Below are 274,685 nucleotides of genomic sequence, written 5' to 3'. Positions count from 1 at the left end.
TCTGAACCCTAAACCTAGGCCTAGGCGGAGGCTTAGGCGCAGGCGTAACCCTAACCCTAACCCTAACCCTAGCTTGAGCCAGAAATCCGGAAGTGGGCTGTGGTGAGTTCCAAGCAGAAAGAAGAAGAGGGGGCAAGGTTTTGGCTGTGCCCTGCTCAACTTGGCATGCCTTTCGCATGGCCAGTGTCCGTGGAGCTCCTGCCTTTGTGGTTTTCTGAACCCTAAACCTAGGCCTAGGCATAGGCTTAGGTGCAGGCGTAACCCTAACCCTAACACTAGCTTGAGCCAGAAATCCGGCGGTGGGCTGTGGTGAGTTCCGAGCAGGAAGAAGAAGAGGGAGCCAAGTTTTGGCTGCGCACTGCTCAACTTTGCATGCATCTCACATGTCCAGTGTCCCTGGAGCTGCTGGCTCTGTGGTTTTCTCAACCCTAATCCTAGGCATAACCCTAACCCTAGCTTGAGCCAGAAACCAGGCATTGGGCTGTGGTGAGTTCCAAGCAGGAAAAAGAAGAGGGAGCAAGGTTTTGGCTTTTCCGTGCTCAACTTTGTATGACTTTCGCATGGCCAGTGTCCCTGGAGCTCCTGCCTTTGTGGTTTTCTGAACCCTAAACCTAGGCTTAGGCATAGGCGTAACCCTAACCCTAACCCTAACCCTAGCTTGAGCCAGAAATCGGGTTGTGAGCCGTGGCGAGTTCCAAGCAGAAAGAAGAAGAGGGGGCAAGGTTTTGGCTGTGCCCTGCTCAACTTGGCATGCCTTTCGCATGGCCAGTGTCCGTGGAGTTCCTGGCTTTGTGGTTTTCTGAACCCTAAACCTAGGCCTAGGCATAGGCTTAGGCGTAGGCGTAACCCTAACCCTAACCCTAACCCTAGCTTGAGCCAGAAATCCGGAAGTGGGCTGTGGTGAGTTCCGAGCAGGAAGAAGAAGAGGGAGCCAAGTTTTGGCTGCGCACTGCTCAACTTTGCATGCATCTCACATGTCCAGTGTCCCTGGAGCTGCTGGCTCTGTGGTTTTCTCAACCCTAATCCTAGGCATAACCCTAACCCTAGCTTGAGCCAGAAACCAGGCATTGGGCTGTGGTGAGTTCCAAGCAGGAAAAAGAAGAGGCGGCAAGCTTTTGACATTTCCGTGCTCAACTTTGTATGCCTTTCGCATGGCCAGTGTCTCTGGAGCTCCTGGCTTTGTGGTTTTCTGAACACTAAACCTAGGCTTAGGCATAGGCGTAACCATGACCCTAACCCTAACCCTAGCTTGAGCCAGAAATCCAGCAGTGGGCTGTGGTGAGTTCTGAGCAGGAAGAAGAAGAGGGGGCAAGGTTTTGGCTGTGCCCTGCTCAACTTTGCATGCCTTTCACATGTCCAGTGTCCCTGGAGCTCCTGCCTTTGTGGATTTCGCAGCCCTAATCCTTGGCATAATCCTAGTGCTAACCCTAACCCTAACCCTAGCTTGAGCCAGAAATCTGGCATTGGGCTGTGGTGAGTTCCGAGCAGGAAGAAGAAGAGGGGGCAAGGTTTTGGCTGTGCCCTGCTCAACTTGGCATGCCTTTCGCATGGCCAGTGTCCCTGGAGCTCCTGGCTTTGTGGTTTTCTGAACCCTAAACCTAGGCCTAGGCGGAGGCATAGGCGCAGGCGTAACCCTAACCCTAACCCTAACCCTAGCTTGAGCCAGAAATCCGGCGGTGGGCTGTGGTGAGTTCCAAGCAGAAAGAAGAAGAGGGAGCAAGGTTTTGGCTTTTCCGTGCTCAACTTGGCATGCCTTTCGCATGGTCAGTGTCCGTGGAGCTCCTGGCTTTGTGGTTTTCTGAACACTAAACCTAGGTCTTGGCGTAGGCGTAACCCTAACCCTAGCTTGAGCCAGAAATCGAGCATTGGGCTGTGGTGAGTTCCAAGCAGGAAGAAGAAGAGGGAGCAAGGTTTTGGGCTGTGCTGCGCTCACCTTGGCATGCCTTTTGCATAGTGAGTATCCCTGGAGCTCTGGGCTCGGTGGTTCTCTGTACCCTAACCCTAGGCGTTACCCTAACCCTGACCCTGACCCTAACCCTAACCCTAACCCTAGCTTGAGCCAGAAATCCAGCAGTGGGCTGTGGTGAGTTCTGAGCAGGAAGAAGAAGAGGGGGCAAGGTTTTGGCTGTGCCCTGCTCAACTTTGCATGCCTTTCACATGTCCAGTGTCCCTGGAGCTCCTGCCTTTGTGGATTTCGCAGCCCTAATCCTTGGCATAATCCTAGTGCTAACCCTAACCCTAACCCTAGCTTGAGCCAGAAATTGGGTTGTGGGCCTTGGCGAGTCCCAAGCAGAAAGAAGAAGAGGGAGCAAGGTTTTGGCTTTTCCGTGCTCAACTTGGCATGCCTTTCGCATGGTCAGTGTCCGTGGGCTTCTGGCTTTGTGGTTTTCTGAACCCTAAACCTAGGCCTAGGCATAGGCTTAGGCGTAGGCGTAACCCTAACCCTAACCCTAACCCTAGCTTGAGCCAGAAATCGGGTTGTGAGCCGTGGCGAGTTCCAAGCAGAAAGAAGAAGAGGGGGCAAGGTTTTGGCTGTGCCCTGCTCAACTTGGCATGCCTTTCGCATGGCCAGTGTCCCTGGAGCTCCTGGCTTTGTGGTTTTCTGAACCCTAAACCTAGGCCTAGGCGGAGGTATAGGCGCAGGCGTAACCCTAACCCTAACCCTAACCCTAGCTTGAGCCAGAAATCCAGCAGTGGGCTGTGGTGAGTTCTGAGCAGGAAGAAGAAGAGGGGGCAAGGTTTTGGCTGTGCCCTGCTCAACTTTGCATGCCTTTCACATGTCCAGTGTCCCTGGAGCTCCTGCCTTTGTGGATTTCGCAGCCCTAATCCTTGGCATAATCCTAGTGCTAACCCTAACCCTAACCCTAGCTTGAGCCAGAAATTGGGTTGTGGGCCTTGGCGAGTCCCAAGCAGAAAGAAGAAGAGGGAGCAAGGTTTTGGCTTTTCCGTGCTCAACTTGGCATGCCTTTCGCATGGTCAGTGTCCGTGGGCTTCTGGCTTTGTGGTTTTCTGAACCCTAAACCTAGGCCTAGGCATAGGCTTAGGCGTAGGCGTAACCCTAACCCTAACCCTAACCCTAGCTTGAGCCAGAAATCGGGTTGTGAGCCGTGGCGAGTTCCAAGCAGAAAGAAGAAGAGGGGGCAAGGTTTTGGCTGTGCCCTGCTCAACTTGGCATGCCTTTCGCATGGCCAGTGTCCCTGGAGCTCCTGGCTTTGTGGTTTTCTGAACCCTAAACCTAGGCCTAGGCGGAGGCTTAGGCGCAGGCGTAACCCTAACCCTAACCCTAACCCTAGCTTGAGCCAGAAATCCGGAAGTGGGCTGTGGTGAGTTCCAAGCAGAAAGAAGAAGAGGGAGCAAAGTTTTGGCTTTTCCGTGCTCAACTTGGCATGCCTTTCGCATGGTCAGTGTCCGTGGGCTTCTGGCTTTGTGGTTTTCTGAACCCTAAACCTAGGTCTTGGCGTAGGCGTAACCCTAACCCTAGCTTGAGCCAGAAATCGAGCATTGGGCTGTGGTGAGTTCCAAGCAGGAAGAAGGAAGAGGGCGCAAGGTTTTGGGCTGTGCTGCGCTCACCTTGGCATGCCTTTTGCATAGTGAGTATCCCTGGAGCTCTGGGCTCGGTGGTTCTCTGTACCCTAACCCTAGGCGTTACCCTAACCCTGACCCTGACCCTAACCCTAACCCTAGCTTGAGCCAGAAATCCAGCAGTGGGCTGTGGTGAGTTCCGAGCAGGAAGAAGAAGAGGGGGCAAGGTTTTGGCTGTGCCCTGCTCAACTTTGCATGCCTTTCACATGTCCAGTGTCCCTGGAGCTCCTGCCTTTGTGGATTTCGCAGCCCTAATCCTTGGCATAATCCTAGTGCTAACCCTAACCCTAACCCTAGCTTGAGCCAGAAATCCAGCAGTGGGCTGTGGTGAGTTCCGAGCAGGAAGAAGAAGAGGGAGCAAGGTTTTGGCTGTGCCCTGCTCAACTTGGCATGCCTTTCGCATGGCCAGTGTCCCTGGAGCTCCTGGCTTTGTGGTTTTCTGAACCCTAAACCTAGGCCTAGGCGGAGGCTTAGGCGCAGGCGTAACCCTAACCCTAACCCTAACCCTAGCTTGAGCCAGAAATCCGGAAGTGGGCTGTGGTGAGTTCCAAGCAGAAAGAAGAAGAGGGAGCAAGGTTTTGGCTGCGCACTGCTCAACTTGGCATGCCTTTCGCATGGTCAGTGTCCGTGGAGTTCCTGGCTTTGTGGTTTTCTGAACCCTAAACCTAGGCCTAGGCATAGTCTTAGGCGTAGGCGTAACCCTAACCCTAACCCTAACCCTAGCTTGAGCCAGAAATCCGGAAGTGGGCTGTGGTGAGTTCCGAGCAGGAAGAAGAAGAGGGAGCCAAGTTTTGGCTGCGCACTGCTCAACTTTGCATGCATCTCACATGTCCAGTGTCCCTGGAGCTGCTGGCTCTGTGGTTTTCTCAACCCTAATCCTAGGCATAACCCTAACCCTAGCTTGAGCCAGAAACCAGGCATTGGGCTGTGGTGAGTTCCGAGCAGGAAGAAGAAGAGGGGGCAAGCTTTTGACATTTCCGTGCTCAACTTTGTATGCCTTTTGCATGGCCAGTGTCCCTGGAGCTCCTGGCTTTGTGGTTTTCTGAACACTAAACCTAGGCTTAGGCATAGGCGTAACCCTGACCCTAACCCTAACCCTAGCTTGAGCCAGAAATCTGGCATTGGGCTGTGGTGAGTTCCGAGCAGGAAGAAGAAGAGGGGGCAAGGTTTTGGCTGTGCCCTGCTCAACTTTGCATGCCTTTCACATGTCCAGTGTCCCTGGAGCTCCTGCCTTTGTGGGTTTCGCAGCCCTAATCCTTGGCATAATCCTAGTGCTAACCCTAACCCTAACCCTAGCTTGAGCCAGAAATCTGGCATTGGGCTGTGGTGAGTTCCGAGCAGGAAGAAGAAGAGGGGGCAAGGTTTTGGCTGTGCCCTGCTCAACTTGGCATGCCTTTCGCATGGCCAGTGTCCCTGGAGCTCCTGGCTTTGTGGTTTTCTGAACCCTAAACCTAGGCCTAGGCGGAGGCTTAGGCGCAGGCGTAACCCTAACCCTAACCCTAACCCTAGCTTGAGCCAGAAATCCGGCGGTGGGCTGTGGTGAGTTCCAAGCAGAAAGAAGAAGAGGGAGCAAGCTTTTGGCTTTTCCGTGCTCAACTTGGCATGCCTTTCGCATGGTCAGTGTCCCTGGAGCTCCTGGCTTTGTGGTTTTCTGAACACTAAACCTAGGTCTTGGCGTAGGCGTAACCCTAACCCTAGCTTGAGCCAGAAATCGAGCATTGGGCTGTGGTGAGTTCCAAGCAGGAAGAAGAAGAGGGAGCAAGGTTTTGGGCTGTGCTGCGCTCACCTTGGCATGCCTTTTGCATAGTGAGTATCCCTGGAGCTCTGGGCTCGGTGGTTCTCTGTACCCTAACCCTAGGCGTTACCCTAACCCTGACCCTGACCCTAACCCTAACCCTAACCCTAGCTTGAGCCAGAAATCCAGCAGTGGGCTGTGGTGAGTTCTGAGCAGGAAGAAGAAGAGGGGGCAAGGTTTTGGCTGTGCCCTGCTCAACTTTGCATGCCTTTCACATGTCCAGTGTCCCTGGAGCTCCTGCCTTTGTGGATTTCGCAGCCCTAATCCTTGGCATAATCCTAGTGCTAACCCTAACCCTAACCCTAGCTTGAGCCAGAAATTGGGTTGTGGGCCTTGGCGAGTCCCAAGCAGAAAGAAGAAGAGGGAGCAAGGTTTTGGCTTTTCCGTGCTCAACTTGGCATGCCTTTCGCATGGTCAGTGTCCGTGGGCTTCTGGCTTTGTGGTTTTCTGAACCCTAAACCTAGGCCTAGGCATAGGCTTAGGCGTAGGCGTAACCCTAACCCTAACCCTAACCCTAGCTTGAGCCAGAAATCGGGTTGTGAGCCGTGGCGAGTTCCAAGCAGAAAGAAGAAGAGGGGGCAAGGTTTTGGCTGTGCCCTGCTCAACTTGGCATGCCTTTCGCATGGTCAGTGTCCCTGGAGCTCCTGGCTTTGTGGTTTTCTGAACCCTAAACCTAGGCCTAGGCGGAGGCTTAGGCGCAGGCGTAACCCTAACCCTAACCCTAACCCTAGCTTGAGCCAGAAATCCGGAAGTGGGCTGTGGTGAGTTCCAAGCAGAAAGAAGAAGAGGGGGCAAGGTTTTGGCTGCGCCCTGCTCAACTTGGCATGCCTTTCGCATGGCCAGTGTCCCTGTGAGCTCCTGCCTTTGTGGTTTTCTGAACCCTAAACCTAGGCCTAGGCATAGGCTTAGGTGCAGGCGTAACCCTAACCCTAACACTAGCTTGAGCCAGAAATCCGGCGGTGGGCTGTGGTGAGTTCCGAGCAGGAAGAAGAAGAGGGAGCCAAGTTTTGGCTGCGCACTGCTCAACTTTGCATGCATCTCACATGTCCAGTGTCCCTGGAGCTGCTGGCTCTGTGGTTTTCTCAACCCTAATCCTAGGCATAACCCTAACCCTAGCTTGAGCCAGAAACCAGGCATTGGGCTGTGGTGAGTTCCAAGCAGGAAAAAGAAGAGGGAGCAAGGTTTTGGCTTTTCCGTGCTCAACTTTGTATGACTTTCGCATGGCCAGTGTCCCTGGAGCTCCTGCCTTTGTGGTTTTCTGAACCCTAAACCTAGGCTTAGGCATAGGCGTAACCCTAACCCTAACCCTAACCCTAGCTTGAGCCAGAAATCGGGTTGTGAGCCGTGGCGAGTTCCAAGCAGAAAGAAGAAGAGGGGGCAAGGTTTTGGCTGTGCCCTGCTCAACTTGGCATGCCTTTCGCATGGCCAGTGTCCGTGGAGTTCCTGGCTTTGTGGTTTTCTGAACCCTAAACCTAGGCCTAGGCATAGGCTTAGGCGTAGGCGTAACCCTAACCCTAACCCTAACCCTAGCTTGAGCCAGAAATCCGGAAGTGGGCTGTGGTGAGTTCCGAGCAGGAAGAAGAAGAGGGAGCCAAGTTTTGGCTGCGCACTGCTCAACTTTGCATGCATCTCACATGTCCAGTGTCCCTGGAGCTGCTGGCTCTGTGGTTTTCTCAACCCTAATCCTAGGCATAACCCTAACCCTAGCTTGAGCCAGAAACCAGGCATTGGGCTGTGGTGAGTTCCAAGCAGGAAAAAGAAGAGGCGGCAAGCTTTTGACATTTCCGTGCTCAACTTTGTATGCCTTTCGCATGGCCAGTGTCTCTGGAGCTCCTGGCTTTGTGGTTTTCTGAACACTAAACCTAGGCTTAGGCATAGGCGTAACCCTGACCCTAACCCTAACCCTAGCTTGAGCCAGAAATCCAGCAGTGGGCTGTGGTGAGTTCTGAGCAGGAAGAAGAAGAGGGGGCAAGGTTTTGGCTGTGCCCTGCTCAACTTTGCATGCCTTTCACATGTCCAGTGTCCCTGGAGCTCCTGCCTTTGTGGATTTCGCAGCCCTAATCCTTGGCATAATCCTAGTGCTAACCCTAACCCTAACCCTAGCTTGAGCCAGAAATTGGGTTGTGGGCCTTGGCGAGTCCCAAGCAGAAAGAAGAAGAGGGAGCAAGGTTTTGGCTTTTCCGTGCTCAACTTGGCATGCCTTTCGCATGGTCAGTGTCCGTGGGCTTCTGGCTTTGTGGTTTTCTGAACCCTAAACCTAGGCCTAGGCATAGGCTTAGGCGTAGGCGTAACCCTAACCCTAACCCTAACCCTAGCTTGAGCCAGAAATCGGGTTGTGAGCCGTGGCGAGTTCCAAGCAGAAAGAAGAAGAGGGGGCAAGGTTTTGGCTGTGCCCTGCTCAACTTGGCATGCCTTTCGCATGGTCAGTGTCCCTGGAGCTCCTGGCTTTGTGGTTTTCTGAACCCTAAACCTAGGCCTAGGCGGAGGCTTAGGCGCAGGCGTAACCCTAACCCTAACCCTAACCCTAGCTTGAGCCAGAAATCCGGAAGTGGGCTGTGGTGAGTTCCAAGCAGAAAGAAGAAGAGGGGGCAAGGTTTTGGCTGTGCCCTGCTCAACTTGGCATGCCTTTCGCATGGCCAGTGTCCCTGTGAGCTCCTGCCTTTGTGGTTTTCTGAACCCTAAACCTAGGCCTAGGCATAGGCTTAGGTGCAGGCGTAACCCTAACCCTAACACTAGCTTGAGCCAGAAATCCGGCGGTGGGCTGTGGTGAGTTCCGAGCAGGAAGAAGAAGAGGGAGCCAAGTTTTGGCTGCGCACTGCTCAACTTTGCATGCATCTCACATGTCCAGTGTCCCTGGAGCTGCTGGCTCTGTGGTTTTCTCAACCCTAATCCTAGGCATAACCCTAACCCTAGCTTGAGCCAGAAACCAGGCATTGGGCTGTGGTGAGTTCCAAGCAGGAAAAAGAAGAGGGAGCAAGGTTTTGGCTTTTCCGTGCTCAACTTTGTATGACTTTCGCATGGCCAGTGTCCCTGGAGCTCCTGCCTTTGTGGTTTTCTGAACCCTAAACCTAGGCTTAGGCATAGGCGTAACCCTAACCCTAACCCTAACCCTAGCTTGAGCCAGAAATCGGGTTGTGAGCCGTGGCGAGTTCCAAGCAGAAAGAAGAAGAGGGGGCAAGGTTTTGGCTGTGCCCTGCTCAACTTGGCATGCCTTTCGCATGGCCAGTGTCCGTGGAGTTCCTGGCTTTGTGGTTTTCTGAACCCTAAACCTAGGCCTAGGCATAGGCTTAGGCGTAGGCGTAACCCTAACCCTAACCCTAACCCTAGCTTGAGCCAGAAATCCGGAAGTGGGCTGTGGTGAGTTCCGAGCAGGAAGAAGAAGAGGGAGCCAAGTTTTGGCTGCGCACTGCTCAACTTTGCATGCATCTCACATGTCCAGTGTCCCTGGAGCTGCTGGCTCTGTGGTTTTCTCAACCCTAATCCTAGGCATAACCCTAACCCTAGCTTGAGCCAGAAACCAGGCATTGGGCTGTGGTGAGTTCCAAGCAGGAAAAAGAAGAGGCGGCAAGCTTTTGACATTTCCGTGCTCAACTTTGTATGCCTTTCGCATGGCCAGTGTCTCTGGAGCTCCTGGCTTTGTGGTTTTCTGAACACTAAACCTAGGCTTAGGCATAGGCGTAACCATGACCCTAACCCTAACCCTAGCTTGAGCCAGAAATCCAGCAGTGGGCTGTGGTGAGTTCTGAGCAGGAAGAAGAAGAGGGGGCAAGGTTTTGGCTGTGCCCTGCTCAACTTTGCATGCCTTTCACATGTCCAGTGTCCCTGGAGCTCCTGCCTTTGTGGATTTCGCAGCCCTAATCCTTGGCATAATCCTAGTGCTAACCCTAACCCTAACCCTAGCTTGAGCCAGAAATCTGGCATTGGGCTGTGGTGAGTTCCGAGCAGGAAGAAGAAGAGGGGGCAAGGTTTTGGCTGTGCCCTGCTCAACTTGGCATGCCTTTCGCATGGCCAGTGTCCCTGGAGCTCCTGGCTTTGTGGTTTTCTGAACCCTAAACCTAGGCCTAGGCGGAGGCATAGGCGCAGGCGTAACCCTAACCCTAACCCTAACCCTAGCTTGAGCCAGAAATCCGGCGGTGGGCTGTGGTGAGTTCCAAGCAGAAAGAAGAAGAGGGAGCAAGGTTTTGGCTTTTCCGTGCTCAACTTGGCATGCCTTTCGCATGGTCAGTGTCCGTGGAGCTCCTGGCTTTGTGGTTTTCTGAACACTAAACCTAGGTCTTGGCGTAGGCGTAACCCTAACCCTAGCTTGAGCCAGAAATCGAGCATTGGGCTGTGGTGAGTTCCAAGCAGGAAGAAGAAGAGGGAGCAAGGTTTTGGGCTGTGCTGCGCTCACCTTGGCATGCCTTTTGCATAGTGAGTATCCCTGGAGCTCTGGGCTCGGTGGTTCTCTGTACCCTAACCCTAGGCGTTACCCTAACCCTGACCCTGACCCTAACCCTAACCCTAACCCTAGCTTGAGCCAGAAATCCAGCAGTGGGCTGTGGTGAGTTCTGAGCAGGAAGAAGAAGAGGGGGCAAGGTTTTGGCTGTGCCCTGCTCAACTTTGCATGCCTTTCACATGTCCAGTGTCCCTGGAGCTCCTGCCTTTGTGGATTTCGCAGCCCTAATCCTTGGCATAATCCTAGTGCTAACCCTAACCCTAACCCTAGCTTGAGCCAGAAATTGGGTTGTGGGCCTTGGCGAGTCCCAAGCAGAAAGAAGAAGAGGGAGCAAGGTTTTGGCTTTTCCGTGCTCAACTTGGCATGCCTTTCGCATGGTCAGTGTCCGTGGGCTTCTGGCTTTGTGGTTTTCTGAACCCTAAACCTAGGCCTAGGCATAGGCTTAGGCGTAGGCGTAACCCTAACCCTAACCCTAACCCTAGCTTGAGCCAGAAATCGGGTTGTGAGCCGTGGCGAGTTCCAAGCAGAAAGAAGAAGAGGGGGCAAGGTTTTGGCTGTGCCCTGCTCAACTTGGCATGCCTTTCGCATGGCCAGTGTCCCTGGAGCTCCTGGCTTTGTGGTTTTCTGAACCCTAAACCTAGGCCTAGGCGGAGGTATAGGCGCAGGCGTAACCCTAACCCTAACCCTAACCCTAGCTTGAGCCAGAAATCCAGCAGTGGGCTGTGGTGAGTTCTGAGCAGGAAGAAGAAGAGGGGGCAAGGTTTTGGCTGTGCCCTGCTCAACTTTGCATGCCTTTCACATGTCCAGTGTCCCTGGAGCTCCTGCCTTTGTGGATTTCGCAGCCCTAATCCTTGGCATAATCCTAGTGCTAACCCTAACCCTAACCCTAGCTTGAGCCAGAAATTGGGTTGTGGGCCTTGGCGAGTCCCAAGCAGAAAGAAGAAGAGGGAGCAAGGTTTTGGCTTTTCCGTGCTCAACTTGGCATGCCTTTCGCATGGTCAGTGTCCGTGGGCTTCTGGCTTTGTGGTTTTCTGAACCCTAAACCTAGGCCTAGGCATAGGCTTAGGCGTAGGCGTAACCCTAACCCTAACCCTAACCCTAGCTTGAGCCAGAAATCGGGTTGTGAGCCGTGGCGAGTTCCAAGCAGAAAGAAGAAGAGGGGGCAAGGTTTTGGCTGTGCCCTGCTCAACTTGGCATGCCTTTCGCATGGCCAGTGTCCCTGGAGCTCCTGGCTTTGTGGTTTTCTGAACCCTAAACCTAGGCCTAGGCGGAGGCTTAGGCGCAGGCGTAACCCTAACCCTAACCCTAACCCTAGCTTGAGCCAGAAATCCGGAAGTGGGCTGTGGTGAGTTCCAAGCAGAAAGAAGAAGAGGGAGCAAAGTTTTGGCTTTTCCGTGCTCAACTTGGCATGCCTTTCGCATGGTCAGTGTCCGTGGGCTTCTGGCTTTGTGGTTTTCTGAACCCTAAACCTAGGTCTTGGCGTAGGCGTAACCCTAACCCTAGCTTGAGCCAGAAATCGAGCATTGGGCTGTGGTGAGTTCCAAGCAGGAAGAAGGAAGAGGGCGCAAGGTTTTGGGCTGTGCTGCGCTCACCTTGGCATGCCTTTTGCATAGTGAGTATCCCTGGAGCTCTGGGCTCGGTGGTTCTCTGTACCCTAACCCTAGGCGTTACCCTAACCCTGACCCTGACCCTAACCCTAACCCTAGCTTGAGCCAGAAATCCAGCAGTGGGCTGTGGTGAGTTCCGAGCAGGAAGAAGAAGAGGGGGCAAGGTTTTGGCTGTGCCCTGCTCAACTTTGCATGCCTTTCACATGTCCAGTGTCCCTGGAGCTCCTGCCTTTGTGGATTTCGCAGCCCTAATCCTTGGCATAATCCTAGTGCTAACCCTAACCCTAACCCTAGCTTGAGCCAGAAATCCAGCAGTGGGCTGTGGTGAGTTCCGAGCAGGAAGAAGAAGAGGGGGCAAGGTTTTGGCTGTGCCCTGCTCAACTTGGCATGCCTTTTGCATGGCCAGTGTCCCTGGAGCTCCTGGCTTTGTGGTTTTCTGAACCCTAAACCTAGGCCTAGGCGGAGGCTTAGGCGCAGGCGTAACCCTAACCCTAACCCTAACCCTAGCTTGAGCCAGAAATCCGGAAGTGGGCTGTGGTGAGTTCCAAGCAGAAAGAAGAAGAGGGAGCAAGCTTTTGGCTGCGCACTGCTCAACTTGGCATGCCTTTCGCATGGTCAGTGTCCGTGGAGTTCCTGGCTTTGTGGTTTTCTGAACCCTAAACCTAGGCCTAGGCATAGTCTTAGGCGTAGGCGTAACCCTAACCCTAACACTAGCTTGAGCCAGAAATCCGGAAGTGGGCTGTGGTGAGTTCCGAGCAGGAAGAAGAAGAGGGAGCCAAGTTTTGGCTGCGCACTGCTCAACTTTGCATGCATCTCACATGTCCAGTGTCCCTGGAGCTGCTGGCTCTGTGGTTTTCTCAACCCTAATCCTAGGCATAACCCTAACCCTAGCTTGAGCCAGAAACCAGGCATTGGGCTGTGGTGAGTTCCAAGCAGGAAAAAGAAGAGGCGGCAAGCTTTTGACATTTCCGTGCTCAACTTTGTATGCCTTTCGCATGGCCAGTGTCTCTGGAGCTCCTGGCTTTGTGGTTTTCTGAACACTAAACCTAGGCTTAGGCATAGGCGTAACCCTGACCCTAACCCTAACCCTAGCTTGAGCCAGAAATCCAGCAGTGGGCTGTGGTGAGTTCTGAGCAGGAAGAAGAAGAGGGGGCAAGGTTTTGGCTGTGCCCTGCTCAACTTTGCATGCCTTTCACATGTCCAGTGTCCCTGGAGCTCCTGCCTTTGTGGATTTCGCAGCCCTAATCCTTGGCATAATCCTAGTGCTAACCCTAACCCTAACCCTAGCTGGAGCCAGAAATCTGGCATTGGGCTGTGGTGAGTTCCGAGCAGGAAGAAGAAGAGGGGGCAAGGTTTTGGCTGTGCCCTGCTCAACTTGGCATGCCTTTCGCATGGCCAGTGTCCGTGGAGTTCCTGGCTTTGTGGTTTTCTGAACCCTAAACCTAGGCCTAGGCGGAGGCTTAGGCGCAGGCGTAACCCTAACCCTAACCCTAACCCTAGCTTGAGCCAGAAATCCGGCGGTGGGCTGTGGTGAGTTCCAAGCAGAAAGAAGAAGAGGGAGCAAGGTTTTGGCTTTTCCGTGCTCAACTTGGCATGCCTTTCGCATGGTCAGTGTCCGTGGAGCTCCTGGCTTTGTGGTTTTCTGAACACTAAACCTAGGTCTTGGCGTAGGCGTAACCCTAACCCTAGCTTGAGCCAGAAATCGAGCATTGGGCTGTGGTGAGTTCCAAGCAGGAAGAAGAAGAGGGAGCAAGGTTTTGGGCTGTGCTGCGCTCACCTTGGCATGCCTTTTGCATAGTGAGTATCCCTGGAGCTCTGGGCTCGGTGGTTCTCTGTACCCTAACCCTAGGCGTTACCCTAACCCTGACCCTGACCCTAACCCTAACCCTAACCCTAGCTTGAGCCAGAAATCCAGCAGTGGGCTGTGGTGAGTTCTGAGCAGGAAGAAGAAGAGGGGGCAAGGTTTTGGCTGTGCCCTGCTCAACTTTGCATGCCTTTCACATGTCCAGTGTCCCTGGAGCTCCTGCCTTTGTGGATTTCGCAGCCCTAATCCTTGGCATAATCCTAGTGCTAACCCTAACCCTAACCCTAGCTTGAGCCAGAAATTGGGTTGTGGGCCTTGGCGAGTCCCAAGCAGAAAGAAGAAGAGGGAGCAAGGTTTTGGCTTTTCCGTGCTCAACTTGGCATGCCTTTCGCATGGTCAGTGTCCGTGGGCTTCTGGCTTTGTGGTTTTCTGAACCCTAAACCTAGGCCTAGGCATAGGCTTAGGCGTAGGCGTAACCCTAACCCTAACCCTAACCCTAGCTTGAGCCAGAAATCGGGTTGTGAGCCGTGGCGAGTTCCAAGCAGAAAGAAGAAGAGGGGGCAAGGTTTTGGCTGTGCCCTGCTCAACTTGGCATGCCTTTCGCATGGCCAGTGTCCCTGGAGCTCCTGGCTTTGTGGTTTTCTGAACCCTAAACCTAGGCCTAGGCGGAGGTATAGGCACAGGCGTAACCCTAACCCTAACCCTAACCCTAGCTTGAGCCAGAAATCCGGCGGTGGGCTGTGGTGAGTTCCAAGCAGAAAGAAGAAGAGGGAGCAAAGTTTTAGCTTTTCCGTGCTCAACTTGGCATGCCTTTCGCATGGTCAGTGTCCGTGGGCTTCTGGCTTTGTGGTTTTCTGAACCCTAAACCTAGGTCTTGGCGTAGGCGTAACCCTAACCCTAGCTTGAGCCAGAAATCGAGCATTGGGCTGTGGTGAGTTCCAAGCAGGAAGAAGGAAGAGGGCGCAAGGTTTTGGGCTGTGCTGCGCTCACCTTGGCATGCCTTTTGCATAGTGAGTATCCCTGGAGCTCTGGGCTCGGTGGTTCTCTGTACCCTAACCCTAGGCGTTACCCTAACCCTGACCCTGACCCTAACCCTAACCCTAGCTTGAGCCAGAAATCCAGCAGTGGGCTGTGGTGAGTTCCGAGCAGGAAGAAGAAGAGGGGGCAAGGTTTTGGCTGTGCCCTGCTCAACTTTGCATGCCTTTCACATGTCCAGTGTCCCTGGAGCTCCTGCCTTTGTGGATTTCGCAGCCCTAATCCTTGGCATAATCCTAGTGCTAACCCTAACCCTAACCCTAGCTTGAGCCAGAAATCCAGCAGTGGGCTGTGGTGAGTTCCGAGCAGGAAGAAGAAGAGGGGGCAAGGTTTTGGCTGTGCCCTGCTCAACTTGGCATGCCTTTCGCATGGCCAGTGTCCCTGGAGCTCCTGGCTTTGTGGTTTTCTGAACCCTAAACCTAGGCCTAGGCGGAGGCTTAGGCGCAGGCGTAACCCTAACCCTAACCCTAACCCTAGCTTGAGCCAGAAATCCGGAAGTGGGCTGTGGTGAGTTCCAAGCAGAAAGAAGAAGAGGGAGCAAAGTTTTGGCTGCGCACTGCTCAACTTGGCATGCCTTTCGCATGGTCAGTGTCCGTGGAGTTCCTGGCTTTGTGGTTTTCTGAACCCTAAACCTAGGCCTAGGCATAGTCTTAGGCGTAGGCGTAACCCTAACCCTAACCCTAACCCTAGCTTGAGCCAGAAATCCGGAAGTGGGCTGTGGTGAGTTCCGAGCAGGAAGAAGAAGAGGGAGCCAAGTTTTGGCTGCGCACTGCTCAACTTTGCATGCATCTCACATGTCCAGTGTCCCTGGAGCTGCTGGCTCTGTGGTTTTCTCAACCCTAATCCTAGGCATAACCCTAACCCTAGCTTGAGCCAGAAACCAGGCATTGGGCTGTGGTGAGTTCCAAGCAGGAAAAAGAAGAGGCGGCAAGCTTTTGACATTTCCGTGCTCAACTTTGTATGCCTTTTGCATGGCCAGTGTCCCTGGAGCTCCTGGCTTTGTGGTTTTCTGAACACTAAACCTAGGCTTAGGCATAGGCGTAACCCTGACCCTAACCCTAACCCTAGCTTGAGCCAGAAATCTGGCATTGGGCTGTGGTGAGTTCCGAGCAGGAAGAAGAAGAGGGGGCAAGGTTTTGGCTGTGCCCTGCTCAACTTTGCATGCCTTTCACATGTCCAGTGTCCCTGGAGCTCCTGCCTTTGTGGGTTTCGCAGCCCTAATCCTTGGCATAATCCTAGTGCTAACCCTAACCCTAACCCTAGCTTGAGCCAGAAATCTGGCATTGGGCTGTGGTGAGTTCCGAGCAGGAAGAAGAAGAGGGGGCAAGGTTTTGGCTGTGCCCTGCTCAACTTGGCATGCCTTTCGCATGGCCAGTGTCCCTGGAGCTCCTGGCTTTGTGGTTTTCTGAACCCTAAACCTAGGCCTAGGCATAGGCTTAGGCGCAGGCGTAACCCTAACCCTAACCCTAACCCTAGCTTGAGCCAGAAATCCGGCGGTGGGCTGTGGTGAGTTCCAAGCAGAAAGAAGAAGAGGGAGCAAGCTTTTGGCTTTTCCGTGCTCAACTTGGCATGCCTTTCGCATGGTCAGTGTCCGTGGAGCTCCTGGCTTTGTGGTTTTCTGAACACTAAACCTAGGTCTTGGCGTAGGCGTAACCCTAACCCTAGCTTGAGCCAGAAATCGAGCATTGGGCTGTGGTGAGTTCCAAGCAGGAAGAAGAAGAGGGAGCAAGGTTTTGGGCTGTGCTGCGCTCACCTTGGCATGCCTTTTGCATAGTGAGTATCCCTGGAGCTCTGGGCTCGGTGGTTCTCTGTACCCTAACCCTAGGCGTTACCCTAACCCTGACCCTGACCCTAACCCTAACCCTAACCCTAGCTTGAGCCAGAAATCCAGCAGTGGGCTGTGGTGAGTTCTGAGCAGGAAGAAGAAGAGGGGGCAAGGTTTTGGCTGTGCCCTGCTCAACTTTGCATGCCTTTCACATGTCCAGTGTCCCTGGAGCTCCTGCCTTTGTGGATTTCGCAGCCCTAATCCTTGGCATAATCCTAGTGCTAACCCTAACCCTAACCCTAGCTTGAGCCAGAAATTGGGTTGTGGGCCTTGGCGAGTCCCAAGCAGAAAGAAGAAGAGGGAGCAAGGTTTTGGCTTTTCCGTGCTCAACTTGGCATGCCTTTCGCATGGTCAGTGTCCGTGGGCTTCTGGCTTTGTGGTTTTCTGAACCCTAAACCTAGGCCTAGGCATAGGCTTAGGCGTAGGCGTAACCCTAACCCTAACCCTAACCCTAGCTTGAGCCAGAAATCGGGTTGTGAGCCGTGGCGAGTTCCAAGCAGAAAGAAGAAGAGGGGGCAAGGTTTTGGCTGTGCCCTGCTCAACTTGGCATGCCTTTCGCATGGTCAGTGTCCCTGGAGCTCCTGGCTTTGTGGTTTTCTGAACCCTAAACCTAGGCCTAGGCGGAGGCTTAGGCGCAGGCGTAACCCTAACCCTAACCCTAACCCTAGCTTGAGCCAGAAATCCGGAAGTGGGCTGTGGTGAGTTCCAAGCAGAAAGAAGAAGAGGGGGCAAGGTTTTGGCTGCGCCCTGCTCAACTTGGCATGCCTTTCGCATGGCCAGTGTCCCTGTGAGCTCCTGCCTTTGTGGTTTTCTGAACCCTAAACCTAGGCCTAGGCATAGGCTTAGGTGCAGGCGTAACCCTAACCCTAACACTAGCTTGAGCCAGAAATCCGGCGGTGGGCTGTGGTGAGTTCCGAGCAGGAAGAAGAAGAGGGAGCCAAGTTTTGGCTGCGCACTGCTCAACTTTGCATGCATCTCACATGTCCAGTGTCCCTGGAGCTGCTGGCTCTGTGGTTTTCTCAACCCTAATCCTAGGCATAACCCTAACCCTAGCTTGAGCCAGAAACCAGGCATTGGGCTGTGGTGAGTTCCAAGCAGGAAAAAGAAGAGGGAGCAAGGTTTTGGCTTTTCCGTGCTCAACTTTGTATGACTTTCGCATGGCCAGTGTCCCTGGAGCTCCTGCCTTTGTGGTTTTCTGAACCCTAAACCTAGGCTTAGGCATAGGCGTAACCCTAACCCTAACCCTAACCCTAGCTTGAGCCAGAAATCGGGTTGTGAGCCGTGGCGAGTTCCAAGCAGAAAGAAGAAGAGGGGGCAAGGTTTTGGCTGTGCCCTGCTCAACTTGGCATGCCTTTCGCATGGCCAGTGTCCGTGGAGTTCCTGGCTTTGTGGTTTTCTGAACCCTAAACCTAGGCCTAGGCATAGGCTTAGGCGTAGGCGTAACCCTAACCCTAACCCTAACCCTAGCTTGAGCCAGAAATCCGGAAGTGGGCTGTGGTGAGTTCCGAGCAGGAAGAAGAAGAGGGAGCCAAGTTTTGGCTGCGCACTGCTCAACTTTGCATGCATCTCACATGTCCAGTGTCCCTGGAGCTGCTGGCTCTGTGGTTTTCTCAACCCTAATCCTAGGCATAACCCTAACCCTAGCTTGAGCCAGAAACCAGGCATTGGGCTGTGGTGAGTTCCAAGCAGGAAAAAGAAGAGGCGGCAAGCTTTTGACATTTCCGTGCTCAACTTTGTATGCCTTTCGCATGGCCAGTGTCTCTGGAGCTCCTGGCTTTGTGGTTTTCTGAACACTAAACCTAGGCTTAGGCATAGGCGTAACCCTGACCCTAACCCTAACCCTAGCTTGAGCCAGAAATCCAGCAGTGGGCTGTGGTGAGTTCTGAGCAGGAAGAAGAAGAGGGGGCAAGGTTTTGGCTGTGCCCTGCTCAACTTTGCATGCCTTTCACATGTCCAGTGTCCCTGGAGCTCCTGCCTTTGTGGATTTCGCAGCCCTAATCCTTGGCATAATCCTAGTGCTAACCCTAACCCTAACCCTAGCTGGAGCCAGAAATCTGGCATTGGGCTGTGGTGAGTTCCGAGCAGGAAGAAGAAGAGGGGGCAAGGTTTTGGCTGTGCCCTGCTCAACTTGGCATGCCTTTCGCATGGCCAGTGTCCGTGGAGTTCCTGGCTTTGTGGTTTTCTGAACCCTAAACCTAGGCCTAGGCGGAGGCTTAGGCGCAGGCGTAACCCTAACCCTAACCCTAACCCTAGCTTGAGCCAGAAATCCGGCGGTGGGCTGTGGTGAGTTCCAAGCAGAAAGAAGAAGAGGGAGCAAGGTTTTGGCTTTTCCGTGCTCAACTTGGCATGCCTTTCGCATGGTCAGTGTCCGTGGGCTTCTGGCTTTGTGGTTTTCTGAACCCTAAACCTAGGCCTAGGCATAGGCTTAGGCGTAGGCGTAACCCTAACCCTAACCCTAACCCTAGCTTGAGCCAGAAATCGGGTTGTGAGCCGTGGCGAGTTCCAAGCAGAAAGAAGAAGAGGGGGCAAGGTTTTGGCTGTGCCCTGCTCAACTTGGCATGCCTTTCGCATGGCCAGTGTCCCTGGAGCTCCTGCCTTTGTGGTTTTCTGAACCCTAAACCTAGGCCTAGGCGGAGGCTTAGGCGCAGGCGTAACCCTAACCCTAACCCTAACCCTAGCTTGAGCCAGAAATCCGGCGGTGGGCTGTGGTGAGTTCCAAGCAGAAAGAAGAAGAGGGAGCAAAGTTTTAGCTTTTCCGTGCTCAACTTGGCATGCCTTTCGCATGGTCAGTGTCCGTGGGCTTCTGGCTTTGTGGTTTTCTGAACCCTAAACCTAGGTCTTGGCGTAGGCGTAACCCTAACCCTAGCTTGAGCCAGAAATCGAGCATTGGGCTGTGGTGAGTTCCAAGCAGGAAGAAGGAAGAGGGCGCAAGGTTTTGGGCTGTGCTGCGCTCACCTTGGCATGCCTTTTGCATAGTGAGTATCCCTGGAGCTCTGGGCTCGGTGGTTCTCTGTACCCTAACCCTAGGCGTTACCCTAACCCTGACCCTGACCCTAACCCTAACCCTAGCTTGAGCCAGAAATCCAGCAGTGGGCTGTGGTGAGTTCCGAGCAGGAAGAAGAAGAGGGGGCAAGGTTTTGGCTGTGCCCTGCTCAACTTTGCATGCCTTTCACATGTCCAGTGTCCCTGGAGCTCCTGCCTTTGTGGATTTCGCAGCCCTAATCCTTGGCATAATCCTAGTGCTAACCCTAACCCTAACCCTAGCTTGAGCCAGAAATCCAGCAGTGGGCTGTGGTGAGTTCCGAGCAGGAAGAAGAAGAGGGGGCAAGGTTTTGGCTGTGCCCTGCTCAACTTGGCATGCCTTTCGCATGGCCAGTGTCCCTGGAGCTCCTGGCTTTGTGGTTTTCTGAACCCTAAACCTAGGCCTAGGCGGAGGCTTAGGCGCAGGCGTAACCCTAACCCTAACCCTAACCCTAGCTTGAGCCAGAAATCCGGAAGTGGGCTGTGGTGAGTTCCAAGCAGAAAGAAGAAGAGGGAGCAAAGTTTTGGCTGCGCACTGCTCAACTTGGCATGCCTTTCGCATGGTCAGTGTCCGTGGAGTTCCTGGCTTTGTGGTTTTCTGAACCCTAAACCTAGGCCTAGGCATAGTCTTAGGCGTAGGCGTAACCCTAACCCTAACCCTAACCCTAGCTTGAGCCAGAAATCCGGAAGTGGGCTGTGGTGAGTTCCGAGCAGGAAGAAGAAGAGGGAGCCAAGTTTTGGCTGCGCACTGCTCAACTTTGCATGCATCTCACATGTCCAGTGTCCCTGGAGCTGCTGGCTCTGTGGTTTTCTCAACCCTAATCCTAGGCATAACCCTAACCCTAGCTTGAGCCAGAAACCAGGCATTGGGCTGTGGTGAGTTCCAAGCAGGAAAAAGAAGAGGCGGCAAGCTTTTGACATTTCCGTGCTCAACTTTGTATGCCTTTTGCATGGCCAGTGTCCCTGGAGCTCCTGGCTTTGTGGTTTTCTGAACACTAAACCTAGGCTTAGGCATAGGCGTAACCCTGACCCTAACCCTAACCCTAGCTTGAGCCAGAAATCTGGCATTGGGCTGTGGTGAGTTCCGAGCAGGAAGAAGAAGAGGGGGCAAGGTTTTGGCTGTGCCCTGCTCAACTTTGCATGCCTTTCACATGTCCAGTGTCCCTGGAGCTCCTGCCTTTGTGGGTTTCGCAGCCCTAATCCTTGGCATAATCCTAGTGCTAACCCTAACCCTAACCCTAGCTTGAGCCAGAAATCTGGCATTGGGCTGTGGTGAGTTCCGAGCAGGAAGAAGAAGAGGGGGCAAGGTTTTGGCTGTGCCCTGCTCAACTTGGCATGCCTTTCGCATGGCCAGTGTCCCTGGAGCTCCTGGCTTTGTGGTTTTCTGAACCCTAAACCTAGGCCTAGGCATAGGCTTAGGCGCAGGCGTAACCCTAACCCTAACCCTAACCCTAGCTTGAGCCAGAAATCCGGCGGTGGGCTGTGGTGAGTTCCAAGCAGAAAGAAGAAGAGGGAGCAAGCTTTTGGCTTTTCCGTGCTCAACTTGGCATGCCTTTCGCATGGTCAGTGTCCGTGGAGCTCCTGGCTTTGTGGTTTTCTGAACACTAAACCTAGGTCTTGGCGTAGGCGTAACCCTAACCCTAGCTTGAGCCAGAAATCGAGCATTGGGCTGTGGTGAGTTCCAAGCAGGAAGAAGAAGAGGGAGCAAGGTTTTGGGCTGTGCTGCGCTCACCTTGGCATGCCTTTTGCATAGTGAGTATCCCTGGAGCTCTGGGCTCGGTGGTTCTCTGTACCCTAACCCTAGGCGTTACCCTAACCCTGACCCTGACCCTAACCCTAACCCTAACCCTAGCTTGAGCCAGAAATCCAGCAGTGGGCTGTGGTGAGTTCTGAGCAGGAAGAAGAAGAGGGGGCAAGGTTTTGGCTGTGCCCTGCTCAACTTTGCATGCCTTTCACATGTCCAGTGTCCCTGGAGCTCCTGCCTTTGTGGATTTCGCAGCCCTAATCCTTGGCATAATCCTAGTGCTAACCCTAACCCTAACCCTAGCTTGAGCCAGAAATTGGGTTGTGGGCCTTGGCGAGTCCCAAGCAGAAAGAAGAAGAGGGAGCAAGGTTTTGGCTTTTCCGTGCTCAACTTGGCATGCCTTTCGCATGGTCAGTGTCCGTGGGCTTCTGGCTTTGTGGTTTTCTGAACCCTAAACCTAGGCCTAGGCATAGGCTTAGGCGTAGGCGTAACCCTAACCCTAACCCTAACCCTAGCTTGAGCCAGAAATCGGGTTGTGAGCCGTGGCGAGTTCCAAGCAGAAAGAAGAAGAGGGGGCAAGGTTTTGGCTGTGCCCTGCTCAACTTGGCATGCCTTTCGCATGGCCAGTGTCCCTGGAGTTCCTGGCTTTGTGGTTTTCTGAACCCTAAACCTAGGCCTAGGCGGAGGCTTAGGCGCAGGCGTAACCCTAACCCTAACCCTAACCCTAGCTTGAGCCAGAAATCCGGCGGTGGGCTGTGGTGAGTTCCAAGCAGAAAGAAGAAGAGGGGGCAAGGTTTTGGCTGTGCCCTGCTCAACTTGGCATGCCTTTCGCATGGCCAGTGTCCCTGTGAGCTCCTGCCTTTGTGGTTTTCTGAACCCTAAACCTAGGCCTAGGCATAGGCTTAGGTGCAGGCGTAACCCTAACCCTAACCCTAGCTTGAGCCAGAAATCCGGCGGTGGGCTGTGGTGAGTTCCGAGCAGGAAGAAGAAGAGGGAGCCAAGTTTTGGCTGCGCACTGCTCAACTTTGCATGCATCTCACATGTCCAGTGTCCCTGGAGCTGCTGGCTCTGTGGTTTTCTCAACCCTAATCCTAGGCATAACCCTAACCCTAGCTTGAGCCAGAAACCAGGCATTGGGCTGTGGTGAGTTCCAAGCAGGAAAAAGAAGAGGGAGCAAGGTTTTGGCTTTTCCGTGCTCAACTTTGTATGCCTTTCGCATGGCCAGTGTCCCTGGAGCTCCTGCCTTTGTGGTTTTCTGAACCCTAAACCTAGGCTTAGGCATAGGCGTAACCCTAACCCTAACCCTAACCCTAGCTTGAGCCAGAAATCGGGTTGTGAGCCGTGGCGAGTTCCAAGCAGAAAGAAGAAGAGGGGGCAAGGTTTTGGCTGTGCCCTGCTCAACTTGGCATGCCTTTCGCATGGCCAGTGTCCGTGGAGTTCCTGGCTTTGTGGTTTTCTGAACCCTAAACCTAGGCCTAGGCATAGGCTTAGGCGTAGGCGTAACCCTAACCCTAACCCTAACCCTAGCTTGAGCCAGAAATCCGGAAGTGGGCTGTGGTGAGTTCCGAGCAGGAAGAAGAAGAGGGAGCCAAGTTTTGGCTGCGCACTGCTCAACTTTGCATGCATCTCACATGTCCAGTGTCCCTGGAGCTGCTGGCTCTGTGGTTTTCTCAACCCTAATCCTAGGCATAACCCTAACCCTAGCTTGAGCCAGAAACCAGGCATTGGGCTGTGGTGAGTTCCAAGCAGGAAAAAGAAGAGGCGGCAAGCTTTTGACATTTCCGTGCTCAACTTTGTATGCCTTTCGCATGGCCAGTGTCTCTGGAGCTCCTGGCTTTGTGGTTTTCTGAACACTAAACCTAGGCTTAGGCATAGGCGTAACCCTGACCCTAACCCTAACCCTAGCTTGAGCCAGAAATCCAGCAGTGGGCTGTGGTGAGTTCTGAGCAGGAAGAAGAAGAGGGGGCAAGGTTTTGGCTGTGCCCTGCTCAACTTTGCATGCCTTTCACATGTCCAGTGTCCCTGGAGCTCCTGCCTTTGTGGATTTCGCAGCCCTAATCCTTGGCATAATCCTAGTGCTAACCCTAACCCTAACCCTAGCTTGAGCCAGAAATCTGGCATTGGGCTGTGGTGAGTTCCGAGCAGGAAGAAGAAGAGGGGGCAAGGTTTTGGCTGTGCCCTGCTCAACTTGGCATGCCTTTCGCATGGCCAGTGTCCCTGGAGCTCCTGGCTTTGTGGTTTTCTGAACCCTAAACCTAGGCCTAGGCGGAGGCTTAGGCGCAGGCGTAACCCTAACCCTAACCCTAACCCTAGCTTGAGCCAGAAATCCGGCGGTGGGCTGTGGTGAGTTCCAAGCAGAAAGAAGAAGAGGGAGCAAGGTTTTGGCTTTTCCGTGCTCAACTTGGCATGCCTTTCGCATGGTCAGTGTCCGTGGAGCTCCTGGCTTTGTGGTTTTCTGAACACTAAACCTAGGTCTTGGCGTAGGCGTAACCCTAACCCTAGCTTGAGCCAGAAATCGAGCATTGGGCTGTGGTGAGTTCCAAGCAGGAAGAAGAAGAGGGAGCAAGGTTTTGGGCTGTGCTGCGCTCACCTTGGCATGCCTTTTGCATAGTGAGTATCCCTGGAGCTCTGGGCTCGGTGGTTCTCTGTACCCTAACCCTAGGCGTTACCCTAACCCTGACCCTGACCCTAACCCTAACCCTAACCCTAGCTTGAGCCAGAAATCCAGCAGTGGGCTGTGGTGAGTTCTGAGCAGGAAGAAGAAGAGGGGGCAAGGTTTTGGCTGTGCCCTGCTCAACTTTGCATGCCTTTCACATGTCCAGTGTCCCTGGAGCTCCTGCCTTTGTGGATTTCGCAGCCCTAATCCTTGGCATAATCCTAGTGCTAACCCTAACCCTAACCCTAGCTTGAGCCAGAAATTGGGTTGTGGGCCTTGGCGAGTCCCAAGCAGAAAGAAGAAGAGGGAGCAAGGTTTTGGCTTTTCCGTGCTCAACTTGGCATGCCTTTCGCATGGTCAGTGTCCGTGGGCTTCTGGCTTTGTGGTTTTCTGAACCCTAAACCTAGGCCTAGGCATAGGCTTAGGCGTAGGCGTAACCCTAACCCTAACCCTAACCCTAGCTTGAGCCAGAAATCGGGTTGTGAGCCGTGGCGAGTTCCAAGCAGAAAGAAGAAGAGGGGGCAAGGTTTTGGCTGTGCCCTGCTCAACTTGGCATGCCTTTCGCATGGCCAGTGTCCCTGGAGCTCCTGGCTTTGTGGTTTTCTGAACCCTAAACCTAGGCCTAGGCGGAGGTATAGGCGCAGGCGTAACCCTAACCCTAACCCTAACCCTAGCTTGAGCCAGAAATCCAGCAGTGGGCTGTGGTGAGTTCTGAGCAGGAAGAAGAAGAGGGGGCAAGGTTTTGGCTGTGCCCTGCTCAACTTTGCATGCCTTTCACATGTCCAGTGTCCCTGGAGCTCCTGCCTTTGTGGATTTCGCAGCCCTAATCCTTGGCATAATCCTAGTGCTAACCCTAACCCTAACCCTAGCTTGAGCCAGAAATTGGGTTGTGGGCCTTGGCGAGTCCCAAGCAGAAAGAAGAAGAGGGAGCAAGGTTTTGGCTTTTCCGTGCTCAACTTGGCATGCCTTTCGCATGGTCAGTGTCCGTGGGCTTCTGGCTTTGTGGTTTTCTGAACCCTAAACCTAGGCCTAGGCATAGGCTTAGGCGTAGGCGTAACCCTAACCCTAACCCTAACCCTAGCTTGAGCCAGAAATCGGGTTGTGAGCCGTGGCGAGTTCCAAGCAGAAAGAAGAAGAGGGGGCAAGGTTTTGGCTGTGCCCTGCTCAACTTGGCATGCCTTTCGCATGGCCAGTGTCCCTGTGAGCTCCTGCCTTTGTGGTTTTCTGAACCCTAAACCTAGGCCTAGGCATAGGCTTAGGTGCAGGCGTAACCCTAACCCTAACCCTAGCTTGAGCCAGAAATCCGGCGGTGGGCTGTGGTGAGTTCCGAGCAGGAAGAAGAAGAGGGAGCCAAGTTTTGGCTGCGCACTGCTCAACTTTGCATGCATCTCACATGTCCAGTGTCCCTGGAGCTGCTGGCTCTGTGGTTTTCTCAACCCTAATCCTAGGCATAACCCTAACCCTAGCTTGAGCCAGAAACCAGGCATTGGGCTGTGGTGAGTTCCAAGCAGGAAAAAGAAGAGGGAGCAAGGTTTTGGCTTTTCCGTGCTCAACTTTGTATGCCTTTCGCATGGCCAGTGTCCCTGGAGCTCCTGCCTTTGTGGTTTTCTGAACCCTAAACCTAGGCTTAGGCATAGGCGTAACCCTAACCCTAACCCTAACCCTAGCTTGAGCCAGAAATCGGGTTGTGAGCCGTGGCGAGTTCCAAGCAGAAAGAAGAAGAGGGGGCAAGGTTTTGGCTGTGCCCTGCTCAACTTGGCATGCCTTTCGCATGGCCAGTGTCCGTGGAGTTCCTGGCTTTGTGGTTTTCTGAACCCTAAACCTAGGCCTAGGCATAGGCTTAGGCGTAGGCGTAACCCTAACCCTAACCCTAACCCTAGCTTGAGCCAGAAATCCGGAAGTGGGCTGTGGTGAGTTCCGAGCAGGAAGAAGAAGAGGGAGCCAAGTTTTGGCTGCGCACTGCTCAACTTTGCATGCATCTCACATGTCCAGTGTCCCTGGAGCTGCTGGCTCTGTGGTTTTCTCAACCCTAATCCTAGGCATAACCCTAACCCTAGCTTGAGCCAGAAACCAGGCATTGGGCTGTGGTGAGTTCCAAGCAGGAAAAAGAAGAGGCGGCAAGCTTTTGACATTTCCGTGCTCAACTTTGTATGCCTTTCGCATGGCCAGTGTCTCTGGAGCTCCTGGCTTTGTGGTTTTCTGAACACTAAACCTAGGCTTAGGCATAGGCGTAACCCTGACCCTAACCCTAACCCTAGCTTGAGCCAGAAATCCAGCAGTGGGCTGTGGTGAGTTCTGAGCAGGAAGAAGAAGAGGGGGCAAGGTTTTGGCTGTGCCCTGCTCAACTTTGCATGCCTTTCACATGTCCAGTGTCCCTGGAGCTCCTGCCTTTGTGGATTTCGCAGCCCTAATCCTTGGCATAATCCTAGTGCTAACCCTAACCCTAACCCTAGCTTGAGCCAGAAATCTGGCATTGGGCTGTGGTGAGTTCCGAGCAGGAAGAAGAAGAGGGGGCAAGGTTTTGGCTGTGCCCTGCTCAACTTGGCATGCCTTTCGCATGGCCAGTGTCCCTGGAGCTCCTGGCTTTGTGGTTTTCTGAACCCTAAACCTAGGCCTAGGCGGAGGCTTAGGCGCAGGCGTAACCCTAACCCTAACCCTAACCCTAGCTTGAGCCAGAAATCCGGCGGTGGGCTGTGGTGAGTTCCAAGCAGAAAGAAGAAGAGGGAGCAAGGTTTTGGCTTTTCCGTGCTCAACTTGGCATGCCTTTCGCATGGTCAGTGTCCGTGGAGCTCCTGGCTTTGTGGTTTTCTGAACACTAAACCTAGGTCTTGGCGTAGGCGTAACCCTAACCCTAGCTTGAGCCAGAAATCGAGCATTGGGCTGTGGTGAGTTCCAAGCAGGAAGAAGAAGAGGGAGCAAGGTTTTGGGCTGTGCTGCGCTCACCTTGGCATGCCTTTTGCATAGTGAGTATCCCTGGAGCTCTGGGCTCGGTGGTTCTCTGTACCCTAACCCTAGGCGTTACCCTAACCCTGACCCTGACCCTAACCCTAACCCTAACCCTAGCTTGAGCCAGAAATCCAGCAGTGGGCTGTGGTGAGTTCTGAGCAGGAAGAAGAAGAGGGGGCAAGGTTTTGGCTGTGCCCTGCTCAACTTTGCATGCCTTTCACATGTCCAGTGTCCCTGGAGCTCCTGCCTTTGTGGATTTCGCAGCCCTAATCCTTGGCATAATCCTAGTGCTAACCCTAACCCTAACCCTAGCTTGAGCCAGAAATTGGGTTGTGGGCCTTGGCGAGTCCCAAGCAGAAAGAAGAAGAGGGAGCAAGGTTTTGGCTTTTCCGTGCTCAACTTGGCATGCCTTTCGCATGGTCAGTGTCCGTGGGCTTCTGGCTTTGTGGTTTTCTGAACCCTAAACCTAGGCCTAGGCATAGGCTTAGGCGTAGGCGTAACCCTAACCCTAACCCTAACCCTAGCTTGAGCCAGAAATCGGGTTGTGAGCCGTGGCGAGTTCCAAGCAGAAAGAAGAAGAGGGGGCAAGGTTTTGGCTGTGCCCTGCTCAACTTGGCATGCCTTTCGCATGGCCAGTGTCCCTGTGAGCTCCTGCCTTTGTGGTTTTCTGAACCCTAAACCTAGGCCTAGGCATAGGCTTAGGTGCAGGCGTAACCCTAACCCTAACCCTAGCTTGAGCCAGAAATCCGGCGGTGGGCTGTGGTGAGTTCCGAGCAGGAAGAAGAAGAGGGAGCCAAGTTTTGGCTGCGCACTGCTCAACTTTGCATGCATCTCACATGTCCAGTGTCCCTGGAGCTGCTGGCTCTGTGGTTTTCTCAACCCTAATCCTAGGCATAACCCTAACCCTAGCTTGAGCCAGAAACCAGGCATTGGGCTGTGGTGAGTTCCAAGCAGGAAAAAGAAGAGGGAGCAAGGTTTTGGCTTTTCCGTGCTCAACTTTGTATGCCTTTCGCATGGCCAGTGTCCCTGGAGCTCCTGCCTTTGTGGTTTTCTGAACCCTAAACCTAGGCTTAGGCATAGGCGTAACCCTAACCCTAACCCTAACCCTAGCTTGAGCCAGAAATCGGGTTGTGAGCCGTGGCGAGTTCCAAGCAGAAAGAAGAAGAGGGGGCAAGGTTTTGGCTGTGCCCTGCTCAACTTGGCATGCCTTTCGCATGGCCAGTGTCCGTGGAGTTCCTGGCTTTGTGGTTTTCTGAACCCTAAACCTAGGCCTAGGCATAGGCTTAGGCGTAGGCGTAACCCTAACCCTAACCCTAACCCTAGCTTGAGCCAGAAATCCGGAAGTGGGCTGTGGTGAGTTCCGAGCAGGAAGAAGAAGAGGGAGCCAAGTTTTGGCTGCGCACTGCTCAACTTTGCATGCATCTCACATGTCCAGTGTCCCTGGAGCTGCTGGCTCTGTGGTTTTCTCAACCCTAATCCTAGGCATAACCCTAACCCTAGCTTGAGCCAGAAACCAGGCATTGGGCTGTGGTGAGTTCCAAGCAGGAAAAAGAAGAGGCGGCAAGCTTTTGACATTTCCGTGCTCAACTTTGTATGCCTTTCGCATGGCCAGTGTCTCTGGAGCTCCTGGCTTTGTGGTTTTCTGAACACTAAACCTAGGCTTAGGCATAGGCGTAACCCTGACCCTAACCCTAACCCTAGCTTGAGCCAGAAATCCAGCAGTGGGCTGTGGTGAGTTCTGAGCAGGAAGAAGAAGAGGGGGCAAGGTTTTGGCTGTGCCCTGCTCAACTTTGCATGCCTTTCACATGTCCAGTGTCCCTGGAGCTCCTGCCTTTGTGGATTTCGCAGCCCTAATCCTTGGCATAATCCTAGTGCTAACCCTAACCCTAACCCTAGCTTGAGCCAGAAATCTGGCATTGGGCTGTGGTGAGTTCCGAGCAGGAAGAAGAAGAGGGGGCAAGGTTTTGGCTGTGCCCTGCTCAACTTGGCATGCCTTTCGCATGGCCAGTGTCCCTGGAGCTCCTGGCTTTGTGGTTTTCTGAACCCTAAACCTAGGCCTAGGCGGAGGCTTAGGCGCAGGCGTAACCCTAACCCTAACCCTAACCCTAGCTTGAGCCAGAAATCCGGCGGTGGGCTGTGGTGAGTTCCAAGCAGAAAGAAGAAGAGGGAGCAAGGTTTTGGCTTTTCCGTGCTCAACTTGGCATGCCTTTCGCATGGTCAGTGTCCGTGGAGCTCCTGGCTTTGTGGTTTTCTGAACACTAAACCTAGGTCTTGGCGTAGGCGTAACCCTAACCCTAGCTTGAGCCAGAAATCGAGCATTGGGCTGTGGTGAGTTCCAAGCAGGAAGAAGAAGAGGGAGCAAGGTTTTGGGCTGTGCTGCGCTCACCTTGGCATGCCTTTTGCATAGTGAGTATCCCTGGAGCTCTGGGCTCGGTGGTTCTCTGTACCCTAACCCTAGGCGTTACCCTAACCCTGACCCTGACCCTAACCCTAACCCTAACCCTAGCTTGAGCCAGAAATCCAGCAGTGGGCTGTGGTGAGTTCTGAGCAGGAAGAAGAAGAGGGGGCAAGGTTTTGGCTGTGCCCTGCTCAACTTTGCATGCCTTTCACATGTCCAGTGTCCCTGGAGCTCCTGCCTTTGTGGATTTCGCAGCCCTAATCCTTGGCATAATCCTAGTGCTAACCCTAACCCTAACCCTAGCTTGAGCCAGAAATTGGGTTGTGGGCCTTGGCGAGTCCCAAGCAGAAAGAAGAAGAGGGAGCAAGGTTTTGGCTTTTCCGTGCTCAACTTGGCATGCCTTTCGCATGGTCAGTGTCCGTGGGCTTCTGGCTTTGTGGTTTTCTGAACCCTAAACCTAGGCCTAGGCATAGGCTTAGGCGTAGGCGTAACCCTAACCCTAACCCTAACCCTAGCTTGAGCCAGAAATCGGGTTGTGAGCCGTGGCGAGTTCCAAGCAGAAAGAAGAAGAGGGGGCAAGGTTTTGGCTGTGCCCTGCTCAACTTGGCATGCCTTTCGCATGGCCAGTGTCCCTGGAGCTCCTGGCTTTGTGGTTTTCTGAACCCTAAACCTAGGCCTAGGCGGAGGTATAGGCGCAGGCGTAACCCTAACCCTAACCCTAACCCTAGCTTGAGCCAGAAATCCAGCAGTGGGCTGTGGTGAGTTCTGAGCAGGAAGAAGAAGAGGGGGCAAGGTTTTGGCTGTGCCCTGCTCAACTTTGCATGCCTTTCACATGTCCAGTGTCCCTGGAGCTCCTGCCTTTGTGGATTTCGCAGCCCTAATCCTTGGCATAATCCTAGTGCTAACCCTAACCCTAACCCTAGCTTGAGCCAGAAATTGGGTTGTGGGCCTTGGCGAGTCCCAAGCAGAAAGAAGAAGAGGGAGCAAGGTTTTGGCTTTTCCGTGCTCAACTTGGCATGCCTTTCGCATGGTCAGTGTCCGTGGGCTTCTGGCTTTGTGGTTTTCTGAACCCTAAACCTAGGCCTAGGCATAGGCTTAGGCGTAGGCGTAACCCTAACCCTAACCCTAACCCTAGCTTGAGCCAGAAATCGGGTTGTGAGCCGTGGCGAGTTCCAAGCAGAAAGAAGAAGAGGGGGCAAGGTTTTGGCTGTGCCCTGCTCAACTTGGCATGCCTTTCGCATGGCCAGTGTCCCTGGAGCTCCTGGCTTTGTGGTTTTCTGAACCCTAAACCTAGGCCTAGGCGGAGGCTTAGGCGCAGGCGTAACCCTAACCCTAACCCTAACCCTAGCTTGAGCCAGAAATCCGGAAGTGGGCTGTGGTGAGTTCCAAGCAGAAAGAAGAAGAGGGAGCAAAGTTTTGGCTTTTCCGTGCTCAACTTGGCATGCCTTTCGCATGGTCAGTGTCCGTGGGCTTCTGGCTTTGTGGTTTTCTGAACCCTAAACCTAGGTCTTGGCGTAGGCGTAACCCTAACCCTAGCTTGAGCCAGAAATCGAGCATTGGGCTGTGGTGAGTTCCAAGCAGGAAGAAGGAAGAGGGCGCAAGGTTTTGGGCTGTGCTGCGCTCACCTTGGCATGCCTTTTGCATAGTGAGTATCCCTGGAGCTCTGGGCTCGGTGGTTCTCTGTACCCTAACCCTAGGCGTTACCCTAACCCTGACCCTGACCCTAACCCTAACCCTAGCTTGAGCCAGAAATCCAGCAGTGGGCTGTGGTGAGTTCCGAGCAGGAAGAAGAAGAGGGGGCAAGGTTTTGGCTGTGCCCTGCTCAACTTTGCATGCCTTTCACATGTCCAGTGTCCCTGGAGCTCCTGCCTTTGCGGATTTCGCAGCCCTAATCCTTGGCATAATCCTAGTGCTAACCCTAACCCTAACCCTAGCTTGAGCCAGAAATCCAGCAGTGGGCTGTGGTGAGTTCCGAGCAGGAAGAAGAAGAGGGGGCAAGGTTTTGGCTGTGCCCTGCTCAACTTGGCATGCCTTTCGCATGGCCAGTGTCCCTGGAGCTCCTGGCTTTGTGGTTTTCTGAACCCTAAACCTAGGCCTAGGCGGAGGCTTAGGCGCAGGCGTAACCCTAACCCTAACCCTAACCCTAGCTTGAGCCAGAAATCCGGAAGTGGGCTGTGGTGAGTTCCAAGCAGAAAGAAGAAGAGGGAGCAAAGTTTTGGCTGCGCACTGCTCAACTTGGCATGCCTTTCGCATGGTCAGTGTCCGTGGAGTTCCTGGCTTTGTGGTTTTCTGAACCCTAAACCTAGGCCTAGGCATAGTCTTAGGCGTAGGCGTAACCCTAACCCTAACCCTAACCCTAGCTTGAGCCAGAAATCCGGAAGTGGGCTGTGGTGAGTTCCGAGCAGGAAGAAGAAGAGGGAGCCAAGTTTTGGCTGCGCACTGCTCAACTTTGCATGCATCTCACATGTCCAGTGTCCCTGGAGCTGCTGGCTCTGTGGTTTTCTCAACCCTAATCCTAGGCATAACCCTAACCCTAGCTTGAGCCAGAAACCAGGCATTGGGCTGTGGTGAGTTCCAAGCAGGAAAAAGAAGAGGCGGCAAGCTTTTGACATTTCCGTGCTCAACTTTGTATGCCTTTTGCATGGCCAGTGTCCCTGGAGCTCCTGGCTTTGTGGTTTTCTGAACACTAAACCTAGGCTTAGGCATAGGCGTAACCCTGACCCTAACCCTAACCCTAGCTTGAGCCAGAAATCTGGCATTGGGCTGTGGTGAGTTCCGAGCAGGAAGAAGAAGAGGGGGCAAGGTTTTGGCTGTGCCCTGCTCAACTTTGCATGCCTTTCACATGTCCAGTGTCCCTGGAGCTCCTGCCTTTGTGGGTTTCGCAGCCCTAATCCTTGGCATAATCCTAGTGCTAACCCTAACCCTAACCCTAGCTTGAGCCAGAAATCTGGCATTGGGCTGTGGTGAGTTCCGAGCAGGAAGAAGAAGAGGGGGCAAGGTTTTGGCTGTGCCCTGCTCAACTTGGCATGCCTTTCGCATGGCCAGTGTCCCTGGAGCTCCTGGCTTTGTGGTTTTCTGAACCCTAAACCTAGGCCTAGGCGGAGGCTTAGGCGCAGGCGTAACCCTAACCCTAACCCTAACCCTAGCTTGAGCCAGAAATCCGGCGGTGGGCTGTGGTGAGTTCCAAGCAGAAAGAAGAAGAGGGAGCAAGCTTTTGGCTTTTCCGTGCTCAACTTGGCATGCCTTTCGCATGGTCAGTGTCCGTGGAGCTCCTGGCTTTGTGGTTTTCTGAACACTAAACCTAGGTCTTGGCGTAGGCGTAACCCTAACCCTAGCTTGAGCCAGAAATCGAGCATTGGGCTGTGGTGAGTTCCAAGCAGGAAGAAGAAGAGGGAGCAAGGTTTTGGGCTGTGCTGCGCTCACCTTGGCATGCCTTTTGCATAGTGAGTATCCCTGGAGCTCTGGGCTCGGTGGTTCTCTGTACCCTAACCCTAGGCGTTACCCTAACCCTGACCCTGACCCTAACCCTAACCCTAACCCTAGCTTGAGCCAGAAATCCAGCAGTGGGCTGTGGTGAGTTCTGAGCAGGAAGAAGAAGAGGGGGCAAGGTTTTGGCTGTGCCCTGCTCAACTTTGCATGCCTTTCACATGTCCAGTGTCCCTGGAGCTCCTGCCTTTGTGGATTTCGCAGCCCTAATCCTTGGCATAATCCTAGTGCTAACCCTAACCCTAACCCTAGCTTGAGCCAGAAATTGGGTTGTGGGCCTTGGCGAGTCCCAAGCAGAAAGAAGAAGAGGGAGCAAGGTTTTGGCTTTTCCGTGCTCAACTTGGCATGCCTTTCGCATGGTCAGTGTCCGTGGGCTTCTGGCTTTGTGGTTTTCTGAACCCTAAACCTAGGCCTAGGCATAGGCTTAGGCGTAGGCGTAACCCTAACCCTAACCCTAACCCTAGCTTGAGCCAGAAATCGGGTTGTGAGCCGTGGCGAGTTCCAAGCAGAAAGAAGAAGAGGGGGCAAGGTTTTGGCTGTGCCCTGCTCAACTTGGCATGCCTTTCGCATGGCCAGTGTCCCTGGAGTTCCTGGCTTTGTGGTTTTCTGAACCCTAAACCTAGGCCTAGGCGGAGGCTTAGGCGCAGGCGTAACCCTAACCCTAACCCTAACCCTAGCTTGAGCCAGAAATCCGGCGGTGGGCTGTGGTGAGTTCCAAGCAGAAAGAAGAAGAGGGGGCAAGGTTTTGGCTGTGCCCTGCTCAACTTGGCATGCCTTTCGCATGGCCAGTGTCCCTGTGAGCTCCTGCCTTTGTGGTTTTCTGAACCCTAAACCTAGGCCTAGGCATAGGCTTAGGTGCAGGCGTAACCCTAACCCTAACCCTAGCTTGAGCCAGAAATCCGGCGGTGGGCTGTGGTGAGTTCCGAGCAGGAAGAAGAAGAGGGAGCCAAGTTTTGGCTGCGCACTGCTCAACTTTGCATGCATCTCACATGTCCAGTGTCCCTGGAGCTGCTGGCTCTGTGGTTTTCTCAACCCTAATCCTAGGCATAACCCTAACCCTAGCTTGAGCCAGAAACCAGGCATTGGGCTGTGGTGAGTTCCAAGCAGGAAAAAGAAGAGGGAGCAAGGTTTTGGCTTTTCCGTGCTCAACTTTGTATGCCTTTCGCATGGCCAGTGTCCCTGGAGCTCCTGCCTTTGTGGTTTTCTGAACCCTAAACCTAGGCTTAGGCATAGGCGTAACCCTAACCCTAACCCTAACCCTAGCTTGAGCCAGAAATCGGGTTGTGAGCCGTGGCGAGTTCCAAGCAGAAAGAAGAAGAGGGGGCAAGGTTTTGGCTGTGCCCTGCTCAACTTGGCATGCCTTTCGCATGGCCAGTGTCCCTGGAGTTCCTGGCTTTGTGGTTTTCTGAACCCTAAACCTAGGCCTAGGCATAGGCTTAGGCGTAGGCGTAACCCTAACCCTAACCCTAACCCTAGCTTGAGCCAGAAATCCGGAAGTGGGCTGTGGTGAGTTCCGAGCAGGAAGAAGAAGAGGGAGCCAAGTTTTGGCTGCGCACTGCTCAACTTTGCATGCATCTCACATGTCCAGTGTCCCTGGAGCTGCTGGCTCTGTGGTTTTCTCAACCCTAATCCTAGGCATAACCCTAACCCTAGCTTGAGCCAGAAACCAGGCATTGGGCTGTGGTGAGTTCCAAGCAGGAAAAAGAAGAGGCGGCAAGCTTTTGACATTTCCGTGCTCAACTTTGTATGCCTTTCGCATGGCCAGTGTCTCTGGAGCTCCTGGCTTTGTGGTTTTCTGAACACTAAACCTAGGCTTAGGCATAGGCGTAACCCTGACCCTAACCCTAACCCTAGCTTGAGCCAGAAATCCAGCAGTGGGCTGTGGTGAGTTCTGAGCAGGAAGAAGAAGAGGGGGCAAGGTTTTGGCTGTGCCCTGCTCAACTTTGCATGCCTTTCACATGTCCAGTGTCCCTGGAGCTCCTGCCTTTGTGGATTTCGCAGCCCTAATCCTTGGCATAATCCTAGTGCTAACCCTAACCCTAACCCTAGCTTGAGCCAGAAATCTGGCATTGGGCTGTGGTGAGTTCCGAGCAGGAAGAAGAAGAGGGGGCAAGGTTTTGGCTGTGCCCTGCTCAACTTGGCATGCCTTTCGCATGGCCAGTGTCCCTGGAGCTCCTGGCTTTGTGGTTTTCTGAACCCTAAACCTAGGCCTAGGCGGAGGCTTAGGCGCAGGCGTAACCCTAACCCTAACCCTAACCCTAGCTTGAGCCAGAAATCCGGCGGTGGGCTGTGGTGAGTTCCAAGCAGAAAGAAGAAGAGGGAGCAAGGTTTTGGCTTTTCCGTGCTCAACTTGGCATGCCTTTCGCATGGTCAGTGTCCGTGGAGCTCCTGGCTTTGTGGTTTTCTGAACACTAAACCTAGGTCTTGGCGTAGGCGTAACCCTAACCCTAGCTTGAGCCAGAAATCGAGCATTGGGCTGTGGTGAGTTCCAAGCAGGAAGAAGAAGAGGGAGCAAGGTTTTGGGCTGTGCTGCGCTCACCTTGGCATGCCTTTTGCATAGTGAGTATCCCTGGAGCTCTGGGCTCGGTGGTTCTCTGTACCCTAACCCTAGGCGTTACCCTAACCCTGACCCTGACCCTAACCCTAACCCTAACCCTAGCTTGAGCCAGAAATCCAGCAGTGGGCTGTGGTGAGTTCTGAGCAGGAAGAAGAAGAGGGGGCAAGGTTTTGGCTGTGCCCTGCTCAACTTTGCATGCCTTTCACATGTCCAGTGTCCCTGGAGCTCCTGCCTTTGTGGATTTCGCAGCCCTAATCCTTGGCATAATCCTAGTGCTAACCCTAACCCTAACCCTAGCTTGAGCCAGAAATTGGGTTGTGGGCCTTGGCGAGTCCCAAGCAGAAAGAAGAAGAGGGAGCAAGGTTTTGGCTTTTCCGTGCTCAACTTGGCATGCCTTTCGCATGGTCAGTGTCCGTGGGCTTCTGGCTTTGTGGTTTTCTGAACCCTAAACCTAGGCCTAGGCATAGGCTTAGGCGTAGGCGTAACCCTAACCCTAACCCTAACCCTAGCTTGAGCCAGAAATCGGGTTGTGAGCCGTGGCGAGTTCCAAGCAGAAAGAAGAAGAGGGGGCAAGGTTTTGGCTGTGCCCTGCTCAACTTGGCATGCCTTTCGCATGGCCAGTGTCCCTGGAGCTCCTGGCTTTGTGGTTTTCTGAACCCTAAACCTAGGCCTAGGCGGAGGTATAGGCGCAGGCGTAACCCTAACCCTAACCCTAACCCTAGCTTGAGCCAGAAATCCAGCAGTGGGCTGTGGTGAGTTCTGAGCAGGAAGAAGAAGAGGGGGCAAGGTTTTGGCTGTGCCCTGCTCAACTTTGCATGCCTTTCACATGTCCAGTGTCCCTGGAGCTCCTGCCTTTGTGGATTTCGCAGCCCTAATCCTTGGCATAATCCTAGTGCTAACCCTAACCCTAACCCTAGCTTGAGCCAGAAATTGGGTTGTGGGCCTTGGCGAGTCCCAAGCAGAAAGAAGAAGAGGGAGCAAGGTTTTGGCTTTTCCGTGCTCAACTTGGCATGCCTTTCGCATGGTCAGTGTCCGTGGGCTTCTGGCTTTGTGGTTTTCTGAACCCTAAACCTAGGCCTAGGCATAGGCTTAGGCGTAGGCGTAACCCTAACCCTAACCCTAACCCTAGCTTGAGCCAGAAATCGGGTTGTGAGCCGTGGCGAGTTCCAAGCAGAAAGAAGAAGAGGGGGCAAGGTTTTGGCTGTGCCCTGCTCAACTTGGCATGCCTTTCGCATGGCCAGTGTCCCTGGAGCTCCTGGCTTTGTGGTTTTCTGAACCCTAAACCTAGGCCTAGGCGGAGGCTTAGGCGCAGGCGTAACCCTAACCCTAACCCTAACCCTAGCTTGAGCCAGAAATCCGGAAGTGGGCTGTGGTGAGTTCCAAGCAGAAAGAAGAAGAGGGAGCAAAGTTTTGGCTTTTCCGTGCTCAACTTGGCATGCCTTTCGCATGGTCAGTGTCCGTGGGCTTCTGGCTTTGTGGTTTTCTGAACCCTAAACCTAGGTCTTGGCGTAGGCGTAACCCTAACCCTAGCTTGAGCCAGAAATCGAGCATTGGGCTGTGGTGAGTTCCAAGCAGGAAGAAGGAAGAGGGCGCAAGGTTTTGGGCTGTGCTGCGCTCACCTTGGCATGCCTTTTGCATAGTGAGTATCCCTGGAGCTCTGGGCTCGGTGGTTCTCTGTACCCTAACCCTAGGCGTTACCCTAACCCTGACCCTGACCCTAACCCTAACCCTAGCTTGAGCCAGAAATCCAGCAGTGGGCTGTGGTGAGTTCCGAGCAGGAAGAAGAAGAGGGGGCAAGGTTTTGGCTGTGCCCTGCTCAACTTTGCATGCCTTTCACATGTCCAGTGTCCCTGGAGCTCCTGCCTTTGTGGATTTCGCAGCCCTAATCCTTGGCATAATCCTAGTGCTAACCCTAACCCTAACCCTAGCTTGAGCCAGAAATCCAGCAGTGGGCTGTGGTGAGTTCCGAGCAGGAAGAAGAAGAGGGGGCAAGGTTTTGGCTGTGCCCTGCTCAACTTGGCATGCCTTTCGCATGGCCAGTGTCCCTGGAGCTCCTGGCTTTGTGGTTTTCTGAACCCTAAACCTAGGCCTAGGCGGAGGCTTAGGCGCAGGCGTAACCCTAACCCTAACCCTAACCCTAGCTTGAGCCAGAAATCCGGAAGTGGGCTGTGGTGAGTTCCAAGCAGAAAGAAGAAGAGGGAGCAAAGTTTTGGCTGCGCACTGCTCAACTTGGCATGCCTTTCGCATGGTCAGTGTCCGTGGAGTTCCTGGCTTTGTGGTTTTCTGAACCCTAAACCTAGGCCTAGGCATAGTCTTAGGCGTAGGCGTAACCCTAACCCTAACCCTAACCCTAGCTTGAGCCAGAAATCCGGAAGTGGGCTGTGGTGAGTTCCGAGCAGGAAGAAGAAGAGGGAGCCAAGTTTTGGCTGCGCACTGCTCAACTTTGCATGCATCTCACATGTCCAGTGTCCCTGGAGCTGCTGGCTCTGTGGTTTTCTCAACCCTAATCCTAGGCATAACCCTAACCCTAGCTTGAGCCAGAAACCAGGCATTGGGCTGTGGTGAGTTCCAAGCAGGAAAAAGAAGAGGCGGCAAGCTTTTGACATTTCCGTGCTCAACTTTGTATGCCTTTTGCATGGCCAGTGTCCCTGGAGCTCCTGGCTTTGTGGTTTTCTGAACACTAAACCTAGGCTTAGGCATAGGCGTAACCCTGACCCTAACCCTAACCCTAGCTTGAGCCAGAAATCTGGCATTGGGCTGTGGTGAGTTCCGAGCAGGAAGAAGAAGAGGGGGCAAGGTTTTGGCTGTGCCCTGCTCAACTTTGCATGCCTTTCACATGTCCAGTGTCCCTGGAGCTCCTGCCTTTGTGGGTTTCGCAGCCCTAATCCTTGGCATAATCCTAGTGCTAACCCTAACCCTAACCCTAGCTTGAGCCAGAAATCTGGCATTGGGCTGTGGTGAGTTCCGAGCAGGAAGAAGAAGAGGGGGCAAGGTTTTGGCTGTGCCCTGCTCAACTTGGCATGCCTTTCGCATGGCCAGTGTCCCTGGAGCTCCTGGCTTTGTGGTTTTCTGAACCCTAAACCTAGGCCTAGGCGGAGGCTTAGGCGCAGGCGTAACCCTAACCCTAACCCTAACCCTAGCTTGAGCCAGAAATCCGGCGGTGGGCTGTGGTGAGTTCCAAGCAGAAAGAAGAAGAGGGAGCAAGGTTTTGGCTTTTCCGTGCTCAACTTGGCATGCCTTTCGCATGGTCAGTGTCCGTGGAGCTCCTGGCTTTGTGGTTTTCTGAACACTAAACCTAGGTCTTGGCGTAGGCGTAACCCTAACCCTAGCTTGAGCCAGAAATCGAGCATTGGGCTGTGGTGAGTTCCAAGCAGGAAGAAGAAGAGGGAGCAAGGTTTTGGGCTGTGCTGCGCTCACCTTGGCATGCCTTTTGCATAGTGAGTATCCCTGGAGCTCTGGGCTCGGTGGTTCTCTGTACCCTAACCCTAGGCGTTACCCTAACCCTGACCCTGACCCTAACCCTAACCCTAACCCTAGCTTGAGCCAGAAATCCAGCAGTGGGCTGTGGTGAGTTCTGAGCAGGAAGAAGAAGAGGGGGCAAGGTTTTGGCTGTGCCCTGCTCAACTTTGCATGCCTTTCACATGTCCAGTGTCCCTGGAGCTCCTGCCTTTGTGGATTTCGCAGCCCTAATCCTTGGCATAATCCTAGTGCTAACCCTAACCCTAACCCTAGCTTGAGCCAGAAATTGGGTTGTGGGCCTTGGCGAGTCCCAAGCAGAAAGAAGAAGAGGGAGCAAGGTTTTGGCTTTTCCGTGCTCAACTTGGCATGCCTTTCGCATGGTCAGTGTCCGTGGGCTTCTGGCTTTGTGGTTTTCTGAACCCTAAACCTAGGCCTAGGCATAGGCTTAGGCGTAGGCGTAACCCTAACCCTAACCCTAACCCTAGCTTGAGCCAGAAATCGGGTTGTGAGCCGTGGCGAGTTCCAAGCAGAAAGAAGAAGAGGGGGCAAGGTTTTGGCTGTGCCCTGCTCAACTTGGCATGCCTTTCGCATGGTCAGTGTCCCTGGAGCTCCTGGCTTTGTGGTTTTCTGAACCCTAAACCTAGGCCTAGGCGGAGGCTTAGGCGCAGGCGTAACCCTAACCCTAACCCTAACCCTAGCTTGAGCCAGAAATCCGGAAGTGGGCTGCGGTGAGTTCCAAGCAGAAAGAAGAAGAGGGGGCAAGGTTTTGGCTGTGCCCTGCTCAACTTGGCATGCCTTTCGCATGGCCAGTGTCCCTGTGAGCTCCTGCCTTTGTGGTTTTCTGAACCCTAAACCTAGGCCTAGGCATAGGCTTAGGTGCAGGCGTAACCCTAACCCTAACACTAGCTTGAGCCAGAAATCCGGCGGTGGGCTGTGGTGAGTTCCGAGCAGGAAGAAGAAGAGGGAGCCAAGTTTTGGCTGCGCACTGCTCAACTTTGCATGCATCTCACATGTCCAGTGTCCCTGGAGCTGCTGGCTCTGTGGTTTTCTCAACCCTAATCCTAGGCATAACCCTAACCCTAGCTTGAGCCAGAAACCAGGCATTGGGCTGTGGTGAGTTCCAAGCAGGAAAAAGAAGAGGGAGCAAGGTTTTGGCTTTTCCGTGCTCAACTTTGTATGACTTTCGCATGGCCAGTGTCCCTGGAGCTCCTGGCTTTGTGGTTTTCTGAACCCTAAACCTAGGCTTAGGCATAGGCGTAACCCTAACCCTAACCCTAACCCTAGCTTGAGCCAGAAATCGGGTTGTGAGCCGTGGCGAGTTCCAAGCAGAAAGAAGAAGAGGGAGCAAGGTTTTGGCTGTGCCCTGCTCAACTTGGCATGCCTTTCGCATGGCCAGTGTCCGTGGAGTTCCTGGCTTTGTGGTTTTCTGAACCCTAAACCTAGGCCTAGGCATAGGCTTAGGCGTAGGCGTAACCCTAACCCTAACCCTAACCCTAGCTTGAGCCAGAAATCCGGAAGTGGGCTGTGGTGAGTTCCGAGCAGGAAGAAGAAGAGGGAGCCAAGTTTTGGCTGCGCACTGCTCAACTTTGCATGCATCTCACATGTCCAGTGTCCCTGGAGCTGCTGGCTCTGTGGTTTTCTCAACCCTAATCCTAGGCATAACCCTAACCCTAGCTTGAGCCAGAAACCAGGCATTGGGCTGTGGTGAGTTCCAAGCAGGAAAAAGAAGAGGCGGCAAGCTTTTGACATTTCCGTGCTCAACTTTGTATGCCTTTCGCATGGCCAGTGTCTCTGGAGCTCCTGGCTTTGTGGTTTTCTGAACACTAAACCTAGGCTTAGGCATAGGCGTAACCCTGACCCTAACCCTAACCCTAGCTTGAGCCAGAAATCCAGCAGTGGGCTGTGGTGAGTTCTGAGCAGGAAGAAGAAGAGGGGGCAAGGTTTTGGCTGTGCCCTGCTCAACTTTGCATGCCTTTCACATGTCCAGTGTCCCTGGAGCTCCTGCCTTTGTGGATTTCGCAGCCCTAATCCTTGGCATAATCCTAGTGCTAACCCTAACCCTAACCCTAGCTTGAGCCAGAAATCTGGCATTGGGCTGTGGTGAGTTCCGAGCAGGAAGAAGAAGAGGGGGCAAGGTTTTGGCTGTGCCCTGCTCAACTTGGCATGCCTTTCGCATGGCCAGTGTCCCTGGAGCTCCTGGCTTTGTGGTTTTCTGAACCCTAAACCTAGGCCTAGGCGGAGGCTTAGGCGCAGGCGTAACCCTAACCCTAACCCTAACCCTAGCTTGAGCCAGAAATCCGGCGGTGGGCTGTGGTGAGTTCCAAGCAGAAAGAAGAAGAGGGAGCAAGGTTTTGGCTTTTCCGTGCTCAACTTGGCATGCCTTTCGCATGGTCAGTGTCCGTGGAGCTCCTGGCTTTGTGGTTTTCTGAACACTAAACCTAGGTCTTGGCGTAGGCGTAACCCTAACCCTAGCTTGAGCCAGAAATCGAGCATTGGGCTGTGGTGAGTTCCAAGCAGGAAGAAGAAGAGGGAGCAAGGTTTTGGGCTGTGCTGCGCTCACCTTGGCATGCCTTTTGCATAGTGAGTATCCCTGGAGCTCTGGGCTCTGTGGTTCTCTGTACCCTAACCCTAGGCGTTACCCTAACCCTGACCCTGACCCTAACCCTAACCCTAACCCTAGCTTGAGCCAGAAATCCAGCAGTGGGCTGTGGTGAGTTCTGAGCAGGAAGAAGAAGAGGGGGCAAGGTTTTGGCTGTGCCCTGCTCAACTTTGCATGCCTTTCACATGTCCAGTGTCCCTGGAGCTCCTGCCTTTGTGGATTTCGCAGCCCTAATCCTTGGCATAATCCTAGTGCTAACCCTAACCCTAACCCTAGCTTGAGCCAGAAATCTGGCATTGGGCTGTGGTGAGTTCCGAGCAGGAAGAAGAAGAGGGGGCAAGGTTTTGGCTGTGCCCTGCTCAACTTGGCATGCCTTTCGCATGGCCAGTGTCCCTGGAGCTCCTGGCTTTGTGGTTTTCTGAACCCTAAACCTAGGCCTAGGCGGAGGCTTAGGCGCAGGCGTAACCCTAACCCTAACCCTAACCCTAGCTTGAGCCAGAAATCCGGCGGTGGGCTGTGGTGAGTTCCAAGCAGAAAGAAGAAGAGGGAGCAAGGTTTTGGCTTTTCCGTGCTCAACTTGGCATGCCTTTCGCATGGTCAGTGTCCGTGGAGCTCCTGGCTTTGTGGTTTTCTGAACACTAAACCTAGGTCTTGGCGTAGGCGTAACCCTAACCCTAGCTTGAGCCAGAAATCGAGCATTGGGCTGTGGTGAGTTCCAAGCAGGAAGAAGAAGAGGGAGCAAGGTTTTGGGCTGTGCTGCGCTCACCTTGGCATGCCTTTTGCATAGTGAGTATCCCTGGAGCTCTGGGCTCTGTGGTTCTCTGTACCCTAACCCTAGGCGTTACCCTAACCCTGACCCTGACCCTAACCCTAACCCTAACCCTAGCTTGAGCCAGAAATCCAGCAGTGGGCTGTGGTGAGTTCTGAGCAGGAAGAAGAAGAGGGGGCAAGGTTTTGGCTGTGCCCTGCTCAACTTTGCATGCCTTTCACATGTCCAGTGTCCCTGGAGCTCCTGCCTTTGTGGATTTCGCAGCCCTAATCCTTGGCATAATCCTAGTGCTAACCCTAACCCTAACCCTAGCTTGAGCCAGAAATTGGGTTGTGGGCCTTGGCGAGTCCCAAGCAGAAAGAAGAAGAGGGAGCAAGGTTTTGGCTTTTCCGTGCTCAACTTGGCATGCCTTTCGCATGGTCAGTGTCCGTGGGCTTCTGGCTTTGTGGTTTTCTGAACCCTAAACCTAGGCCTAGGCATAGGCTTAGGCGTAGGCGTAACCCTAACCCTAACCCTAACCCTAGCTTGAGCCAGAAATCGGGTTGTGAGCCGTGGCGAGTTCCAAGCAGAAAGAAGAAGAGGGGGCAAGGTTTTGGCTGTGCCCTGCTCAACTTGGCATGCCTTTCGCATGGCCAGTGTCCCTGGAGCTCCTGGCTTTGTGGTTTTCTGAACCCTAAACCTAGGCCTAGGCGGAGGTATAGGCGCAGGCGTAACCCTAACCCTAACCCTAACCCTAGCTTGAGCCAGAAATCCGGCGGTGGGCTGTGGTGAGTTCCGAGCAGGAAGAAGAAGAGGGAGCCAAGTTTTGGCTGCGCACTGCTCAACTTTGCATGCATCTCACATGTCCAGTGTCCCTGGAGCTGCTGGCTCTGTGGTTTTCTCAACCCTAATCCTAGGCATAACCCTAACCCTAGCTTGAGCCAGAAACCAGGCATTGGGCTGTGGTGAGTTCCAAGCAGGAAAAAGAAGAGGGAGTAAGGTTTTGGCTTTTCCGTGCTCAACTTTGTATGCCTTTCGCATGGCCAGTGTCCCTGGAGCGCCTGCCTTTGTGGTTTTCTGAACCCTAAACCTAGGCTTAGGCATAGGCGTAACCCTAACCCTAACCCTAACCCTAGCTTGAGCCAGAAATCGGGTTGTGAGCCGTGGCGAGTTCCAAGCAGAAAGAAGAAGAGGGGGCAAGGTTTTGGCTGTGCCCTGCTCAACTTGGCATGCCTTTCGCATGGCCAGTGTCCGTGGAGTTCCTGGCTTTGTGGTTTTCTGAACCCTAAACCTAGGCCTAGGCATAGGCTTAGGCGTAGGCGTAACCCTAACCCTAACCCTAACCCTAGCTTGAGCCAGAAATCCGGAAGTGGGCTGTGGTGAGTTCCGAGCAGGAAGAAGAAGAGGGAGCCAAGTTTTGGCTGCGCACTGCTCAACTTTGCATGCATCTCACATGTCCAGTGTCCCTGGAGCTGCTGGCTCTGTGGTTTTCTCAACCCTAATCCTAGGCATAACCCTAACCCTAGCTTGAGCCAGAAACCAGGCATTGGGCTGTGGTGAGTTCCAAGCAGGAAAAAGAAGAGGCGGCAAGCTTTTGACATTTCCGTGCTCAACTTTGTATGCCTTTCGCATGGCCAGTGTCTCTGGAGCTCCTGGCTTTGTGGTTTTCTGAACACTAAACCTAGGCTTAGGCATAGGCGTAACCCTGACCCTAACCCTAACCCTAGCTTGAGCCAGAAATCCAGCAGTGGGCTGTGGTGAGTTCTGAGCAGGAAGAAGAAGAGGGGGCAAGGTTTTGGCTGTGCCCTGCTCAACTTTGCATGCCTTTCACATGTCCAGTGTCCCTGGAGCTCCTGCCTTTGTGGATTTCGCAGCCCTAATCCTTGGCATAATCCTAGTGCTAACCCTAACCCTAACCCTAGCTTGAGCCAGAAATCTGGCATTGGGCTGTGGTGAGTTCCGAGCAGGAAGAAGAAGAGGGGGCAAGGTTTTGGCTGTGCCCTGCTCAACTTGGCATGCCTTTCGCATGGCCAGTGTCCCTGGAGCTCCTGGCTTTGTGGTTTTCTGAACCCTAAACCTAGGCCTAGGCGGAGGCTTAGGCGCAGGCGTAACCCTAACCCTAACCCTAACCCTAGCTTGAGCCAGAAATCCGGCGGTGGGCTGTGGTGAGTTCCAAGCAGAAAGAAGAAGAGGGAGCAAGCTTTTGGCTTTTCCGTGCTCAACTTGGCATGCCTTTCGCATGGTCAGTGTCCGTGGAGCTCCTGGCTTTGTGGTTTTCTGAACACTAAACCTAGGTCTTGGCGTAGGCGTAACCCTAACCCTAGCTTGAGCCAGAAATCGAGCATTGGGCTGTGGTGAGTTCCAAGCAGGAAGAAGAAGAGGGAGCAAGGTTTTGGGCTGTGCTGCGCTCACCTTGGCATGCCTTTTGCATAGTGAGTATCCCTGGAGCTCTGGGCTCGGTGGTTCTCTGTACCCTAACCCTAGGCGTTACCCTAACCCTGACCCTGACCCTAACCCTAACCCTAACCCTAGCTTGAGCCAGAAATCCAGCAGTGGGCTGTGGTGAGTTCTGAGCAGGAAGAAGAAGAGGGGGCAAGGTTTTGGCTGTGCCCTGCTCAACTTTGCATGCCTTTCACATGTCCAGTGTCCCTGGAGCTCCTGCCTTTGTGGATTTCGCAGCCCTAATCCTTGGCATAATCCTAGTGCTAACCCTAACCCTAACCCTAGCTTGAGCCAGAAATTGGGTTGTGGGCCTTGGCGAGTCCCAAGCAGAAAGAAGAAGAGGGAGCAAGGTTTTGGCTTTTCCGTGCTCAACTTGGCATGCCTTTCGCATGGTCAGTGTCCGTGGGCTTCTGGCTTTGTGGTTTTCTGAACCCTAAACCTAGGCCTAGGCATAGGCTTAGGCGTAGGCGTAACCCTAACCCTAACCCTAACCCTAGCTTGAGCCAGAAATCGGGTTGTGAGCCGTGGCGAGTTCCAAGCAGAAAGAAGAAGAGGGGGCAAGGTTTTGGCTGTGCCCTGCTCAACTTGGCATGCCTTTCGCATGGCCAGTGTCCCTGGAGCTCCTGGCTTTGTGGTTTTCTGAACCCTAAACCTAGGCCTAGGCGGAGGTATAGGCGCAGGCGTAACCCTAACCCTAACCCTAACCCTAGCTTGAGCCAGAAATCCAGCAGTGGGCTGTGGTGAGTTCTGAGCAGGAAGAAGAAGAGGGGGCAAGGTTTTGGCTGTGCCCTGCTCAACTTTGCATGCCTTTCACATGTCCAGTGTCCCTGGAGCTCCTGCCTTTGTGGATTTCGCAGCCCTAATCCTTGGCATAATCCTAGTGCTAACCCTAACCCTAACCCTAGCTTGAGCCAGAAATTGGGTTGTGGGCCTTGGCGAGTCCCAAGCAGAAAGAAGAAGAGGGAGCAAGGTTTTGGCTTTTCCGTGCTCAACTTGGCATGCCTTTCGCATGGTCAGTGTCCGTGGGCTTCTGGCTTTGTGGTTTTCTGAACCCTAAACCTAGGCCTAGGCATAGGCTTAGGCGTAGGCGTAACCCTAACCCTAACCCTAACCCTAGCTTGAGCCAGAAATCGGGTTGTGAGCCGTGGCGAGTTCCAAGCAGAAAGAAGAAGAGGGGGCAAGGTTTTGGCTGTGCCCTGCTCAACTTGGCATGCCTTTCGCATGGCCAGTGTCCCTGGAGCTCCTGGCTTTGTGGTTTTCTGAACCCTAAACCTAGGCCTAGGCGGAGGCTTAGGCGCAGGCGTAACCCTAACCCTAACCCTAACCCTAGCTTGAGCCAGAAATCCGGAAGTGGGCTGTGGTGAGTTCCAAGCAGAAAGAAGAAGAGGGAGCAAAGTTTTGGCTTTTCCGTGCTCAACTTGGCATGCCTTTCGCATGGTCAGTGTCCGTGGGCTTCTGGCTTTGTGGTTTTCTGAACCCTAAACCTAGGTCTTGGCGTAGGCGTAACCCTAACCCTAGCTTGAGCCAGAAATCGAGCATTGGGCTGTGGTGAGTTCCAAGCAGGAAGAAGGAAGAGGGCGCAAGGTTTTGGGCTGTGCTGCGCTCACCTTGGCATGCCTTTTGCATAGTGAGTATCCCTGGAGCTCTGGGCTCGGTGGTTCTCTGTACCCTAACCCTAGGCGTTACCCTAACCCTGACCCTGACCCTAACCCTAACCCTAGCTTGAGCCAGAAATCCAGCAGTGGGCTGTGGTGAGTTCCGAGCAGGAAGAAGAAGAGGGGGCAAGGTTTTGGCTGTGCCCTGCTCAACTTTGCATGCCTTTCACATGTCCAGTGTCCCTGGAGCTCCTGCCTTTGTGGATTTCGCAGCCCTAATCCTTGGCATAATCCTAGTGCTAACCCTAACCCTAACCCTAGCTTGAGCCAGAAATCCAGCAGTGGGCTGTGGTGAGTTCCGAGCAGGAAGAAGAAGAGGGGGCAAGGTTTTGGCTGTGCCCTGCTCAACTTGGCATGCCTTTCGCATGGCCAGTGTCCCTGGAGCTCCTGGCTTTGTGGTTTTCTGAACCCTAAACCTAGGCCTAGGCGGAGGCTTAGGCGCAGGCGTAACCCTAACCCTAACCCTAACCCTAGCTTGAGCCAGAAATCCGGAAGTGGGCTGTGGTGAGTTCCAAGCAGAAAGAAGAAGAGGGAGCAAAGTTTTGGCTGCGCACTGCTCAACTTGGCATGCCTTTCGCATGGTCAGTGTCCGTGGAGTTCCTGGCTTTGTGGTTTTCTGAACCCTAAACCTAGGCCTAGGCATAGTCTTAGGCGTAGGCGTAACCCTAACCCTAACCCTAACCCTAGCTTGAGCCAGAAATCCGGAAGTGGGCTGTGGTGAGTTCCGAGCAGGAAGAAGAAGAGGGAGCCAAGTTTTGGCTGCGCACTGCTCAACTTTGCATGCATCTCACATGTCCAGTGTCCCTGGAGCTGCTGGCTCTGTGGTTTTCTCAACCCTAATCCTAGGCATAACCCTAACCCTAGCTTGAGCCAGAAACCAGGCATTGGGCTGTGGTGAGTTCCAAGCAGGAAAAAGAAGAGGCGGCAAGCTTTTGACATTTCCGTGCTCAACTTTGTATGCCTTTTGCATGGCCAGTGTCCCTGGAGCTCCTGGCTTTGTGGTTTTCTGAACACTAAACCTAGGCTTAGGCATAGGCGTAACCCTGACCCTAACCCTAACCCTAGCTTGAGCCAGAAATCTGGCATTGGGCTGTGGTGAGTTCCGAGCAGGAAGAAGAAGAGGGGGCAAGGTTTTGGCTGTGCCCTGCTCAACTTTGCATGCCTTTCACATGTCCAGTGTCCCTGGAGCTCCTGCCTTTGTGGGTTTCGCAGCCCTAATCCTTGGCATAATCCTAGTGCTAACCCTAACCCTAACCCTAGCTTGAGCCAGAAATCTGGCATTGGGCTGTGGTGAGTTCCGAGCAGGAAGAAGAAGAGGGGGCAAGGTTTTGGCTGTGCCCTGCTCAACTTGGCATGCCTTTCGCATGGCCAGTGTCCCTGGAGCTCCTGGCTTTGTGGTTTTCTGAACCCTAAACCTAGGCCTAGGCGGAGGCTTAGGCGCAGGCGTAACCCTAACCCTAACCCTAACCCTAGCTTGAGCCAGAAATCCGGCGGTGGGCTGTGGTGAGTTCCAAGCAGAAAGAAGAAGAGGGAGCAAGGTTTTGGCTTTTCCGTGCTCAACTTGGCATGCCTTTCGCATGGTCAGTGTCCGTGGAGCTCCTGGCTTTGTGGTTTTCTGAACACTAAACCTAGGTCTTGGCGTAGGCGTAACCCTAACCCTAGCTTGAGCCAGAAATCGAGCATTGGGCTGTGGTGAGTTCCAAGCAGGAAGAAGAAGAGGGAGCAAGGTTTTGGGCTGTGCTGCGCTCACCTTGGCATGCCTTTTGCATAGTGAGTATCCCTGGAGCTCTGGGCTCGGTGGTTCTCTGTACCCTAACCCTAGGCGTTACCCTAACCCTGACCCTGACCCTAACCCTAACCCTAACCCTAGCTTGAGCCAGAAATCCAGCAGTGGGCTGTGGTGAGTTCTGAGCAGGAAGAAGAAGAGGGGGCAAGGTTTTGGCTGTGCCCTGCTCAACTTTGCATGCCTTTCACATGTCCAGTGTCCCTGGAGCTCCTGCCTTTGTGGATTTCGCAGCCCTAATCCTTGGCATAATCCTAGTGCTAACCCTAACCCTAACCCTAGCTTGAGCCAGAAATCTGGCATTGGGCTGTGGTGAGTTCCGAGCAGGAAGAAGAAGAGGGGGCAAGGTTTTGGCTGTGCCCTGCTCAACTTGGCATGCCTTTCGCATGGCCAGTGTCCCTGGAGCTCCTGGCTTTGTGGTTTTCTGAACCCTAAACCTAGGCCTAGGCGGAGGCTTAGGCGCAGGCGTAACCCTAACCCTAACCCTAACCCTAGCTTGAGCCAGAAATCCGGCGGTGGGCTGTGGTGAGTTCCAAGCAGAAAGAAGAAGAGGGAGCAAGGTTTTGGCTTTTCCGTGCTCAACTTGGCATGCCTTTCGCATGGTCAGTGTCCGTGGAGCTCCTGGCTTTGTGGTTTTCTGAACACTAAACCTAGGTCTTGGCGTAGGCGTAACCCTAACCCTAGCTTGAGCCAGAAATCGAGCATTGGGCTGTGGTGAGTTCCAAGCAGGAAGAAGAAGAGGGAGCAAGGTTTTGGGCTGTGCTGCGCTCACCTTGGCATGCCTTTTGCATAGTGAGTATCCCTGGAGCTCTGGGCTCGGTGGTTCTCTGTACCCTAACCCTAGGCGTTACCCTAACCCTGACCCTGACCCTAACCCTAACCCTAACCCTAGCTTGAGCCAGAAATCCAGCAGTGGGCTGTGGTGAGTTCTGAGCAGGAAGAAGAAGAGGGGGCAAGGTTTTGGCTGTGCCCTGCTCAACTTAGCATGCCTTTCACATGTCCAGTGTCCCTGGAGCTCCTGCCTTTGTGGATTTCGCAGCCCTAATCCTTGGCATAATCCTAGTGCTAACCCTAACCCTAACCCTAGCTTGAGCCAGAAATTGGGTTGTGGGCCTTGGCGAGTCCCAAGCAGAAAGAAGAAGAGGGAGCAAGGTTTTGGCTTTTCCGTGCTCAACTTGGCATGCCTTTCGCATGGTCAGTGTCCGTGGGCTTCTGGCTTTGTGGTTTTCTGAACCCTAAACCTAGGCCTAGGCATAGGCTTAGGCGTAGGCGTAACCCTAACCCTAACCCTAACCCTAGCTTGAGCCAGAAATCGGGTTGTGAGCCGTGGCGAGTTCCAAGCAGAAAGAAGAAGAGGGGGCAAGGTTTTGGCTGTGCCCTGCTCAACTTGGCATGCCTTTCGCATGGCCAGTGTCCCTGGAGCTCCTGGCTTTGTGGTTTTCTGAACCCTAAACCTAGGCCTAGGCGGAGGTATAGGCGCAGGCGTAACCCTAACCCTAACCCTAACCCTAGCTTGAGCCAGAAATCCAGCAGTGGGCTGTGGTGAGTTCTGAGCAGGAAGAAGAAGAGGGGGCAAGGTTTTGGCTGTGCCCTGCTCAACTTTGCATGCCTTTCACATGTCCAGTGTCCCTGGAGCTCCTGCCTTTGTGGATTTCGCAGCCCTAATCCTTGGCATAATCCTAGTGCTAACCCTAACCCTAACCCTAGCTTGAGCCAGAAATTGGGTTGTGGGCCTTGGCGAGTCCCAAGCAGAAAGAAGAAGAGGGAGCAAGGTTTTGGCTTTTCCGTGCTCAACTTGGCATGCCTTTCGCATGGTCAGTGTCCGTGGGCTTCTGGCTTTGTGGTTTTCTGAACCCTAAACCTAGGCCTAGGCATAGGCTTAGGCGTAGGCGTAACCCTAACCCTAACCCTAACCCTAGCTTGAGCCAGAAATCGGGTTGTGAGCCGTGGCGAGTTCCAAGCAGAAAGAAGAAGAGGGGGCAAGGTTTTGGCTGTGCCCTGCTCAACTTGGCATGCCTTTCGCATGGCCAGTGTCCCTGGAGCTCCTGGCTTTGTGGTTTTCTGAACCCTAAACCTAGGCCTAGGCGGAGGCTTAGGCGCAGGCGTAACCCTAACCCTAACCCTAACCCTAGCTTGAGCCAGAAATCCGGAAGTGGGCTGTGGTGAGTTCCAAGCAGAAAGAAGAAGAGGGAGCAAAGTTTTGGCTTTTCCGTGCTCAACTTGGCATGCCTTTCGCATGGTCAGTGTCCGTGGGCTTCTGGCTTTGTGGTTTTCTGAACCCTAAACCTAGGTCTTGGCGTAGGCGTAACCCTAACCCTAGCTTGAGCCAGAAATCGAGCATTGGGCTGTGGTGAGTTCCAAGCAGGAAGAAGGAAGAGGGCGCAAGGTTTTGGGCTGTGCTGCGCTCACCTTGGCATGCCTTTTGCATAGTGAGTATCCCTGGAGCTCTGGGCTCGGTGGTTCTCTGTACCCTAACCCTAGGCGTTACCCTAACCCTGACCCTGACCCTAACCCTAACCCTAGCTTGAGCCAGAAATCCAGCAGTGGGCTGTGGTGAGTTCCGAGCAGGAAGAAGAAGAGGGGGCAAGGTTTTGGCTGTGCCCTGCTCAACTTTGCATGCCTTTCACATGTCCAGTGTCCCTGGAGCTCCTGCCTTTGTGGATTTCGCAGCCCTAATCCTTGGCATAATCCTAGTGCTAACCCTAACCCTAACCCTAGCTTGAGCCAGAAATCCAGCAGTGGGCTGTGGTGAGTTCCGAGCAGGAAGAAGAAGAGGGGGCAAGGTTTTGGCTGTGCCCTGCTCAACTTGGCATGCCTTTCGCATGGCCAGTGTCCCTGGAGCTCCTGGCTTTGTGGTTTTCTGAACCCTAAACCTAGGCCTAGGCGGAGGCTTAGGCGCAGGCGTAACCCTAACCCTAACCCTAACCCTAGCTTGAGCCAGAAATCCGGAAGTGGGCTGTGGTGAGTTCCAAGCAGAAAGAAGAAGAGGGAGCAAAGTTTTGGCTGCGCACTGCTCAACTTGGCATGCCTTTCGCATGGTCAGTGTCCGTGGAGTTCCTGGCTTTGTGGTTTTCTGAACCCTAAACCTAGGCCTAGGCATAGTCTTAGGCGTAGGCGTAACCCTAACCCTAACCCTAACCCTAGCTTGAGCCAGAAATCCGGAAGTGGGCTGTGGTGAGTTCCGAGCAGGAAGAAGAAGAGGGAGCCAAGTTTTGGCTGCGCACTGCTCAACTTTGCATGCATCTCACATGTCCAGTGTCCCTGGAGCTGCTGGCTCTGTGGTTTTCTCAACCCTAATCCTAGGCATAACCCTAACCCTAGCTTGAGCCAGAAACCAGGCATTGGGCTGTGGTGAGTTCCACGCAGGAAAAAGAAGAGGCGGCAAGCTTTTGACATTTCCGTGCTCAACTTTGTATGCCTTTTGCATGGCCAGTGTCCCTGGAGCTCCTGGCTTTGTGGTTTTCTGAACACTAAACCTAGGCTTAGGCATAGGCGTAACCCTGACCCTAACCCTAACCCTAGCTTGAGCCAGAAATCTGGCATTGGGCTGTGGTGAGTTCCGAGCAGGAAGAAGAAGAGGGGGCAAGGTTTTGGCTGTGCCCTGCTCAACTTTGCATGCCTTTCACATGTCCAGTGTCCCTGGAGCTCCTGCCTTTGTGGGTTTCGCAGCCCTAATCCTTGGCATAATCCTAGTGCTAACCCTAACCCTAACCCTAGCTTGAGCCAGAAATCTGGCATTGGGCTGTGGTGAGTTCCGAGCAGGAAGAAGAAGAGGGGGCAAGGTTTTGGCTGTGCCCTGCTCAACTTGGCATGCCTTTCGCATGGCCAGTGTCCCTGGAGCTCCTGGCTTTGTGGTTTTCTGAACCCTAAACCTAGGCCTAGGCGGAGGCTTAGGCGCAGGCGTAACCCTAACCCTAACCCTAACCCTAGCTTGAGCCAGAAATCCGGCGGTGGGCTGTGGTGAGTTCCAAGCAGAAAGAAGAAGAGGGAGCAAGCTTTTGGCTTTTCCGTGCTCAACTTGGCATGCCTTTCGCATGGTCAGTGTCCGTGGAGCTCCTGGCTTTGTGGTTTTCTGAACACTAAACCTAGGTCTTGGCGTAGGCGTAACCCTAACCCTAGCTTGAGCCAGAAATCGAGCATTGGGCTGTGGTGAGTTCCAAGCAGGAAGAAGAAGAGGGAGCAAGGTTTTGGGCTGTGCTGCGCTCACCTTGGCATGCCTTTTGCATAGTGAGTATCCCTGGAGCTCTGGGCTCGGTGGTTCTCTGTACCCTAACCCTAGGCGTTACCCTAACCCTGACCCTGACCCTAACCCTAACCCTAACCCTAGCTTGAGCCAGAAATCCAGCAGTGGGCTGTGGTGAGTTCTGAGCAGGAAGAAGAAGAGGGGGCAAGGTTTTGGCTGTGCCCTGCTCAACTTTGCATGCCTTTCACATGTCCAGTGTCCCTGGAGCTCCTGCCTTTGTGGATTTCGCAGCCCTAATCCTTGGCATAATCCTAGTGCTAACCCTAACCCTAACCCTAGCTTGAGCCAGAAATCTGGCATTGGGCTGTGGTGAGTTCCGAGCAGGAAGAAGAAGAGGGGGCAAGGTTTTGGCTGTGCCCTGCTCAACTTGGCATGCCTTTCGCATGGCCAGTGTCCCTGGAGCTCCTGGCTTTGTGGTTTTCTGAACCCTAAACCTAGGCCTAGGCGGAGGCTTAGGCGCAGGCGTAACCCTAACCCTAACCCTAACCCTAGCTTGAGCCAGAAATCCGGCGGTGGGCTGTGGTGAGTTCCAAGCAGAAAGAAGAAGAGGGAGCAAGGTTTTGGCTTTTCCGTGCTCAACTTGGCATGCCTTTCGCATGGTCAGTGTCCGTGGAGCTCCTGGCTTTGTGGTTTTCTGAACACTAAACCTAGGTCTTGGCGTAGGCGTAACCCTAACCCTAGCTTGAGCCAGAAATCGAGCATTGGGCTGTGGTGAGTTCCAAGCAGGAAGAAGAAGAGGGAGCAAGGTTTTGGGCTGTGCTGCGCTCACCTTGGCATGCCTTTTGCATAGTGAGTATCCCTGGAGCTCTGGGCTCGGTGGTTCTCTGTACCCTAACCCTAGGCGTTACCCTAACCCTGACCCTGACCCTAACCCTAACCCTAACCCTAGCTTGAGCCAGAAATCCAGCAGTGGGCTGTGGTGAGTTCTGAGCAGGAAGAAGAAGAGGGGGCAAGGTTTTGGCTGTGCCCTGCTCAACTTTGCATGCCTTTCACATGTCCAGTGTCCCTGGAGCTCCTGCCTTTGTGGATTTCGCAGCCCTAATCCTTGGCATAATCCTAGTGCTAACCCTAACCCTAACCCTAGCTTGAGCCAGAAATTGGGTTGTGGGCCTTGGCGAGTCCCAAGCAGAAAGAAGAAGAGGGAGCAAGGTTTTGGCTTTTCCGTGCTCAACTTGGCATGCCTTTCGCATGGTCAGTGTCCGTGGGCTTCTGGCTTTGTGGTTTTCTGAACCCTAAACCTAGGCCTAGGCATAGGCTTAGGCGTAGGCGTAACCCTAACCCTAACCCTAACCCTAGCTTGAGCCAGAAATCGGGTTGTGAGCCGTGGCGAGTTCCAAGCAGAAAGAAGAAGAGGGGGCAAGGTTTTGGCTGTGCCCTGCTCAACTTGGCATGCCTTTCGCATGGCCAGTGTCCCTGGAGCTCCTGGCTTTGTGGTTTTCTGAACCCTAAACCTAGGCCTAGGCGGAGGTATAGGCGCAGGCGTAACCCTAACCCTAACCCTAACCCTAGCTTGAGCCAGAAATCCAGCAGTGGGCTGTGGTGAGTTCTGAGCAGGAAGAAGAAGAGGGGGCAAGGTTTTGGCTGTGCCCTGCTCAACTTTGCATGCCTTTCACATGTCCAGTGTCCCTGGAGCTCCTGCCTTTGTGGATTTCGCAGCCCTAATCCTTGGCATAATCCTAGTGCTAACCCTAACCCTAACCCTAGCTTGAGCCAGAAATTGGGTTGTGGGCCTTGGCGAGTCCCAAGCAGAAAGAAGAAGAGGGAGCAAGGTTTTGGCTTTTCCGTGCTCAACTTGGCATGCCTTTCGCATGGTCAGTGTCCGTGGGCTTCTGGCTTTGTGGTTTTCTGAACCCTAAACCTAGGCCTAGGCATAGGCTTAGGCGTAGGCGTAACCCTAACCCTAACCCTAACCCTAGCTTGAGCCAGAAATCGGGTTGTGAGCCGTGGCGAGTTCCAAGCAGAAAGAAGAAGAGGGGGCAAGGTTTTGGCTGTGCCCTGCTCAACTTGGCATGCCTTTCGCATGGCCAGTGTCCCTGGAGCTCCTGGCTTTGTGGTTTTCTGAACCCTAAACCTAGGCCTAGGCGGAGGCTTAGGCGCAGGCGTAACCCTAACCCTAACCCTAACCCTAGCTTGAGCCAGAAATCCGGAAGTGGGCTGTGGTGAGTTCCAAGCAGAAAGAAGAAGAGGGAGCAAAGTTTTGGCTTTTCCGTGCTCAACTTGGCATGCCTTTCGCATGGTCAGTGTCCGTGGGCTTCTGGCTTTGTGGTTTTCTGAACCCTAAACCTAGGTCTTGGCGTAGGCGTAACCCTAACCCTAGCTTGAGCCAGAAATCGAGCATTGGGCTGTGGTGAGTTCCAAGCAGGAAGAAGGAAGAGGGCGCAAGGTTTTGGGCTGTGCTGCGCTCACCTTGGCATGCCTTTTGCATAGTGAGTATCCCTGGAGCTCTGGGCTCGGTGGTTCTCTGTACCCTAACCCTAGGCGTTACCCTAACCCTGACCCTGACCCTAACCCTAACCCTAGCTTGAGCCAGAAATCCAGCAGTGGGCTGTGGTGAGTTCCGAGCAGGAAGAAGAAGAGGGGGCAAGGTTTTGGCTGTGCCCTGCTCAACTTTGCATGCCTTTCACATGTCCAGTGTCCCTGGAGCTCCTGCCTTTGTGGATTTCGCAGCCCTAATCCTTGGCATAATCCTAGTGCTAACCCTAACCCTAACCCTAGCTTGAGCCAGAAATCCAGCAGTGGGCTGTGGTGAGTTCCGAGCAGGAAGAAGAAGAGGGGGCAAGGTTTTGGCTGTGCCCTGCTCAACTTGGCATGCCTTTCGCATGGCCAGTGTCCCTGGAGCTCCTGGCTTTGTGGTTTTCTGAACCCTAAACCTAGGCCTAGGCGGAGGCTTAGGCGCAGGCGTAACCCTAACCCTAACCCTAACCCTAGCTTGAGCCAGAAATCCGGAAGTGGGCTGTGGTGAGTTCCAAGCAGAAAGAAGAAGAGGGAGCAAAGTTTTGGCTGTGCCCTGCTCAACTTGGCATGCCTTTCGCATGGTCAGTGTCCGTGGAGTTCCTGGCTTTGTGGTTTTCTGAACCCTAAACCTAGGCCTAGGCATAGGCTTAGGCGTAGGCGTAACCCTAACCCTAACCCTAACCCTAGCTTGAGCCAGAAATCCGGAAGTGGGCTGTGGTGAGTTCCGAGCAGGAAGAAGAAGAGGGAGCCAAGTTTTGGCTGCGCACTGCTCAACTTTGCATGCATCTCACATGTCCAGTGTCCCTGGAGCTGCTGGCTCTGTGGTTTTCTCAACCCTAATCCTAGGCATAACCCTAACCCTAGCTTGAGCCAGAAACCAGGCATTGGGCTGTGGTGAGTTCCAAGCAGGAAAAAGAAGAGGCGGCAAGCTTTTGACATTTCCGTGCTCAACTTTGTATGCCTTTTGCATGGCCAGTGTCCCTGGAGCTCCTGGCTTTGTGGTTTTCTGAACACTAAACCTAGGCTTAGGCATAGGCGTAACCCTGACCCTAACCCTAACCCTAGCTTGAGCCAGAAATCTGGCATTGGGCTGTGGTGAGTTCCGAGCAGGAAGAAGAAGAGGGGGCAAGGTTTTGGCTGTGCCCTGCTCAACTTTGCATGCCTTTCACATGTCCAGTGTCCCTGGAGCTCCTGCCTTTGTGGGTTTCGCAGCCCTAATCCTTGGCATAATCCTAGTGCTAACCCTAACCCTAACCCTAGCTTGAGCCAGAAATCTGGCATTGGGCTGTGGTGAGTTCCGAGCAGGAAGAAGAAGAGGGGGCAAGGTTTTGGCTGTGCCCTGCTCAACTTGGCATGCCTTTCGCATGGCCAGTGTCCCTGGAGCTCCTGGCTTTGTGGTTTTCTGAACCCTAAACCTAGGCCTAGGCGGAGGCTTAGGCGCAGGCGTAACCCTAACCCTAACCCTAACCCTAGCTTGAGCCAGAAATCCGGCGGTGGGCTGTGGTGAGTTCCAAGCAGAAAGAAGAAGAGGGAGCAAGCTTTTGGCTTTTCCGTGCTCAACTTGGCATGCCTTTCGCATGGTCAGTGTCCGTGGAGCTCCTGGCTTTGTGGTTTTCTGAACACTAAACCTAGGTCTTGGCGTAGGCGTAACCCTAACCCTAGCTTGAGCCAGAAATCGAGCATTGGGCTGTGGTGAGTTCCAAGCAGGAAGAAGAAGAGGGAGCAAGGTTTTGGGCTGTGCTGCGCTCACCTTGGCATGCCTTTTGCATAGTGAGTATCCCTGGAGCTCTGGGCTCGGTGGTTCTCTGTACCCTAACCCTAGGCGTTACCCTAACCCTGACCCTGACCCTAACCCTAACCCTAACCCTAGCTTGAGCCAGAAATCCAGCAGTGGGCTGTGGTGAGTTCTGAGCAGGAAGAAGAAGAGGGGGCAAGGTTTTGGCTGTGCCCTGCTCAACTTTGCATGCCTTTCACATGTCCAGTGTCCCTGGAGCTCCTGCCTTTGTGGATTTCGCAGCCCTAATCCTTGGCATAATCCTAGTGCTAACCCTAACCCTAACCCTAGCTTGAGCCAGAAATTGGGTTGTGGGCCTTGGCGAGTCCCAAGCAGAAAGAAGAAGAGGGAGCAAGGTTTTGGCTTTTCCGTGCTCAACTTGGCATGCCTTTCGCATGGTCAGTGTCCGTGGGCTTCTGGCTTTGTGGTTTTCTGAACCCTAAACCTAGGCCTAGGCATAGGCTTAGGCGTAGGCGTAACCCTAACCCTAACCCTAACCCTAGCTTGAGCCAGAAATCGGGTTGTGAGCCGTGGCGAGTTCCAAGCAGAAAGAAGAAGAGGGGGCAAGGTTTTGGCTGTGCCCTGCTCAACTTGGCATGCCTTTCGCATGGCCAGTGTCCCTGGAGTTCCTGGCTTTGTGGTTTTCTGAACCCTAAACCTAGGCCTAGGCGGAGGCTTAGGCGCAGGCGTAACCCTAACCCTAACCCTAACCCTAGCTTGAGCCAGAAATCCGGCGGTGGGCTGTGGTGAGTTCCAAGCAGAAAGAAGAAGAGGGGGCAAGGTTTTGGCTGTGCCCTGCTCAACTTGGCATGCCTTTCGCATGGCCAGTGTCCCTGTGAGCTCCTGCCTTTGTGGTTTTCTGAACCCTAAACCTAGGCCTAGGCATAGGCTTAGGTGCAGGCGTAACCCTAACCCTAACCCTAGCTTGAGCCAGAAATCCGGCGGTGGGCTGTGGTGAGTTCCGAGCAGGAAGAAGAAGAGGGAGCCAAGTTTTGGCTGAGCACTGCTCAACTTTGCATGCATCTCACATGTCCAGTGTCCCTGGAGCTGCTGGCTCTGTGGTTTTCTCAACCCTAATCCTAGGCATAACCCTAACCCTAGCTTGAGCCAGAAACCAGGCATTGGGCTGTGGTGAGTTCCAAGCAGGAAAAAGAAGAGGGAGCAAGGTTTTGGCTTTTCCGTGCTCAACTTTGTATGCCTTTCGCATGGCCAGTGTCCCTGGAGCTCCTGCCTTTGTGGTTTTCTGAACCCTAAACCTAGGCTTAGGCATAGGCGTAACCCTAACCCTAACCCTAACCCTAGCTTGAGCCAGAAATCGGGTTGTGAGCCGTGGCGAGTTCCAAGCAGAAAGAAGAAGAGGGGGCAAGGTTTTGGCTGTGCCCTGCTCAACTTGGCATGCCTTTCGCATGGCCAGTGTCCGTGGAGTTCCTGGCTTTGTGGTTTTCTGAACCCTAAACCTAGGCCTAGGCATAGGCTTAGGCGTAGGCGTAACCCTAACCCTAACCCTAACCCTAGCTTGAGCCAGAAATCCGGAAGTGGGCTGTGGTGAGTTCCGAGCAGGAAGAAGAAGAGGGAGCCAAGTTTTGGCTGCGCACTGCTCAACTTTGCATGCATCTCACATGTCCAGTGTCCCTGGAGCTGCTGGCTCTGTGGTTTTCTCAACCCTAATCCTAGGCATAACCCTAACCCTAGCTTGAGCCAGAAACCAGGCATTGGGCTGTGGTGAGTTCCAAGCAGGAAAAAGAAGAGGCGGCAAGCTTTTGACATTTCCGTGCTCAACTTTGTATGCCTTTCGCATGGCCAGTGTCTCTGGAGCTCCTGGCTTTGTGGTTTTCTGAACACTAAACCTAGGCTTAGGCATAGGCGTAACCCTGACCCTAACCCTAACCCTAGCTTGAGCCAGAAATCCAGCAGTGGGCTGTGGTGAGTTCTGAGCAGGAAGAAGAAGAGGGGGCAAGGTTTTGGCTGTGCCCTGCTCAACTTTGCATGCCTTTCACATGTCCAGTGTCCCTGGAGCTCCTGCCTTTGTGGATTTCGCAGCCCTAATCCTTGGCATAATCCTAGTGCTAACCCTAACCCTAACCCTAGCTTGAGCCAGAAATCTGGCATTGGGCTGTGGTGAGTTCCGAGCAGGAAGAAGAAGAGGGGGCAAGGTTTTGGCTGTGCCCTGCTCAACTTGGCATGCCTTTCGCATGGCCAGTGTCCCTGGAGCTCCTGGCTTTGTGGTTTTCTGAACCCTAAACCTAGGCCTAGGCGGAGGCTTAGGCGCAGGCGTAACCCTAACCCTAACCCTAACCCTAGCTTGAGCCAGAAATCCGGCGGTGGGCTGTGGTGAGTTCCAAGCAGAAAGAAGAAGAGGGAGCAAGGTTTTGGCTTTTCCGTGCTCAACTTGGCATGCCTTTCGCATGGTCAGTGTCCGTGGAGCTCCTGGCTTTGTGGTTTTCTGAACACTAAACCTAGGTCTTGGCGTAGGCGTAACCCTAACCCTAGCTTGAGCCAGAAATCGAGCATTGGGCTGTGGTGAGTTCCAAGCAGGAAGAAGAAGAGGGAGCAAGGTTTTGGGCTGTGCTGCGCTCACCTTGGCATGCCTTTTGCATAGTGAGTATCCCTGGAGCTCTGGGCTCGGTGGTTCTCTGTACCCTAACCCTAGGCGTTACCCTAACCCTGACCCTGACCCTAACCCTAACCCTAACCCTAGCTTGAGCCAGAAATCCAGCAGTGGGCTGTGGTGAGTTCTGAGCAGGAAGAAGAAGAGGGGGCAAGGTTTTGGCTGTGCCCTGCTCAACTTTGCATGCCTTTCACATGTCCAGTGTCCCTGGAGCTCCTGCCTTTGTGGATTTCGCAGCCCTAATCCTTGGCATAATCCTAGTGCTAACCCTAACCCTAACCCTAGCTTGAGCCAGAAATTGGGTTGTGGGCCTTGGCGAGTCCCAAGCAGAAAGAAGAAGAGGGAGCAAGGTTTTGGCTTTTCCGTGCTCAACTTGGCATGCCTTTCGCATGGTCAGTGTCCGTGGGCTTCTGGCTTTGTGGTTTTCTGAACCCTAAACCTAGGCCTAGGCATAGGCTTAGGCGTAGGCGTAACCCTAACCCTAACCCTAACCCTAGCTTGAGCCAGAAATCGGGTTGTGAGCCGTGGCGAGTTCCAAGCAGAAAGAAGAAGAGGGGGCAAGGTTTTGGCTGTGCCCTGCTCAACTTGGCATGCCTTTCGCATGGCCAGTGTCCCTGGAGCTCCTGGCTTTGTGGTTTTCTGAACCCTAAACCTAGGCCTAGGCGGAGGTATAGGCGCAGGCGTAACCCTAACCCTAACCCTAACCCTAGCTTGAGCCAGAAATCCAGCAGTGGGCTGTGGTGAGTTCTGAGCAGGAAGAAGAAGAGGGGGCAAGGTTTTGGCTGTGCCCTGCTCAACTTTGCATGCCTTTCACATGTCCAGTGTCCCTGGAGCTCCTGCCTTTGTGGATTTCGCAGCCCTAATCCTTGGCATAATCCTAGTGCTAACCCTAACCCTAACCCTAGCTTGAGCCAGAAATTGGGTTGTGGGCCTTGGCGAGTCCCAAGCAGAAAGAAGAAGAGGGAGCAAGGTTTTGGCTTTTCCGTGCTCAACTTGGCATGCCTTTCGCATGGTCAGTGTCCGTGGGCTTCTGGCTTTGTGGTTTTCTGAACCCTAAACCTAGGCCTAGGCATAGGCTTAGGCGTAGGCGTAACCCTAACCCTAACCCTAACCCTAGCTTGAGCCAGAAATCGGGTTGTGAGCCGTGGCGAGTTCCAAGCAGAAAGAAGAAGAGGGGGCAAGGTTTTGGCTGTGCCCTGCTCAACTTGGCATGCCTTTCGCATGGCCAGTGTCCCTGGAGCTCCTGGCTTTGTGGTTTTCTGAACCCTAAACCTAGGCCTAGGCGGAGGCTTAGGCGCAGGCGTAACCCTAACCCTAACCCTAACCCTAGCTTGAGCCAGAAATCCGGAAGTGGGCTGTGGTGAGTTCCAAGCAGAAAGAAGAAGAGGGAGCAAAGTTTTGGCTTTTCCGTGCTCAACTTGGCATGCCTTTCGCATGGTCAGTGTCCGTGGGCTTCTGGCTTTGTGGTTTTCTGAACCCTAAACCTAGGTCTTGGCGTAGGCGTAACCCTAACCCTAGCTTGAGCCAGAAATCGAGCATTGGGCTGTGGTGAGTTCCAAGCAGGAAGAAGGAAGAGGGCGCAAGGTTTTGGGCTGTGCTGCGCTCACCTTGGCATGCCTTTTGCATAGTGAGTATCCCTGGAGCTCTGGGCTCGGTGGTTCTCTGTACCCTAACCCTAGGCGTTACCCTAACCCTGACCCTGACCCTAACCCTAACCCTAGCTTGAGCCAGAAATCCAGCAGTGGGCTGTGGTGAGTTCCGAGCAGGAAGAAGAAGAGGGGGCAAGGTTTTGGCTGTGCCCTGCTCAACTTTGCATGCCTTTCACATGTCCAGTGTCCCTGGAGCTCCTGCCTTTGTGGATTTCGCAGCCCTAATCCTTGGCATAATCCTAGTGCTAACCCTAACCCTAACCCTAGCTTGAGCCAGAAATCCAGCAGTGGGCTGTGGTGAGTTCCGAGCAGGAAGAAGAAGAGGGGGCAAGGTTTTGGCTGTGCCCTGCTCAACTTGGCATGCCTTTCGCATGGCCAGTGTCCCTGGAGCTCCTGGCTTTGTGGTTTTCTGAACCCTAAACCTAGGCCTAGGCGGAGGCTTAGGCGCAGGCGTAACCCTAACCCTAACCCTAACCCTAGCTTGAGCCAGAAATCCGGAAGTGGGCTGTGGTGAGTTCCAAGCAGAAAGAAGAAGAGGGAGCAAAGTTTTGGCTGCGCACTGCTCAACTTGGCATGCCTTTCGCATGGTCAGTGTCCGTGGAGTTCCTGGCTTTGTGGTTTTCTGAACCCTAAACCTAGGCCTAGGCATAGTCTTAGGCGTAGGCGTAACCCTAACCCTAACCCTAACCCTAGCTTGAGCCAGAAATCCGGAAGTGGGCTGTGGTGAGTTCCGAGCAGGAAGAAGAAGAGGGAGCCAAGTTTTGGCTGCGCACTGCTCAACTTTGCATGCATCTCACATGTCCAGTGTCCCTGGAGCTGCTGGCTCTGTGGTTTTCTCAACCCTAATCCTAGGCATAACCCTAACCCTAGCTTGAGCCAGAAACCAGGCATTGGGCTGTGGTGAGTTCCACGCAGGAAAAAGAAGAGGCGGCAAGCTTTTGACATTTCCGTGCTCAACTTTGTATGCCTTTTGCATGGCCAGTGTCCCTGGAGCTCCTGGCTTTGTGGTTTTCTGAACACTAAACCTAGGCTTAGGCATAGGCGTAACCCTGACCCTAACCCTAACCCTAGCTTGAGCCAGAAATCTGGCATTGGGCTGTGGTGAGTTCCGAGCAGGAAGAAGAAGAGGGGGCAAGGTTTTGGCTGTGCCCTGCTCAACTTTGCATGCCTTTCACATGTCCAGTGTCCCTGGAGCTCCTGCCTTTGTGGATTTCGCAGCCCTAATCCTTGGCATAATCCTAGTGCTAACCCTAACCCTAACCCTAGCTTGAGCCAGAAATCTGGCATTGGGCTGTGGTGAGTTCCGAGCAGGAAGAAGAAGAGGGGGCAAGGTTTTGGCTGTGCCCTGCTCAACTTGGCATGCCTTTCGCATGGCCAGTGTCCGTGGAGTTCCTGGCTTTGTGGTTTTCTGAACCCTAAACCTAGGCCTAGGCATAGGCTTAGGCGTAGGCGTAACCCTAACCCTAACCCTAACCCTAGCTTGAGCCAGAAATCCGGAAGTGGGCTGTGGTGAGTTCCGAGCAGGAAGAAGAAGAGGGAGCCAAGTTTTGGCTGCGCACTGCTCAACTTTGCATGCATCTCACATGTCCAGTGTCCCTGGAGCTGCTGGCTCTGTGGTTTTCTCAACCCTAATCCTAGGCATAACCCTAACCCTAGCTTGAGCCAGAAACCAGGCATTGGGCTGTGGTGAGTTCCAAGCAGGAAAAAGAAGAGGCGGCAAGCTTTTGACATTTCCGTGCTCAACTTTGTATGCCTTTTGCATGGCCAGTGTCCCTGGAGCTCCTGGCTTTGTGGTTTTCTGAACACTAAACCTAGGCTTAGGCATAGGCGTAACCCTGACCCTAACCCTAACCCTAGCTTGAGCCAGAAATCTGGCATTGGGCTGTGGTGAGTTCCGAGCAGGAAGAAGAAGAGGGGGCAAGGTTTTGGCTGTGCCCTGCTCAACTTTGCATGCCTTTCACATGTCCAGTGTCCCTGGAGCTCCTGCCTTTGTGGGTTTCGCAGCCCTAATCCTTGGCATAATCCTAGTGCTAACCCTAACCCTAACCCTAGCTTGAGCCAGAAATCTGGCATTGGGCTGTGGTGAGTTCCGAGCAGGAAGAAGAAGAGGGGGCAAGGTTTTGGCTGTGCCCTGCTCAACTTGGCATGCCTTTCGCATGGCCAGTGTCCCTGGAGCTCCTGGCTTTGTGGTTTTCTGAACCCTAAACCTAGGCCTAGGCGGAGGCTTAGGCGCAGGCGTAACCCTAACCCTAACCCTAACCCTAGCTTGAGCCAGAAATCCGGCGGTGGGCTGTGGTGAGTTCCAAGCAGAAAGAAGAAGAGGGAGCAAGCTTTTGGCTTTTCCGTGCTCAACTTGGCATGCCTTTCGCATGGTCAGTGTCCGTGGAGCTCCTGGCTTTGTGGTTTTCTGAACACTAAACCTAGGTCTTGGCGTAGGCGTAACCCTAACCCTAGCTTGAGCCAGAAATCGAGCATTGGGCTGTGGTGAGTTCCAAGCAGGAAGAAGAAGAGGGAGCAAGGTTTTGGGCTGTGCTGCGCTCACCTTGGCATGCCTTTTGCATAGTGAGTATCCCTGGAGCTCTGGGCTCGGTGGTTCTCTGTACCCTAACCCTAGGCGTTACCCTAACCCTGACCCTGACCCTAACCCTAACCCTAACCCTAGCTTGAGCCAGAAATCCAGCAGTGGGCTGTGGTGAGTTCTGAGCAGGAAGAAGAAGAGGGGGCAAGGTTTTGGCTGTGCCCTGCTCAACTTTGCATGCCTTTCACATGTCCAGTGTCCCTGGAGCTCCTGCCTTTGTGGATTTCGCAGCCCTAATCCTTGGCATAATCCTAGTGCTAACCCTAACCCTAACCCTAGCTTGAGCCAGAAATTGGGTTGTGGGCCTTGGCGAGTCCCAAGCAGAAAGAAGAAGAGGGAGCAAGGTTTTGGCTTTTCCGTGCTCAACTTGGCATGCCTTTCGCATGGTCAGTGTCCGTGGGCTTCTGGCTTTGTGGTTTTCTGAACCCTAAACCTAGGCCTAGGCATAGGCTTAGGCGTAGGCGTAACCCTAACCCTAACCCTAACCCTAGCTTGAGCCAGAAATCGGGTTGTGAGCCGTGGCGAGTTCCAAGCAGAAAGAAGAAGAGGGGGCAAGGTTTTGGCTGTGCCCTGCTCAACTTGGCATGCCTTTCGCATGGTCAGTGTCCCTGGAGCTCCTGGCTTTGTGGTTTTCTGAACCCTAAACCTAGGCCTAGGCGGAGGCTTAGGCGCAGGCGTAACCCTAACCCTAACCCTAACCCTAGCTTGAGCCAGAAATCCGGAAGTGGGCTGCGGTGAGTTCCAAGCAGAAAGAAGAAGAGGGGGCAAGGTTTTGGCTGTGCCCTGCTCAACTTGGCATGCCTTTCGCATGGCCAGTGTCCCTGTGAGCTCCTGCCTTTGTGGTTTTCTGAACCCTAAACCTAGGCCTAGGCATAGGCTTAGGTGCAGGCGTAACCCTAACCCTAACACTAGCTTGAGCCAGAAATCCGGCGGTGGGCTGTGGTGAGTTCCGAGCAGGAAGAAGAAGAGGGAGCCAAGTTTTGGCTGCGCACTGCTCAACTTTGCATGCATCTCACATGTCCAGTGTCCCTGGAGCTGCTGGCTCTGTGGTTTTCTCAACCCTAATCCTAGGCATAACCCTAACCCTAGCTTGAGCCAGAAACCAGGCATTGGGCTGTGGTGAGTTCCAAGCAGGAAAAAGAAGAGGGAGCAAGGTTTTGGCTTTTCCGTGCTCAACTTTGTATGACTTTCGCATGGCCAGTGTCCCTGGAGCTCCTGGCTTTGTGGTTTTCTGAACCCTAAACCTAGGCTTAGGCATAGGCGTAACCCTAACCCTAACCCTAACCCTAGCTTGAGCCAGAAATCGGGTTGTGAGCCGTGGCGAGTTCCAAGCAGAAAGAAGAAGAGGGAGCAAGGTTTTGGCTGTGCCCTGCTCAACTTGGCATGCCTTTCGCATGGCCAGTGTCCGTGGAGTTCCTGGCTTTGTGGTTTTCTGAACCCTAAACCTAGGCCTAGGCATAGGCTTAGGCGTAGGCGTAACCCTAACCCTAACCCTAACCCTAGCTTGAGCCAGAAATCCGGAAGTGGGCTGTGGTGAGTTCCGAGCAGGAAGAAGAAGAGGGAGCCAAGTTTTGGCTGCGCACTGCTCAACTTTGCATGCATCTCACATGTCCAGTGTCCCTGGAGCTGCTGGCTCTGTGGTTTTCTCAACCCTAATCCTAGGCATAACCCTAACCCTAGCTTGAGCCAGAAACCAGGCATTGGGCTGTGGTGAGTTCCAAGCAGGAAAAAGAAGAGGCGGCAAGCTTTTGACATTTCCGTGCTCAACTTTGTATGCCTTTCGCATGGCCAGTGTCTCTGGAGCTCCTGGCTTTGTGGTTTTCTGAACACTAAACCTAGGCTTAGGCATAGGCGTAACCCTGACCCTAACCCTAACCCTAGCTTGAGCCAGAAATCCAGCAGTGGGCTGTGGTGAGTTCTGAGCAGGAAGAAGAAGAGGGGGCAAGGTTTTGGCTGTGCCCTGCTCAACTTTGCATGCCTTTCACATGTCCAGTGTCCCTGGAGCTCCTGCCTTTGTGGATTTCGCAGCCCTAATCCTTGGCATAATCCTAGTGCTAACCCTAACCCTAACCCTAGCTTGAGCCAGAAATCTGGCATTGGGCTGTGGTGAGTTCCGAGCAGGAAGAAGAAGAGGGGGCAAGGTTTTGGCTGTGCCCTGCTCAACTTGGCATGCCTTTCGCATGGCCAGTGTCCCTGGAGCTCCTGGCTTTGTGGTTTTCTGAACCCTAAACCTAGGCCTAGGCGGAGGCTTAGGCGCAGGCGTAACCCTAACCCTAACCCTAACCCTAGCTTGAGCCAGAAATCCGGCGGTGGGCTGTGGTGAGTTCCAAGCAGAAAGAAGAAGAGGGAGCAAGGTTTTGGCTTTTCCGTGCTCAACTTGGCATGCCTTTCGCATGGTCAGTGTCCGTGGAGCTCCTGGCTTTGTGGTTTTCTGAACACTAAACCTAGGTCTTGGAGTAGGCATAACCCTAACCCTAGCTTGAGCCAGAAATCGAGCATTGGGCTGTGGTGAGTTCCAAGCAGGAAGAAGAAGAGGGAGCAAGGTTTTGGGCTGTGCTGCGCTCACCTTGGCATGCCTTTTGCATAGTGAGTATCCCTGGAGCTCTGGGCTCTGTGGTTCTCTGTACCCTAACCCTAGGCGTTACCCTAACCCTGACCCTGACCCTAACCCTAACCCTAACCCTAGCTTGAGCCAGAAATCCAGCAGTGGGCTGTGGTGAGTTCTGAGCAGGAAGAAGAAGAGGGGGCAAGGTTTTGGCTGTGCCCTGCTCAACTTTGCATGCCTTTCACATGTCCAGTGTCCCTGGAGCTCCTGCCTTTGTGGATTTCGCAGCCCTAATCCTTGGCATAATCCTAGTGCTAACCCTAACCCTAACCCTAGCTTGAGCCAGAAATCTGGCATTGGGCTGTGGTGAGTTCCGAGCAGGAAGAAGAAGAGGGGGCAAGGTTTTGGCTGTGCCCTGCTCAACTTGGCATGCCTTTCGCATGGCCAGTGTCCCTGGAGCTCCTGGCTTTGTGGTTTTCTGAACCCTAAACCTAGGCCTAGGCGGAGGCTTAGGCGCAGGCGTAACCCTAACCCTAACCCTAACCCTAGCTTGAGCCAGAAATCCGGCGGTGGGCTGTGGTGAGTTCCAAGCAGAAAGAAGAAGAGGGAGCAAGGTTTTGGCTTTTCCGTGCTCAACTTGGCATGCCTTTCGCATGGTCAGTGTCCGTGGAGCTCCTGGCTTTGTGGTTTTCTGAACACTAAACCTAGGTCTTGGCGTAGGCGTAACCCTAACCCTAGCTTGAGCCAGAAATCGAGCATTGGGCTGTGGTGAGTTCCAAGCAGGAAGAAGAAGAGGGAGCAAGGTTTTGGGCTGTGCTGCGCTCACCTTGGCATGCCTTTTGCATAGTGAGTATCCCTGGAGCTCTGGGCTCTGTGGTTCTCTGTACCCTAACCCTAGGCGTTACCCTAACCCTGACCCTGACCCTAACCCTAACCCTAACCCTAGCTTGAGCCAGAAATCCAGCAGTGGGCTGTGGTGAGTTCTGAGCAGGAAGAAGAAGAGGGGGCAAGGTTTTGGCTGTGCCCTGCTCAACTTTGCATGCCTTTCACATGTCCAGTGTCCCTGGAGCTCCTGCCTTTGTGGATTTCGCAGCCCTAATCCTTGGCATAATCCTAGTGCTAACCCTAACCCTAACCCTAGCTTGAGCCAGAAATTGGGTTGTGGGCCTTGGCGAGTCCCAAGCAGAAAGAAGAAGAGGGAGCAAGGTTTTGGCTTTTCCGTGCTCAACTTGGCATGCCTTTCGCATGGTCAGTGTCCGTGGGCTTCTGGCTTTGTGGTTTTCTGAACCCTAAACCTAGGCCTAGGCATAGGCTTAGGCGTAGGCGTAACCCTAACCCTAACCCTAACCCTAGCTTGAGCCAGAAATCGGGTTGTGAGCCGTGGCGAGTTCCAAGCAGAAAGAAGAAGAGGGGGCAAGGTTTTGGCTGTGCCCTGCTCAACTTGGCATGCCTTTCGCATGGCCAGTGTCCCTGGAGCTCCTGGCTTTGTGGTTTTCTGAACCCTAAACCTAGGCCTAGGCGGAGGTATAGGCGCAGGCGTAACCCTAACCCTAACCCTAACCCTAGCTTGAGCCAGAAATCCGGCGGTGGGCTGTGGTGAGTTCCGAGCAGGAAGAAGAAGAGGGAGCCAAGTTTTGGCTGCGCACTGCTCAACTTTGCATGCATCTCACATGTCCAGTGTCCCTGGAGCTGCTGGCTCTGTGGTTTTCTCAACCCTAATCCTAGGCATAACCCTAACCCTAGCTTGAGCCAGAAACCAGGCATTGGGCTGTGGTGAGTTCCAAGCAGGAAAAAGAAGAGGGAGCAAGGTTTTGGCTTTTCCGTGCTCAACTTTGTATGCCTTTCGCATGGCCAGTGTCCCTGGAGCGCCTGCCTTTGTGGTTTTCTGAACCCTAAACCTAGGCTTAGGCATAGGCGTAACCCTAACCCTAACCCTAACCCTAGCTTGAGCCAGAAATCGGGTTGTGAGCCGTGGCGAGTTCCAAGCAGAAAGAAGAAGAGGGGGCAAGGTTTTGGCTGTGCCCTGCTCAACTTGGCATGCCTTTCGCATGGCCAGTGTCCGTGGAGTTCCTGGCTTTGTGGTTTTCTGAACCCTAAACCTAGGCCTAGGCATAGGCTTAGGCGTAGGCGTAACCCTAACCCTAACCCTAACCCTAGCTTGAGCCAGAAATCCGGAAGTGGGCTGTGGTGAGTTCCGAGCAGGAAGAAGAAGAGGGAGCCAAGTTTTGGCTGCGCACTGCTCAACTTTGCATGCATCTCACATGTCCAGTGTCCCTGGAGCTGCTGGCTCTGTGGTTTTCTCAACCCTAATCCTAGGCATAACCCTAACCCTAGCTTGAGCCAGAAACCAGGCATTGGGCTGTGGTGAGTTCCAAGCAGGAAAAAGAAGAGGCGGCAAGCTTTTGACATTTCCGTGCTCAACTTTGTATGCCTTTCGCATGGCCAGTGTCTCTGGAGCTCCTGGCTTTGTGGTTTTCTGAACACTAAACCTAGGCTTAGGCATAGGCGTAACCCTGACCCTAACCCTAACCCTAGCTTGAGCCAGAAATCCAGCAGTGGGCTGTGGTGAGTTCTGAGCAGGAAGAAGAAGAGGGGGCAAGGTTTTGGCTGTGCCCTGCTCAACTTTGCATGCCTTTCACATGTCCAGTGTCCCTGGAGCTCCTGCCTTTGTGGATTTCGCAGCCCTAATCCTTGGCATAATCCTAGTGCTAACCCTAACCCTAACCCTAGCTTGAGCCAGAAATCTGGCATTGGGCTGTGGTGAGTTCCGAGCAGGAAGAAGAAGAGGGGGCAAGGTTTTGGCTGTGCCCTGCTCAACTTGGCATGCCTTTCGCATGGCCAGTGTCCCTGGAGCTCCTGGCTTTGTGGTTTTCTGAACCCTAAACCTAGGCCTAGGCGGAGGTATAGGCGCAGGCGTAACCCTAACCCTAACCCTAACCCTAGCTTGAGCCAGAAATCCGGCGGTGGGCTGTGGTGAGTTCCAAGCAGAAAGAAGAAGAGGGAGCAAGGTTTTGGCTTTTCCGTGCTCAACTTGGCATGCCTTTCGCATGGTCAGTGTCCGTGGAGCTCCTGGCTTTGTGGTTTTCTGAACACTAAACCTAGGTCTTGGCGTAGGCGTAACCCTAACCCTAGCTTGAGCCAGAAATCGAGCATTGGGCTGTGGTGAGTTCCAAGCAGGAAGAAGAAGAGGGAGCAAGGTTTTGGGCTGTGCTGCGCTCACCTTGGCATGCCTTTTGCATAGTGAGTATCCCTGGAGCTCTGGGCTCGGTGGTTCTCTGTACCCTAACCCTAGGCGTTACCCTAACCCTGACCCTGACCCTAACCCTAACCCTAACCCTAGCTTGAGCCAGAAATCCAGCAGTGGGCTGTGGTGAGTTCTGAGCAGGAAGAAGAAGAGGGGGCAAGGTTTTGGCTGTGCCCTGCTCAACTTTGCATGCCTTTCACATGTCCAGTGTCCCTGGAGCTCCTGCCTTTGTGGATTTCGCAGCCCTAATCCTTGGCATAATCCTAGTGCTAACCCTAACCCTAACCCTAGCTTGAGCCAGAAATTGGGTTGTGGGCCTTGGCGAGTCCCAAGCAGAAAGAAGAAGAGGGAGCAAGGTTTTGGCTTTTCCGTGCTCAACTTGGCATGCCTTTCGCATGGTCAGTGTCCGTGGGCTTCTGGCTTTGTGGTTTTCTGAACCCTAAACCTAGGCCTAGGCATAGGCTTAGGCGTAGGCGTAACCCTAACCCTAACCCTAACCCTAGCTTGAGCCAGAAATCGGGTTGTGAGCCGTGGCGAGTTCCAAGCAGAAAGAAGAAGAGGGGGCAAGGTTTTGGCTGTGCCCTGCTCAACTTGGCATGCCTTTCGCATGGCCAGTGTCCCTGGAGCTCCTGGCTTTGTGGTTTTCTGAACCCTAAACCTAGGCCTAGGCGGAGGTATAGGCGCAGGCGTAACCCTAACCCTAACCCTAACCCTAGCTTGAGCCAGAAATCCAGCAGTGGGCTGTGGTGAGTTCTGAGCAGGAAGAAGAAGAGGGGGCAAGGTTTTGGCTGTGCCCTGCTCAACTTTGCATGCCTTTCACATGTCCAGTGTCCCTGGAGCTCCTGCCTTTGTGGATTTCGCAGCCCTAATCCTTGGCATAATCCTAGTGCTAACCCTAACCCTAACCCTAGCTTGAGCCAGAAATTGGGTTGTGGGCCTTGGCGAGTCCCAAGCAGAAAGAAGAAGAGGGAGCAAGGTTTTGGCTTTTCCGTGCTCAACTTGGCATGCCTTTCGCATGGTCAGTGTCCGTGGGCTTCTGGCTTTGTGGTTTTCTGAACCCTAAACCTAGGCCTAGGCATAGGCTTAGGCGTAGGCGTAACCCTAACCCTAACCCTAACCCTAGCTTGAGCCAGAAATCGGGTTGTGAGCCGTGGCGAGTTCCAAGCAGAAAGAAGAAGAGGGGGCAAGGTTTTGGCTGTGCCCTGCTCAACTTGGCATGCCTTTCGCATGGCCAGTGTCCCTGGAGCTCCTGGCTTTGTGGTTTTCTGAACCCTAAACCTAGGCCTAGGCGGAGGCTTAGGCGCAGGCGTAACCCTAACCCTAACCCTAACCCTAGCTTGAGCCAGAAATCCGGAAGTGGGCTGTGGTGAGTTCCAAGCAGAAAGAAGAAGAGGGAGCAAAGTTTTGGCTTTTCCGTGCTCAACTTGGCATGCCTTTCGCATGGTCAGTGTCCGTGGGCTTCTGGCTTTGTGGTTTTCTGAACCCTAAACCTAGGTCTTGGCGTAGGCGTAACCCTAACCCTAGCTTGAGCCAGAAATCGAGCATTGGGCTGTGGTGAGTTCCAAGCAGGAAGAAGGAAGAGGGCGCAAGGTTTTGGGCTGTGCTGCGCTCACCTTGGCATGCCTTTTGCATAGTGAGTATCCCTGGAGCTCTGGGCTCGGTGGTTCTCTGTACCCTAACCCTAGGCGTTACCCTAACCCTGACCCTGACCCTAACCCTAACCCTAGCTTGAGCCAGAAATCCAGCAGTGGGCTGTGGTGAGTTCCGAGCAGGAAGAAGAAGAGGGGGCAAGGTTTTGGCTGTGCCCTGCTCAACTTTGCATGCCTTTCACATGTCCAGTGTCCCTGGAGCTCCTGCCTTTGTGGATTTCGCAGCCCTAATCCTTGGCATAATCCTAGTGCTAACCCTAACCCTAACCCTAGCTTGAGCCAGAAATCCAGCAGTGGGCTGTGGTGAGTTCCGAGCAGGAAGAAGAAGAGGGGGCAAGGTTTTGGCTGTGCCCTGCTCAACTTGGCATGCCTTTCGCATGGCCAGTGTCCCTGGAGCTCCTGGCTTTGTGGTTTTCTGAACCCTAAACCTAGGCCTAGGCATAGGCTTAGGTGCAGGCGTAACCCTAACCCTAACACTAGCTTGAGCCAGAAATCCGGCGGTGGGCTGTGGTGAGTTCCGAGCAGGAAGAAGAAGAGGGAGCCAAGTTTTGGCTGCGCACTGCTCAACTTTGCATGCATCTCACATGTCCAGTGTCCCTGGAGCTGCTGGCTCTGTGGTTTTCTCAACCCTAATCCTAGGCATAACCCTAACCCTAGCTTGAGCCAGAAACCAGGCATTGGGCTGTGGTGAGTTCCAAGCAGGAAAAAGAAGAGGGAGCAAGGTTTTGGCTTTTCCGTGCTCAACTTTGTATGACTTTCGCATGGCCAGTGTCCCTGGAGCTCCTGGCTTTGTGGTTTTCTGAACCCTAAACCTAGGCTTAGGCATAGGCGTAACCCTAACCCTAACCCTAACCCTAGCTTGAGCCAGAAATCGGGTTGTGAGCCGTGGCGAGTTCCAAGCAGAAAGAAGAAGAGGGAGCAAGGTTTTGGCTGTGCCCTGCTCAACTTGGCATGCCTTTCGCATGGCCAGTGTCCGTGGAGTTCCTGGCTTTGTGGTTTTCTGAACCCTAAACCTAGGCCTAGGCATAGGCTTAGGCGTAGGCGTAACCCTAACCCTAACCCTAACCCTAGCTTGAGCCAGAAATCCGGAAGTGGGCTGTGGTGAGTTCCGAGCAGGAAGAAGAAGAGGGAGCCAAGTTTTGGCTGCGCACTGCTCAACTTTGCATGCATCTCACATGTCCAGTGTCCCTGGAGCTGCTGGCTCTGTGGTTTTCTCAACCCTAATCCTAGGCATAACCCTAACCCTAGCTTGAGCCAGAAACCAGGCATTGGGCTGTGGTGAGTTCCAAGCAGGAAAAAGAAGAGGCGGCAAGCTTTTGACATTTCCGTGCTCAACTTTGTATGCCTTTCGCATGGCCAGTGTCTCTGGAGCTCCTGGCTTTGTGGTTTTCTGAACACTAAACCTAGGCTTAGGCATAGGCGTAACCCTGACCCTAACCCTAACCCTAGCTTGAGCCAGAAATCCAGCAGTGGGCTGTGGTGAGTTCTGAGCAGGAAGAAGAAGAGGGGGCAAGGTTTTGGCTGTGCCCTGCTCAACTTTGCATGCCTTTCACATGTCCAGTGTCCCTGGAGCTCCTGCCTTTGTGGATTTCGCAGCCCTAATCCTTGGCATAATCCTAGTGCTAACCCTAACCCTAACCCTAGCTTGAGCCAGAAATCTGGCATTGGGCTGTGGTGAGTTCCGAGCAGGAAGAAGAAGAGGGGGCAAGGTTTTGGCTGTGCCCTGCTCAACTTGGCATGCCTTTCGCATGGCCAGTGTCCCTGGAGCTCCTGGCTTTGTGGTTTTCTGAACCCTAAACCTAGGCCTAGGCGGAGGCTTAGGCGCAGGCGTAACCCTAACCCTAACCCTAACCCTAGCTTGAGCCAGAAATCCGGCGGTGGGCTGTGGTGAGTTCCAAGCAGAAAGAAGAAGAGGGAGCAAGGTTTTGGCTTTTCCGTGCTCAACTTGGCATGCCTTTCGCATGGTCAGTGTCCGTGGAGCTCCTGGCTTTGTGGTTTTCTGAACACTAAACCTAGGTCTTGGAGTAGGCATAACCCTAACCCTAGCTTGAGCCAGAAATCGAGCATTGGGCTGTGGTGAGTTCCAAGCAGGAAGAAGAAGAGGGAGCAAGGTTTTGGGCTGTGCTGCGCTCACCTTGGCATGCCTTTTGCATAGTGAGTATCCCTGGAGCTCTGGGCTCTGTGGTTCTCTGTACCCTAACCCTAGGCGTTACCCTAACCCTGACCCTGACCCTAACCCTAACCCTAACCCTAGCTTGAGCCAGAAATCCAGCAGTGGGCTGTGGTGAGTTCTGAGCAGGAAGAAGAAGAGGGGGCAAGGTTTTGGCTGTGCCCTGCTCAACTTTGCATGCCTTTCACATGTCCAGTGTCCCTGGAGCTCCTGCCTTTGTGGATTTCGCAGCCCTAATCCTTGGCATAATCCTAGTGCTAACCCTAACCCTAACCCTAGCTTGAGCCAGAAATCTGGCATTGGGCTGTGGTGAGTTCCGAGCAGGAAGAAGAAGAGGGGGCAAGGTTTTGGCTGTGCCCAGCTCAACTTGGCATGCCTTTCGCATGGCCAGTGTCCCTGGAGCTCCTGGCTTTGTGGTTTTCTGAACCCTAAACCTAGGCCTAGGCGGAGGCTTAGGCGCAGGCGTAACCCTAACCCTAACCCTAACCCTAGCTTGAGCCAGAAATCCGGCGGTGGGCTGTGGTGAGTTCCAAGCAGAAAGAAGAAGAGGGAGCAAGGTTTTGGCTTTTCCGTGCTCAACTTGGCATGCCTTTCGCATGGTCAGTGTCCGTGGAGCTCCTGGCTTTGTGGTTTTCTGAACACTAAACCTAGGTCTTGGCGTAGGCGTAACCCTAACCCTAGCTTGAGCCAGAAATCGAGCATTGGGCTGTGGTGAGTTCCAAGCAGGAAGAAGAAGAGGGAGCAAGGTTTTGGGCTGTGCTGCGCTCACCTTGGCATGCCTTTTGCATAGTGAGTATCCCTGGAGCTCTGGGCTCTGTGGTTCTCTGTACCCTAACCCTAGGCGTTACCCTAACCCTGACCCTGACCCTAACCCTAACCCTAACCCTAGCTTGAGCCAGAAATCCAGCAGTGGGCTGTGGTGAGTTCTGAGCAGGAAGAAGAAGAGGGGGCAAGGTTTTGGCTGTGCCCTGCTCAACTTTGCATGCCTTTCACATGTCCAGTGTCCCTGGAGCTCCTGCCTTTGTGGATTTCGCAGCCCTAATCCTTGGCATAATCCTAGTGCTAACCCTAACCCTAACCCTAGCTTGAGCCAGAAATTGGGTTGTGGGCCTTGGCGAGTCCCAAGCAGAAAGAAGAAGAGGGAGCAAGGTTTTGGCTTTTCCGTGCTCAACTTGGCATGCCTTTCGCATGGTCAGTGTCCGTGGGCTTCTGGCTTTGTGGTTTTCTGAACCCTAAACCTAGGCCTAGGCATAGGCTTAGGCGTAGGCGTAACCCTAACCCTAACCCTAACCCTAGCTTGAGCCAGAAATCGGGTTGTGAGCCGTGGCGAGTTCCAAGCAGAAAGAAGAAGAGGGGGCAAGGTTTTGGCTGTGCCCTGCTCAACTTGGCATGCCTTTCGCATGGCCAGTGTCCCTGGAGCTCCTGGCTTTGTGGTTTTCTGAACCCTAAACCTAGGCCTAGGCGGAGGTATAGGCGCAGGCGTAACCCTAACCCTAACCCTAACCCTAGCTTGAGCCAGAAATCCGGCGGTGGGCTGTGGTGAGTTCCGAGCAGGAAGAAGAAGAGGGAGCCAAGTTTTGGCTGCGCACTGCTCAACTTTGCATGCATCTCACATGTCCAGTGTCCCTGGAGCTGCTGGCTCTGTGGTTTTCTCAACCCTAATCCTAGGCATAACCCTAACCCTAGCTTGAGCCAGAAACCAGGCATTGGGCTGTGGTGAGTTCCAAGCAGGAAAAAGAAGAGGGAGCAAGGTTTTGGCTTTTCCGTGCTCAACTTTGTATGCCTTTCGCATGGCCAGTGTCCCTGGAGCGCCTGCCTTTGTGGTTTTCTGAACCCTAAACCTAGGCTTAGGCATAGGCGTAACCCTAACCCTAACCCTAACCCTAGCTTGAGCCAGAAATCGGGTTGTGAGCCGTGGCGAGTTCCAAGCAGAAAGAAGAAGAGGGGGCAAGGTTTTGGCTGTGCCCTGCTCAACTTGGCATGCCTTTCGCATGGCCAGTGTCCGTGGAGTTCCTGGCTTTGTGGTTTTCTGAACCCTAAACCTAGGCCTAGGCATAGGCTTAGGCGTAGGCGTAACCCTAACCCTAACCCTAACCCTAGCTTGAGCCAGAAATCCGGAAGTGGGCTGTGGTGAGTTCCGAGCAGGAAGAAGAAGAGGGAGCCAAGTTTTGGCTGCGCACTGCTCAACTTTGCATGCATCTCACATGTCCAGTGTCCCTGGAGCTGCTGGCTCTGTGGTTTTCTCAACCCTAATCCTAGGCATAACCCTAACCCTAGCTTGAGCCAGAAACCAGGCATTGGGCTGTGGTGAGTTCCAAGCAGGAAAAAGAAGAGGCGGCAAGCTTTTGACATTTCCGTGCTCAACTTTGTATGCCTTTCGCATGGCCAGTGTCTCTGGAGCTCCTGGCTTTGTGGTTTTCTGAACACTAAACCTAGGCTTAGGCATAGGCGTAACCCTGACCCTAACCCTAACCCTAGCTTGAGCCAGAAATCCAGCAGTGGGCTGTGGTGAGTTCTGAGCAGGAAGAAGAAGAGGGGGCAAGGTTTTGGCTGTGCCCTGCTCAACTTTGCATGCCTTTCACATGTCCAGTGTCCCTGGAGCTCCTGCCTTTGTGGATTTCGCAGCCCTAATCCTTGGCATAATCCTAGTGCTAACCCTAACCCTAACCCTAGCTTGAGCCAGAAATCTGGCATTGGGCTGTGGTGAGTTCCGAGCAGGAAGAAGAAGAGGGGGCAAGGTTTTGGCTGTGCCCTGCTCAACTTGGCATGCCTTTCGCATGGCCAGTGTCCCTGGAGCTCCTGGCTTTGTGGTTTTCTGAACCCTAAACCTAGGCCTAGGCGGAGGTATAGGCGCAGGCGTAACCCTAACCCTAACCCTAACCCTAGCTTGAGCCAGAAATCCGGCGGTGGGCTGTGGTGAGTTCCAAGCAGAAAGAAGAAGAGGGAGCAAGGTTTTGGCTTTTCCGTGCTCAACTTGGCATGCCTTTCGCATGGTCAGTGTCCGTGGAGCTCCTGGCTTTGTGGTTTTCTGAACACTAAACCTAGGTCTTGGCGTAGGCGTAACCCTAACCCTAGCTTGAGCCAGAAATCGAGCATTGGGCTGTGGTGAGTTCCAAGCAGGAAGAAGAAGAGGGAGCAAGGTTTTGGGCTGTGCTGCGCTCACCTTGGCATGCCTTTTGCATAGTGAGTATCCCTGGAGCTCTGGGCTCGGTGGTTCTCTGTACCCTAACCCTAGGCGTTACCCTAACCCTGACCCTGACCCTAACCCTAACCCTAACCCTAGCTTGAGCCAGAAATCCAGCAGTGGGCTGTGGTGAGTTCTGAGCAGGAAGAAGAAGAGGGGGCAAGGTTTTGGCTGTGCCCTGCTCAACTTTGCATGCCTTTCACATGTCCAGTGTCCCTGGAGCTCCTGCCTTTGTGGATTTCGCAGCCCTAATCCTTGGCATAATCCTAGTGCTAACCCTAACCCTAACCCTAGCTTGAGCCAGAAATTGGGTTGTGGGCCTTGGCGAGTCCCAAGCAGAAAGAAGAAGAGGGAGCAAGGTTTTGGCTTTTCCGTGCTCAACTTGGCATGCCTTTCGCATGGTCAGTGTCCGTGGGCTTCTGGCTTTGTGGTTTTCTGAACCCTAAACCTAGGCCTAGGCATAGGCTTAGGCGTAGGCGTAACCCTAACCCTAACCCTAACCCTAGCTTGAGCCAGAAATCGGGTTGTGAGCCGTGGCGAGTTCCAAGCAGAAAGAAGAAGAGGGGGCAAGGTTTTGGCTGTGCCCTGCTCAACTTGGCATGCCTTTCGCATGGCCAGTGTCCCTGGAGCTCCTGGCTTTGTGGTTTTCTGAACCCTAAACCTAGGCCTAGGCGGAGGTATAGGCGCAGGCGTAACCCTAACCCTAACCCTAACCCTAGCTTGAGCCAGAAATCCAGCAGTGGGCTGTGGTGAGTTCTGAGCAGGAAGAAGAAGAGGGGGCAAGGTTTTGGCTGTGCCCTGCTCAACTTTGCATGCCTTTCACATGTCCAGTGTCCCTGGAGCTCCTGCCTTTGTGGATTTCGCAGCCCTAATCCTTGGCATAATCCTAGTGCTAACCCTAACCCTAACCCTAGCTTGAGCCAGAAATTGGGTTGTGGGCCTTGGCGAGTCCCAAGCAGAAAGAAGAAGAGGGAGCAAGGTTTTGGCTTTTCCGTGCTCAACTTGGCATGCCTTTCGCATGGTCAGTGTCCGTGGGCTTCTGGCTTTGTGGTTTTCTGAACCCTAAACCTAGGCCTAGGCATAGGCTTAGGCGTAGGCGTAACCCTAACCCTAACCCTAACCCTAGCTTGAGCCAGAAATCGGGTTGTGAGCCGTGGCGAGTTCCAAGCAGAAAGAAGAAGAGGGGGCAAGGTTTTGGCTGTGCCCTGCTCAACTTGGCATGCCTTTCGCATGGCCAGTGTCCCTGGAGCTCCTGGCTTTGTGGTTTTCTGAACCCTAAACCTAGGCCTAGGCGGAGGCTTAGGCGCAGGCGTAACCCTAACCCTAACCCTAACCCTAGCTTGAGCCAGAAATCCGGAAGTGGGCTGTGGTGAGTTCCAAGCAGAAAGAAGAAGAGGGAGCAAAGTTTTGGCTTTTCCGTGCTCAACTTGGCATGCCTTTCGCATGGTCAGTGTCCGTGGGCTTCTGGCTTTGTGGTTTTCTGAACCCTAAACCTAGGTCTTGGCGTAGGCGTAACCCTAACCCTAGCTTGAGCCAGAAATCGAGCATTGGGCTGTGGTGAGTTCCAAGCAGGAAGAAGGAAGAGGGCGCAAGGTTTTGGGCTGTGCTGCGCTCACCTTGGCATGCCTTTTGCATAGTGAGTATCCCTGGAGCTCTGGGCTCGGTGGTTCTCTGTACCCTAACCCTAGGCGTTACCCTAACCCTGACCCTGACCCTAACCCTAACCCTAGCTTGAGCCAGAAATCCAGCAGTGGGCTGTGGTGAGTTCCGAGCAGGAAGAAGAAGAGGGGGCAAGGTTTTGGCTGTGCCCTGCTCAACTTTGCATGCCTTTCACATGTCCAGTGTCCCTGGAGCTCCTGCCTTTGTGGATTTCGCAGCCCTAATCCTTGGCATAATCCTAGTGCTAACCCTAACCCTAACCCTAGCTTGAGCCAGAAATCCAGCAGTGGGCTGTGGTGAGTTCCGAGCAGGAAGAAGAAGAGGGGGCAAGGTTTTGGCTGTGCCCTGCTCAACTTGGCATGCCTTTCGCATGGCCAGTGTCCCTGGAGCTCCTGGCTTTGTGGTTTTCTGAACCCTAAACCTAGGCCTAGGCGGAGGCTTAGGCGCAGGCGTAACCCTAACCCTAACCCTAACCCTAGCTTGAGCCAGAAATCCGGAAGTGGGCTGGGGTGAGTTCCAAGCAGAAAGAAGAAGAGGGAGCAAAGTTTTGGCTGCGCACTGCTCAACTTGGCATGCCTTTCGCATGGTCAGTGTCCGTGGAGTTCCTGGCTTTGTGGTTTTCTGAACCCTAAACCTAGGCCTAGGCATAGTCTTAGGCGTAGGCGTAACCCTAACCCTAACCCTAACCCTAGCTTGAGCCAGAAATCCGGAAGTGGGCTGTGGTGAGTTCCGAGCAGGAAGAAGAAGAGGGAGCCAAGTTTTGGCTGCGCACTGCTCAACTTTGCATGCATCTCACATGTCCAGTGTCCCTGGAGCTGCTGGCTCTGTGGTTTTCTCAACCCTAATCCTAGGCATAACCCTAACCCTAGCTTGAGCCAGAAACCAGGCATTGGGCTGTGGTGAGTTCCACGCAGGAAAAAGAAGAGGCGGCAAGCTTTTGACATTTCCGTGCTCAACTTTGTATGCCTTTTGCATGGCCAGTGTCCCTGGAGCTCCTGGCTTTGTGGTTTTCTGAACACTAAACCTAGGCTTAGGCATAGGCGTAACCCTGACCCTAACCCTAACCCTAGCTTGAGCCAGAAATCTGGCATTGGGCTGTGGTGAGTTCCGAGCAGGAAGAAGAAGAGGGGGCAAGGTTTTGGCTGTGCCCTGCTCAACTTTGCATGCCTTTCACATGTCCAGTGTCCCTGGAGCTCCTGCCTTTGTGGGTTTCGCAGCCCTAATCCTTGGCATAATCCTAGTGCTAACCCTAACCCTAACCCTAGCTTGAGCCAGAAATCTGGCATTGGGCTGTGGTGAGTTCCGAGCAGGAAGAAGAAGAGGGGGCAAGGTTTTGGCTGTGCCCTGCTCAACTTGGCATGCCTTTCGCATGGCCAGTGTCCCTGGAGCTCCTGGCTTTGTGGTTTTCTGAACCCTAAACCTAGGCCTAGGCGGAGGCTTAGGCGCAGGCGTAACCCTAACCCTAACCCTAACCCTAGCTTGAGCCAGAAATCCGGCGGTGGGCTGTGGTGAGTTCCAAGCAGAAAGAAGAAGAGGGAGCAAGCTTTTGGCTTTTCCGTGCTCAACTTGGCATGCCTTTCGCATGGTCAGTGTCCGTGGAGCTCCTGGCTTTGTGGTTTTCTGAACACTAAACCTAGGTCTTGGCGTAGGCGTAACCCTAACCCTAGCTTGAGCCAGAAATCGAGCATTGGGCTGTGGTGAGTTCCAAGCAGGAAGAAGAAGAGGGAGCAAGGTTTTGGGCTGTGCTGCGCTCACCTTGGCATGCCTTTTGCATAGTGAGTATCCCTGGAGCTCTGGGCTCGGTGGTTCTCTGTACCCTAACCCTAGGCGTTACCCTAACCCTGACCCTGACCCTAACCCTAACCCTAACCCTAGCTTGAGCCAGAAATCCAGCAGTGGGCTGTGGTGAGTTCTGAGCAGGAAGAAGAAGAGGGGGCAAGGTTTTGGCTGTGCCCTGCTCAACTTTGCATGCCTTTCACATGTCCAGTGTCCCTGGAGCTCCTGCCTTTGTGGATTTCGCAGCCCTAATCCTTGGCATAATCCTAGTGCTAACCCTAACCCTAACCCTAGCTTGAGCCAGAAATTGGGTTGTGGGCCTTGGCGAGTCCCAAGCAGAAAGAAGAAGAGGGAGCAAGGTTTTGGCTTTTCCGTGCTCAACTTGGCATGCCTTTCGCATGGTCAGTGTCCGTGGGCTTCTGGCTTTGTGGTTTTCTGAACCCTAAACCTAGGCCTAGGCATAGGCTTAGGCGTAGGCGTAACCCTAACCCTAACCCTAACCCTAGCTTGAGCCAGAAATCGGGTTGTGAGCCGTGGCGAGTTCCAAGCAGAAAGAAGAAGAGGGGGCAAGGTTTTGGCTGTGCCCTGCTCAACTTGGCATGCCTTTCGCATGGTCAGTGTCCCTGGAGCTCCTGGCTTTGTGGTTTTCTGAACCCTAAACCTAGGCCTAGGCGGAGGCTTAGGCGCAGGCGTAACCCTAACCCTAACCCTAACCCTAGCTTGAGCCAGAAATCCGGAAGTGGGCTGTGGTGAGTTCCAAGCAGAAAGAAGAAGAGGGGGCAAGGTTTTGGCTGTGCCCTGCTCAACTTGGCATGCCTTTCGCATGGCCAGTGTCCCTGTGAGCTCCTGCCTTTGTGGTTTTCTGAACCCTAAACCTAGGCCTAGGCATAGGCTTAGGTGCAGGCGTAACCCTAACCCTAACACTAGCTTGAGCCAGAAATCCGGCGGTGGGCTGTGGTGAGTTCCGAGCAGGAAGAAGAAGAGGGAGCCAAGTTTTGGCTGCGCACTGCTCAACTTTGCATGCATCTCACATGTCCAGTGTCCCTGGAGCTGCTGGCTCTGTGGTTTTCTCAACCCTAATCCTAGGCATAACCCTAACCCTAGCTTGAGCCAGAAACCAGGCATTGGGCTGTGGTGAGTTCCAAGCAGGAAAAAGAAGAGGGAGCAAGGTTTTGGCTTTTCCGTGCTCAACTTTGTATGACTTTCGCATGGCCAGTGTCCCTGGAGCTCCTGCCTTTGTGGTTTTCTGAACCCTAAACCTAGGCTTAGGCATAGGCGTAACCCTAACCCTAACCCTAACCCTAGCTTGAGCCAGAAATCGGGTTGTGAGCCGTGGCGAGTTCCAAGCAGAAAGAAGAAGAGGGGGCAAGGTTTTGGCTGTGCCCTGCTCAACTTGGCATGCCTTTCGCATGGCCAGTGTCCGTGGAGTTCCTGGCTTTGTGGTTTTCTGAACCCTAAACCTAGGCCTAGGCATAGGCTTAGGCGTAGGCGTAACCCTAACCCTAACCCTAACCCTAGCTTGAGCCAGAAATCCGGAAGTGGGCTGTGGTGAGTTCCGAGCAGGAAGAAGAAGAGGGAGCCAAGTTTTGGCTGCGCACTGCTCAACTTTGCATGCATCTCACATGTCCAGTGTCCCTGGAGCTGCTGGCTCTGTGGTTTTCTCAACCCTAATCCTAGGCATAACCCTAACCCTAGCTTGAGCCAGAAACCAGGCATTGGGCTGTGGTGAGTTCCAAGCAGGAAAAAGAAGAGGCGGCAAGCTTTTGACATTTCCGTGCTCAACTTTGTATGCCTTTCGCATGGCCAGTGTCTCTGGAGCTCCTGGCTTTGTGGTTTTCTGAACACTAAACCTAGGCTTAGGCATAGGCGTAACCCTGACCCTAACCCTAACCCTAGCTTGAGCCAGAAATCCAGCAGTGGGCTGTGGTGAGTTCTGAGCAGGAAGAAGAAGAGGGGGCAAGGTTTTGGCTGTGCCCTGCTCAACTTTGCATGCCTTTCACATGTCCAGTGTCCCTGGAGCTCCTGCCTTTGTGGATTTCGCAGCCCTAATCCTTGGCATAATCCTAGTGCTAACCCTAACCCTAACCCTAGCTTGAGCCAGAAATCTGGCATTGGGCTGTGGTGAGTTCCGAGCAGGAAGAAGAAGAGGGGGCAAGGTTTTGGCTGTGCCCTGCTCAACTTGGCATGCCTTTCGCATGGCCAGTGTCCCTGGAGCTCCTGGCTTTGTGGTTTTCTGAACCCTAAACCTAGGCCTAGGCGGAGGCTTAGGCGCAGGCGTAACCCTAACCCTAACCCTAACCCTAGCTTGAGCCAGAAATCCGGCGGTGGGCTGTGGTGAGTTCCAAGCAGAAAGAAGAAGAGGGAGCAAGGTTTTGGCTTTTCCGTGCTCAACTTGGCATGCCTTTCGCATGGTCAGTGTCCGTGGAGCTCCTGGCTTTGTGGTTTTCTGAACACTAAACCTAGGTCTTGGCGTAGGCGTAACCCTAACCCTAGCCTGAGCCAGAAATCGAGCATTGGGCTGTGGTGAGTTCCAAGCAGGAAGAAGAAGAGGGAGCAAGGTTTTGGGCTGTGCTGCGCTCACCTTGGCATGCCTTTTGCATAGTGAGTATCCCTGGAGCTCTGGGCTCTGTGGTTCTCTGTACCCTAACCCTAGGCGTTACCCTAACCCTGACCCTGACCCTAACCCTAACCCTAACCCTAGCTTGAGCCAGAAATCCAGCAGTGGGCTGTGGTGAGTTCTGAGCAGGAAGAAGAAGAGGGGGCAAGGTTTTGGCTGTGCCCTGCTCAACTTTGCATGCCTTTCACATGTCCAGTGTCCCTGGAGCTCCTGCCTTTGTGGATTTCGCAGCCCTAATCCTTGGCATAATCCTAGTGCTAACCCTAACCCTAACCCTAGCTTGAGCCAGAAATTGGGTTGTGGGCCTTGGCGAGTCCCAAGCAGAAAGAAGAAGAGGGAGCAAGGTTTTGGCTTTTCCGTGCTCAACTTGGCATGCCTTTCGCATGGTCAGTGTCCGTGGGCTTCTGGCTTTGTGGTTTTCTGAACCCTAAACCTAGGCCTAGGCATAGGCTTAGGCGTAGGCGTAACCCTAACCCTAACCCTAACCCTAGCTTGAGCCAGAAATCGGGTTGTGAGCCGTGGCGAGTTCCAAGCAGAAAGAAGAAGAGGGGGCAAGGTTTTGGCTGTGCCCTGCTCAACTTGGCATGCCTTTCGCATGGCCAGTGTCCCTGGAGCTCCTGGCTTTGTGGTTTTCTGAACCCTAAACCTAGGCCTAGGCGGAGGTATAGGCGCAGGCGTAACCCTAACCCTAACCCTAACCCTAGCTTGAGCCAGAAATCCGGCGGTGGGCTGTGGTGAGTTCCGAGCAGGAAGAAGAAGAGGGAGCCAAGTTTTGGCTGCGCACTGCTCAACTTTGCATGCATCTCACATGTCCAGTGTCCCTGGAGCTGCTGGCTCTGTGGTTTTCTCAACCCTAATCCTAGGCATAACCCTAACCCTAGCTTGAGCCAGAAACCAGGCATTGGGCTGTGGTGAGTTCCAAGCAGGAAAAAGAAGAGGGAGCAAGGTTTTGGCTTTTCCGTGCTCAACTTTGTATGCCTTTCGCATGGCCAGTGTCCCTGGAGCGCCTGCCTTTGTGGTTTTCTGAACACTAAACCTAGGCTTAGGCATAGGCGTAACCCTAACCCTAACCCTAACCCTAGCTTGAGCCAGAAATCGGGTTGTGAGCCGTGGCGAGTTCCAAGCAGAAAGAAGAAGAGGGGGCAAGGTTTTGGCTGTGCCCTGCTCAACTTGGCATGCCTTTCGCATGGCCAGTGTCCGTGGAGTTCCTGGCTTTGTGGTTTTCTGAACCCTAAACCTAGGCCTAGGCATAGGCTTAGGCGTAGGCGTAACCCTAACCCTAACCCTAACCCTAGCTTGAGCCAGAAATCCGGAAGTGGGCTGTGGTGAGTTCCGAGCAGGAAGAAGAAGAGGGAGCCAAGTTTTGGCTGCGCACTGCTCAACTTTGCATGCATCTCACATGTCCAGTGTCCCTGGAGCTGCTGGCTCTGTGGTTTTCTCAACCCTAATCCTAGGCATAACCCTAACCCTAGCTTGAGCCAGAAACCAGGCATTGGGCTGTGGTGAGTTCCAAGCAGGAAAAAGAAGAGGCGGCAAGCTTTTGACATTTCCGTGCTCAACTTTGTATGCCTTTCGCATGGCCAGTGTCTCTGGAGCTCCTGGCTTTGTGGTTTTCTGAACACTAAACCTAGGCTTAGGCATAGGCGTAACCCTGACCCTAACCCTAACCCTAGCTTGAGCCAGAAATCCAGCAGTGGGCTGTGGTGAGTTCTGAGCAGGAAGAAGAAGAGGGGGCAAGGTTTTGGCTGTGCCCTGCTCAACTTTGCATGCCTTTCACATGTCCAGTGTCCCTGGAGCTCCTGCCTTTGTGGATTTCGCAGCCCTAATCCTTGGCATAATCCTAGTGCTAACCCTAACCCTAACCCTAGCTTGAGCCAGAAATCTGGCATTGGGCTGTGGTGAGTTCCGAGCAGGAAGAAGAAGAGGGGGCAAGGTTTTGGCTGTGCCCTGCTCAACTTGGCATGCCTTTCGCATGGCCAGTGTCCCTGGAGCTCCTGGCTTTGTGGTTTTCTGAACCCTAAACCTAGGCCTAGGCGGAGGTATAGGCGCAGGCGTAACCCTAACCCTAACCCTAACCCTAGCTTGAGCCAGAAATCCGGCGGTGGGCTGTGGTGAGTTCCAAGCAGAAAGAAGAAGAGGGAGCAAGGTTTTGGCTTTTCCGTGCTCAACTTGGCATGCCTTTCGCATGGTCAGTGTCCGTGGAGCTCCTGGCTTTGTGGTTTTCTGAACACTAAACCTAGGTCTTGGCGTAGGCGTAACCCTAACCCTAGCTTGAGCCAGAAATCGAGCATTGGGCTGTGGTGAGTTCCAAGCAGGAAGAAGAAGAGGGAGCAAGGTTTTGGGCTGTGCTGCGCTCACCTTGGCATGCCTTTTGCATAGTGAGTATCCCTGGAGCTCTGGGCTCGGTGGTTCTCTGTACCCTAACCCTAGGCGTTACCCTAACCCTGACCCTGACCCTAACCCTAACCCTAACCCTAGCTTGAGCCAGAAATCCAGCAGTGGGCTGTGGTGAGTTCTGAGCAGGAAGAAGAAGAGGGGGCAAGGTTTTGGCTGTGCCCTGCTCAACTTTGCATGCCTTTCACATGTCCAGTGTCCCTGGAGCTCCTGCCTTTGTGGATTTCGCAGCCCTAATCCTTGGCATAATCCTAGTGCTAACCCTAACCCTAACCCTAGCTTGAGCCAGAAATTGGGTTGTGGGCCTTGGCGAGTCCCAAGCAGAAAGAAGAAGAGGGAGCAAGGTTTTGGCTTTTCCGTGCTCAACTTGGCATGCCTTTCGCATGGTCAGTGTCCGTGGGCTTCTGGCTTTGTGGTTTTCTGAACCCTAAACCTAGGCCTAGGCATAGGCTTAGGCGTAGGCGTAACCCTAACCCTAACCCTAACCCTAGCTTGAGCCAGAAATCGGGTTGTGAGCCGTGGCGAGTTCCAAGCAGAAAGAAGAAGAGGGGGCAAGGTTTTGGCTGTGCCCTGCTCAACTTGGCATGCCTTTCGCATGGCCAGTGTCCCTGGAGCTCCTGGCTTTGTGGTTTTCTGAACCCTAAACCTAGGCCTAGGCGGAGGTATAGGCGCAGGCGTAACCCTAACCCTAACCCTAACCCTAGCTTGAGCCAGAAATCCAGCAGTGGGCTGTGGTGAGTTCTGAGCAGGAAGAAGAAGAGGGGGCAAGGTTTTGGCTGTGCCCTGCTCAACTTTGCATGCCTTTCACATGTCCAGTGTCCCTGGAGCTCCTGCCTTTGTGGATTTCGCAGCCCTAATCCTTGGCATAATCCTAGTGCTAACCCTAACCCTAACCCTAGCTTGAGCCAGAAATTGGGTTGTGGGCCTTGGCGAGTCCCAAGCAGAAAGAAGAAGAGGGAGCAAGGTTTTGGCTTTTCCGTGCTCAACTTGGCATGCCTTTCGCATGGTCAGTGTCCGTGGGCTTCTGGCTTTGTGGTTTTCTGAACCCTAAACCTAGGCCTAGGCATAGGCTTAGGCGTAGGCGTAACCCTAACCCTAACCCTAACCCTAGCTTGAGCCAGAAATCGGGTTGTGAGCCGTGGCGAGTTCCAAGCAGAAAGAAGAAGAGGGGGCAAGGTTTTGGCTGTGCCCTGCTCAACTTGGCATGCCTTTCGCATGGCCAGTGTCCCTGGAGCTCCTGGCTTTGTGGTTTTCTGAACCCTAAACCTAGGCCTAGGCGGAGGCTTAGGCGCAGGCGTAACCCTAACCCTAACCCTAACCCTAGCTTGAGCCAGAAATCCGGAAGTGGGCTGTGGTGAGTTCCAAGCAGAAAGAAGAAGAGGGAGCAAAGTTTTGGCTTTTCCGTGCTCAACTTGGCATGCCTTTCGCATGGTCAGTGTCCGTGGGCTTCTGGCTTTGTGGTTTTCTGAACCCTAAACCTAGGTCTTGGCGTAGGCGTAACCCTAACCCTAGCTTGAGCCAGAAATCGAGCATTGGGCTGTGGTGAGTTCCAAGCAGGAAGAAGGAAGAGGGCGCAAGGTTTTGGGCTGTGCTGCGCTCACCTTGGCATGCCTTTTGCATAGTGAGTATCCCTGGAGCTCTGGGCTCGGTGGTTCTCTGTACCCTAACCCTAGGCGTTACCCTAACCCTGACCCTGACCCTAACCCTAACCCTAGCTTGAGCCAGAAATCCAGCAGTGGGCTGTGGTGAGTTCCGAGCAGGAAGAAGAAGAGGGGGCAAGGTTTTGGCTGTGCCCTGCTCAACTTTGCATGCCTTTCACATGTCCAGTGTCCCTGGAGCTCCTGCCTTTGTGGATTTCGCAGCCCTAATCCTTGGCATAATCCTAGTGCTAACCCTAACCCTAACCCTAGCTTGAGCCAGAAATCCAGCAGTGGGCTGTGGTGAGTTCCGAGCAGGAAGAAGAAGAGGGGGCAAGGTTTTGGCTGTGCCCTGCTCAACTTGGCATGCCTTTCGCATGGCCAGTGTCCCTGGAGCTCCTGGCTTTGTGGTTTTCTGAACCCTAAACCTAGGCCTAGGCGGAGGCTTAGGCGCAGGCGTAACCCTAACCCTAACCCTAACCCTAGCTTGAGCCAGAAATCCGGAAGTGGGCTGTGGTGAGTTCCAAGCAGAAAGAAGAAGAGGGAGCAAAGTTTTGGCTGCGCACTGCTCAACTTGGCATGCCTTTCGCATGGTCAGTGTCCGTGGAGTTCCTGGCTTTGTGGTTTTCTGAACCCTAAACCTAGGCCTAGGCATAGTCTTAGGCGTAGGCGTAACCCTAACCCTAACCCTAACCCTAGCTTGAGCCAGAAATCCGGAAGTGGGCTGTGGTGAGTTCCGAGCAGGAAGAAGAAGAGGGAGCCAAGTTTTGGCTGCGCACTGCTCAACTTTGCATGCATCTCACATGTCCAGTGTCCCTGGAGCTGCTGGCTCTGTGGTTTTCTCAACCCTAATCCTAGGCATAACCCTAACCCTAGCTTGAGCCAGAAACCAGGCATTGGGCTGTGGTGAGTTCCACGCAGGAAAAAGAAGAGGCGGCAAGCTTTTGACATTTCCGTGCTCAACTTTGTATGCCTTTTGCATGGCCAGTGTCCCTGGAGCTCCTGGCTTTGTGGTTTTCTGAACACTAAACCTAGGCTTAGGCATAGGCGTAACCCTGACCCTAACCCTAACCCTAGCTTGAGCCAGAAATCTGGCATTGGGCTGTGGTGAGTTCCGAGCAGGAAGAAGAAGAGGGGGCAAGGTTTTGGCTGTGCCCTGCTCAACTTTGCATGCCTTTCACATGTCCAGTGTCCCTGGAGCTCCTGCCTTTGTGGGTTTCGCAGCCCTAATCCTTGGCATAATCCTAGTGCTAACCCTAACCCTAACCCTAGCTTGAGCCAGAAATCTGGCATTGGGCTGTGGTGAGTTCCGAGCAGGAAGAAGAAGAGGGGGCAAGGTTTTGGCTGTGCCCTGCTCAACTTGGCATGCCTTTCGCATGGCCAGTGTCCCTGGAGCTCCTGGCTTTGTGGTTTTCTGAACCCTAAACCTAGGCCTAGGCGGAGGCTTAGGCGCAGGCGTAACCCTAACCCTAACCCTAACCCTAGCTTGAGCCAGAAATCCGGCGGTGGGCTGTGGTGAGTTCCAAGCAGAAAGAAGAAGAGGGAGCAAGCTTTTGGCTTTTCCGTGCTCAACTTGGCATGCCTTTCGCATGGTCAGTGTCCGTGGAGCTCCTGGCTTTGTGGTTTTCTGAACACTAAACCTAGGTCTTGGCGTAGGCGTAACCCTAACCCTAGCTTGAGCCAGAAATCGAGCATTGGGCTGTGGTGAGTTCCAAGCAGGAAGAAGAAGAGGGAGCAAGGTTTTGGGCTGTGCTGCGCTCACCTTGGCATGCCTTTTGCATAGTGAGTATCCCTGGAGCTCTGGGCTCGGTGGTTCTCTGTACCCTAACCCTAGGCGTTACCCTAACCCTGACCCTGACCCTAACCCTAACCCTAACCCTAGCTTGAGCCAGAAATCCAGCAGTGGGCTGTGGTGAGTTCTGAGCAGGAAGAAGAAGAGGGGGCAAGGTTTTGGCTGTGCCCTGCTCAACTTTGCATGCCTTTCACATGTCCAGTGTCCCTGGAGCTCCTGCCTTTGTGGATTTCGCAGCCCTAATCCTTGGCATAATCCTAGTGCTAACCCTAACCCTAACCCTAGCTTGAGCCAGAAATTGGGTTGTGGGCCTTGGCGAGTCCCAAGCAGAAAGAAGAAGAGGGAGCAAGGTTTTGGCTTTTCCGTGCTCAACTTGGCATGCCTTTCGCATGGTCAGTGTCCGTGGGCTTCTGGCTTTGTGGTTTTCTGAACCCTAAACCTAGGCCTAGGCATAGGCTTAGGCGTAGGCGTAACCCTAACCCTAACCCTAACCCTAGCTTGAGCCAGAAATCGGGTTGTGAGCCGTGGCGAGTTCCAAGCAGAAAGAAGAAGAGGGGGCAAGGTTTTGGCTGTGCCCTGCTCAACTTGGCATGCCTTTCGCATGGTCAGTGTCCCTGGAGCTCCTGGCTTTGTGGTTTTCTGAACCCTAAACCTAGGCCTAGGCGGAGGCTTAGGCGCAGGCGTAACCCTAACCCTAACCCTAACCCTAGCTTGAGCCAGAAATCCGGAAGTGGGCTGTGGTGAGTTCCAAGCAGAAAGAAGAAGAGGGGGCAAGGTTTTGGCTGTGCCCTGCTCAACTTGGCATGCCTTTCGCATGGCCAGTGTCCCTGTGAGCTCCTGCCTTTGTGGTTTTCTGAACCCTAAACCTAGGCCTAGGCATAGGCTTAGGTGCAGGCGTAACCCTAACCCTAACACTAGCTTGAGCCAGAAATCCGGCGGTGGGCTGTGGTGAGTTCCGAGCAGGAAGAAGAAGAGGGAGCCAAGTTTTGGCTGCGCACTGCTCAACTTTGCATGCATCTCACATGTCCAGTGTCCCTGGAGCTGCTGGCTCTGTGGTTTTCTCAACCCTAATCCTAGGCATAACCCTAACCCTAGCTTGAGCCAGAAACCAGGCATTGGGCTGTGGTGAGTTCCAAGCAGGAAAAAGAAGAGGGAGCAAGGTTTTGGCTTTTCCGTGCTCAACTTTGTATGACTTTCGCATGGCCAGTGTCCCTGGAGCTCCTGCCTTTGTGGTTTTCTGAACCCTAAACCTAGGCTTAGGCATAGGCGTAACCCTAACCCTAACCCTAACCCTAGCTTGAGCCAGAAATCGGGTTGTGAGCCGTGGCGAGTTCCAAGCAGAAAGAAGAAGAGGGGGCAAGGTTTTGGCTGTGCCCTGCTCAACTTGGCATGCCTTTCGCATGGCCAGTGTCCGTGGAGTTCCTGGCTTTGTGGTTTTCTGAACCCTAAACCTAGGCCTAGGCATAGGCTTAGGCGTAGGCGTAACCCTAACCCTAACCCTAACCCTAGCTTGAGCCAGAAATCCGGAAGTGGGCTGTGGTGAGTTCCGAGCAGGAAGAAGAAGAGGGAGCCAAGTTTTGGCTGCGCACTGCTCAACTTTGCATGCATCTCACATGTCCAGTGTCCCTGGAGCTGCTGGCTCTGTGGTTTTCTCAACCCTAATCCTAGGCATAACCCTAACCCTAGCTTGAGCCAGAAACCAGGCATTGGGCTGTGGTGAGTTCCAAGCAGGAAAAAGAAGAGGGAGCAAGGTTTTGGCTTTTCCGTGCTCAACTTTGTATGACTTTCGCATGGCCAGTGTCCCTGGAGCTCCTGCCTTTGTGGTTTTCTGAACCCTAAACCTAGGCTTAGGCATAGGCGTAACCCTAACCCTAACCCTAACCCTAGCTTGAGCCAGAAATCGGGTTGTGAGCCGTGGCGAGTTCCAAGCAGAAAGAAGAAGAGGGGGCAAGGTTTTGGCTGTGCCCTGCTCAACTTGGCATGCCTTTCGCATGGCCAGTGTCCGTGGAGTTCCTGGCTTTGTGGTTTTCTGAACCCTAAACCTAGGCCTAGGCATAGGCTTAGGCGTAGGCGTAACCCTAACCCTAACCCTAACCCTAGCTTGAGCCAGAAATCCGGAAGTGGGCTGTGGTGAGTTCCGAGCAGGAAGAAGAAGAGGGAGCCAAGTTTTGGCTGCGCACTGCTCAACTTTGCATGCATCTCACATGTCCAGTGTCCCTGGAGCTGCTGGCTCTGTGGTTTTCTCAACCCTAATCCTAGGCATAACCCTAACCCTAGCTTGAGCCAGAAACCAGGCATTGGGCTGTGGTGAGTTCCAAGCAGGAAAAAGAAGAGGCGGCAAGCTTTTGACATTTCCGTGCTCAACTTTGTATGCCTTTCGCATGGCCAGTGTCTCTGGAGCTCCTGGCTTTGTGGTTTTCTGAACACTAAACCTAGGCTTAGGCATAGGCGTAACCCTGACCCTAACCCTAACCCTAGCTTGAGCCAGAAATCCAGCAGTGGGCTGTGGTGAGTTCTGAGCAGGAAGAAGAAGAGGGGGCAAGGTTTTGGCTGTGCCCTGCTCAACTTGGCATGCCTTTCGCATGGCCAGTGTCCCTGGAGCTCCTGGCTTTGTGGTTTTCTGAACCCTAAACCTAGGCCTAGGCGGAGGCTTAGGCGCAGGCGTAACCCTAACCCTAACCCTAACCCTAGCTTGAGCCAGAAATCCGGCGGTGGGCTGTGGTGAGTTCCAAGCAGAAAGAAGAAGAGGGAGCAAAGTTTTGGCTTTTCCGTGCTCAACTTGGCATGCCTTTCGCATGGTCAGTGTCCGTGGGCTTCTGGCTTTGTGGTTTTCTGAACCCTAAACCTAGGTCTTGGCGTAGGCGTAACCCTAACCCTAGCTTGAGCCAGAAATCGAGCATTGGGCTGTGGTGAGTTCCAAGCAGGAAGAAGGAAGAGGGCGCAAGGTTTTGGGCTGTGCTGCGCTCACCTTGGCATGCCTTTTGCATAGTGAGTATCCCTGGAGCTCTGGGCTCGGTGGTTCTCTGTACCCTAACCCTAGGCGTTACCCTAACCCTGACCCTGACCCTAACCCTAACCCTAGCTTGAGCCAGAAATCCAGCAGTGGGCTGTGGTGAGTTCCGAGCAGGAAGAAGAAGAGGGGGCAAGGTTTTGGCTGTGCCCTGCTCAACTTTGCATGCCTTTCACATGTCCAGTGTCCCTGGAGCTCCTGCCTTTGTGGATTTCGCAGCCCTAATCCTTGGCATAATCCTAGTGCTAACCCTAACCCTAACCCTAGCTTGAGCCAGAAATCCAGCAGTGGGCTGTGGTGAGTTCCGAGCAGGAAGAAGAAGAGGGGGCAAGGTTTTGGCTGTGCCCTGCTCAACTTGGCATGCCTTTCGCATGGCCAGTGTCCCTGGAGCTCCTGGCTTTGTGGTTTTCTGAACCCTAAACCTAGGCCTAGGCGGAGGCTTAGGCGCAGGCGTAACCCTAACCCTAACCCTAACCCTAGCTTGAGCCAGAAATCCGGCGGTGGGCTGTGGTGAGTTCCGAGCAGGAAGAAGAAGAGGGAGCCAAGTTTTGGCTGCGCACTGCTCAACTTTGCATGCATCTCACATGTCCAGTGTCCCTGGAGCTGCTGGCTCTGTGGTTTTCTCAACCCTAATCCTAGGCATAACCCTAACCCTAGCTTGAGCCAGAAACCAGGCATTGGGCTGTGGTGAGTTCCAAGCAGGAAAAAGAAGAGGCGGCAAGCTTTTGACATTTCCGTGCTCAACTTTGTATGCCTTTTGCATGGCCAGTGTCCCTGGAGCTCCTGGCTTTGTGGTTTTCTGAACACTAAACCTAGGCTTAGGCATAGGCGTAACCCTGACCCTAACCCTAACCCTAGCTTGAGCCAGAAATCTGGCATTGGGCTGTGGTGAGTTCCGAGCAGGAAGAAGAAGAGGGGGCAAGGTTTTGGCTGTGCCCTGCTCAACTTTGCATGCCTTTCACATGTCCAGTGTCCCTGGAGCTCCTGCCTTTGTGGGTTTCGCAGCCCTAATCCTTGGCATAATCCTAGTGCTAACCCTAACCCTAACCCTAGCTTGAGCCAGAAATCTGGCATTGGGCTGTGGTGAGTTCCGAGCAGGAAGAAGAAGAGGGGGCAAGGTTTTGGCTGTGCCCTGCTCAACTTGGCATGCCTTTCGCATGGCCAGTGTCCCTGGAGCTCCTGGCTTTGTGGTTTTCTGAACCCTAAACCTAGGCCTAGGCGGAGGCTTAGGCGCAGGCGTAACCCTAACCCTAACCCTAACCCTAGCTTGAGCCAGAAATCCGGCGGTGGGCTGTGGTGAGTTCCAAGCAGAAAGAAGAAGAGGGAGCAAGCTTTTGGCTTTTCCGTGCTCAACTTGGCATGCCTTTCGCATGGTCAGTGTCCGTGGAGCTCCTGGCTTTGTGGTTTTCTGAACACTAAACCTAGGTCTTGGCGTAGGCGTAACCCTAACCCTAGCTTGAGCCAGAAATCGAGCATTGGGCTGTGGTGAGTTCCAAGCAGGAAGAAGAAGAGGGAGCAAGGTTTTGGGCTGTGCTGCGCTCACCTTGGCATGCCTTTTGCATAGTGAGTATCCCTGGAGCTCTGGGCTCGGTGGTTCTCTGTACCCTAACCCTAGGCGTTACCCTAACCCTGACCCTGACCCTAACCCTAACCCTAACCCTAGCTTGAGCCAGAAATCCAGCAGTGGGCTGTGGTGAGTTCTGAGCAGGAAGAAGAAGAGGGGGCAAGGTTTTGGCTGTGCCCTGCTCAACTTTGCATGCCTTTCACATGTCCAGTGTCCCTGGAGCTCCTGCCTTTGTGGATTTCGCAGCCCTAATCCTTGGCATAATCCTAGTGCTAACCCTAACCCTAACCCTAGCTTGAGCCAGAAATTGGGTTGTGGGCCTTGGCGAGTCCCAAGCAGAAAGAAGAAGAGGGAGCAAGGTTTTGGCTTTTCCGTGCTCAACTTGGCATGCCTTTCGCATGGTCAGTGTCCGTGGGCTTCTGGCTTTGTGGTTTTCTGAACCCTAAACCTAGGCCTAGGCATAGGCTTAGGCGTAGGCGTAACCCTAACCCTAACCCTAACCCTAGCTTGAGCCAGAAATCGGGTTGTGAGCCGTGGCGAGTTCCAAGCAGAAAGAAGAAGAGGGGGCAAGGTTTTGGCTGTGCCCTGCTCAACTTGGCATGCCTTTCGCATGGTCAGTGTCCCTGGAGCTCCTGGCTTTGTGGTTTTCTGAACCCTAAACCTAGGCCTAGGCGGAGGCTTAGGCGCAGGCGTAACCCTAACCCTAACCCTAACCCTAGCTTGAGCCAGAAATCCGGAAGTGGGCTGTGGTGAGTTCCAAGCAGAAAGAAGAAGAGGGGGCAAGGTTTTGGCTGTGCCCTGCTCAACTTGGCATGCCTTTCGCATGGCCAGTGTCCCTGTGAGCTCCTGCCTTTGTGGTTTTCTGAACCCTAAACCTAGGCCTAGGCATAGGCTTAGGTGCAGGCGTAACCCTAACCCTAACACTAGCTTGAGCCAGAAATCCGGCGGTGGGCTGTGGTGAGTTCCGAGCAGGAAGAAGAAGAGGGAGCCAAGTTTTGGCTGCGCACTGCTCAACTTTGCATGCATCTCACATGTCCAGTGTCCCTGGAGCTGCTGGCTCTGTGGTTTTCTCAACCCTAATCCTAGGCATAACCCTAACCCTAGCTTGAGCCAGAAACCAGGCATTGGGCTGTGGTGAGTTCCAAGCAGGAAAAAGAAGAGGGAGCAAGGTTTTGGCTTTTCCGTGCTCAACTTTGTATGACTTTCGCATGGCCAGTGTCCCTGGAGCTCCTGCCTTTGTGGTTTTCTGAACCCTAAACCTAGGCTTAGGCATAGGCGTAACCCTAACCCTAACCCTAACCCTAGCTTGAGCCAGAAATCGGGTTGTGAGCCGTGGCGAGTTCCAAGCAGAAAGAAGAAGAGGGGGCAAGGTTTTGGCTGTGCCCTGCTCAACTTGGCATGCCTTTCGCATGGCCAGTGTCCGTGGAGTTCCTGGCTTTGTGGTTTTCTGAACCCTAAACCTAGGCCTAGGCATAGGCTTAGGCGTAGGCGTAACCCTAACCCTAACCCTAACCCTAGCTTGAGCCAGAAATCCGGAAGTGGGCTGTGGTGAGTTCCGAGCAGGAAGAAGAAGAGGGAGCCAAGTTTTGGCTGCGCACTGCTCAACTTTGCATGCATCTCACATGTCCAGTGTCCCTGGAGCTGCTGGCTCTGTGGTTTTCTCAACCCTAATCCTAGGCATAACCCTAACCCTAGCTTGAGCCAGAAACCAGGCATTGGGCTGTGGTGAGTTCCAAGCAGGAAAAAGAAGAGGCGGCAAGCTTTTGACATTTCCGTGCTCAACTTTGTATGCCTTTCGCATGGCCAGTGTCTCTGGAGCTCCTGGCTTTGTGGTTTTCTGAACACTAAACCTAGGCTTAGGCATAGGCGTAACCCTGACCCTAACCCTAACCCTAGCTTGAGCCAGAAATCCAGCAGTGGGCTGTGGTGAGTTCTGAGCAGGAAGAAGAAGAGGGGGCAAGGTTTTGGCTGTGCCCTGCTCAACTTTGCATGCCTTTCACATGTCCAGTGTCCCTGGAGCTCCTGCCTTTGTGGATTTCGCAGCCCTAATCCTTGGCATAATCCTAGTGCTAACCCTAACCCTAACCCTAGCTGGAGCCAGAAATCTGGCATTGGGCTGTGGTGAGTTCCGAGCAGGAAGAAGAAGAGGGGGCAAGGTTTTGGCTGTGCCCTGCTCAACTTGGCATGCCTTTCGCATGGCCAGTGTCCCTGGAGCTCCTGGCTTTGTGGTTTTCTGAACCCTAAACCTAGGCCTAGGCGGAGGCTTAGGCGCAGGCGTAACCCTAACCCTAACCCTAACCCTAGCTTGAGCCAGAAATCCGGCGGTGGGCTGTGGTGAGTTCCAAGCAGAAAGAAGAAGAGGGAGCAAGGTTTTGGCTTTTCCGTGCTCAACTTGGCATGCCTTTCGCATGGTCAGTGTCCGTGGAGCTCCTGGCTTTGTGGTTTTCTGAACACTAAACCTAGGTCTTGGCGTAGGCGTAACCCTAACCCTAGCTTGAGCCAGAAATCGAGCATTGGGCTGTGGTGAGTTCCAAGCAGGAAGAAGAAGAGGGAGCAAGGTTTTCGGCTGTGCTGCGCTCACCTTGGCATGCCTTTTGCATAGTGAGTATCCCTGGAGCTCTGGGCTCGGTGGTTCTCTGTACCCTAACCCTAGGCGTTACCCTAACCCTGACCCTGACCCTAACCCTAACCCTAACCCTAGCTTGAGCCAGAAATCCAGCAGTGGGCTGTGGTGAGTTCTGAGCAGGAAGAAGAAGAGGGGGCAAGGTTTTGGCTGTGCCCTGCTCAACTTTGCATGCCTTTCACATGTCCAGTGTCCCTGGAGCTCCTGCCTTTGTGGATTTCGCAGCCCTAATCCTTGGCATAATCCTAGTGCTAACCCTAACCCTAACCCTAGCTTGAGCCAGAAATTGGGTTGTGGGCCTTGGCGAGTCCCAAGCAGAAAGAAGAAGAGGGAGCAAGGTTTTGGCTTTTCCGTGCTCAACCTTGGGGCTTCTGGCTTTGTGGTTTTCTGAACCCTAAAACCTACCTAGGCATAGCTAGTGCTAGGTCGTAACCCTAACCCTAACCCTAACCCTAGCTTGAGCCAGAAATCGGGTTGTGAGCCGTGGCGAGTTCCAAGCAGAAAGAAGAAGAGGGGGCAAGGTTTTGGCTGTGCCCTGCTCAACTTGGCATGCCTTTCGCATGGCCAGTGTCCCTGGAGCTCCTGGCTTTGTGGTTTTCTGAACCCTAAACCTAGGCCTAGGCGGAGGTATAGGCGCAGGCGTAACCCTAACCCTAACCCTAACCCTAGCTTGAGCCAGAAATCCAGCAGTGGGCTGTGGTGAGTTCTGAGCAGGAAGAAGAAGAGGGGGCAAGGTTTTGGCTGTGCCCTGCTCAACTTTGCATGCCTTTCACATGTCCAGTGTCCCTGGAGCTCCTGCCTTTGTGGATTTCGCAGCCCTAATCCTTGGCATAATCCTAGTGCTAACCCTAACCCTAACCCTAGCTTGAGCCAGAAATTGGGTTGTGGGCCTTGGCGAGTCCCAAGCAGAAAGAAGAAGAGGGAGCAAGGTTTTGGCTTTTCCGTGCTCAACTTGGCATGCCTTTCGCATGGTCAGTGTCCGTGGGCTTCTGGCTTTGTGGTTTTCTGAACCCTAAACCTAGGCCTAGGCATAGGCTTAGGCGTAGGCGTAACCCTAACCCTAACCCTAACCCTAGCTTGAGCCAGAAATCGGGTTGTGAGCCGTGGCGAGTTCCAAGCAGAAAGAAGAAGAGGGGGCAAGGTTTTGGCTGTGCCCTGCTCAACTTGGCATGCCTTTCGCATGGCCAGTGTCCCTGGAGCTCCTGGCTTTGTGGTTTTCTGAACCCTAAACCTAGGCCTAGGCGGAGGCTTAGGCGCAGGCGTAACCCTAACCCTAACCCTAACCCTAGCTTGAGCCAGAAATCCGGAAGTGGGCTGTGGTGAGTTCCAAGCAGAAAGAAGAAGAGGGAGCAAAGTTTTGGCTTTTCCGTGCTCAACTTGGCATGCCTTTCGCATGGTCAGTGTCCGTGGGCTTCTGGCTTTGTGGTTTTCTGAACCCTAAACCTAGGTCTTGGCGTAGGCGTAACCCTAACCCTAGCTTGAGCCAGAAATCGAGCATTGGGCTGTGGTGAGTTCCAAGCAGGAAGAAGGAAGAGGGCGCAAGGTTTTGGGCTGTGCTGCGCTCACCTTGGCATGCCTTTTGCATAGTGAGTATCCCTGGAGCTCTGGGCTCGGTGGTTCTCTGTACCCTAACCCTAGGCGTTACCCTAACCCTGACCCTGACCCTAACCCTAACCCTAGCTTGAGCCAGAAATCCAGCAGTGGGCTGTGGTGAGTTCCGAGCAGGAAGAAGAAGAGGGGGCAAGGTTTTGGCTGTGCCCTGCTCAACTTTGCATGCCTTTCACATGTCCAGTGTCCCTGGAGCTCCTGCCTTTGTGGATTTCGCAGCCCTAATCCTTGGCATAATCCTAGTGCTAACCCTAACCCTAACCCTAGCTTGAGCCAGAAATCCAGCAGTGGGCTGTGGTGAGTTCCGAGCAGGAAGAAGAAGAGGGGGCAAGGTTTTGGCTGTGCCCTGCTCAACTTGGCATGCCTTTCGCATGGCCAGTGTCCCTGGAGCTCCTGGCTTTGTGGTTTTCTGAACCCTAAACCTAGGCCTAGGCGGAGGCTTAGGCGCAGGCGTAACCCTAACCCTAACCCTAACCCTAGCTTGAGCCAGAAATCCGGAAGTGGGCTGTGGTGAGTTCCAAGCAGAAAGAAGAAGAGGGAGCAAAGTTTTGGCTGCGCACTGCTCAACTTGGCATGCCTTTCGCATGGTCAGTGTCCGTGGAGTTCCTGGCTTTGTGGTTTTCTGAACCCTAAACCTAGGCCTAGGCATAGTCTTAGGCGTAGGCGTAACCCTAACCCTAACCCTAACCCTAGCTTGAGCCAGAAATCCGGAAGTGGGCTGTGGTGAGTTCCGAGCAGGAAGAAGAAGAGGGAGCCAAGTTTTGGCTGCGCACTGCTCAACTTTGCATGCATCTCACATGTCCAGTGTCCCTGGAGCTGCTGGCTCTGTGGTTTTCTCAACCCTAATCCTAGGCATAACCCTAACCCTAGCTTGAGCCAGAAACCAGGCATTGGGCTGTGGTGAGTTCCAAGCAGGAAAAAGAAGAGGCGGCAAGCTTTTGACATTTCCGTGCTCAACTTTGTATGCCTTTTGCATGGCCAGTGTCCCTGGAGCTCCTGGCTTTGTGGTTTTCTGAACCCTAAACCTAGGCCTAGGCGGAGGCTTAGGCGCAGGCGTAACCCTAACCCTAACCCTAACCCTAGCTTGAGCCAGAAATCCGGCGGTGGGCTGTGGTGAGTTCCAAGCAGAAAGAAGAAGAGGGAGCAAGCTTTTGGCTTTTCCGTGCTCAACTTGGCATGCCTTTCGCATGGTCAGTGTCCGTGGAGCTCCTGGCTTTGTGGTTTTCTGAACACTAAACCTAGGTCTTGGCGTAGGCGTAACCCTAACCCTAGCTTGAGCCAGAAATCGAGCATTGGGCTGTGGTGAGTTCCAAGCAGGAAGAAGAAGAGGGAGCAAGGTTTTGGGCTGTGCTGCGCTCACCTTGGCATGCCTTTTGCATAGTGAGTATCCCTGGAGCTCTGGGCTCGGTGGTTCTCTGTACCCTAACCCTAGGCGTTACCCTAACCCTGACCCTGACCCTAACCCTAACCCTAACCCTAGCTTGAGCCAGAAATCCAGCAGTGGGCTGTGGTGAGTTCTGAGCAGGAAGAAGAAGAGGGGGCAAGGTTTTGGCTGTGCCCTGCTCAACTTTGCATGCCTTTCACATGTCCAGTGTCCCTGGAGCTCCTGCCTTTGTGGATTTCGCAGCCCTAATCCTTGGCATAATCCTAGTGCTAACCCTAACCCTAACCCTAGCTTGAGCCAGAAATTGGGTTGTGGGCCTTGGCGAGTCCCAAGCAGAAAGAAGAAGAGGGAGCAAGGTTTTGGCTTTTCCGTGCTCAACTTGGCATGCCTTTCGCATGGTCAGTGTCCGTGGGCTTCTGGCTTTGTGGTTTTCTGAACCCTAAACCTAGGCCTAGGCATAGGCTTAGGCGTAGGCGTAACCCTAACCCTAACCCTAACCCTAGCTTGAACCAGAAATCGGGTTGTGAGCCGTGGCGAGTTCCAAGCAGAAAGAAGAAGAGGGGGCAAGGTTTTGGCTGTGCCCTGCTCAACTTGGCATGCCTTTCGCATGGTCAGTGTCCCTGGAGCTCCTGGCTTTGTGGTTTTCTGAACCCTAAACCTAGGCCTAGGCGGAGGCTTAGGCGCAGGCGTAACCCTAACCCTAACCCTAACCCTAGCTTGAGCCAGAAATCCGGAAGTGGGCTGTGGTGAGTTCCAAGCAGAAAGAAGAAGAGGGGGCAAGGTTTTGGCTGTGCCCTGCTCAACTTGGCATGCCTTTCGCATGGCCAGTGTCCCTGTGAGCTCCTGCCTTTGTGGTTTTCTGAACCCTAAACCTAGGCCTAGGCATAGGCTTAGGTGCAGGCGTAACCCTAACCCTAACACTAGCTTGAGCCAGAAATCCGGCGGTGGGCTGTGGTGAGTTCCGAGCAGGAAGAAGAAGAGGGAGCCAAGTTTTGGCTGCGCACTGCTCAACTTTGCATGCATCTCACATGTCCAGTGTCCCTGGAGCTGCTGGCTCTGTGGTTTTCTCAACCCTAATCCTAGGCATAACCCTAACCCTAGCTTGAGCCAGAAACCAGGCATTGGGTTGTGGTGAGTTCCAAGCAGGAAAAAGAAGAGGGAGCAAGGTTTTGGCTTTTCCGTGCTCAACTTTGTATGACTTTCGCATGGCCAGTGTCCCTGGAGCTCCTGCCTTTGTGGTTTTCTGAACCCTAAACCTAGGCTTAGGCATAGGCGTAACCCTAACCCTAACCCTAACCCTAGCTTGAGCCAGAAATCGGGTTGTGAGCCGTGGCGAGTTCCAAGCAGAAAGAAGAAGAGGGGGCAAGGTTTTGGCTGTGCCCTGCTCAACTTGGCATGCCTTTCGCATGGCCAGTGTCCGTGGAGTTCCTGGCTTTGTGGTTTTCTGAACCCTAAACCTAGGCCTAGGCATAGGCTTAGGCGTAGGCGTAACCCTAACCCTAACCCTAACCCTAGCTTGAGCCAGAAATCCGGAAGTGGGCTGTGGTGAGTTCCGAGCAGGAAGAAGAAGAGGGAGCCAAGTTTTGGCTGCGCACTGCTCAACTTTGCATGCATCTCACATGTCCAGTGTCCCTGGAGCTGCTGGCTCTGTGGTTTTCTCAACCCTAATCCTAGGCATAACCCTAACCCTAGCTTGAGCCAGAAACCAGGCATTGGGCTGTGGTGAGTTCCAAGCAGGAAAAAGAAGAGGGAGCAAGGTTTTGGCTTTTCCGTGCTCAACTTTGTATGACTTTCGCATGGCCAGTGTCCCTGGAGCTCCTGCCTTTGTGGTTTTCTGAACCCTAAACCTAGGCTTAGGCATAGGCGTAACCCTAACCCTAACCCTAACCCTAGCTTGAGCCAGAAATCGGGTTGTGAGCCGTGGCGAGTTCCAAGCAGAAAGAAGAAGAGGGGGCAAGGTTTTGGCTGTGCCCTGCTCAACTTGGCATGCCTTTCGCATGGCCAGTGTCCGTGGAGTTCCTGGCTTTGTGGTTTTCTGAACCCTAAACCTAGGCCTAGGCATAGGCTTAGGCGTAGGCGTAACCCTAACCCTAACCCTAACCCTAGCTTGAGCCAGAAATCCGGAAGTGGGCTGTGGTGAGTTCCGAGCAGGAAGAAGAAGAGGGAGCCAAGTTTTGGCTGCGCACTGCTCAACTTTGCATGCATCTCACATGTCCAGTGTCCCTGGAGCTGCTGGCTCTGTGGTTTTCTCAACCCTAATCCTAGGCATAACCCTAACCCTAGCTTGAGCCAGAAACCAGGCATTGGGCTGTGGTGAGTTCCAAGCAGGAAAAAGAAGAGGCGGCAAGCTTTTGACATTTCCGTGCTCAACTTTGTATGCCTTTCGCATGGCCAGTGTCTCTGGAGCTCCTGGCTTTGTGGTTTTCTGAACACTAAACCTAGGCTTAGGCATAGGCGTAACCCTGACCCTAACCCTAACCCTAGCTTGAGCCAGAAATCCAGCAGTGGGCTGTGGTGAGTTCTGAGCAGGAAGAAGAAGAGGGGGCAAGGTTTTGGCTGTGCCCTGCTCAACTTTGCATGCCTTTCACATGTCCAGTGTCCCTGGAGCTCCTGCCTTTGTGGATTTCGCAGCCCTAATCCTTGGCATAATCCTAGTGCTAACCCTAACCCTAACCCTAGCTTGAGCCAGAAATCTGGCATTGGGCTGTGGTGAGTTCCGAGCAGGAAGAAGAAGAGGGGGCAAGGTTTTGGCTGTGCCCTGCTCAACTTGGCATGCCTTTCGCATGGCCAGTGTCCGTGGAGTTCCTGGCTTTGTGGTTTTCTGAACCCTAAACCTAGGCCTAGGCGGAGGCTTAGGCGCAGGCGTAACCCTAACCCTAACCCTAACCCTAGCTTGAGCCAGAAATCCGGCGGTGGGCTGTGGTGAGTTCCAAGCAGAAAGAAGAAGAGGGAGCAAGGTTTTGGCTTTTCCGTGCTCAACTTGGCATGCCTTTCGCATGGTCAGTGTCCGTGGAGCTCCTGGCTTTGTGGTTTTCTGAACACTAAACCTAGGTCTTGGCGTAGGCGTAACCCTAACCCTAGCTTGAGCCAGAAATCGAGCATTGGGCTGTGGTGAGTTCCAAGCAGGAAGAAGAAGAGGGAGCAAGGTTTTCGGCTGTGCTGCGCTCACCTTGGCATGCCTTTTGCATAGTGAGTATCCCTGGAGCTCTGGGCTCGGTGGTTCTCTGTACCCTAACCCTAGGCGTTACCCTAACCCTGACCCTGACCCTAACCCTAACCCTAACCCTAGCTTGAGCCAGAAATCCAGCAGTGGGCTGTGGTGAGTTCCGAGCAGGAAGAAGAAGAGGGGGCAAGGTTTTGGCTGTGCCCTGCTCAACTTTGCATGCCTTTCACATGTCCAGTGTCCCTGGAGCTCCTGCCTTTGTGGATTTCGCAGCCCTAATCCTTGGCATAATCCTAGTGCTAACCCTAACCCTAACCCTAGCTTGAGCCAGAAATCCAGCAGTGGGCTGTGGTGAGTTCCGAGCAGGAAGAAGAAGAGGGGGCAAGGTTTTGGCTGTGCCCTGCTCAACTTGGCATGCCTTTCGCATGGCCAGTGTCCCTGGAGCTCCTGGCTTTGTGGTTTTCTGAACCCTAAACCTAGGCCTAGGCATAGTCTTAGGCGTAGGCGTAACCCTAACCCTAACCCTAACCCTAGCTTGAGCCAGAAATCCGGAAGTGGGCTGTGGTGAGTTCCGAGCAGGAAGAAGAAGAGGGAGCCAAGTTTTGGCCGCGCACTGCTCAACTTTGCATGCATCTCACATGTCCAGTGTCCCTGGAGCTGCTGGCTCTGTGGTTTTCTCAACCCTAATCCTAGGCATAACCCTAACCCTAGCTTGAGCCAGAAACCAGGCATTGGGCTGTGGTGAGTTCCAAGCAGGAAAAAGAAGAGGCGGCAAGCTTTTGACATTTCCGTGCTCAACTTTGTATGCCTTTTGCATGGCCAGTGTCCCTGGAGCTCCTGGCTTTGTGGTTTTCTGAACACTAAACCTAGGCTTAGGCATAGGCGTAACCCTGACCCTAACCCTAACCCTAGCTTGAGCCAGAAATCTGGCATTGGGCTGTGGTGAGTTCCGAGCAGGAAGAAGAAGAGGGGGCAAGGTTTTGGCTGTGCCCTGCTCAACTTTGCATGCCTTTCACATGTCCAGTGTCCCTGGAGCTCCTGCCTTTGTGGATTTCGCAGCCCTAATCCTTGGCATAATCCTAGTGCTAACCCTAACCCTAACCCTAGCTGGAGCCAGAAATCTGGCATTGGGCTGTGGTGAGTTCCGAGCAGGAAGAAGAAGAGGGGGCAAGGTTTTGGCTGTGCCCTGCTCAACTTGGCATGCCTTTCGCATGGCCAGTGTCCGTGGAGTTCCTGGCTTTGTGGTTTTCTGAACCCTAAACCTAGGCCTAGGCGGAGGCTTAGGCGCAGGCGTAACCCTAACCCTAACCCTAACCCTAGCTTGAGCCAGAAATCCGGCGGTGGGCTGTGGTGAGTTCCAAGCAGAAAGAAGAAGAGGGAGCAAGCTTTTGGCTTTTCCGTGCTCAACTTGGCATGCCTTTCGCATGGTCAGTGTCCGTGGAGCTCCTGGCTTTGTGGTTTTCTGAACACTAAACCTAGGTCTTGGCGTAGGCGTAACCCTAACCCTAGCTTGAGCCAGAAATCGAGCATTGGGCTGTGGTGAGTTCCAAGCAGGAAGAAGAAGAGGGAGCAAGGTTTTGGGCTGTGCTGCGCTCACCTTGGCATGCCTTTTGCATAGTGAGTATCCCTGGAGCTCTGGGCTCGGTGGTTCTCTGTACCCTAACCCTAGGCGTTACCCTAACCCTGACCCTGACCCTAACCCTAACCCTAACCCTAGCTTGAGCCAGAAATCCAGCAGTGGGCTGTGGTGAGTTCTGAGCAGGAAGAAGAAGAGGGGGCAAGGTTTTGGCTGTGCCCTGCTCAACTTTGCATGCCTTTCACATGTCCAGTGTCCCTGGAGCTCCTGCCTTTGTGGATTTCGCAGCCCTAATCCTTGGCATAATCCTAGTGCTAACCCTAACCCTAACCCTAGCTTGAGCCAGAAATTGGGTTGTGGGCCTTGGCGAGTCCCAAGCAGAAAGAAGAAGAGGGAGCAAGGTTTTGGCTTTTCCGTGCTCAACTTGGCATGCCTTTCGCATGGTCAGTGTCCGTGGGCTTCTGGCTTTGTGGTTTTCTGAACCCTAAACCTAGGCCTAGGCATAGGCTTAGGCGTAGGCGTAACCCTAACCCTAACCCTAACCCTAGCTTGAGCCAGAAATCGGGTTGTGAGCCGTGGCGAGTTCCAAGCAGAAAGAAGAAGAGGGGGCAAGGTTTTGGCTGTGCCCTGCTCAACTTGGCATGCCTTTCGCATGGCCAGTGTCCCTGGAGCTCCTGGCTTTGTGGTTTTCTGAACCCTAAACCTAGGCCTAGGCGGAGGTATAGGCACAGGCGTAACCCTAACCCTAACCCTAACCCTAGCTTGAGCCAGAAATCCAGCAGTGGGCTGTGGTGAGTTCTGAGCAGGAAGAAGAAGAGGGGGCAAGGTTTTGGCTGTGCCCTGCTCAACTTTGCATGCCTTTCACATGTCCAGTGTCCCTGGAGCTCCTGCCTTTGTGGATTTCGCAGCCCTAATCCTTGGCATAATCCTAGTGCTAACCCTAACCCTAACCCTAGCTTGAGCCAGAAATTGGGTTGTGGGCCTTGGCGAGTCCCAAGCAGAAAGAAGAAGAGGGAGCAAGGTTTTGGCTTTTCCGTGCTCAACTTGGCATGCCTTTCGCATGGTCAGTGTCCGTGGGCTTCTGGCTTTGTGGTTTTCTGAACCCTAAACCTAGGCCTAGGCATAGGCTTAGGCGTAGGCGTAACCCTAACCCTAACCCTAACCCTAGCTTGAGCCAGAAATCGGGTTGTGAGCCGTGGCGAGTTCCAAGCAGAAAGAAGAAGAGGGGGCAAGGTTTTGGCTGTGCCCTGCTCAACTTGGCATGCCTTTCGCATGGCCAGTGTCCCTGGAGCTCCTGCCTTTGTGGTTTTCTGAACCCTAAACCTAGGCCTAGGCGGAGGCTTAGGCGCAGGCGTAACCCTAACCCTAACCCTAACCCTAGCTTGAGCCAGAAATCCGGCGGTGGGCTGTGGTGAGTTCCAAGCAGAAAGAAGAAGAGGGAGCAAAGTTTTGGCTTTTCCGTGCTCAACTTGGCATGCCTTTCGCATGGTCAGTGTCCGTGGGCTTCTGGCTTTGTGGTTTTCTGAACCCTAAACCTAGGTCTTGGCGTAGGCGTAACCCTAACCCTAGCTTGAGCCAGAAATCGAGCATTGGGCTGTGGTGAGTTCCAAGCAGGAAGAAGGAAGAGGGCGCAAGGTTTTGGGCTGTGCTGCGCTCACCTTGGCATGCCTTTTGCATAGTGAGTATCCCTGGAGCTCTGGGCTCGGTGGTTCTCTGTACCCTAACCCTAGGCGTTACCCTAACCCTGACCCTGACCCTAACCCTAACCCTAGCTTGAGCCAGAAATCCAGCAGTGGGCTGTGGTGAGTTCCAAGCAGAAAGAAGAAGAGGGGGCAAGGTTTTGGCTGTGCCCTGCTCAACTTGGCATGCCTTTCGCATGGCCAGTGTCCCTGTGAGCTCCTGCCTTTGTGGTTTTCTGAACCCTAAACCTAGGCCTAGGCATAGGCTTAGGTGCAGGCGTAACCCTAACCCTAACACTAGCTTGAGCCAGAAATCCGGCGGTGGGCTGTGGTGAGTTCCGAGCAGGAAGAAGAAGAGGGAGCCAAGTTTTGGCTGCGCACTGCTCAACTTTGCATGCATCTCACATGTCCAGTGTCCCTGGAGCTGCTGGCTCTGTGGTTTTCTCAACCCTAATCCTAGGCATAACCCTAACCCTAGCTTGAGCCAGAAACCAGGCATTGGGCTGTGGTGAGTTCCAAGCAGGAAAAAGAAGAGGGAGCAAGGTTTTGGCTTTTCCGTGCTCAACTTTGTATGACTTTCGCATGGCCAGTGTCCCTGGAGCTCCTGCCTTTGTGGTTTTCTGAACCCTAAACCTAGGCTTAGGCATAGGCGTAACCCTAACCCTAACCCTAACCCTAGCTTGAGCCAGAAATCGGGTTGTGAGCCGTGGCGAGTTCCAAGCAGAAAGAAGAAGAGGGGGCAAGGTTTTGGCTGTGCCCTGCTCAACTTGGCATGCCTTTCGCATGGCCAGTGTCCGTGGAGTTCCTGGCTTTGTGGTTTTCTGAACCCTAAACCTAGGCCTAGGCATAGGCTTAGGCGTAGGCGTAACCCTAACCCTAACCCTAACCCTAGCTTGAGCCAGAAATCCGGAAGTGGGCTGTGGTGAGTTCCGAGCAGGAAGAAGAAGAGGGAGCCAAGTTTTGGCTGCGCACTGCTCAACTTTGCATGCATCTCACATGTCCAGTGTCCCTGGAGCTGCTGGCTCTGTGGTTTTCTCAACCCTAATCCTAGGCATAACCCTAACCCTAGCTTGAGCCAGAAACCAGGCATTGGGCTGTGGTGAGTTCCAAGCAGGAAAAAGAAGAGGCGGCAAGCTTTTGACATTTCCGTGCTCAACTTTGTATGCCTTTCGCATGGCCAGTGTCTCTGGAGCTCCTGGCTTTGTGGTTTTCTGAACACTAAACCTAGGCTTAGGCATAGGCGTAACCCTGACCCTAACCCTAACCCTAGCTTGAGCCAGAAATCCAGCAGTGGGCTGTGGTGAGTTCTGAGCAGGAAGAAGAAGAGGGGGCAAGGTTTTGGCTGTGCCCTGCTCAACTTTGCATGCCTTTCACATGTCCAGTGTCCCTGGAGCTCCTGCCTTTGTGGATTTCGCAGCCCTAATCCTTGGCATAATCCTAGTGCTAACCCTAACCCTAACCCTAGCTGGAGCCAGAAATCTGGCATTGGGCTGTGGTGAGTTCCGAGCAGGAAGAAGAAGAGGGGGCAAGGTTTTGGCTGTGCCCTGCTCAACTTGGCATGCCTTTCGCATGGCCAGTGTCCGTGGAGTTCCTGGCTTTGTGGTTTTCTGAACCCTAAACCTAGGCCTAGGCGGAGGCTTAGGCGCAGGCGTAACCCTAACCCTAACCCTAACCCTAGCTTGAGCCAGAAATCCGGCGGTGGGCTGTGGTGAGTTCCAAGCAGAAAGAAGAAGAGGGAGCAAGGTTTTGGCTTTTCCGTGCTCAACTTGGCATGCCTTTCGCATGGTCAGTGTCCGTGGAGCTCCTGGCTTTGTGGTTTTCTGAACACTAAACCTAGGTCTTGGCGTAGGCGTAACCCTAACCCTAGCTTGAGCCAGAAATCGAGCATTGGGCTGTGGTGAGTTCCAAGCAGGAAGAAGAAGAGGGAGCAAGGTTTTGGGCTGTGCTGCGCTCACCTTGGCATGCCTTTTGCATAGTGAGTATCCCTGGAGCTCTGGGCTCGGTGGTTCTCTGTACCCTAACCCTAGGCGTTACCCTAACCCTGACCCTGACCCTAACCCTAACCCTAACCCTAGCTTGAGCCAGAAATCCAGCAGTGGGCTGTGGTGAGTTCTGAGCAGGAAGAAGAAGAGGGGGCAAGGTTTTGGCTGTGCCCTGCTCAACTTTGCATGCCTTTCACATGTCCAGTGTCCCTGGAGCTCCTGCCTTTGTGGATTTCGCAGCCCTAATCCTTGGCATAATCCTAGTGCTAACCCTAACCCTAACCCTAGCTTGAGCCAGAAATTGGGTTGTGGGCCTTGGCGAGTCCCAAGCAGAAAGAAGAAGAGGGAGCAAGGTTTTGGCTTTTCCGTGCTCAACTTGGCATGCCTTTCGCATGGTCAGTGTCCGTGGGCTTCTGGCTTTGTGGTTTTCTGAACCCTAAACCTAGGCCTAGGCATAGGCTTAGGCGTAGGCGTAACCCTAACCCTAACCCTAACCCTAGCTTGAGCCAGAAATCGGGTTGTGAGCCGTGGCGAGTTCCAAGCAGAAAGAAGAAGAGGGGGCAAGGTTTTGGCTGTGCCCTGCTCAACTTGGCATGCCTTTCGCATGGCCAGTGTCCCTGGAGCTCCTGGCTTTGTGGTTTTCTGAACCCTAAACCTAGGCCTAGGCGGAGGTATAGGCACAGGCGTAACCCTAACCCTAACCCTAACCCTAGCTTGAGCCAGAAATCCAGCAGTGGGCTGTGGTGAGTTCTGAGCAGGAAGAAGAAGAGGGGGCAAGGTTTTGGCTGTGCCCTGCTCAACTTTGCATGCCTTTCACATGTCCAGTGTCCCTGGAGCTCCTGCCTTTGTGGATTTCGCAGCCCTAATCCTTGGCATAATCCTAGTGCTAACCCTAACCCTAACCCTAGCTTGAGCCAGAAATTGGGTTGTGGGCCTTGGCGAGTCCCAAGCAGAAAGAAGAAGAGGGAGCAAGGTTTTGGCTTTTCCGTGCTCAACTTGGCATGCCTTTCGCATGGTCAGTGTCCGTGGGCTTCTGGCTTTGTGGTTTTCTGAACCCTAAACCTAGGCCTAGGCATAGGCTTAGGCGTAGGCGTAACCCTAACCCTAACCCTAACCCTAGCTTGAGCCAGAAATCGGGTTGTGAGCCGTGGCGAGTTCCAAGCAGAAAGAAGAAGAGGGGGCAAGGTTTTGGCTGTGCCCTGCTCAACTTGGCATGCCTTTCGCATGGCCAGTGTCCCTGGAGCTCCTGCCTTTGTGGTTTTCTGAACCCTAAACCTAGGCCTAGGCGGAGGCTTAGGCGCAGGCGTAACCCTAACCCTAACCCTAACCCTAGCTTGAGCCAGAAATCCGGCGGTGGGCTGTGGTGAGTTCCAAGCAGAAAGAAGAAGAGGGAGCAAAGTTTTAGCTTTTCCGTGCTCAACTTGGCATGCCTTTCGCATGGTCAGTGTCCGTGGGCTTCTGGCTTTGTGGTTTTCTGAACCCTAAACCTAGGTCTTGGCGTAGGCGTAACCCTAACCCTAGCTTGAGCCAGAAATCGAGCATTGGGCTGTGGTGAGTTCCAAGCAGGAAGAAGGAAGAGGGCGCAAGGTTTTGGGCTGTGCTGCGCTCACCTTGGCATGCCTTTTGCATAGTGAGTATCCCTGGAGCTCTGGGCTCGGTGGTTCTCTGTACCCTAACCCTAGGCGTTACCCTAACCCTGACCCTGACCCTAACCCTAACCCTAGCTTGAGCCAGAAATCCAGCAGTGGGCTGTGGTGAGTTCCGAGCAGGAAGAAGAAGAGGGGGCAAGGTTTTGGCTGTGCCCTGCTCAACTTTGCATGCCTTTCACATGTCCAGTGTCCCTGGAGCTCCTGCCTTTGTGGATTTCGCAGCCCTAATCCTTGGCATAATCCTAGTGCTAACCCTAACCCTAACCCTAGCTTGAGCCAGAAATCCAGCAGTGGGCTGTGGTGAGTTCCGAGCAGGAAGAAGAAGAGGGGGCAAGGTTTTGGCTGTGCCCTGCTCAACTTGGCATGCCTTTCGCATGGCCAGTGTCCCTGGAGCTCCTGGCTTTGTGGTTTTCTGAACCCTAAACCTAGGCCTAGGCGGAGGCTTAGGCGCAGGCGTAACCCTAACCCTAACCCTAACCCTAGCTTGAGCCAGAAATCCGGAAGTGGGCTGTGGTGAGTTCCAAGCAGAAAGAAGAAGAGGGGGCAAGGTTTTGGCTGTGCCCTGCTCAACTTGGCATGCCTTTCGCATGGCCAGTGTCCCTGTGAGCTCCTGCCTTTGTGGTTTTCTGAACCCTAAACCTAGGCCTAGGCATAGGCTTAGGTGCAGGCGTAACCCTAACCCTAACACTAGCTTGAGCCAGAAATCCGGCGGTGGGCTGTGGTGAGTTCCGAGCAGGAAGAAGAAGAGGGAGCCAAGTTTTGGCTGCGCACTGCTCAACTTTGCATGCATCTCACATGTCCAGTGTCCCTGGAGCTGCTGGCTCTGTGGTTTTCTCAACCCTAATCCTAGGCATAACCCTAACCCTAGCTTGAGCCAGAAACCAGGCATTGGGCTGTGGTGAGTTCCAAGCAGGAAAAAGAAGAGGGAGCAAGGTTTTGGCTTTTCCGTGCTCAACTTTGTATGACTTTCGCATGGCCAGTGTCCCTGGAGCTCCTGGCTTTGTGGTTTTCTGAACCCTAAACCTAGGCTTAGGCATAGGCGTAACCCTAACCCTAACCCTAACCCTAGCTTGAGCCAGAAATCGGGTTGTGAGCCGTGGCGAGTTCCAAGCAGAAAGAAGAAGAGGGGGCAAGGTTTTGGCTGTGCCCTGCTCAACTTGGCATGCCTTTCGCATGGCCAGTGTCCGTGGAGTTCCTGGCTTTGTGGTTTTCTGAACCCTAAACCTAGGCCTAGGCATAGGCTTAGGCGTAGGCGTAACCCTAACCCTAACCCTAACCCTAGCTTGAGCCAGAAATCCGGAAGTGGGCTGTGGTGAGTTCCGAGCAGGAAGAAGAAGAGGGAGCCAAGTTTTGGCTGCGCACTGCTCAACTTTGCATGCATCTCACATGTCCAGTGTCCCTGGAGCTGCTGGCTCTGTGGTTTTCTCAACCCTAATCCTAGGCATAACCCTAACCCTAGCTTGAGCCAGAAACCAGGCATTGGGCTGTGGTGAGTTCCAAGCAGGAAAAAGAAGAGGCGGCAAGCTTTTGACATTTCCGTGCTCAACTTTGTATGCCTTTCGCATGGCCAGTGTCTCTGGAGCTCCTGGCTTTGTGGTTTTCTGAACACTAAACCTAGGCTTAGGCATAGGCGTAACCCTGACCCTAACCCTAACCCTAGCTTGAGCCAGAAATCCAGCAGTGGGCTGTGGTGAGTTCTGAGCAGGAAGAAGAAGAGGGGGCAAGGTTTTGGCTGTGCCCTGCTCAACTTTGCATGCCTTTCACATGTCCAGTGTCCCTGGAGCTCCTGCCTTTGTGGATTTCGCAGCCCTAATCCTTGGCATAATCCTAGTGCTAACCCTAACCCTAACCCTAGCTGGAGCCAGAAATCTGGCATTGGGCTGTGGTGAGTTCCGAGCAGGAAGAAGAAGAGGGGGCAAGGTTTTGGCTGTGCCCTGCTCAACTTGGCATGCCTTTCGCATGGCCAGTGTCCGTGGAGTTCCTGGCTTTGTGGTTTTCTGAACCCTAAACCTAGGCCTAGGCGGAGGCTTAGGCGCAGGCGTAACCCTAACCCTAACCCTAACCCTAGCTTGAGCCAGAAATCCGGCGGTGGGCTGTGGTGAGTTCCAAGCAGAAAGAAGAAGAGGGAGCAAGGTTTTGGCTTTTCCGTGCTCAACTTGGCATGCCTTTCGCATGGTCAGTGTCCGTGGAGCTCCTGGCTTTGTGGTTTTCTGAACACTAAACCTAGGTCTTGGCGTAGGCGTAACCCTAACCCTAGCTTGAGCCAGAAATCGAGCATTGGGCTGTGGTGAGTTCCAAGCAGGAAGAAGAAGAGGGAGCAAGGTTTTGGGCTGTGCTGCGCTCACCTTGGCATGCCTTTTGCATAGTGAGTATCCCTGGAGCTCTGGGCTCGTTGGTTCTCTGTACCCTAACCCTAGGCGTTACCCTAACCCTGACCCTGACCCTAACCCTAACCCTAACCCTAGCTTGAGCCAGAAATCCAGCAGTGGGCTGTGGTGAGTTCTGAGCAGGAAGAAGAAGAGGGGGCAAGGTTTTGGCTGTGCCCTGCTCAACTTTGCATGCCTTTCACATGTCCAGTGTCCCTGGAGCTCCTGCCTTTGTGGATTTCGCAGCCCTAATCCTTGGCATAATCCTAGTGCTAACCCTAACCCTAACCCTAGCTTGAGCCAGAAATTGGGTTGTGGGCCTTGGCGAGTCCCAAGCAGAAAGAAGAAGAGGGAGCAAGGTTTTGGCTTTTCCGTGCTCAACTTGGCATGCCTTTCGCATGGTCAGTGTCCGTGGGCTTCTGGCTTTGTGGTTTTCTGAACCCTAAACCTAGGCCTAGGCATAGGCTTAGGCGTAGGCGTAACCCTAACCCTAACCCTAACCCTAGCTTGAGCCAGAAATCGGGTTGTGAGCCGTGGCGAGTTCCAAGCAGAAAGAAGAAGAGGGGGCAAGGTTTTGGCTGTGCCCTGCTCAACTTGGCATGCCTTTCGCATGGCCAGTGTCCCTGGAGCTCCTGGCTTTGTGGTTTTCTGAACCCTAAACCTAGGCCTAGGCGGAGGTATAGGCACAGGCGTAACCCTAACCCTAACCCTAACCCTAGCTTGAGCCAGAAATCCAGCAGTGGGCTGTGGTGAGTTCTGAGCAGGAAGAAGAAGAGGGGGCAAGGTTTTGGCTGTGCCCTGCTCAACTTTGCATGCCTTTCACATGTCCAGTGTCCCTGGAGCTCCTGCCTTTGTGGATTTCGCAGCCCTAATCCTTGGCATAATCCTAGTGCTAACCCTAACCCTAACCCTAGCTTGAGCCAGAAATTGGGTTGTGGGCCTTGGCGAGTCCCAAGCAGAAAGAAGAAGAGGGAGCAAGGTTTTGGCTTTTCCGTGCTCAACTTGGCATGCCTTTCGCATGGTCAGTGTCCGTGGGCTTCTGGCTTTGTGGTTTTCTGAACCCTAAACCTAGGCCTAGGCATAGGCTTAGGCGTAGGCGTAACCCTAACCCTAACCCTAACCCTAGCTTGAGCCAGAAATCGGGTTGTGAGCCGTGGCGAGTTCCAAGCAGAAAGAAGAAGAGGGGGCAAGGTTTTGGCTGTGCCCTGCTCAACTTGGCATGCCTTTCGCATGGCCAGTGTCCCTGGAGCTCCTGCCTTTGTGGTTTTCTGAACCCTAAACCTAGGCCTAGGCGGAGGCTTAGGCGCAGGCGTAACCCTAACCCTAACCCTAACCCTAGCTTGAGCCAGAAATCCGGCGGTGGGCTGTGGTGAGTTCCAAGCAGAAAGAAGAAGAGGGAGCAAAGTTTTAGCTTTTCCGTGCTCAACTTGGCATGCCTTTCGCATGGTCAGTGTCCGTGGGCTTCTGGCTTTGTGGTTTTCTGAACCCTAAACCTAGGTCTTGGCGTAGGCGTAACCCTAACCCTAGCTTGAGCCAGAAATCGAGCATTGGGCTGTGGTGAGTTCCAAGCAGGAAGAAGGAAGAGGGCGCAAGGTTTTGGGCTGTGCTGCGCTCACCTTGGCATGCCTTTTGCATAGTGAGTATCCCTGGAGCTCTGGGCTCGGTGGTTCTCTGTACCCTAACCCTAGGCGTTACCCTAACCCTGACCCTGACCCTAACCCTAACCCTAGCTTGAGCCAGAAATCCAGCAGTGGGCTGTGGTGAGTTCCGAGCAGGAAGAAGAAGAGGGGGCAAGGTTTTGGCTGTGCCCTGCTCAACTTTGCATGCCTTTCACATGTCCAGTGTCCCTGGAGCTCCTGCCTTTGTGGATTTCGCAGCCCTAATCCTTGGCATAATCCTAGTGCTAACCCTAACCCTAACCCTAGCTTGAGCCAGAAATCCAGCAGTGGGCTGTGGTGAGTTCCGAGCAGGAAGAAGAAGAGGGGGCAAGGTTTTGGCTGTGCCCTGCTCAACTTGGCATGCCTTTCGCATGGCCAGTGTCCCTGGAGCTCCTGGCTTTGTGGTTTTCTGAACCCTAAACCTAGGCCTAGGCGGAGGCTTAGGCGCAGGCGTAACCCTAACCCTAACCCTAACCCTAGCTTGAGCCAGAAATCCGGAAGTGGGCTGTGGTGAGTTCCAAGCAGAAAGAAGAAGAGGGGGCAAGGTTTTGGCTGTGCCCTGCTCAACTTGGCATGCCTTTCGCATGGCCAGTGTCCCTGTGAGCTCCTGCCTTTGTGGTTTTCTGAACCCTAAACCTAGGCCTAGGCATAGGCTTAGGTGCAGGCGTAACCCTAACCCTAACACTAGCTTGAGCCAGAAATCCGGCGGTGGGCTGTGGTGAGTTCCGAGCAGGAAGAAGAAGAGGGAGCCAAGTTTTGGCTGCGCACTGCTCAACTTTGCATGCATCTCACATGTCCAGTGTCCCTGGAGCTGCTGGCTCTGTGGTTTTCTCAACCCTAATCCTAGGCATAACCCTAACCCTAGCTTGAGCCAGAAACCAGGCATTGGGCTGTGGTGAGTTCCAAGCAGGAAAAAGAAGAGGGAGCAAGGTTTTGGCTTTTCCGTGCTCAACTTTGTATGACTTTCGCATGGCCAGTGTCCCTGGAGCTCCTGCCTTTGTGGTTTTCTGAACCCTAAACCTAGGCTTAGGCATAGGCGTAACCCTAACCCTAACCCTAACCCTAGCTTGAGCCAGAAATCGGGTTGTGAGCCGTGGCGAGTTCCAAGCAGAAAGAAGAAGAGGGGGCAAGGTTTTGGCTGTGCCCTGCTCAACTTGGCATGCCTTTCGCATGGCCAGTGTCCGTGGAGTTCCTGGCTTTGTGGTTTTCTGAACCCTAAACCTAGGCCTAGGCATAGGCTTAGGCGTAGGCGTAACCCTAACCCTAACCCTAACCCTAGCTTGAGCCAGAAATCCGGAAGTGGGCTGTGGTGAGTTCCGAGCAGGAAGAAGAAGAGGGAGCCAAGTTTTGGCTGCGCACTGCTCAACTTTGCATGCATCTCACATGTCCAGTGTCCCTGGAGCTGCTGGCTCTGTGGTTTTCTCAACCCTAATCCTAGGCATAACCCTAACCCTAGCTTGAGCCAGAAACCAGGCATTGGGCTGTGGTGAGTTCCAAGCAGGAAAAAGAAGAGGCGGCAAGCTTTTGACATTTCCGTGCTCAACTTTGTATGCCTTTCGCATGGCCAGTGTCTCTGGAGCTCCTGGCTTTGTGGTTTTCTGAACACTAAACCTAGGCTTAGGCATAGGCGTAACCCTGACCCTAACCCTAACCCTAGCTTGAGCCAGAAATCCAGCAGTGGGCTGTGGTGAGTTCTGAGCAGGAAGAAGAAGAGGGGGCAAGGTTTTGGCTGTGCCCTGCTCAACTTTGCATGCCTTTCACATGTCCAGTGTCCCTGGAGCTCCTGCCTTTGTGGATTTCGCAGCCCTAATCCTTGGCATAATCCTAGTGCTAACCCTAACCCTAACCCTAGCTGGAGCCAGAAATCTGGCATTGGGCTGTGGTGAGTTCCGAGCAGGAAGAAGAAGAGGGGGCAAGGTTTTGGCGGTGCCCTGCTCAACTTGGCATGCCTTTCGCATGGCCAGTGTCCGTGGAGTTCCTGGCTTTGTGGTTTTCTGAACCCTAAACCTAGGCCTAGGCGGAGGCTTAGGCGCAGGCGTAACCCTAACCCTAACCCTAACCCTAGCTTGAGCCAGAAATCCGGCGGTGGGCTGTGGTGAGTTCCAAGCAGAAAGAAGAAGAGGGAGCAAGGTTTTGGCTTTTCCGTGCTCAACTTGGCATGCCTTTCGCATGGTCAGTGTCCGTGGAGCTCCTGGCTTTGTGGTTTTCTGAACACTAAACCTAGGTCTTGGCGTAGGCGTAACCCTAACCCTAGCTTGAGCCAGAAATCGAGCATTGGGCTGTGGTGAGTTCCAAGCAGGAAGAAGAAGAGGGAGCAAGGTTTTGGGCTGTGCTGCGCTCACCTTGGCATGCCTTTTGCATAGTGAGTATCCCTGGAGCTCTGGGCTCGGTGGTTCTCTGTACCCTAACCCTAGGCGTTACCCTAACCCTGACCCTGACCCTAACCCTAACCCTAACCCTAGCTTGAGCCAGAAATCCAGCAGTGGGCTGTGGTGAGTTCTGAGCAGGAAGAAGAAGAGGGGGCAAGGTTTTGGCTGTGCCCTGCTCAACTTTGCATGCCTTTCACATGTCCAGTGTCCCTGGAGCTCCTGCCTTTGTGGATTTCGCAGCCCTAATCCTTGGCATAATCCTAGTGCTAACCCTAACCCTAACCCTAGCTTGAGCCAGAAATTGGGTTGTGGGCCTTGGCGAGTCCCAAGCAGAAAGAAGAAGAGGGAGCAAGGTTTTGGCTTTTCCGTGCTCAACTTGGCATGCCTTTCGCATGGTCAGTGTCCGTGGGCTTCTGGCTTTGTGGTTTTCTGAACCCTAAACCTAGGCCTAGGCATAGGCTTAGGCGTAGGCGTAACCCTAACCCTAACCCTAACCCTAGCTTGAGCCAGAAATCGGGTTGTGAGCCGTGGCGAGTTCCAAGCAGAAAGAAGAAGAGGGGGCAAGGTTTTGGCTGTGCCCTGCTCAACTTGGCATGCCTTTCGCATGGCCAGTGTCCCTGGAGCTCCTGGCTTTGTGGTTTTCTGAACCCTAAACCTAGGCCTAGGCGGAGGTATAGGCACAGGCGTAACCCTAACCCTAACCCTAACCCTAGCTTGAGCCAGAAATCCAGCAGTGGGCTGTGGTGAGTTCTGAGCAGGAAGAAGAAGAGGGGGCAAGGTTTTGGCTGTGCCCTGCTCAACTTTGCATGCCTTTCACATGTCCAGTGTCCCTGGAGCTCCTGCCTTTGTGGATTTCGCAGCCCTAATCCTTGGCATAATCCTAGTGCTAACCCTAACCCTAACCCTAGCTTGAGCCAGAAATTGGGTTGTGGGCCTTGGCGAGTCCCAAGCAGAAAGAAGAAGAGGGAGCAAGGTTTTGGCTTTTCCGTGCTCAACTTGGCATGCCTTTCGCATGGTCAGTGTCCGTGGGCTTCTGGCTTTGTGGTTTTCTGAACCCTAAACCTAGGCCTAGGCATAGGCTTAGGCGTAGGCGTAACCCTAACCCTAACCCTAACCCTAGCTTGAGCCAGAAATCGGGTTGTGAGCCGTGGCGAGTTCCAAGCAGAAAGAAGAAGAGGGGGCAAGGTTTTGGCTGTGCCCTGCTCAACTTGGCATGCCTTTCGCATGGCCAGTGTCCCTGGAGCTCCTGCCTTTGTGGTTTTCTGAACCCTAAACCTAGGCCTAGGCGGAGGCTTAGGCGCAGGCGTAACCCTAACCCTAACCCTAACCCTAGCTTGAGCCAGAAATCCGGCGGTGGGCTGTGGTGAGTTCCAAGCAGAAAGAAGAAGAGGGAGCAAAGTTTTAGCTTTTCCGTGCTCAACTTGGCATGCCTTTCGCATGGTCAGTGTCCGTGGGCTTCTGGCTTTGTGGTTTTCTGAACCCTAAACCTAGGTCTTGGCGTAGGCGTAACCCTAACCCTAGCTTGAGCCAGAAATCGAGCATTGGGCTGTGGTGAGTTCCAAGCAGGAAGAAGGAAGAGGGCGCAAGGTTTTGGGCTGTGCTGCGCTCACCTTGGCATGCCTTTTGCATAGTGAGTATCCCTGGAGCTCTGGGCTCGGTGGTTCTCTGTACCCTAACCCTAGGCGTTACCCTAACCCTGACCCTGACCCTAACCCTAACCCTAGCTTGAGCCAGAAATCCAGCAGTGGGCTGTGGTGAGTTCCAAGCAGAAAGAAGAAGAGGGGGCAAGGTTTTGGCTGTGCCCTGCTCAACTTGGCATGCCTTTCGCATGGCCAGTGTCCCTGTGAGCTCCTGCCTTTGTGGTTTTCTGAACCCTAAACCTAGGCCTAGGCATAGGCTTAGGTGCAGGCGTAACCCTAACCCTAACACTAGCTTGAGCCAGAAATCCGGCGGTGGGCTGTGGTGAGTTCCGAGCAGGAAGAAGAAGAGGGAGCCAAGTTTTGGCTGCGCACTGCTCAACTTTGCATGCATCTCACATGTCCAGTGTCCCTGGAGCTGCTGGCTCTGTGGTTTTCTCAACCCTAATCCTAGGCATAACCCTAACCCTAGCTTGAGCCAGAAACCAGGCATTGGGCTGTGGTGAGTTCCAAGCAGGAAAAAGAAGAGGGAGCAAGGTTTTGGCTTTTCCGTGCTCAACTTTGTATGACTTTCGCATGGCCAGTGTCCCTGGAGCTCCTGCCTTTGTGGTTTTCTGAACCCTAAACCTAGGCTTAGGCATAGGCGTAACCCTAACCCTAACCCTAACCCTAGCTTGAGCCAGAAATCGGGTTGTGAGCCGTGGCGAGTTCCAAGCAGAAAGAAGAAGAGGGGGCAAGGTTTTGGCTGTGCCCTGCTCAACTTGGCATGCCTTTCGCATGGCCAGTGTCCGTGGAGTTCCTGGCTTTGTGGTTTTCTGAACCCTAAACCTAGGCCTAGGCATAGGCTTAGGCGTAGGCGTAACCCTAACCCTAACCCTAACCCTAGCTTGAGCCAGAAATCCGGAAGTGGGCTGTGGTGAGTTCCGAGCAGGAAGAAGAAGAGGGAGCCAAGTTTTGGCTGCGCACTGCTCAACTTTGCATGCATCTCACATGTCCAGTGTCCCTGGAGCTGCTGGCTCTGTGGTTTTCTCAACCCTAATCCTAGGCATAACCCTAACCCTAGCTTGAGCCAGAAACCAGGCATTGGGCTGTGGTGAGTTCCAAGCAGGAAAAAGAAGAGGCGGCAAGCTTTTGACATTTCCGTGCTCAACTTTGTATGCCTTTCGCATGGCCAGTGTCTCTGGAGCTCCTGGCTTTGTGGTTTTCTGAACACTAAACCTAGGCTTAGGCATAGGCGTAACCCTGACCCTAACCCTAACCCTAACCCTAGCTTGAGCCAGAAATCCAGCAGTGGGCTGTGGTGAGTTCTGAGCAGGAAGAAGAAGAGGGGGCAAGGTTTTGGCTGTGCCCTGCTCAACTTTGCATGCCTTTCACATGTCCAGTGTCCCTGGAGCTCCTGCCTTTGTGGATTTCGCAGCCCTAATCCTTGGCATAATCCTAGTGCTAACCCTAACCCTAACCCTAGCTGGAGCCAGAAATCTGGCATTGGGCTGTGGTGAGTTCCGAGCAGGAAGAAGAAGAGGGGGCAAGGTTTTGGCTGTGCCCTGCTCAACTTGGCATGCCTTTCGCATGGCCAGTGTCCGTGGAGTTCCTGGCTTTGTGGTTTTCTGAACCCTAAACCTAGGCCTAGGCGGAGGCTTAGGCGCAGGCGTAACCCTAACCCTAACCCTAACCCTAGCTTGAGCCAGAAATCCGGCGGTGGGCTGTGGTGAGTTCCAAGCAGAAAGAAGAAGAGGGAGCAAGCTTTTGGCTTTTCCGTGCTCAACTTGGCATGCCTTTCGCATGGTCAGTGTCCGTGGAGCTCCTGGCTTTGTGGTTTTCTGAACACTAAACCTAGGTCTTGGCGTAGGCGTAACCCTAACCCTAGCTTGAGCCAGAAATCGAGCATTGGGCCGTGGTGAGTTCCAAGCAGGAAGAAGAAGAGGGAGCAAGGTTTTGGGCTGTGCTGCGCTCACCTTGGCATGCCTTTTGCATAGTGAGTATCCCTGGAGCTCTGGGCTCGGTGGTTCTCTGTACCCTAACCCTAGGCGTTACCCTAACCCTGACCCTGACCCTAACCCTAACCCTAACCCTAGCTTGAGCCAGAAATCCAGCAGTGGGCTGTGGTGAGTTCTGAGCAGGAAGAAGAAGAGGGGGCAAGGTTTTGGCTGTGCCCTGCTCAACTTTGCATGCCTTTCACATGTCCAGTGTCCCTGGAGCTCCTGCCTTTGTGGATTTCGCAGCCCTAATCCTTGGCATAATCCTAGTGCTAACCCTAACCCTAACCCTAGCTTGAGCCAGAAATTGGGTTGTGGGCCTTGGCGAGTCCCAAGCAGAAAGAAGAAGAGGGAGCAAGGTTTTGGCTTTTCCGTGCTCAACTTGGCATGCCTTTCGCATGGTCAGTGTCCGTGGGCTTCTGGCTTTGTGGTTTTCTGAACCCTAAACCTAGGCCTAGGCATAGGCTTAGGCGTAGGCGTAACCCTAACCCTAACCCTAACCCTAGCTTGAGCCAGAAATCGGGTTGTGAGCCGTGGCGAGTTCCAAGCAGAAAGAAGAAGAGGGGGCAAGGTTTTGGCTGTGCCCTGCTCAACTTGGCATGCCTTTCGCATGGCCAGTGTCCCTGGAGCTCCTGGCTTTGTGGTTTTCTGAACCCTAAACCTAGGCCTAGGTGGAGGTATAGGCACAGGCGTAACCCTAACCCTAACCCTAACCCTAGCTTGAGCCAGAAATCCAGCAGTGGGCTGTGGTGAGTTCCAAGCAGGAAGAAGAAGAGGGGGCAAGGTTTTGGCTGTGCCCTGCTCAACTTTGCATGCCTTTCACATGTCCAGTGTCCCTGGAGCTCCTGCCTTTGTGGATTTCGCAGCCCTAATCCTTGGCATAATCCTAGTGCTAACCCTAACCCTAACCCTAGCTTGAGCCAGAAATTGGGTTGTGGGCCTTGGCGAGTCCCAAGCAGAAAGAAGAAGAGGGAGCAAGGTTTTGGCTTTTCCGTGCTCAACTTGGCATGCCTTTCGCATGGTCAGTGTCCGTGGGCTTCTGGCTTTGTGGTTTTCTGAACCCTAAACCTAGGCCTAGGCATAGGCTTAGGCGTAGGCGTAACCCTAACCCTAACCCTAACCCTAGCTTGAGCCAGAAATCTGGCATTGGGCTGTGGTGAGTTCCGAGCAGGAAGAAGAAGAGGGGGCAAGGTTTTGGCTGTGCCCTGCTCAACTTGGCATGCCTTTCGCATGGCCAGTGTCCCTGGAGCTCCTGGCTTTGTGGTTTTCTGAACCCTAAACCTAGGCCTAGGCATAGGCTTAGGCGCAGGCGTAACCCTAACCCTAACCCTAACCCTAGCTTGAGCCAGAAATCCGGCGGTGGGCTGTGGTGAGTTCCAAGCAGAAAGAAGAAGAGGGAGCAAGCTTTTGGATTTTCCGTGCTCAACTTGGCATGCCTTTCGCATGGTCAGTGTCCGTGGAGCTCCTGGCTTTGTGGTTTTCTGAACACTAAACCTAGGTCTTGGCGTAGGCGTAACCCTAACCCTAGCTTGAGCCAGAAATCGAGCATTGGGCTGTGGTGAGTTCCAAGCAGGAAGAAGAAGAGGGAGCAAGGTTTTGGGCTGTGCTGCGCTCACCTTGGCATGCCTTTTGCATAGTGAGTATCCCTGGAGCTCTGGGCTCGGTGGTTCTCTGTACCCTAACCCTAGGCGTTACCCTAACCCTGACCCTGACCCTAACCCTAACCCTAACCCTAGCTTGAGCCAGAAATCCAGCAGTGGGCTGTGGTGAGTTCTGAGCAGGAAGAAGAAGAGGGGGCAAGGTTTTGGCTGTGCCCTGCTCAACTTTGCATGCCTTTCACATGTCCAGTGTCCCTGGAGCTCCTGCCTTTGTGGATTTCGCAGCCCTAATCCTTGGCATAATCCTAGTGCTAACCCTAACCCTAACCCTAGCTTGAGCCAGAAATTGGGTTGTGGGCCTTGGCGAGTCCCAAGCAGAAAGAAGAAGAGGGAGCAAGGTTTTGGCTTTTCCGTGCTCAACTTGGCATGCCTTTCGCATGGTCAGTGTCCGTGGGCTTCTGGCTTTGTGGTTTTCTGAACCCTAAACCTAGGCCTAGGCATAGGCTTAGGCGTAGGCGTAACCCTAACCCTAACCCTAACCCTAGCTTGAGCCAGAAATCGGGTTGTGAGCCGTGGCGAGTTCCAAGCAGAAAGAAGAAGAGGGGGCAAGGTTTTGGCTGTGCCCTGCTCAACTTGGCATGCCTTTCGCATGGCCAGTGTCCCTGGAGCTCCTGGCTTTGTGGTTTTCTGAACCCTAAACCTAGGCCTAGGCGGAGGTATAGGCACAGGCGTAACCCTAACCCTAACCCTAACCCTAGCTTGAGCCAGAAATCCGGAAGTGGGCTGTGGTGAGTTCCAAGCAGAAAGAAGAAGAGGGGGCAAGGTTTTGGCTGTGCCCTGCTCAACTTGGCATGCCTTTCGCATGGCCAGTGTCCCTGTGAGCTCCTGCCTTTGTGGTTTTCTGAACCCTAAACCTAGGCCTAGGCATAGGCTTAGGTGCAGGCGTAACCCTAACCCTAACCCTAGCTTGAGCCAGAAATCCGGCGGTGGGCTGTGGTGAGTTCCGAGCAGGAAGAAGAAGAGGGAGCCAAGTTTTGGCTGCGCACTGCTCAACTTTGCATGCATCTCACATGTCCAGTGTCCCTGGAGCTGCTGGCTCTGTGGTTTTCTCAACCCTAATCCTAGGCATAACCCTAACCCTAGCTTGAGCCAGAAACCAGGCATTGGGCTGTGGTGAGTTCCAAGCAGGAAAAAGAAGAGGGAGCAAGGTTTTGGCTTTTCCGTGCTCAACTTTGTATGCCTTTCGCATGGCCAGTGTCCCTGGAGCTCCTGCCTTTGTGGTTTTCTGAACCCTAAACCTAGGCTTAGGCATAGGCGTAACCCTAACCCTAACCCTAACCCTAGCTTGAGCCAGAAATCGGGTTGTGAGCCGTGGCGAGTTCCAAGCAGAAAGAAGAAGAGGGGGCAAGGTTTTGGCTGTGCCCTGCTCAACTTGGCATGCCTTTCGCATGGCCAGTGTCCGTGGAGTTCCTGGCTTTGTGGTTTTCTGAACCCTAAACCTAGGCCTAGGCATAGGCTTAGGCGTAGGCGTAACCCTAACCCTAACCCTAACCCTAGCTTGAGCCAGAAATCCGGAAGTGGGCTGTGGTGAGTTCCGAGCAGGAAGAAGAAGAGGGAGCCAAGTTTTGGCTGCGCACTGCTCAACTTTGCATGCATCTCACATGTCCAGTGTCCCTGGAGCTGCTGGCTCTGTGGTTTTCTCAACCCTAATCCTAGGCATAACCCTAACCCTAGCTTGAGCCAGAAACCAGGCATTGGGCTGTGGTGAGTTCCAAGCAGGAAAAAGAAGAGGCGGCAAGCTTTTGACATTTCCGTGCTCAACTTTGTATGCCTTTCGCATGGCCAGTGTCTCTGGAGCTCCTGGCTTTGTGGTTTTCTGAACACTAAACCTAGGCTTAGGCATAGGCGTAACCCTGACCCTAACCCTAACCCTAGCTTGAGCCAGAAATCCAGCAGTGGGCTGTGGTGAGTTCTGAGCAGGAAGAAGAAGAGGGGGCAAGGTTTTGGCTGTGCCCTGCTCAACTTTGCATGCCTTTCACATGTCCAGTGTCCCTGGAGCTCCTGCCTTTGTGGATTTCGCAGCCCTAATCCTTGGCATAATCCTAGTGCTAACCCTAACCCTAACCCTAGCTTGAGCCAGAAATCCAGCAGTGGGCTGTGGTGAGTTCCGAGCAGGAAGAAGAAGAGGGGGCAAGGTTTTGGCTGTGCCCTGCTCAACTTGGCATGCCTTTCGCATGGCCAGTGTCCCTGGAGCTCCTGGCTTTGTGGTTTTCTGAACCCTAAACCTAGGCCTAGGCGGAGGCTTAGGCGCAGGCGTAACCCTAACCCTAACCCTAACCCTAGCTTGAGCCAGAAATCCGGCGGTGGGCTGTGGTGAGTTCCAAGCAGAAAGAAGAAGAGGGAGCAAGGTTTTGGCTTTTCCGTGCTCAACTTGGCATGCCTTTCGCATGGTCAGTGTCCGTGGAGCTCCTGGCTTTGTGGTTTTCTGAACACTAAACCTAGGTCTTGGCGTAGGCGTAACCCTAACCCTAGCTTGAGCCAGAAATCGAGCATTGGGCTGTGGTGAGTTCCAAGCAGGAAGAAGAAGAGGGAGCAAGGTTTTGGGCTGTGCTGCGCTCACCTTGGCATGCCTTTTGCATAGTGAGTATCCCTGGAGCTCTGGGCTCGGTGGTTCTCTGTACCCTAACCCTAGGCGTTACCCTAACCCTGACCCTGACCCTAACCCTAACCCTAACCCTAGCTTGAGCCAGAAATCCAGCAGTGGGCTGTGGTGAGTTCTGAGCAGGAAGAAGAAGAGGGGGCAAGGTTTTGGCTGTGCCCTGCTCAACTTTGCATGCCTTTCACATGTCCAGTGTCCCTGGAGCTCCTGCCTTTGTGGATTTCGCAGCCCTAATCCTTGGCATAATCCTAGTGCTAACCCTAACCCTAACCCTAGCTTGAGCCAGAAATTGGGTTGTGGGCCTTGGCGAGTCCCAAGCAGAAAGAAGAAGAGGGAGCAAGGTTTTGGCTTTTCCGTGCTCAACTTGGCATGCCTTTCGCATGGTCAGTGTCCGTGGGCTTCTGGCTTTGTGGTTTTCTGAACCCTAAACCTAGGCCTAGGCATAGGCTTAGGCGTAGGCGTAACCCTAACCCTAACCCTAACCCTAGCTTGAGCCAGAAATCGGGTTGTGAGCCGTGGCGAGTTCCAAGCAGAAAGAAGAAGAGGGGGCAAGGTTTTGGCTGTGCCCTGCTCAACTTGGCATGCCTTTCGCATGGCCAGTGTCCCTGGAGCTCCTGGCTTTGTGGTTTTCTGAACCCTAAACCTAGGCCTAGGCGGAGGTATAGGCGCAGGCGTAACCCTAACCCTAACCCTAACCCTAGCTTGAGCCAGAAATCCAGCAGTGGGCTGTGGTGAGTTCTGAGCAGGAAGAAGAAGAGGGGGCAAGGTTTTGGCTGTGCCCTGCTCAACTTTGCATGCCTTTCACATGTCCAGTGTCCCTGGAGCTCCTGCCTTTGTGGATTTCGCAGCCCTAATCCTTGGCATAATCCTAGTGCTAACCCTAACCCTAACCCTAGCTTGAGCCAGAAATTGGGTTGTGGGCCTTGGCGAGTCCCAAGCAGAAAGAAGAAGAGGGAGCAAGGTTTTGGCTTTTCCGTGCTCAACTTGGCATGCCTTTCGCATGGTCAGTGTCCGTGGGCTTCTGGCTTTGTGGTTTTCTGAACCCTAAACCTAGGCCTAGGCATAGGCTTAGGCGTAGGCGTAACCCTAACCCTAACCCTAACCCTAGCTTGAGCCAGAAATCGGGTTGTGAGCCGTGGCGAGTTCCAAGCAGAAAGAAGAAGAGGGGGCAAGGTTTTGGCTGTGCCCTGCTCAACTTGGCATGCCTTTCGCATGGCCAGTGTCCCTGGAGCTCCTGCCTTTGTGGTTTTCTGAACCCTAAACCTAGGCCTAGGCGGAGGCTTAGGCGCAGGCGTAACCCTAACCCTAACCCTAACCCTAGCTTGAGCCAGAAATCCGGCGGTGGGCTGTGGTGAGTTCCAAGCAGAAAGAAGAAGAGGGAGCAAAGTTTTAGCTTTTCCGTGCTCAACTTGGCATGCCTTTCGCATGGTCAGTGTCCGTGGGCTTCTGGCTTTGTGGTTTTCTGAACCCTAAACCTAGGTCTTGGCGTAGGCGTAACCCTAACCCTAGCTTGAGCCAGAAATCGAGCATTGGGCTGTGGTGAGTTCCAAGCAGGAAGAAGGAAGAGGGCGCAAGGTTTTGGGCTGTGCTGCGCTCACCTTGGCATGCCTTTTGCATAGTGAGTATCCCTGGAGCTCTGGGCTCGGTGGTTCTCTGTACCCTAACCCTAGGCGTTACCCTAACCCTGACCCTGACCCGAACCCTAACCCTAGCTTGGGCCAGAAATCCAGCAGTGGGCTGTGGTGAGTTCCGAGCAGGAAGAAGAAGAGGGGGCAAGGTTTTGGCTGTGCCCTGCTCAACTTTGCATGCCTTTCACATGTCCAGTGTCCCTGGAGCTCCTGCCTTTGTGGATTTCGCAGCCCTAATCCTTGGCATAATCCTAGTGCTAACCCTAACCCTAACCCTAGCTTGAGCCAGAAATCCAGCAGTGGGCTGTGGTGAGTTCCGAGCAGGAAGAAGAAGAGGGGGCAAGGTTTTGGCTGTGCCCTGCTCAACTTGGCATGCCTTTCGCATGGCCAGTGTCCCTGGAGCTCCTGGCTTTGTGGTTTTCTGAACCCTAAACCTAGGCCTAGGCGGAGGCTTAGGCGCAGGCGTAACCCTAACCCTAACCCTAACCCTAGCTTGAGCCAGAAATCCGGAAGTGGGCTGTGGTGAGTTCCAAGCAGAAAGAAGAAGAGGGAGCAAAGTTTTGGCTGCGCACTGCTCAACTTGGCATGCCTTTCGCATGGTCAGTGTCCGTGGAGTTCCTGGCTTTGTGGTTTTCTGAACCCTAAACCTAGGCCTAGGCATAGTCTTAGGCGTAGGCGTAACCCTAACCCTAACCCTAACCCTAGCTTGAGCCAGAAATCCGGAAGTGGGCTGTGGTGAGTTCCGAGCAGGAAGAAGAAGAGGGAGCCAAGTTTTGGCTGCGCACTGCTCAACTTTGCATGCATCTCACATGTCCAGTGTCCCTGGAGCTGCTGGCTCTGTGGTTTTCTCAACCCTAATCCTAGGCATAACCCTAACCCTAGCTTGAGCCAGAAACCAGGCATTGGGCTGTGGTGAGTTCCAAGCAGGAAAAAGAAGAGGTGGCAAGCTTTTGACATTTCCGTGCTCAACTTTGTATGCCTTTTGCATGGCCAGTGTCCCTGGAGCTCCTGGCTTTGTGGTTTTCTGAACACTAAACCTAGGCTTAGGCATAGGCGTAACCCTGACCCTAACCCTAACCCTAGCTTGAGCCAGAAATCTGGCATTGGGCTGTGGTGAGTTCCGAGCAGGAAGAAGAAGAGGGGGCAAGGTTTTGGCTGTGCCCTGCTCAACTTTGCATGCCTTTCACATGTCCAGTGTCCCTGGAGCTCCTGCCTTTGTGGGTTTCGCAGCCCTAATCCTTGGCATAATCCTAGTGCTAACCCTAACCCTAACCCTAGCTTGAGCCAGAAATCTGGCATTGGGCTGTGGTGAGTTCCGAGCAGGAAGAAGAAGAGGGGGCAAGGTTTTGGCTGTGCCCTGCTCAACTTGGCATGCCTTTCGCATGGCCAGTGTCCCTGGAGCTCCTGGCTTTGTGGTTTTCTGAACCCTAAACCTAGGCCTAGGCATAGGCTTAGGCGCAGGCGTAACCCTAACCCTAACCCTAACCCTAGCTTGAGCCAGAAATCCGGCGGTGGGCTGTGGTGAGTTCCAAGCAGAAAGAAGAAGAGGGAGCAAGCTTTTGGATTTTCCGTGCTCAACTTGGCATGCCTTTCGCATGGTCAGTGTCCGTGGAGCTCCTGGCTTTGTGGTTTTCTGAACACTAAACCTAGGTCTTGGCGTAGGCGTAACCCTAACCCTAGCTTGAGCCAGAAATCGAGCATTGGGCTGTGGTGAGTTCCAAGCAGGAAGAAGAAGAGGGAGCAAGGTTTTGGGCTGTGCTGCGCTCACCTTGGCATGCCTTTTGCATAGTGAGTATCCCTGGAGCTCTGGGCTCGGTGGTTCTCTGTACCCTAACCCTAGGCGTTACCCTAACCCTGACCCTGACCCTAACCCTAACCCTAACCCTAGCTTGAGCCAGAAATCCAGCAGTGGGCTGTGGTGAGTTCTGAGCAGGAAGAAGAAGAGGGGGCAAGGTTTTGGCTGTGCCCTGCTCAACTTTGCATGCCTTTCACATGTCCAGTGTCCCTGGAGCTCCTGCCTTTGTGGATTTCGCAGCCCTAATCCTTGGCATAATCCTAGTGCTAACCCTAACCCTAACCCTAGCTTGAGCCAGAAATTGGGTTGTGGGCCTTGGCGAGTCCCAAGCAGAAAGAAGAAGAGGGAGCAAGGTTTTGGCTTTTCCGTGCTCAACTTGGCATGCCTTTCGCATGGTCAGTGTCCGTGGGCTTCTGGCTTTGTGGTTTTCTGAACCCTAAACCTAGGCCTAGGCATAGGCTTAGGCGTAGGCGTAACCCTAACCCTAACCCTAACCCTAGCTTGAGCCAGAAATCGGGTTGTGAGCCGTGGCGAGTTCCAAGCAGAAAGAAGAAGAGGGGGCAAGGTTTTGGCTGTGCCCTGCTCAACTTGGCATGCCTTTCGCATGGCCAGTGTCCCTGGAGCTCCTGGCTTTGTGGTTTTCTGAACCCTAAACCTAGGCCTAGGCGGAGGCTTAGGCGCAGGCGTAACCCTAACCCTAACCCTAACCCTAGCTTGAGCCAGAAATCCGGAAGTGGGCTGTGGTGAGTTCCAAGCAGAAAGAAGAAGAGGGGGCAAGGTTTTGGCTGTGCCCTGCTCAACTTGGCATGCCTTTCGCATGGCCAGTGTCCCTGTGAGCTCCTGCCTTTGTGGTTTTCTGAACCCTAAACCTAGGCCTAGGCATAGGCTTAGGTGCAGGCGTAACCCTAACCCTAACCCTAGCTTGAGCCAGAAATCCGGCGGTGGGCTGTGGTGAGTTCCGAGCAGGAAGAAGAAGAGGGAGCCAAGTTTTGGCTGCGCACTGCTCAACTTTGCATGCATCTCACATGTCCAGTGTCCCTGGAGCTGCTGGCTCTGTGGTTTTCTCAACCCTAATCCTAGGCATAACCCTAACCCTAGCTTGAGCCAGAAACCAGGCATTGGGCTGTGGTGAGTTCCAAGCAGGAAAAAGAAGAGGGAGCAAGGTTTTGGCTTTTCCGTGCTCAACTTTGTATGCCTTTCGCATGGCCAGTGTCCCTGGAGCTCCTGCCTTTGTGGTTTTCTGAACCCTAAACCTAGGCTTAGGCATAGGCGTAACCCTAACCCTAACCCTAACCCTAGCTTGAGCCAGAAATCGGGTTGTGAGCCGTGGCGAGTTCCAAGCAGAAAGAAGAAGAGGGGGCAAGGTTTTGGCTGTGCCCTGCTCAACTTGGCATGCCTTTCGCATGGCCAGTGTCCGTGGAGTTCCTGGCTTTGTGGTTTTCTGAACCCTAAACCTAGGCCTAGGCATAGGCTTAGGCGTAGGCGTAACCCTAACCCTAACCCTAACCCTAGCTTGAGCCAGAAATCCGGAAGTGGGCTGTGGTGAGTTCCGAGCAGGAAGAAGAAGAGGGAGCCAAGTTTTGGCTGCGCACTGCTCAACTTTGCATGCATCTCACATGTCCAGTGTCCCTGGAGCTGCTGGCTCTGTGGTTTTCTCAACCCTAATCCTAGGCATAACCCTAACCCTAGCTTGAGCCAGAAACCAGGCATTGGGCTGTGGTGAGTTCCAAGCAGGAAAAAGAAGAGGCGGCAAGCTTTTGACATTTCCGTGCTCAACTTTGTATGCCTTTCGCATGGCCAGTGTCTCTGGAGCTCCTGGCTTTGTGGTTTTCTGAACACTAAACCTAGGCTTAGGCATAGGCGTAACCCTGACCCTAACCCTAACCCTAGCTTGAGCCAGAAATCCAGCAGTGGGCTGTGGTGAGTTCTGAGCAGGAAGAAGAAGAGGGGGCAAGGTTTTGGCTGTGCCCTGCTCAACTTTGCATGCCTTTCACATGTCCAGTGTCCCTGGAGCTCCTGCCTTTGTGGATTTCGCAGCCCTAATCCTTGGCATAATCCTAGTGCTAACCCTAACCCTAACCCTAGCTTGAGCCAGAAATCCAGCAGTGGGCTGTGGTGAGTTCCGAGCAGGAAGAAGAAGAGGGGGCAAGGTTTTGGCTGTGCCCTGCTCAACTTGGCATGCCTTTCGCATGGCCAGTGTCCCTGGAGCTCCTGGCTTTGTGGTTTTCTGAACCCTAAACCTAGGCCTAGGCGGAGGCTTAGGCGCAGGCGTAACCCTAACCCTAACCCTAACCCTAGCTTGAGCCAGAAATCCGGCGGTGGGCTGTGGTGAGTTCCAAGCAGAAAGAAGAAGAGGGAGCAAGGTTTTGGCTTTTCCGTGCTCAACTTGGCATGCCTTTCGCATGGTCAGTGTCCGTGGAGCTCCTGGCTTTGTGGTTTTCTGAACACTAAACCTAGGTCTTGGCGTAGGCGTAACCCTAACCCTAGCTTGAGCCAGAAATCGAGCATTGGGCTGTGGTGAGTTCCAAGCAGGAAGAAGAAGAGGGAGCAAGGTTTTGGGCTGTGCTGCGCTCACCTTGGCATGCCTTTTGCATAGTGAGTATCCCTGGAGCTCTGGGCTCGGTGGTTCTCTGTACCCTAACCCTAGGCGTTACCCTAACCCTGACCCTGACCCTAACCCTAACCCTAACCCTAGCTTGAGCCAGAAATCCAGCAGTGGGCTGTGGTGAGTTCTGAGCAGGAAGAAGAAGAGGGGGCAAGGTTTTGGCTGTGCCCTGCTCAACTTTGCATGCCTTTCACATGTCCAGTGTCCCTGGAGCTCCTGCCTTTGTGGATTTCGCAGCCCTAATCCTTGGCATAATCCTAGTGCTAACCCTAACCCTAACCCTAGCTTGAGCCAGAAATTGGGTTGTGGGCCTTGGCGAGTCCCAAGCAGAAAGAAGAAGAGGGAGCAAGGTTTTGGCTTTTCCGTGCTCAACTTGGCATGCCTTTCGCATGGTCAGTGTCCGTGGGCTTCTGGCTTTGTGGTTTTCTGAACCCTAAACCTAGGCCTAGGCATAGGCTTAGGCGTAGGCGTAACCCTAACCCTAACCCTAACCCTAGCTTGAGCCAGAAATCGGGTTGTGAGCCGTGGCGAGTTCCAAGCAGAAAGAAGAAGAGGGGGCAAGGTTTTGGCTGTGCCCTGCTCAACTTGGCATGCCTTTCGCATGGCCAGTGTCCCTGGAGCTCCTGGCTTTGTGGTTTTCTGAACCCTAAACCTAGGCCTAGGCGGAGGTATAGGCGCAGGCGTAACCCTAACCCTAACCCTAACCCTAGCTTGAGCCAGAAATCCAGCAGTGGGCTGTGGTGAGTTCTGAGCAGGAAGAAGAAGAGGGGGCAAGGTTTTGGCTGTGCCCTGCTCAACTTTGCATGCCTTTCACATGTCCAGTGTCCCTGGAGCTCCTGCCTTTGTGGATTTCGCAGCCCTAATCCTTGGCATAATCCTAGTGCTAACCCTAACCCTAACCCTAGCTTGAGCCAGAAATTGGGTTGTGGGCCTTGGCGAGTCCCAAGCAGAAAGAAGAAGAGGGAGCAAGGTTTTGGCTTTTCCGTGCTCAACTTGGCATGCCTTTCGCATGGTCAGTGTCCGTGGGCTTCTGGCTTTGTGGTTTTCTGAACCCTAAACCTAGGCCTAGGCATAGGCTTAGGCGTAGGCGTAACCCTAACCCTAACCCTAACCCTAGCTTGAGCCAGAAATCGGGTTGTGAGCCGTGGCGAGTTCCAAGCAGAAAGAAGAAGAGGGGGCAAGGTTTTGGCTGTGCCCTGCTCAACTTGGCATGCCTTTCGCATGGCCAGTGTCCCTGGAGCTCCTGGCTTTGTGGTTTTCTGAACCCTAAACCTAGGCCTAGGCGGAGGCTTAGGCGCAGGCGTAACCCTAACCCTAACCCTAACCCTAGCTTGAGCCAGAAATCCGGAAGTGGGCTGTGGTGAGTTCCAAGCAGAAAGAAGAAGAGGGAGCAAAGTTTTGGCTTTTCCGTGCTCAACTTGGCATGCCTTTCGCATGGCCAGTGTCCGTGGAGCTCCTGGCTTTGTGGTTTTCTGAACACTAAACCTAGGTCTTGGCGTAGGCGTAACCCTAACCCTAGCTTGAGCCAGAAATCGAGCATTGGGCTGTGGTGAGTTCCAAGCAGGAAGAAGAAGAGGGAGCAAGGTTTTGGGCTGTGCTGCGCTCACCTTGGCATGCCTTTTGCATAGTGAGTATCCCTGGAGCTCTGGGCTCGGTGGTTCTCTGTACCCTAACCCTAGGCGTTACCCTAACCCTGACCCTGACCCTAACCCTAACCCTAACCCTAGCTTGAGCCAGAAATCCAGCAGTGGGCTGTGGTGAGTTCTGAGCAGGAAGAAGAAGAGGGGGCAAGGTTTTGGCTGTGCCCTGCTCAACTTTGCATGCCTTTCGCATGTCCAGTGTCCCTGGAGCTCCTGCCTTTGTGGATTTCGCAGCCCTAATCCTTGGCATAATCCTAGTGCTAACCCTAACCCTAACCCTAGCTTGAGCCAGAAATCCAGCAGTGGGCTGTGGTGAGTTCCGAGCAGGAAGAAGAAGAGGGGGCAAGGTTTTGGCTGTGCCCTGCTCAACTTTGCATGCCTTTCGCATGGCCAGTGTCCCTGGAGCTCCTGGCTTTGTGGTTTTCTGAACCCTAAACCTAGGCCTAGGCATAGGCTTAGGCGTAGGCGTAACCCTAACCCTAACCCTAACCCTAGCTTGAGCCAGAAATCCGGAAGTGGGCTGTGGTGAGTTCCGAGCAGGAAGAAGAAGAGGGAGCCAAGTTTTGGCTGCGCACTGCTCAACTTTGCATGCATCTCACATGTCCAGTGTCCCTGGAGCTGCTGGCTCTGTGGTTTTCTCAACCCTAATCCTAGGCATAACCCTAACCCTAGCTTGAGCCAGAAACCAGGCATTGGGCTGTGGTGAGTTCCAAGCAGGAAAAAGAAGAGGCGGCAAGCTTTTGACATTTCCGTGCTCAACTTTGTATGCCTTTCGCATGGCCAGTGTCTCTGGAGCTCCTGGCTTTGTGGTTTTCTGAACACTAAACCTAGGCTTAGGCATAGGCGTAACCCTGACCCTAACCCTAACCCTAGCTTGAGCCAGAAATCCAGCAGTGGGCTGTGGTGAGTTCTGAGCAGGAAGAAGAAGAGGGGGCAAGGTTTTGGCTGTGCCCTGCTCAACTTTGCATGCCTTTCACATGTCCAGTGTCCCTGGAGCTCCTGCCTTTGTGGATTTCGCAGCCCTAATCCTTGGCATAATCCTAGTGCTAACCCTAACCCTAACCCTAGCTTGAGCCAGAAATCTGGCATTGGGCTGTGGTGAGTTCCGAGCAGGAAGAAGAAGAGGGGGCAAGGTTTTGGCTGTGCCCTGCTCAACTTGGCATGCCTTTCGCATGGCCAGTGTCCCTGGAGCTCCTGGCTTTGTGGTTTTCTGAACCCTAAACCTAGGCCTAGGCGGAGGCTTAGGCGCAGGCGTAACCCTAACCCTAACCCTAACCCTAGCTTGAGCCAGAAATCCGGCGGTGGGCTGTGGTGAGTTCCAAGCAGAAAGAAGAAGAGGGAGCAAGCTTTTGGCTTTTCCGTGCTCAACTTGGCATGCCTTTCGCATGGTCAGTGTCCGTGGAGCTCCTGGCTTTGTGGTTTTCTGAACACTAAACCTAGGTCTTGGCGTAGGTGTAACCCTAACCCTAGCTTGAGCCAGAAATCGAGCATTGGGCTGTGGTGAGTTCCAAGCAGGAAGAAGAAGAGGGAGCAAGGTTTTGGGCTGTGCTGCGCTCACCTTGGCATGCCTTTTGCATAGTGAGTATCCCTGGAGCTCTGGGCTCGGTGGTTCTCTGTACCCTAACCCTAGGCGTTACCCTAACCCTGACCCTAACCCTAACCCTAACCCTAGCTTGAGCCAGAAATCCAGCAGTGGGCTGTGGTGAGTTCTGAGCAGGAAGAAGAAGAGGGGGCAAGGTTTTGGCTGTGCCCTGCTCAACTTTGCATGCCTTTCGCATGGCCAGTGTCCCTGGAGCTCCTGCCTTTGTGGTTTTCTGAACCCTAAACCTAGGCCTAGGCATAGGCTTAGGTGCAGTCGTAACCCTAACCCTAACCCTAGCTTGAGCCAGAAATCCGGAAGTGGGCTGTGGTGAGTTCCAAGCAGAAAGAAGAAGAGGGAGCCAAGTTTTGGCTGCGCACTGATCTACTTTGCATGCCTTTCACATGTCCAGTGTCCCTGGAGCTCCTGCCTTTGTGGATTTTGCAGCCCTAATCCTTGGCATAACCGTAGTGCGAACCCTAACCCTAACCCTAGCTTGAGCCAGAAATCCAGCAGTGGGCTGTGGTGAGTTCCGAGCAGGAAGAAGAAGAGGGAGCCAAGTTTTGGCTGTGCCCTGCTCAACTTGGCATGCCTTTCGCATGGTCAGTGTCCCTGGAGCTCCTGCCTTTGTGGATTTCGCAGCCCTAATCCTTGGCATAATCCTAGTGCTAACCCTAACCCTAACCCTAGCTTGAGCCAGAAATCCGGAAGTGGGCTGTGGTGAGTTCCAAGCAGAAAGAAGAAGAGGGAGCCAAGTTTTGGCTGCGCACTGATCTACTTTGCATGCCTTTCACATGTCCAGTGTCCCTGGAGCTCCTGCCTTTGTGGATTTCGCAGCCCTAATCCTTGGCATAATCCTAGTGCTAACCCTAACCCTAACCCTAGCTTGAGCCAGAAATCCGGAAGTGGGCTGTGGTGAGTTCCGAGCAGGAAGAAGAAGAGGGAGCCAAGTTTTGGCTTTTCCGTGCTCAACTTGGCATGCCTTTTGCATGGCCAGTGTCCCTGGAGCTCCTGCCTTTGTGGTTTTCCGAACCCTAAACCTAGGCCTAGGCGGAGGCTTAGGCGCAGGCGTAACCCTAACCCTAACCCTAACCCTAGCTTGAGCCAGAAATCCGGAAGTGGGCTGTGGTGAGTTCCAAGCAGAAAGAAGAAGAGGGAGCAAAGTTTTGGCTGCGCACTGCTCAACTTGGCATGCCTTTCGCATGGCCAGTGTCCGTGGAGTTCCTGGCTTTGTGGTTTTCTGAACCCTAAACCTAGGCCTAGGCGGAGGCTTAGGCGTAGGCGTAACCCTAACCCTAACCCTAACCCTAGCTTGAGCCAGAAATCCAGCAGTGGGCTGTGGTGAGTTCTGAGCAGGAAGAAGAAGAGGGGGCAAGGTTTTGGCTGTGCCCTGCTCAACTTTGCATGCCTTTCACATGTCCAGTGTCCCTGGAGCTCCTGCCTTTGTGGATTTCGCAGCCCTAATCCTTGGCATAATCCTAGTGCTAACCCTAACCCTAACCCTAGCTTGAGCCAGAAATTGGGTTGTGGGCCTTGGCGAGTCCCAAGCAGAAAGAAGAAGAGGGAGCAAGGTTTTGGCTTTTCCGTGCTCAACTTGGCATGCCTTTCGCATGGTCAGTGTCCGTGGGCTTCTGGCTTTGTGGTTTTCTGAACCCTAAACCTAGGCCTAGGCATAGGCTTAGGCGTAGGCGTAACCCTAACCCTAACCCTAACCCTAGCTTGAGCCAGAAATCCGGCGGTGGGCTGTGGTGAGTTCCAAGCAGAAAGAAGAAGAGGGAGCAAGCTTTTGGCTGTGCCCTGCTCAACTTGGCATGCCTTTCGCATGGCCAGTGTCCCTGGAGCTCCTGGCTTTGTGGTTTTCTGAACCCTAAACCTAGGCCTAGGCGGAGGCTTAGGCGCAGGCGTAACCCTAACCCTAACCCTAACCCTAGCTTGAGCCAGAAATCCGGCGGTGGGCTGTGGTGAGTTCCAAGCAGAAAGAAGAAGAGGGAGCAAGGTTTTGGCTTTTCCGTGCTCAACTTGGCATGCCTTTCGCATGGTCAGTGTCCGTGGAGCTCCTGGCTTTGTGGTTTTCTGAACACTAAACCTAGGTCTTGGCGTAGGTGTAACCCTAACCCTAGCTTGAGCCAGAAATCGAGCATTGGGCTGTGGTGAGTTCCAAGCAGGAAGAAGAAGAGGGAGCAAGGTTTTGGGCTGTGCTGCGCTCACCTTGGCATGCCTTTTGCATAGTGAGTATCCCTGGAGCTCTGGGCTCGGTGGTTCTCTGTACCCTAACCCTAGGCGTTACCCTAACCCTGACCCTGACCCTAACCCTAACCCTAACCCTAGCTTGAGCCAGAAATCCAGCAGTGGGCTGTGGTGAGTTCTGAGCAGGAAGAAGAAGAGGGGGCAAGGTTTTGGCTGTGCCCTGCTCAACTTTGCATGCCTTTCGCATGGCCAGTGTCCCTGGAGCTCCTGGCTTTGTGGTTTTCTGAACCCTAAACCTAGGCCTAGGCATAGGCTTAGGTGCAGGCGTAACCCTAACCCTAACCCTAGCTTGAGCCAGAAATCCGGAAGTGGGCTGTGGTGAGTTCCAAGCAGAAAGAAGAAGAGGGAGCCAAGTTTTGGCTGCGCACTGATCTACTTTGCATGCCTTTCACATGTCCAGTGTCCCTGGAGGTCCTGCCTTTGTGGATTTTGCAGCCCTAATCCTTGGCATAACCGTAGTGCGAACCCTAACCCTAACCCTAGCTTGAGCCAGAAATCCAGCAGTGGGCTGTGGTGAGTTCCGAGCAGGAAGAAGAAGAGGGAGCCAAGTTTTGGCTGTGCCCTGCTCAACTTGGCATGCCTTTCGCATGGTCAGTGTCCCTGGAGCTCCTGCCTTTGTGGATTTCGCAGCCCTAATCCTTGGCATAATCCTAGTGCTAACCCTAACCCTAACCCTAGCTTGAGCCAGAAATCCGGAAGTGGGCTGTGGTGAGTTCCGAGCAGGAAGAAGAAGAGGGAGCCAAGTTTTGGCTTTTCCGTGCTCAACTTGGCATGCCTTTTGCATGGCCAGTGTCCCTGGAGCTCCTGCCTTTGTGGTTTTCCGAACCCTAAACCTAGGCCTAGGCGGAGGCTTAGGCGCAGGCGTAACCCTAACCCTAACCCTAACCCTAGCTTGAGCCAGAAATCCGGAAGTGGGCTGTGGTGAGTTCCAAGCAGAAAGAAGAAGAGGGAGCAAAGTTTTGGCTGCGCACTGCTCAACTTGGCATGCCTTTCGCATGGCCAGTGTCCGTGGAGTTCCTGGCTTTGTGGTTTTCTGAACCCTAAACCTAGGCCTAGGCATAGGCTTAGGCGTAGGCGTAACCCTTACCCTAACCCTAACCCTAGCTTGAGCCAGAAATCCAGCAGTGGGCTGTGGTGAGTTCTGAGCAGGAAGAAGAAGAGGGGGCAAGGTTTTGGCTGTGCCCTGCTCAACTTTGCATGCCTTTCACATGTCCAGTGTCCCTGGAGCTCCTGCCTTTGTGGATTTCGCAGCCCTAATCCTTGGCATAATCCTAGTGCTAACCCTAACCCTAACCCTAGCTTGAGCCAGAAATCCGGAAGTGGGCTGTGGTGAGTTCCGAGCAGGAAGAAGAAGAGGGGGCAAGGTTTTGGCTGTGCCCTGCTCAACTTGGCATGCCTTTCGCATGGCCAGTGTCCGTGGAGTTCCTGGCTTTGTGGTTTTCTGAACCCTAAACCTAGGCCTAGGCATAGGCTTAGGCGTAGGCGTAACCCTAACCCTAACCCTAACCCTAGCTTGAGCCAGAAATCCGGAAGTGGGCTGTGGTGAGTTCCGAGCAGGAAGAAGAAGAGGGAGCCAAGTTTTGGCTGCGCACTGCTCAACTTTGCATGCATCTCACATGTCCAGTGTCCCTGGAGCTGCTGGCTCTGTGGTTTTCTCAACCCTAATCCTAGGCATAACCCTAACCCTAGCTTGAGCCAGAAACCAGGCATTGGGCTGTGGTGAGTTCCAAGCAGGAAAAAGAAGAGGCGGCAAGCTTTTGACATTTCCGTGCTCAACTTTGTATGCCTTTCGCATGGCCAGTGTCTCTGGAGCTCCTGGCTTTGTGGTTTTCTGAACACTAAACCTAGGCTTAGGCATAGGCGTAACCCTGACCCTAACCCTAACCCTAGCTTGAGCCAGAAATCCAGCAGTGGGCTGTGGTGAGTTCTGAGCAGGAAGAAGAAGAGGGGGCAAGGTTTTGGCTGTGCCCTGCTCAACTTTGCATGCCTTTCACATGTCCAGTGTCCCTGGAGCTCCTGCCTTTGTGGATTTCGCAGCCCTAATCCTTGGCATAATCCTAGTGCTAACCCTAACCCTAACCCTAGCTTGAGCCAGAAATCTGGCATTGGGCTGTGGTGAGTTCCGAGCAGGAAGAAGAAGAGGGGGCAAGGTTTTGGCTGTGCCCTGCTCAACTTGGCATGCCTTTCGCATGGCCAGTGTCCGTGGAGTTCCTGGCTTTGTGGTTTTCTGAACCCTAAACCTAGGCCTAGGCATAGGCTTAGGCGTAGGCGTAACCCTAACCCTAACCCTAACCCTAGCTTGAGCCAGAAATCCGGCGGTGGGCTGTGGTGAGTTCCGAGCAGGAAGAAGAAGAGGGAGCCAAGTTTTGGCTGCGCACTGCTCAACTTTGCATGCATCTCACATGTCCAGTGTCCCTGGAGCTGCTGGCTCTGTGGTTTTCTCAACCCTAATCCTAGGCATAACCCTAACCCTAGCTTGAGCCAGAAACCAGGCATTGGGCTGTGGTGAGTTCCAAGCAGGAAAAAGAAGAGGCGGCAAGCTTTTGACATTTCCGTGCTCAACTTTGTATGCCTTTTGCATGGCCAGTGTCCCTGGAGCTCCTGGCTTTGTGGTTTTCTGAACACTAAACCTAGGCTTAGGCATAGGCGTAACCCTGACCCTAACCCTAACCCTAGCTTGAGCCAGAAATCTGGCATTGGGCTGTGGTGAGTTCCGAGCAGGAAGAAGAAGAGGGGGCAAGGTTTTGGCTGTGCCCTGCTCAACTTTGCATGCCTTTCACATGTCCAGTGTCCCTGGAGCTCCTGCCTTTGTGGGTTTCGCAGCCCTAATCCTTGGCATAATCCTAGTGCTAACCCTAACCCTAACCCTAGCTTGAGCCAGAAATCTGGCATTGGGCTGTGGTGAGTTCCGAGCAGGAAGAAGAAGAGGGGGCAAGGTTTTGGCTGTGCCCTGCTCAACTTGGCATGCCTTTCGCATGGCCAGTGTCCCTGGAGCTCCTGCCTTTGTGGTTTTCTGAACCCTAAACCTAGGCCTAGGCGGAGGCTTAGGCGCAGGCGTAACCCTAACCCTAACCCTAACCCTAGCTTGAGCCAGAAATCCGGCGGTGGGCTGTGGTGAGTTCCAAGCAGAAAGAAGAAGAGGGAGCAAGCTTTTGGCTTTTCCGTGCTCAACTTGGCATGCCTTTCGCATGGTCAGTGTCCGTGGAGCTCCTGGCTTTGTGGTTTTCTGAACACTAAACCTAGGTCTTGGCGTAGGTGTAACCCTAACCCTAGCTTGAGCCAGAAATCGAGCATTGGGCTGTGGTGAGTTCCAAGCAGGAAGAAGAAGAGGGAGCAAGGTTTTGGGCTGTGCTGCGCTCACCTTGGCATGCCTTTTGCATAGTGAGTATCCCTGGAGCTCTGGGCTCGGTGGTTCTCTGTACCCTAACCCTAGGCGTTACCCTAACCCTGACCCTAACCCTAACCCTAACCCTAGCTTGAGCCAGAAATCCAGCAGTGGGCTGTGGTGAGTTCTGAGCAGGAAGAAGAAGAGGGGGCAAGGTTTTGGCTGTGCCCTGCTCAACTTTGCATGCCTTTCGCATGGCCAGTGTCCCTGGAGCTCCTGGCTTTGTGGTTTTCTGAACCCTAAACCTAGGCCTAGGCATAGGCTTAGGTGCAGGCGTAACCCTAACCCTAACCCTAGCTTGAGCCAGAAATCCAGCAGTGGGCTGTGGTGAGTTCCAAGCAGAAAGAAGAAGAGGGAGCCAAGTTTTGGCTGCGCACTGATCTACTTTGCATGCCTTTCACATGTCCAGTGTCCCTGGAGGTCCTGCCTTTGTGGATTTTGCAGCCCTAATCCTTGGCATAACCGTAGTGCGAACCCTAACCCTAACCCTAGCTTGAGCCAGAAATCCAGCAGTGGGCTGTGGTGAGTTCCGAGCAGGAAGAAGAAGAGGGAGCCAAGTTTTGGCTGTGCCCTGCTCAACTTGGCATGCCTTTCGCATGGTCAGTGTCCCTGGAGCTCCTGCCTTTGTGGATTTCGCAGCCCTAATCCTTGGCATAATCCTAGTGCTAACCCTAACCCTAACCCTAGCTTGAGCCAGAAATCCGGAAGTGGGCTGTGGTGAGTTCCAAGCAGAAAGAAGAAGAGGGAGCCAAGTTTTGGCTGCGCACTGATCTACTTTGCATGCCTTTCACATGTCCAGTGTCCCTGGAGCTCCTGCCTTTGTGGATTTCGCAGCCCTAATCCTTGGCATAATCCTAGTGCTAACCCTAACCCTAACCCTAGCTTGAGCCAGAAATCCGGAAGTGGGCTGTGGTGAGTTCCGAGCAGGAAGAAGAAGAGGGAGCCAAGTTTTGGCTTTTCCGTGCTCAACTTGGCATGCCTTTTGCATGGCCAGTGTCCCTGGAGCTCCTGCCTTTGTGGTTTTCCGAACCCTAAACCTAGGCCTAGGCGGAGGCTTAGGCGCAGGCGTAACCCTAACCCTAACCCTAACCCTAGCTTGAGCCAGAAATCCGGAAGTGGGCTGTGGTGAGTTCCAAGCAGAAAGAAGAAGAGGGAGCAAAGTTTTGGCTGCGCACTGCTCAACTTGGCATGCCTTTCGCATGGCCAGTGTCCGTGGAGTTCCTGGCTTTGTGGTTTTCTGAACCCTAAACCTAGGCCTAGGCGGAGGCTTAGGCGTAGGCGTAACCCTAACCCTAACCCTAACCCTAGCTTGAGCCAGAAATCCAGCAGTGGGCTGTGGTGAGTTCTGAGCAGGAAGAAGAAGAGGGGGCAAGGTTTTGGCTGTGCCCTGCTCAACTTTGCATGCCTTTCACATGTCCAGTGTCCCTGGAGCTCCTGCCTTTGTGGATTTCGCAGCCCTAATCCTTGGCATAATCCTAGTGCTAACCCTAACCCTAACCCTAGCTTGAGCCAGAAATTGGGTTGTGGGCCTTGGCGAGTCCCAAGCAGAAAGAAGAAGAGGGAGCAAGGTTTTGGCTTTTCCGTGCTCAACTTGGCATGCCTTTCGCATGGTCAGTGTCCGTGGGCTTCTGGCTTTGTGGTTTTCTGAACCCTAAACCTAGGCCTAGGCATAGGCTTAGGCGTAGGCGTAACCCTAACCCTAACCCTAACCCTAGCTTGAGCCAGAAATCGGGTTGTGAGCCGTGGCGAGCTCCAAGCAGAAAGAAGAAGAGGGGGCAAGGTTTTGGCTGTGCCCTGCTCAACTTGGCATGCCTTTCGCATGGCCAGTGTCCCTGGAGCTCCTGGCTTTGTGGTTTTCTGAACCCTAAACCTAGGCCTAGGCGGAGGCTTAGGCGCAGGCGTAACCCTAACCCTAACCCTAACCCTAGCTTGAGCCAGAAATCCGGAAGTGGGCTGTGGTGAGTTCCAAGCAGAAAGAAGAAGAGGGAGCAAGGTTTTGGCTTTTCCGTGCTCAACTTGGCATGCCTTTCGCATGGTCAGTGTCCGTGGGCTTCTGGCTTTGTGGTTTTCTGAACCCTAAACCTAGGTCTTGGCGTAGGCGTAACCCTAACCCTAGCTTGAGCCAGAAATCGAGCATTGGGCTGTGGTGAGTTCCAAGCAGGAAGAAGGAAGAGGGCGCAAGGTTTTGGGCTGTGCTGCGCTCACCTTGGCATGCCTTTTGCATAGTGAGTATCCCTGGAGCTCTGGGCTCGGTGGTTCTCTGTACCCTAACCCTAGGCGTTACCCTAACCCTGACCCTGACCCTAACCCTAACCCTAGCTTGAGCCAGAAATCCAGCAGTGGGCTGTGGTGAGTTCCGAGCAGGAAGAAGAAGAGGGGGCAAGGTTTTGGCTGTGCCCTGCTCAACTTTGCATGCCTTTCACATGTCCAGTGTCCCTGGAGCTCCTGCCTTTGTGGATTTCGCAGCCCTAATCCTTGGCATAATCCTAGTGCTAACCCTAACCCTAACCCTAGCTTGAGCCAGAAATCGGGTTGTGAGCCGTGGCGAGTTCCAAGCAGAAAGAAGAAGAGGGGGCAAGGTTTTGGCTGTGCCCTGCTCAACTTGGCATGCCTTTCGCATGGCCAGTGTCCCTGGAGCTCCTGGCTTTGTGGTTTTCTGAACCCTAAACCTAGGCCTAGGCGGAGGCTTAGGCGCAGGCGTAACCCTAACCCTAACCCTAACCCTAGCTTGAGCCAGAAATCCGGAAGTGGGCTGTGGTGAGTTCCAAGCAGAAAGAAGAAGAGGGGGCAAGCTTTTGGCTGTGCCCTGCTCAACTTGGCATGCCTTTCGCATGGCCAGTGTCTCTGGAGCTCCTGGCTTTGTGGTTTTCTGAACACTAAACCTAGGCCTAGGCATAGGCTTAGGTGCAGGCGTAACCCTAACCCTAACCCTAGCTTGAGCCAGAAATCCGGCGGTGGGCTGTGGTGAGTTCCGAGCAGGAAGAAGAAGAGGGAGCCAAGTTTTGGCTGCGCACTGCTCAACTTTGCATGCATCTCACATGTCCAGTGTCCCTGGAGCTGCTGGCTCTGTGGTTTTCTCAACCCTAATCCTAGGCATAACCCTAACCCTAGCTTGAGCCAGAAACCAGGCATTGGGCTGTGGTGAGTTCCAAGCAGGAAAAAGAAGAGGGAGCAAGGTTTTGGCTTTTCCGTGCTCAACTTTGTATGACTTTCGCATGGCCAGTGTCCCTGGAGCTCCTGCCTCTGTGGTTTTCTGAACCCTAAACCTAGGCTTAGGCATAGGCGTAACCCAAACCCTAACCCTAACCCTAGCTTGAGCCAGAAATCGGGTTGTGAGCCGTGGCGAGTTCCAAGCAGAAAGAAGAAGAGGGGGCAAGGTTTTGGCTGTGCCCTGCTCAACTTGGCATGCCTTTCGCATGGCCAGTGTCCGTGGAGTTCCTGGCTTTGTGGTTTTCTGAACCCTAAACCTAGGCCTAGGCATAGGCTTAGGCGTAGGCGTAACCCTAACCCTAACCCTAACCCTAGCTTGAGCCAGAAATCCGGAAGTGGGCTGTGGTGAGTTCCGAGCAGGAAGAAGAAGAGGGAGCCAAGTTTTGGCTGCGCACTGCTCAACTTTGCATGCATCTCACATGTCCAGTGTCCCTGGAGCTGCTGGCTCTGTGGTTTTCTCAACCCTAATCCTAGGCATAACCCTAACCCTAGCTTGAGCCAGAAACCAGGCATTGGGCTGTGGTGAGTTCCAAGCAGGAAAAAGAAGAGGCGGCAAGCTTTTGACATTTCCGTGCTCAACTTTGTATGCCTTTCGCATGGCCAGTGTCTCTGGAGCTCCTGGCTTTGTGGTTTTCTGAACACTAAACCTAGGCTTAGGCATAGGCGTAACCCTGACCCTAACCCTAACCCTAGCTTGAGCCAGAAATCCAGCAGTGGGCTGTGGTGAGTTCTGAGCAGGAAGAAGAAGAGGGGGCAAGGTTTTGGCTGTGCCCTGCTCAACTTTGCATGCCTTTCACATGTCCAGTGTCCCTGGAGCTCCTGCCTTTGTGGATTTCGCAGCCCTAATCCTTGGCATAATCCTAGTGCTAACCCTAACCCTAACCCTAGCTTGAGCCAGAAATCCGGAAGTGGGCTGTGGTGAGTTCCGAGCAGGAAGAAGAAGAGGGGGCAAGGTTTTGGCTGTGCCCTGCTCAACTTGGCATGCCTTTCGCATGGCCAGTGTCCCTGGAGCTCCTGGCTTTGTGGTTTTCTGAACCCTAAACCTAGGCCTAGGCGGAGGCTTAGGCGCAGGCGTAACCCTAACCCTAACCCTAACCCTAGCTTGAGCCAGAAATCCGGCGGTGGGCTGTGGTGAGTTCCAAGCAGAAAGAAGAAGAGGGAGCAAGGTTTTGGCTTTTCCGTGCTCAACTTGGCATGCCTTTCGCATGGTCAGTGTCCGTGGAGCTCCTGGCTTTGTGGTTTTCTGAACACTAAACCTAGGTCTTGGCGTAGGCGTAACCCTAACCCTAGCTTGAGCCAGAAATCGAGCATTGGGCTGTGGTGAGTTCCAAGCAGGAAGAAGAAGAGGGAGCAAGGTTTTGGGCTGTGCTGCGCTCACCTTGGCATGCCTTTTGCATAGTGAGTATCCCTGGAGCTCTGGGCTCGGTGGTTCTCTGTACCCTAACCCTAGGCGTTACCCTAACCCTGACCCTGACCCTAACCCTAACCCTAACCCTAGCTTGAGCCAGAAATCCAGCAGTGGGCTGTGGTGAGTTCTGAGCAGGAAGAAGAAGAGGGGGCAAGGTTTTGGCTGTGCCCTGCTCAACTTTGCATGCCTTTCACATGTCCAGTGTCCCTGGAGCTCCTGCCTTTGTGGATTTCGCAGCCCTAATCCTTGGCATAATCCTAGTGCTAACCCTAACCCTAACCCTAGCTTGAGCCAGAAATTGGGTTGTGGGCCTTGGCGAGTCCCAAGCAGAAAGAAGAAGAGGGAGCAAGGTTTTGGCTTTTCCGTGCTCAACTTGGCATGCCTTTCGCATGGTCAGTGTCCGTGGGCTTCTGGCTTTGTGGTTTTCTGAACCCTAAACCTAGGCCTAGGCATAGGCTTAGGCGTAGGCGTAACCCTAACCCTAACCCTAACCCTAGCTTGAGCCAGAAATCGGGTTGTGAGCCGTGGCGAGTTCCAAGCAGAAAGAAGAAGAGGGGGCAAGGTTTTGGCTGTGCCCTGCTCAACTTGGCATGCCTTTCGCATGGCCAGTGTCCCTGGAGCTCCTGGCTTTGTGGTTTTCTGAACCCTAAACCTAGGCCTAGGCGGAGGCTTAGGCGCAGGCGTAACCCTAACCCTAACCCTAACCCTAGCTTGAGCCAGAAATCCGGAAGTGGGCTGTGGTGAGTTCCAAGCAGAAAGAAGAAGAGGGAGCAAAGTTTTGGCTTTTCCGTGCTCAACTTGGCATGCCTTTCGCATGGCCAGTGTCCGTGGGCTTCTGGCTTTGTGGTTTTCTGAACCCTAAACCTAGGTCTTGGCGTAGGCGTAACCCTAACCCTAGCTTGAGCCAGAAATCGAGCATTGGGCTGTGGTGAGTTCCAAGCAGGAAGAAGGAAGAGGGCGCAAGGTTTTGGGCTGTGCTGCGCTCACCTTGGCATGCCTTTTGCATAGTGAGTATCCCTGGAGCTCTGGGCTCGGTGGTTCTCTGTACCCTAACCCTAGGCGTTACCCTAACCCTGACCCTGACCCTAACCCTAACCCTAGCTTGAGCCAGAAATCCAGCAGTGGGCTGTGGTGAGTTCCGAGCAGGAAGAAGAAGAGGGGGCAAGGTTTTGGCTGTGCCCTGCTCAACTTTGCATGCCTTTCACATGTCCAGTGTCCCTGGAGCTCCTGCCTTTGTGGATTTCGCAGCCCTAATCCTTGGCATAATCCTAGTGCTAACCCTAACCCTAACCCTAGCTTGAGCCAGAAATCTGGCATTGGGCTGTGGTGAGTTCCGAGCAGGAAGAAGAAGAGGGGGCAAGGTTTTGGCTGTGCCCTGCTCAACTTGGCATGCCTTTCGCATGGCCAGTGTCCGTGGAGTTCCTGGCTTTGTGGTTTTCTGAACCCTAAACCTAGGCCTAGGCATAGGCTTAGGCGTAGGCGTAACCCTAACCCTAACCCTAACCCTAGCTTGAGCCAGAAATCCGGAAGTGGGCTGTGGTGAGTTCCGAGCAGGAAGAAGAAGAGGGAGCCAAGTTTTGGCTGCGCACTGCTCAACTTGGCATGCATCTCACATGTCCAGTGTCCCTGGAGCTGCTGGCTCTGTGGTTTTCTCAACCCTAATCCTAGGCATAACCCTAACCCTAGCTTGAGCCAGAAACCAGGCATTGGGCTGTGGTGAGTTCCAAGCAGGAAAAAGAAGAGGCGGCAAGCTTTTGACATTTCCGTGCTCAACTTTGTATGCCTTTCGCATGGCCAGTGTCTCTGGAGCTCCTGGCTTTGTGGTTTTCTGAACACTAAACCTAGGCTTAGGCATAGGCGTAACCCTGACCCTAACCCTAACCCTAGCTTGAGCCAGAAATCCAGCAGTGGGCTGTGGTGAGTTCTGAGCAGGAAGAAGAAGAGGGGGCAAGGTTTTGGCTGTGCCCTGCTCAACTTTGCATGCCTTTCACATGTCCAGTGTCCCTGGAGCTCCTGCCTTTGTGGATTTCGCAGCCCTAATCCTTGGCATAATCCTAGTGCTAACCCTAACCCTAACCCTAGCTTGAGCCAGAAATCTGGCATTGGGCTGTGGTGAGTTCCGAGCAGGAAGAAGAAGAGGGGGCAAGGTTTTGGCTGTGCCCTGCTCAACTTGGCATGCCTTTCGCATGGCCAGTGTCCGTGGAGTTCCTGGCTTTGTGGTTTTCTGAACCCTAAACCTAGGCCTAGGCATAGGCTTAGGCGTAGGCGTAACCCTAACCCTAACCCTAACCCTAGCTTGAGCCAGAAATCCGGCGGTGGGCTGTGGTGAGTTCCGAGCAGGAAGAAGAAGAGGGAGCCAAGTTTTGGCTGCGCACTGCTCAACTTTGCATGCATCTCACATGTCCAGTGTCCCTGGAGCTGCTGGCTCTGTGGTTTTCTCAACCCTAATCCTAGGCATAACCCTAACCCTAGCTTGAGCCAGAAACCAGGCATTGGGCTGTGGTGAGTTCCAAGCAGGAAAAAGAAGAGGCGGCAAGCTTTTGACATTTCCGTGCTCAACTTTGTATGCCTTTTGCATGGCCAGTGTCCCTGGAGCTCCTGGCTTTGTGGTTTTCTGAACACTAAACCTAGGCTTAGGCATAGGCGTAACCCTGACCCTAACCCTAACCCTAGCTTGAGCCAGAAATCTGGCATTGGGCTGTGGTGAGTTCCGAGCAGGAAGAAGAAGAGGGGGCAAGGTTTTGGCTGTGCCCTGCTCAACTTTGCATGCCTTTCACATGTCCAGTGTCCCTGGAGCTCCTGCCTTTGTGGGTTTCGCAGCCCTAATCCTTGGCATAATCCTAGTGCTAACCCTAACCCTAACCCTAGCTTGAGCCAGAAATCCAGCAGTGGGCTGTGGTGAGTTCCGAGCAGGAAGAAGAAGAGGGGGCAAGGTTTTGGCTGTGCCCTGCTCAACTTGGCATGCCTTTCGCATGGCCAGTGTCCCTGGAGCTCCTGGCTTTGTGGTTTTCTGAACCCTAAACCTAGGCCTAGGCGGAGGCTTAGGCGCAGGCGTAACCCTAACCCTAACCCTAACCCTAGCTTGAGCCAGAAATCCGGCGGTGGGCTGTGGTGAGTTCCAAGCAGAAAGAAGAAGAGGGAGCAAGCTTTTGGCTTTTCCGTGCTCAACTTGGCATGCCTTTCGCATGGTCAGTGTCCGTGGAGCTCCTGGCTTTGTGGTTTTCTGAACACTAAACCTAGGTCTTGGCGTAGGTGTAACCCTAACCCTAGCTTGAGCCAGAAATCGAGCATTGGGCTGTGGTGAGTTCCAAGCAGGAAGAAGAAGAGGGAGCAAGGTTTTGGGCTGTGCTGCGCTCACCTTGGCATGCCTTTTGCATAGTGAGTATCCCTGGAGCTCTGGGCTCGGTGGTTCTCTGTACCCTAACCCTAGGCGTTACCCTAACCCTGACCCTAACCCTAACCCTAACCCTAGCTTGAGCCAGAAATCCAGCAGTGGGCTGTGGTGAGTTCTGAGCAGGAAGAAGAAGAGGGGGCAAGGTTTTGGCTGTGCCCTGCTCAACTTTGCATGCCTTTCGCATGGCCAGTGTCCCTGGAGCTCCTGGCTTTGTGGTTTTCTGAACCCTAAACCTAGGCCTAGGCATAGGCTTAGGTGCAGGCGTAACCCTAACCCTAACCCTAGCTTGAGCCAGAAATCCAGCAGTGGGCTGTGGTGAGTTCCAAGCAGAAAGAAGAAGAGGGAGCCAAGTTTTGGCTGCGCACTGATCTACTTTGCATGCCTTTCACATGTCCAGTGTCCCTGGAGGTCCTGCCTTTGTGGATTTTGCAGCCCTAATCCTTGGCATAACCGTAGTGCGAACCCTAACCCTAACCCTAGCTTGAGCCAGAAATCCAGCAGTGGGCTGTGGTGAGTTCCGAGCAGGAAGAAGAAGAGGGAGCCAAGTTTTGGCTGTGCCCTGCTCAACTTGGCATGCCTTTCGCATGGTCAGTGTCCCTGGAGCTCCTGCCTTTGTGGATTTCGCAGCCCTAATCCTTGGCATAATCCTAGTGCTAACCCTAACCCTAACCCTAGCTTGAGCCAGAAATCCGGAAGTGGGCTGTGGTGAGTTCCAAGCAGAAAGAAGAAGAGGGAGCCAAGTTTTGGCTGCGCACTGATCTACTTTGCATGCCTTTCACATGTCCAGTGTCCCTGGAGCTCCTGCCTTTGTGGATTTCGCAGCCCTAATCCTTGGCATAATCCTAGTGCTAACCCTAACCCTAACCCTAGCTTGAGCCAGAAATCCGGAAGTGGGCTGTGGTGAGTTCCGAGCAGGAAGAAGAAGAGGGAGCCAAGTTTTGGCTTTTCCGTGCTCAACTTGGCATGCCTTTTGCATGGCCAGTGTCCCTGGAGCTCCTGCCTTTGTGGTTTTCCGAACCCTAAACCTAGGCCTAGGCGGAGGCTTAGGCGCAGGCGTAACCCTAACCCTAACCCTAACCCTAGCTTGAGCCAGAAATCCGGAAGTGGGCTGTGGTGAGTTCCAAGCAGAAAGAAGAAGAGGGAGCAAAGTTTTGGCTGCGCACTGCTCAACTTGGCATGCCTTTCGCATGGCCAGTGTCCGTGGAGTTCCTGGCTTTGTGGTTTTCTGAACCCTAAACCTAGGCCTAGGCGGAGGCTTAGGCGTAGGCGTAACCCTAACCCTAACCCTAACCCTAGCTTGAGCCAGAAATCCAGCAGTGGGCTGTGGTGAGTTCTGAGCAGGAAGAAGAAGAGGGGGCAAGGTTTTGGCTGTGCCCTGCTCAACTTTGCATGCCTTTCACATGTCCAGTGTCCCTGGAGCTCCTGCCTTTGTGGATTTCGCAGCCCTAATCCTTGGCATAATCCTAGTGCTAACCCTAACCCTAACCCTAGCTTGAGCCAGAAATTGGGTTGTGGGCCTTGGCGAGTCCCAAGCAGAAAGAAGAAGAGGGAGCAAGGTTTTGGCTTTTCCGTGCTCAACTTGGCATGCCTTTCGCATGGTCAGTGTCCGTGGGCTTCTGGCTTTGTGGTTTTCTGAACCCTAAACCTAGGCCTAGGCATAGGCTTAGGCGTAGGCGTAACCCTAACCCTAACCCTAACCCTAGCTTGAGCCAGAAATCGGGTTGTGAGCCGTGGCGAGCTCCAAGCAGAAAGAAGAAGAGGGGGCAAGGTTTTGGCTGTGCCCTGCTCAACTTGGCATGCCTTTCGCATGGCCAGTGTCCCTGGAGCTCCTGGCTTTGTGGTTTTCTGAACCCTAAACCTAGGCCTAGGCGGAGGCTTAGGCGCAGGCGTAACCCTAACCCTAACCCTAACCCTAGCTTGAGCCAGAAATCCGGAAGTGGGCTGTGGTGAGTTCCAAGCAGAAAGAAGAAGAGGGAGCAAAGTTTTGGCTTTTCCGTGCTCAACTTGGCATGCCTTTCGCATGGTCAGTGTCCGTGGGCTTCTGGCTTTGTGGTTTTCTGAACCCTAAACCTAGGTCTTGGCGTAGGCGTAACCCTAACCCTAGCTTGAGCCAGAAATCGAGCATTGGGCTGTGGTGAGTTCCAAGCAGGAAGAAGGAAGAGGGCGCAAGGTTTTGGGCTGTGCTGCGCTCACCTTGGCATGCCTTTTGCATAGTGAGTATCCCTGGAGCTCTGGGCTCGGTGGTTCTCTGTACCCTAACCCTAGGCGTTACCCTAACCCTGACCCTGACCCTAACCCTAACCCTAGCTTGAGCCAGAAATCCAGCAGTGGGCTGTGGTGAGTTCCGAGCAGGAAGAAGAAGAGGGGGCAAGGTTTTGGCTGTGCCCTGCTCAACTTTGCATGCCTTTCACATGTCCAGTGTCCCTGGAGCTCCTGCCTTTGTGGATTTCGCAGCCCTAATCCTTGGCATAATCCTAGTGCTAACCCTAACCCTAACCCTAGCTTGAGCCAGAAATCGGGTTGTGAGCCGTGGCGAGTTCCAAGCAGAAAGAAGAAGAGGGGGCAAGGTTTTGGCTGTGCCCTGCTCAACTTGGCATGCCTTTCGCATGGCCAGTGTCCCTGGAGCTCCTGGCTTTGTGGTTTTCTGAACCCTAAACCTAGGCCTAGGCGGAGGCTTAGGCGCAGGCGTAACCCTAACCCTAACCCTAACCCTAGCTTGAGCCAGAAATCCGGAAGTGGGCTGTGGTGAGTTCCAAGCAGAAAGAAGAAGAGGGGGCAAGGTTTTGGCTGTGCCCTGCTCAACTTGGCATGCCTTTCGCATGGCCAGTGTCCCTGGAGCTCCTGCCTTTGTGGTTTTCTGAACCCTAAACCTAGGCCTAGGCATAGGCTTAGGTGCAGGCGTAACCCTAACCCTAACCCTAGCTTGAGCCAGAAATCCGGCGGTGGGCTGTGGTGAGTTCCGAGCAGGAAGAAGAAGAGGGAGCCAAGTTTTGGCTGCGCACTGCTCAACTTTGCATGCATCTCACATGTCCAGTGTCCCTGGAGCTGCTGGCTCTGTGGTTTTCTCAACCCTAATCCTAGGCATAACCCTAACCCTAGCTTGAGCCAGAAACCAGGCATTGGGCTGTGGTGAGTTCCAAGCAGGAAAAAGAAGAGGCGGCAAGCTTTTGGCTTTTCCGTGCTCAACTTTGTATGACTTTCGCATGGCCAGTGTCCCTGGAGCTCCTGCCTTTGTGGTTTTCTGAACCCTAAACCTAGGCTTAGGCATAGGCGTAACCCTAACCCTAACCCTAACCCTAGCTTGAGCCAGAAATCGGGTTGTGAGCCGTGGCGAGTTCCAAGCAGAAAGAAGAAGAGGGGGCAAGGTTTTGGCTGTGCCCTGCTCAACTTGGCATGCCTTTCGCATGGCCAGTGTCCGTGGAGTTCCTGGCTTTGTGGTTTTCTGAACCCTAAACCTAGGCCTAGGCATAGGCTTAGGCGTAGGCGTAACCCTAACCCTAACCCTAACCCTAGCTTGAGCCAGAAATCCGGAAGTGGGCTGTGGTGAGTTCCGAGCAGGAAGAAGAAGAGGGAGCCAAGTTTTGGCTGCGCACTGCTCAACTTTGCATGCATCTCACATGTCCAGTGTCCCTGGAGCTGCTGGCTCTGTGGTTTTCTCAACCCTAATCCTAGGCATAACCCTAACCCTAGCTTGAGCCAGAAACCAGGCATTGGGCTGTGGTGAGTTCCAAGCAGGAAAAAGAAGAGGCGGCAAGCTTTTGACATTTCCGTGCTCAACTTTGTATGCCTTTCGCATGGCCAGTGTCTCTGGAGCTCCTGGCTTTGTGGTTTTCTGAACACTAAACCTAGGCTTAGGCATAGGCGTAACCCTGACCCTAACCCTAACCCTAGCTTGAGCCAGAAATCCAGCAGTGGGCTGTGGTGAGTTCTGAGCAGGAAGAAGAAGAGGGGGCAAGGTTTTGGCTGTGCCCTGCTCAACTTTGCATGCCTTTCACATGTCCAGTGTCCCTGGAGCTCCTGCCTTTGTGGATTTCGCAGCCCTAATCCTTGGCATAATCCTAGTGCTAACCCTAACCCTAACCCTAGCTTGAGCCAGAAATCCGGAAGTGGGCTGTGGTGAGTTCCGAGCAGGAAGAAGAAGAGGGGGCAAGGTTTTGGCTGTGCCCTGCTCAACTTGGCATGCCTTTCGCATGGCCAGTGTCCGTGGAGCTCCTGGCTTTGTGGTTTTCTGAACCCTAAACCTAGGCCTAGGCGGAGGCTTAGGCGCAGGCGTAACCCTAACCCTAACCCTAACCCTAGCTTGAGCCAGAAATCCGGCGGTGGGCTGTGGTGAGTTCCAAGCAGAAAGAAGAAGAGGGAGCAAGGTTTTGGCTTTTCCGTGCTCAACTTGGCATGCCTTTCGCATGGTCAGTGTCCGTGGAGCTCCTGGCTTTGTGGTTTTCTGAACACTAAACCTAGGTCTTGGCGTAGGCGTAACCCTAACCCTAGCTTGAGCCAGAAATCGAGCATTGGGCTGTGGTGAGTTCCAAGCAGGAAGAAGAAGAGGGAGCAAGGTTTTGGGCTGTGCTGCGCTCACCTTGGCATGCCTTTTGCATAGTGAGTATCCCTGGAGCTCTGGGCTCGGTGGTTCTCTGTACCCTAACCCTAGGCGTTACCCTAACCCTGACCCTGACCCTAACCCTAACCCTAACCCTAGCTTGAGCCAGAAATCCAGCAGTGGGCTGTGGTGAGTTCTGAGCAGGAAGAAGAAGAGGGGGCAAGGTTTTGGCTGTGCCCTGCTCAACTTTGCATGCCTTTCACATGTCCAGTGTCCCTGGAGCTCCTGCCTTTGTGGATTTCGCAGCCCTAATCCTTGGCATAATCCTAGTGCTAACCCTAACCCTAACCCTAGCTTGAGCCAGAAATTGGGTTGTGGGCCTTGGCGAGTCCCAAGCAGAAAGAAGAAGAGGGAGCAAGGTTTTGGCTTTTCCGTGCTCAACTTGGCATGCCTTTCGCATGGTCAGTGTCCGTGGGCTTCTGGCTTTGTGGTTTTCTGAACCCTAAACCTAGGCCGAGGCATAGGCTTAGGCGTAGGCGTAACCCTAACCCTAACCCTAACCCTAGCTTGAGCCAGAAATCGGGTTGTGAGCCGTGGCGAGTTCCAAGCAGAAAGAAGAAGAGGGGGCAAGGTTTTGGCTGTGCCCTGCTCAACTTGGCATGCCTTTCGCATGGCCAGTGTCCCTGGAGCTCCTGGCTTTGTGGTTTTCTGAACCCTAAACCTAGGCCTAGGCGGAGGCTTAGGCGCAGGCGTAACCCTAACCCTAACCCTAACCCTAGCTTGAGCCAGAAATCCGGAAGTGGGCTGTGGTGAGTTCCAAGCAGAAAGAAGAAGAGGGAGCAAAGTTTTGGCTTTTCCGTGCTCAACTTGGCATGCCTTTCGCATGGTCAGTGTCCATGGGCTTCTGGCTTTGTGGTTTTCTGAACCCTAAACCTAGGTCTTGGCGTAGGCGTAACCCTAACCCTAGCTTGAGCCAGAAATCGAGCATTGGGCTGTGGTGAGTTCCAAGCAGGAAGAAGGAAGAGGGCGCAAGGTTTTGGGCTGTGCTGCGCTCACCTTGGCATGCCTTTTGCATAGTGAGTATCCCTGGAGCTCTGGGCTCGGTGGTTCTCTGTACCCTAACCCTAGGCGTTACCCTAACCCTGACCCTGACCCTAACCCTAACCCTAGCTTGAGCCAGAAATCCAGCAGTGGGCTGTGGTGAGTTCTGAGCAGGAAGAAGAAGAGGGGGCAAGGTTTTGGCTGTGCCCTGCTCAACTTTGCATGCCTTTCACATGTCCAGTGTCCCTGGAGCTCCTGCCTTTGTGGATTTCGCAGCCCTAATCCTTGGCATAATCCTAGTGCTAACCCTAACCCTAACCCTAGCTTGAGCCAGAAATCCAGCAGTGGGCTGTGGTGAGTTCCGAGCAGGAAGAAGAAGAGGGGGCAAGGTTTTGGCTGTGCCCTGCTCAACTTGGCATGCCTTTCGCATGGCCAGTGTCCCTGGAGCTCCTGGCTTTGTGGTTTTCTGAACCCTAAACCTAGGCCTAGGCATAGGCTTAGGCGTAGGCGTAACCCTAACCCTAACCCTAACCCTAGCTTGAGCCAGAAATCCGGAAGTGGGCTGTGGTGAGTTCCGAGCAGGAAGAAGAAGAGGGAGCCAAGTTTTGGCTGTGCCCTGCTCAACTTTGCATGCATCTCACATGTCCAGTGTCCCTGGAGCTGCTGGCTCTGTGGTTTTCTCAACCCTAATCCTAGGCATAACCCTAACCCTAGCTTGAGCCAGAAACCAGGCATTGGGCTGTGGTGAGTTCCAAGCAGGAAAAAGAAGAGGCGGCAAGCTTTTGACATTTCCGTGCTCAACTTTGTATGCCTTTTGCATGGCCAGTGTCCCTGGAGCTCCTGGCTTTGTGGTTTTCTGAACACTAAACCTAGGCTTAGGCATAGGCGTAACCCTGACCCTAACCCTAACCCTAGCTTGAGCCAGAAATCTGGCATTGGGCTGTGGTGAGTTCTGAGCAGGAAGAAGAAGAGGGGGCAAGGTTTTGGCTGTGCCCTGCTCAACTTTGCATGCCTTTCACATGTCCAGTGTCCCTGGAGCTCCTGCCTTTGTGGGTTTCGCAGCCCTAATCCTTGGCATAATCCTAGTGCTAACCCTAACCCTAACCCTAGCTTGAGCCAGAAATCTGGCATTGGGCTGTGGTGAGTTCCGAGCAGGAAGAAGAAGAGGGGGCAAGGTTTTGGCTGTGCCCTGCTCAACTTGGCATGCCTTTCGCATGGCCAGTGTCCCTGGAGCTCCTGGCTTTGTGGTTTTCTGAACCCTAAACCTAGGCCTAGGCGGAGGCTTAGGCGCAGGCGTAACCCTAACCCTAACCCTAACCCTAGCTTGAGCCAGAAATCCGGCGGTGGGCTGTGGTGAGTTCCAAGCAGAAAGAAGAAGAGGGAGCAAGCTTTTGGCTTTTCCGTGCTCAACTTGGCATGCCTTTCGCATGGTCAGTGTCCGTGGAGCTCCTGGCTTTGTGGTTTTCTGAACACTAAACCTAGGTCTTGGCGTAGGCGTAACCCTAACCCTAGCTTGAGCCAGAAATCAAGCATTGGGCTGTGGTGAGTTCCAAGCAGGAAGAAGAAGAGGGAGCAAGGTTTTGGGCTGTGCTGCGCTCACCTTGGCATGCCTTTTGCATAGTGAGTATCCCTGGAGCTCTGGGCTCGGTGGTTCTCTGTACCCTAACCCTAGGCGTTACCCTAACCCTGACCCTGACCCTAACCCTAACCCTAACCCTAGCTTGAGCCAGAAATCCAGCAGTGGGCTGTGGTGAGTTCTGAGCAGGAAGAAGAAGAGGGGGCAAGGTTTTGGCTGTGCCCTGCTCAACTTTGCATGCCTTTCACATGTCCAGTGTCCCTGGAGCTCCTGCCTTTGTGGATTTCGCAGCCCTAATCCTTGGCATAATCCTAGTGCTAACCCTAACCCTAACCCTAGCTTGAGCCAGAAATTGGGTTGTGGGCCTTGGCGAGTCCCAAGCAGAAAGAAGAAGAGGGAGCAAGGTTTTGGCTTTTCCGTGCTCAACTTGGCATGCCTTTCGCATGGTCAGTGTCCGTGGGCTTCTGGCTTTGTGGTTTTCTGAACCCTAAACCTAGGCCTAGGCATAGGCTTAGGCGTAGGCGTAACCCTAACCCTAACCCTAACCCTAGCTTGAGCCAGAAATCGGGTTGTGAGCCGTGGCGAGTTCCAAGCAGAAAGAAGAAGAGGGGGCAAGGTTTTGGCTGTGCCCTGCTCAACTTGGCATGCCTTTCGCATGGCCAGTGTCCCTGGAGCTCCTGGCTTTGTGGTTTTCTGAACCCTAAACCTAGGCCTAGGCGGAGGCTTAGGCGCAGGCGTAACCCTAACCCTAACCCTAACCCTAGCTTGAGCCAGAAATCCGGAAGTGGGCTGTGGTGAGTTCCAAGCAGAAAGAAGAAGAGGGAGCAAAGTTTTGGCTTTTCCGTGCTCAACTTGGCATGCCTTTCGCATGGTCAGTGTCCGTGGGCTTCTGGCTTTGTGGTTTTCTGAACACTAAACCTAGGTCTTGGCGTAGGCGTAACCCTAACCCTAGCTTGAGCCAGAAATCGAGCATTGGGCTGTGGTGAGTTCCAAGCAGGAAGAAGGAAGAGGGCGCAAGGTTTTGGGCTGTGCTGCGCTCACCTTGGCATGCCTTTTGCATAGTGAGTATCCCTGGAGCTCTGGGCTCGGTGGTTCTCTGTACCCTAACCCTAGGCGTTACCCTAACCCTGACCCTGACCCTAACCCTAACCCTAACCCTAGCTTGAGCCAGAAATCCAGCAGTGGGCTGTGGTGAGTTCTGAGCAGGAAGAAGAAGAGGGGGCAAGGTTTTGGCTGTGCCCTGCTCAACTTTGCATGCCTTTCACATGTCCAGTGTCCCTGGAGCTCCTGCCTTTGTGGATTTCGCAGCCCTAATCCTTGGCATAATCCTAGTGCTAACCCTAACCCTAACCCTAGCTTGAGCCAGAAATTGGGTTGTGGGCCTTGGCGAGTCCCAAGCAGAAAGAAGAAGAGGGAGCAAGGTTTTGGCTTTTCCGTGCTCAACTTGGCATGCCTTTCGCATGGTCAGTGTCCGTGGGCTTCTGGCTTTGTGGTTTTCTGAACCCTAAACCTAGGCCTAGGCATAGGCTTAGGCGTAGGCGTAACCCTAACCCTAACCCTAACCCTAGCTTGAGCCAGAAATCCGGCGGTGGGCTGTGGTGAGTTCCAAGCAGAAAGAAGAAGAGGGAGCAAGCTTTTGGCTGTGCCCTGCTCAACTTGGCATGCCTTTCGCATGGCCAGTGTCCCTGGAGCTCCTGGCTTTGTGGTTTTCTGAACCCTAAACCTAGGCCTAGGCGGAGGCTTAGGCGCAGGCGTAACCCTAACCCTAACCCTAACCCTAGCTTGAGCCAGAAATCCGGCGGTGGGCTGTGGTGAGTTCCAAGTAGAAAGAAGAAGAGGGAGCAAGGTTTTGGCTTTTCCGTGCTCAACTTGGCATGCCTTTCGCATGGTCAGTGTCCGTGGAGCTCCTGGCTTTGTGGTTTTCTGAACACTAAACCTAGGTCTTGGCGTAGGCGTAACCCTAACCCTAGCTTGAGCCAGAAATCGAGCATTGGGCTGTGGTGAGTTCCAAGCAGGAAGAAGAAGAGGGAGCAAGGTTTTGGGCTGTGCTGCGCTCACCTTGGCATGCCTTTTGCATAGTGAGTATCCCTGGAGCTCTGGGCTCGGTGGTTCTCTGTACCCTAACCCTAGGCGTTACCCTAACCCTGACCCTGACCCTAACCCTAACCCTAACCCTAGCTTGAGCCAGAAATCCAGCAGTGGGCTGTGGTGAGTTCTGAGCAGGAAGAAGAAGAGGGGGCAAGGTTTTGGCTGTGCCCTGCTCAACTTTGCATGCCTTTCGCATGGCCAGTGTCCCTGGAGCTCCTGGCTTTGTGGTTTTCTGAACCCTAAACCTAGGCCTAGGCATAGGCTTAGGTGCAGGCGTAACCCTAACCCTAACCCTAGCTTGAGCCAGAAATCCGGAAGTGGGCTGTGGTGAGTTCCAAGCAGAAAGAAGAAGAGGGAGCCAAGTTTTGGCTGCGCACTGATCTACTTTGCATGCCTTTCACATGTCCAGTGTCCCTGGAGGTCCTGCCTTTGTGGATTTTGCAGCCCTAATCCTTGGCATAACCGTAGTGCTAACCCTAACCCTAACCCTAGCTTGAGCCAGAAATCCGGAAGTGGGCTGTGGTGAGTTCCGAGCAGGAAGAAGAAGAGGGAGCCAAGTTTTGGCTTTTCCGTGCTCAACTTGGCATGCCTTTTGCATGGCCAGTGTCCCTGGAGCTCCTGCCTTTGTGGTTTTCCGAACCCTAAACCTAGGCCTAGGCGGAGGCTTAGGCGCAGGCGTAACCCTAACCCTAACCCTAACCCTAGCTTGAGCCAGAAATCCGGAAGTGGGCTGTGGTGAGTTCCAAGCAGAAAGAAGAAGAGGGAGCAAAGTTTTGGCTGCGCACTGCTCAACTTGGCATGCCTTTCGCATGGCCAGTGTCCGTGGAGTTCCTGGCTTTGTGGTTTTCTGAACCCTAAACCTAGGCCTAGGCATAGGCTTAGGTGTAGGCGTAACCCTTACCCTAACCCTAACCCTAGCTTGAGCCAGAAATCCAGCAGTGGGCTGTGGTGAGTTCTGAGCAGGAAGAAGAAGAGGGGGCAAGGTTTTGGCTGTGCCCTGCTCAACTTTGCATGCCTTTCACATGTCCAGTGTCCCTGGAGCTCCTGCCTTTGTGGATTTCGCAGCCCTAATCCTTGGCATAATCCTAGTGCTAACCCTAACCCTAACCCTAGCTTGAGCCAGAAATCTGGCATTGGGCTGTGGTGAGTTCCGAGCAGGAAGAAGAAGAGGGGGCAAGGTTTTGGCTGTGCCCTGCTCAACTTGGCATGCCTTTCGCATGGCCAGTGTCCGTGGAGTTCCTGGCTTTGTGGTTTTCTGAACCCTAAACCTAGGCCTAGGCATAGGCTTAGGCGTAGGCGTAACCCTAACCCTAACCCTAACCCTAGCTTGAGCCAGAAATCCGGAAGTGGGCTGTGGTGAGTTCCGAGCAGGAAGAAGAAGAGGGAGCCAAGTTTTGGCTGCGCACTGCTCAACTTTGCATGCATCTCACATGTCCAGTGTCCCTGGAGCTGCTGGCTCTGTGGTTTTCTCAACCCTAATCCTAGGCATAACCCTAACCCTAGCTTGAGCCAGAAACCAGGCATTGGGCTGTGGTGAGTTCCAAGCAGGAAAAAGAAGAGGCGGCAAGCTTTTGACATTTCCGTGCTCAACTTTGTATGCCTTTCGCATGGCCAGTGTCTCTGGAGCTCCTGGCTTTGTGGTTTTCTGAACACTAAACCTAGGCTTAGGCATAGGCGTAACCCTGACCCTAACCCTAACCCTAGCTTGAGCCAGAAATCCAGCAGTGGGCTGTGGTGAGTTCTGAGCAGGAAGAAGAAGAGGGGGCAAGGTTTTGGCTGTGCCCTGCTCAACTTTGCATGCCTTTCACATGTCCAGTGTCCCTGGAGCTCCTGCCTTTGTGGATTTCGCAGCCCTAATCCTTGGCATAATCCTAGTGCTAACCCTAACCCTAACCCTAGCTTGAGCCAGAAATCTGGCATTGGGCTGTGGTGAGTTCCGAGCAGGAAGAAGAAGAGGGGGCAAGGTTTTGGCTGTGCCCTGCTCAACTTGGCATGCCTTTCGCATGGCCAGTGTCCGTGGAGTTCCTGGCTTTGTGGTTTTCTGAACCCTAAACCTAGGCCTAGGCATAGGCTTAGGCGTAGGCGTAACCCTAACCCTAACCCTAACCCTAGCTTGAGCCAGAAATCCGGCGGTGGGCTGTGGTGAGTTCCGAGCAGGAAGAAGAAGAGGGAGCCAAGTTTTGGCTGCGCACTGCTCAACTTTGCATGCATCTCACATGTCCAGTGTCCCTGGAGCTGCTGGCTCTGTGGTTTTCTCAACCCTAATCCTAGGCATAACCCTAACCCTAGCTTGAGCCAGAAACCAGGCATTGGGCTGTGGTGAGTTCCAAGCAGGAAAAAGAAGAGGCGGCAAGCTTTTGACATTTCCGTGCTCAACTTTGTATGCCTTTTGCATGGCCAGTGTCCCTGGAGCTCCTGGCTTTGTGGTTTTCTGAACACTAAACCTAGGCTTAGGCATAGGCGTAACCCTGACCCTAACCCTAACCCTAGCTTGAGCCAGAAATCTGGCATTGGGCTGTGGTGAGTTCCGAGCAGGAAGAAGAAGAGGGGGCAAGGTTTTGGCTGTGCCCTGCTCAACTTTGCATGCCTTTCACATGTCCAGTGTCCCTGGAGCTCCTGCCTTTGTGGGTTTCGCAGCCCTAATCCTTGGCATAATCCTAGTGCTAACCCTAACCCTAACCCTAGCTTGAGCCAGAAATCTGGCATTGGGCTGTGGTGAGTTCCGAGCAGGAAGAAGAAGAGGGGGCAAGGTTTTGGCTGTGCCCTGCTCAACTTGGCATGCCTTTCGCATGGCCAGTGTCCCTGGAGCTCCTGGCTTTGTGGTTTTCTGAACCCTAAACCTAGGCCTAGGCGGAGGCTTAGGCGCAGGCGTAACCCTAACCCTAACCCTAACCCTAGCTTGAGCCAGAAATCCGGCGGTGGGCTGTGGTGAGTTCCAAGCAGAAAGAAGAAGAGGGAGCAAGCTTTTGGCTTTTCCGTGCTCAACTTGGCATGCCTTTCGCATGGTCAGTGTCCGTGGAGCTCCTGGCTTTGTGGTTTTCTGAACACTAAACCTAGGTCTTGGCGTAGGTGTAACCCTAACCCTAGCTTGAGCCAGAAATCGAGCATTGGGCTGTGGTGAGTTCCAAGCAGGAAGAAGAAGAGGGAGCAAGGTTTTGGGCTGTGCTGCGCTCACCTTGGCATGCCTTTTGCATAGTGAGTATCCCTGGAGCTCTGGGCTCGGTGGTTCTCTGTACCCTAACCCTAGGCGTTACCCTAACCCTGACCCTAACCCTAACCCTAACCCTAGCTTGAGCCAGAAATCCAGCAGTGGGCTGTGGTGAGTTCTGAGCAGGAAGAAGAAGAGGGGGCAAGGTTTTGGCTGTGCCCTGCTCAACTTTGCATGCCTTTCGCATGGCCAGTGTCCCTGGAGCTCCTGGCTTTGTGGTTTTCTGAACCCTAAACCTAGGCCTAGGCATAGGCTTAGGTGCAGGCGTAACCCTAACCCTAACCCTAGCTTGAGCCAGAAATCCAGCAGTGGGCTGTGGTGAGTTCCAAGCAGAAAGAAGAAGAGGGAGCCAAGTTTTGGCTGCGCACTGATCTACTTTGCATGCCTTTCACATGTCCAGTGTCCCTGGAGGTCCTGCCTTTGTGGATTTTGCAGCCCTAATCCTTGGCATAACCGTAGTGCGAACCCTAACCCTAACCCTAGCTTGAGCCAGAAATCCAGCAGTGGGCTGTGGTGAGTTCCGAGCAGGAAGAAGAAGAGGGAGCCAAGTTTTGGCTGTGCCCTGCTCAACTTGGCATGCCTTTCGCATGGTCAGTGTCCCTGGAGCTCCTGCCTTTGTGGATTTCGCAGCCCTAATCCTTGGCATAATCCTAGTGCTAACCCTAACCCTAACCCTAGCTTGAGCCAGAAATCCGGAAGTGGGCTGTGGTGAGTTCCAAGCAGAAAGAAGAAGAGGGAGCCAAGTTTTGGCTGCGCACTGATCTACTTTGCATGCCTTTCACATGTCCAGTGTCCCTGGAGCTCCTGCCTTTGTGGATTTCGCAGCCCTAATCCTTGGCATAATCCTAGTGCTAACCCTAACCCTAACCCTAGCTTGAGCCAGAAATCCGGAAGTGGGCTGTGGTGAGTTCCGAGCAGGAAGAAGAAGAGGGAGCCAAGTTTTGGCTTTTCCGTGCTCAACTTGGCATGCCTTTTGCATGGCCAGTGTCCCTGGAGCTCCTGCCTTTGTGGTTTTCCGAACCCTAAACCTAGGCCTAGGCAGAGGCTTAGGCGCAGGCGTAACCCTAACCCTAACCCTAACCCTAGCTTGAGCCAGAAATCCGGCGGTGGGCTGTGGTGAGTTCCAAGCAGAAAGAAGAAGAGGGAGCAAAGTTTTGGCTGCGCACTGCTCAACTTGGCATGCCTTTCGCATGGCCAGTGTCCGTGGAGTTCCTGGCTTTGTGGTTTTCTGAACCCTAAACCTAGGCCTAGGCGGAGGCTTAGGCGTAGGCGTAACCCTAACCCTAACCCTAACCCTAGCTTGAGCCAGAAATCCAGCAGTGGGCTGTGGTGAGTTCTGAGCAGGAAGAAGAAGAGGGGGCAAGGTTTTGGCTGTGCCCTGCTCAACTTTGCATGCCTTTCACATGTCCAGTGTCCCTGGAGCTCCTGCCTTTGTGGATTTCGCAGCCCTAATCCTTGGCATAATCCTAGTGCTAACCCTAACCCTAACCCTAGCTTGAGCCAGAAATTGGGTTGTGGGCCTTGGCGAGTCCCAAGCAGAAAGAAGAAGAGGGAGCAAGGTTTTGGCTTTTCCGTGCTCAACTTGGCATGCCTTTCGCATGGTCAGTGTCCGTGGGCTTCTGGCTTTGTGGTTTTCTGAACCCTAAACCTAGGCCTAGGCATAGGCTTAGGCGTAGGCGTAACCCTAACCCTAACCCTAACCCTAGCTTGAGCCAGAAATCGGGTTGTGAGCCGTGGCGAGCTCCAAGCAGAAAGAAGAAGAGGGGGCAAGGTTTTGGCTGTGCCCTGCTCAACTTGGCATGCCTTTCGCATGGCCAGTGTCCCTGGAGCTCCTGGCTTTGTGGTTTTCTGAACCCTAAACCTAGGCCTAGGCGGAGGCTTAGGCGCAGGCGTAACCCTAACCCTAACCCTAACCCTAGCTTGAGCCAGAAATCCGGAAGTGGGCTGTGGTGAGTTCCAAGCAGAAAGAAGAAGAGGGAGCAAAGTTTTGGCTTTTCCGTGCTCAACTTGGCATGCCTTTCGCATGGTCAGTGTCCGTGGGCTTCTGGCTTTGTGGTTTTCTGAACCCTAAACCTAGGTCTTGGCGTAGGCGTAACCCTAACCCTAGCTTGAGCCAGAAATCGAGCATTGGGCTGTGGTGAGTTCCAAGCAGGAAGAAGGAAGAGGGCGCAAGGTTTTGGGCTGTGCTGCGCTCACCTTGGCATGCCTTTTGCATAGTGAGTATCCCTGGAGCTCTGGGCTCGGTGGTTCTCTGTACCCTAACCCTAGGCGTTACCCTAACCCTGACCCTGACCCTAACCCTAACCCTAGCTTGAGCCAGAAATCCAGCAGTGGGCTGTGGTGAGTTCCGAGCAGGAAGAAGAAGAGGGGGCAAGGTTTTGGCTGTGCCCTGCTCAACTTTGCATGCCTTTCACATGTCCAGTGTCCCTGGAGCTCCTGCCTTTGTGGATTTCGCAGCCCTAATCCTTGGCATAATCCTAGTGCTAACCCTAACCCTAACCCTAGCTTGAGCCAGAAATCGGGTTGTGAGCCGTGGCGAGTTCCAAGCAGAAAGAAGAAGAGGGGGCAAGGTTTTGGCTGTGCCCTGCTCAACTTGGCATGCCTTTCGCATGGCCAGTGTCCCTGGAGCTCCTGGCTTTGTGGTTTTCTGAACCCTAAACCTAGGCCTAGGTGGAGGCTTAGGCGCAGGCGTAACCCTAACCCTAACCCTAACCCTAGCTTGAGCCAGAAATCCGGAAGTGGGCTGTGGTGAGTTCCAAGCAGAAAGAAGAAGAGGGGGCAAGGTTTTGGCTGTGCCCTGCTCAACTTGGCATGCCTTTCGCATGGCCAGTGTCCCTGGAGCTCCTGCCTTTGTGGTTTTCTGAACCCTAAACCTAGGCCTAGGCATAGGCTTAGGTGCAGGCGTAACCCTAACCCTAACCCTAGCTTGAGCCAGAAATCCGGCGGTGGGCTGTGGTGAGTTCCGAGCAGGAAGAAGAAGAGGGAGCCAAGTTTTGGCTGCGCACTGCTCAACTTTGCATGCATCTCACATGTCCAGTGTCCCTGGAGCTGCTGGCTCTGTGGTTTTCTCAACCCTAATCCTAGGCATAACCCTAACCCTAGCTTGAGCCAGAAACCAGGCATTGGGCTGTGGTGAGTTCCAAGCAGGAAAAAGAAGAGGGAGCAAGGTTTTGGCTTTTCCGTGCTCAACTTTGTATGACTTTCGCATGGCCAGTGTCCCTGGAGCTCCTGCCTTTGTGGTTTTCTGAACCCTAAACCTAGGCTTAGGCATAGGCGTAACCCTAACCCTAACCCTAACCCTAGCTTGAGCCAGAAATCGGGTTGTGAGCCGTGGCGAGTTCCAAGCAGAAAGAAGAAGAGGGGGCAAGGTTTTGGCTGTGCCCTGCTCAACTTGGCATGCCTTTCGCATGGCCAGTGTCCGTGGAGTTCCTGGCTTTGTGGTTTTCTGAACCCTAAACCTAGGCCTAGGCATAGGCTTAGGCGTAGGCGTAACCCTAACCCTAACCCTAACCCTAGCTTGAGCCAGAAATCCGGAAGTGGGCTGTGGTGAGTTCCGAGCAGGAAGAAGAAGAGGGAGCCAAGTTTTGGCTGCGCACTGCTCAACTTTGCATGCATCTCACATGTCCAGTGTCCCTGGAGCTGCTGGCTCTGTGGTTTTCTCAACCCTAATCCTAGGCATAACCCTAACCCTAGCTTGAGCCAGAAACCAGGCATTGGGCTGTGGTGAGTTCCAAGCAGGAAAAAGAAGAGGCGGCAAGCTTTTGACATTTCCGTGCTCAACTTTGTATGCCTTTCGCATGGCCAGTGTCTCTGGAGCTCCTGGCTTTGTGGTTTTCTGAACACTAAACCTAGGCTTAGGCATAGGCGTAACCCTGACCCTAACCCTAACCCTAGCTTGAGCCAGAAATCCAGCAGTGGGCTGTGGTGAGTTCTGAGCAGGAAGAAGAAGAGGGGGCAAGGTTTTGGCTGTGCCCTGCTCAACTTTGCATGCCTTTCACATGTCCAGTGTCCCTGGAGCTCCTGCCTTTGTGGATTTCGCAGCCCTAATCCTTGGCATAATCCTAGTGCTAACCCTAACCCTAACCCTAGCTTGAGCCAGAAATCCGGAAGTGGGCTGTGGTGAGTTCCGAGCAGGAAGAAGAAGAGGGGGCAAGGTTTTGGCTGTGCCCTGCTCAACTTGGCATGCCTTTCGCATGGCCAGTGTCCCTGGAGCTCCTGGCTTTGTGGTTTTCTGAACCCTAAACCTAGGCCTAGGCGGAGGCTTAGGCGCAGGCGTAACCCTAACCCTAACCCTAACCCTAGCTTGAGCCAGAAATCCGGCGGTGGGCTGTGGTGAGTTCCAAGCAGAAAGAAGAAGAGGGAGCAAGGTTTTGGCTTTTCCGTGCTCAACTTGGCATGCCTTTCGCATGGTCAGTGTCCGTGGAGCTCCTGGCTTTGTGGTTTTCTGAACACTAAACCTAGGTCTTGGCGTAGGTGTAACCCTAACCCTAGCTTGAGCCAGAAATCGAGCATTGGGCTGTGGTGAGTTCCAAGCAGGAAGAAGAAGAGGGAGCAAGGTTTTGGGCTGTGCTGCGCTCACCTTGGCATGCCTTTTGCATAGTGAGTATCCCTGGAGCTCTGGGCTCGGTGGTTCTCTGTACCCTAACCCTAGGCGTTACCCTAACCCTGACCCTGACCCTAACCCTAACCCTAACCCTAGCTTGAGCCAGAAATCCAGCAGTGGGCTGTGGTGAGTTCTGAGCAGGAAGAAGAAGAGGGGGCAAGGTTTTGGCTGTGCCCTGCTCAACTTTGCATGCCTTTCACATGTCCAGTGTCCCTGGAGCTCCTGCCTTTGTGGATTTCGCAGCCCTAATCCTTGGCATAATCCTAGTGCTAACCCTAACCCTAACCCTAGCTTGAGCCAGAAATTGGGTTGTGGGCCTTGGCGAGTCCCAAGCAGAAAGAAGAAGAGGGAGCAAGGTTTTGGCTTTTCCGTGCTCAACTTGGCATGCCTTTCGCATGGTCAGTGTCCGTGGGCTTCTGGCTTTGTGGTTTTCTGAACCCTAAACCTAGGCCGAGGCATAGGCTTAGGCGTAGGCGTAACCCTAACCCTAACCCTAACCCTAGCTTGAGCCAGAAATCGGGTTGTGAGCCGTGGCGAGTTCCAAGCAGAAAGAAGAAGAGGGGGCAAGGTTTTGGCTTTTCCGTGCTCAACTTGGCATGCCTTTCGCATGGCCAGTGTCCCTGGAGCTCCTGGCTTTGTGGTTTTCTGAACCCTAAACCTAGGCCTAGGCGGAGGCTTAGGCGCAGGCGTAACCCTAACCCTAACCCTAACCCTAGCTTGAGCCAGAAATCCGGAAGTGGGCTGTGGTGAGTTCCAAGCAGAAAGAAGAAGAGGGAGCAAAGTTTTGGCTTTTCCGTGCTCAACTTGGCATGCCTTTCGCATGGTCAGTGTCCATGGGCTTCTGGCTTTGTGGTTTTCTGAACCCTAAACCTAGGTCTTGGCGTAGGCGTAACCCTAACCCTAGCTTGAGCCAGAAATCGAGCATTGGGCTGTGGTGAGTTCCAAGCAGGAAGAAGGAAGAGGGCGCAAGGTTTTGGGCTGTGCTGCGCTCACCTTGGCATGCCTTTTGCATAGTGAGTATCCCTGGAGCTCTGGGCTCGGTGGTTCTCTGTACCCTAACCCTAGGCGTTACCCTAACCCTGACCCTGACCCTAACCCTAACCCTAGCTTGAGCCAGAAATCCAGCAGTGGGCTGTGGTGAGTTCCGAGCAGGAAGAAGAAGAGGGGGCAAGGTTTTGGCTGTGCCCTGCTCAACTTTGCATGCCTTTCACATGTCCAGTGTCCCTGGAGCTCCTGCCTTTGTGGATTTCGCAGCCCTAATCCTTGGCATAATCCTAGTGCTAACCCTAACCCTAACCCTAGCTTGAGCCAGAAATCCAGCAGTGGGCTGTGGTGAGTTCCGAGCAGAAAGAAGAAGAGGGGGCAAGGTTTTGGCTGTGCCCTGCTCAACTTGGCATGCCTTTCGCATGGCCAGTGTCCCTGGAGCTCCTGGCTTTGTGGTTTTCTGAACCCTAAACCTAGGCCTAGGCATAGGCTTAGGCGTAGGCGTAACCCTAACCCTAACCCTAACCCTAGCTTGAGCCAGAAATCCGGAAGTGGGCTGTGGTGAGTTCCGAGCAGGAAGAAGAAGAGGGAGCCAAGTTTTGGCTGTGCCCTGCTCAACTTTGCATGCATCTCACATGTCCAGTGTCCCTGGAGCTGCTGGCTCTGTGGTTTTCTCAACCCTAATCCTAGGCATAACCCTAACCCTAGCTTGAGCCAGAAACCAGGCATTGGGCTGTGGTGAGTTCCAAGCAGGAAAAAGAAGAGGCGGCAAGCTTTTGACATTTCCGTGCTCAACTTTGTATGCCTTTTGCATGGCCAGTGTCCCTGGAGCTCCTGGCTTTGTGGTTTTCTGAACACTAAACCTAGGCTTAGGCATAGGCGTAACCCTGACCCTAACCCTAACCCTAGCTTGAGCCAGAAATCTGGCATTGGGCTGTGGTGAGTTCTGAGCAGGAAGAAGAAGAGGGGGCAAGGTTTTGGCTGTGCCCTGCTCAACTTTGCATGCCTTTCACATGTCCAGTGTCCCTGGAGCTCCTGCCTTTGTGGGTTTCGCAGCCCTAATCCTTGGCATAATCCTAGTGCTAACCCTAACCCTAACCCTAGCTTGAGCCAGAAATCTGGCATTGGGCTGTGGTGAGTTCCGAGCAGGAAGAAGAAGAGGGGGCAAGGTTTTGGCTGTGCCCTGCTCAACTTGGCATGCCTTTCGCATGGCCAGTGTCCCTGGAGCTCCTGGCTTTGTGGTTTTCTGAACCCTAAACCTAGGCCTAGGCGGAGGCTTAGGCGCAGGCGTAACCCTAACCCTAACCCTAACCCTAGCTTGAGCCAGAAATCCGGCGGTGGGCTGTGGTGAGTTCCAAGCAGAAAGAAGAAGAGGGAGCAAGCTTTTGGCTTTTCCGTGCTCAACTTGGCATGCCTTTCGCATGGTCAGTGTCCGTGGAGCTCCTGGCTTTGTGGTTTTCTGAACACTAAACCTAGGTCTTGGCGTAGGCGTAACCCTAACCCTAGCTTGAGCCAGAAATCGAGCATTGGGCTGTGGTGAGTTCCAAGCAGGAAGAAGAAGAGGGAGCAAGGTTTTGGGCTGTGCTGCGCTCACCTTGGCATGCCTTTTGCATAGTGAGTATCCCTGGAGCTCTGGGCTCGGTGGTTCTCTGTACCCTAACCCTAGGCGTTACCCTAACCCTGACCCTGACCCTAACCCTAACCCTAACCCTAGCTTGAGCCAGAAATCCAGCAGTGGGCTGTGGTGAGTTCTGAGCAGGAAGAAGAAGAGGGGGCAAGGTTTTGGCTGTGCCCTGCTCAACTTTGCATGCCTTTCACATGTCCAGTGTCCCTGGAGCTCCTGCCTTTGTGGATTTCGCAGCCCTAATCCTTGGCATAATCCTAGTGCTAACCCTAACCCTAACCCTAGCTTGAGCCAGAAATTGGGTTGTGGGCCTTGGCGAGTCCCAAGCAGAAAGAAGAAGAGGGAGCAAGGTTTTGGCTTTTCCGTGCTCAACTTGGCATGCCTTTCGCATGGTCAGTGTCCGTGGGCTTCTGGCTTTGTGGTTTTCTGAACCCTAAACCTAGGCCTAGGCATAGGCTTAGGCGTAGGCGTAACCCTAACCCTAACCCTAACCCTAGCTTGAGCCAGAAATCCGGCGGTGGGCTGTGGTGAGTTCCAAGCAGAAAGAAGAAGAGGGAGCAAGCTTTTGGCTGTGCCCTGCTCAACTTGGCATGCCTTTCGCATGGCCAGTGTCCCTGGAGCTCCTGGCTTTGTGGTTTTCTGAACCCTAAACCTAGGCCTAGGCGGAGGCTTAGGCGCAGGCGTAACCCTAACCCTAACCCTAACCCTAGCTTGAGCCAGAAATCCGGCGGTGGGCTGTGGTGAGTTCCAAGCAGAAAGAAGAAGAGGGAGCAAGGTTTTGGCTTTTCCGTGCTCAACTTGGCATGCCTTTCGCATGGTCAGTGTCCGTGGAGCTCCTGGCTTTGTGGTTTTCTGAACACTAAACCTAGGTCTTGGCGTAGGTGTAACCCTAACCCTAGCTTGAGCCAGAAATCGAGCATTGGGCTGTGGTGAGTTCCAAGCAGGAAGAAGAAGAGGGAGCAAGGTTTTGGGCTGTGCTGCGCTCACCTTGGCATGCCTTTTGCATAGTGAGTATCCCTGGAGCTCTGGGCTCGGTGGTTCTCTGTACCCTAACCCTAGGCGTTACCCTAACCCTGACCCTAACCCTAACCCTAACCCTAGCTTGAGCCAGAAATCCAGCAGTGGGCTGTGGTGAGTTCTGAGCAGGAAGAAGAAGAGGGGGCAAGGTTTTGGCTGTGCCCTGCTCAACTTTGCATGCCTTTCGCATGGCCAGTGTCCCTGGAGCTCCTGGCTTTGTGGTTTTCTGAACCCTAAACCTAGGCCTAGGCATAGGCTTAGGTGCAGGCGTAACCCTAACCCTAACCCTAGCTTGAGCCAGAAATCCGGAAGTGGGCTGTGGTGAGTTCCAAGCAGAAAGAAGAAGAGGGAGCCAAGTTTTGGCTGCGCACTGATCTACTTTGCATGCCTTTCACATGTCCAGTGTCCCTGGAGGTCCTGCCTTTGTGGATTTTGCAGCCCTAATCCTTGGCATAACCGTAGTGCGAACCCTAACCCTAACCCTAGCTTGAGCCAGAAATCCAGCAGTGGGCTGTGGTGAGTTCCGAGCAGGAAGAAGAAGAGGGAGCCAAGTTTTGGCTGTGCCCTGCTCAACTTGGCATGCCTTTCGCATGGTCAGTGTCCCTGGAGCTCCTGCCTTTGTGGATTTCGCAGCCCTAATCCTTGGCATAATCCTAGTGCTAACCCTAACCCTAACCCTAGCTTGAGCCAGAAATCCGGAAGTGGGCTGTGGTGAGTTCCAAGCAGAAAGAAGAAGAGGGAGCCAAGTTTTGGCTGCGCACTGATCTACTTTGCATGCCTTTCACATGTCCAGTGTCCCTGGAGCTCCTGCCTTTGTGGATTTCGCAGCCCTAATCCTTGGCATAATCCTAGTGCTAACCCTAACCCTAACCCTAGCTTGAGCCAGAAATCCGGAAGTGGGCTGTGGTGAGTTCCGAGCAGGAAGAAGAAGAGGGAGCCAAGTTTTGGCTTTTCCGTGCTCAACTTGGCATGCCGTTTGCATGGCCAGTGTCCCTGGAGCTCCTGCCTTTGTGGTTTTCCGAACCCTAAACCTAGGCCTAGGCATAGGCTTAGGCGTAGGCGTAACCCTTACCCTAACCCTAACCCTAGCTTGAGCCAGAAATCCAGCAGTGGGCTGTGGTGAGTTCTGAGCAGGAAGAAGAAGAGGGGGCAAGGTTTTGGCTGTGCCCTGCTCAACTTTGCATGCCTTTCACATGTCCAGTGTCCCTGGAGCTCCTGCCTTTGTGGATTTCGCAGCCCTAATCCTTGGCATAATCCTAGTGCTAACCCTAACCCTAACCCTAGCTTGAGCCAGAAATCTGGCATTGGGCTGTGGTGAGTTCCGAGCAGGAAGAAGAAGAGGGGGCAAGGTTTTGGCTGTGCCCTGCTCAACTTGGCATGCCTTTCGCATGGCCAGTGTCCGTGGAGTTCCTGGCTTTGTGGTTTTCTGAACCCTAAACCTAGGCCTAGGCATAGGCTTAGGCGTAGGCGTAACCCTAACCCTAACCCTAACCCTAGCTTGAGCCAGAAATCCGGAAGTGGGCTGTGGTGAGTTCCGAGCAGGAAGAAGAAGAGGGAGCCAAGTTTTGGCTGCGCACTGCTCAACTTTGCATGCATCTCACATGTCCAGTGTCCCTGGAGCTGCTGGCTCTGTGGTTTTCTCAACCCTAATCCTAGGCATAACCCTAACCCTAGCTTGAGCCAGAAACCAGGCATTGGGCTGTGGTGAGTTCCAAGCAGGAAAAAGAAGAGGCGGCAAGCTTTTGACATTTCCGTGCTCAACTTTGTATGCCTTTCGCATGGCCAGTGTCTCTGGAGCTCCTGGCTTTGTGGTTTTCTGAACACTAAACCTAGGCTTAGGCATAGGCGTAACCCTGACCCTAACCCTAACCCTAGCTTGAGCCAGAAATCCAGCAGTGGGCTGTGGTGAGTTCTGAGCAGGAAGAAGAAGAGGGGGCAAGGTTTTGGCTGTGCCCTGCTCAACTTTGCATGCCTTTCACATGTCCAGTGTCCCTGGAGCTCCTGCCTTTGTGGATTTCGCAGCCCTAATCCTTGGCATAATCCTAGTGCTAACCCTAACCCTAACCCTAGCTTGAGCCAGAAATCTGGCATTGGGCTGTGGTGAGTTCCGAGCAGGAAGAAGAAGAGGGGGCAAGGTTTTGGCTGTGCCCTGCTCAACTTGGCATGCCTTTCGCATGGCCAGTGTCCGTGGAGTTCCTGGCTTTGTGGTTTTCTGAACCCTAAACCTAGGTCTTGGCGTAGGCGTAACCCTAACCCTAGCTTGAGCCAGAAATCAAGCATTGGGCTGTGGTGAGTTCCAAGCAGGAAGAAGAAGAGGGAGCAAGGTTTTGGGCTGTGCTGCGCTCACCTTGGCATGCCTTTTGCATAGTGAGTATCCCTGGAGCTCTGGGCTCGGTGGTTCTCTGTACCCTAACCCTAGGCGTTACCCTAACCCTGACCCTGACCCTAACCCTAACCCTAACCCTAGCTTGAGCCAGAAATCCAGCAGTGGGCTGTGGTGAGTTCTGAGCAGGAAGAAGAAGAGGGGGCAAGGTTTTGGCTGTGCCCTGCTCAACTTTGCATGCCTTTCACATGTCCAGTGTCCCTGGAGCTCCTGCCTTTGTGGATTTCGCAGCCCTAATCCTTGGCATAATCCTAGTGCTAACCCTAACCCTAACCCTAGCTTGAGCCAGAAATCTGGCATTGGGCTGTGGTGAGTTCCGAGCAGGAAGAAGAAGAGGGAGCAAGCTTTTGGCTGTGCCCTGCTCAACTTGGCATGCCTTTCGCATGGCCAGTGTCCCTGGAGCTCCTGGCTTTGTGGTTTTCTGAACCCTAAACCTAGGCCTAGGCGGAGGCTTAGGCGCAGGCGTAACCCTAACCCTAACCCTAACCCTAGCTTGAGCCAGAAATCCGGCGGTGGGCTGTGGTGAGTTCCAAGCAGAAAGAAGAAGAGGGAGCAAGCTTTTGGCTTTTCCGTGCTCAACTTGGCATGCCTTTCGCATGGTCAGTGTCCGTGGAGCTCCTGGCTTTGTGGTTTTCTGAACACTAAACCTAGGTCTTGGCGTAGGTGTAACCCTAACCCTAGCTTGAGCCAGAAATCGAGCATTGGGCTGTGGTGAGTTCCAAGCAGGAAGAAGAAGAGGGAGCAAGGTTTTGGGCTGTGCTGCGCTCACCTTGGCATGCCTTTTGCATAGTGAGTATCCCTGGAGCTCTGGGCTCGGTGGTTCTCTGTACCCTAACCCTAGGCGTTACCCTAACCCTGACCCTGACCCTAACCCTAACCCTAACCCTAGCTTGAGCCAGAAATCCAGCAGTGGGCTGTGGTGAGTTCTGAGCAGGAAGAAGAAGAGGGGGCAAGGTTTTGGCTGTGCCCTGCTCAACTTGGCATGCCTTTCGCATGGCCAGTGTCCCTGGAGCTCCTGGCTTTGTGGTTTTCTGAACCCTAAACCTAGGCCTAGGCATAGGCTTAGGTGCAGGCGTAACCCTAACCCTAACCCTAGCTTGAGCCAGAAATCCGGAAGTGGGCTGTGGTGAGTTCCAAGCAGAAAGAAGAAGAGGGAGCCAAGTTTTGGCTGCACACTGATCTACTTTGCATGCCTTTCACATGTCCAGTGTCCCTGGAGGTCCTGCCTTTGTGGATTTTGCAGCCCTAATCCTTGGCATAACCGTAGTGCGAACCCTAACCCTAACCCTAGCTTGAGCCAGAAATCCAGCAGTGGGCTGTGGTGAGTTCTGAGCAGGAAGAAGAAGAGGGGGCAAGGTTTTGGCTGTGCCCTGCTCAACTTTGCATGCCTTTCACATGTCCAGTGTCCCTGGAGCTCCTGCCTTTGTGGATTTCGCAGCCCTAATCCTTGGCATAATCCTAGTGCTAACCCTAACCCTAACCCTAGCTTGAGCCAGAAATTGGGTTGTGGGCCTTGGCGAGTCCCAAGCAGAAAGAAGAAGAGGGAGCAAGGTTTTGGCTTTTCCGTGCTCAACTTGGCATGCCTTTCGCATGGTCAGTGTCCGTGGGCTTCTGGCTTTGTGGTTTTCTGAACCCTAAACCTAGGCCTAGGCATAGGCTTAGGCGTAGGCGTAACCCTAACCCTAACCCTAACCCTAGCTTGAGCCAGAAATCCGGCGGTGGGCTGTGGCGAGTTCCAAGCAGAAAGAAGAAGAGGGAGCAAGCTTTTGGCTGTGCCCTGCTCAACTTGGCATGCCTTTCGCATGGCCAGTGTCCCTGGAGCTCCTGGCTTTGTGGTTTTCTGAACCCTAAACCTAGGCCTAGGCGGAGGCTTAGGCGCAGGCGTAACCCTAACCCTAACCCTAACCCTAGCTTGAGCCAGAAATCCGGCGGTGGGCTGTGGTGAGTTCCAAGCAGAAAGAAGAAGAGGGAGCAAGGTTTTGGCTTTTCCGTGCTCAACTTGGCATGCCTTTCGCATGGTCAGTGTCCGTGGAGCTCCTGGCTTTGTGGTTTTCTGAACACTAAACCTAGGTCTTGGCGTAGGTGTAACCCTAACCCTAGCTTGAGCCAGAAATCGAGCATTGGGCTGTGGTGAGTTCCAAGCAGGAAGAAGAAGAGGGAGCAAGGTTTTGGGCTGTGCTGCGCTCACCTTGGCATGCCTTTTGCATAGTGAGTATCCCTGGAGCTCTGGGCTCGGTGGTTCTCTGTACCCTAACCCTAGGCGTTACCCTAACCCTGACCCTAACCCTAACCCTAACCCTAGCTTGAGCCAGAAATCCAGCAGTGGGCTGTGGTGAGTTCTGAGCAGGAAGAAGAAGAGGGGGCAAGGTTTTGGCTGTGCCCTGCTCAACTTTGCATGCCTTTCGCATGGCCAGTGTCCCTGGAGCTCCTGGCTTTGTGGTTTTCTGAACCCTAAACCTAGGCCTAGGCATAGGCTTAGGTGCAGGCGTAACCCTAACCCTAACCCTAGCTTGAGCCAGAAATCCGGAAGTGGGCTGTGGTGAGTTCCAAGCAGAAAGAAGAAGAGGGAGCCAAGTTTTGGCTGCGCACTGATCTACTTTGCATGCCTTTCACATGTCCAGTGTCCCTGGAGGTCCTGCCTTTGTGGATTTTGCAGCCCTAATCCTTGGCATAACCGTAGTGCGAACCCTAACCCTAACCCTAGCTTGAGCCAGAAATCCAGCAGTGGGCTGTGGTGAGTTCCGAGCAGGAAGAAGAAGAGGGAGCCAAGTTTTGGCTGTGCCCTGCTCAACTTGGCATGCCTTTCGCATGGTCAGTGTCCCTGGAGCTCCTGCCTTTGTGGATTTCGCAGCCCTAATCCTTGGCATAATCCTAGTGCTAACCCTAACCCTAACCCTAGCTTGAGCCAGAAATCCGGAAGTGGGCTGTGGTGAGTTCCAAGCAGAAAGAAGAAGAGGGAGCCAAGTTTTGGCTGCGCACTGATCTACTTTGCATGCCTTTCACATGTCCAGTGTCCCTGGAGCTCCTGCCTTTGTGGATTTCGCAGCCCTAATCCTTGGCATAATCCTAGTGCTAACCCTAACCCTAACCCTAGCTTGAGCCAGAAATCCGGAAGTGGGCTGTGGTGAGTTCCGAGCAGGAAGAAGAAGAGGGAGCCAAGTTTTGGCTTTTCCGTGCTCAACTTGGCATGCCGTTTGCATGGCCAGTGTCCCTGGAGCTCCTGCCTTTGTGGTTTTCCGAACCCTAAACCTAGGCCTAGGCATAGGCTTAGGCGTAGGCGTAACCCTGACCCTAACCCTAACCCTATGTTGAGCCAGAAATCCAGCAGTGGGCTGTGGTGAGTTCTGAGCAGGAAGAAGAAGAGGGGGCAAGGTTTTGGCTGTGCCCTGCTCAACTTTGCATGCCTTTCACATGTCCAGTGTCCCTGGAGCTCCTGCCTTTGTGGATTTCGCAGCCCTAATCCTTGGCATAATCCTAGTGCTAACCCTAACCCTAACCCTAGCTTGAGCCAGAAATCTGGCATTGGGCTGTGGTGAGTTCCGAGCAGGAAGAAGAAGAGGGGGCAAGGTTTTGGCTGTGCCCTGCTCAACTTGGCATGCCTTTCGCATGGCCAGTGTCCGTGGAGTTCCTGGCTTTGTGGTTTTCTGAACCCTAAACCTAGGCCTAGGCATAGGCTTAGGCGTAGGCGTAACCCTAACCCTAACCCTAACCCTAGCTTGAGCCAGAAATCCGGAAGTGGGCTGTGGTGAGTTCCGAGCAGGAAGAAGAAGAGGGAGCCAAGTTTTGGCTGCGCACTGCTCAACTTTGCATGCATCTCACATGTCCAGTGTCCCTGGAGCTGCTGGCTCTGTGGTTTTCTCAACCCTAATCCTAGGCATAACCCTAACCCTAGCTTGAGCCAGAAACCAGGCATTGGGCTGTGGTGAGTTCCAAGCAGGAAAAAGAAGAGGCGGCAAGCTTTTGACATTTCCGTGCTCAACTTTGTATGCCTTTCGCATGGCCAGTGTCTCTGGAGCTCCTGGCTTTGTGGTTTTCTGAACACTAAACCTAGGCTTAGGCATAGGCGTAACCCTGACCCTAACCCTAACCCTAGCTTGAGCCAGAAATCCAGCAGTGGGCTGTGGTGAGTTCCGAGCAGGAAGAAGAAGAGGGGGCAAGGTTTTGGCTGTGCCCTGCTCAACTTTGCATGCCTTTCACATGTCCAGTGTCCCTGGAGCTCCTGCCTTTGTGGATTTCGCAGCCCTAATCCTTGGCATAATCCTAGTGCTAACCCTAACCCTAACCCTAGCTTGAGCCAGAAATCTGGCATTGGGCTGTGGTGAGTTCCGAGCAGGAAGAAGAAGAGGGGGCAAGGTTTTGGCTGTGCCCTGCTCAACTTGGCATGCCTTTCGCATGGCCAGTGTCCGTGGAGTTCCTGGCTTTGTGGTTTTCTGAACCCTAAACCTAGGCCTAGGCATAGGCTTAGGCGTAGGCGTAACCCTAACCCTAACCCTAACCCTAGCTTGAGCCAGAAATCCGGAAGTGGGCTGTGGTGAGTTCCGAGCAGGAAGAAGAAGAGGGAGCCAAGTTTTGGCTGCGCACTGCTCAACTTTGCATGCATCTCACATGTCCAGTGTCCCTGGAGCTGCTGGCTCTGTGGTTTTCTCAACCCTAATCCTAGGCATAACCCTAACCCTAGCTTGAGCCAGAAACCAGGCATTGGGCTGTGGTGAGTTCCAAGCAGGAAAAAGAAGAGGCGGCAAGCTTTTGACATTTCCGTGCTCAACTTTGTATGCCTTTCGCATGGCCAGTGTCTCTGGAGCTCCTGGCTTTGTGGTTTTCTGAACCCTAAATCTAGGCCTAGGCATAGGCTTAGGTGCAGGCGTAACCCTAACCCTAACCCTAGCTTGAGCCAGAAATCCGGAAGTGGGCTGTGGTGAGTTCCAAGCAGAAAGAAGAAGAGGGAGCCAAGTTTTGGCTGCGCACTGATCTACTTTGCATGCCTTTCACATGTCCAGTGTCCCTGGAGCTCCTGCCTTTGTGGATTTCGCAGCCCTAATCCTTGGCATAATCCTAGTGCTAACCCTAACCCTAACCCTAGCTTGAGCCAGAAATCCGGAAGTGGGCTGTGGTGAGTTCCGAGCAGGAAGAAGAAGAGGGAGCCAAGTTTTGGCTTTTCCGTGCTCAACTTGGCATGCCGTTTGCATGGCCAGTGTCCCTGGAGCTCCTGCCTTTGTGGTTTTCCGAACCCTAAACCTAGGCCTAGGCATAGGCTTAGGCGTAGGCGTAACCCTGACCCTAACCCTAACCCTAGCTTGAGCCAGAAATCCAGCAGTGGGCTGTGGTGAGTTCTGAGCAGGAAGAAGAAGAGGGGGCAAGGTTTTGGCTGTGCCCTGCTCAACTTTGCATGCCTTTCACATGTCCAGTGTCCCTGGAGCTCCTGCCTTTGTGGATTTCGCAGCCCTAATCCTTGGCATAATCCTAGTGCTAACCCTAACCCTAACCCTAGCTTGAGCCAGAAATCTGGCATTGGGCTGTGGTGAGTTCCGAGCAGGAAGAAGAAGAGGGGGCAAGGTTTTGGCTGTGCCCTGCTCAACTTGGCATGCCTTTCGCATGGCCAGTGTCCCTGGAGCTCCTGGCTTTGTGGTTTTCTGAACCCTAAACCTAGGCCTAGGCATAGGCTTAGGTGCAGGCGTAACCCTAACCCTAACCCTAGCTTGAGCCAGAAATCCGGAAGTGGGCTGTGGTGAGTTCCAAGCAGAAAGAAGAAGAGGGAGCCAAGTTTTGGCTGCACACTGATCTACTTTGCATGCCTTTCACATGTCCAGTGTCCCTGGAGGTCCTGCCTTTGTGGATTTTGCAGCCCTAATCCTTGGCATAACCGTAGTGCGAACCCTAACCCTAACCCTAGCTTGAGCCAGAAATCCAGCAGTGGGCTGTGGTGAGTTCTGAGCAGGAAGAAGAAGAGGGGGCAAGGTTTTGGCTGTGCCCTGCTCAACTTTGCATGCCTTTCACATGTCCAGTGTCCCTGGAGCTCCTGCCTTTGTGGATTTCGCAGCCCTAATCCTTGGCATAATCCTAGTGCTAACCCTAACCCTAACCCTAGCTTGAGCCAGAAATTGGGTTGTGGGCCTTGGCGAGTCCCAAGCAGAAAGAAGAAGAGGGAGCAAGGTTTTGGCTTTTCCGTGCTCAACTTGGCATGCCTTTCGCATGGTCAGTGTCCGTGGGCTTCTGGCTTTGTGGTTTTCTGAACCCTAAACCTAGGCCTAGGCATAGGCTTAGGCGTAGGCGTAACCCTAACCCTAACCCTAACCCTAGCTTGAGCCAGAAATCCGGCGGTGGGCTGTGGTGAGTTCCAAGCAGAAAGAAGAAGAGGGAGCAAGCTTTTGGCTGTGCCCTGCTCAACTTGGCATGCCTTTCGCATGGCCAGTGTCCCTGGAGCTCCTGGCTTTGTGGTTTTCTGAACCCTAAACCTAGGCCTAGGCGGAGGCTTAGGCGCAGGCGTAACCCTAACCCTAACCCTAACCCTAGCTTGAGCCAGAAATCCGGCGGTGGGCTGTGGTGAGTTCCAAGCAGAAAGAAGAAGAGGGAGCAAGGTTTTGGCTTTTCCGTGCTCAACTTGGCATGCCTTTCGCATGGTCAGTGTCCGTGGAGCTCCTGGCTTTGTGGTTTTCTGAACACTAAACCTAGGTCTTGGCGTAGGTGTAACCCTAACCCTAGCTTGAGCCAGAAATCGAGCATTGGGCTGTGGTGAGTTCCAAGCAGGAAGAAGAAGAGGGAGCAAGGTTTTGGGCTGTGCTGCGCTCACCTTGGCATGCCTTTTGCATAGTGAGTATCCCTGGAGCTCTGGGCTCGGTGGTTCTCTGTACCCTAACCCTAGGCGTTACCCTAACCCTGACCCTAACCCTAACCCTAACCCTAGCTTGAGCCAGAAATCCAGCAGTGGGCTGTGGTGAGTTCTGAGCAGGAAGAAGAAGAGGGGGCAAGGTTTTGGCTGTGCCCTGCTCAACTTTGCATGCCTTTCGCATGGCCAGTGTCCCTGGAGCTCCTGGCTTTGTGGTTTTCTGAACCCTAAACCTAGGCCTAGGCATAGGCTTAGGTGCAGGCGTAACCCTAACCCTAACCCTAGCTTGAGCCAGAAATCCGGAAGTGGGCTGTGGTGAGTTCCAAGCAGAAAGAAGAAGAGGGAGCCAAGTTTTGGCTGCGCACTGATCTACTTTGCATGCCTTTCACATGTCCAGTGTCCCTGGAGGTCCTGCCTTTGTGGATTTTGCAGCCCTAATCCTTGGCATAACCGTAGTGCGAACCCTAACCCTAACCCTAGCTTGAGCCAGAAATCCAGCAGTGGGCTGTGGTGAGTTCCGAGCAGGAAGAAGAAGAGGGAGCCAAGTTTTGGCTGTGCCCTGCTCAACTTGGCATGCCTTTCGCATGGTCAGTGTCCCTGGAGCTCCTGCCTTTGTGGATTTCGCAGCCCTAATCCTTGGCATAATCCTAGTGCTAACCCTAACCCTAACCCTAGCTTGAGCCAGAAATCCGGAAGTGGGCTGTGGTGAGTTCCAAGCAGAAAGAAGAAGAGGGAGCCAAGTTTTGGCTGCGCACTGATCTACTTTGCATGCCTTTCACATGTCCAGTGTCCCTGGAGCTCCTGCCTTTGTGGATTTCGCAGCCCTAATCCTTGGCATAATCCTAGTGCTAACCCTAACCCTAACCCTAGCTTGAGCCAGAAATCCGGAAGTGGGCTGTGGTGAGTTCCGAGCAGGAAGAAGAAGAGGGAGCCAAGTTTTGGCTTTTCCGTGCTCAACTTGGCATGCCGTTTGCATGGCCAGTGTCCCTGGAGCTCCTGCCTTTGTGGTTTTCCGAACCCTAAACCTAGGCCTAGGCATAGGCTTAGGCGTAGGCGTAACCCTGACCCTAACCCTAACCCTAGCTTGAGCCAGAAATCCAGCAGTGGGCTGTGGTGAGTTCTGAGCAGGAAGAAGAAGAGGGGGCAAGGTTTTGGCTGTGCCCTGCTCAACTTTGCATGCCTTTCACATGTCCAGTGTCCCTGGAGCTCCTGCCTTTGTGGATTTCGCAGCCCTAATCCTTGGCATAATCCTAGTGCTAACCCTAACCCTAACCCTAGCTTGAGCCAGAAATCTGGCATTGGGCTGTGGTGAGTTCCGAGCAGGAAGAAGAAGAGGGGGCAAGGTTTTGGCTGTGCCCTGCTCAACTTGGCATGCCTTTCGCATGGCCAGTGTCCGTGGAGTTCCTGGCTTTGTGGTTTTCTGAACCCTAAACCTAGGCCTAGGCATAGGCTTAGGCGTAGGCGTAACCCTAACCCTAACCCTAACCCTAGCTTGAGCCAGAAATCCGGAAGTGGGCTGTGGTGAGTTCCGAGCAGGAAGAAGAAGAGGGAGCCAAGTTTTGGCTGCGCACTGCTCAACTTTGCATGCATCTCACATGTCCAGTGTCCCTGGAGCTGCTGGCTCTGTGGTTTTCTCAACCCTAATCCTAGGCATAACCCTAACCCTAGCTTGAGCCAGAAATCTGGCATTGGGCTGTGGTGAGTTCCGAGCAGGAAGAAGAAGAGGGGGCAAGGTTTTGGCTGTGCCCTGCTCAACTTGGCATGCCTTTCGCATGGCCAGTGTCCGTGGAGTTCCTGGCTTTGTGGTTTTCTGAACCCTAAACCTAGGCCTAGGCATAGGCTTAGGCGTAGGCGTAACCCTAACCCTAACCCTAACCCTAGCTTGAGCCAGAAATCCGGAAGTGGGCTGTGGTGAGTTCCAAGCAGAAAGAAGAAGAGGGAGCCAAGTTTTGGCTGCGCACTGATCTACTTTGCATGCCTTTCACATGTCCAGTGTCCCTGGAGCTCCTGCCTTTGTGGATTTCGCAGCCCTAATCCTTGGCATAATCCTAGTGCTAACCCTAGCCCTAACCCTAGCTTGAGCCAGAAATCCGGAAGTGGGCTGTGGTGAGTTCCGAGCAGGAAGAAGAAGAGGGAGCCAAGTTTTGGCTTTTCCGTGCTCAACTTGGCATGCCGTTTGCATGGCCAGTGTCCCTGGAGCTCCTGGCTTTGTGGTTTTCCGAACCCTAAACCTAGGCCTAGGCATAGGCTTAGGCGTAGGCGTAACCCTTACCCTAACCCTAACCCTAGCTTGAGCCAGAAATCCAGCAGTGGGCTGTGGTGAGTTCTGAGCAGGAAGAAGAAGAGGGGGCAAGGTTTTGGCTGTGCCCTGCTCAACTTTGCATGCCTTTCACATGTCCAGTGTCCCTGGAGCTCCTGCCTTTGTGGATTTCGCAGCCCTAATCCTTGGCATAATCCTAGTGCTAACCCTAACCCTAACCCTAGCTTGAGCCAGAAATCTGGCATTGGGCTGTGGTGAGTTCCGAGCAGGAAGAAGAAGAGGGGGCAAGGTTTTGGCTGTGCCCTGCTCAACTTGGCATGCCTTTCGCATGGCCAGTGTCCCTGGAGCTCCTGGCTTTGTGGTTTTCTGAACCCTAAACCTAGGCCTAGGCATAGGCTTAGGTGCAGGCGTAACCCTAACCCTAACCCTAGCTTGAGCCAGAAATCCGGAAGTGGGCTGTGGTGAGTTCCAAGCAGAAAGAAGAAGAGGGAGCCAAGTTTTGGCTGCACACTGATCTACTTTGCATGCCTTTCACATGTCCAGTGTCCCTGGAGGTCCTGCCTTTGTGGATTTTGCAGCCCTAATCCTTGGCATAACCGTAGTGCGAACCCTAACCCTAACCCTAGCTTGAGCCAGAAATCCAGCAGTGGGCTGTGGTGAGTTCTGAGCAGGAAGAAGAAGAGGGGGCAAGGTTTTGGCTGTGCCCTGCTCAACTTTGCATGCCTTTCACATGTCCAGTGTCCCTGGAGCTCCTGCCTTTGTGGATTTCGCAGCCCTAATCCTTGGCATAATCCTAGTGCTAACCCTAACCCTAACCCTAGCTTGAGCCAGAAATTGGGTTGTGGGCCTTGGCGAGTCCCAAGCAGAAAGAAGAAGAGGGAGCAAGGTTTTGGCTTTTCCGTGCTCAACTTGGCATGCCTTTCGCATGGTCAGTGTCCGTGGGCTTCTGGCTTTGTGGTTTTCTGAACCCTAAACCTAGGCCTAGGCATAGGCTTAGGCGTAGGCGTAACCCTAACCCTAACCCTAACCCTAGCTTGAGCCAGAAATCCGGCGGTGGGCTGTGGTGAGTTCCAAGCAGAAAGAAGAAGAGGGAGCAAGCTTTTGGCTGTGCCCTGCTCAACTTGGCATGCCTTTCGCATGGCCAGTGTCCCTGGAGCTCCTGGCTTTGTGGTTTTCTGAACCCTAAACCTAGGCCTAGGCGGAGGCTTAGGCGCAGGCGTAACCCTAACCCTAACCCTAACCCTAGCTTGAGCCAGAAATCCGGCGGTGGGCTGTGGTGAGTTCCAAGCAGAAAGAAGAAGAGGGAGCAAGGTTTTGGCTTTTCCGTGCTCAACTTGGCATGCCTTTCGCATGGTCAGTGTCCGTGGAGCTCCTGGCTTTGTGGTTTTCTGAACACTAAACCTAGGTCTTGGCGTAGGTGTAACCCTAACCCTAGCTTGAGCCAGAAATCGAGCATTGGGCTGTGGTGAGTTCCAAGCAGGAAGAAGAAGAGGGAGCAAGGTTTTGGGCTGTGCTGCGCTCACCTTGGCATGCCTTTTGCATAGTGAGTATCCCTGGAGCTCTGGGCTCGGTGGTTCTCTGTACCCTAACCCTAGGCGTTACCCTAACCCTGACCCTAACCCTAACCCTAACCCTAGCTTGAGCCAGAAATCCAGCAGTGGGCTGTGGTGAGTTCTGAGCAGGAAGAAGAAGAGGGGGCAAGGTTTTGGCTGTGCCCTGCTCAACTTTGCATGCCTTTCGCATGGCCAGTGTCCCTGGAGCTCCTGGCTTTGTGGTTTTCTGAACCCTAAACCTAGGCCTAGGCATAGGCTTAGGTGCAGGCGTAACCCTAACCCTAACCCTAGCTTGAGCCAGAAATCCGGAAGTGGGCTGTGGTGAGTTCCAAGCAGAAAGAAGAAGAGGGAGCCAAGTTTTGGCTGCGCACTGATCTACTTTGCATGCCTTTCACATGTCCAGTGTCCCTGGAGGTCCTGCCTTTGTGGATTTTGCAGCCCTAATCCTTGGCATAACCGTAGTGCGAACCCTAACCCTAACCCTAGCTTGAGCCAGAAATCCAGCAGTGGGCTGTGGTGAGTTCCGAGCAGGAAGAAGAAGAGGGAGCCAAGTTTTGGCTGTGCCCTGCTCAACTTGGCATGCCTTTCGCATGGTCAGTGTCCCTGGAGCTCCTGCCTTTGTGGATTTCGCAGCCCTAATCCTTGGCATAATCCTAGTGCTAACCCTAACCCTAACCCTAGCTTGAGCCAGAAATCCGGAAGTGGGCTGTGGTGAGTTCCAAGCAGAAAGAAGAAGAGGGAGCCAAGTTTTGGCTGCGCACTGATCTACTTTGCATGCCTTTCACATGTCCAGTGTCCCTGGAGCTCCTGCCTTTGTGGATTTCGCAGCCCTAATCCTTGGCATAATCCTAGTGCTAACCCTAACCCTAACCCTAGCTTGAGCCAGAAATCCGGAAGTGGGCTGTGGTGAGTTCCGAGCAGGAAGAAGAAGAGGGAGCCAAGTTTTGGCTTTTCCGTGCTCAACTTGGCATGCCGTTTGCATGGCCAGTGTCCCTGGAGCTCCTGCCTTTGTGGTTTTCCGAACCCTAAACCTAGGCCTAGGCATAGGCTTAGGCGTAGGCGTAACCCTGACCCTAACCCTAACCCTAGCTTGAGCCAGAAATCCAGCAGTGGGCTGTGGTGAGTTCTGAGCAGGAAGAAGAAGAGGGGGCAAGGTTTTGGCTGTGCCCTGCTCAACTTTGCATGCCTTTCACATGTCCAGTGTCCCTGGAGCTCCTGCCTTTGTGGATTTCGCAGCCCTAATCCTTGGCATAATCCTAGTGCTAACCCTAACCCTAACCCTAGCTTGAGCCAGAAATCTGGCATTGGGCTGTGGTGAGTTCCGAGCAGGAAGAAGAAGAGGGGGCAAGGTTTTGGCTGTGCCCTGCTCAACTTGGCATGCCTTTCGCATGGCCAGTGTCCGTGGAGTTCCTGGCTTTGTGGTTTTCTGAACCCTAAACCTAGGCCTAGGCATAGGCTTAGGCGTAGGCGTAACCCTAACCCTAACCCTAACCCTAGCTTGAGCCAGAAATCCGGAAGTGGGCTGTGGTGAGTTCCGAGCAGGAAGAAGAAGAGGGAGCCAAGTTTTGGCTGCGCACTGCTCAACTTTGCATGCATCTCACATGTCCAGTGTCCCTGGAGCTGCTGGCTCTGTGGTTTTCTCAACCCTAATCCTAGGCATAACCCTAACCCTAGCTTGAGCCAGAAATCTGGCATTGGGCTGTGGTGAGTTCCGAGCAGGAAGAAGAAGAGGGGGCAAGGTTTTGGCTGTGCCCTGCTCAACTTGGCATGCCTTTCGCATGGCCAGTGTCCGTGGAGTTCCTGGCTTTGTGGTTTTCTGAACCCTAAACCTAGGCCTAGGCATAGGCTTAGGCGTAGGCGTAACCCTAACCCTAACCCTAACCCTAGCTTGAGCCAGAAATCCGGAAGTGGGCTATGGTGAGTTCCGAGCAGGAAGAAGAAGAGGGAGCCAAGTTTTGGCTGCGCACTGCTCAACTTTGCATGCATCTCACATGTCCAGTGTCCCTGGAGCTGCTGGCTCTGTGGTTTTCTCAACCCTAATCCTAGGCATAACCCTAACCCTAGCTTGAGCCAGAAACCAGGCATTGGGCTGTGGTGAGTTCCAAGCAGGAAAAAGAAGAGGCGGCAAGCTTTTGACATTTCCGTGCTCAACTTTGTATGCCTTTCGCATGGCCAGTGTCTCTGGAGCTCCTGGCTTTGTGGTTTTCTGAACACTAAACCTAGGCTTAGGCATAGGCGTAACCCTGACCCTAACCCTAACCCTAGCTTGAGCCAGAAATCCAGCAGTGGGCTGTGGTGAGTTCCGAGCAGGAAGAAGAAGAGGGGGCAAGGTTTTGGCTGTGCCCTGCTCAACTTTGCATGCCTTTCACATGTCCAGTGTCCCTGGAGCTCCTGCCTTTGTGGATTTCGCAGCCCTAATCCTTGGCATAATCCTAGTGCTAACCCTAACCCTAACCCTAGCTTGAGCCAGAAATCTGGCATTGGGCTGTGGTGAGTTCCGAGCAGGAAGAAGAAGAGGGGGCAAGGTTTTGGCTGTGCCCTGCTCAACTTGGCATGCCTTTCGCATGGCCAGTGTCCGTGGAGTTCCTGGCTTTGTGGTTTTCTGAACCCTAAACCTAGGCCTAGGCATAGGCTTAGGCGTAGGCGTAACCCTAACCCTAACCCTAACCCTAGCTTGAGCCAGAAATCCGGAAGTGGGTTGTGGTGAGTTCCGAGCAGGAAGAAGAAGAGGGAGCCAAGTTTTGGCTGCGCACTGCTCAACTTTGCATGCATCTCACATGTCCAGTGTCCCTGGAGCTGCTGGCTCTGTGGTTTTCTCAACCCTAATCCTAGGCATAACCCTAACCCTAGCTTGAGCCAGAAACCAGGCATTGGGCTGTGGTGAGTTCCAAGCAGGAAAAAGAAGAGGCGGCAAGCTTTTGACATTTCCGTGCTCAACTTTGTATGCCTTTTGCATGGCCAGTGTCCCTGGAGCTCCTGGCTTTGTGGTTTTCTGAACACTAAACCTAGGCTTAGGCATAGGCGTAACCCTGACCCTAACCCTAACCCTAGCTTGAGCCAGAAATCTGGCATTGGGCTGTGGTGAGTTCCGAGCAGGAAGAAGAAGAGGGGGCAAGGTTTTGGCTGTGCCCTGCTCAACTTTGCATGCCTTTCGCATGGCCAGTGTCCCTGGAGCTCCTGGCTTTGTGGTTTTCTGAACCCTAAATCTAGGCCTAGGCATAGGCTTAGGTGCAGGCGTAACCCTAACCCTAACCCTAGCTTGAGCCAGAAATCCGGAAGTGGGCTGTGGTGAGTTCCAAGCAGAAAGAAGAAGAGGGAGCCAAGTTTTGGCTGCGCACTGATCTACTTTGCATGCCTTTCACATGTCCAGTGTCCCTGGAGCTCCTGCCTTTGTGGATTTCGCAGCCCTAATCCTTGGCATAATCCTAGTGCTAACCCTAACCCTAACCCTAGCTTGAGCCAGAAATCCGGAAGTGGGCTGTGGTGAGTTCCGAGCAGGAAGAAGAAGAGGGAGCCAAGTTTTGGCTTTTCCGTGCTCAACTTGGCATGCCGTTTGCATGGCCAGTGTCCCTGGAGCTCCTGCCTTTGTGGTTTTCCGAACCCTAAACCTAGGCCTAGGCATAGGCTTAGGCGTAGGCGTAACCCTTACCCTAACCCTAACCCTAGCTTGAGCCAGAAATCCAGCAGTGGGCTGTGGTGAGTTCTGAGCAGGAAGAAGAAGAGGGGGCAAGGTTTTGGCTGTGCCCTGCTCAACTTTGCATGCCTTTCACATGTCCAGTGTCCCTGGAGCTCCTGCCTTTGTGGATTTCGCAGCCCTAATCCTTGGCATAATCCTAGTGCTAACCCTAACCCTAACCCTAGCTTGAGCCAGAAATCTGGCATTGGGCTGTGGTGAGTTCCGAGCAGGAAGAAGAAGAGGGGGCAAGGTTTTGGCTGTGCCCTGCTCAACTTGGCATGCCTTTCGCATGGCCAGTGTCCGTGGAGTTCCTGGCTTTGTGGTTTTCTGAACCCTAAACCTAGGCCTAGGCATAGGCTTAGGCGTAGGCGTAACCCTAACCCTAACCCTAACCCTAGCTTGAGCCAGAAATCCGGAAGTGGGCTATGGTGAGTTCCGAGCAGGAAGAAGAAGAGGGAGCCAAGTTTTGGCTGCGCACTGCTCAACTTTGCATGCATCTCACATGTCCAGTGTCCCTGGAGCTGCTGGCTCTGTGGTTTTCTCAACCCTAATCCTAGGCATAACCCTAACCCTAGCTTGAGCCAGAAACCAGGCATTGGGCTGTGGTGAGTTCCAAGCAGGAAAAAGAAGAGGCGGCAAGCTTTTGACATTTCCGTGCTCAACTTTGTATGCCTTTCGCATGGCCAGTGTCTCTGGAGCTCCTGGCTTTGTGGTTTTCTGAACACTAAACCTAGGCTTAGGCATAGGCGTAACCCTGACCCTAACCCTAACCCTAGCTTGAGCCAGAAATCCAGCAGTGGGCTGTGGTGAGTTCCGAGCAGGAAGAAGAAGAGGGGGCAAGGTTTTGGCTGTGCCCTGCTCAACTTTGCATGCCTTTCACATGTCCAGTGTCCCTGGAGCTCCTGCCTTTGTGGATTTCGCAGCCCTAATCCTTGGCATAATCCTAGTGCTAACCCTAACCCTAACCCTAGCTTGAGCCAGAAATCTGGCATTGGGCTGTGGTGAGTTCCGAGCAGGAAGAAGAAGAGGGGGCAAGGTTTTGGCTGTGCCCTGCTCAACTTGGCATGCCTTTCGCATGGCCAGTGTCCGTGGAGTTCCTGGCTTTGTGGTTTTCTGAACCCTAAACCTAGGCCTAGGCATAGGCTTAGGCATAGGCGTAACCCTGACCCTAACCCTAACCCTAGCTTGAGCCAGAAATCTGGCATTGGGCTGTGGTGAGTTCCGAGCAGGAAGAAGAAGAGGGGGCAAGGTTTTGGCTGTGCCCTGCTCAACTTTGCATGCCTTTCACATGTCCAGTGTCCCTGGAGCTCCTGCCTTTGTGGGTTTCGCAGCCCTAATCCTTGGCATAATCCTAGTGCTAACCCTAACCCTAACCCTAGCTTGAGCCAGAAATCTGGCATTGGGCTGTGGTGAGTTCCGAGCAGGAAGAAGAAGAGGGGGCAAGGTTTTGGCTGTGCCCTGCTCAACTTGGCATGCCTTTCGCATGGCCAGTGTCCCTGGAGCTCCTGGCTTTGTGGTTTTCTGAACCCTAAACCTAGGCCTAGGCGGAGGCTTAGGCGCAGGCGTAACCCTAACCCTAACCCTAACCCTAGCTTGAGCCAGAAATCCGGCGGTGGGCTGTGGTGAGTTCCAAGCAGAAAGAAGAAGAGGGAGCAAGCTTTTGGCTTTTCCGTGCTCAACTTGGCATGCCTTTCGCATGGTCAGTGTCCGTGGAGCTCCTGCCTTTGTGGTTTTCTGAACACTAAACCTAGGTCTTGGCGTAGGTGTAACCCTAACCCTAGCTTGAGCCAGAAATCGAGCATTGGGCTGTGGTGAGTTCCAAGCAGGAAGAAGAAGAGGGAGCAAGGTTTTGGGCTGTGCTGCGCTCACCTTGGCATGCCTTTTGCATAGTGAGTATCCCTGGAGCTCTGGGCTCGGTGGTTCTCTGTACCCTAACCCTAGGCGTTACCCTAACCCTGACCCTGACCCTAACCCTAACCCTAACCCTAGCTTGAGCCAGAAATCCAGCAGTGGGCTGTGGTGAGTTCTGAGCAGGAAGAAGAAGAGGGGGCAAGGTTTTGGCTGTGCCCTGCTCAACTTGGCATGCCTTTCGCATGGCCAGTGTCCCTGGAGCTCCTGGCTTTGTGGTTTTCTGAACCCTAAACCTAGGCCTAGGCATAGGCTTAGGTGCAGGCGTAACCCTAACCCTAACCCTAGCTTGAGCCAGAAATCCGGAAGTGGGCTGTGGTGAGTTCCAAGCAGAAAGAAGAAGAGGGAGCCAAGTTTTGGCTGCACACTGATCTACTTTGCATGCCTTTCACATGTCCAGTGTCCCTGGAGGTCCTGCCTTTGTGGATTTTGCAGCCCTAATCCTTGGCATAACCGTAGTGCGAACCCTAACCCTAACCCTAGCTTGAGCCAGAAATCCAGCAGTGGGCTGTGGTGAGTTCTGAGCAGGAAGAAGAAGAGGGGGCAAGGTTTTGGCTGTGCCCTGCTCAACTTTGCATGCCTTTCACATGTCCAGTGTCCCTGGAGCTCCTGCCTTTGTGGATTTCGCAGCCCTAATCCTTGGCATAATCCTAGTGCTAACCCTAACCCTAACCCTAGCTTGAGCCAGAAATTGGGTTGTGGGCCTTGGCGAGTCCCAAGCAGAAAGAAGAAGAGGGAGCAAGGTTTTGGCTTTTCCGTGCTCAACTTGGCATGCCTTTCGCATGGTCAGTGTCCGTGGGCTTCTGGCTTTGTGGTTTTCTGAACCCTAAACCTAGGCCTAGGCATAGGCTTAGGCGTAGGCGTAACCCTAACCCTAACCCTAACCCTAGCTTGAGCCAGAAATCCGGCGGTGGGCTGTGGTGAGTTCCAAGCAGAAAGAAGAAGAGGGAGCAAGCTTTTGGCTGTGCCCTGCTCAACTTGGCATGCCTTTCGCATGGCCAGTGTCCCTGGAGCTCCTGGCTTTGTGGTTTTCTGAACCCTAAACCTAGGCCTAGGCGGAGGCTTAGGCGCAGGCGTAACCCTAACCCTAACCCTAACCCTAGCTTGAGCCAGAAATCCGGCGGTGGGCTGTGGTGAGTTCCAAGCAGAAAGAAGAAGAGGGAGCAAGGTTTTGGCTTTTCCGTGCTCAACTTGGCATGCCTTTCGCATGGTCAGTGTCCGTGGAGCTCCTGGCTTTGTGGTTTTCTGAACACTAAACCTAGGTCTTGGCGTAGGTGTAACCCTAACCCTAGCTTGAGCCAGAAATCGAGCATTGGGCTGTGGTGAGTTCCAAGCAGGAAGAAGAAGAGGGAGCAAGGTTTTGGGCTGTGCTGCGCTCACCTTGGCATGCCTTTTGCATAGTGAGTATCCCTGGAGCTCTGGGCTCGGTGGTTCTCTGTACCCTAACCCTAGGCGTTACCCTAACCCTGACCCTAACCCTAACCCTAACCCTAGCTTGAGCCAGAAATCCAGCAGTGGGCTGTGGTGAGTTCTGAGCAGGAAGAAGAAGAGGGGGCAAGGTTTTGGCTGTGCCCTGCTCAACTTTGCATGCCTTTCGCATGGCCAGTGTCCCTGGAGCTCCTGGCTTTGTGGTTTTCTGAACCCTAAACCTAGGCCTAGGCATAGGCTTAGGTGCAGGCGTAACCCTAACCCTAACCCTAGCTTGAGCCAGAAATCCGGAAGTGGGCTGTGGTGAGTTCCAAGCAGAAAGAAGAAGAGGGAGCCAAGTTTTGGCTGCGCACTGATCTACTTTGCATGCCTTTCACATGTCCAGTGTCCCTGGAGGTCCTGCCTTTGTGGATTTTGCAGCCCTAATCCTTGGCATAACCGTAGTGCGAACCCTAACCCTAACCCTAGCTTGAGCCAGAAATCCAGCAGTGGGCTGTGGTGAGTTCCGAGCAGGAAGAAGAAGAGGGAGCCAAGTTTTGGCTGTGCCCTGCTCAACTTGGCATGCCTTTCGCATGGTCAGTGTCCCTGGAGCTCCTGCCTTTGTGGATTTCGCAGCCCTAATCCTTGGCATAATCCTAGTGCTAACCCTAACCCTAACCCTAGCTTGAGCCAGAAATCCGGAAGTGGGCTGTGGTGAGTTCCAAGCAGAAAGAAGAAGAGGGAGCCAAGTTTTGGCTGCGCACTGATCTACTTTGCATGCCTTTCACATGTCCAGTGTCCCTGGAGCTCCTGCCTTTGTGGATTTCGCAGCCCTAATCCTTGGCATAATCCTAGTGCTAACCCTAACCCTAACCCTAGCTTGAGCCAGAAATCCGGAAGTGGGCTGTGGTGAGTTCCGAGCAGGAAGAAGAAGAGGGAGCCAAGTTTTGGCTTTTCCGTGCTCAACTTGGCATGCCGTTTGCATGGCCAGTGTCCCTGGAGCTCCTGCCTTTGTGGTTTTCCGAACCCTAAACCTAGGCCTAGGCATAGGCTTAGGCGTAGGCGTAACCCTGACCCTAACCCTAACCCTAGCTTGACCCAGAAATCCAGCAGTGGGCTGTGGTGAGTTCTGAGCAGGAAGAAGAAGAGGGGGCAAGGTTTTGGCTGTGCCCTGCTCAACTTTGCATGCCTTTCACATGTCCAGTGTCCCTGGAGCTCCTGCCTTTGTGGATTTCGCAGCCCTAATCCTTGGCATAATCCTAGTGCTAACCCTAACCCTAACCCTAGCTTGAGCCAGAAATCTGGCATTGGGCTGTGGTGAGTTCCGAGCAGGAAGAAGAAGAGGGGGCAAGGTTTTGGCTGTGCCCTGCTCAACTTGGCATGCCTTTCGCATGGCCAGTGTCCGTGGAGTTCCTGGCTTTGTGGTTTTCTGAACCCTAAACCTAGGCCTAGGCATAGGCTTAGGCGTAGGCGTAACCCTAACCCTAACCCTAACCCTAGCTTGAGCCAGAAATCCGGAAGTGGGCTGTGGTGAGTTCCGAGCAGGAAGAAGAAGAGGGAGCCAAGTTTTGGCTGCGCACTGCTCAACTTTGCATGCATCTCACATGTCCAGTGTCCCTGGAGCTGCTGGCTCTGTGGTTTTCTCAACCCTAATCCTAGGCATAACCCTAACCCTAGCTTGAGCCAGAAACCAGGCATTGGGCTGTGGTGAGTTCCAAGCAGGAAAAAGAAGAGGCGGCAAGCTTTTGACATTTCCGTGCTCAACTTTGTATGCCTTTCGCATGGCCAGTGTCTCTGGAGCTCCTGGCTTTGTGGTTTTCTGAACACTAAACCTAGGCTTAGGCATAGGCGTAACCCTGACCCTAACCCTAACCCTAGCTTGAGCCAGAAATCCAGCAGTGGGCTGTGGTGAGTTCCGAGCAGGAAGAAGAAGAGGGGGCAAGGTTTTGGCTGTGCCCTGCTCAACTTTGCATGCCTTTCACATGTCCAGTGTCCCTGGAGCTCCTGCCTTTGTGGATTTCGCAGCCCTAATCCTTGGCATAATCCTAGTGCTAACCCTAACCCTAACCCTAGCTTGAGCCAGAAATCTGGCATTGGGCTGTGGTGAGTTCCGAGCAGGAAGAAGAAGAGGGGGCAAGGTTTTGGCTGTGCCCTGCTCAACTTGGCATGCCTTTCGCATGGCCAGTGTCCGTGGAGTTCCTGGCTTTGTGGTTTTCTGAACCCTAAACCTAGGCCTAGGCATAGGCTTAGGCGTAGGCGTAACCCTAACCCTAACCCTAACCCTAGCTTGAGCCAGAAATCCGGAAGTGGGCTGTGGTGAGTTCCGAGCAGGAAGAAGAAGAGGGAGCCAAGTTTTGGCTGCGCACTGATCTACTTTGCATGCCTTTCACATGTCCAGTGTCCCTGGAGCTCCTGCCTTTGTGGATTTCGCAGCCCTAATCCTTGGCATAATCCTAGTGCTAACCCTAACCCTAACCCTAGCTTGAGCCAGAAATCCGGAAGTGGGCTGTGGTGAGTTCCGAGCAGGAAGAAGAAGAGGGAGCCAAGTTTTGGCTTTTCCGTGCTCAACTTGGCATGCCGTTTGCATGGCCAGTGTCCCTGGAGCTCCTGCCTTTGTGGTTTTCCGAACCCTAAACCTAGGCCTAGGCATAGGCTTAGGCGTAGGCGTAACCCTGACCCTAACCCTAACCCTAGCTTGAGCCAGAAATCCAGCAGTGGGCTGTGGTGAGTTCTGAGCAGGAAGAAGAAGAGGGGGCAAGGTTTTGGCTGTGCCCTGCTCAACTTTGCATGCCTTTCACATGTCCAGTGTCCCTGGAGCTCCTGCCTTTGTGGATTTCGCAGCCCTAATCCTTGGCATAATCCTAGTGCTAACCCTAACCCTAACCCTAGCTTGAGCCAGAAATCTGGCATTGGGCTGTGGTGAGTTCCGAGCAGGAAGAAGAAGAGGGGGCAAGGTTTTGGCTGTGCCCTGCTCAACTTGGCATGCCTTTCGCATGGCCAGTGTCCGTGGAGTTCCTGGCTTTGTGGTTTTCTGAACCCTAAACCTAGGCCTAGGCATAGGCTTAGGCGTAGGCGTAACCCTAACCCTAACCCTAACCCTAGCTTGAGCCAGAAATCCGGAAGTGGGCTGTGGTGAGTTCCGAGCAGGAAGAAGAAGAGGGAGCCAAGTTTTGGCTGCGCACTGCTCAACTTTGCATGCATCTCACATGTCCAGTGTCCCTGGAGCTGCTGGCTCTGTGGTTTTCTCAACCCTAATCCTAGGCATAACCCTAACCCTAGCTTGAGCCAGAAACCAGGCATTGGGCTGTGGTGAGTTCCAAGCAGGAAAAAGAAGAGGCGGCAAGCTTTTGACATTTCCGTGCTCAACTTTGTATGCCTTTTGCATGGCCAGTGTCCCTGGAGCTCCTGGCTTTGTGGTTTTCTGAACACTAAACCTAGGCTTAGGCATAGGCGTAACCCTGACCCTAACCCTAACCCTAGCTTGAGCCAGAAATCTGGCATTGGGCTGTGGTGAGTTCCGAGCAGGAAGAAGAAGAGGGGGCAAGGTTTTGGCTGTGCCCTGCTCAACTTTGCATGCCTTTCACATGTCCAGTGTCCCTGGAGCTCCTGCCTTTGTGGGTTTCGCAGCCCTAATCCTTGGCATAATCCTAGTGCTAACCCTAACCCTAACCCTAGCTTGAGCCAGAAATCTGGCATTGGGCTGTGGTGAGTTCCGAGCAGGAAGAAGAAGAGGGGGCAAGGTTTTGGCTGTGCCCTGCTCAACTTGGCATGCCTTTCGCATGGCCAGTGTCCCTGGAGCTCCTGGCTTTGTGGTTTTCTGAACCCTAAACCTAGGCCTAGGCGGAGGCTTAGGCGCAGGCGTAACCCTAACCCTAACCCTAACCCTAGCTTGAGCCAGAAATCCGGCGGTGGGCTGTGGTGAGTTCCAAGCAGAAAGAAGAAGAGGGGGCAAGCTTTTGGCTTTTCCGTGCTCAACTTGGCATGCCTTTCGCATGGTCAGTGTCCGTGGAGCTCCTGGCTTTGTGGTTTTCTGAACACTAAACCTAGGTCTTGGCGTAGGTGTAACCCTAACCCTAGCTTGAGCCAGAAATCGAGCATTGGGCTGTGGTGAGTTCCAAGCAGGAAGAAGAAGAGGGAGCAAGGTTTTGGGCTGTGCTGCGCTCACCTTGGCATGCCTTTTGCATAGTGAGTATCCCTGGAGCTCTGGGCTCGGTGGTTCTCTGTACCCTAACCCTAGGCGTTACCCTAACCCTGACCCTGACCCTAACCCTAACCCTAACCCTAGCTTGAGCCAGAAATCCAGCAGTGGGCTGTGGTGAGTTCTGAGCAGGAAGAAGAAGAGGGGGCAAGGTTTTGGCTGTGCCCTGCTCAACTTGGCATGCCTTTCGCATGGCCAGTGTCCCTGGAGCTCCTGGCTTTGTGGTTTTCTGAACCCTAAACCTAGGCCTAGGCATAGGCTTAGGTGCAGGCGTAACCCTAACCCTAACCCTAGCTTGAGCCAGAAATCCGGAAGTGGGCTGTGGTGAGTTCCAAGCAGAAAGAAGAAGAGGGAGCCAAGTTTTGGCTGCACACTGATCTACTTTGCATGCCTTTCACATGTCCAGTGTCCCTGGAGGTCCTGCCTTTGTGGATTTTGCAGCCCTAATCCTTGGCATAACCGTAGTGCGAACCCTAACCCTAACCCTAGCTTGAGCCAGAAATCCAGCAGTGGGCTGTGGTGAGTTCTGAGCAGGAAGAAGAAGAGGGAGCCAAGTTTTGGCTGTGCCCTGCTCAACTTGGCATGCCTTTCGCATGGTCAGTGTCCCTGGAGCTCCTGCCTTTGTGGATTTCGCAGCCCTAATCCTTGGCATAATCCTAGTGCTAACCCTAACCCTAACCCTAGCTTGAGCCAGAAATCCGGAAGTGGGCTGTGGTGAGTTCCAAGCAGAAAGAAGAAGAGGGAGCCAAATTTTGGCTGCGCACTGATCTACTTTGCATGCCTTTCACATGTCCAGTGTCCCTGGAGCTCCTGCCTTTGTGGATTTCGCAGCCCTAATCCTTGGCATAATCCTAGTGCTAACCCTAACCCTAACCCTAGCTTGAGCCAGAAATCCGGAAGTGGGCTGTGGTGAGTTCCGAGCAGGAAGAAGAAGAGGGAGCCAAGTTTTGGCTTTTCCGTGCTCAACTTGGCATGCCTTTTGCATGGCCAGTGTCCCTGGAGCTCCTGCCTTTGTGGTTTTCCGAACCCTAAACCTAGGCCTAGGCGGAGGCTTAGGCGCAGGCGTAACCCTAACCCTAACCCTAACCCTAGCTTGAGCCAGAAATCCGGAAGTGGGCTGTGGTGAGTTCCAAGCAGAAAGAAGAAGAGGGAGCAAAGTTTTGGCTGCGCACTGCTCAACTTGGCATGCCTTTCGCATGGCCAGTGTCCGTGGAGTTCCTGGCTTTGTGGTTTTCTGAACCCTAAACCTAGGCCTAGGCATAGGCTTAGGCGTAGGCGTAACCCTTACCCTAACCCTAACCCTAGCTTGAGCCAGAAATCCAGCAGTGGGCTGTGGTGAGTTCTGAGCAGGAAGAAGAAGAGGGGGCAAGGTTTTGGCTGTGCCCTGCTCAACTTGGCATGCCTTTCACATGTCCAGTGTCCCTGGAGCTCCTGCCTTTGTGGATTTCGCAGCCCTAATCCTTGGCATAATCCTAGTGCTAACCCTAACCCTAACCCTAGCTTGAGCCAGAAATCTGGCATTGGGCTGTGGTGAGTTCCGAGCAGGAAGAAGAAGAGGGGGCAAGGTTTTGGCTGTGCCCTGCTCAACTTGGCATGCCTTTCGCATGGCCAGTGTCCGTGGAGTTCCTGGCTTTGTGGTTTTCTGAACCCTAAACCTAGGCCTAGGCATAGGCTTAGGCGTAGGCGTAACCCTAACCCTAACCCTAACCCTAGCTTGAGCCAGAAATCCGGAAGTGGGCTGTGGTGAGTTCCGAGCAGGAAGAAGAAGAGGGAGCCAAGTTTTGGCTGCGCACTGCTCAACTTTGCATGCATCTCACATGTCCAGTGTCCCTGGAGCTGCTGGCTCTGTGGTTTTCTCAACCCTAATCCTAGGCATAACCCTAACCCTAGCTTGAGCCAGAAACCAGGCATTGGGCTGTGGTGAGTTCCAAGCAGGAAAAAGAAGAGGCGGCAAGCTTTTGACATTTCCGTGCTCAACTTTGTATGCCTTTCGCATGGCCAGTGTCTCTGGAGCTCCTGGCTTTGTGGTTTTCTGAACACTAAACCTAGGCTTAGGCATAGGCGTAACCCTGACCCTAACCCTAACCCTAGCTTGAGCCAGAAATCCAGCAGTGGGCTGTGGTGAGTTCTGAGCAGGAAGAAGAAGAGGGGGCAAGGTTTTGGCTGTGCCCTGCTCAACTTTGCATGCCTTTCACATGTCCAGTGTCCCTGGAGCTCCTGCCTTTGTGGATTTCGCAGCCCTAATCCTTGGCATAATCCTAGTGCTAACCCTAACCCTAACCCTAGCTTGAGCCAGAAATCTGGCATTGGGCTGTGGTGAGTTCCGAGCAGGAAGAAGAAGAGGGGGCAAGGTTTTGGCTGTGCCCTGCTCAACTTGGCATGCCTTTCGCATGGCCAGTGTCCGTGGAGTTCCTGGCTTTGTGGTTTTCTGAACCCTAAACCTAGGCCTAGGCATAGGCTTAGGCGTAGGCGTAACCCTAACCCTAACCCTAACCCTAGCTTGAGCCAGAAATCCGGAAGTGGGCTGTGGTGAGTTCCGAGCAGGAAGAAGAAGAGGGAGCCAAGTTTTGGCTGCGCACTGCTCAACTTTGCATGCATCTCACATGTCCAGTGTCCCTGGAGCTGCTGGCTCTGTGGTTTTCTCAACCCTAATCCTAGGCATAACCCTAACCCTAGCTTGAGCCAGAAACCAGGCATTGGGCTGTGGTGAGTTCCAAGCAGGAAAAAGAAGAGGCGGCAAGCTTTTGACATTTCCGTGCTCAACTTTGTATGCCTTTTGCATGGCCAGTGTCCCTGGAGCTCCTGGCTTTGTGGTTTTCTGAACACTAAACCTAGGCTTAGGCATAGGCGTAACCCTGACCCTAACCCTAACCCTAGCTTGAGCCAGAAATCTGGCATTGGGCTGTGGTGAGTTCCGAGCAGGAAGAAGAAGAGGGGGCAAGGTTTTGGCTGTGCCCTGCTCAACTTTGCATGCCTTTCACATGTCCAGTGTCCCTGGAGCTCCTGCCTTTGTGGGTTTCGCAGCCCTAATCCTTGGCATAATCCTAGTGCTAACCCTAACCCTAACCCTAGCTTGAGCCAGAAATCTGGCATTGGGCTGTGGTGAGTTCCGAGCAGGAAGAAGAAGAGGGGGCAAGGTTTTGGCTGTGCCCTGCTCAACTTGGCATGCCTTTCGCATGGCCAGTGTCCCTGGAGCTCCTGGCTTTGTGGTTTTCTGAACCCTAAACCTAGGCCTAGGCGGAGGCTTAGGCGCAGGCGTAACCCTAACCCTAACCCTAACCCTAGCTTGAGCCAGAAATCCGGCGGTGGGCTGTGGTGAGTTCCAAGCAGAAAGAAGAAGAGGGAGCAAGCTTTTGGCTTTTCCGTGCTCAACTTGGCATGCCTTTCGCATGGTCAGTGTCCGTGGAGCTCCTGGCTTTGTGGTTTTCTGAACACTAAACCTAGGTCTTGGCGTAGGCGTAACCCTAACCCTAGCTTGAGCCAGAAATCGAGCATTGGGCTGTGGTGAGTTCCAAGCAGGAAGAAGAAGAGGGAGCAAGGTTTTGGGCTGTGCTGCGCTCACCTTGGCATGCCTTTTGCATAGTGAGTATCCCTGGAGCTCTGGGCTCGGTGGTTCTCTGTACCCTAACCCTAGGCGTTACCCTAACCCTGACCCTAACCCTAACCCTAACCCTAGCTTGAGCCAGAAATCCAGCAGTGGGCTGTGGTGAGTTCTGAGCAGGAAGAAGAAGAGGGGGCAAGGTTTTGGCTGTGCCCTGCTCAACTTTGCATGCCTTTCGCATGGCCAGTGTCCCTGGAGCTCCTGGCTTTGTGGTTTTCTGAACCCTAAACCTAGGCCTAGGCATAGGCTTAGGTGCAGGCGTAACCCTAACCCTAACCCTAGCTTGAGCCAGAAATCCGGAAGTGGGCTGTGGTGAGTTCCAAGCAGAAAGAAGAAGAGGGAGCCAAGTTTTGGCTGCGCACTGATCTACTTTGCATGCCTTTCACATGTCCAGTGTCCCTGGAGGTCCTGCCTTTGTGGATTTTGCAGCCCTAATCCTTGGCATAACCGTAGTGCGAACCCTAACCCTAACCCTAGCTTGAGCCAGAAATCCAGCAGTGGGCTGTGGTGAGTTCCGAGCAGGAAGAAGAAGAGGGAGCCAAGTTTTGGCTGTGCCCTGCTCAACTTTGCATGCCTTTCGCATGGTCAGTGTCCCTGGAGCTCCTGCCTTTGTGGATTTCGCAGCCCTAATCCTTGGCATAATCCTAGTGCTAACCCTAACCCTAACCCTAGCTTGAGCCAGAAATCCGGAAGTGGGCTGTGGTGAGTTCCAAGCAGAAAGAAGAAGAGGGAGCCAAGTTTTGGCTGCGCACTGATCTACTTTGCATGCCTTTCACATGTCCAGTGTCCCTGGAGCTCCTGCCTTTGTGGATTTCGCAGCCCTAATCCTTGGCATAATCCTAGTGCTAACCCTAACCCTAACCCTAGCTTGAGCCAGAAATCCGGAAGTGGGCTGTGGTGAGTTCCGAGCAGGAAGAAGAAGAGGGAGCCAAGTTTTGGCTTTTCCGTGCTCAACTTGGCATGCCGTTTGCATGGCCAGTGTCCCTGGAGCTCCTGCCTTTGTGGTTTTCCGAACCCTAAACCTAGGCCTAGGCATAGGCTTAGGCGTAGGCGTAACCCTTACCCTAACCCTAACCCTAGCTTGAGCCAGAAATCCAGCAGTGGGCTGTGGTGAGTTCTGAGCAGGAAGAAGAAGAGGGGGCAAGGTTTTGGCTGTGCCCTGCTCAACTTTGCATGCCTTTCACATGTCCAGTGTCCCTGGAGCTCCTGCCTTTGTGGATTTCGCAGCCCTAATCCTTGGCATAATCCTAGTGCTAACCCTAACCCTAACCCTAGCTTGAGCCAGAAATCTGGCATTGGGCTGTGGTGAGTTCCGAGCAGGAAGAAGAAGAGGGGGCAAGGTTTTGGCTGTGCCCTGCTCAACTTGGCATGCCTTTCGCATGGCCAGTGTCCGTGGAGTTCCTGGCTTTGTGGTTTTCTGAACCCTAAACCTAGGCCTAGGCATAGGCTTAGGCGTAGGCGTAACCCTAACCCTAACCCTAACCCTAGCTTGAGCCAGAAATCCGGAAGTGGGCTGTGGTGAGTTCCGAGCAGGAAGAAGAAGAGGGAGCCAAGTTTTGGCTGCGCACTGCTCAACTTTGCATGCATCTCCCATGTCCAGTGTCCCTGGAGCTGCTGGCTCTGTGGTTTTCTCAACCCTAATCCTAGGCATAACCCTAACCCTAGCTTGAGCCAGAAACCAGGCATTGGGCTGTGGTGAGTTCCAAGCAGGAAAAAGAAGAGGCGGCAAGCTTTTGACATTTCCGTGCTCAACTTTGTATGCCTTTCGCATGGCCAGTGTCTCTGGAGCTCCTGGCTTTGTGGTTTTCTGAACACTAAACCTAGGCTTAGGCATAGGCGTAACCCTGACCCTAACCCTAACCCTAGCTTGAGCCAGAAATCCAGCAGTGGGCTGTGGTGAGTTCCGAGCAGGAAGAAGAAGAGGGGGCAAGGTTTTGGCTGTGCCCTGCTCAACTTTGCATGCCTTTCACATGTCCAGTGTCCCTGGAGCTCCTGCCTTTGTGGATTTCGCAGCCCTAATCCTTGGCATAATCCTAGTGCTAACCCTAACCCTAACCCTAGCTTGAGCCAGAAATCTGGCATTGGGCTGTGGTGAGTTCCGAGCAGGAAGAAGAAGAGGGGGCAAGGTTTTGGCTGTGCCCTGCTCAACTTGGCATGCCTTTCGCATGGCCAGTGTCCGTGGAGTTCCTGGCTTTGTGGTTTTCTGAACCCTAAACCTAGGCCTAGGCATAGGCTTAGGCGTAGGCGTAACCCTAACCCTAACCCTAACCCTAGCTTGAGCCAGAAATCCGGAAGTGGGCTGTGGTGAGTTCCGAGCAGGAAGAAGAAGAGGGAGCCAAGTTTTGGCTGCGCACTGCTCAACTTTGCATGCCTTTCACATGTCCAGTGTCCCTGGAGCTCCTGCCTTTGTGGGTTTCGCAGCCCTAATCCTTGGCATAATCCTAGTGCTAACCCTAACCCTAACCCTAGCTTGAGCCAGAAATCTGGCATTGGGCTGTGGTGAGTTCCGAGCAGGAAGAAGAAGAGGGGGCAAGGTTTTGGCTGTGCCCTGCTCAACTTGGCATGCCTTTCGCATGGCCAGTGTCCCTGGAGCTCCTGGCTTTGTGGTTTTCTGAACCCTAAACCTAGGCCTAGGCGGAGGCTTAGGCGCAGGCGTAACCCTAACCCTAACCCTAACCCTAGCTTGAGCCAGAAATCCGGCGGTGGGCTGTGGTGAGTTCCAAGCAGAAAGAAGAAGAGGGAGCAAGCTTTTGGCTTTTCCGTGCTCAACTTGGCATGCCTTTCGCATGGTCAGTGTCCGTGGAGCTCCTGGCTTTGTGGTTTTCTGAACACTAAACCTAGGTCTTGGCGTAGGTGTAACCCTAACCCTAGCTTGAGCCAGAAATCGAGCATTGGGCTGTGGTGAGTTCCAAGCAGGAAGAAGAAGAGGGAGCAAGGTTTTGGGCTGTGCTGCGCTCACCTTGGCATGCCTTTTGCATAGTGAGTATCCCTGGAGCTCTGGGCTCGGTGGTTCTCTGTACCCTAACCCTAGGCGTTACCCTAACCCTGACCCTGACCCTAACCCTAACCCTAACCCTAGCTTGAGCCAGAAATCCAGCAGTGGGCTGTGGTGAGTTCTGAGCAGGAAGAAGAAGAGGGGGCAAGGTTTTGGCTGTGCCCTGCTCAACTTGGCATGCCTTTCGCATGGCCAGTGTCCCTGGAGCTCCTGGCTTTGTGGTTTTCTGAACCCTAAACCTAGGCCTAGGCATAGGCTTAGGTGCAGGCGTAACCCTAACCCTAACCCTAGCTTGAGCCAGAAATCCGGAAGTGGGCTGTGGTGAGTTCCAAGCAGAAAGAAGAAGAGGGAGCCAAGTTTTGGCTGCACACTGATCTACTTTGCATGCCTTTCACATGTCCAGTGTCCCTGGAGGTCCTGCCTTTGTGGATTTTGCAGCCCTAATCCTTGGCATAACCGTAGTGCGAACCCTAACCCTAACCCTAGCTTGAGCCAGAAATCCAGCAGTGGGCTGTGGTGAGTTCTGAGCAGGAAGAAGAAGAGGGGGCAAGGTTTTGGCTGTGCCCTGCTCAACTTTGCATGCCTTTCACATGTCCAGTGTCCCTGGAGCTCCTGCCTTTGTGGATTTCGCAGCCCTAATCCTTGGCATAATCCTAGTGCTAACCCTAACCCTAACCCTAGCTTGAGCCAGAAATTGGGTTGTGGGCCTTGGCGAGTCCCAAGCAGAAAGAAGAAGAGGGAGCAAGGTTTTGGCTTTTCCGTGCTCAACTTGGCATGCCTTTCGCATGGTCAGTGTCCGTGGGCTTCTGGCTTTGTGGTTTTCTGAACCCTAAACCTAGGCCTAGGCATAGGCTTAGGCGTAGGCGTAACCCTAACCCTAACCCTAACCCTAGCTTGAGCCAGAAATCCGGCGGTGGGCTGTGGTGAGTTCCAAGCAGAAAGAAGAAGAGGGAGCAAGCTTTTGGCTGTGCCCTGCTCAACTTGGCATGCCTTTCGCATGGCCAGTGTCCCTGGAGCTCCTGGCTTTGTGGTTTTCTGAACCCTAAACCTAGGCCTAGGCGGAGGCTTAGGCGCAGGCGTAACCCTAACCCTAACCCTAACCCTAGCTTGAGCCAGAAATCCGGCGGTGGGCTGTGGTGAGTTCCAAGCAGAAAGAAGAAGAGGGAGCAAGGTTTTGGCTTTTCCGTGCTCAACTTGGCATGCCTTTCGCATGGTCAGTGTCCGTGGAGCTCCTGGCTTTGTGGTTTTCTGAACACTAAACCTAGGTCTTGGCGTAGGTGTAACCCTAACCCTAGCTTGAGCCAGAAATCGAGCATTGGGCTGTGGTGAGTTCCAAGCAGGAAGAAGAAGAGGGAGCAAGGTTTTGGGCTGTGCTGCGCTCACCTTGGCATGCCTTTTGCATAGTGAGTATCCCTGGAGCTCTGGGCTCGGTGGTTCTCTGTACCCTAACCCTAGGCGTTACCCTAACCCTGACCCTAACCCTAACCCTAACCCTAGCTTGAGCCAGAAATCCAGCAGTGGGCTGTGGTGAGTTCTGAGCAGGAAGAAGAAGAGGGGGCAAGGTTTTGGCTGTGCCCTGCTCAACTTTGCATGCCTTTCGCATGGCCAGTGTCCCTGGAGCTCCTGGCTTTGTGGTTTTCTGAACCCTAAACCTAGGCCTAGGCATAGGCTTAGGTGCAGGCGTAACCCTAACCCTAACCCTAGCTTGAGCCAGAAATCCGGAAGTGGGCTGTGGTGAGTTCCAAGCAGAAAGAAGAAGAGGGAGCCAAGTTTTGGCTGCGCACTGATCTACTTTGCATGCCTTTCACATGTCCAGTGTCCCTGGAGGTCCTGCCTTTGTGGATTTTGCAGCCCTAATCCTTGGCATAACCGTAGTGCGAACCCTAACCCTAACCCTAGCTTGAGCCAGAAATCCAGCAGTGGGCTGTGGTGAGTTCCGAGCAGGAAGAAGAAGAGGGAGCCAAGTTTTGGCTGTGCCCTGCTCAACTTGGCATGCCTTTCGCATGGTCAGTGTCCCTGGAGCTCCTGCCTTTGTGGATTTCGCAGCCCTAATCCTTGGCATAATCCTAGTGCTAACCCTAACCCTAACCCTAGCTTGAGCCAGAAATCCGGAAGTGGGCTGTGGTGAGTTCCAAGCAGAAAGAAGAAGAGGGAGCCAAGTTTTGGCTGCGCACTGATCTACTTTGCATGCCTTTCACATGTCCAGTGTCCCTGGAGCTCCTGCCTTTGTGGATTTCGCAGCCCTAATCCTTGGCATAATCCTAGTGCTAACCCTAACCCTAACCCTAGCTTGAGCCAGAAATCCGGAAGTGGGCTGTGGTGAGTTCCGAGCAGGAAGAAGAAGAGGGAGCCAAGTTTTGGCTTTTCCGTGCTCAACTTGGCATGCCGTTTGCATGGCCAGTGTCCCTGGAGCTCCTGCCTTTGTGGTTTTCCGAACCCTAAACCTAGGCCTAGGCATAGGCTTAGGCGTAGGCGTAACCCTGACCCTAACCCTAACCCTAGCTTGAGCCAGAAATCCAGCAGTGGGCTGTGGTGAGTTCTGAGCAGGAAGAAGAAGAGGGGGCAAGGTTTTGGCTGTGCCCTGCTCAACTTTGCATGCCTTTCACATGTCCAGTGTCCCTGGAGCTCCTGCCTTTGTGGATTTCGCAGCCCTAATCCTTGGCATAATCCTAGTGCTAACCCTAACCCTAACCCTAGCTTGAGCCAGAAATCTGGCATTGGGCTGTGGTGAGTTCCGAGCAGGAAGAAGAAGAGGGGGCAAGGTTTTGGCTGTGCCCTGCTCAACTTGGCATGCCTTTCGCATGGCCAGTGTCCGTGGAGTTCCTGGCTTTGTGGTTTTCTGAACCCTAAACCTAGGCCTAGGCATAGGCTTAGGCGTAGGCGTAACCCTAACCCTAACCCTAACCCTAGCTTGAGCCAGAAATCCGGAAGTGGGCTGTGGTGAGTTCCGAGCAGGAAGAAGAAGAGGGAGCCAAGTTTTGGCTGCGCACTGCTCAACTTTGCATGCATCTCACATGTCCAGTGTCCCTGGAGCTGCTGGCTCTGTGGTTTTCTCAACCCTAATCCTAGGCATAACCCTAACCCTAGCTTGAGCCAGAAATCTGGCATTGGGCTGTGGTGAGTTCCGAGCAGGAAGAAGAAGAGGGGGCAAGGTTTTGGCTGTGCCCTGCTCAACTTGGCATGCCTTTCGCATGGCCAGTGTCCGTGGAGTTCCTGGCTTTGTGGTTTTCTGAACCCTAAACCTAGGCCTAGGCATAGGCTTAGGCGTAGGCGTAACCCTAACCCTAACCCTAACCCTAGCTTGAGCCAGAAATCCGGAAGTGGGCTATGGTGAGTTCCGAGCAGGAAGAAGAAGAGGGAGCCAAGTTTTGGCTGCGCACTGCTCAACTTTGCATGCATCTCACATGTCCAGTGTCCCTGGAGCTGCTGGCTCTGTGGTTTTCTCAACCCTAATCCTAGGCATAACCCTAACCCTAGCTTGAGCCAGAAACCAGGCATTGGGCTGTGGTGAGTTCCAAGCAGGAAAAAGAAGAGGCGGCAAGCTTTTGACATTTCCGTGCTCAACTTTGTATGCCTTTCGCATGGCCAGTGTCTCTGGAGCTCCTGGCTTTGTGGTTTTCTGAACACTAAACCTAGGCTTAGGCATAGGCGTAACCCTGACCCTAACCCTAACCCTAGCTTGAGCCAGAAATCCAGCAGTGGGCTGTGGTGAGTTCCGAGCAGGAAGAAGAAGAGGGGGCAAGGTTTTGGCTGTGCCCTGCTCAACTTTGCATGCCTTTCACATGTCCAGTGTCCCTGGAGCTCCTGCCTTTGTGGATTTCGCAGCCCTAATCCTTGGCATAATCCTAGTGCTAACCCTAACCCTAACCCTAGCTTGAGCCAGAAATCTGGCATTGGGCTGTGGTGAGTTCCGAGCAGGAAGAAGAAGAGGGGGCAAGGTTTTGGCTGTGCCCTGCTCAACTTGGCATGCCTTTCGCATGGCCAGTGTCCGTGGAGTTCCTGGCTTTGTGGTTTTCTGAACCCTAAACCTAGGCCTAGGCATAGGCTTAGGCATAGGCGTAACCCTGACCCTAACCCTAACCCTAGCTTGAGCCAGAAATCTGGCATTGGGCTGTGGTGAGTTCCGAGCAGGAAGAAGAAGAGGGGGCAAGGTTTTGGCTGTGCCCTGCTCAACTTTGCATGCCTTTCACATGTCCAGTGTCCCTGGAGCTCCTGCCTTTGTGGGTTTCGCAGCCCTAATCCTTGGCATAATCCTAGTGCTAACCCTAACCCTAACCCTAGCTTGAGCCAGAAATCTGGCATTGGGCTGTGGTGAGTTCCGAGCAGGAAGAAGAAGAGGGGGCAAGGTTTTGGCTGTGCCCTGCTCAACTTGGCATGCCTTTCGCATGGCCAGTGTCCCTGGAGCTCCTGGCTTTGTGGTTTTCTGAACCCTAAACCTAGGCCTAGGCGGAGGCTTAGGCGCAGGCGTAACCCTAACCCTAACCCTAACCCTAGCTTGAGCCAGAAATCCGGCGGTGGGCTGTGGTGAGTTCCAAGCAGAAAGAAGAAGAGGGAGCAAGCTTTTGGCTTTTCCGTGCTCAACTTGGCATGCCTTTCGCATGGTCAGTGTCCGTGGAGCTCCTGGCTTTGTGGTTTTCTGAACACTAAACCTAGGTCTTGGCGTAGGTGTAACCCTAACCCTAGCTTGAGCCAGAAATCGAGCATTGGGCTGTGGTGAGTTCCAAGCAGGAAGAAGAAGAGGGAGCAAGGTTTTGGGCTGTGCTGCGCTCACCTTGGCATGCCTTTTGCATAGTGAGTATCCCTGGAGCTCTGGGCTCGGTGGTTCTCTGTACCCTAACCCTAGGCGTTACCCTAACCCTGACCCTGACCCTAACCCTAACCCTAACCCTAGCTTGAGCCAGAAATCCAGCAGTGGGCTGTGGTGAGTTCTGAGCAGGAAGAAGAAGAGGGGGCAAGGTTTTGGCTGTGCCCTGCTCAACTTGGCATGCCTTTCGCATGGCCAGTGTCCCTGGAGCTCCTGGCTTTGTGGTTTTCTGAACCCTAAACCTAGGCCTAGGCATAGGCTTAGGTGCAGGCGTAACCCTAACCCTAACCCTAGCTTGAGCCAGAAATCCGGAAGTGGGCTGTGGTGAGTTCCAAGCAGAAAGAAGAAGAGGGAGCCAAGTTTTGGCTGCACACTGATCTACTTTGCATGCCTTTCACATGTCCAGTGTCCCTGGAGGTCCTGCCTTTGTGGATTTTGCAGCCCTAATCCTTGGCATAACCGTAGTGCGAACCCTAACCCTAACCCTAGCTTGAGCCAGAAATCCAGCAGTGGGCTGTGGTGAGTTCTGAGCAGGAAGAAGAAGAGGGGGCAAGGTTTTGGCTGTGCCCTGCTCAACTTTGCATGCCTTTCACATGTCCAGTGTCCCTGGAGCTCCTGCCTTTGTGGATTTCGCAGCCCTAATCCTTGGCATAATCCTAGTGCTAACCCTAACCCTAACCCTAGCTTGAGCCAGAAATTGGGTTGTGGGCCTTGGCGAGTCCCAAGCAGAAAGAAGAAGAGGGAGCAAGGTTTTGGCTTTTCCGTGCTCAACTTGGCATGCCTTTCGCATGGTCAGTGTCCGTGGGCTTCTGGCTTTGTGGTTTTCTGAACCCTAAACCTAGGCCTAGGCATAGGCTTAGGCGTAGGCGTAACCCTAACCCTAACCCTAACCCTAGCTTGAGCCAGAAATCCGGCGGTGGGCTGTGGTGAGTTCCAAGCAGAAAGAAGAAGAGGGAGCAAGCTTTTGGCTGTGCCCTGCTCAACTTGGCATGCCTTTCGCATGGCCAGTGTCCCTGGAGCTCCTGGCTTTGTGGTTTTCTGAACCCTAAACCTAGGCCTAGGCGGAGGCTTAGGCGCAGGCGTAACCCTAACCCTAACCCTAACCCTAGCTTGAGCCAGAAATCCGGCGGTGGGCTGTGGTGAGTTCCAAGCAGAAAGAAGAAGAGGGAGCAAGGTTTTGGCTTTTCCGTGCTCAACTTGGCATGCCTTTCGCATGGTCAGTGTCCGTGGAGCTCCTGGCTTTGTGGTTTTCTGAACACTAAACCTAGGTCTTGGCGTAGGTGTAACCCTAACCCTAGCTTGAGCCAGAAATCGAGCATTGGGCTGTGGTGAGTTCCAAGCAGGAAGAAGAAGAGGGAGCAAGGTTTTGGGCTGTGCTGCGCTCACCTTGGCATGCCTTTTGCATAGTGAGTATCCCTGGAGCTCTGGGCTCGGTGGTTCTCTGTACCCTAACCCTAGGCGTTACCCTAACCCTGACCCTAACCCTAACCCTAACCCTAGCTTGAGCCAGAAATCCAGCAGTGGGCTGTGGTGAGTTCTGAGCAGGAAGAAGAAGAGGGGGCAAGGTTTTGGCTGTGCCCTGCTCAACTTTGCATGCCTTTCGCATGGCCAGTGTCCCTGGAGCTCCTGGCTTTGTGGTTTTCTGAACCCTAAACCTAGGCCTAGGCATAGGCTTAGGTGCAGGCGTAACCCTAACCCTAACCCTAGCTTGAGCCAGAAATCCGGAAGTGGGCTGTGGTGAGTTCCAAGCAGAAAGAAGAAGAGGGAGCCAAGTTTTGGCTGCGCACTGATCTACTTTGCATGCCTTTCACATGTCCAGTGTCCCTGGAGGTCCTGCCTTTGTGGATTTTGCAGCCCTAATCCTTGGCATAACCGTAGTGCGAACCCTAACCCTAACCCTAGCTTGAGCCAGAAATCCAGCAGTGGGCTGTGGTGAGTTCCGAGCAGGAAGAAGAAGAGGGAGCCAAGTTTTGGCTGTGCCCTGCTCAACTTGGCATGCCTTTCGCATGGTCAGTGTCCCTGGAGCTCCTGCCTTTGTGGATTTCGCAGCCCTAATCCTTGGCATAATCCTAGTGCTAACCCTAACCCTAACCCTAGCTTGAGCCAGAAATCCGGAAGTGGGCTGTGGTGAGTTCCAAGCAGAAAGAAGAAGAGGGAGCCAAGTTTTGGCTGCGCACTGATCTACTTTGCATGCCTTTCACATGTCCAGTGTCCCTGGAGCTCCTGCCTTTGTGGATTTCGCAGCCCTAATCCTTGGCATAATCCTAGTGCTAACCCTAACCCTAACCCTAGCTTGAGCCAGAAATCCGGAAGTGGGCTGTGGTGAGTTCCGAGCAGGAAGAAGAAGAGGGAGCCAAGTTTTGGCTTTTCCGTGCTCAACTTGGCATGCCGTTTGCATGGCCAGTGTCCCTGGAGCTCCTGCCTTTGTGGTTTTCCGAACCCTAAACCTAGGCCTAGGCATAGGCTTAGGCGTAGGCGTAACCCTGACCCTAACCCTAACCCTAGCTTGAGCCAGAAATCCAGCAGTGGGCTGTGGTGAGTTCTGAGCAGGAAGAAGAAGAGGGGGCAAGGTTTTGGCTGTGCCCTGCTCAACTTTGCATGCCTTTCACATGTCCAGTGTCCCTGGAGCTCCTGCCTTTGTGGATTTCGCAGCCCTAATCCTTGGCATAATCCTAGTGCTAACCCTAACCCTAACCCTAGCTTGAGCCAGAAATCTGGCATTGGGCTGTGGTGAGTTCCGAGCAGGAAGAAGAAGAGGGGGCAAGGTTTTGGCTGTGCCCTGCTCAACTTGGCATGCCTTTCGCATGGCCAGTGTCCGTGGAGTTCCTGGCTTTGTGGTTTTCTGAACCCTAAACCTAGGCCTAGGCATAGGCTTAGGCGTAGGCGTAACCCTAACCCTAACCCTAACCCTAGCTTGAGCCAGAAATCCGGAAGTGGGCTGTGGTGAGTTCCGAGCAGGAAGAAGAAGAGGGAGCCAAGTTTTGGCTGCGCACTGCTCAACTTTGCATGCATCTCACATGTCCAGTGTCCCTGGAGCTGCTGGCTCTGTGGTTTTCTCAACCCTAATCCTAGGCATAACCCTAACCCTAGCTTGAGCCAGAAACCAGGCATTGGGCTGTGGTGAGTTCCAAGCAGGAAAAAGAAGAGGCGGCAAGCTTTTGACATTTCCGTGCTCAACTTTGTATGCCTTTCGCATGGCCAGTGTCTCTGGAGCTCCTGGCTTTGTGGTTTTCTGAACACTAAACCTAGGCTTAGGCATAGGCGTAACCCTGACCCTAACCCTAACCCTAGCTTGAGCCAGAAATCCAGCAGTGGGCTGTGGTGAGTTCCGAGCAGGAAGAAGAAGAGGGGGCAAGGTTTTGGCTGTGCCCTGCTCAACTTTGCATGCCTTTCACATGTCCAGTGTCCCTGGAGCTCCTGCCTTTGTGGATTTCGCAGCCCTAATCCTTGGCATAATCCTAGTGCTAACCCTAACCCTAACCCTAGCTTGAGCCAGAAATCTGGCATTGGGCTGTGGTGAGTTCCGAGCAGGAAGAAGAAGAGGGGGCAAGGTTTTGGCTGTGCCCTGCTCAACTTGGCATGCCTTTCGCATGGCCAGTGTCCGTGGAGTTCCTGGCTTTGTGGTTTTCTGAACCCTAAACCTAGGCCTAGGCATAGGCTTAGGCGTAGGCGTAACCCTAACCCTAACCCTAACCCTAGCTTGAGCCAGAAATCCGGAAGTGGGCTGTGGTGAGTTCCGAGCAGGAAGAAGAAGAGGGAGCCAAGTTTTGGCTGCGCACTGCTCAACTTTGCATGCATCTCACATGTCCAGTGTCCCTGGAGCTGCTGGCTCTGTGGTTTTCTCAACCCTAATCCTAGGCATAACCCTAACCCTAGCTTGAGCCAGAAACCAGGCATTGGGCTGTGGTGAGTTCCAAGCAGGAAAAAGAAGAGGCGGCAAGCTTTTGACATTTCCGTGCTCAACTTTGTATGCCTTTCGCATGGCCAGTGTCCCTGGAGCTCCTGGCTTTGTGGTTTTCTGAACACTAAACCTAGGCTTAGGCATAGGCGTAACCCTGACCCTAACCCTAACCCTAGCTTGAGCCAGAAATCCAGCAGTGGGCTGTGGTGAGTTCTGAGCAGGAAGAAGAAGAGGGGGCAAGGTTTTGGCTGTGCCCTGCTCAACTTTGCATGCCTTTCACATGTCCAGTGTCCCTGGAGCTCCTGCCTTTGTGGATTTCGCAGCCCTAATCCTTGGCATAATCCTAGTGCTAACCCTAACCCTAACCCTAGCTTGAGCCAGAAATTGGGTTGTGGGCCTTGGCGAGTCCCAAGCAGAAAGAAGAAGAGGGAGCAAGGTTTTGGCTTTTCCGTGCTCAACTTGGCATGCCTTTCGCATGGTCAGTGTCCGTGGGCTTCTGGCTTTGTGGTTTTCTGAACCCTAAACCTAGGCCTAGGCATAGGCTTAGGCGTAGGCGTAACCCTAACCCTAACCCTAACCCTAGCTTGAGCCAGAAATCCGGCGGTGGGCTGTGGTGAGTTCCAAGCAGAAAGAAGAAGAGGGAGCAAGCTTTTGGCTGTGCCCTGCTCAACTTGGCATGCCTTTCGCATGGCCAGTGTCCCTGGAGCTCCTGGCTTTGTGGTTTTCTGAACCCTAAACCTAGGCCTAGGCGGAGGCTTAGGCGCAGGCGTAACCCTAACCCTAACCCTAACCCTAGCTTGAGCCAGAAATCCGGCGGTGGGCTGTGGTGAGTTCCAAGCAGAAAGAAGAAGAGGGAGCAAGGTTTTGGCTTTTCCGTGCTCAACTTGGCATGCCTTTCGCATGGTCAGTGTCCGTGGAGCTCCTGGCTTTGTGGTTTTCTGAACACTAAACCTAGGTCTTGGCGTAGGTGTAACCCTAACCCTAGCTTGAGCCAGAAATCGAGCATTGGGCTGTGGTGAGTTCCAAGCAGGAAGAAGAAGAGGGAGCAAGGTTTTGGGCTGTGCTGCGCTCACCTTGGCATGCCTTTTGCATAGTGAGTATCCCTGGAGCTCTGGGCTCGGTGGTTCTCTGTACCCTAACCCTAGGCGTTACCCTAACCCTGACCCTAACCCTAACCCTAACCCTAGCTTGAGCCAGAAATCCAGCAGTGGGCTGTGGTGAGTTCTGAGCAGGAAGAAGAAGAGGGGGCAAGGTTTTGGCTGTGCCCTGCTCAACTTTGCATGCCTTTCGCATGGCCAGTGTCCCTGGAGCTCCTGGCTTTGTGGTTTTCTGAACCCTAAACCTAGGCCTAGGCATAGGCTTAGGTGCAGGCGTAACCCTAACCCTAACCCTAGCTTGAGCCAGAAATCCGGAAGTGGGCTGTGGTGAGTTCCAAGCAGAAAGAAGAAGAGGGAGCCAAGTTTTGGCTGCGCACTGATCTACTTTGCATGCCTTTCACATGTCCAGTGTCCCTGGAGGTCCTGCCTTTGTGGATTTTGCAGCCCTAATCCTTGGCATAACCGTAGTGCGAACCCTAACCCTAACCCTAGCTTGAGCCAGAAATCCAGCAGTGGGCTGTGGTGAGTTCCGAGCAGGAAGAAGAAGAGGGAGCCAAGTTTTGGCTGTGCCCTGCTCAACTTGGCATGCCTTTCGCATGGTCAGTGTCCCTGGAGCTCCTGCCTTTGTGGATTTCGCAGCCCTAATCCTTGGCATAATCCTAGTGCTAACCCTAACCCTAACCCTAGCTTGAGCCAGAAATCCGGAAGTGGGCTGTGGTGAGTTCCAAGCAGAAAGAAGAAGAGGGAGCCAAGTTTTGGCTGCGCACTGATCTACTTTGCATGCCTTTCACATGTCCAGTGTCCCTGGAGCTCCTGCCTTTGTGGATTTCGCAGCCCTAATCCTTGGCATAATCCTAGTGCTAACCCTAACCCTAACCCTAGCTTGAGCCAGAAATCCGGAAGTGGGCTGTGGTGAGTTCCGAGCAGGAAGAAGAAGAGGGAGCCAAGTTTTGGCTTTTCCGTGCTCAACTTGGCATGCCGTTTGCATGGCCAGTGTCCCTGGAGCTCCTGCCTTTGTGGTTTTCCGAACCCTAAACCTAGGCCTAGGCATAGGCTTAGGCGTAGGCGTAACCCTGACCCTAACCCTAACCCTAGCTTGAGCCAGAAATCCAGCAGTGGGCTGTGGTGAGTTCTGAGCAGGAAGAAGAAGAGGGGGCAAGGTTTTGGCTGTGCCCTGCTCAACTTTGCATGCCTTTCACATGTCCAGTGTCCCTGGAGCTCCTGCCTTTGTGGATTTCGCAGCCCTAATCCTTGGCATAATCCTAGTGCTAACCCTAACCCTAACCCTAGCTTGAGCCAGAAATCTGGCATTGGGCTGTGGTGAGTTCCGAGCAGGAAGAAGAAGAGGGGGCAAGGTTTTGGCTGTGCCCTGCTCAACTTGGCATGCCTTTCGCATGGCCAGTGTCCGTGGAGTTCCTGGCTTTGTGGTTTTCTGAACCCTAAACCTAGGCCTAGGCATAGGCTTAGGCGTAGGCGTAACCCTAACCCTAACCCTAACCCTAGCTTGAGCCAGAAATCCGGAAGTGGGCTGTGGTGAGTTCCGAGCAGGAAGAAGAAGAGGGAGCCAAGTTTTGGCTGCGCACTGCTCAACTTTGCATGCATCTCACATGTCCAGTGTCCCTGGAGCTGCTGGCTCTGTGGTTTTCTCAACCCTAATCCTAGGCATAACCCTAACCCTAGCTTGAGCCAGAAATCTGGCATTGGGCTGTGGTGAGTTCCGAGCAGGAAGAAGAAGAGGGGGCAAGGTTTTGGCTGTGCCCTGCTCAACTTGGCATGCCTTTCGCATGGCCAGTGTCCGTGGAGTTCCTGGCTTTGTGGTTTTCTGAACCCTAAACCTAGGCCTAGGCATAGGCTTAGGCGTAGGCGTAACCCTAACCCTAACCCTAACCCTAGCTTGAGCCAGAAATCCGGAAGTGGGCTATGGTGAGTTCCGAGCAGGAAGAAGAAGAGGGAGCCAAGTTTTGGCTGCGCACTGCTCAACTTTGCATGCATCTCACATGTCCAGTGTCCCTGGAGCTGCTGGCTCTGTGGTTTTCTCAACCCTAATCCTAGGCATAACCCTAACCCTAGCTTGAGCCAGAAACCAGGCATTGGGCTGTGGTGAGTTCCAAGCAGGAAAAAGAAGAGGCGGCAAGCTTTTGACATTTCCGTGCTCAACTTTGTATGCCTTTCGCATGGCCAGTGTCTCTGGAGCTCCTGGCTTTGTGGTTTTCTGAACACTAAACCTAGGCTTAGGCATAGGCGTAACCCTGACCCTAACCCTAACCCTAGCTTGAGCCAGAAATCCAGCAGTGGGCTGTGGTGAGTTCCGAGCAGGAAGAAGAAGAGGGGGCAAGGTTTTGGCTGTGCCCTGCTCAACTTTGCATGCCTTTCACATGTCCAGTGTCCCTGGAGCTCCTGCCTTTGTGGATTTCGCAGCCCTAATCCTTGGCATAATCCTAGTGCTAACCCTAACCCTAACCCTAGCTTGAGCCAGAAATCTGGCATTGGGCTGTGGTGAGTTCCGAGCAGGAAGAAGAAGAGGGGGCAAGGTTTTGGCTGTGCCCTGCTCAACTTGGCATGCCTTTCGCATGGCCAGTGTCCGTGGAGTTCCTGGCTTTGTGGTTTTCTGAACCCTAAACCTAGGCCTAGGCATAGGCTTAGGCGTAGGCGTAACCCTAACCCTAACCCTAACCCTAGCTTGAGCCAGAAATCCGGAAGTGGGCTGTGGTGAGTTCCGAGCAGGAAGAAGAAGAGGGAGCCAAGTTTTGGCTGCGCACTGCTCAACTTTGCATGCATCTCACATGTCCAGTGTCCCTGGAGCTGCTGGCTCTGTGGTTTTCTCAACCCTAATCCTAGGCATAACCCTAACCCTAGCTTGAGCCAGAAACCAGGCATTGGGCTGTGGTGAGTTCCAAGCAGGAAAAAGAAGAGGCGGCAAGCTTTTGACATTTCCGTGCTCAACTTTGTATGCCTTTTGCATGGCCAGTGTCCCTGGAGCTCCTGGCTTTGTGGTTTTCTGAACACTAAACCTAGGCTTAGGCATAGGCGTAACCCTGACCCTAACCCTAACCCTAGCTTGAGCCAGAAATCTGGCATTGGGCTGTGGTGAGTTCCGAGCAGGAAGAAGAAGAGGGGGCAAGGTTTTGGCTGTGCCCTGCTCAACTTTGCATGCCTTTCGCATGGCCAGTGTCCCTGGAGCTCCTGGCTTTGTGGTTTTCTGAACCCTAAATCTAGGCCTAGGCATAGGCTTAGGTGCAGGCGTAACCCTAACCCTAACCCTAGCTTGAGCCAGAAATCCGGAAGTGGGCTGTGGTGAGTTCCAAGCAGAAAGAAGAAGAGGGAGCCAAGTTTTGGCTGCGCACTGATCTACTTTGCATGCCTTTCACATGTCCAGTGTCCCTGGAGCTCCTGCCTTTGTGGATTTCGCAGCCCTAATCCTTGGCATAATCCTAGTGCTAACCCTAACCCTAACCCTAGCTTGAGCCAGAAATCCGGAAGTGGGCTGTGGTGAGTTCCGAGCAGGAAGAAGAAGAGGGAGCCAAGTTTTGGCTTTTCCGTGCTCAACTTGGCATGCCGTTTGCATGGCCAGTGTCCCTGGAGCTCCTGCCTTTGTGGTTTTCCGAACCCTAAACCTAGGCCTAGGCATAGGCTTAGGCGTAGGCGTAACCCTTACCCTAACCCTAACCCTAGCTTGAGCCAGAAATCCAGCAGTGGGCTGTGGTGAGTTCTGAGCAGGAAGAAGAAGAGGGGGCAAGGTTTTGGCTGTGCCCTGCTCAACTTTGCATGCCTTTCACATGTCCAGTGTCCCTGGAGCTCCTGCCTTTGTGGATTTCGCAGCCCTAATCCTTGGCATAATCCTAGTGCTAACCCTAACCCTAACCCTAGCTTGAGCCAGAAATCTGGCATTGGGCTGTGGTGAGTTCCGAGCAGGAAGAAGAAGAGGGGGCAAGGTTTTGGCTGTGCCCTGCTCAACTTGGCATGCCTTTCGCATGGCCAGTGTCCGTGGAGTTCCTGGCTTTGTGGTTTTCTGAACCCTAAACCTAGGCCTAGGCATAGGCTTAGGCGTAGGCGTAACCCTAACCCTAACCCTAACCCTAGCTTGAGCCAGAAATCCGGAAGTGGGCTATGGTGAGTTCCGAGCAGGAAGAAGAAGAGGGAGCCAAGTTTTGGCTGCGCACTGCTCAACTTTGCATGCATCTCACATGTCCAGTGTCCCTGGAGCTGCTGGCTCTGTGGTTTTCTCAACCCTAATCCTAGGCATAACCCTAACCCTAGCTTGAGCCAGAAACCAGGCATTGGGCTGTGGTGAGTTCCAAGCAGGAAAAAGAAGAGGCGGCAAGCTTTTGACATTTCCGTGCTCAACTTTGTATGCCTTTCGCATGGCCAGTGTCTCTGGAGCTCCTGGCTTTGTGGTTTTCTGAACACTAAACCTAGGCTTAGGCATAGGCGTAACCCTGACCCTAACCCTAACCCTAGCTTGAGCCAGAAATCCAGCAGTGGGCTGTGGTGAGTTCCGAGCAGGAAGAAGAAGAGGGGGCAAGGTTTTGGCTGTGCCCTGCTCAACTTTGCATGCCTTTCACATGTCCAGTGTCCCTGGAGCTCCTGCCTTTGTGGATTTCGCAGCCCTAATCCTTGGCATAATCCTAGTGCTAACCCTAACCCTAACCCTAGCTTGAGCCAGAAATCTGGCATTGGGCTGTGGTGAGTTCCGAGCAGGAAGAAGAAGAGGGGGCAAGGTTTTGGCTGTGCCCTGCTCAACTTGGCATGCCTTTCGCATGGCCAGTGTCCGTGGAGTTCCTGGCTTTGTGGTTTTCTGAACCCTAAACCTAGGCCTAGGCATAGGCTTAGGCATAGGCGTAACCCTGACCCTAACCCTAACCCTAGCTTGAGCCAGAAATCTGGCATTGGGCTGTGGTGAGTTCCGAGCAGGAAGAAGAAGAGGGGGCAAGGTTTTGGCTGTGCCCTGCTCAACTTTGCATGCCTTTCACATGTCCAGTGTCCCTGGAGCTCCTGCCTTTGTGGGTTTCGCAGCCCTAATCCTTGGCATAATCCTAGTGCTAACCCTAACCCTAACCCTAGCTTGAGCCAGAAATCTGGCATTGGGCTGTGGTGAGTTCCGAGCAGGAAGAAGAAGAGGGGGCAAGGTTTTGGCTGTGCCCTGCTCAACTTGGCATGCCTTTCGCATGGCCAGTGTCCCTGGAGCTCCTGGCTTTGTGGTTTTCTGAACCCTAAACCTAGGCCTAGGCGGAGGCTTAGGCGCAGGCGTAACCCTAACCCTAACCCTAACCCTAGCTTGAGCCAGAAATCCGGCGGTGGGCTGTGGTGAGTTCCAAGCAGAAAGAAGAAGAGGGAGCAAGCTTTTGGCTTTTCCGTGCTCAACTTGGCATGCCTTTCGCATGGTCAGTGTCCGTGGAGCTCCTGGCTTTGTGGTTTTCTGAACACTAAACCTAGGTCTTGGCGTAGGTGTAACCCTAACCCTAGCTTGAGCCAGAAATCGAGCATTGGGCTGTGGTGAGTTCCAAGCAGGAAGAAGAAGAGGGAGCAAGGTTTTGGGCTGTGCTGCGCTCACCTTGGCATGCCTTTTGCATAGTGAGTATCCCTGGAGCTCTGGGCTCGGTGGTTCTCTGTACCCTAACCCTAGGCGTTACCCTAACCCTGACCCTGACCCTAACCCTAACCCTAACCCTAGCTTGAGCCAGAAATCCAGCAGTGGGCTGTGGTGAGTTCTGAGCAGGAAGAAGAAGAGGGGGCAAGGTTTTGGCTGTGCCCTGCTCAACTTGGCATGCCTTTCGCATGGCCAGTGTCCCTGGAGCTCCTGGCTTTGTGGTTTTCTGAACCCTAAACCTAGGCCTAGGCATAGGCTTAGGTGCAGGCGTAACCCTAACCCTAACCCTAGCTTGAGCCAGAAATCCGGAAGTGGGCTGTGGTGAGTTCCAAGCAGAAAGAAGAAGAGGGAGCCAAGTTTTGGCTGCACACTGATCTACTTTGCATGCCTTTCACATGTCCAGTGTCCCTGGAGGTCCTGCCTTTGTGGATTTTGCAGCCCTAATCCTTGGCATAACCGTAGTGCGAACCCTAACCCTAACCCTAGCTTGAGCCAGAAATCCAGCAGTGGGCTGTGGTGAGTTCTGAGCAGGAAGAAGAAGAGGGGGCAAGGTTTTGGCTGTGCCCTGCTCAACTTTGCATGCCTTTCACATGTCCAGTGTCCCTGGAGCTCCTGCCTTTGTGGATTTCGCAGCCCTAATCCTTGGCATAATCCTAGTGCTAACCCTAACCCTAACCCTAGCTTGAGCCAGAAATTGGGTTGTGGGCCTTGGCGAGTCCCAAGCAGAAAGAAGAAGAGGGAGCAAGGTTTTGGCTTTTCCGTGCTCAACTTGGCATGCCTTTCGCATGGTCAGTGTCCGTGGGCTTCTGGCTTTGTGGTTTTCTGAACCCTAAACCTAGGCCTAGGCATAGGCTTAGGCGTAGGCGTAACCCTAACCCTAACCCTAACCCTAGCTTGAGCCAGAAATCCGGCGGTGGGCTGTGGTGAGTTCCAAGCAGAAAGAAGAAGAGGGAGCAAGCTTTTGGCTGTGCCCTGCTCAACTTGGCATGCCTTTCGCATGGCCAGTGTCCCTGGAGCTCCTGGCTTTGTGGTTTTCTGAACCCTAAACCTAGGCCTAGGCGGAGGCTTAGGCGCAGGCGTAACCCTAACCCTAACCCTAACCCTAGCTTGAGCCAGAAATCCGGCGGTGGGCTGTGGTGAGTTCCAAGCAGAAAGAAGAAGAGGGAGCAAGGTTTTGGCTTTTCCGTGCTCAACTTGGCATGCCTTTCGCATGGTCAGTGTCCGTGGAGCTCCTGGCTTTGTGGTTTTCTGAACACTAAACCTAGGTCTTGGCGTAGGTGTAACCCTAACCCTAGCTTGAGCCAGAAATCGAGCATTGGGCTGTGGTGAGTTCCAAGCAGGAAGAAGAAGAGGGAGCAAGGTTTTGGGCTGTGCTGCGCTCACCTTGGCATGCCTTTTGCATAGTGAGTATCCCTGGAGCTCTGGGCTCGGTGGTTCTCTGTACCCTAACCCTAGGCGTTACCCTAACCCTGACCCTAACCCTAACCCTAACCCTAGCTTGAGCCAGAAATCCAGCAGTGGGCTGTGGTGAGTTCTGAGCAGGAAGAAGAAGAGGGGGCAAGGTTTTGGCTGTGCCCTGCTCAACTTTGCATGCCTTTCGCATGGCCAGTGTCCCTGGAGCTCCTGGCTTTGTGGTTTTCTGAACCCTAAACCTAGGCCTAGGCATAGGCTTAGGTGCAGGCGTAACCCTAACCCTAACCCTAGCTTGAGCCAGAAATCCGGAAGTGGGCTGTGGTGAGTTCCAAGCAGAAAGAAGAAGAGGGAGCCAAGTTTTGGCTGCGCACTGATCTACTTTGCATGCCTTTCACATGTCCAGTGTCCCTGGAGGTCCTGCCTTTGTGGATTTTGCAGCCCTAATCCTTGGCATAACCGTAGTGCGAACCCTAACCCTAACCCTAGCTTGAGCCAGAAATCCAGCAGTGGGCTGTGGTGAGTTCCGAGCAGGAAGAAGAAGAGGGAGCCAAGTTTTGGCTGTGCCCTGCTCAACTTGGCATGCCTTTCGCATGGTCAGTGTCCCTGGAGCTCCTGCCTTTGTGGATTTCGCAGCCCTAATCCTTGGCATAATCCTAGTGCTAACCCTAACCCTAACCCTAGCTTGAGCCAGAAATCCGGAAGTGGGCTGTGGTGAGTTCCAAGCAGAAAGAAGAAGAGGGAGCCAAGTTTTGGCTGCGCACTGATCTACTTTGCATGCCTTTCACATGTCCAGTGTCCCTGGAGCTCCTGCCTTTGTGGATTTCGCAGCCCTAATCCTTGGCATAATCCTAGTGCTAACCCTAACCCTAACCCTAGCTTGAGCCAGAAATCCGGAAGTGGGCTGTGGTGAGTTCCGAGCAGGAAGAAGAAGAGGGAGCCAAGTTTTGGCTTTTCCGTGCTCAACTTGGCATGCCGTTTGCATGGCCAGTGTCCCTGGAGCTCCTGCCTTTGTGGTTTTCCGAACCCTAAACCTAGGCCTAGGCATAGGCTTAGGCGTAGGCGTAACCCTGACCCTAACCCTAACCCTAGCTTGAGCCAGAAATCCAGCAGTGGGCTGTGGTGAGTTCTGAGCAGGAAGAAGAAGAGGGGGCAAGGTTTTGGCTGTGCCCTGCTCAACTTTGCATGCCTTTCACATGTCCAGTGTCCCTGGAGCTCCTGCCTTTGTGGATTTCGCAGCCCTAATCCTTGGCATAATCCTAGTGCTAACCCTAACCCTAACCCTAGCTTGAGCCAGAAATCTGGCATTGGGCTGTGGTGAGTTCCGAGCAGGAAGAAGAAGAGGGGGCAAGGTTTTGGCTGTGCCCTGCTCAACTTGGCATGCCTTTCGCATGGCCAGTGTCCGTGGAGTTCCTGGCTTTGTGGTTTTCTGAACCCTAAACCTAGGCCTAGGCATAGGCTTAGGCGTAGGCGTAACCCTAACCCTAACCCTAACCCTAGCTTGAGCCAGAAATCCGGAAGTGGGCTGTGGTGAGTTCCGAGCAGGAAGAAGAAGAGGGAGCCAAGTTTTGGCTGCGCACTGCTCAACTTTGCATGCATCTCACATGTCCAGTGTCCCTGGAGCTGCTGGCTCTGTGGTTTTCTCAACCCTAATCCTAGGCATAACCCTAACCCTAGCTTGAGCCAGAAACCAGGCATTGGGCTGTGGTGAGTTCCAAGCAGGAAAAAGAAGAGGCGGCAAGCTTTTGACATTTCCGTGCTCAACTTTGTATGCCTTTCGCATGGCCAGTGTCTCTGGAGCTCCTGGCTTTGTGGTTTTCTGAACACTAAACCTAGGCTTAGGCATAGGCGTAACCCTGACCCTAACCCTAACCCTAGCTTGAGCCAGAAATCCAGCAGTGGGCTGTGGTGAGTTCCGAGCAGGAAGAAGAAGAGGGGGCAAGGTTTTGGCTGTGCCCTGCTCAACTTTGCATGCCTTTCACATGTCCAGTGTCCCTGGAGCTCCTGCCTTTGTGGATTTCGCAGCCCTAATCCTTGGCATAATCCTAGTGCTAACCCTAACCCTAACCCTAGCTTGAGCCAGAAATCTGGCATTGGGCTGTGGTGAGTTCCGAGCAGGAAGAAGAAGAGGGGGCAAGGTTTTGGCTGTGCCCTGCTCAACTTGGCATGCCTTTCGCATGGCCAGTGTCCGTGGAGTTCCTGGCTTTGTGGTTTTCTGAACCCTAAACCTAGGCCTAGGCATAGGCTTAGGCGTAGGCGTAACCCTAACCCTAACCCTAACCCTAGCTTGAGCCAGAAATCCGGAAGTGGGCTGTGGTGAGTTCCGAGCAGGAAGAAGAAGAGGGAGCCAAGTTTTGGCTGCGCACTGCTCAACTTTGCATGCATCTCACATGTCCAGTGTCCCTGGAGCTGCTGGCTCTGTGGTTTTCTCAACCCTAATCCTAGGCATAACCCTAACCCTAGCTTGAGCCAGAAACCAGGCATTGGGCTGTGGTGAGTTCCAAGCAGGAAAAAGAAGAGGCGGCAAGCTTTTGACATTTCCGTGCTCAACTTTGTATGCCTTTTGCATGGCCAGTGTCCCTGGAGCTCCTGGCTTTGTGGTTTTCTGAACACTAAACCTAGGCTTAGGCATAGGCGTAACCCTGACCCTAACCCTAACCCTAGCTTGAGCCAGAAATCTGGCATTGGGCTGTGGTGAGTTCCGAGCAGGAAGAAGAAGAGGGGGCAAGGTTTTGGCTGTGCCCTGCTCAACTTTGCATGCCTTTCACATGTCCAGTGTCCCTGGAGCTCCTGCCTTTGTGGGTTTCGCAGCCCTAATCCTTGGCATAATCCTAGTGCTAACCCTAACCCTAACCCTAGCTTGAGCCAGAAATCTGGCATTGGGCTGTGGTGAGTTCCGAGCAGGAAGAAGAAGAGGGGGCAAGGTTTTGGCTGTGCCCTGCTCAACTTGGCATGCCTTTCGCATGGCCAGTGTCCCTGGAGCTCCTGGCTTTGTGGTTTTCTGAACCCTAAACCTAGGCCTAGGCGGAGGCTTAGGCGCAGGCGTAACCCTAACCCTAACCCTAACCCTAGCTTGAGCCAGAAATCCGGCGGTGGGCTGTGGTGAGTTCCAAGCAGAAAGAAGAAGAGGGGGCAAGCTTTTGGCTTTTCCGTGCTCAACTTGGCATGCCTTTCGCATGGTCAGTGTCCGTGGAGCTCCTGGCTTTGTGGTTTTCTGAACACTAAACCTAGGTCTTGGCGTAGGTGTAACCCTAACCCTAGCTTGAGCCAGAAATCGAGCATTGGGCTGTGGTGAGTTCCAAGCAGGAAGAAGAAGAGGGAGCAAGGTTTTGGGCTGTGCTGCGCTCACCTTGGCATGCCTTTTGCATAGTGAGTATCCCTGGAGCTCTGGGCTCGGTGGTTCTCTGTACCCTAACCCTAGGCGTTACCCTAACCCTGACCCTGACCCTAACCCTAACCCTAACCCTAGCTTGAGCCAGAAATCCAGCAGTGGGCTGTGGTGAGTTCTGAGCAGGAAGAAGAAGAGGGGGCAAGGTTTTGGCTGTGCCCTGCTCAACTTGGCATGCCTTTCGCATGGCCAGTGTCCCTGGAGCTCCTGGCTTTGTGGTTTTCTGAACCCTAAACCTAGGCCTAGGCATAGGCTTAGGTGCAGGCGTAACCCTAACCCTAACCCTAGCTTGAGCCAGAAATCCGGAAGTGGGCTGTGGTGAGTTCCAAGCAGAAAGAAGAAGAGGGAGCCAAGTTTTGGCTGCACACTGATCTACTTTGCATGCCTTTCACATGTCCAGTGTCCCTGGAGGTCCTGCCTTTGTGGATTTTGCAGCCCTAATCCTTGGCATAACCGTAGTGCGAACCCTAACCCTAACCCTAGCTTGAGCCAGAAATCCAGCAGTGGGCTGTGGTGAGTTCTGAGCAGGAAGAAGAAGAGGGAGCCAAGTTTTGGCTGTGCCCTGCTCAACTTGGCATGCCTTTCGCATGGTCAGTGTCCCTGGAGCTCCTGCCTTTGTGGATTTCGCAGCCCTAATCCTTGGCATAATCCTAGTGCTAACCCTAACCCTAACCCTAGCTTGAGCCAGAAATCCGGAAGTGGGCTGTGGTGAGTTCCAAGCAGAAAGAAGAAGAGGGAGCCAAATTTTGGCTGCGCACTGATCTACTTTGCATGCCTTTCACATGTCCAGTGTCCCTGGAGCTCCTGCCTTTGTGGATTTCGCAGCCCTAATCCTTGGCATAATCCTAGTGCTAACCCTAACCCTAACCCTAGCTTGAGCCAGAAATCCGGAAGTGGGCTGTGGTGAGTTCCGAGCAGGAAGAAGAAGAGGGAGCCAAGTTTTGGCTTTTCCGTGCTCAACTTGGCATGCCTTTTGCATGGCCAGTGTCCCTGGAGCTCCTGCCTTTGTGGTTTTCCGAACCCTAAACCTAGGCCTAGGCGGAGGCTTAGGCGCAGGCGTAACCCTAACCCTAACCCTAACCCTAGCTTGAGCCAGAAATCCGGAAGTGGGCTGTGGTGAGTTCCAAGCAGAAAGAAGAAGAGGGAGCAAAGTTTTGGCTGCGCACTGCTCAACTTGGCATGCCTTTCGCATGGCCAGTGTCCGTGGAGTTCCTGGCTTTGTGGTTTTCTGAACCCTAAACCTAGGCCTAGGCATAGGCTTAGGCGTAGGCGTAACCCTTACCCTAACCCTAACCCTAGCTTGAGCCAGAAATCCAGCAGTGGGCTGTGGTGAGTTCTGAGCAGGAAGAAGAAGAGGGGGCAAGGTTTTGGCTGTGCCCTGCTCAACTTGGCATGCCTTTCACATGTCCAGTGTCCCTGGAGCTCCTGCCTTTGTGGATTTCGCAGCCCTAATCCTTGGCATAATCCTAGTGCTAACCCTAACCCTAACCCTAGCTTGAGCCAGAAATCTGGCATTGGGCTGTGGTGAGTTCCGAGCAGGAAGAAGAAGAGGGGGCAAGGTTTTGGCTGTGCCCTGCTCAACTTGGCATGCCTTTCGCATGGCCAGTGTCCGTGGAGTTCCTGGCTTTGTGGTTTTCTGAACCCTAAACCTAGGCCTAGGCATAGGCTTAGGCGTAGGCGTAACCCTAACCCTAACCCTAACCCTAGCTTGAGCCAGAAATCCGGAAGTGGGCTGTGGTGAGTTCCGAGCAGGAAGAAGAAGAGGGAGCCAAGTTTTGGCTGCGCACTGCTCAACTTTGCATGCATCTCACATGTCCAGTGTCCCTGGAGCTGCTGGCTCTGTGGTTTTCTCAACCCTAATCCTAGGCATAACCCTAACCCTAGCTTGAGCCAGAAACCAGGCATTGGGCTGTGGTGAGTTCCAAGCAGGAAAAAGAAGAGGCGGCAAGCTTTTGACATTTCCGTGCTCAACTTTGTATGCCTTTCGCATGGCCAGTGTCTCTGGAGCTCCTGGCTTTGTGGTTTTCTGAACACTAAACCTAGGCTTAGGCATAGGCGTAACCCTGACCCTAACCCTAACCCTAGCTTGAGCCAGAAATCCAGCAGTGGGCTGTGGTGAGTTCTGAGCAGGAAGAAGAAGAGGGGGCAAGGTTTTGGCTGTGCCCTGCTCAACTTTGCATGCCTTTCACATGTCCAGTGTCCCTGGAGCTCCTGCCTTTGTGGATTTCGCAGCCCTAATCCTTGGCATAATCCTAGTGCTAACCCTAACCCTAACCCTAGCTTGAGCCAGAAATCTGGCATTGGGCTGTGGTGAGTTCCGAGCAGGAAGAAGAAGAGGGGGCAAGGTTTTGGCTGTGCCCTGCTCAACTTGGCATGCCTTTCGCATGGCCAGTGTCCGTGGAGTTCCTGGCTTTGTGGTTTTCTGAACCCTAAACCTAGGCCTAGGCATAGGCTTAGGCGTAGGCGTAACCCTAACCCTAACCCTAACCCTAGCTTGAGCCAGAAATCCGGAAGTGGGCTGTGGTGAGTTCCGAGCAGGAAGAAGAAGAGGGAGCCAAGTTTTGGCTGCGCACTGCTCAACTTTGCATGCATCTCACATGTCCAGTGTCCCTGGAGCTGCTGGCTCTGTGGTTTTCTCAACCCTAATCCTAGGCATAACCCTAACCCTAGCTTGAGCCAGAAACCAGGCATTGGGCTGTGGTGAGTTCCAAGCAGGAAAAAGAAGAGGCGGCAAGCTTTTGACATTTCCGTGCTCAACTTTGTATGCCTTTTGCATGGCCAGTGTCCCTGGAGCTCCTGGCTTTGTGGTTTTCTGAACACTAAACCTAGGCTTAGGCATAGGCGTAACCCTGACCCTAACCCTAACCCTAGCTTGAGCCAGAAATCTGGCATTGGGCTGTGGTGAGTTCCGAGCAGGAAGAAGAAGAGGGGGCAAGGTTTTGGCTGTGCCCTGCTCAACTTTGCATGCCTTTCACATGTCCAGTGTCCCTGGAGCTCCTGCCTTTGTGGGTTTCGCAGCCCTAATCCTTGGCATAATCCTAGTGCTAACCCTAACCCTAACCCTAGCTTGAGCCAGAAATCTGGCATTGGGCTGTGGTGAGTTCCGAGCAGGAAGAAGAAGAGGGGGCAAGGTTTTGGCTGTGCCCTGCTCAACTTGGCATGCCTTTCGCATGGCCAGTGTCCCTGGAGCTCCTGGCTTTGTGGTTTTCTGAACCCTAAACCTAGGCCTAGGCGGAGGCTTAGGCGCAGGCGTAACCCTAACCCTAACCCTAACCCTAGCTTGAGCCAGAAATCCGGCGGTGGGCTGTGGTGAGTTCCAAGCAGAAAGAAGAAGAGGGAGCAAGCTTTTGGCTTTTCCGTGCTCAACTTGGCATGCCTTTCGCATGGTCAGTGTCCGTGGAGCTCCTGGCTTTGTGGTTTTCTGAACACTAAACCTAGGTCTTGGCGTAGGCGTAACCCTAACCCTAGCTTGAGCCAGAAATCGAGCATTGGGCTGTGGTGAGTTCCAAGCAGGAAGAAGAAGAGGGAGCAAGGTTTTGGGCTGTGCTGCGCTCACCTTGGCATGCCTTTTGCATAGTGAGTATCCCTGGAGCTCTGGGCTCGGTGGTTCTCTGTACCCTAACCCTAGGCGTTACCCTAACCCTGACCCTAACCCTAACCCTAACCCTAGCTTGAGCCAGAAATCCAGCAGTGGGCTGTGGTGAGTTCTGAGCAGGAAGAAGAAGAGGGGGCAAGGTTTTGGCTGTGCCCTGCTCAACTTTGCATGCCTTTCGCATGGCCAGTGTCCCTGGAGCTCCTGGCTTTGTGGTTTTCTGAACCCTAAACCTAGGCCTAGGCATAGGCTTAGGTGCAGGCGTAACCCTAACCCTAACCCTAGCTTGAGCCAGAAATCCGGAAGTGGGCTGTGGTGAGTTCCGAGCAGGAAGAAGAAGAGGGAGCCAAGTTTTGGCTGCGCACTGCTCAACTTTGCATGCATCTCACATGTCCAGTGTCCCTGGAGCTGCTGGCTCTGTGGTTTTCTCAACCCTAATCCTAGGCATAACCCTAACCCTAGCTTGAGCCAGAAACCAGGCATTGGGCTGTGGTGAGTTCCAAGCAGGAAAAAGAAGAGGCGGCAAGCTTTTGACATTTCCGTGCTCAACTTTGTATGCCTTTTGCATGGCCAGTGTCCCTGGAGCTCCTGGCTTTGTGGTTTTCTGAACCCTAAACCTAGGCCTAGGCGGAGGCTTAGGCGCAGGCGTAACCCTAACCCTAACCCTAACCCTAGCTTGAGCCAGAAATCCGGCGGTGGGCTGTGGTGAGTTCCAAGCAGAAAGAAGAAGAGGGAGCAAGCTTTTGGCTTTTCCGTGCTCAACTTGGCATGCCTTTCGCATGGTCAGTGTCCGTGGAGCTCCTGGCTTTGTGGTTTTCTGAACACTAAACCTAGGTCTTGGCGTAGGCGTAACCCTAACCCTAGCTTGAGCCAGAAATCGAGCATTGGGCTGTGGTGAGTTCCAAGCAGGAAGAAGAAGAGGGAGCAAGGTTTTGGGCTGTGCTGCGCTCACCTTGGCATGCCTTTTGCATAGTGAGTATCCCTGGAGCTCTGGGCTCGGTGGTTCTCTGTACCCTAACCCTAGGCGTTACCCTAACCCTGACCCTAACCCTAACCCTAACCCTAGCTTGAGCCAGAAATCCAGCAGTGGGCTGTGGTGAGTTCTGAGCAGGAAGAAGAAGAGGGGGCAAGGTTTTGGCTGTGCCCTGCTCAACTTTGCATGCCTTTCGCATGGCCAGTGTCCCTGGAGCTCCTGGCTTTGTGGTTTTCTGAACCCTAAACCTAGGCCTAGGCATAGGCTTAGGTGCAGGCGTAACCCTAACCCTAACCCTAGCTTGAGCCAGAAATCCGGAAGTGGGCTGTGGTGAGTTCCAAGCAGAAAGAAGAAGAGGGAGCCAAGTTTTGGCTGCGCACTGATCTACTTTGCATGCCTTTCACATGTCCAGTGTCCCTGGAGGTCCTGCCTTTGTGGATTTTGCAGCCCTAATCCTTGGCATAACCGTAGTGCGAACCCTAACCCTAACCCTAGCTTGAGCCAGAAATCCAGCAGTGGGCTGTGGTGAGTTCCGAGCAGGAAGAAGAAGAGGGAGCCAAGTTTTGGCTGTGCCCTGCTCAACTTTGCATGCCTTTCGCATGGTCAGTGTCCCTGGAGCTCCTGCCTTTGTGGATTTCGCAGCCCTAATCCTTGGCATAATCCTAGTGCTAACCCTAACCCTAACCCTAGCTTGAGCCAGAAATCCGGAAGTGGGCTGTGGTGAGTTCCAAGCAGAAAGAAGAAGAGGGAGCCAAGTTTTGGCTGCGCACTGATCTACTTTGCATGCCTTTCACATGTCCAGTGTCCCTGGAGCTCCTGCCTTTGTGGATTTCGCAGCCCTAATCCTTGGCATAATCCTAGTGCTAACCCTAACCCTAACCCTAGCTTGAGCCAGAAATCCGGAAGTGGGCTGTGGTGAGTTCCGAGCAGGAAGAAGAAGAGGGAGCCAAGTTTTGGCTTTTCCGTGCTCAACTTGGCATGCCGTTTGCATGGCCAGTGTCCCTGGAGCTCCTGCCTTTGTGGTTTTCCGAACCCTAAACCTAGGCCTAGGCATAGGCTTAGGCGTAGGCGTAACCCTTACCCTAACCCTAACCCTAGCTTGAGCCAGAAATCCAGCAGTGGGCTGTGGTGAGTTCTGAGCAGGAAGAAGAAGAGGGGGCAAGGTTTTGGCTGTGCCCTGCTCAACTTTGCATGCCTTTCACATGTCCAGTGTCCCTGGAGCTCCTGCCTTTGTGGATTTCGCAGCCCTAATCCTTGGCATAATCCTAGTGCTAACCCTAACCCTAACCCTAGCTTGAGCCAGAAATCTGGCATTGGGCTGTGGTGAGTTCCGAGCAGGAAGAAGAAGAGGGGGCAAGGTTTTGGCTGTGCCCTGCTCAACTTGGCATGCCTTTCGCATGGCCAGTGTCCGTGGAGTTCCTGGCTTTGTGGTTTTCTGAACCCTAAACCTAGGCCTAGGCATAGGCTTAGGCGTAGGCGTAACCCTAACCCTAACCCTAACCCTAGCTTGAGCCAGAAATCCGGAAGTGGGCTGTGGTGAGTTCCGAGCAGGAAGAAGAAGAGGGAGCCAAGTTTTGGCTGCGCACTGCTCAACTTTGCATGCATCTCCCATGTCCAGTGTCCCTGGAGCTGCTGGCTCTGTGGTTTTCTCAACCCTAATCCTAGGCATAACCCTAACCCTAGCTTGAGCCAGAAACCAGGCATTGGGCTGTGGTGAGTTCCAAGCAGGAAAAAGAAGAGGCGGCAAGCTTTTGACATTTCCGTGCTCAACTTTGTATGCCTTTCGCATGGCCAGTGTCTCTGGAGCTCCTGGCTTTGTGGTTTTCTGAACACTAAACCTAGGCTTAGGCATAGGCGTAACCCTGACCCTAACCCTAACCCTAGCTTGAGCCAGAAATCCAGCAGTGGGCTGTGGTGAGTTCCGAGCAGGAAGAAGAAGAGGGGGCAAGGTTTTGGCTGTGCCCTGCTCAACTTTGCATGCCTTTCACATGTCCAGTGTCCCTGGAGCTCCTGCCTTTGTGGATTTCGCAGCCCTAATCCTTGGCATAATCCTAGTGCTAACCCTAACCCTAACCCTAGCTTGAGCCAGAAATCTGGCATTGGGCTGTGGTGAGTTCCGAGCAGGAAGAAGAAGAGGGGGCAAGGTTTTGGCTGTGCCCTGCTCAACTTGGCATGCCTTTCGCATGGCCAGTGTCCGTGGAGTTCCTGGCTTTGTGGTTTTCTGAACCCTAAACCTAGGCCTAGGCATAGGCTTAGGCGTAGGCGTAACCCTAACCCTAACCCTAACCCTAGCTTGAGCCAGAAATCCGGAAGTGGGCTGTGGTGAGTTCCGAGCAGGAAGAAGAAGAGGGAGCCAAGTTTTGGCTGCGCACTGCTCAACTTTGCATGCCTTTCACATGTCCAGTGTCCCTGGAGCTCCTGCCTTTGTGGGTTTCGCAGCCCTAATCCTTGGCATAATCCTAGTGCTAACCCTAACCCTAACCCTAGCTTGAGCCAGAAATCTGGCATTGGGCTGTGGTGAGTTCCGAGCAGGAAGAAGAAGAGGGGGCAAGGTTTTGGCTGTGCCCTGCTCAACTTGGCATGCCTTTCGCATGGCCAGTGTCCCTGGAGCTCCTGGCTTTGTGGTTTTCTGAACCCTAAACCTAGGCCTAGGCGGAGGCTTAGGCGCAGGCGTAACCCTAACCCTAACCCTAACCCTAGCTTGAGCCAGAAATCCGGCGGTGGGCTGTGGTGAGTTCCAAGCAGAAAGAAGAAGAGGGAGCAAGCTTTTGGCTTTTCCGTGCTCAACTTGGCATGCCTTTCGCATGGTCAGTGTCCGTGGAGCTCCTGGCTTTGTGGTTTTCTGAACACTAAACCTAGGTCTTGGCGTAGGTGTAACCCTAACCCTAGCTTGAGCCAGAAATCGAGCATTGGGCTGTGGTGAGTTCCAAGCAGGAAGAAGAAGAGGGAGCAAGGTTTTGGGCTGTGCTGCGCTCACCTTGGCATGCCTTTTGCATAGTGAGTATCCCTGGAGCTCTGGGCTCGGTGGTTCTCTGTACCCTAACCCTAGGCGTTACCCTAACCCTGACCCTAACCCTAACCCTAACCCTAGCTTGAGCCAGAAATCCAGCAGTGGGCTGTGGTGAGTTCTGAGCAGGAAGAAGAAGAGGGGGCAAGGTTTTGGCTGTGCCCTGCTCAACTTTGCATGCCTTTCGCATGGCCAGTGTCCCTGGAGCTCCTGGCTTTGTGGTTTTCTGAACCCTAAACCTAGGCCTAGGCATAGGCTTAGGTGCAGGCGTAACCCTAACCCTAACCCTAGCTTGAGCCAGAAATCCGGAAGTGGGCTGTGGTGAGTTCCAAGCAGAAAGAAGAAGAGATAGCCAAGTTTTGGCTGCGCACTGATCTACTTTGCATGCCTTTCACATGTCCAGTGTCCCTGGAGGTCCTGCCTTTGTGGATTTTGCAGCCCTAATCCTTGGCATAACCGTAGTGCGAACCCTAACCCTAACCCTAGCTTGAGCCAGAAATCCAGCAGTGGGCTGTGGTGAGTTCCGAGCAGGAAGAAGAAGAGGGAGCCAAGTTTTGGCTGTGCCCTGCTCAACTTGGCATGCCTTTCGCATGGTCAGTGTCCCTGGAGCTCCTGCCTTTGTGGATTTCGCAGCCCTAATCCTTGGCATAATCCTAGTGCTAACCCTAACCCTAACCCTAGCTTGAGCCAGAAATCCGGAAGTGGGCTGTGGTGAGTTCCAAGCAGAAAGAAGAAGAGGGAGCCAAGTTTTGGCTGCGCACTGATCTACTTTGCATGCCTTTCACATGTCCAGTGTCCCTGGAGCTCCTGCCTTTGTGGATTTCGCAGCCCTAATCCTTGGCATAATCCTAGTGCTAACCCTAACCCTAACCCTAGCTTGAGCCAGAAATCCGGAAGTGGGCTGTGGTGAGTTCCGAGCAGGAAGAAGAAGAGGGAGCCAAGTTTTGGCTTTTCCGTGCTCAACTTGGCATGCCGTTTGCATGGCCAGTGTCCCTGGAGCTCCTGCCTTTGTGGTTTTCCGAACCCTAAACCTAGGCCTAGGCATAGGCTTAGGCGTAGGCGTAACCCTGACCCTAACCCTAACCCTAGCTTGAGCCAGAAATCCAGCAGTGGGCTGTGGTGAGTTCTGAGCAGGAAGAAGAAGAGGGGGCAAGGTTTTGGCTGTGCCCTGCTCAACTTTGCATGCCTTTCACATGTCCAGTGTCCCTGGAGCTCCTGCCTTTGTGGATTTCGCAGCCCTAATCCTTGGCATAATCCTAGTGCTAACCCTAACCCTAACCCTAGCTTGAGCCAGAAATCTGGCATTGGGCTGTGGTGAGTTCCGAGCAGGAAGAAGAAGAGGGGGCAAGGTTTTGGCTGTGCCCTGCTCAACTTGGCATGCCTTTCGCATGGCCAGTGTCCGTGGAGTTCCTGGCTTTGTGGTTTTCTGAACCCTAAACCTAGGCCTAGGCATAGGCTTAGGCGTAGGCGTAACCCTAACCCTAACCCTAACCCTAGCTTGAGCCAGAAATCCGGAAGTGGGCTGTGGTGAGTTCCGAGCAGGAAGAAGAAGAGGGAGCCAAGTTTTGGCTGCGCACTGCTCAACTTTGCATGCATCTCACATGTCCAGTGTCCCTGGAGCTGCTGGCTCTGTGGTTTTCTCAACCCTAATCCTAGGCATAACCCTAACCCTAGCTTGAGCCAGAAATCTGGCATTGGGCTGTGGTGAGTTCCGAGCAGGAAGAAGAAGAGGGGGCAAGGTTTTGGCTGTGCCCTGCTCAACTTGGCATGCCTTTCGCATGGCCAGTGTCCGTGGAGTTCCTGGCTTTGTGGTTTTCTGAACCCTAAACCTAGGCCTAGGCATAGGCTTAGGCGTAGGCGTAACCCTAACCCTAACCCTAACCCTAGCTTGAGCCAGAAATCCGGAAGTGGGCTATGGTGAGTTCCGAGCAGGAAGAAGAAGAGGGAGCCAAGTTTTGGCTGCGCACTGCTCAACTTTGCATGCATCTCACATGTCCAGTGTCCCTGGAGCTGCTGGCTCTGTGGTTTTCTCAACCCTAATCCTAGGCATAACCCTAACCCTAGCTTGAGCCAGAAACCAGGCATTGGGCTGTGGTGAGTTCCAAGCAGGAAAAAGAAGAGGCGGCAAGCTTTTGACATTTCCGTGCTCAACTTTGTATGCCTTTCGCATGGCCAGTGTCTCTGGAGCTCCTGGCTTTGTGGTTTTCTGAACACTAAACCTAGGCTTAGGCATAGGCGTAACCCTGACCCTAACCCTAACCCTAGCTTGAGCCAGAAATCCAGCAGTGGGCTGTGGTGAGTTCCGAGCAGGAAGAAGAAGAGGGGGCAAGGTTTTGGCTGTGCCCTGCTCAACTTTGCATGCCTTTCACATGTCCAGTGTCCCTGGAGCTCCTGCCTTTGTGGATTTCGCAGCCCTAATCCTTGGCATAATCCTAGTGCTAACCCTAACCCTAACCCTAGCTTGAGCCAGAAATCTGGCATTGGGCTGTGGTGAGTTCCGAGCAGGAAGAAGAAGAGGGGGCAAGGTTTTGGCTGTGCCCTGCTCAACTTGGCATGCCTTTCGCATGGCCAGTGTCCGTGGAGTTCCTGGCTTTGTGGTTTTCTGAACCCTAAACCTAGGCCTAGGCATAGGCTTAGGCGTAGGCGTAACCCTAACCCTAACCCTAACCCTAGCTTGAGCCAGAAATCCGGAAGTGGGCTGTGGTGAGTTCCGAGCAGGAAGAAGAAGAGGGAGCCAAGTTTTGGCTGCGCACTGCTCAACTTTGCATGCATCTCACATGTCCAGTGTCCCTGGAGCTGCTGGCTCTGTGGTTTTCTCAACCCTAATCCTAGGCATAACCCTAACCCTAGCTTGAGCCAGAAACCAGGCATTGGGCTGTGGTGAGTTCCAAGCAGGAAAAAGAAGAGGCGGCAAGCTTTTGACATTTCCGTGCTCAACTTTGTATGCCTTTTGCATGGCCAGTGTCCCTGGAGCTCCTGGCTTTGTGGTTTTCTGAACACTAAACCTAGGCTTAGGCATAGGCGTAACCCTGACCCTAACCCTAACCCTAGCTTGAGCCAGAAATCTGGCATTGGGCTGTGGTGAGTTCCGAGCAGGAAGAAGAAGAGGGGGCAAGGTTTTGGCTGTGCCCTGCTCAACTTTGCATGCCTTTCGCATGGCCAGTGTCCCTGGAGCTCCTGGCTTTGTGGTTTTCTGAACCCTAAATCTAGGCCTAGGCATAGGCTTAGGTGCAGGCGTAACCCTAACCCTAACCCTAGCTTGAGCCAGAAATCCGGAAGTGGGCTGTGGTGAGTTCCAAGCAGAAAGAAGAAGAGGGAGCCAAGTTTTGGCTGCGCACTGATCTACTTTGCATGCCTTTCACATGTCCAGTGTCCCTGGAGCTCCTGCCTTTGTGGATTTCGCAGCCCTAATCCTTGGCATAATCCTAGTGCTAACCCTAACCCTAACCCTAGCTTGAGCCAGAAATCCGGAAGTGGGCTGTGGTGAGTTCCGAGCAGGAAGAAGAAGAGGGAGCCAAGTTTTGGCTTTTCCGTGCTCAACTTGGCATGCCGTTTGCATGGCCAGTGTCCCTGGAGCTCCTGCCTTTGTGGTTTTCCGAACCCTAAACCTAGGCCTAGGCATAGGCTTAGGCGTAGGCGTAACCCTTACCCTAACCCTAACCCTAGCTTGAGCCAGAAATCCAGCAGTGGGCTGTGGTGAGTTCTGAGCAGGAAGAAGAAGAGGGGGCAAGGTTTTGGCTGTGCCCTGCTCAACTTTGCATGCCTTTCACATGTCCAGTGTCCCTGGAGCTCCTGCCTTTGTGGATTTCGCAGCCCTAATCCTTGGCATAATCCTAGTGCTAACCCTAACCCTAACCCTAGCTTGAGCCAGAAATCTGGCATTGGGCTGTGGTGAGTTCCGAGCAGGAAGAAGAAGAGGGGGCAAGGTTTTGGCTGTGCCCTGCTCAACTTGGCATGCCTTTCGCATGGCCAGTGTCCGTGGAGTTCCTGGCTTTGTGGTTTTCTGAACCCTAAACCTAGGCCTAGGCATAGGCTTAGGCGTAGGCGTAACCCTAACCCTAACCCTAACCCTAGCTTGAGCCAGAAATCCGGAAGTGGGCTATGGTGAGTTCCGAGCAGGAAGAAGAAGAGGGAGCCAAGTTTTGGCTGCGCACTGCTCAACTTTGCATGCATCTCACATGTCCAGTGTCCCTGGAGCTGCTGGCTCTGTGGTTTTCTCAACCCTAATCCTAGGCATAACCCTAACCCTAGCTTGAGCCAGAAACCAGGCATTGGGCTGTGGTGAGTTCCAAGCAGGAAAAAGAAGAGGCGGCAAGCTTTTGACATTTCCGTGCTCAACTTTGTATGCCTTTCGCATGGCCAGTGTCTCTGGAGCTCCTGGCTTTGTGGTTTTCTGAACACTAAACCTAGGCTTAGGCATAGGCGTAACCCTGACCCTAACCCTAACCCTAGCTTGAGCCAGAAATCCAGCAGTGGGCTGTGGTGAGTTCCGAGCAGGAAGAAGAAGAGGGGGCAAGGTTTTGGCTGTGCCCTGCTCAACTTTGCATGCCTTTCACATGTCCAGTGTCCCTGGAGCTCCTGCCTTTGTGGATTTCGCAGCCCTAATCCTTGGCATAATCCTAGTGCTAACCCTAACCCTAACCCTAGCTTGAGCCAGAAATCTGGCATTGGGCTGTGGTGAGTTCCGAGCAGGAAGAAGAAGAGGGGGCAAGGTTTTGGCTGTGCCCTGCTCAACTTGGCATGCCTTTCGCATGGCCAGTGTCCGTGGAGTTCCTGGCTTTGTGGTTTTCTGAACCCTAAACCTAGGCCTAGGCATAGGCTTAGGCATAGGCGTAACCCTGACCCTAACCCTAACCCTAGCTTGAGCCAGAAATCTGGCATTGGGCTGTGGTGAGTTCCGAGCAGGAAGAAGAAGAGGGGGCAAGGTTTTGGCTGTGCCCTGCTCAACTTTGCATGCCTTTCACATGTCCAGTGTCCCTGGAGCTCCTGCCTTTGTGGGTTTCGCAGCCCTAATCCTTGGCATAATCCTAGTGCTAACCCTAACCCTAACCCTAGCTTGAGCCAGAAATCTGGCATTGGGCTGTGGTGAGTTCCGAGCAGGAAGAAGAAGAGGGGGCAAGGTTTTGGCTGTGCCCTGCTCAACTTGGCATGCCTTTCGCATGGCCAGTGTCCCTGGAGCTCCTGGCTTTGTGGTTTTCTGAACCCTAAACCTAGGCCTAGGCGGAGGCTTAGGCGCAGGCGTAACCCTAACCCTAACCCTAACCCTAGCTTGAGCCAGAAATCCGGCGGTGGGCTGTGGTGAGTTCCAAGCAGAAAGAAGAAGAGGGAGCAAGCTTTTGGCTTTTCCGTGCTCAACTTGGCATGCCTTTCGCATGGTCAGTGTCCGTGGAGCTCCTGGCTTTGTGGTTTTCTGAACACTAAACCTAGGTCTTGGCGTAGGTGTAACCCTAACCCTAGCTTGAGCCAGAAATCGAGCATTGGGCTGTGGTGAGTTCCAAGCAGGAAGAAGAAGAGGGAGCAAGGTTTTGGGCTGTGCTGCGCTCACCTTGGCATGCCTTTTGCATAGTGAGTATCCCTGGAGCTCTGGGCTCGGTGGTTCTCTGTACCCTAACCCTAGGCGTTACCCTAACCCTGACCCTGACCCTAACCCTAACCCTAACCCTAGCTTGAGCCAGAAATCCAGCAGTGGGCTGTGGTGAGTTCTGAGCAGGAAGAAGAAGAGGGGGCAAGGTTTTGGCTGTGCCCTGCTCAACTTGGCATGCCTTTCGCATGGCCAGTGTCCCTGGAGCTCCTGGCTTTGTGGTTTTCTGAACCCTAAACCTAGGCCTAGGCATAGGCTTAGGTGCAGGCGTAACCCTAACCCTAACCCTAGCTTGAGCCAGAAATCCGGAAGTGGGCTGTGGTGAGTTCCAAGCAGAAAGAAGAAGAGGGAGCCAAGTTTTGGCTGCACACTGATCTACTTTGCATGCCTTTCACATGTCCAGTGTCCCTGGAGGTCCTGCCTTTGTGGATTTTGCAGCCCTAATCCTTGGCATAACCGTAGTGCGAACCCTAACCCTAACCCTAGCTTGAGCCAGAAATCCAGCAGTGGGCTGTGGTGAGTTCTGAGCAGGAAGAAGAAGAGGGGGCAAGGTTTTGGCTGTGCCCTGCTCAACTTTGCATGCCTTTCACATGTCCAGTGTCCCTGGAGCTCCTGCCTTTGTGGATTTCGCAGCCCTAATCCTTGGCATAATCCTAGTGCTAACCCTAACCCTAACCCTAGCTTGAGCCAGAAATTGGGTTGTGGGCCTTGGCGAGTCCCAAGCAGAAAGAAGAAGAGGGAGCAAGGTTTTGGCTTTTCCGTGCTCAACTTGGCATGCCTTTCGCATGGTCAGTGTCCGTGGGCTTCTGGCTTTGTGGTTTTCTGAACCCTAAACCTAGGCCTAGGCATAGGCTTAGGCGTAGGCGTAACCCTAACCCTAACCCTAACCCTAGCTTGAGCCAGAAATCCGGCGGTGGGCTGTGGTGAGTTCCAAGCAGAAAGAAGAAGAGGGAGCAAGCTTTTGGCTGTGCCCTGCTCAACTTGGCATGCCTTTCGCATGGCCAGTGTCCCTGGAGCTCCTGGCTTTGTGGTTTTCTGAACCCTAAACCTAGGCCTAGGCGGAGGCTTAGGCGCAGGCGTAACCCTAACCCTAACCCTAACCCTAGCTTGAGCCAGAAATCCGGCGGTGGGCTGTGGTGAGTTCCAAGCAGAAAGAAGAAGAGGGAGCAAGGTTTTGGCTTTTCCGTGCTCAACTTGGCATGCCTTTCGCATGGTCAGTGTCCGTGGAGCTCCTGGCTTTGTGGTTTTCTGAACACTAAACCTAGGTCTTGGCGTAGGTGTAACCCTAACCCTAGCTTGAGCCAGAAATCGAGCATTGGGCTGTGGTGAGTTCCAAGCAGGAAGAAGAAGAGGGAGCAAGGTTTTGGGCTGTGCTGCGCTCACCTTGGCATGCCTTTTGCATAGTGAGTATCCCTGGAGCTCTGGGCTCGGTGGTTCTCTGTACCCTAACCCTAGGCGTTACCCTAACCCTGACCCTAACCCTAACCCTAACCCTAGCTTGAGCCAGAAATCCAGCAGTGGGCTGTGGTGAGTTCTGAGCAGGAAGAAGAAGAGGGGGCAAGGTTTTGGCTGTGCCCTGCTCAACTTTGCATGCCTTTCGCATGGCCAGTGTCCCTGGAGCTCCTGGCTTTGTGGTTTTCTGAACCCTAAACCTAGGCCTAGGCATAGGCTTAGGTGCAGGCGTAACCCTAACCCTAACCCTAGCTTGAGCCAGAAATCCGGAAGTGGGCTGTGGTGAGTTCCAAGCAGAAAGAAGAAGAGGGAGCCAAGTTTTGGCTGCGCACTGATCTACTTTGCATGCCTTTCACATGTCCAGTGTCCCTGGAGGTCCTGCCTTTGTGGATTTTGCAGCCCTAATCCTTGGCATAACCGTAGTGCGAACCCTAACCCTAACCCTAGCTTGAGCCAGAAATCCAGCAGTGGGCTGTGGTGAGTTCCGAGCAGGAAGAAGAAGAGGGAGCCAAGTTTTGGCTGTGCCCTGCTCAACTTGGCATGCCTTTCGCATGGTCAGTGTCCCTGGAGCTCCTGCCTTTGTGGATTTCGCAGCCCTAATCCTTGGCATAATCCTAGTGCTAACCCTAACCCTAACCCTAGCTTGAGCCAGAAATCCGGAAGTGGGCTGTGGTGAGTTCCAAGCAGAAAGAAGAAGAGGGAGCCAAGTTTTGGCTGCGCACTGATCTACTTTGCATGCCTTTCACATGTCCAGTGTCCCTGGAGCTCCTGCCTTTGTGGATTTCGCAGCCCTAATCCTTGGCATAATCCTAGTGCTAACCCTAACCCTAACCCTAGCTTGAGCCAGAAATCCGGAAGTGGGCTGTGGTGAGTTCCGAGCAGGAAGAAGAAGAGGGAGCCAAGTTTTGGCTTTTCCGTGCTCAACTTGGCATGCCGTTTGCATGGCCAGTGTCCCTGGAGCTCCTGCCTTTGTGGTTTTCCGAACCCTAAACCTAGGCCTAGGCATAGGCTTAGGCGTAGGCGTAACCCTGACCCTAACCCTAACCCTAGCTTGACCCAGAAATCCAGCAGTGGGCTGTGGTGAGTTCTGAGCAGGAAGAAGAAGAGGGGGCAAGGTTTTGGCTGTGCCCTGCTCAACTTTGCATGCCTTTCACATGTCCAGTGTCCCTGGAGCTCCTGCCTTTGTGGATTTCGCAGCCCTAATCCTTGGCATAATCCTAGTGCTAACCCTAACCCTAACCCTAGCTTGAGCCAGAAATCTGGCATTGGGCTGTGGTGAGTTCCGAGCAGGAAGAAGAAGAGGGGGCAAGGTTTTGGCTGTGCCCTGCTCAACTTGGCATGCCTTTCGCATGGCCAGTGTCCGTGGAGTTCCTGGCTTTGTGGTTTTCTGAACCCTAAACCTAGGCCTAGGCATAGGCTTAGGCGTAGGCGTAACCCTAACCCTAACCCTAACCCTAGCTTGAGCCAGAAATCCGGAAGTGGGCTGTGGTGAGTTCCGAGCAGGAAGAAGAAGAGGGAGCCAAGTTTTGGCTGCGCACTGCTCAACTTTGCATGCATCTCACATGTCCAGTGTCCCTGGAGCTGCTGGCTCTGTGGTTTTCTCAACCCTAATCCTAGGCATAACCCTAACCCTAGCTTGAGCCAGAAACCAGGCATTGGGCTGTGGTGAGTTCCAAGCAGGAAAAAGAAGAGGCGGCAAGCTTTTGACATTTCCGTGCTCAACTTTGTATGCCTTTCGCATGGCCAGTGTCTCTGGAGCTCCTGGCTTTGTGGTTTTCTGAACACTAAACCTAGGCTTAGGCATAGGCGTAACCCTGACCCTAACCCTAACCCTAGCTTGAGCCAGAAATCCAGCAGTGGGCTGTGGTGAGTTCCGAGCAGGAAGAAGAAGAGGGGGCAAGGTTTTGGCTGTGCCCTGCTCAACTTTGCATGCCTTTCACATGTCCAGTGTCCCTGGAGCTCCTGCCTTTGTGGATTTCGCAGCCCTAATCCTTGGCATAATCCTAGTGCTAACCCTAACCCTAACCCTAGCTTGAGCCAGAAATCTGGCATTGGGCTGTGGTGAGTTCCGAGCAGGAAGAAGAAGAGGGGGCAAGGTTTTGGCTGTGCCCTGCTCAACTTGGCATGCCTTTCGCATGGCCAGTGTCCGTGGAGTTCCTGGCTTTGTGGTTTTCTGAACCCTAAACCTAGGCCTAGGCATAGGCTTAGGCGTAGGCGTAACCCTAACCCTAACCCTAACCCTAGCTTGAGCCAGAAATCCGGAAGTGGGCTGTGGTGAGTTCCGAGCAGGAAGAAGAAGAGGGAGCCAAGTTTTGGCTGCGCACTGCTCAACTTTGCATGCATCTCACATGTCCAGTGTCCCTGGAGCTGCTGGCTCTGTGGTTTTCTCAACCCTAATCCTAGGCATAACCCTAACCCTAGCTTGAGCCAGAAACCAGGCATTGGGCTGTGGTGAGTTCCAAGCAGGAAAAAGAAGAGGCGGCAAGCTTTTGACATTTCCGTGCTCAACTTTGTATGCCTTTTGCATGGCCAGTGTCCCTGGAGCTCCTGGCTTTGTGGTTTTCTGAACACTAAACCTAGGCTTAGGCATAGGCGTAACCCTGACCCTAACCCTAACCCTAGCTTGAGCCAGAAATCTGGCATTGGGCTGTGGTGAGTTCCGAGCAGGAAGAAGAAGAGGGGGCAAGGTTTTGGCTGTGCCCTGCTCAACTTTGCATGCCTTTCACATGTCCAGTGTCCCTGGAGCTCCTGCCTTTGTGGGTTTCGCAGCCCTAATCCTTGGCATAATCCTAGTGCTAACCCTAACCCTAACCCTAGCTTGAGCCAGAAATCTGGCATTGGGCTGTGGTGAGTTCCGAGCAGGAAGAAGAAGAGGGGGCAAGGTTTTGGCTGTGCCCTGCTCAACTTGGCATGCCTTTCGCATGGCCAGTGTCCCTGGAGCTCCTGGCTTTGTGGTTTTCTGAACCCTAAACCTAGGCCTAGGCGGAGGCTTAGGCGCAGGCGTAACCCTAACCCTAACCCTAACCCTAGCTTGAGCCAGAAATCCGGCGGTGGGCTGTGGTGAGTTCCAAGCAGAAAGAAGAAGAGGGGGCAAGCTTTTGGCTTTTCCGTGCTCAACTTGGCATGCCTTTCGCATGGTCAGTGTCCGTGGAGCTCCTGGCTTTGTGGTTTTCTGAACACTAAACCTAGGTCTTGGCGTAGGTGTAACCCTAACCCTAGCTTGAGCCAGAAATCGAGCATTGGGCTGTGGTGAGTTCCAAGCAGGAAGAAGAAGAGGGAGCAAGGTTTTGGGCTGTGCTGCGCTCACCTTGGCATGCCTTTTGCATAGTGAGTATCCCTGGAGCTCTGGGCTCGGTGGTTCTCTGTACCCTAACCCTAGGCGTTACCCTAACCCTGACCCTGACCCTAACCCTAACCCTAACCCTAGCTTGAGCCAGAAATCCAGCAGTGGGCTGTGGTGAGTTCTGAGCAGGAAGAAGAAGAGGGGGCAAGGTTTTGGCTGTGCCCTGCTCAACTTGGCATGCCTTTCGCATGGCCAGTGTCCCTGGAGCTCCTGGCTTTGTGGTTTTCTGAACCCTAAACCTAGGCCTAGGCATAGGCTTAGGTGCAGGCGTAACCCTAACCCTAACCCTAGCTTGAGCCAGAAATCCGGAAGTGGGCTGTGGTGAGTTCCAAGCAGAAAGAAGAAGAGGGAGCCAAGTTTTGGCTGCACACTGATCTACTTTGCATGCCTTTCACATGTCCAGTGTCCCTGGAGGTCCTGCCTTTGTGGATTTTGCAGCCCTAATCCTTGGCATAACCGTAGTGCGAACCCTAACCCTAACCCTAGCTTGAGCCAGAAATCCAGCAGTGGGCTGTGGTGAGTTCTGAGCAGGAAGAAGAAGAGGGAGCCAAGTTTTGGCTGTGCCCTGCTCAACTTGGCATGCCTTTCGCATGGTCAGTGTCCCTGGAGCTCCTGCCTTTGTGGATTTCGCAGCCCTAATCCTTGGCATAATCCTAGTGCTAACCCTAACCCTAACCCTAGCTTGAGCCAGAAATCCGGAAGTGGGCTGTGGTGAGTTCCAAGCAGAAAGAAGAAGAGGGAGCCAAATTTTGGCTGCGCACTGATCTACTTTGCATGCCTTTCACATGTCCAGTGTCCCTGGAGCTCCTGCCTTTGTGGATTTCGCAGCCCTAATCCTTGGCATAATCCTAGTGCTAACCCTAACCCTAACCCTAGCTTGAGCCAGAAATCCGGAAGTGGGCTGTGGTGAGTTCCGAGCAGGAAGAAGAAGAGGGAGCCAAGTTTTGGCTTTTCCGTGCTCAACTTGGCATGCCTTTTGCATGGCCAGTGTCCCTGGAGCTCCTGCCTTTGTGGTTTTCCGAACCCTAAACCTAGGCCTAGGCGGAGGCTTAGGCGCAGGCGTAACCCTAACCCTAACCCTAACCCTAGCTTGAGCCAGAAATCCGGAAGTGGGCTGTGGTGAGTTCCAAGCAGAAAGAAGAAGAGGGAGCAAAGTTTTGGCTGCGCACTGCTCAACTTGGCATGCCTTTCGCATGGCCAGTGTCCGTGGAGTTCCTGGCTTTGTGGTTTTCTGAACCCTAAACCTAGGCCTAGGCATAGGCTTAGGCGTAGGCGTAACCCTTACCCTAACCCTAACCCTAGCTTGAGCCAGAAATCCAGCAGTGGGCTGTGGTGAGTTCTGAGCAGGAAGAAGAAGAGGGGGCAAGGTTTTGGCTGTGCCCTGCTCAACTTGGCATGCCTTTCACATGTCCAGTGTCCCTGGAGCTCCTGCCTTTGTGGATTTCGCAGCCCTAATCCTTGGCATAATCCTAGTGCTAACCCTAACCCTAACCCTAGCTTGAGCCAGAAATCTGGCATTGGGCTGTGGTGAGTTCCGAGCAGGAAGAAGAAGAGGGGGCAAGGTTTTGGCTGTGCCCTGCTCAACTTGGCATGCCTTTCGCATGGCCAGTGTCCGTGGAGTTCCTGGCTTTGTGGTTTTCTGAACCCTAAACCTAGGCCTAGGCATAGGCTTAGGCGTAGGCGTAACCCTAACCCTAACCCTAACCCTAGCTTGAGCCAGAAATCCGGAAGTGGGCTGTGGTGAGTTCCGAGCAGGAAGAAGAAGAGGGAGCCAAGTTTTGGCTGCGCACTGCTCAACTTTGCATGCATCTCACATGTCCAGTGTCCCTGGAGCTGCTGGCTCTGTGGTTTTCTCAACCCTAATCCTAGGCATAACCCTAACCCTAGCTTGAGCCAGAAACCAGGCATTGGGCTGTGGTGAGTTCCAAGCAGGAAAAAGAAGAGGCGGCAAGCTTTTGACATTTCCGTGCTCAACTTTGTATGCCTTTCGCATGGCCAGTGTCTCTGGAGCTCCTGGCTTTGTGGTTTTCTGAACACTAAACCTAGGCTTAGGCATAGGCGTAACCCTGACCCTAACCCTAACCCTAGCTTGAGCCAGAAATCCAGCAGTGGGCTGTGGTGAGTTCTGAGCAGGAAGAAGAAGAGGGGGCAAGGTTTTGGCTGTGCCCTGCTCAACTTTGCATGCCTTTCACATGTCCAGTGTCCCTGGAGCTCCTGCCTTTGTGGATTTCGCAGCCCTAATCCTTGGCATAATCCTAGTGCTAACCCTAACCCTAACCCTAGCTTGAGCCAGAAATCTGGCATTGGGCTGTGGTGAGTTCCGAGCAGGAAGAAGAAGAGGGGGCAAGGTTTTGGCTGTGCCCTGCTCAACTTGGCATGCCTTTCGCATGGCCAGTGTCCGTGGAGTTCCTGGCTTTGTGGTTTTCTGAACCCTAAACCTAGGCCTAGGCATAGGCTTAGGCGTAGGCGTAACCCTAACCCTAACCCTAACCCTAGCTTGAGCCAGAAATCCGGAAGTGGGCTGTGGTGAGTTCCGAGCAGGAAGAAGAAGAGGGAGCCAAGTTTTGGCTGCGCACTGCTCAACTTTGCATGCATCTCACATGTCCAGTGTCCCTGGAGCTGCTGGCTCTGTGGTTTTCTCAACCCTAATCCTAGGCATAACCCTAACCCTAGCTTGAGCCAGAAACCAGGCATTGGGCTGTGGTGAGTTCCAAGCAGGAAAAAGAAGAGGCGGCAAGCTTTTGACATTTCCGTGCTCAACTTTGTATGCCTTTTGCATGGCCAGTGTCCCTGGAGCTCCTGGCTTTGTGGTTTTCTGAACACTAAACCTAGGCTTAGGCATAGGCGTAACCCTGACCCTAACCCTAACCCTAGCTTGAGCCAGAAATCTGGCATTGGGCTGTGGTGAGTTCCGAGCAGGAAGAAGAAGAGGGGGCAAGGTTTTGGCTGTGCCCTGCTCAACTTTGCATGCCTTTCACATGTCCAGTGTCCCTGGAGCTCCTGCCTTTGTGGGTTTCGCAGCCCTAATCCTTGGCATAATCCTAGTGCTAACCCTAACCCTAACCCTAGCTTGAGCCAGAAATCTGGCATTGGGCTGTGGTGAGTTCCGAGCAGGAAGAAGAAGAGGGGGCAAGGTTTTGGCTGTGCCCTGCTCAACTTGGCATGCCTTTCGCATGGCCAGTGTCCCTGGAGCTCCTGGCTTTGTGGTTTTCTGAACCCTAAACCTAGGCCTAGGCGGAGGCTTAGGCGCAGGCGTAACCCTAACCCTAACCCTAACCCTAGCTTGAGCCAGAAATCCGGCGGTGGGCTGTGGTGAGTTCCAAGCAGAAAGAAGAAGAGGGAGCAAGCTTTTGGCTTTTCCGTGCTCAACTTGGCATGCCTTTCGCATGGTCAGTGTCCGTGGAGCTCCTGGCTTTGTGGTTTTCTGAACACTAAACCTAGGTCTTGGCGTAGGCGTAACCCTAACCCTAGCTTGAGCCAGAAATCGAGCATTGGGCTGTGGTGAGTTCCAAGCAGGAAGAAGAAGAGGGAGCAAGGTTTTGGGCTGTGCTGCGCTCACCTTGGCATGCCTTTTGCATAGTGAGTATCCCTGGAGCTCTGGGCTCGGTGGTTCTCTGTACCCTAACCCTAGGCGTTACCCTAACCCTGACCCTAACCCTAACCCTAACCCTAGCTTGAGCCAGAAATCCAGCAGTGGGCTGTGGTGAGTTCTGAGCAGGAAGAAGAAGAGGGGGCAAGGTTTTGGCTGTGCCCTGCTCAACTTTGCATGCCTTTCGCATGGCCAGTGTCCCTGGAGCTCCTGGCTTTGTGGTTTTCTGAACCCTAAACCTAGGCCTAGGCATAGGCTTAGGTGCAGGCGTAACCCTAACCCTAACCCTAGCTTGAGCCAGAAATCCGGAAGTGGGCTGTGGTGAGTTCCGAGCAGGAAGAAGAAGAGGGAGCCAAGTTTTGGCTGCGCACTGCTCAACTTTGCATGCATCTCACATGTCCAGTGTCCCTGGAGCTGCTGGCTCTGTGGTTTTCTCAACCCTAATCCTAGGCATAACCCTAACCCTAGCTTGAGCCAGAAACCAGGCATTGGGCTGTGGTGAGTTCCAAGCAGGAAAAAGAAGAGGCGGCAAGCTTTTGACATTTCCGTGCTCAACTTTGTATGCCTTTTGCATGGCCAGTGTCCCTGGAGCTCCTGGCTTTGTGGTTTTCTGAACCCTAAACCTAGGCCTAGGCGGAGGCTTAGGCGCAGGCGTAACCCTAACCCTAACCCTAACCCTAGCTTGAGCCAGAAATCCGGCGGTGGGCTGTGGTGAGTTCCAAGCAGAAAGAAGAAGAGGGAGCAAGCTTTTGGCTTTTCCGTGCTCAACTTGGCATGCCTTTCGCATGGTCAGTGTCCGTGGAGCTCCTGGCTTTGTGGTTTTCTGAACACTAAACCTAGGTCTTGGCGTAGGCGTAACCCTAACCCTAGCTTGAGCCAGAAATCGAGCATTGGGCTGTGGTGAGTTCCAAGCAGGAAGAAGAAGAGGGAGCAAGGTTTTGGGCTGTGCTGCGCTCACCTTGGCATGCCTTTTGCATAGTGAGTATCCCTGGAGCTCTGGGCTCGGTGGTTCTCTGTACCCTAACCCTAGGCGTTACCCTAACCCTGACCCTAACCCTAACCCTAACCCTAGCTTGAGCCAGAAATCCAGCAGTGGGCTGTGGTGAGTTCTGAGCAGGAAGAAGAAGAGGGGGCAAGGTTTTGGCTGTGCCCTGCTCAACTTTGCATGCCTTTCGCATGGCCAGTGTCCCTGGAGCTCCTGGCTTTGTGGTTTTCTGAACCCTAAACCTAGGCCTAGGCATAGGCTTAGGTGCAGGCGTAACCCTAACCCTAACCCTAGCTTGAGCCAGAAATCCGGAAGTGGGCTGTGGTGAGTTCCAAGCAGAAAGAAGAAGAGGGAGCCAAGTTTTGGCTGCGCACTGATCTACTTTGCATGCCTTTCACATGTCCAGTGTCCCTGGAGGTCCTGCCTTTGTGGATTTTGCAGCCCTAATCCTTGGCATAACCGTAGTGCGAACCCTAACCCTAACCCTAGCTTGAGCCAGAAATCCAGCAGTGGGCTGTGGTGAGTTCCGAGCAGGAAGAAGAAGAGGGAGCCAAGTTTTGGCTGTGCCCTGCTCAACTTTGCATGCCTTTCGCATGGTCAGTGTCCCTGGAGCTCCTGCCTTTGTGGATTTCGCAGCCCTAATCCTTGGCATAATCCTAGTGCTAACCCTAACCCTAACCCTAGCTTGAGCCAGAAATCCGGAAGTGGGCTGTGGTGAGTTCCAAGCAGAAAGAAGAAGAGGGAGCCAAGTTTTGGCTGCGCACTGATCTACTTTGCATGCCTTTCACATGTCCAGTGTCCCTGGAGCTCCTGCCTTTGTGGATTTCGCAGCCCTAATCCTTGGCATAATCCTAGTGCTAACCCTAACCCTAACCCTAGCTTGAGCCAGAAATCCGGAAGTGGGCTGTGGTGAGTTCCGAGCAGGAAGAAGAAGAGGGAGCCAAGTTTTGGCTTTTCCGTGCTCAACTTGGCATGCCGTTTGCATGGCCAGTGTCCCTGGAGCTCCTGCCTTTGTGGTTTTCCGAACCCTAAACCTAGGCCTAGGCATAGGCTTAGGCGTAGGCGTAACCCTTACCCTAACCCTAACCCTAGCTTGAGCCAGAAATCCAGCAGTGGGCTGTGGTGAGTTCTGAGCAGGAAGAAGAAGAGGGGGCAAGGTTTTGGCTGTGCCCTGCTCAACTTTGCATGCCTTTCACATGTCCAGTGTCCCTGGAGCTCCTGCCTTTGTGGATTTCGCAGCCCTAATCCTTGGCATAATCCTAGTGCTAACCCTAACCCTAACCCTAGCTTGAGCCAGAAATCTGGCATTGGGCTGTGGTGAGTTCCGAGCAGGAAGAAGAAGAGGGGGCAAGGTTTTGGCTGTGCCCTGCTCAACTTGGCATGCCTTTCGCATGGCCAGTGTCCGTGGAGTTCCTGGCTTTGTGGTTTTCTGAACCCTAAACCTAGGCCTAGGCATAGGCTTAGGCGTAGGCGTAACCCTAACCCTAACCCTAACCCTAGCTTGAGCCAGAAATCCGGAAGTGGGCTGTGGTGAGTTCCGAGCAGGAAGAAGAAGAGGGAGCCAAGTTTTGGCTGCGCACTGCTCAACTTTGCATGCATCTCCCATGTCCAGTGTCCCTGGAGCTGCTGGCTCTGTGGTTTTCTCAACCCTAATCCTAGGCATAACCCTAACCCTAGCTTGAGCCAGAAACCAGGCATTGGGCTGTGGTGAGTTCCAAGCAGGAAAAAGAAGAGGCGGCAAGCTTTTGACATTTCCGTGCTCAACTTTGTATGCCTTTCGCATGGCCAGTGTCTCTGGAGCTCCTGGCTTTGTGGTTTTCTGAACACTAAACCTAGGCTTAGGCATAGGCGTAACCCTGACCCTAACCCTAACCCTAGCTTGAGCCAGAAATCCAGCAGTGGGCTGTGGTGAGTTCCGAGCAGGAAGAAGAAGAGGGGGCAAGGTTTTGGCTGTGCCCTGCTCAACTTTGCATGCCTTTCACATGTCCAGTGTCCCTGGAGCTCCTGCCTTTGTGGATTTCGCAGCCCTAATCCTTGGCATAATCCTAGTGCTAACCCTAACCCTAACCCTAGCTTGAGCCAGAAATCTGGCATTGGGCTGTGGTGAGTTCCGAGCAGGAAGAAGAAGAGGGGGCAAGGTTTTGGCTGTGCCCTGCTCAACTTGGCATGCCTTTCGCATGGCCAGTGTCCGTGGAGTTCCTGGCTTTGTGGTTTTCTGAACCCTAAACCTAGGCCTAGGCATAGGCTTAGGCGTAGGCGTAACCCTAACCCTAACCCTAACCCTAGCTTGAGCCAGAAATCCGGAAGTGGGCTGTGGTGAGTTCCGAGCAGGAAGAAGAAGAGGGAGCCAAGTTTTGGCTGCGCACTGCTCAACTTTGCATGCCTTTCACATGTCCAGTGTCCCTGGAGCTCCTGCCTTTGTGGGTTTCGCAGCCCTAATCCTTGGCATAATCCTAGTGCTAACCCTAACCCTAACCCTAGCTTGAGCCAGAAATCTGGCATTGGGCTGTGGTGAGTTCCGAGCAGGAAGAAGAAGAGGGGGCAAGGTTTTGGCTGTGCCCTGCTCAACTTGGCATGCCTTTCGCATGGCCAGTGTCCCTGGAGCTCCTGGCTTTGTGGTTTTCTGAACCCTAAACCTAGGCCTAGGCGGAGGCTTAGGCGCAGGCGTAACCCTAACCCTAACCCTAACCCTAGCTTGAGCCAGAAATCCGGCGGTGGGCTGTGGTGAGTTCCAAGCAGAAAGAAGAAGAGGGAGCAAGCTTTTGGCTTTTCCGTGCTCAACTTGGCATGCCTTTCGCATGGTCAGTGTCCGTGGAGCTCCTGGCTTTGTGGTTTTCTGAACACTAAACCTAGGTCTTGGCGTAGGTGTAACCCTAACCCTAGCTTGAGCCAGAAATCGAGCATTGGGCTGTGGTGAGTTCCAAGCAGGAAGAAGAAGAGGGAGCAAGGTTTTGGGCTGTGCTGCGCTCACCTTGGCATGCCTTTTGCATAGTGAGTATCCCTGGAGCTCTGGGCTCGGTGGTTCTCTGTACCCTAACCCTAGGCGTTACCCTAACCCTGACCCTGACCCTAACCCTAACCCTAACCCTAGCTTGAGCCAGAAATCCAGCAGTGGGCTGTGGTGAGTTCTGAGCAGGAAGAAGAAGAGGGGGCAAGGTTTTGGCTGTGCCCTGCTCAACTTGGCATGCCTTTCGCATGGCCAGTGTCCCTGGAGCTCCTGGCTTTGTGGTTTTCTGAACCCTAAACCTAGGCCTAGGCATAGGCTTAGGTGCAGGCGTAACCCTAACCCTAACCCTAGCTTGAGCCAGAAATCCGGAAGTGGGCTGTGGTGAGTTCCAAGCAGAAAGAAGAAGAGGGAGCCAAGTTTTGGCTGCACACTGATCTACTTTGCATGCCTTTCACATGTCCAGTGTCCCTGGAGGTCCTGCCTTTGTGGATTTTGCAGCCCTAATCCTTGGCATAACCGTAGTGCGAACCCTAACCCTAACCCTAGCTTGAGCCAGAAATCCAGCAGTGGGCTGTGGTGAGTTCTGAGCAGGAAGAAGAAGAGGGGGCAAGGTTTTGGCTGTGCCCTGCTCAACTTTGCATGCCTTTCACATGTCCAGTGTCCCTGGAGCTCCTGCCTTTGTGGATTTCGCAGCCCTAATCCTTGGCATAATCCTAGTGCTAACCCTAACCCTAACCCTAGCTTGAGCCAGAAATTGGGTTGTGGGCCTTGGCGAGTCCCAAGCAGAAAGAAGAAGAGGGAGCAAGGTTTTGGCTTTTCCGTGCTCAACTTGGCATGCCTTTCGCATGGTCAGTGTCCGTGGGCTTCTGGCTTTGTGGTTTTCTGAACCCTAAACCTAGGCCTAGGCATAGGCTTAGGCGTAGGCGTAACCCTAACCCTAACCCTAACCCTAGCTTGAGCCAGAAATCCGGCGGTGGGCTGTGGTGAGTTCCAAGCAGAAAGAAGAAGAGGGAGCAAGCTTTTGGCTGTGCCCTGCTCAACTTGGCATGCCTTTCGCATGGCCAGTGTCCCTGGAGCTCCTGGCTTTGTGGTTTTCTGAACCCTAAACCTAGGCCTAGGCGGAGGCTTAGGCGCAGGCGTAACCCTAACCCTAACCCTAACCCTAGCTTGAGCCAGAAATCCGGCGGTGGGCTGTGGTGAGTTCCAAGCAGAAAGAAGAAGAGGGAGCAAGGTTTTGGCTTTTCCGTGCTCAACTTGGCATGCCTTTCGCATGGTCAGTGTCCGTGGAGCTCCTGGCTTTGTGGTTTTCTGAACACTAAACCTAGGTCTTGGCGTAGGTGTAACCCTAACCCTAGCTTGAGCCAGAAATCGAGCATTGGGCTGTGGTGAGTTCCAAGCAGGAAGAAGAAGAGGGAGCAAGGTTTTGGGCTGTGCTGCGCTCACCTTGGCATGCCTTTTGCATAGTGAGTATCCCTGGAGCTCTGGGCTCGGTGGTTCTCTGTACCCTAACCCTAGGCGTTACCCTAACCCTGACCCTAACCCTAACCCTAACCCTAGCTTGAGCCAGAAATCCAGCAGTGGGCTGTGGTGAGTTCTGAGCAGGAAGAAGAAGAGGGGGCAAGGTTTTGGCTGTGCCCTGCTCAACTTTGCATGCCTTTCGCATGGCCAGTGTCCCTGGAGCTCCTGGCTTTGTGGTTTTCTGAACCCTAAACCTAGGCCTAGGCATAGGCTTAGGTGCAGGCGTAACCCTAACCCTAACCCTAGCTTGAGCCAGAAATCCGGAAGTGGGCTGTGGTGAGTTCCAAGCAGAAAGAAGAAGAGATAGCCAAGTTTTGGCTGCGCACTGATCTACTTTGCATGCCTTTCACATGTCCAGTGTCCCTGGAGGTCCTGCCTTTGTGGATTTTGCAGCCCTAATCCTTGGCATAACCGTAGTGCGAACCCTAACCCTAACCCTAGCTTGAGCCAGAAATCCAGCAGTGGGCTGTGGTGAGTTCCGAGCAGGAAGAAGAAGAGGGAGCCAAGTTTTGGCTGTGCCCTGCTCAACTTGGCATGCCTTTCGCATGGTCAGTGTCCCTGGAGCTCCTGCCTTTGTGGATTTCGCAGCCCTAATCCTTGGCATAATCCTAGTGCTAACCCTAACCCTAACCCTAGCTTGAGCCAGAAATCCGGAAGTGGGCTGTGGTGAGTTCCAAGCAGAAAGAAGAAGAGGGAGCCAAGTTTTGGCTGCGCACTGATCTACTTTGCATGCCTTTCACATGTCCAGTGTCCCTGGAGCTCCTGCCTTTGTGGATTTCGCAGCCCTAATCCTTGGCATAATCCTAGTGCTAACCCTAACCCTAACCCTAGCTTGAGCCAGAAATCCGGAAGTGGGCTGTGGTGAGTTCCGAGCAGGAAGAAGAAGAGGGAGCCAAGTTTTGGCTTTTCCGTGCTCAACTTGGCATGCCGTTTGCATGGCCAGTGTCCCTGGAGCTCCTGCCTTTGTGGTTTTCCGAACCCTAAACCTAGGCCTAGGCATAGGCTTAGGCGTAGGCGTAACCCTGACCCTAACCCTAACCCTAGCTTGAGCCAGAAATCCAGCAGTGGGCTGTGGTGAGTTCTGAGCAGGAAGAAGAAGAGGGGGCAAGGTTTTGGCTGTGCCCTGCTCAACTTTGCATGCCTTTCACATGTCCAGTGTCCCTGGAGCTCCTGCCTTTGTGGATTTCGCAGCCCTAATCCTTGGCATAATCCTAGTGCTAACCCTAACCCTAACCCTAGCTTGAGCCAGAAATCTGGCATTGGGCTGTGGTGAGTTCCGAGCAGGAAGAAGAAGAGGGGGCAAGGTTTTGGCTGTGCCCTGCTCAACTTGGCATGCCTTTCGCATGGCCAGTGTCCGTGGAGTTCCTGGCTTTGTGGTTTTCTGAACCCTAAACCTAGGCCTAGGCATAGGCTTAGGCGTAGGCGTAACCCTAACCCTAACCCTAACCCTAGCTTGAGCCAGAAATCCGGAAGTGGGCTGTGGTGAGTTCCGAGCAGGAAGAAGAAGAGGGAGCCAAGTTTTGGCTGCGCACTGCTCAACTTTGCATGCATCTCACATGTCCAGTGTCCCTGGAGCTGCTGGCTCTGTGGTTTTCTCAACCCTAATCCTAGGCATAACCCTAACCCTAGCTTGAGCCAGAAATCTGGCATTGGGCTGTGGTGAGTTCCGAGCAGGAAGAAGAAGAGGGGGCAAGGTTTTGGCTGTGCCCTGCTCAACTTGGCATGCCTTTCGCATGGCCAGTGTCCGTGGAGTTCCTGGCTTTGTGGTTTTCTGAACCCTAAACCTAGGCCTAGGCATAGGCTTAGGCGTAGGCGTAACCCTAACCCTAACCCTAACCCTAGCTTGAGCCAGAAATCCGGAAGTGGGCTATGGTGAGTTCCGAGCAGGAAGAAGAAGAGGGAGCCAAGTTTTGGCTGCGCACTGCTCAACTTTGCATGCATCTCCCATGTCCAGTGTCCCTGGAGCTGCTGGCTCTGTGGTTTTCTCAACCCTAATCCTAGGCATAACCCTAACCCTAGCTTGAGCCGGAAACCAGGCATTGGGCTGTGGTGAGTTCCAAGCAGGAAAAAGAAGAGGCGGCAAGCTTTTGACATTTCCGTGCTCAACTTTGTATGCCTTTCGCATGGCCAGTGTCTCTGGAGCTCCTGGCTTTGTGGTTTTCTGAACACTAAACCTAGGCTTAGGCATAGGCGTAACCCTGACCCTAACCCTAACCCTAGCTTGAGCCAGAAATCCAGCAGTGGGCTGTGGTGAGTTCCGAGCAGGAAGAAGAAGAGGGGGCAAGGTTTTGGCTGTGCCCTGCTCAACTTTGCATGCCTTTCACATGTCCAGTGTCCCTGGAGCTCCTGCCTTTGTGGATTTCGCAGCCCTAATCCTTGGCATAATCCTAGTGCTAACCCTAACCCTAACCCTAGCTTGAGCCAGAAATCTGGCATTGGGCTGTGGTGAGTTCCGAGCAGGAAGAAGAAGAGGGGGCAAGGTTTTGGCTGTGCCCTGCTCAACTTGGCATGCCTTTCGCATGGCCAGTGTCCGTGGAGTTCCTGGCTTTGTGGTTTTCTGAACCCTAAACCTAGGCCTAGGCATAGGCTTAGGCATAGGCGTAACCCTGACCCTAACCCTAACCCTAGCTTGAGCCAGAAATCTGGCATTGGGCTGTGGTGAGTTCCGAGCAGGAAGAAGAAGAGGGGGCAAGGTTTTGGCTGTGCCCTGCTCAACTTTGCATGCCTTTCACATGTCCAGTGTCCCTGGAGCTCCTGCCTTTGTGGGTTTCGCAGCCCTAATCCTTGGCATAATCCTAGTGCTAACCCTAACCCTAACCCTAGCTTGAGCCAGAAATCTGGCATTGGGCTGTGGTGAGTTCCGAGCAGGAAGAAGAAGAGGGGGCAAGGTTTTGGCTGTGCCCTGCTCAACTTGGCATGCCTTTCGCATGGCCAGTGTCCCTGGAGCTCCTGGCTTTGTGGTTTTCTGAACCCTAAACCTAGGCCTAGGCGGAGGCTTAGGCGCAGGCGTAACCCTAACCCTAACCCTAACCCTAGCTTGAGCCAGAAATCCGGCGGTGGGCTGTGGTGAGTTCCAAGCAGAAAGAAGAAGAGGGAGCAAGCTTTTGGCTTTTCCGTGCTCAACTTGGCATGCCTTTCGCATGGTCAGTGTCCGTGGAGCTCCTGGCTTTGTGGTTTTCTGAACACTAAACCTAGGTCTTGGCGTAGGTGTAACCCTAACCCTAGCTTGAGCCAGAAATCGAGCATTGGGCTGTGGTGAGTTCCAAGCAGGAAGAAGAAGAGGGAGCAAGGTTTTGGGCTGTGCTGCGCTCACCTTGGCATGCCTTTTGCATAGTGAGTATCCCTGGAGCTCTGGGCTCGGTGGTTCTCTGTACCCTAACCCTAGGCGTTACCCTAACCCTGACCCTGACCCTAACCCTAACCCTAACCCTAGCTTGAGCCAGAAATCCAGCAGTGGGCTGTGGTGAGTTCTGAGCAGGAAGAAGAAGAGGGGGCAAGGTTTTGGCTGTGCCCTGCTCAACTTGGCATGCCTTTCGCATGGCCAGTGTCCCTGGAGCTCCTGGCTTTGTGGTTTTCTGAACCCTAAACCTAGGCCTAGGCATAGGCTTAGGTGCAGGCGTAACCCTAACCCTAACCCTAGCTTGAGCCAGAAATCCGGAAGTGGGCTGTGGTGAGTTCCAAGCAGAAAGAAGAAGAGGGAGCCAAGTTTTGGCTGCACACTGATCTACTTTGCATGCCTTTCACATGTCCAGTGTCCCTGGAGGTCCTGCCTTTGTGGATTTTGCAGCCCTAATCCTTGGCATAACCGTAGTGCGAACCCTAACCCTAACCCTAGCTTGAGCCAGAAATCCAGCAGTGGGCTGTGGTGAGTTCTGAGCAGGAAGAAGAAGAGGGGGCAAGGTTTTGGCTGTGCCCTGCTCAACTTTGCATGCCTTTCACATGTCCAGTGTCCCTGGAGCTCCTGCCTTTGTGGATTTCGCAGCCCTAATCCTTGGCATAATCCTAGTGCTAACCCTAACCCTAACCCTAGCTTGAGCCAGAAATTGGGTTGTGGGCCTTGGCGAGTCCCAAGCAGAAAGAAGAAGAGGGAGCAAGGTTTTGGCTTTTCCGTGCTCAACTTGGCATGCCTTTCGCATGGTCAGTGTCCGTGGGCTTCTGGCTTTGTGGTTTTCTGAACCCTAAACCTAGGCCTAGGCATAGGCTTAGGCGTAGGCGTAACCCTAACCCTAACCCTAACCCTAGCTTGAGCCAGAAATCCGGCGGTGGGCTGTGGTGAGTTCCAAGCAGAAAGAAGAAGAGGGAGCAAGCTTTTGGCTGTGCCCTGCTCAACTTGGCATGCCTTTCGCATGGCCAGTGTCCCTGGAGCTCCTGGCTTTGTGGTTTTCTGAACCCTAAACCTAGGCCTAGGCGGAGGCTTAGGCGCAGGCGTAACCCTAACCCTAACCCTAACCCTAGCTTGAGCCAGAAATCCGGCGGTGGGCTGTGGTGAGTTCCAAGCAGAAAGAAGAAGAGGGAGCAAGGTTTTGGCTTTTCCGTGCTCAACTTTGCATGCCTTTCGCATGGTCAGTGTCCGTGGAGCTCCTGGCTTTGTGGTTTTCTGAACACTAAACCTAGGTCTTGGCGTAGGTGTAACCCTAACCCTAGCTTGAGCCAGAAATCGAGCATTGGGCTGTGGTGAGTTCCAAGCAGGAAGAAGAAGAGGGAGCAAGGTTTTGGGCTGTGCTGCGCTCACCTTGGCATGCCTTTTGCATAGTGAGTATCCCTGGAGCTCTGGGCTCGGTGGTTCTCTGTACCCTAACCCTAGGCGTTACCCTAACCCTGACCCTAACCCTAACCCTAACCCTAGCTTGAGCCAGAAATCCAGCAGTGGGCTGTGGTGAGTTCTGAGCAGGAAGAAGAAGAGGGGGCAAGGTTTTGGCTGTGCCCTGCTCAACTTTGCATGCCTTTCGCATGGCCAGTGTCCCTGGAGCTCCTGGCTTTGTGGTTTTCTGAACCCTAAACCTAGGCCTAGGCATAGGCTTAGGTGCAGGCGTAACCCTAACCCTAACCCTAGCTTGAGCCAGAAATCCGGAAGTGGGCTGTGGTGAGTTCCAAGCAGAAAGAAGAAGAGGGAGCCAAGTTTTGGCTGCGCACTGATCTACTTTGCATGCCTTTCACATGTCCAGTGTCCCTGGAGGTCCTGCCTTTGTGGATTTTGCAGCCCTAATCCTTGGCATAACCGTAGTGCGAACCCTAACCCTAACCCTAGCTTGAGCCAGAAATCCAGCAGTGGGCTGTGGTGAGTTCCGAGCAGGAAGAAGAAGAGGGAGCCAAGTTTTGGCTGTGCCCTGCTCAACTTGGCATGCCTTTCGCATGGTCAGTGTCCCTGGAGCTCCTGCCTTTGTGGATTTCGCAGCCCTAATCCTTGGCATAATCCTAGTGCTAACCCTAACCCTAACCCTAGCTTGAGCCAGAAATCCGGAAGTGGGCTGTGGTGAGTTCCAAGCAGAAAGAAGAAGAGGGAGCCAAGTTTTGGCTGCGCACTGATCTACTTTGCATGCCTTTCACATGTCCAGTGTCCCTGGAGCTCCTGCCTTTGTGGATTTCGCAGCCCTAATCCTTGGCATAATCCTAGTGCTAACCCTAACCCTAACCCTAGCTTGAGCCAGAAATCCGGAAGTGGGCTGTGGTGAGTTCCGAGCAGGAAGAAGAAGAGGGAGCCAAGTTTTGGCTTTTCCGTGCTCAACTTGGCATGCCGTTTGCATGGCCAGTGTCCCTGGAGCTCCTGCCTTTGTGGTTTTCCGAACCCTAAACCTAGGCCTAGGCATAGGCTTAGGCGTAGGCGTAACCCTGACCCTAACCCTAACCCTAGCTTGACCCAGAAATCCAGCAGTGGGCTGTGGTGAGTTCTGAGCAGGAAGAAGAAGAGGGGGCAAGGTTTTGGCTGTGCCCTGCTCAACTTTGCATGCCTTTCACATGTCCAGTGTCCCTGGAGCTCCTGCCTTTGTGGATTTCGCAGCCCTAATCCTTGGCATAATCCTAGTGCTAACCCTAACCCTAACCCTAGCTTGAGCCAGAAATCTGGCATTGGGCTGTGGTGAGTTCCGAGCAGGAAGAAGAAGAGGGGGCAAGGTTTTGGCTGTGCCCTGCTCAACTTGGCATGCCTTTCGCATGGCCAGTGTCCGTGGAGTTCCTGGCTTTGTGGTTTTCTGAACCCTAAACCTAGGCCTAGGCATAGGCTTAGGCGTAGGCGTAACCCTAACCCTAACCCTAACCCTAGCTTGAGCCAGAAATCCGGAAGTGGGCTGTGGTGAGTTCCGAGCAGGAAGAAGAAGAGGGAGCCAAGTTTTGGCTGCGCACTGCTCAACTTTGCATGCATCTCACATGTCCAGTGTCCCTGGAGCTGCTGGCTCTGTGGTTTTCTCAACCCTAATCCTAGGCATAACCCTAACCCTAGCTTGAGCCAGAAACCAGGCATTGGGCTGTGGTGAGTTCCAAGCAGGAAAAAGAAGAGGCGGCAAGCTTTTGACATTTCCGTGCTCAACTTTGTATGCCTTTCGCATGGCCAGTGTCTCTGGAGCTCCTGGCTTTGTGGTTTTCTGAACACTAAACCTAGGCTTAGGCATAGGCGTAACCCTGACCCTAACCCTAACCCTAGCTTGAGCCAGAAATCCAGCAGTGGGCTGTGGTGAGTTCCGAGCAGGAAGAAGAAGAGGGGGCAAGGTTTTGGCTGTGCCCTGCTCAACTTTGCATGCCTTTCACATGTCCAGTGTCCCTGGAGCTCCTGCCTTTGTGGATTTCGCAGCCCTAATCCTTGGCATAATCCTAGTGCTAACCCTAACCCTAACCCTAGCTTGAGCCAGAAATCTGGCATTGGGCTGTGGTGAGTTCCGAGCAGGAAGAAGAAGAGGGGGCAAGGTTTTGGCTGTGCCCTGCTCAACTTGGCATGCCTTTCGCATGGCCAGTGTCCGTGGAGTTCCTGGCTTTGTGGTTTTCTGAACCCTAAACCTAGGCCTAGGCATAGGCTTAGGCGTAGGCGTAACCCTAACCCTAACCCTAACCCTAGCTTGAGCCAGAAATCCGGAAGTGGGCTGTGGTGAGTTCCGAGCAGGAAGAAGAAGAGGGAGCCAAGTTTTGGCTGCGCACTGCTCAACTTTGCATGCATCTCACATGTCCAGTGTCCCTGGAGCTGCTGGCTCTGTGGTTTTCTCAACCCTAATCCTAGGCATAACCCTAACCCTAGCTTGAGCCAGAAACCAGGCATTGGGCTGTGGTGAGTTCCAAGCAGGAAAAAGAAGAGGCGGCAAGCTTTTGACATTTCCGTGCTCAACTTTGTATGCCTTTTGCATGGCCAGTGTCCCTGGAGCTCCTGGCTTTGTGGTTTTCTGAACACTAAACCTAGGCTTAGGCATAGGCGTAACCCTGACCCTAACCCTAACCCTAGCTTGAGCCAGAAATCTGGCATTGGGCTGTGGTGAGTTCCGAGCAGGAAGAAGAAGAGGGGGCAAGGTTTTGGCTGTGCCCTGCTCAACTTTGCATGCCTTTCACATGTCCAGTGTCCCTGGAGCTCCTGCCTTTGTGGGTTTCGCAGCCCTAATCCTTGGCATAATCCTAGTGCTAACCCTAACCCTAACCCTAGCTTGAGCCAGAAATCTGGCATTGGGCTGTGGTGAGTTCCGAGCAGGAAGAAGAAGAGGGGGCAAGGTTTTGGCTGTGCCCTGCTCAACTTGGCATGCCTTTCGCATGGCCAGTGTCCCTGGAGCTCCTGGCTTTGTGGTTTTCTGAACCCTAAACCTAGGCCTAGGCGGAGGCTTAGGCGCAGGCGTAACCCTAACCCTAACCCTAACCCTAGCTTGAGCCAGAAATCCGGCGGTGGGCTGTGGTGAGTTCCAAGCAGAAAGAAGAAGAGGGGGCAAGCTTTTGGCTTTTCCGTGCTCAACTTGGCATGCCTTTCGCATGGTCAGTGTCCGTGGAGCTCCTGGCTTTGTGGTTTTCTGAACACTAAACCTAGGTCTTGGCGTAGGTGTAACCCTAACCCTAGCTTGAGCCAGAAATCGAGCATTGGGCTGTGGTGAGTTCCAAGCAGGAAGAAGAAGAGGGAGCAAGGTTTTGGGCTGTGCTGCGCTCACCTTGGCATGCCTTTTGCATAGTGAGTATCCCTGGAGCTCTGGGCTCGGTGGTTCTCTGTACCCTAACCCTAGGCGTTACCCTAACCCTGACCCTGACCCTAACCCTAACCCTAACCCTAGCTTGAGCCAGAAATCCAGCAGTGGGCTGTGGTGAGTTCTGAGCAGGAAGAAGAAGAGGGGGCAAGGTTTTGGCTGTGCCCTGCTCAACTTGGCATGCCTTTCGCATGGCCAGTGTCCCTGGAGCTCCTGGCTTTGTGGTTTTCTGAACCCTAAACCTAGGCCTAGGCATAGGCTTAGGTGCAGGCGTAACCCTAACCCTAACCCTAGCTTGAGCCAGAAATCCGGAAGTGGGCTGTGGTGAGTTCCAAGCAGAAAGAAGAAGAGGGAGCCAAGTTTTGGCTGCACACTGATCTACTTTGCATGCCTTTCACATGTCCAGTGTCCCTGGAGGTCCTGCCTTTGTGGATTTTGCAGCCCTAATCCTTGGCATAACCGTAGTGCGAACCCTAACCCTAACCCTAGCTTGAGCCAGAAATCCAGCAGTGGGCTGTGGTGAGTTCTGAGCAGGAAGAAGAAGAGGGAGCCAAGTTTTGGCTGTGCCCTGCTCAACTTGGCATGCCTTTCGCATGGTCAGTGTCCCTGGAGCTCCTGCCTTTGTGGATTTCGCAGCCCTAATCCTTGGCATAATCCTAGTGCTAACCCTAACCCTAACCCTAGCTTGAGCCAGAAATCCGGAAGTGGGCTGTGGTGAGTTCCAAGCAGAAAGAAGAAGAGGGAGCCAAATTTTGGCTGCGCACTGATCTACTTTGCATGCCTTTCACATGTCCAGTGTCCCTGGAGCTCCTGCCTTTGTGGATTTCGCAGCCCTAATCCTTGGCATAATCCTAGTGCTAACCCTAACCCTAACCCTAGCTTGAGCCAGAAATCCGGAAGTGGGCTGTGGTGAGTTCCGAGCAGGAAGAAGAAGAGGGAGCCAAGTTTTGGCTTTTCCGTGCTCAACTTGGCATGCCTTTTGCATGGCCAGTGTCCCTGGAGCTCCTGCCTTTGTGGTTTTCCGAACCCTAAACCTAGGCCTAGGCGGAGGCTTAGGCGCAGGCGTAACCCTAACCCTAACCCTAACCCTAGCTTGAGCCAGAAATCCGGAAGTGGGCTGTGGTGAGTTCCAAGCAGAAAGAAGAAGAGGGAGCAAAGTTTTGGCTGCGCACTGCTCAACTTGGCATGCCTTTCGCATGGCCAGTGTCCGTGGAGTTCCTGGCTTTGTGGTTTTCTGAACCCTAAACCTAGGCCTAGGCATAGGCTTAGGCGTAGGCGTAACCCTTACCCTAACCCTAACCCTAGCTTGAGCCAGAAATCCAGCAGTGGGCTGTGGTGAGTTCTGAGCAGGAAGAAGAAGAGGGGGCAAGGTTTTGGCTGTGCCCTGCTCAACTTGGCATGCCTTTCACATGTCCAGTGTCCCTGGAGCTCCTGCCTTTGTGGATTTCGCAGCCCTAATCCTTGGCATAATCCTAGTGCTAACCCTAACCCTAACCCTAGCTTGAGCCAGAAATCTGGCATTGGGCTGTGGTGAGTTCCGAGCAGGAAGAAGAAGAGGGGGCAAGGTTTTGGCTGTGCCCTGCTCAACTTGGCATGCCTTTCGCATGGCCAGTGTCCGTGGAGTTCCTGGCTTTGTGGTTTTCTGAACCCTAAACCTAGGCCTAGGCATAGGCTTAGGCGTAGGCGTAACCCTAACCCTAACCCTAACCCTAGCTTGAGCCAGAAATCCGGAAGTGGGCTGTGGTGAGTTCCGAGCAGGAAGAAGAAGAGGGAGCCAAGTTTTGGCTGCGCACTGCTCAACTTTGCATGCATCTCACATGTCCAGTGTCCCTGGAGCTGCTGGCTCTGTGGTTTTCTCAACCCTAATCCTAGGCATAACCCTAACCCTAGCTTGAGCCAGAAACCAGGCATTGGGCTGTGGTGAGTTCCAAGCAGGAAAAAGAAGAGGCGGCAAGCTTTTGACATTTCCGTGCTCAACTTTGTATGCCTTTCGCATGGCCAGTGTCTCTGGAGCTCCTGGCTTTGTGGTTTTCTGAACACTAAACCTAGGCTTAGGCATAGGCGTAACCCTGACCCTAACCCTAACCCTAGCTTGAGCCAGAAATCCAGCAGTGGGCTGTGGTGAGTTCTGAGCAGGAAGAAGAAGAGGGGGCAAGGTTTTGGCTGTGCCCTGCTCAACTTTGCATGCCTTTCACATGTCCAGTGTCCCTGGAGCTCCTGCCTTTGTGGATTTCGCAGCCCTAATCCTTGGCATAATCCTAGTGCTAACCCTAACCCTAACCCTAGCTTGAGCCAGAAATCTGGCATTGGGCTGTGGTGAGTTCCGAGCAGGAAGAAGAAGAGGGGGCAAGGTTTTGGCTGTGCCCTGCTCAACTTGGCATGCCTTTCGCATGGCCAGTGTCCGTGGAGTTCCTGGCTTTGTGGTTTTCTGAACCCTAAACCTAGGCCTAGGCATAGGCTTAGGCGTAGGCGTAACCCTAACCCTAACCCTAACCCTAGCTTGAGCCAGAAATCCGGAAGTGGGCTGTGGTGAGTTCCGAGCAGGAAGAAGAAGAGGGAGCCAAGTTTTGGCTGCGCACTGCTCAACTTTGCATGCATCTCACATGTCCAGTGTCCCTGGAGCTGCTGGCTCTGTGGTTTTCTCAACCCTAATCCTAGGCATAACCCTAACCCTAGCTTGAGCCAGAAACCAGGCATTGGGCTGTGGTGAGTTCCAAGCAGGAAAAAGAAGAGGCGGCAAGCTTTTGACATTTCCGTGCTCAACTTTGTATGCCTTTTGCATGGCCAGTGTCCCTGGAGCTCCTGGCTTTGTGGTTTTCTGAACACTAAACCTAGGCTTAGGCATAGGCGTAACCCTGACCCTAACCCTAACCCTAGCTTGAGCCAGAAATCTGGCATTGGGCTGTGGTGAGTTCCGAGCAGGAAGAAGAAGAGGGGGCAAGGTTTTGGCTGTGCCCTGCTCAACTTTGCATGCCTTTCACATGTCCAGTGTCCCTGGAGCTCCTGCCTTTGTGGGTTTCGCAGCCCTAATCCTTGGCATAATCCTAGTGCTAACCCTAACCCTAACCCTAGCTTGAGCCAGAAATCTGGCATTGGGCTGTGGTGAGTTCCGAGCAGGAAGAAGAAGAGGGGGCAAGGTTTTGGCTGTGCCCTGCTCAACTTGGCATGCCTTTCGCATGGCCAGTGTCCCTGGAGCTCCTGGCTTTGTGGTTTTCTGAACCCTAAACCTAGGCCTAGGCGGAGGCTTAGGCGCAGGCGTAACCCTAACCCTAACCCTAACCCTAGCTTGAGCCAGAAATCCGGCGGTGGGCTGTGGTGAGTTCCAAGCAGAAAGAAGAAGAGGGAGCAAGCTTTTGGCTTTTCCGTGCTCAACTTGGCATGCCTTTCGCATGGTCAGTGTCCGTGGAGCTCCTGGCTTTGTGGTTTTCTGAACACTAAACCTAGGTCTTGGCGTAGGCGTAACCCTAACCCTAGCTTGAGCCAGAAATCGAGCATTGGGCTGTGGTGAGTTCCAAGCAGGAAGAAGAAGAGGGAGCAAGGTTTTGGGCTGTGCTGCGCTCACCTTGGCATGCCTTTTGCATAGTGAGTATCCCTGGAGCTCTGGGCTCGGTGGTTCTCTGTACCCTAACCCTAGGCGTTACCCTAACCCTGACCCTAACCCTAACCCTAACCCTAGCTTGAGCCAGAAATCCAGCAGTGGGCTGTGGTGAGTTCTGAGCAGGAAGAAGAAGAGGGGGCAAGGTTTTGGCTGTGCCCTGCTCAACTTTGCATGCCTTTCGCATGGCCAGTGTCCCTGGAGCTCCTGGCTTTGTGGTTTTCTGAACCCTAAACCTAGGCCTAGGCATAGGCTTAGGTGCAGGCGTAACCCTAACCCTAACCCTAGCTTGAGCCAGAAATCCGGAAGTGGGCTGTGGTGAGTTCCAAGCAGAAAGAAGAAGAGGGAGCCAAGTTTTGGCTGCGCACTGATCTACTTTGCATGCCTTTCACATGTCCAGTGTCCCTGGAGGTCCTGCCTTTGTGGATTTTGCAGCCCTAATCCTTGGCATAACCGTAGTGCGAACCCTAACCCTAACCCTAGCTTGAGCCAGAAATCCAGCAGTGGGCTGTGGTGAGTTCCGAGCAGGAAGAAGAAGAGGGAGCCAAGTTTTGGCTGTGCCCTGCTCAACTTTGCATGCCTTTCGCATGGTCAGTGTCCCTGGAGCTCCTGCCTTTGTGGATTTCGCAGCCCTAATCCTTGGCATAATCCTAGTGCTAACCCTAACCCTAACCCTAGCTTGAGCCAGAAATCCGGAAGTGGGCTGTGGTGAGTTCCAAGCAGAAAGAAGAAGAGGGAGCCAAGTTTTGGCTGCGCACTGATCTACTTTGCATGCCTTTCACATGTCCAGTGTCCCTGGAGCTCCTGCCTTTGTGGATTTCGCAGCCCTAATCCTTGGCATAATCCTAGTGCTAACCCTAACCCTAACCCTAGCTTGAGCCAGAAATCCGGAAGTGGGCTGTGGTGAGTTCCGAGCAGGAAGAAGAAGAGGGAGCCAAGTTTTGGCTTTTCCGTGCTCAACTTGGCATGCCGTTTGCATGGCCAGTGTCCCTGGAGCTCCTGCCTTTGTGGTTTTCCGAACCCTAAACCTAGGCCTAGGCATAGGCTTAGGCGTAGGCGTAACCCTTACCCTAACCCTAACCCTAGCTTGAGCCAGAAATCCAGCAGTGGGCTGTGGTGAGTTCTGAGCAGGAAGAAGAAGAGGGGGCAAGGTTTTGGCTGTGCCCTGCTCAACTTTGCATGCCTTTCACATGTCCAGTGTCCCTGGAGCTCCTGCCTTTGTGGATTTCGCAGCCCTAATCCTTGGCATAATCCTAGTGCTAACCCTAACCCTAACCCTAGCTTGAGCCAGAAATCTGGCATTGGGCTGTGGTGAGTTCCGAGCAGGAAGAAGAAGAGGGGGCAAGGTTTTGGCTGTGCCCTGCTCAACTTGGCATGCCTTTCGCATGGCCAGTGTCCGTGGAGTTCCTGGCTTTGTGGTTTTCTGAACCCTAAACCTAGGCCTAGGCATAGGCTTAGGCGTAGGCGTAACCCTAACCCTAACCCTAACCCTAGCTTGAGCCAGAAATCCGGAAGTGGGCTGTGGTGAGTTCCGAGCAGGAAGAAGAAGAGGGAGCCAAGTTTTGGCTGCGCACTGCTCAACTTTGCATGCATCTCCCATGTCCAGTGTCCCTGGAGCTGCTGGCTCTGTGGTTTTCTCAACCCTAATCCTAGGCATAACCCTAACCCTAGCTTGAGCCAGAAACCAGGCATTGGGCTGTGGTGAGTTCCAAGCAGGAAAAAGAAGAGGCGGCAAGCTTTTGACATTTCCGTGCTCAACTTTGTATGCCTTTCGCATGGCCAGTGTCTCTGGAGCTCCTGGCTTTGTGGTTTTCTGAACACTAAACCTAGGCTTAGGCATAGGCGTAACCCTGACCCTAACCCTAACCCTAGCTTGAGCCAGAAATCCAGCAGTGGGCTGTGGTGAGTTCCGAGCAGGAAGAAGAAGAGGGGGCAAGGTTTTGGCTGTGCCCTGCTCAACTTTGCATGCCTTTCACATGTCCAGTGTCCCTGGAGCTCCTGCCTTTGTGGATTTCGCAGCCCTAATCCTTGGCATAATCCTAGTGCTAACCCTAACCCTAACCCTAGCTTGAGCCAGAAATCTGGCATTGGGCTGTGGTGAGTTCCGAGCAGGAAGAAGAAGAGGGGGCAAGGTTTTGGCTGTGCCCTGCTCAACTTGGCATGCCTTTCGCATGGCCAGTGTCCGTGGAGTTCCTGGCTTTGTGGTTTTCTGAACCCTAAACCTAGGCCTAGGCATAGGCTTAGGCGTAGGCGTAACCCTAACCCTAACCCTAACCCTAGCTTGAGCCAGAAATCCGGAAGTGGGCTGTGGTGAGTTCCGAGCAGGAAGAAGAAGAGGGAGCCAAGTTTTGGCTGCGCACTGCTCAACTTTGCATGCCTTTCACATGTCCAGTGTCCCTGGAGCTCCTGCCTTTGTGGGTTTCGCAGCCCTAATCCTTGGCATAATCCTAGTGCTAACCCTAACCCTAACCCTAGCTTGAGCCAGAAATCTGGCATTGGGCTGTGGTGAGTTCCGAGCAGGAAGAAGAAGAGGGGGCAAGGTTTTGGCTGTGCCCTGCTCAACTTGGCATGCCTTTCGCATGGCCAGTGTCCCTGGAGCTCCTGGCTTTGTGGTTTTCTGAACCCTAAACCTAGGCCTAGGCGGAGGCTTAGGCGCAGGCGTAACCCTAACCCTAACCCTAACCCTAGCTTGAGCCAGAAATCCGGCGGTGGGCTGTGGTGAGTTCCAAGCAGAAAGAAGAAGAGGGAGCAAGCTTTTGGCTTTTCCGTGCTCAACTTGGCATGCCTTTCGCATGGTCAGTGTCCGTGGAGCTCCTGGCTTTGTGGTTTTCTGAACACTAAACCTAGGTCTTGGCGTAGGTGTAACCCTAACCCTAGCTTGAGCCAGAAATCGAGCATTGGGCTGTGGTGAGTTCCAAGCAGGAAGAAGAAGAGGGAGCAAGGTTTTGGGCTGTGCTGCGCTCACCTTGGCATGCCTTTTGCATAGTGAGTATCCCTGGAGCTCTGGGCTCGGTGGTTCTCTGTACCCTAACCCTAGGCGTTACCCTAACCCTGACCCTGACCCTAACCCTAACCCTAACCCTAGCTTGAGCCAGAAATCCAGCAGTGGGCTGTGGTGAGTTCTGAGCAGGAAGAAGAAGAGGGGGCAAGGTTTTGGCTGTGCCCTGCTCAACTTGGCATGCCTTTCGCATGGCCAGTGTCCCTGGAGCTCCTGGCTTTGTGGTTTTCTGAACCCTAAACCTAGGCCTAGGCATAGGCTTAGGTGCAGGCGTAACCCTAACCCTAACCCTAGCTTGAGCCAGAAATCCGGAAGTGGGCTGTGGTGAGTTCCAAGCAGAAAGAAGAAGAGGGAGCCAAGTTTTGGCTGCACACTGATCTACTTTGCATGCCTTTCACATGTCCAGTGTCCCTGGAGGTCCTGCCTTTGTGGATTTTGCAGCCCTAATCCTTGGCATAACCGTAGTGCGAACCCTAACCCTAACCCTAGCTTGAGCCAGAAATCCAGCAGTGGGCTGTGGTGAGTTCTGAGCAGGAAGAAGAAGAGGGGGCAAGGTTTTGGCTGTGCCCTGCTCAACTTTGCATGCCTTTCACATGTCCAGTGTCCCTGGAGCTCCTGCCTTTGTGGATTTCGCAGCCCTAATCCTTGGCATAATCCTAGTGCTAACCCTAACCCTAACCCTAGCTTGAGCCAGAAATTGGGTTGTGGGCCTTGGCGAGTCCCAAGCAGAAAGAAGAAGAGGGAGCAAGGTTTTGGCTTTTCCGTGCTCAACTTGGCATGCCTTTCGCATGGTCAGTGTCCGTGGGCTTCTGGCTTTGTGGTTTTCTGAACCCTAAACCTAGGCCTAGGCATAGGCTTAGGCGTAGGCGTAACCCTAACCCTAACCCTAACCCTAGCTTGAGCCAGAAATCCGGCGGTGGGCTGTGGTGAGTTCCAAGCAGAAAGAAGAAGAGGGAGCAAGCTTTTGGCTGTGCCCTGCTCAACTTGGCATGCCTTTCGCATGGCCAGTGTCCCTGGAGCTCCTGGCTTTGTGGTTTTCTGAACCCTAAACCTAGGCCTAGGCGGAGGCTTAGGCGCAGGCGTAACCCTAACCCTAACCCTAACCCTAGCTTGAGCCAGAAATCCGGCGGTGGGCTGTGGTGAGTTCCAAGCAGAAAGAAGAAGAGGGAGCAAGGTTTTGGCTTTTCCGTGCTCAACTTGGCATGCCTTTCGCATGGTCAGTGTCCGTGGAGCTCCTGGCTTTGTGGTTTTCTGAACACTAAACCTAGGTCTTGGCGTAGGTGTAACCCTAACCCTAGCTTGAGCCAGAAATCGAGCATTGGGCTGTGGTGAGTTCCAAGCAGGAAGAAGAAGAGGGAGCAAGGTTTTGGGCTGTGCTGCGCTCACCTTGGCATGCCTTTTGCATAGTGAGTATCCCTGGAGCTCTGGGCTCGGTGGTTCTCTGTACCCTAACCCTAGGCGTTACCCTAACCCTGACCCTAACCCTAACCCTAACCCTAGCTTGAGCCAGAAATCCAGCAGTGGGCTGTGGTGAGTTCTGAGCAGGAAGAAGAAGAGGGGGCAAGGTTTTGGCTGTGCCCTGCTCAACTTTGCATGCCTTTCGCATGGCCAGTGTCCCTGGAGCTCCTGGCTTTGTGGTTTTCTGAACCCTAAACCTAGGCCTAGGCATAGGCTTAGGTGCAGGCGTAACCCTAACCCTAACCCTAGCTTGAGCCAGAAATCCGGAAGTGGGCTGTGGTGAGTTCCAAGCAGAAAGAAGAAGAGGGAGCCAAGTTTTGGCTGCGCACTGATCTACTTTGCATGCCTTTCACATGTCCAGTGTCCCTGGAGGTCCTGCCTTTGTGGATTTTGCAGCCCTAATCCTTGGCATAACCGTAGTGCGAACCCTAACCCTAACCCTAGCTTGAGCCAGAAATCCAGCAGTGGGCTGTGGTGAGTTCCGAGCAGGAAGAAGAAGAGGGAGCCAAGTTTTGGCTGTGCCCTGCTCAACTTGGCATGCCTTTCGCATGGTCAGTGTCCCTGGAGCTCCTGCCTTTGTGGATTTCGCAGCCCTAATCCTTGGCATAATCCTAGTGCTAACCCTAACCCTAACCCTAGCTTGAGCCAGAAATCCGGAAGTGGGCTGTGGTGAGTTCCAAGCAGAAAGAAGAAGAGGGAGCCAAGTTTTGGCTGCGCACTGATCTACTTTGCATGCCTTTCACATGTCCAGTGTCCCTGGAGCTCCTGCCTTTGTGGATTTCGCAGCCCTAATCCTTGGCATAATCCTAGTGCTAACCCTAACCCTAACCCTAGCTTGAGCCAGAAATCCGGAAGTGGGCTGTGGTGAGTTCCGAGCAGGAAGAAGAAGAGGGAGCCAAGTTTTGGCTTTTCCGTGCTCAACTTGGCATGCCGTTTGCATGGCCAGTGTCCCTGGAGCTCCTGCCTTTGTGGTTTTCCGAACCCTAAACCTAGGCCTAGGCATAGGCTTAGGCGTAGGCGTAACCCTGACCCTAACCCTAACCCTAGCTTGAGCCAGAAATCCAGCAGTGGGCTGTGGTGAGTTCTGAGCAGGAAGAAGAAGAGGGGGCAAGGTTTTGGCTGTGCCCTGCTCAACTTTGCATGCCTTTCACATGTCCAGTGTCCCTGGAGCTCCTGCCTTTGTGGATTTCGCAGCCCTAATCCTTGGCATAATCCTAGTGCTAACCCTAACCCTAACCCTAGCTTGAGCCAGAAATCTGGCATTGGGCTGTGGTGAGTTCCGAGCAGGAAGAAGAAGAGGGGGCAAGGTTTTGGCTGTGCCCTGCTCAACTTGGCATGCCTTTCGCATGGCCAGTGTCCGTGGAGTTCCTGGCTTTGTGGTTTTCTGAACCCTAAACCTAGGCCTAGGCATAGGCTTAGGCGTAGGCGTAACCCTAACCCTAACCCTAACCCTAGCTTGAGCCAGAAATCCGGAAGTGGGCTATGGTGAGTTCCGAGCAGGAAGAAGAAGAGGGAGCCAAGTTTTGGCTGCGCACTGCTCAACTTTGCATGCATCTCACATGTCCAGTGTCCCTGGAGCTGCTGGCTCTGTGGTTTTCTCAACCCTAATCCTAGGCATAACCCTAACCCTAGCTTGAGCCAGAAACCAGGCATTGGGCTGTGGTGAGTTCCAAGCAGGAAAAAGAAGAGGCGGCAAGCTTTTGACATTTCCGTGCTCAACTTTGTATGCCTTTCGCATGGCCAGTGTCTCTGGAGCTCCTGGCTTTGTGGTTTTCTGAACACTAAACCTAGGCTTAGGCATAGGCGTAACCCTGACCCTAACCCTAACCCTAGCTTGAGCCAGAAATCCAGCAGTGGGCTGTGGTGAGTTCCGAGCAGGAAGAAGAAGAGGGGGCAAGGTTTTGGCTGTGCCCTGCTCAACTTTGCATGCCTTTCACATGTCCAGTGTCCCTGGAGCTCCTGCCTTTGTGGATTTCGCAGCCCTAATCCTTGGCATAATCCTAGTGCTAACCCTAACCCTAACCCTAGCTTGAGCCAGAAATCTGGCATTGGGCTGTGGTGAGTTCCGAGCAGGAAGAAGAAGAGGGGGCAAGGTTTTGGCTGTGCCCTGCTCAACTTGGCATGCCTTTCGCATGGCCAGTGTCCGTGGAGTTCCTGGCTTTGTGGTTTTCTGAACCCTAAACCTAGGCCTAGGCATAGGCTTAGGCATAGGCGTAACCCTGACCCTAACCCTAACCCTAGCTTGAGCCAGAAATCTGGCATTGGGCTGTGGTGAGTTCCGAGCAGGAAGAAGAAGAGGGGGCAAGGTTTTGGCTGTGCCCTGCTCAACTTTGCATGCCTTTCACATGTCCAGTGTCCCTGGAGCTCCTGCCTTTGTGGGTTTCGCAGCCCTAATCCTTGGCATAATCCTAGTGCTAACCCTAACCCTAACCCTAGCTTGAGCCAGAAATCTGGCATTGGGCTGTGGTGAGTTCCGAGCAGGAAGAAGAAGAGGGGGCAAGGTTTTGGCTGTGCCCTGCTCAACTTGGCATGCCTTTCGCATGGCCAGTGTCCCTGGAGCTCCTGGCTTTGTGGTTTTCTGAACCCTAAACCTAGGCCTAGGCGGAGGCTTAGGCGCAGGCGTAACCCTAACCCTAACCCTAACCCTAGCTTGAGCCAGAAATCCGGCGGTGGGCTGTGGTGAGTTCCAAGCAGAAAGAAGAAGAGGGAGCAAGCTTTTGGCTTTTCCGTGCTCAACTTGGCATGCCTTTCGCATGGTCAGTGTCCGTGGAGCTCCTGGCTTTGTGGTTTTCTGAACACTAAACCTAGGTCTTGGCGTAGGTGTAACCCTAACCCTAGCTTGAGCCAGAAATCGAGCATTGGGCTGTGGTGAGTTCCAAGCAGGAAGAAGAAGAGGGAGCAAGGTTTTGGGCTGTGCTGCGCTCACCTTGGCATGCCTTTTGCATAGTGAGTATCCCTGGAGCTCTGGGCTCGGTGGTTCTCTGTACCCTAACCCTAGGCGTTACCCTAACCCTGACCCTGACCCTAACCCTAACCCTAACCCTAGCTTGAGCCAGAAATCCAGCAGTGGGCTGTGGTGAGTTCTGAGCAGGAAGAAGAAGAGGGGGCAAGGTTTTGGCTGTGCCCTGCTCAACTTGGCATGCCTTTCGCATGGCCAGTGTCCCTGGAGCTCCTGGCTTTGTGGTTTTCTGAACCCTAAACCTAGGCCTAGGCATAGGCTTAGGTGCAGGCGTAACCCTAACCCTAACCCTAGCTTGAGCCAGAAATCCGGAAGTGGGCTGTGGTGAGTTCCAAGCAGAAAGAAGAAGAGGGAGCCAAGTTTTGGCTGCACACTGATCTACTTTGCATGCCTTTCACATGTCCAGTGTCCCTGGAGGTCCTGCCTTTGTGGATTTTGCAGCCCTAATCCTTGGCATAACCGTAGTGCGAACCCTAACCCTAACCCTAGCTTGAGCCAGAAATCCAGCAGTGGGCTGTGGTGAGTTCTGAGCAGGAAGAAGAAGAGGGAGCCAAGTTTTGGCTGTGCCCTGCTCAACTTGGCATGCCTTTCGCATGGTCAGTGTCCCTGGAGCTCCTGCCTTTGTGGATTTCGCAGCCCTAATCCTTGGCATAATCCTAGTGCTAACCCTAACCCTAACCCTAGCTTGAGCCAGAAATCCGGAAGTGGGCTGTGGTGAGTTCCAAGCAGAAAGAAGAAGAGGGAGCCAAATTTTGGCTGCGCACTGATCTACTTTGCATGCCTTTCACATGTCCAGTGTCCCTGGAGCTCCTGCCTTTGTGGATTTCGCAGCCCTAATCCTTGGCATAATCCTAGTGCTAACCCTAACCCTAACCCTAGCTTGAGCCAGAAATCCGGAAGTGGGCTGTGGTGAGTTCCGAGCAGGAAGAAGAAGAGGGAGCCAAGTTTTGGCTTTTCCGTGCTCAACTTGGCATGCCTTTTGCATGGCCAGTGTCCCTGGAGCTCCTGCCTTTGTGGTTTTCCGAACCCTAAACCTAGGCCTAGGCGGAGGCTTAGGCGCAGGCGTAACCCTAACCCTAACCCTAACCCTAGCTTGAGCCAGAAATCCGGAAGTGGGCTGTGGTGAGTTCCAAGCAGAAAGAAGAAGAGGGAGCAAAGTTTTGGCTGCGCACTGCTCAACTTGGCATGCCTTTCGCATGGCCAGTGTCCGTGGAGTTCCTGGCTTTGTGGTTTTCTGAACCCTAAACCTAGGCCTAGGCATAGGCTTAGGCGTAGGCGTAACCCTTACCCTAACCCTAACCCTAGCTTGAGCCAGAAATCCAGCAGTGGGCTGTGGTGAGTTCTGAGCAGGAAGAAGAAGAGGGGGCAAGGTTTTGGCTGTGCCCTGCTCAACTTGGCATGCCTTTCACATGTCCAGTGTCCCTGGAGCTCCTGCCTTTGTGGATTTCGCAGCCCTAATCCTTGGCATAATCCTAGTGCTAACCCTAACCCTAACCCTAGCTTGAGCCAGAAATCTGGCATTGGGCTGTGGTGAGTTCCGAGCAGGAAGAAGAAGAGGGGGCAAGGTTTTGGCTGTGCCCTGCTCAACTTGGCATGCCTTTCGCATGGCCAGTGTCCGTGGAGTTCCTGGCTTTGTGGTTTTCTGAACCCTAAACCTAGGCCTAGGCATAGGCTTAGGCGTAGGCGTAACCCTAACCCTAACCCTAACCCTAGCTTGAGCCAGAAATCCGGAAGTGGGCTGTGGTGAGTTCCGAGCAGGAAGAAGAAGAGGGAGCCAAGTTTTGGCTGCGCACTGCTCAACTTTGCATGCATCTCACATGTCCAGTGTCCCTGGAGCTGCTGGCTCTGTGGTTTTCTCAACCCTAATCCTAGGCATAACCCTAACCCTAGCTTGAGCCAGAAACCAGGCATTGGGCTGTGGTGAGTTCCAAGCAGGAAAAAGAAGAGGCGGCAAGCTTTTGACATTTCCGTGCTCAACTTTGTATGCCTTTCGCATGGCCAGTGTCTCTGGAGCTCCTGGCTTTGTGGTTTTCTGAACACTAAACCTAGGCTTAGGCATAGGCGTAACCCTGACCCTAACCCTAACCCTAGCTTGAGCCAGAAATCCAGCAGTGGGCTGTGGTGAGTTCTGAGCAGGAAGAAGAAGAGGGGGCAAGGTTTTGGCTGTGCCCTGCTCAACTTTGCATGCCTTTCACATGTCCAGTGTCCCTGGAGCTCCTGCCTTTGTGGATTTCGCAGCCCTAATCCTTGGCATAATCCTAGTGCTAACCCTAACCCTAACCCTAGCTTGAGCCAGAAATCTGGCATTGGGCTGTGGTGAGTTCCGAGCAGGAAGAAGAAGAGGGGGCAAGGTTTTGGCTGTGCCCTGCTCAACTTGGCATGCCTTTCGCATGGCCAGTGTCCGTGGAGTTCCTGGCTTTGTGGTTTTCTGAACCCTAAACCTAGGCCTAGGCATAGGCTTAGGCGTAGGCGTAACCCTAACCCTAACCCTAACCCTAGCTTGAGCCAGAAATCCGGAAGTGGGCTGTGGTGAGTTCCGAGCAGGAAGAAGAAGAGGGAGCCAAGTTTTGGCTGCGCACTGCTCAACTTTGCATGCATCTCACATGTCCAGTGTCCCTGGAGCTGCTGGCTCTGTGGTTTTCTCAACCCTAATCCTAGGCATAACCCTAACCCTAGCTTGAGCCAGAAACCAGGCATTGGGCTGTGGTGAGTTCCAAGCAGGAAAAAGAAGAGGCGGCAAGCTTTTGACATTTCCGTGCTCAACTTTGTATGCCTTTTGCATGGCCAGTGTCCCTGGAGCTCCTGGCTTTGTGGTTTTCTGAACACTAAACCTAGGCTTAGGCATAGGCGTAACCCTGACCCTAACCCTAACCCTAGCTTGAGCCAGAAATCTGGCATTGGGCTGTGGTGAGTTCCGAGCAGGAAGAAGAAGAGGGGGCAAGGTTTTGGCTGTGCCCTGCTCAACTTTGCATGCCTTTCACATGTCCAGTGTCCCTGGAGCTCCTGCCTTTGTGGGTTTCGCAGCCCTAATCCTTGGCATAATCCTAGTGCTAACCCTAACCCTAACCCTAGCTTGAGCCAGAAATCTGGCATTGGGCTGTGGTGAGTTCCGAGCAGGAAGAAGAAGAGGGGGCAAGGTTTTGGCTGTGCCCTGCTCAACTTGGCATGCCTTTCGCATGGCCAGTGTCCCTGGAGCTCCTGGCTTTGTGGTTTTCTGAACCCTAAACCTAGGCCTAGGCGGAGGCTTAGGCGCAGGCGTAACCCTAACCCTAACCCTAACCCTAGCTTGAGCCAGAAATCCGGCGGTGGGCTGTGGTGAGTTCCAAGCAGAAAGAAGAAGAGGGAGCAAGCTTTTGGCTTTTCCGTGCTCAACTTGGCATGCCTTTCGCATGGTCAGTGTCCGTGGAGCTCCTGGCTTTGTGGTTTTCTGAACACTAAACCTAGGTCTTGGCGTAGGCGTAACCCTAACCCTAGCTTGAGCCAGAAATCGAGCATTGGGCTGTGGTGAGTTCCAAGCAGGAAGAAGAAGAGGGAGCAAGGTTTTGGGCTGTGCTGCGCTCACCTTGGCATGCCTTTTGCATAGTGAGTATCCCTGGAGCTCTGGGCTCGGTGGTTCTCTGTACCCTAACCCTAGGCGTTACCCTAACCCTGACCCTAACCCTAACCCTAACCCTAGCTTGAGCCAGAAATCCAGCAGTGGGCTGTGGTGAGTTCTGAGCAGGAAGAAGAAGAGGGGGCAAGGTTTTGGCTGTGCCCTGCTCAACTTTGCATGCCTTTCGCATGGCCAGTGTCCCTGGAGCTCCTGGCTTTGTGGTTTTCTGAACCCTAAACCTAGGCCTAGGCATAGGCTTAGGTGCAGGCGTAACCCTAACCCTAACCCTAGCTTGAGCCAGAAATCCGGAAGTGGGCTGTGGTGAGTTCCAAGCAGAAAGAAGAAGAGGGAGCCAAGTTTTGGCTGCGCACTGATCTACTTTGCATGCCTTTCACATGTCCAGTGTCCCTGGAGGTCCTGCCTTTGTGGATTTTGCAGCCCTAATCCTTGGCATAACCGTAGTGCGAACCCTAACCCTAACCCTAGCTTGAGCCAGAAATCCAGCAGTGGGCTGTGGTGAGTTCCGAGCAGGAAGAAGAAGAGGGAGCCAAGTTTTGGCTGTGCCCTGCTCAACTTTGCATGCCTTTCGCATGGTCAGTGTCCCTGGAGCTCCTGCCTTTGTGGATTTCGCAGCCCTAATCCTTGGCATAATCCTAGTGCTAACCCTAACCCTAACCCTAGCTTGAGCCAGAAATCCGGAAGTGGGCTGTGGTGAGTTCCAAGCAGAAAGAAGAAGAGGGAGCCAAGTTTTGGCTGCGCACTGATCTACTTTGCATGCCTTTCACATGTCCAGTGTCCCTGGAGCTCCTGCCTTTGTGGATTTCGCAGCCCTAATCCTTGGCATAATCCTAGTGCTAACCCTAACCCTAACCCTAGCTTGAGCCAGAAATCCGGAAGTGGGCTGTGGTGAGTTCCGAGCAGGAAGAAGAAGAGGGAGCCAAGTTTTGGCTTTTCCGTGCTCAACTTGGCATGCCGTTTGCATGGCCAGTGTCCCTGGAGCTCCTGCCTTTGTGGTTTTCCGAACCCTAAACCTAGGCCTAGGCATAGGCTTAGGCGTAGGCGTAACCCTTACCCTAACCCTAACCCTAGCTTGAGCCAGAAATCCAGCAGTGGGCTGTGGTGAGTTCTGAGCAGAAAGAAGAAGAGGGGGCAAGGTTTTGGCTGTGCCCTGCTCAACTTTGCATGCCTTTCACATGTCCAGTGTCCCTGGAGCTCCTGCCTTTGTGGATTTCGCAGCCCTAATCCTTGGCATAATCCTAGTGCTAACCCTAACCCTAACCCTAGCTTGAGCCAGAAATCTGGCATTGGGCTGTGGTGAGTTCCGAGCAGGAAGAAGAAGAGGGGGCAAGGTTTTGGCTGTGCCCTGCTCAACTTGGCATGCCTTTCGCATGGCCAGTGTCCGTGGAGTTCCTGGCTTTGTGGTTTTCTGAACCCTAAACCTAGGCCTAGGCATAGGCTTAGGCGTAGGCGTAACCCTAACCCTAACCCTAACCCTAGCTTGAGCCAGAAATCCGGAAGTGGGCTGTGGTGAGTTCCGAGCAGGAAGAAGAAGAGGGAGCCAAGTTTTGGCTGCGCACTGCTCAACTTTGCATGCATCTCACATGTCCAGTGTCCCTGGAGCTGCTGGCTCTGTGGTTTTCTCAACCCTAATCCTAGGCATAACCCTAACCCTAGCTTGAGCCAGAAACCAGGCATTGGGCTGTGGTGAGTTCCAAGCAGGAAAAAGAAGAGGCGGCAAGCTTTTGACATTTCCGTGCTCAACTTTGTATGCCTTTCGCATGGCCAGTGTCTCTGGAGCTCCTGGCTTTGTGGTTTTCTGAACACTAAACCTAGGCTTAGGCATAGGCGTAACCCTGACCCTAACCCTAACCCTAGCTTGAGCCAGAAATCCAGCAGTGGGCTGTGGTGAGTTCCGAGCAGGAAGAAGAAGAGGGGGCAAGGTTTTGGCTGTGCCCTGCTCAACTTTGCATGCCTTTCACATGTCCAGTGTCCCTGGAGCTCCTGCCTTTGTGGATTTCGCAGCCCTAATCCTTGGCATAATCCTAGTGCTAACCCTAACCCTAACCCTAGCTTGAGCCAGAAATCTGGCATTGGGCTGTGGTGAGTTCCGAGCAGGAAGAAGAAGAGGGGGCAAGGTTTTGGCTGTGCCCTGCTCAACTTGGCATGCCTTTCGCATGGCCAGTGTCCGTGGAGTTCCTGGCTTTGTGGTTTTCTGAACCCTAAACCTAGGCCTAGGCATAGGCTTAGGCGTAGGCGTAACCCTAACCCTAACCCTAACCCTAGCTTGAGCCAGAAATCCGGAAGTGGGCTGTGGTGAGTTCCGAGCAGGAAGAAGAAGAGGGAGCCAAGTTTTGGCTGCGCACTGCTCAACTTTGCATGCATCTCACATGTCCAGTGTCCCTGGAGCTGCTGGCTCTGTGGTTTTCTCAACCCTAATCCTAGGCATAACCCTAACCCTAGCTTGAGCCAGAAACCAGGCATTGGGCTGTGGTGAGTTCCAAGCAGGAAAAAGAAGAGGCGGCAAGCTTTTGACATTTCCGTGCTCAACTTTGTATGCCTTTTGCATGGCCAGTGTCCCTGGAGCTCCTGGCTTTGTGGTTTTCTGAACACTAAACCTAGGCTTAGGCATAGGCGTAACCCTGACCCTAACCCTAACCCTAGCTTGAGCCAGAAATCTGGCATTGGGCTGTGGTGAGTTCCGAGCAGGAAGAAGAAGAGGGGGCAAGGTTTTGGCTGTGCCCTGCTCAACTTTGCATGCCTTTCACATGTCCAGTGTCCCTGGAGCTCCTGCCTTTGTGGGTTTCGCAGCCCTAATCCTTGGCATAATCCTAGTGCTAACCCTAACCCTAACCCTAGCTTGAGCCAGAAATCTGGCATTGGGCTGTGGTGAGTTCCGAGCAGGAAGAAGAAGAGGGGGCAAGGTTTTGGCTGTGCCCTGCTCAACTTGGCATGCCTTTCGCATGGCCAGTGTCCCTGGAGCTCCTGGCTTTGTGGTTTTCTGAACCCTAAACCTAGGCCTAGGCGGAGGCTTAGGCGCAGGCGTAACCCTAACCCTAACCCTAACCCTAGCTTGAGCCAGAAATCCGGCGGTGGGCTGTGGTGAGTTCCAAGCAGAAAGAAGAAGAGGGAGCAAGCTTTTGGCTTTTCCGTGCTCAACTTGGCATGCCTTTCGCATGGTCAGTGTCCGTGGAGCTCCTGGCTTTGTGGTTTTCTGAACACTAAACCTAGGTCTTGGCGTAGGTGTAACCCTAACCCTAGCTTGAGCCAGAAATCGAGCATTGGGCTGTGGTGAGTTCCAAGCAGGAAGAAGAAGAGGGAGCAAGGTTTTGGGCTGTGCTGCGCTCACCTTGGCATGCCTTTTGCATAGTGAGTATCCCTGGAGCTCTGGGCTCGGTGGTTCTCTGTACCCTAACCCTAGGCGTTACCCTAACCCTGACCCTGACCCTAACCCTAACCCTAACCCTAGCTTGAGCCAGAAATCCAGCAGTGGGCTGTGGTGAGTTCTGAGCAGGAAGAAGAAGAGGGGGCAAGGTTTTGGCTGTGCCCTGCTCAACTTGGCATGCCTTTCGCATGGCCAGTGTCCCTGGAGCTCCTGGCTTTGTGGTTTTCTGAACCCTAAACCTAGGCCTAGGCATAGGCTTAGGTGCAGGCGTAACCCTAACCCTAACCCTAGCTTGAGCCAGAAATCCGGAAGTGGGCTGTGGTGAGTTCCAAGCAGAAAGAAGAAGAGGGAGCCAAGTTTTGGCTGCACACTGATCTACTTTGCATGCCTTTCACATGTCCAGTGTCCCTGGAGGTCCTGCCTTTGTGGATTTTGCAGCCCTAATCCTTGGCATAACCGTAGTGCGAACCCTAACCCTAACCCTAGCTTGAGCCAGAAATCCAGCAGTGGGCTGTGGTGAGTTCTGAGCAGGAAGAAGAAGAGGGAGCCAAGTTTTGGCTGTGCCCTGCTCAACTTGGCATGCCTTTCGCATGGTCAGTGTCCCTGGAGCTCCTGCCTTTGTGGATTTCGCAGCCCTAATCCTTGGCATAATCCTAGTGCTAACCCTAACCCTAACCCTAGCTTGAGCCAGAAATCCGGAAGTGGGCTGTGGTGAGTTCCAAGCAGAAAGAAGAAGAGGGAGCCAAGTTTTGGCTGCGCACTGATCTACTTTGCATGCCTTTCACATGTCCAGTGTCCCTGGAGCTCCTGCCTTTGTGGATTTCGCAGCCCTAATCCTTGGCATAATCCTAGTGCTAACCCTAACCCTAACCCTAGCTTGAGCCAGAAATCCGGAAGTGGGCTGTGGTGAGTTCCGAGCAGGAAGAAGAAGAGGGAGCCAAGTTTTGGCTTTTCCGTGCTCAACTTGGCATGCCTTTTGCATGGCCAGTGTCCCTGGAGCTCCTGCCTTTGTGGTTTTCCGAACCCTAAACCTAGGCCTAGGCGGAGGCTTAGGCGCAGGCGTAACCCTAACCCTAACCCTAACCCTAGCTTGAGCCAGAAATCCGGAAGTGGGCTGTGGTGAGTTCCAAGCAGAAAGAAGAAGAGGGAGCAAAGTTTTGGCTGCGCACTGCTCAACTTGGCATGCCTTTCGCATGGCCAGTGTCCGTGGAGTTCCTGGCTTTGTGGTTTTCTGAACCCTAAACCTAGGCCTAGGCATAGGCTTAGGCGTAGGCGTAACCCTTACCCTAACCCTAACCCTAGCTTGAGCCAGAAATCCAGCAGTGGGCTGTGGTGAGTTCTGAGCAGGAAGAAGAAGAGGGGGCAAGGTTTTGGCTGTGCCCTGCTCAACTTGGCATGCCTTTCACATGTCCAGTGTCCCTGGAGCTCCTGCCTTTGTGGATTTCGCAGCCCTAATCCTTGGCATAATCCTAGTGCTAACCCTAACCCTAACCCTAGCTTGAGCCAGAAATCTGGCATTGGGCTGTGGTGAGTTCCGAGCAGGAAGAAGAAGAGGGGGCAAGGTTTTGGCTGTGCCCTGCTCAACTTGGCATGCCTTTCGCATGGCCAGTGTCCGTGGAGTTCCTGGCTTTGTGGTTTTCTGAACCCTAAACCTAGGCCTAGGCATAGGCTTAGGCGTAGGCGTAACCCTAACCCTAACCCTAACCCTAGCTTGAGCCAGAAATCCGGAAGTGGGCTGTGGTGAGTTCCGAGCAGGAAGAAGAAGAGGGAGCCAAGTTTTGGCTGCGCACTGCTCAACTTTGCATGCATCTCACATGTCCAGTGTCCCTGGAGCTGCTGGCTCTGTGGTTTTCTCAACCCTAATCCTAGGCATAACCCTAACCCTAGCTTGAGCCAGAAACCAGGCATTGGGCTGTGGTGAGTTCCAAGCAGGAAAAAGAAGAGGCGGCAAGCTTTTGACATTTCCGTGCTCAACTTTGTATGCCTTTCGCATGGCCAGTGTCTCTGGAGCTCCTGGCTTTGTGGTTTTCTGAACACTAAACCTAGGCTTAGGCATAGGCGTAACCCTGACCCTAACCCTAACCCTAGCTTGAGCCAGAAATCCAGCAGTGGGCTGTGGTGAGTTCTGAGCAGGAAGAAGAAGAGGGGGCAAGGTTTTGGCTGTGGCCTGCTCAACTTTGCATGCCTTTCACATGTCCAGTGTCCCTGGAGCTCCTGCCTTTGTGGATTTCGCAGCCCTAATCCTTGGCATAATCCTAGTGCTAACCCTAACCCTAACCCTAGCTTGAGCCAGAAATCTGGCATTGGGCTGTGGTGAGTTCCGAGCAGGAAGAAGAAGAGGGGGCAAGGTTTTGGCTGTGCCCTGCTCAACTTGGCATGCCTTTCGCATGGCCAGTGTCCGTGGAGTTCCTGGCTTTGTGGTTTTCTGAACCCTAAACCTAGGCCTAGGCATAGGCTTAGGCGTAGGCGTAACCCTAACCCTAACCCTAACCCTAGCTTGAGCCAGAAATCCGGAAGTGGGCTGTGGTGAGTTCCGAGCAGGAAGAAGAAGAGGGAGCCAAGTTTTGGCTGCGCACTGCTCAACTTTGCATGCATCTCACATGTCCAGTGTCCCTGGAGCTGCTGGCTCTGTGGTTTTCTCAACCCTAATCCTAGGCATAACCCTAACCCTAGCTTGAGCCAGAAACCAGGCATTGGGCTGTGGTGAGTTCCAAGCAGGAAAAAGAAGAGGCGGCAAGCTTTTGACATTTCCGTGCTCAACTTTGTATGCCTTTTGCATGGCCAGTGTCCCTGGAGCTCCTGGCTTTGTGGTTTTCTGAACACTAAACCTAGGCTTAGGCATAGGCGTAACCCTGACCCTAACCCTAACCCTAGCTTGAGCCAGAAATCTGGCATTGGGCTGTGGTGAGTTCCGAGCAGGAAGAAGAAGAGGGGGCAAGGTTTTGGCTGTGCCCTGCTCAACTTTGCATGCCTTTCACATGTCCAGTGTCCCTGGAGCTCCTGCCTTTGTGGGTTTCGCAGCCCTAATCCTTGGCATAATCCTAGTGCTAACCCTAACCCTAACCCTAGCTTGAGCCAGAAATCTGGCATTGGGCTGTGGTGAGTTCCGAGCAGGAAGAAGAAGAGGGGGCAAGGTTTTGGCTGTGCCCTGCTCAACTTGGCATGCCTTTCGCATGGCCAGTGTCCCTGGAGCTCCTGGCTTTGTGGTTTTCTGAACCCTAAACCTAGGCCTAGGCGGAGGCTTAGGCGCAGGCGTAACCCTAACCCTAACCCTAACCCTAACCCTAGCTTGAGCCAGAAATCCGGCGGTGGGCTGTGGTGAGTTCCAAGCAGAAAGAAGAAGAGGGAGCAAGCTTTTGGCTTTTCCGTGCTCAACTTGGCATGCCTTTCGCATGGTCAGTGTCCGTGGAGCTCCTGGCTTTGTGGTTTTCTGAACACTAAACCTAGGTCTTGGCGTAGGTGTAACCCTAACCCTAGCTTGAGCCAGAAATCGAGCATTGGGCTGTGGTGAGTTCCAAGCAGGAAGAAGAAGAGGGAGCAAGGTTTTGGGCTGTGCTGCGCTCACCTTGGCATGCCTTTTGCATAGTGAGTATCCCTGGAGCTCTGGGCTCGGTGGTTCTCTGTACCCTAACCCTAGGCGTTACCCTAACCCTGACCCTAACCCTAACCCTAACCCTAACCCTAGCTTGAGCCAGAAATCCAGCAGTGGGCTGTGGTGAGTTCTGAGCAGGAAGAAGAAGAGGGGGCAAGGTTTTGGCTGTGCCCTGCTCAACTTGGCATGCCTTTCGCATGGCCAGTGTCCCTGGAGCTCCTGGCTTTGTGGTTTTCTGAACCCTAAACCTAGGCCTAGGCATAGGCTTAGGTGCAGGCGTAACCCTAACCCTAACCCTAGCTTGAGCCAGAAATCCGGAAGTGGGCTGTGGTGAGTTCCAAGCAGAAAGAAGAAGAGGGAGCCAAGTTTTGGCTGCACACTGATCTACTTTGCATGCCTTTCACATGTCCAGTGTCCCTGGAGGTCCTGCCTTTGTGGATTTTGCAGCCCTAATCCTTGGCATAACCGTAGTGCGAACCCTAACCCTAACCCTAGCTTGAGCCAGAAATCCAGCAGTGGGCTGTGGTGAGTTCTGAGCAGGAAGAAGAAGAGGGAGCCAAGTTTTGGCTGTGCCCTGCTCAACTTGGCATGCCTTTCGCATGGTCAGTGTCCCTGGAGCTCCTGCCTTTGTGGATTTCGCAGCCCTAATCCTTGGCATAATCCTAGTGCTAACCCTAACCCTAACCCTAGCTTGAGCCAGAAATCCGGAAGTGGGCTGTGGTGAGTTCCAAGCAGAAAGAAGAAGAGGGAGCCAAGTTTTGGCTGCGCACTGATCTACTTTGCATGCCTTTCACATGTCCAGTGTCCCTGGAGCTCCTGCCTTTGTGGATTTCGCAGCCCTAATCCTTGGCATAATCCTAGTGCTAACCCTAACCCTAACCCTAGCTTGAGCCAGAAATCCGGAAGTGGGCTGTGGTGAGTTCCGAGCAGGAAGAAGAAGAGGGAGCCAAGTTTTGGCTTTTCCGTGCTCAACTTGGCATGCCTTTTGCATGGCCAGTGTCCCTGGAGCTCCTGCCTTTGTGGTTTTCCGAACCCTAAACCTAGGCCTAGGCGGAGGCTTAGGCGCAGGCGTAACCCTAACCCTAACCCTAACCCTAGCTTGAGCCAGAAATCCGGAAGTGGGCTGTGGTGAGTTCCGAGCAGGAAGAAGAAGAGGGAGCAAAGTTTTGGCTGCGCACTGCTCAACTTGGCATGCCTTTCGCATGGCCAGTGTCCGTGGAGTTCCTGGCTTTGTGGTTTTCTGAACCCTAAACCTAGGCCTAGGCATAGGCTTAGGCGTAGGCGTAACCCTTACCCTAACCCTAACCCTAGCTTGAGCCAGAAATCCAGCAGTGGGCTGTGGTGAGTTCTGAGCAGGAAGAAGAAGAGGG

The sequence above is a fragment of the Coloeus monedula genome, assembly GCF_965178545.1.
Source record: "Coloeus monedula genome assembly, chromosome: 8".
NCBI classification, from domain to species: domain Eukaryota; kingdom Metazoa; phylum Chordata; class Aves; order Passeriformes; family Corvidae; genus Coloeus; species Coloeus monedula.
This window is presented reverse-complemented; position numbering follows the sequence as displayed.